At 44.1% G+C, this 288,358-nt stretch overlaps 3 protein-coding genes and 2 gene segments (V, D, J or C); 2 read left to right on the top strand and 3 right to left on the bottom strand.

The window, feature by feature from the left end:
- Positions 1–45,177: 45,177 nt before the first annotated feature.
- Positions 45,178–63,181, top strand: LOC128838096 (octopamine receptor-like). 2 transcript variants are annotated; one of them, XM_054029940.1, is made up of 4 exons: positions 45,178–45,378; positions 50,064–50,360; positions 59,547–59,723; positions 62,435–63,181. In XM_054029940.1, the coding sequence occupies exons 2-4, from the start codon at positions 50,083–50,085 to the stop codon at positions 63,135–63,137; spliced, it is 1,158 nt and encodes a 385-aa protein (XP_053885915.1). In that variant the 5' UTR covers positions 45,178–45,378; positions 50,064–50,082; the 3' UTR covers positions 63,138–63,181. The 2 variants fall into 2 exon arrangements, with proteins under 2 accessions (XP_053885915.1, XP_053885916.1); XM_054029941.1 differs by lacking the exon at positions 45,178–45,378 and adding an exon at positions 49,868–49,951.
- Positions 63,182–65,860: 2,679 nt separating this feature from the next.
- On the bottom strand, positions 65,861–128,172 carry EIF2AK3 (eukaryotic translation initiation factor 2 alpha kinase 3). Its single transcript, XM_054029939.1, has 17 exons — positions 127,871–128,172; positions 119,113–119,242; positions 99,959–100,153; positions 97,125–97,255; positions 92,969–93,203; positions 92,537–92,699; positions 87,528–87,665; positions 86,821–86,943; positions 86,018–86,238; positions 85,535–85,644; positions 83,848–83,970; positions 79,218–79,367; positions 77,656–78,433; positions 72,049–72,216; positions 71,138–71,239; positions 68,209–68,271; positions 65,861–67,025 (listed from the first exon to the last, which is right to left on the bottom strand). Exons 1-17 carry the CDS (start codon positions 128,125–128,127, stop codon positions 66,849–66,851), a joined length of 3,264 nt encoding a protein of 1,087 aa, XP_053885914.1. The 5' UTR covers positions 128,128–128,172; the 3' UTR covers positions 65,861–66,848.
- A 19,102-nt stretch (positions 128,173–147,274) lies between these two features.
- Positions 147,275–177,704, top strand: RPIA (ribose 5-phosphate isomerase A). Its single transcript, XM_054030112.1, has 9 exons — positions 147,275–147,512; positions 155,031–155,091; positions 157,279–157,334; positions 162,160–162,219; positions 163,286–163,350; positions 164,123–164,191; positions 164,941–165,082; positions 170,605–170,704; positions 176,559–177,704. The coding sequence occupies exons 1-9, from the start codon at positions 147,318–147,320 to the stop codon at positions 176,654–176,656; spliced, it is 846 nt and encodes a 281-aa protein (XP_053886087.1). The 5' UTR covers positions 147,275–147,317; the 3' UTR covers positions 176,657–177,704.
- A 23,672-nt stretch (positions 177,705–201,376) lies between these two features.
- Positions 201,377–278,862, bottom strand: LOC128837600 (Ig kappa chain V-III region MOPC 321-like). The segment is given in 4 exon segments: positions 201,377–201,972; positions 205,963–205,998; positions 278,117–278,425; positions 278,801–278,862. Coding segments are annotated over 4 exon segments (726 nt in total).
- On the bottom strand, positions 206,839–220,584 carry LOC128837605 (immunoglobulin kappa variable 3-11-like). The segment is given in 3 exon segments: positions 206,839–206,845; positions 220,064–220,343; positions 220,536–220,584. Coding segments are annotated over 3 exon segments (336 nt in total).
- Positions 278,863–288,358: the final 9,496 nt, after the last annotated feature.

The raw sequence follows: 288,358 nt of genomic DNA, 5'->3' as shown, positions 1-288,358 counted from the left end.
AAAAGATGAAGCAGCTGCTTTTCTTGTTGCAAATAAAATACTAAAATAATTTGGGGTTTAACGAGGGTGTGATGTGCATTGTAAAGAATCAGTCAAGTTGATAGTGTCCCTTTAAGATTGTCCTCCAAGAACGGGGGGAACCCCTAGCAATTTACTTGTTAAAGAGACTAAAGGTGGTTGGAATTTAGGCAGGTATTATTGGATAATTCAGTTACTGCCTCTTTAATCAAAAACAGGAAGGAGCCACCAAAAGTAACTACAGTTCAAAGATCTGATGCTCTGGTGTAGTCAGTAGCACTGCCAAGTGCAACTCAAGGTAGGATACACATGCAGGCTGACAAGATCAAGGGCTGACTTTAATCAAAAATGATAGAAATGGACTTGATTAAATCAGACTGATGCCTAGGGTGACCAGACAGCAAATGTGAAAAATCGGGTCAGGAGGTGGGGGGTAATGGGAGCCTATATAAGGAAAAGACCCAAAAATCGGGACTGTCCCTATAAAATCGGGATATCTGGTCACCCTACTGACACCATACTAGCATTTTTCCACCCACTCACTTATTCTGTGACAACTTACAATTGAATCAACATGGCTGCTGCCTCTCTACACAGGGTTTGGGGTCACGGTCTACATAAGTAGCTCAACTGGTCTCAGGGGGTAATGTGGGGAGAGGGATCACTTAATTATGCAGAGATCCAGGAGCCACTCTAGCTATAGGCAAACTAGACAGCTGCTTAGGTTGGCAGATTTCTGGCCAGTTGTTTATGGCAGCAGATTGTGATGGAGGGGCTGCTAGGCCACACCGGAGTACCATTGTGACCTCATGCACCGTGTCACAACATCATCTACTCAGGTTTGGCCTGGCAGCTCCTCTGCTATGATAGAGGAGTGACCAGCCCAAGTCTGAGTCACATTGCAACTCCACTTGCCAGAGCACAACTTCACTCACTCAAATGTGCTAAGCTGCCACTCCATCATGATCCCCAGATCAAATCCTTTCTCCACCTCAGGCAGAATGGGGAATTGAATCTGGGTCTCCCAAATTACAGGTGAGATCTCTTATCCCAGTGGTTAGAGCAAAGGTGGGCAGTACCTTCCCCTCCAGCCTTTTTGTGTGGAGTGAGAGAGGCACTTCAATCAGTGTTTTTCAAAGTTCAGGTCGCGACCTGGTGCTGGGTCATGGCATGTAAGGCACTGGGTCGCCTTGCTCAGCACCCAGGAACCCTAGTGTTAAAAGTCCCGTTGGCGGTGCTGCCCAGCTAAGGCAGGCTAGTGCCTCCTATTTCAACACCGCGCTGCACCCCAGTGGGTCCGGCTTCTAGGCAGGGGGGCCATGGGGCTCCGCACACTGCCCCCCTCCAGAGCTGGGGGGGTGGGGTGGTGCCTGTGGGCAAGAGCCCTGTGGAGTTGCTTGCATGCTTCTGCCTAGGAGCCGGACCTGCTGCTGGCTGCTTCTGGGGTGCAGCGTGGTCCGCAGTGCCCGGACAGGCAGGAAGCCTGCCTCTGCACCCCGGCTGCGCCACTGATTGGGAGCCGTCTGAGGTAAGCCCGTGCCCCAATCCCCTGCCCCAGCCCTAAGCCCCCCCAAACCCAGAACCTCTTCCTGCACCCCAAACCCCTCATCCCTGGCCCCCCCAGAGCGTGCACCCGCAGCCCACAACCCTGAGCCCCCGCAAATGCAGAGCCCTTTCTGAACCCCAAACCCCTCATCCTGGGCCCCACCCCAGAGCCCTGACCCCCTCCTGCACCCCAACCTCCTGCCCCAGCCCAGAGCCCCCTTCCATCCCCCAAACCTTCATTCCTGACCCCACCCTGCAGCCCTTACCCCCACACCCCAACCCTCTGCCCCAGCCCTGAGCCCCTCCCACACCCCAAACCCCTCATCCCCAGCTCTGTTGAGTTGTGGGGATCAACAATTTTCTTCAACTGGGTCCCCAGAAAAAAAGTTTGAAAACCACTAACCTAAATCATTCTCACAAGAAATGATTTAAGTGCCTAAGCTGCTTGACTCTGGGCAGTGGGTTCCGGTTTGTGGATTGCTAGCAAAGATAGGCACTTATGTCCTGGCTGCAGGAAGGTGCCCAGCTCCCTGAGAAGGGGTGGGGCTTTGGACACGCTCCTTTTAGGCAGCTCTCCACTCAGTGCTGGGTTTTATGATCATATTCTTAAGGGCCTCTCTCTCCCCGTACATTGTGTAGGGAGTCTAGGTGCCTAACTCAGGCTGTGTGAATCTCAGTATTGTTCCTGTGATATTCTAGCAGCCTAGAAGTTAAGCATTGCAATGCTCAGTGTTGCACTGTTTGAGGCCCAGAACCACAAAGGGACAATGTTTTTCATTAGTTAGGTTTTTTGGGGGGAGGGGGGGTTGATAGAGAAATTGTAGCAAGATGTGGAGCCAGTCTTGCATTTCTTGCACACCCAAAAGTCCCACTGCCTCTGTAGGAGTTCTGAAAACACCATATACTGTAACTCCTCACTTAACGTTGTAGTTATGTTCCTGAAAAATGCAACTTTAAGTGAAACGATGTTAAGCGAAGCCAATTTCCCCATAAGAATGAATGTAAATGGGGGGTTAGGTTCCAGGGAATTTTTTTTTGCCATCCAGTACAGTACTATAGTTGGGAGGTACCCCCGCCTTACCCCACACAGGCACAGCCCACTGGCACTGGAGACACTGAGGCAGGCAAGGAGGCTGAAGGTGCTGTAGGCTAGGAGAACCGCATTGCGCAGCTGCAGCTTCCCCTACTGTGCAAGCACCAGGGGTGGGGGGCTCAACCCTCGGCCCGCCCACTCCACCCTTTCCCCCAAACCCCCACCCTTAACCTGCCTCTTCTTCCCCCCCTCTTTCCCCTTTACTCCGCATGCCGCTCCTCCCCCCTCCCTCCCCTGCCTCCTGCCTGCGGCAATCAGCTGGCTTGCAGCGTTCAGGAGGCAGGGGAGGGAGGGAGAGCCTGCGGGCCGAGTCCTCGCTCCCCCCCTCCCTCCTGAAAGCTGCAAGTCAGCTGATTGCCACGGGCAGGAGGCGGGGGGGGGGGGAGAGGGAAGGTGCTGATCCGCGGGGTCTGCCGGTGGGTGGGAGGCGCTATGGGGGGGCGTAGGGGAGCTGATAGGGGGGCTGCCAGCTGTGGACAAAGCAGGCAGCCAAACGACGTTATAGCGAAGCATTGCACAACTTTAAATGAAGCATGTTCTGTAATTGAGCAGGGATGTAAGATCGAAACAACATTAAGCGAGAGGACGTTAAGTGGAGAGTTACTGTACAGGAGTCTCAGGTCTTTAATTTGGCATGCTGGTAACAGCAACAAACTCCTGCTTTGGCTAACGGCATCTTTCAATGGAGTAGGGTTGGTGCGGGGTGAGGTGGAAGAGGAATTAATAGGGCAAGAGGCTAGATGGGAGAACATCCTTCCATTATTCTTCAGGTTTGCAATTGACAAAGAATTCAGCATGCACAGATATATATGGAGACCCGCAATGCCCTTCCAGCTCTCACTCTATTCTTGGCATGAGCAGTTGGAACAATCTGAAAAGGTTGAATGAGGTGATGGTGCTCCTAGTGTGTCTATTCTTTCCATGCCAAAGTTGTTAAAGGTGATTATGAAGTTAAGTCTTACACTACAGTCAGAATCAGAGTTATTAGGATTCAAGAGGCCAAAGAATGCAGGGGCTGTCAGGTCAGACCACCTGTTTCCTTTATGTACCTCCAAGTTAGCCACCCACCACCCCACCCCCTTGCCTTTAAGGCTGAGCACAGCATTTGGTACCATATGGCAGGAAGAGTGAGTCACAAGGAGATACTAGGTGCCATTGCAGACCTCAACAGCAGATGCTGCACTGTAAAAAGGATTTCAGGAAGAGCAGTGAATGAGGCTTTTTCCATAATAGCCTGCAAACCACACACCTTTAAACTTGGATCATCTTATTGTGGGTTGATTGGAGTCTATTACATTTAAGTTTTACTCAATATTTCACCATCTTCTCCCTGAGTGCCTTGAAAATAACTTTTGGATACATGCCATGTAGTGCTGGCTTTCGGACTAATCCCTGGCTGTGCCCCTTTAATTGCCTGTATAGCATTACATTTTGATCATACTGTTTTGTAGTGAGATCTAAGAGGTAGGGTGTTTATATTGGAGATTTCACCATAAAATGAGATTTTGCACAAAATGAGATTCCTCCCCGCCCACCATGATTTCAGTGCAAATCCATTCTGGTAGAAAAGTAATTTCACTCAAAACTGCACTGCATATAAAATGTGGTTCATTTTTAAAGCTAATATGATTTTTCACTGAAAGGATCATTTTCAAATTAAGAATTCAGTGATTCCCCCCCCCGCACACACACAATTTTTGGGAAGCTTTCTATTTTATAACAAATATGAAAACACTTTGGATTTGACCAAATTTTTGTTGTGAAAGTGTCATCGTATTTTTGAACCTTAAATCTAAATTTATCCTTTCCTTCGTCTCTGTGAAGCATTTTGTTATACAAGAAAATGGACCTGATTCTCCTCTGGCTTTTACTTATTTTACAGTGGACTGACCCCAGCGACTTCAATAGAGAGATTTCTGATTTGCACCTGTGCAAGAGTAAGTCCATTGTATATAAATACATTATTTTGAATAAACCAGAGAGATATTTTGTGCTTGCCCAAAACAAAGATACAAGCCAATTGAAGAAGATTGCAGTATGGTTATTACATACCCTCCAACTTCATTGTAAGTTACAATCTTGACAGAAGCCTATGTTTAAGGGGGTTTAGACAGTAATTATTCATCTTACATAAGCTTATATATTCTTTGCTTACACTTACTATTGAATCTTTCTCTTGTACCACTTTAGATTCTTTTTCCAAGTACTTGCTAGTTTTCAAAAATCAGTTTGGTAAAAAGTGTCCATTATTCCACAAACTATATAGGTCCCCTGAATGAACGAATCAATCAGCATGCTGCTTCATTTACAACATAACTGCAGAATTTCCTGTTCTCATTCATATATTGGCTTTGCAATCTACAAACACATGTTGCCCATAAATGTAATGCTGTTCATTTTAAAAAATAGCCTTGCTATCAAAGGGATCTGGGGAATATGATCAATTCATAAAGCAATATACTGGGAGGAAGAGAGTGGGTTACAAGTCTCTACTCAAAGACAACTCAAGTTTTGTATGAGAGCCATGCAACCCGCAAGCTAATACTTCTCCTGTTCAGGCTTTGCTTTACTTTTAAGCATTTTACTCTAAGCCTTTTTCAGCAAGTGGTTTGGCCAGCTGTCCCATTGCAAAGAAAAACGACTACACCAAATGGTCACAAATGATAGCGTTGGGAGAGGGTAGTTTGGTAAAGCAGGGTATGCTGATGGGCAGGTTGAGGAGACAGTTCAGACTGGGGTGCATTGCCTGGATTGGAGTGCGGTGGTGGTGGTAGAGTATGTGCCTGCGTGTAGCGGAGTAGAGGGTGTGTGTCAGGTGTGTTGTCTGCAGTGACCATAGTTTAACCATTTTTTTTAGAGCAAGCGATCAGAAAAAAATATAAACAAAATAAAAATGCTGAGCCCAGTGCTGTTTGCTTTATATCTCGTTGGCGATATTACTCTGGTATGAGTGTAATATCATTTGCACATCAAGGAACTGAATATGCAACTGTGGCCATAGTCCACTTACTACTTGTTTCAGTGGAGTTGTGAGGGGAGATTTAAGGCAGAATTTGGTCCTATGTTTGTTTATTGTGCATATGAACAGCAAGATAAATCCCCTCTTTTCTTGTAATCTTGAAATACCAAACCCTAATCAATGGCTTCCTCAAATCCAACAGTTTGAGTCTTAGTATGGAAGAAATCTCTGTTGTGATCCCTCCGCACAGTGAGTCCAATCTATTTCCTAAGAGTATTTACCTCTTTCTATGGAGGGAAAATTGGAGGGAAAATGAGACACTTCCAAGCTCCACCCACAAACCAATTCCCAGCCACTTGAGATGCCAAAATGAGACATCGCCTCAGTCGTAGGCTACTGCCAGTCACCAACTAGTCCCCGCTCCCTGGGGCAGACTGCAGTATAAGCCACTCATCACAGGCAAGGAGGGGTTTGGACCTGCTGCCTCAGCCTCGCCTTGGGCTGTCCCCTGCAACCCCAGTACCTATTTGGCCTTATACTAGGCCACAGCCTGGGGGTTTCCAGGCCAGAGCACCCCAGCTCCCTTGGCCTTCCCCCAGCCCTGCTCCACTCCAGGTACCTTATCTAGCTCCCCAGCAGCCAGGCCCGTCTCCCTCCACAGCTAGAGAGAGACTGTGCCAACTCCTGGCTTCACTAGCCTTTATAGGGCCAGCTGCACCCTGATTGGGGCATGGCCCCCAGCTGAGGCTACTTCCGCCAATTAGCCCAGCTTTTCCCCTGCCACAGCCCTCTCCCAGGGCTGTTTTTAACCCTTTCAGGCCAGGAGCAGGTGACCACCCCGCTACACTCAGCAAATCCTGAAGTTCCTCCTCAGGACCATACAATGTGCCAAATAGGCCTGGAATAAGAATCCTGCAACTTAATGTTGAACGATTCTCATGGGCAAAATGTGAGTACCTTGGAAACTTGCTGAAGACTTACAACTTCAATATCCTCATGTTGCAAGAGACCCATGTTGACAACGACCAACAGGCTAGGCACTACCATATCTATGGATACAACCTAACGGCTAGCCATTATCCTAAATATAGCTTGGCAATATACATGAAGGACACCATCACAGATTTTAATGTTATTCCACCAACCGAAGAGGAGACCACATTTACCACAACTATCGAAGTAGGGGAGCTCTGCATATGTCTATAAAGCCCCTAGCAGAAGATGGCCAAAACCCAGCACTCCTGTTCTATGAATCTATGCAGGTGATTTTAATAGTCACCACACTATGTGGGGCTATAAAACAAATGAAACCGATGGCGAAGATTTCACGGACTGGATATCTGCACAAGAGACTTACAACTAATCTACTAACTAAAACAACAATCAACATTCCATTCAAGCCACTGGCAACATGGGTACAATCCAGAACTAACCTTCGTGTTTAAAGACCAAAGTGGTAACACTCTCATCGTAACACGTGAAGTACTATCGGCATTTCCAAACAGCCAACATAGGCCTATAATGATCGATGTAGACATAGACATTCCTGTGTTCTTTCCGAAACAAGTATACCTCTACCCCGATATAAAGCGACCCAATATAACACAAATTTGGATATAACGCGGTAAAGCAGTGCTCCGGACGGGGGAGGGGGCGGGGCGTAGGGCTGCGCACTCCGGTGGATCAAAGCAAGTTCAATATAACGCGGTTTCACCTATAACGTGGTAAGATTTTTTGGCTCCCGAGGACAGCATTATATCAAGGTAGAGGTGTACCATGATGGAATTTTGCTAAAGCTAATTGGGATGCCTACAAACAGACTGAGAAAACTGTTGCAAGGATGCTATCAACGGTTCGCAGGGCTCCCGAAAATAGCAGGAAAGAAGAACATTCCCCGAAGCTTCTGGAAAAAGCACACTCCCTGCTGGACGAGAGAGATGCAGGAGTTGCTCCAGCAATACAGTCAGACCAGGAGTTCTCAGACTGCAAAAGCCCTGCTACACTCCCTTGACACAGCAAGACACCAGCGCTGGCTTAACTGCGTGCAAAACCTTGATTTTACAGATTCAAGTCCTCAAGCCTGGACACTATTGTGACATCTTGGGGCCACTAAGCCCACAGAGTACTGGACACCAAAAATCCAGCCAAACTCAATAGTCTCCAAACTGCTGGCAAATACAAAAGGACCACTTGATAAACACACAAGAAGAGAAGTGTATCAACAACTCTACCGAACACTTGCATCAATACCCAAGGAGAACCTTCCACTGTCGGCATTGAGGAAGTAAAAGAAGGACTTGCCACGATGGGAAAAAAGGGAAGGCTGCAGGCCCTGATGGTATTCCACCAGAATTCCTCCACTATCTCAGTCCCAAAGGACTCCAATGGCTAGCAACATTGTACTCCGCTACCTTAAGGATAGTATGGATCCCTGAAATATGGCGTGAGGCAATGGTAATTGCCATTCCAAAGCCTGGAAAGCCTCCTGATGAAGCGGGAAGCTAAAGACCAATTTCTCTACTATGTACGACCTATAAACTTCGTGAACGTATCATCCTCAAAAGAATACGATCTTTTACTGAGCCAATTATCCCTGTCTGACAGGCTTCCGGCCAAAACGTAGTTGTTGTGACCAAGTTCTGGCACTCACAACTCAAATTGAAGCTGGCTATCAAAAAAAACCTAAAGACTGGCACAGTATTTGTTGACCGGTCATCTGCGTATGATACTGTATGGATTAAGGTCTGGATGTTGAAACTTGGTAAAGTTATACCTTGCTACCAAACACTTCGCCTGCTGTGGACCATGCTGAGTAACAGACACCTACGGGTGTACCTGGGTAATAAGACCAGATCACCCAGTATCCTAAACAATAGACTACCACAAGGCTCTGTACTTGCACCAATATTTAGGTAAGTGATATGCCTCCAACTAAATCACGAAAATGTGGATATGCAGATGATCTTGCCATGACAATCCAAGCATCAAACCTCCATGACAGTGAGAAAGCATTAACTGAGGACCTCCAAAATATGGAACAATATTTCTGGAAATGGAGGCTCAAACCAAACCCTGAAAAAAACAATAGTAAGCGCATTTCATCTTGATAATAGGAGTGCCAAAAACACACTGAAAATAGCTGTAGTAAAAAATGCAACAAGATTACACTCCAATATATCTTGGAGTGAAATTCAACCTCTCCTTCCATGATCATCTTGATAAGGTAGCTGTAAAGATAAAAATGAGAGCCAACATAATCCAGAAACTAGCAGGTACAACATGTGGTGCACCAGCATCAGGGCTGTGAACATCTGCAATAGCACTTGTATATTCAGTAGCTGAATATTGTACACTGGTATGGAGCAGATGCAGCTACACACGACTTGTGGGTACCCAACTGAATGCAGTGATGCAGTGCATCATGGGAAACCTTAAATTGACTCCAACACCATGGCTGCCTGTCCTAACATCACTCCCCCCGCCCCAGTACACCGAACTGCTGCAACATTCCATGAAGCTCAGTGAATCCAGGAAAACAGATGCCTTCCTATTCACCAAGACCTTGACAACACATCCCACAACCCAGGCAACATCTTTAGTCCCACAAGCCTTTCTGGGAATATTAATTTAGCCTCATGCAATCAGGCTATGATCAGAAGGAGGCTTGGAAAGCAGATTGGGCTAAACAAGACTTAAAAAATAAGCACCTTGTGCCAGATCCTATGAAGAAGGCTCCTGGGTTTGACCTTCCATGATCATCTTAGTCAACTCTGAACCGAATTCAAACCAACCATGGTAGATGCAGATATCTAATGCAGAAATGGAAAATCAAGGACTCCCCAGTGTGCAAGTGTGGTCCCCCACAACAGACCATCGAACATATCACTACTGCCCAATTTATAAATATGAAAGAGGCATTGCTGCAATAAATTCTGCTACTCCTGATGTAGCCATTTGGCTCGATCAACTTCAGGTGAAATTGTAGTTGCTGCTCTACACCAGCCCTATGAAAGAAGAAGATTACAGAGCAGTGCTCTGTAATCCCTGCCTCCCGGGGTTGTCTCCTACAAGGACCAGCTCCTCTCAAGCTGTTGACCTGCTCTGCTTCATCCCCGGAGTCCTTCTACTTTTCTGTCTCTTCCCAGACTAGATCCTTACCCCCTTCTATATGACTGGGGGTCAGCCTTCTTCAGCATCTACCTCAGGGCCACCTCCTCCTCTCCAGCTGCCCTCTCCCTTCAGGGCTAGCCACAGGAGACACCTTCCTTCTGGTACCTCCCCTGTCAACTGAGCCCTCAGCTGAGCTCTCTTCAACCTTTTAGGGAAATCCCCCAGCTTCTTCCCAGCTGAGCCTACTAATTGCCTCAAACTACTTAATCCCCATCTGACCAGGACCAGCTGGGAAGAGATTGCTGACCATCACAGGTGTGGCTGTGCCCGACTAGCCTTAAAGAGCTAGCCAGCCTTGGACAGGTAGTTCATACCTCTCAGATATGGTTGCAGACATCACTGCACTGGTTACATCTTGAAGGTATTCTTTGCATCCATAGATGAGGAACTTGTTTTTAAATGGAAGCTGAGATTCTAGTGCACAAGATGGCAACATAAAGGAGGTGGGGGCACACTGTACCCCTTGTATATTCTTATTTCAAGCCCTGCTTATACTGACCAATGGGGACTCCTGGACCTGCTCCTACTCCCATTAAAGTCTGAGTTTTGCTGTTGAGTTCAGTGGAAGCAGGAATTGGCCTTAGATTGGCAACAATTCTTAGGTGTTTTCAAAAAAAAGGAAAGAATTGCACGTCTCTTGTACCACTCAGCTGCCAGTAAAGAATTTCAGATTAGGGTAGTGTCAATCGGAGTTATATATAGCCTGACTGTTCACAAAAATTCCTAGTTGAACACTCTGTTCTTGATTTTCCTTCTGTGAATGTGTCTAGTTAGAGAAATGCAATGATTTATGGATGAGAATGACTTGATCCGTAAAAGCAAATGACCAAAACAAGACATGATAACAGGGCTCTGAGCTCAAAAGGTAGCTTTCCGCAAATGTAAGTGTGACATACCAGGATAGAGTCCAGACTGGGGGGGTCTGTGTCACCCCTGCCCTGCATCCTTGGGTGCCTTACAATGCCTTGCTGAAGTAGCTTCCACCTGGGCTGCTCACAAACAGCCTTCCAGCGTGCAAGTCACCCTGAGTATCTGTGTGTAACTACAGCCTGCCAGCCACGCTTGGGTTACACTCTGGCTCTCAGCAGCCTTGGTTATACTGCAGGGTGACCCCAACAAACCCCCAGATTTCCCCCAGAAATGTATGTCCTGTATGCCCAGCCCTCTCCTAGACAATACATTTTATTTTAAGTCCATTATTCCTGTAAGGGAATAATATGCCAATTTATTATCTCAGTTATTCAGACACTTCATTTTAAACACATTCTATTGGATAACAGTAAAACGAGTTGAACTATGAAGAGAGATGGAGTACAAGTAATGAGGCATACGTCAGGAATGGTTACAAGAAAATGCTTACTAAATGCCTAACAAACTATATCCGATTCAAGCAAAGTTCCTCACCATATGCTCCATCAGATGACTGACCAAACCCTGTAGGTCAGGACCCCTCCTCCAGAGTCCATCACCTGCTTCTTTTGTCTCTTCAGGTGCAGTGAATGTGATAGGCAGGGAGAAACGGGGTTGCCTTGGTGTTTGTCCTTCCTTTTTATAGTTTCAGTGCCCCTCTTGAAAGACATCTCCAGCTGGGCACTAGGAGATAAAGACTATGTAGAAAGATGTTCCCAGCTTGGTTTTTCACCTCTTTGAACTTCCTTTGTCTTCTCTTCCTGCTTGATGACTGTTTACTGCACACATTCGTTTGTTTAGGACAAACCTGTTTGCCAACTTCTGTTTGGGCAGGGCTGTGGGGTTTGGAACATTTGTTATTAACACCATACAGGGAAATCTTAACTTCACATACAATGTTGCCAGGCATATTTTACCCAGATAATACTGCCCAGCAAATTATGAGTTTTCAAAGACCACCTTACAAGGCTTACTTTGTACAAAGATTACTATAATTCTGTGTAGAATGTGAATACAGGGGTGTATTCTGCCACGGTAATATTTTACATTCAGATAGCACCTATCATTCCAAATGACCCTAAAGTATTTAACAAAGACCTTGTCGATATTCATAGTTTCACAAGTTTAATCTTAAATTGGTTTATCAAATCAAAGTTAGTTAACCGGTACAAACAATAGATAATCTTAATTCTATTTAAACCAAATCTTAAATTGATGTAAACTGAATTAATATTTCATTGACTTAAACTAAACTGACAGAAGCCTGGTTTTAATCAAATCATATCTACTCTGTATTTTGCTCTGATTTATCTAAATAAGTTTATTCAAAGTTGCACCAATTTAACTAAAGGGCTGATTTTTATAGACAAGGCCTATTATGTCCCCTTAGAATAACCCAACGGATTTCATTATTTAAAGACCATTGAAATAAATGGAAAGATTCCCATTAACTTTAGTGGGCTTTGGATCAGGCCCATAGGCTGTAAGGTTTTTGGGGTAGGGACCAACTTTTTATTGCATATGTATATAGTGCCCAGCACAATGGGACCTTGATCCCTGATTTGGGGCCTTGTAGTTACTACCACAGTACAGATTCTCAGTAATCAGACCTCACTTTCAAAACTCTGATCTAAGGGACTGCGAGAGTGAACTTCATGGAACAGTCAGAATATTGGGAACTCTGCCACTTTTGTTATGGAGGTGATGATTGTGCCTCCATAATGAAGGAGGTGTTCCAATTTACACTGACAGTAATTCAACCTCTTAAGTTTGAAAAATGTAACGCATTCTCCCTGTATTTACTGCACTGCTCTGTTAGTACAGACTGAATTGTCTGAAAACGTGTCATTCACTAATATACTGACTCTCTGACATTTGTGTTGGAATGGAAGAATAGTTTTAACATCTAACAGCAATATCACATACAAGTTTAGGACAGGAAGTGAAGAAGTGTACCCTATCCCATTGAAACTACAGAGGATAATTTAGTCAGGCGGAATACTGTTATTCAAACTGGAATATTATGAGGATGCCAGAGCTGACATTCCTATGAAAAATGTTATGAGATCTTTAGGGTCTGATCCAACATACACTGAAGGCAATGGGAAGATTCCCATTGACTTCAGTGGGCATTGGATTGGTCCCTAACTGATTAATAGTCACTTATCTAATATAAGTGGTCTAGTTCTTGGTTTTATGCCTCAGCAAAATGATGGCTCCTGTAGCAGCAAACAGGGCTGGCTCCAGCATTTCTGATGCCCCAAGCAAAAAAAAAAAAAAAGCCGTGATCGGCGGCAGCAGTTCAGCGGCAGGTCCTTCGCTCCTAGAAGGAGTGAGGGACCTGCCGCCCCCGAATTGCCGCAGGTGCCGCCCCTCTCCCTTGGCCGCCCCAAGTACCTGTTTGTTAAGCTGGTGCCTGGAGCCAGCCCTGGCAGCAAAGCTCCCCTAAAACCATTCTATGGCAGTGGTTTGGTGCTGGCTCAGAGAGGAGTGTCACCTACGATGGTTGGAAAAGGAGGGATTGAAGAAATGTGAAAACAAGGTGGTGGTATTCAGATCAACCCCATAGGCACAACTCCTGACAGTAGTGAGATGATTGATGGAGACATGTCCCCATCAATGAGGCCATATGTTTCATGCAGTTTCATCCTGGATTCCTTCCTACTCCAACTTTAATATGTTTGCTCCGGTAAAGGTCAGGGGTTTGACAAGATGTCCTTTTTCTTTTCCTAAAATGCCATGTTCCAGTCCTTGGTAGATCATTATTTCCCTTTTCCATATGTGTCTCATCTCCTATATGGCATCTTGTAGATTATTATGACCAATTTAAAAAACCTACTACCTTGCTTATACCTTTGGAGAGCTAGAGTTATGTACACAGGCATGTCCCCTGTAGCCACCTGAGAGATCTCTATGAAATTTCGGTGGTGGTAACTCTGCAAGTCTCTCCCCAATCCTCTCCTCCCCATGCCCATTCACATGGCCAGGCCATACTCACTGTGACTGTGGCTGGACAGTGGTGTTGTGCAGAAGGACTCCAAAGCTGACGTGTCAATAAGCATGTCTGATTTAACTTATGGGAATAAGAGAAGGGAGTTCTGCAACTTATCTTTCACTTTCCATTGTGACTGTAAATGCAATGATACATCCATCTGTTTTATCAATGGCTGCTGCCATTGTGCCTTGAGGGGTGCCCCTTTGTGACACAAACCCCATTAGTGATTCATTATGGTGTCAGTAGTTGTTCTCAGGCCCAACATTCATTACACCTAACACATGGTCATAACTAGAATCTAAAAGGGTGCCTGTAAGATCATTGGCAAACTAATAACTCACTGATCATTAATATTCTTGCATGATGTATGTACAGGGTGTGTATAAAAAGTTATGAATGTGTTAGAATTATATTCTTAATGTGTTTGGCAAGCCATGCATAAGCCCAGTCTGCCCTAGATGTAAAAATGTGTATTTGTCAGTCCATTCTCGTCATCAGGCAGAGACAAAGAAGGCTTATTTATGTATAAGGTAAAAACAAAGCTATCAGATGGGGGAGAAGGCAACATGACAACTGCACCCTAGGAGAAGAGAAAAACTTTACTGAGCTATAAAGACAGCAGGTCTGAACCTCAAATGATAAATAATCAAATCAACTGATTATTTACAATATTACTGCACTATAAGATTATTAAGTAAGGTCTTTTCTGAAAGCTAATGACACATCGGTGATTAATATCATTGTGGAATGTAGGTATTAACACTGAGGAATTAAGGATACTCACTGATATTATGTTTTAAAGTCTGATCAGATACAGAGAGAAACAGGTCATCCCCCCCCCCCCCCAGGCAGGAGGGAGGGCAGCTATCTGTTGCCAATGAAATTAAGCAAAGTATGACCAAAAACAATGGAAACCCCATTTACACACAAGTCAGCAGAAGGGTGGGAAACCCACAGGAAAGGAAGACCAGCATGAGGTCACCTTGAGTCTGGAGACCAAATAGTGAATTTGGAAAGATAATAAAAGGCAGGAGAAGCCATCTTAGCATCCCTCACTAGACAGCCACAAGAAGCCAGAGCTCTAGCAAGCTGAGAAAGATGGGTCCTTTAACCAAGCCAGTTGAAGTCACTAAGAATGGAAGATTGGTGAAGAAACTACCTCGAACAAAGACAGTAGCTTGTTAAGTTCAGTCTTAGCCCTTAGAAAGTCATTTTTGTAACCCCTTCTAACTTTATTCCTTCTACTTGGTATCACTTAACCTATGTCCTTTTGTTAATACACTATTTTATTCTTACAATAAGCCAACTCAATGCTGTGCTCGAAGGGAAGGGTTTATTTACCCCAGTTAAGTTAATAAGCTGTAATGTTCTTGTCTCTTTAAAGGAGCAAACAAACCTTATTATTTCTTAGTGTTCCAGGAGAGGAGTGGATACTTCACTGCAGATGGTTCTGGGGAAATTCAAGACTGGGATTGTATTGGGGTCACCTCTGCAAGTAGTAACCAAGGAGGGGTGGGTCCCAGAATGGGGCTGTTGTGTTATAGGCAGGCTGCTGGGATCAGAGGGCTGCATAGCACACAGACACTTGGGATACTGCATGCTTGTCTGTTGGCGACCAGGCAGTGTGCCACAGTGGCAGAACATTTAAAGCATCCAGGATTACAGGCCAGGCAGTGACACCCCCTTACTGGTCTGAATTGCACCCAAGAATGTGACACCCTTCCACATCCATGGAACACCTGACTTGGAGGAGGAGAAAGTGAACTAGGGAGGACTTGTTCACCGAGATCATGCAAACCAGTGCTGCATTGGACCTTGAGCAGAGGGCCTAGAGTGCTAATATAACAGACAACCTGGAGAAGGGAAGAGAAGATCGGAGAAGGAGAGGGAGATGCACCAGGACATAATGGAGCTTCTCTGGTATCAAACACAAAAGCTCCAGATTCTTGTTGACCTATAGATCCAATATTCATGTGCTCACCTCCCTTGTCAGTCAATGGTGAACTCCATTTCAGCAGTTTCCTATGCTCCCCAGCATTCCACATGGCATCGTGGGCTGCATCCCTGCCCCTACCCCTCTGTGCCAGGGTGCAATAAGGAAAACCACAGCTTCACATACACAGACAGACCTTTGAGAACCATGGTTGGTGTAAGTTTGGCAGAAATGGCCTGAAATGGACACAAATGTTTTCTAACATTCTAAAGTTCTGTCCTGTCCATTTATTTTAAGAATTTATAGTGTATTGTTTCTTTAATTGCACATTATTCTTTGCACTGTTTGTTATGTAATGTTTTGTTTTTTGGAAATGTAATCTTTATTAGAATCATAGAATCATAGAATCATAGAATATCAGAGTTGGAAGGGACCTCAAGAGGTCATCTAGTCCAACCCCCTGCTCAAAGCAGGACCAATTCCCAGCTAAATCATCCCAGCCAGGGCTTTGTCAAGCCGGGCCTTAAAAACCTCCAAGGAAGGAGACTCCACCACCTCCCTAGGTAACGCATTCCAGTGTTTCACCACCCTCCTAGTGAAATAGTTTTTCCTGATATCCAACCTGGACCTCCCCCACCGCAACTTGAGACCATTGCTCCTTGTTCTGTCATCTGCCACCACTGAGAACAGCCGAGCTCCATCCTCTTTGGAACCCCCCTTCAGGTAGTTGAAGGCTGCTAAAGGCTGCTATTGCTTCATAACATATACAGAAGAACGGCTAGTGTTACCGAAAGTTAGTTACCCATATTGATGGTAACTAAACAGGACCCCAGAACTCAGGTTCAGCACAAAACACTTTGTAATGATTATAAAGTTACAGTGAACACTGCATCATTTAAGTTGATTAAAAGACAGTGGGTTATTCATAAATGCACATCAAGCACTGCACAATTCCCAACAACCTCTAAAACTTCAGGGCCAGGTACAGCACAGCACATTACTGAGGCTGACCATTAAAATGACCTTCCACAGCATCACTCAGCTGCATAGCTCTGTGTTGAGCTCTAATTGCCCTTGTGTCTGGTTGTTCAAAGTCAGCCAACAGCTGCTCCATCTGCACCCTCCAATCCAGGTGGCAACATTTCCCCTTTGCCTCACAGATATTATGCAGGATACAACAGGCAGCTATAACCACTGAGATATTTTTCTCACTGAGATCTAATCCAGTGATTAGATGCTACTAGCATCCCTTTAATCTGCCGAAAGCACATTCAACTGTCATTCTGCACCTGCTGAGCTGGTAGTTTAGGCTTTCCTTGGAGCTGTCAAGGTGGCCAGTGAATGGCTTAATGGGCCAGGGAAGTAAGGTGTAGGCTGGGTGCCTCTGGATCACTACTGGCATTTCACCAATGGTAATCTGCCAGTCAGGGCTGGCGCTTCCATTTAGGTGACCTAGGCAGTCGCCTAGGGCACCAGGATTTGGGGGGGGGGGCATTTTGCCATCGTTGGTGGCAATTCGGCTGCAGGGGGGGTCTTTCTGTGCTCCGGGTCTTCGGTGGCAATTCTGCGGCAGGTCCTTCACTCGCTCTGGGACCCGCCACCGAAGTGCCCTGAAGACCGGGAGTGCGGAAGGACCCCCCGCCGCAGAATTGCTGCCGCCAACCGGGAGCGTGGAAGGACCCCCGCCTAGGGCGCCAAAAACCCTGGCGCCGCTCCTGCTGCCAGTCAGGAAAGAATGTCCCTGATTGCAGCTTTCTGAATAGTCCTCTGGTCTTAAAGAAATGAGAATCATGCACCTGGCCAGCCCACACTGATGTCAGTGAAGCATCCACAACACTTGCATAACTATAGAAAAGTAGTCCTTTTGTTGATTTTCTCTATGGCAAGGTGGTCTGGTGCCAAAATAGGGATATGCATGCCATCTATCGCTCCACTGCATTTCAGTAACCCCATAGCTGCAAATTCATCCATGAAGTGCTGCACATGGCCAAAAGTCATGGTCCTGCATAGCTGGAGACGATTAGTGGCCCTACACACTTGCATGACAATGGCCCTAATGTGGATTTTGACCAGTAGCAATTTGGCACTGCAAGCTTCCACAGTGCGATTGTCACTTGGTTCTCAACTGTCAATGTAGCTCTCATTCTGGTGTCCATGCATTGGAGGGCTGGTGTGAGCTTGGCACACAGATCCAGGAATGCGTCCTTTCACATCTGGAAGTTCTGCTGTCACTGCTCATTGTCCCAAACCAGCATTACGATGCAATCTCAACAGTCAGTGCTTGTTTCTCCAGCCTAGAAACAGCACTCCATCTGCAGCTGCTCTGTAAATACCACCAACAAGCTTGAATTGGTTTTCGTTATATCCCTTAGCAATCTGTCCTCAGAGAAATCATGGTGTCCTCCATTGCGGTGGTACTTCCTGCAGTTCTGCAAATACTAAAGGATTGTTCGTCCTATGTTTGCAACATTCAAGACAATAGTGCTTACCTGTGCAGTCTCCATGCTTCTGTCAGAGTTGGTGGGCAGAAATAAGTGGACACAGGTTTGTGGGATTTTAAAAGAGGCACAAAATCATAGGATAAAGAATATGGCATTATGGGGTGAAGAAAGTTGCATGATGGGAACTTGACTCCTAGCTCCCAGAGTTCTCTATGAGATTCATTTCAACTCCACCATATATTGCAAAAATCCCCCAAAAGGCATTGCTCCAGAGGTGGTACATGGCACACTGGGATACCTACCCACGTATAAGGATGAGGCCTTTTCTAATTTCTTGTAACAATATTGTAAGGTCTGAGGCCTTTTTCCACAGCCATATTAGAGCAGAAGCCATGAGCTAAGAAGCAGAACGTCACATCCTCACATTCCATCTAAATTACATTAAAAGAATGTAATATCGGGCTGTTAGGAAGGCGCTCCTGTCCTAATTGTACCCATCACCACCAGAAAGAGAAACAGATCTTAAGATGGTTAAAAAAAAAAAAGCTTTGTTTGATAACAGTCTGTCTGGCAAGAAATCACTTATCAACAGTTGTGGTTGTGAAATCTATACTTATATTGTTTTGTCTTTATGGTCCTCATTTCTTTATTGTTTATCCGTATGGTCACGGTCTGGTTCTTTGATTGTTTCTTTTGGTTATATAACTGATTTTGCTAGGTGTAAATCAATTAAGGTGGCAGGGTATGACTGGTTAAAGAATTGTTTTACAATATGTCAGGATTGGTTAGAAAATTGATTAATAATATTTTAGTAAAATGATTGGTTAAGGTACAGCTAAGCAGGATTCAAGTTTCACTGTATAAACTGGGATCCAAAAGGAAGTTCTTTGGAACCAACTCCAGGACACAGCCCCAGACCTCAACACTGTGCCAATCACACTGTGAAGAAGCTGGAGTTCCCCAGATGACCCGATCCTGACTGGCCATCAAAAAAAGTTAATCTGCCTTATTGGCAGTGGGGAGCATTGTAAGTTTAGTGTGTGAATTCTATTTTGGTGATCGCTAATAAATAGAGGATAAGTAGGATATTACCGTGCAAGGCTCTTTCACTGATAAAACACCCCATAAACCCACAAAAGATTATGCCCTGAGTCCTAGGAACTGGGTAAGGGTAGGTGCCTTTCCCCTGGAGCCCTAGGAACTGGGAAAGGGTGGGTGTGCCTACATTAACAGGTTTATACCTTGAGCCCACGAAGGGTAAAGGTGGGTGCCCTAGAGTGTGTGTAACAGAAAATTGTGTGCAGATAACACATAGTGCATTGCTCTTTGCATCAGCACAAGCATTCCTGGGGAGTACGTGCAGCACAGATGCAAGTAGCCAAGTATGCACACGCATCAGCAATATACTGACTGCGATGGCTTTACGCTGATGTAACTTGTGTTGACCAAAGTTTGTAGTGCTGACATGGTCATATAAAAGGTGTACAGGTTTAATTATAATGGTATAGTTAAGCAGTACAATCCTGCTAGTGTGGACACAGTTATGCTTATATCAGTATAGCTTATAGGGTATGTCTACACTACGAAATTAGGTCGAATTTATAGAAGCCGGTTTTATAGAAATCGGTTGTGTACAGCCGATTGTGTGTGTCCCCACATAAAATGCTCTAAGTGCTCTAGTTGGCGGACCGTGTCCACAGTACCGAGGCTAGCGTCGACTTCCGGAGCATTGCACTATGGGTAGCTATCCCACAGTTCCCGCAGTCTCCGCCGCCCATTGGAATTCTGGGTTGAGATCCCAATGCCTGAATGATGCAAAACAGTGTCGTGGGGGGTTCTGGGTACATGTCGTCAGGCCCCTCCCCCTCCGTCAGAGCACTGGCAGACAATAGATTCATGCCTTTTTACCTGGGTTACCTGTGCAGACAACATACCACGGCAAGCATGGAACCCGCTCAGATCAGCTCACCGTCACCATATGTCATCTGGGTGCCGGCAGATGTGGTACTGCATTGCTACACAGCAGCAGCTGCTAACTGCCTTTTGGCAGTAGACGATGCAGCATGACTGGTAGCCGTGGGGCTGGCAGCCATAGAGCTGCATTGCACCAGCCCCTTGCCTTTTGGTAGAAGATGGTATATTACGATTGGTATCCATCGTCATCGTACTGCAGTGGCTGTCAATCATGGGCACCTGGGCAGACATGCTCAGTCCTATCGAACTGTCTTGATGATGATGGTTATCAGTCGTAGTATGCTATTTTCTGCCAATCACCCAGTATTTTCTGCTAAGCACCCAGAAGAGGCCGAGGGTGATCTGGGTGCTGGCAGACATGGGGCTGGCAGACGTGGGGCTGCATTGCTACACAGCAGCAGCCCCTTGCCTTTTGGAAGAAGATGGTATATTACGACTGGTATCCGTCGTCATCGTACTGCAGTGGCTATCAGTCATGCTGCACATCGGCTGCCAGCTTAAGATGTAAAAAATAGATTTATTCTATATTCATTAGCTCCCCCGTCCCTCCGTGAAATCAATGGCCTGCTAAACCCAGGGTTTTGAGTTCAATCTTTGGGGGGGGGCCATTCTGTGTGACAGTTGTTTGTGTTTCTCGCTGATGCACAGCCACCTTTCTTGATTTTAATTCCCTGTACCAGTACGCCATGTCATCACTCACCCCTATCTCCCTCCATCCCTCCTTCCCCTGGTCCGTCAGATACTAGTTTCGCACCTTTTTTCAGACCAGGCACCATAGCTAGCACTGGGATCATGGAGCCCGCTCAGAAAACCGCGGCAATTATGAGCACTATGAATACCACGCGCATTGTCCTGGAGTATATGCAGAGCCAGGACATGCCAAAGCGAAACCCGGACCAGCCGAGGAGGCAATTGCAGCGTGGCGACAAGAGTGATGAGGAAATTGACATGGACATAGACCTCTCGCAAGGCACAGACCCCAGCAATGTGGAAATCATGGTGTTACTGGGGCAGGTTCATGCCATGGAACGCCGATTCTGGGCCCGGGAAACAAGCACAGACTGGTGGGACCGCATCGTGCTGCAGGTGTGGGACGATTCCCAGTGGCTGCGAAACTTTCACATGCGTAAGGGCACTTTCATGGAATTTTGTGACTTGCTTTCCCTTGCCCTGAAGCACCAGAATACCAGGATGAGAGCAGCCCTCACAGTTGAGAAGCGAGTGGTGATAGCTCTGTGGAAGCTTGCAACGCCAGACAGCTACCGGTCAGTCGGGAATCAATTTGGAGTGGGCAAATCTACTGTGGGGGCTGCTGTGATCCAAGTTGCCAGGGCAATGAAAGACCTGGTGATATCAAGTGTAGTGACTCTGGGAAACATGCAGGCCATAGTGGATGGCTTTGCTGCAATGGGATTCCCAAACTGTGGTGGGGCCATAGACGGAACCCATATCCCTATCTTGGCACCGGAGCACCAAGCCACCGAGTACATAAACCGCAAGGGGTACTTTTCAATGCTGCTGCAAGCCCTGGTGGATCACAAGGGACGTTTCACCAACATCAACATGGGATGGCCGGGAAAGGTACATGATGCTCGTGTCTTCAGGAACTCTGCTCTGTTTCAAAAGCTGGAGGAAGGGACTTTCTTCCCGGACCAGAAAGTAACCGTTGGGGATGTTGAAATGCCTATAGTTATCCTTGGGGACCCAGCCTACCCCTTAATGCCATGGCTCATGAAGCTGTACACAGGCAGCCTGGACAGTAGTCAGCACGTGTTCAACTATAGGCTGAGCAAGTGCAGAATGGTGGTGGAATGTGCATTTGGACGTTTAAAAGCGCGCTGGCGCAGCTTACTGACTCGCTCAGACCTCAGCAAAAAGAATATCCCCATTGTTATTGCTGCTTGCTGTGCGCTCCACAATATCTGTGAGAGTAAGGGGGAGACATTTATGGCGGGGTGGGAGGTTGAGGCAAATCGCCTGGCCGCTGATTACGCGCAGCCAGACACCAGGGCGGTTAGAGGAGCACAGCAGGGTGCGGTGAGCATCAGAGAAGCTTTGAAAACGAGTTTTGTGACTGGCCAGGCTACGGTGTGAAACTTCTGTTTGTTTCTCCTTGATGAACCCTCCACCCCCCCACACCCGGTTCACTCTACTTCCCTGTAAACCAACCATCCCACCCTCCCCTCCCCACTTCGAGCACCACTTGCAGAGGCAATAAAGTCATTGTTACTTCACATTCATGCATTCTTTATTAATTCATCACACAACTAGGGGGATAATTGCCAAGGTAGCCAGGGATGGGTGGGGGAGGAGGGAAGGAAAAGGACACACTGCAGTTTAAAACTTTAACTCTTATTGAAAGCCAGCCTTCTGATACTCAGGCAATCATCTGGGGTGGAGTGACTGGGTGGCCGGAGGCCCCCCCACCGTGTTCTTGGGCGTCTGGGTGAGGAGGCTATAGAACTTGGGGAGGAGGACTGTTGGTTACACAGGGGCTGTAGCGGCGGTCTCTGCTCCTGCTGCCTTTCCTGCAGCTCAACCATACGCTGGAGCATATCAGTTTGATGCTCCAGCAGCCGGAGCATCGACTCTTGCCTTCTGTCTGCAAGCTGACGCCACCTATCATCTTCAGCCCGCAACTTGCTCTGTTCATCCTGCAATTCAGCCCGCCACCTCTCCTCTCGTTCATATTGTGCTTTTCTGTAGTCTGACATTGACTGCCTCCACGCATTCTGCTGTGCTCTGTCAGCGTGGGAGGACATCTGGAGCTTCGTGAACATATCGTCCCGCGTCCTCCGTTTTCTCTTTCTAATCTTCACTAGCCTCTGTGAAGGAGAAACATTTGCAGCTGGTGGAGGAGAAGGGAGAGGTGGTTAAAAAAGATACATTTTAGAGAACAATGGGTGCACTCTTTCACGTTAAATTTTGCTGTTCACATTACACAGCACATGTGCTTTCGTTACAAGGTCGCATTTTTCCTCTTATAGTGAGGGCCTGCCGGTTTGGTGTGAGAGATCATTCACGCAGTGCCAGGCAACAGATTTCGGCTTGCAGGCAGCCATGGTAAGCCACAGTCTTTTGGCTTTTTTAACCTTCTTAACATGTGGGAATGGTTTCAAACAGCAGCGCCCTCATTTCCCATATCAAGCATGAATTGGGTTGGCCATTTAAAATGGGTTTGCAATGTAAAAGGAGGGGCTGCAGTTTCCGGGTTAACATGCAGCACAAACCCAACTAACCCCACCCTCCCCCAATTCTCTGGAATGATCACTTCACCCCTCCCCCCACCGCGTGGCTAACAGCGGGGAACATTTCTGTTCAGCAGAGCAGGAACGGGCACCTCTGAATGTCCACTTAATAAAATCGTCCCATTTCAACCAGGTGACCGTGAATTATATCACTCTCCTGAGGATAACAAAGAGCGATAAGGAATGGATGTTGACTGCATGCCAGCAAACACCGGGACCATACGCTACAATGCTTTGTTATGCAATGATTCCAGACTACATGCTACTGGCCTGGCGTGGTAAAGTGTCCTACCATGGCGGACGGGATAAGGCAGCCCTCCCCAGAAACCTTTTGCAAAGGCTTTGGGAGTACATGAAGGAGAGCTTTCTGGAGATGTCCCTGGAGGATTTCCACTCCATCCCCATACACGTTAACAGACTTTTCCAGTAGCTGTACTGGCCGCGATTGCCCGGGTAAATTAATCATCAATCATTAAACACGCTTGCTTTTAAACCATGTGTAATATTTACAAAGGTACACTCACCAGAGGTCCCCTGTGTGCCCTCAGGGTCTGGGAGCACGCCTTGGGTGAGTTTGGGGGTTACTGGTTCCAGGTCCAGGGTGATAAACATATCCTGGCTGTTGGGGAAACCGGTTTCTCCGCTTCCTTGCTGCTGTGAGCTATCTACATTATCTCCATCCTCATCTTCCTCGTACCCCAAACCCACTTCCCTGTGTGTTTCTCCAGTGAGGGAGTCATAGCACACGGTTGGGGTAGTGGTGGCTGCACCCCCTAGAATGGCATGCAGCTCCGTGTAGAAGCGGCATGTTTGCGGCTCTGCCCCGGACCTTCCGTTTGCTTCTCTGGCTTTGTGGTAGGCTTGCCATAGCTCCTTAATTTTCACGTGGCACTGCTGTGCGTCCCTGTTATGGCCTCTGTCCTTCATGGCCTTGGAGACCTTTTCTAATATTTTGCCATTTCGTTTATTGCTTCGGAGTTCAGCTAGCACTGATTTATCTCCTCATATGGCGAGCAGATCCCGTACCTCCCGTTCGGTCCATGATGGAGCTCTTTTGCGATCCTGGGACTCCATCACGGTTACCTGTGCTGATGAGCTTTGCGTGGTCACCTGTGCTCTCCACGCTGAGCAAACAGGAAATGAAATTCAAACGTTCGCGGGCCTTTTCCTGTCTACCTGGTCAGTGCATCTGAGTTGAGAGTGCTGTCCAGAGCGGTCACAATGAAGCACTGTGGGATAGCTCCCAGAGGCCAATAACGTCAAATTCCATCCACACTATCCCAATTCCGACCCGCTAAGGCCGATTTTATCGCTAATCCCCTCGTCGGAGGTGAAGTAAAGAAACCAGTTTAAAGGGCCCTTTAAGTCGAAAGAAAGGGCTTCGTCGTGTGAATGTGTCCAGGCTTAATTTGATTTACCGCTGCTAAAGTCGACCTAAACTCGTAGTGTAGACCAGGCCATAGAGGAAGGGGAATAAGCTATGCCAGTATAAGGCATATTATACTGATATTAACTGCGTCCACAGTAGGGTATGTATGGTATAACTATATTGGTAAAAAAAAACCCTCTAACTGAAATAGTGATAGTGGTACAAAACCTGTGTTTGGGTCTTAGTGTTTATAAACATTGAGATCCTCAGATGAAAATAGATATTAAGGTGTAAAATATCTTGGAGTTATCAGACACCTGCTGACTGTTACCACTATGAATCACACCAGTAAACAAGTCTTTGGTCTCTGCTGGAATCTGGATGAAATGGCTCAGAGAAGGTTATTTTTCCTGTGCACAGTTCTTTCATTATAGTGTTGACATTACAGTGTGTTTAGATTTGTGGAGGTGTCATGTCTTCTCTCCTTCTCATCCCAAGTGGATAATGAGTTTGAATTCATATCATATGAATGATCAATTGTAGGATTTGAAATGATCTGTACAATTACTGCTAAAAATAAACCCTAATTTGCTTGCTGAAATACAGAAGTGAAACCTGGCTTATTTATAGAAGGAACTACATCATCCCACCATATCCTTGAAGGGCTGATATTTAGACTGTCTAGTGCAGCGTTACCAGCAGTTCAATGTGTATATTTCTTTTTTTTCTGCCTCTTCCCCTCCAGTTTGAATATTTCTCTTTGATTTGTAGCTTTCTACTGTGACTCTTCCTTGAAGATCACGTAGGATTGTTCTGACGTCAGCGAGCAAGATAAACTCTGGTACCTATGGTGGGCACTGAGGCAAAGGCCAGCAGAGTGGAAAGGCACATGTCACAGCTCGGCAGCCAAGTCTTTGATTCAAACTGTGCTGCAAGTGCTGTGCAAGTAAATGAGGCGAAGCGTATTGCCTCTGCAGGCTGGAATTTAAAGAGCTAGGACTTGAATTTAAAGAGACTTGTAAAACATAAATGACTCCAGCTCTGTATCAACATACAGGTTCTGGCAACTGGGATTCATTTCAGCAAATCAACACAATTTGTCATGAGCTGAATTTGGGAGCAGCGTGTGTTATAAATTCATGCCTGCTCTCAGGAGTACCTCACTGAGCAGGGAAGTTGCTTCAGAACAACTCAGTATTTTTTGATGTGATGATATTTTTAGTGCGATTACAGAGCCAGTTAGGCCCACAATGAATCTGGCTAAAATGAGACTTTTGTCCAGTGAAGGAGAGGCCAGTATTCCTACCACAATAGGGCACCCAATTAGGAGTCTCAATCCTGTGTTTTAGGCGTAATAACTTAGACTTAAGTGTGGATTTGAACTTCCAGGTGTAGAACTGGGCGCACCAGCAGAAGCCGGACAGCACTGGAGAGGAGCTCAAGCTAACTCCCTAATACAAGGGTGGAAAGTACTGCTCCTTAGCATGCTCGAAGTGCTACACAGGCCCAAAGCCTCAAGCCACAACCTCTTGGGCAATGTTTCTCTTCTCTAATTTGTTGCGGGCTCTATGAACTATAACAGAGCCCCAACAGTTTGCCTTTGGAATGCACCAGATTGTATCCTAATAGCTGATCTTTTCAAATGGTTTCCAGAATACAATAATCCCAGTTCTCCCCCCAGCCCCGAGGCAAATTACTCAATCCAAAGCACTATTAAAAGGCAATCAAGCCAAGCAGCCTTGTGAGAAAGTAATGTGTTGTGTTGGAGGTTCCGCTTGCTTGCCAGCATTTATGACATTTGGAATTAGAGCAGTGAGTCAGGCCAGACAAATGGTAGTGCCACCTACTTGTTTTCCATAGCTAGGTTTTGCAGTTAGAGAAAACAGCCCTTGTCCAGTTTGCCAGGAAGATAATGAAAGGAGAAAAGAAAAAATAACCTCCTTTGGCAGTCCTTTCTTGAACTTGACAAACAGTTTCCTGGATGACTTTTCCTTGATTTTTATTTTGAGAGGTGAAAACTGCAGAAGGGTGCTCCTGCTGGAAATGTAGAACATCGGTGCTACAACATAGCATTGCCGGCAGCCAGGGAATAATACAGGTTTATGGTAATAAATAAACTATTAATGGGAGATGTAGTGCACCCTGACACATTATGCCGCACACCATTTCTTTTTTTGTCAGGGTGTGAGGCATGGGGAAAATGAGAATTCATTTCTCACTCGTCATTCAGTACAGTGCACTGTGACCTGTATTTTATTGTGTCCACAGATTGGGTCTGGTCCACAGTCACTGGGAGCTGAATCATGCCCATAGTACCCAGACACTGGAATTTCAGTCTAAATTCCTTTTTGATTTACATTAGCAATGTTTAATGGTTACTGCACAGAACTGGAAGTCTATTCCAAACTCTGCCATTGACTCATTATGCAGCATTGGGCAAGTCGTGGAAGTTTACAGAAGAGTCCACTAATTTGATAGCTTATTTTTGAGTGCCCTACTTGAGACATATTGAGCCTGATTTTTCCAGAGTGCTGAGTATTCAAAGTACCCATTTAATTCAGAGAAGAGTTGCCCTGTTCCTCTGATAATTTATCCTTGGGTCTCTAAAATTGGACAAATTCCTCTGATAATTTATCCTTGGGTCTCTAAAATTAAAAAAAAAACTGAGGCACCCATAATTGGACAGTTGAGGAAATGTAGGGCTTAATCTGTGCCTCAGTTTACTTATCTGTAAAATGGGGATAATACTTCCTTACTTCACAATGGTAATTTAGGTTTGCAAAGTGCATTGAAAGTCTCAGATTTCCGGAAGGCTTTGCGTAAGTGTCAATAGGAGTTGGTGCATACCCTACAGTATGATGGGTAGGATGTGCCCTTTACAGGCAAAATTATTTATTTTACAAGATAGAGAGAAGATTCTGTGATAAACACCCACCCAAATACAAGAAATCTGCCCAGAGGCTATACAGAGATTACCAAACAAGCCACATTCTTAGAATTTATATATACATACACACACACACACACACACAGTCAAACTCACAAAAGGTACGACAGGCACACTTGATATGCAACACTTGGTCTTATTGTATGTGTCATTATGGCTGTAAATTTGGGTTAAGAACTCTTCCCTGCCAGCTTTAGATGCTACTGTTTGAATTATAGAGCATCTCATGGACAATTCTAGTTCCAGTGATGGCTGTTGGGTCAGTCAGTCAAAGTGGAGTGGCTCTATGCCTAACAACAGGGCCGCCTCAGGCTTTTTTGAAGCGGCAAAGGGGGGAAAAAAGAATTGCCGCCAAAGACCCGGACGTGCCGCCCCTTCCCATTCGTTCGTTGGTTCCTGGAGCCGGCCCTGCCTAACACTATCAATGAGACTTATCTCTAGTACAAACTACAGCCTCCTTGTAGCAGAGATATGTACAATAATAGTCAAAGACTGAATTGGGAAACAAAAATAGTTTTATTGTATTAAAATTAAGAGAAACTGTACAATGCAATAGTTAACAATGTACAGCATTGAGTAATAGTCAGTTACCGGGCTGGTGACACTGCTGTCCCCTCTCTGGGGCTAAGCGCGCTCCCACAGATGACAAGCTCTCACCTCTCTCAGGGGAGAAGTACTCCATTTGCTCATTCTTAGACCAGGACCTGGATTACAGATCCCTGTGCACTAACCCTGATTGCTTCAGCACCTGCAGTTCTGGCCTTTGGTCACTCTGTATATACACTGGTCACAGCTCCCATACAGACTTTTCAAAATAAAGTATCATTTATTCTTAACAAGGAAACCCCTCATAGCATTGGAGAATGAGGATTTTAAAACAATAAAACAGGCCTATCTACCTAGAGCTTCTAATCTCCCTCCAAGCTAGCCACATGAGTCCAATTTATTCAGACTCCCTCTGTGCTGACCTGATCCCCCAGACAGCTCCTGATAACTGCCCCCCTCACTTGAGAGTGCCATTTTGATCTTAGGGTCCCAGCCATGGTAAAACAATTGTGCAACCTGGCTAGAGCTAAGGACAGTAGGCTCTTTACAGCCATCCTTTCTTAACCACTCTGACGTGGTTTACCCAGAGGAGTCCTGTCTCTAGTCATTTCCTGTTTGTCTTTCCTAACAGACTAGATTAACAGCATATAGTCAGACAGGAGACACCCCTTACAACAACTGGATAATCACACAGCATATATAGTATTGCTTAATTCATACATAGCAGCCCCACATCTTTCACAGTGATAAAATTAAAACGTCCACATCAGACCAGACCAGTGACCTATCTAACCTAGTAACCAGCCTCTAACAATGGCCAGTGCTGGATGTTTTTCAGAGGAAGGCGCAATTCCAACAGTGCAATACTCTCTACTAGGGAGCAGGATTGAGAACCATTAACAACAACAAGTCTAGGTATACCACATCCACAGCTTCTCCCTTATCCACATGGCTCGTTATCCTATCAGAGAAAGCTATCAGATTGGTCTGACATGATTGGTTCGTTACAAATCCATGCTGGCTATTCCCTATCACCTTACCATCTTCCAAGTGTTTGCAGATGATTTCCTTAATTACTTGCTCCATTATCTTCAGTGGCACAGAAGTTAGACTAACTCCTCTGTAGTTTCCAGGGTTGTTTTTATTTCCCTTTTTATAGATGGGCACTGTATTTGCCCTTTTCCAGTCTTCTGGAATCTCTCCCATCTCCCATGATTTTCCAAAGATAATAGCTAGGGGCTCAGATACCTCTTCTATTAGCTCCTTGAGTATTCTAGGATGCATTTCATCAGGCTCTGGTGACTTGCAGGGATCTAACTTTTCTAAGTGATTTTTAACTTGTTCTTTTTTTATATTATCTGCTAAACCTACCCCCTTCTCATTAGCATTCACTATGTTAGGCATTCCTTCAGACTTCTCAGTGAAGACCGAAACAAAGGCTAGGTCTACACTACAGGAGGGGGTCGACCTAAGATACGCCACTTCAGCTACGTGAATAGCATAGCTGAAGTGGCATATTTTAGGTCGACTTACCTGGCTGTGAGGACGGCGGCGAGTCGACCGCTGCCGCGCCGCCGTTGACTCTGCTTCCGCCTCTTGCCGCGGTGGATTTCTGGAGTCGACGGAAGAGCCATCCGGGATCGATTTTATTGCGTCTTCACTAGATGCGATAAGTTGATCCCCAATAGATTGATTGCTACCCGCCGATTCGGCGGGTAGTGAAGACGTGCCCAAAGAAGTTATTAAGCATCTCTGCCATTTCCAAGTTTCCTGTTACTGTTTCTCCCTCTTCACTGAGCAGTGGGCCTACCCGGTCTTTGGTCTTCCTCTTGCTTCTAATGTATTGATAAAAAGTCTTCTTGTTTCCCTTTATTCCTGTAGCTAGTTTGAGCTCATTTTGTGCCTTTGCCTTTCTAATCTTGCCCCTGCATTCCTGTGTTGTAATCTGTCCTAGTTTCCATTTTTTATATGACTCCTTTTTATTTTTTAGATCATGCAAGATGTCGTGGTTAAGCCAAGGTGGTATTTTGCCACATTTTCTCTTTCCTAACCAGCAGAATAGCTTGCTTTTGGGCCCTTAATAGTGTCCCTTTGAAAAACTGCCAACTCTCCTCAGTTGTTTTTCCCCTCAGTCTTGATTCCCATGGGACCTTACCTATCAGCTCTCTGAGCTTACCAAAATCCGCCTTCCTGAAATCCATTGTCTCTATTTTGCTGTACTCCCTTCTACCCTTCCTTAGAATTGCAAACTCTGTGATTTCATGATCACTTTCACCCAAGCTGCCTTCTACTTTCAAATTCTCAACGAGTTCCTCCCTATTTGTTAAAATCAAGTCTAGAACAGCTTCCTCCCAGTAGCTTTTTCAATCTTCTGAAATAAAAAGTTGTTTGCAATGCAGTCCAAGAATTTATTAGATAGCCTGTGCCCCGCTGTGTTATTTTCCCAACATAGTTGAAGTCCCCCATCACCACCAAATCTTGGGCTTTGGATGATTTTGTTAGTTGTTTAAAAAAAGCCTCATCCACCTCTTCCACCTGGTTAGGTGGCCTGTAGTAGACTCCTAGCATGACACCACCCTTGTTTTTTACCCCTTTTAGACTACCCAGAGACTCTCAACACTTCCGTCTCCTATGTCCATCTCCACCTCAGTCCAAGTGTGTACATTTTTAATATATAAAACAACACCTCCTCCCTTTTTCCCCTGTCTATCCTTCCTGAGCAAGCTGTACCCATCCACACCAACATTCCAATCATGTGTATTATCCCACCAAGTTTCAGTGATGCCAATAATGTCATAGTTGTATTTACCTCCAGTTCTTCCTGCTTATTAACCACACTTCTCGCATTTGTATATAGGCATCTAAGATACTGGTTTGATCTTGCCTCCCAGTTTTGCCCTGACCCTCTTTTCTCTCTGCCATTATAGCCTACGCTCCCTCTTGCTTCCAGCCCATCTCCCAGGTCTCCATGTTCCCCACTTACCTGTGGGCTTTGCTCACCTGTCCCCGTCGAACCTAGTTTAAAGCCCTCCTCACTAGATTAGCCAGTCTGGGTCCAAATAGGGTCTTTCTCCTCCTCGAAAGGTGACTGCCATCTCTGCCTAGCAGTCCTTCCTCAAATAGCATCCCGTGGTCGAGGAAGCCAAAGCCCTCCTGGTGACACCATCTTCGCAGCCAGGCATTCACCTCCATGATGCATCTGTCTCTGCCCGGGCCTCTACCTTTGACAGGAAGAATCGAAGAGAATACCACCTGCGCTCCAAACTCCTTCATCCGTACTCCCAGAGCCCTGTAGTCACTCTTGATCCGCTCAGTGTCACACCTCGCAGTATCATTTGTGCCCACATGGATGAGTAGCATGGGATAGTAGTCAGAGGGCTGGATAATCCTCAACAATGCCTCCATAACATTTCGGATACGGGCCCCCAGCAGGCAGCATACCTTCCAAGATGAAATGTCAGGGCAACAGATGGGCGCCTCCGTCCCCCTAAGCAGAGAGTCTCCGACCACCACTACCCTACGTTTCCTATTCGCAGTGGTGGCAGCAGACTCTCCAGCCTTAGGGGTACGAGGCTTCTCCTCCTTTACTGTAGGGGGTGATTCCTTCTCTCCTGTATCAAGAAGAGCATAACAGTTACCTATTACCACGGCAGGAGGGTTCAGAGCAGGGGTGGAGCACTGCCCGCTGCCAGAAGTAACCAGCTGCCAGTGTCCACCCAGAGCCATCTCCTCCTCCACCAGTAGTGTGTCAGCAGTCCTGTGTACTGGGACAGTTACCTCAGCTGTCTCCACATGGACACTGTCCAGGAATTGCTTGTGGATTCGGATGCTCCTCAACCTAGCCACCTCCTCCTGTAGCTCTCCCACCTGCTGCCTGAGAGATTCCACCAGCGGGCACCTTTCACATTGGATGGTCCCCCCAGCCTGGATATCAGTAAATGGAAATTGCAAGTTACAGTCCCTGCAAAACCACACCAGGATCTGGGTAGAAGCATCCATGCTCAGGCGCTCTGTCTGGCTACAGGCGCAGGTGGAGGAGACAGAAGCAGTGCTGGCACAGGTGTTGCGGGTCTTCCTAACCATCGTAAGCCTCCCTCTGTCAAACTCCCTCTCAAACTCCCGTCTGCAGCCCCCTGTCTGCTCTGCTCCCCTGGTCGCTCTGCCTCTGGCTTTTAAAGCCTGCTTGCCTAGGTCAGTCCCACCCACTCGTAAGTCACACTGGGAAAGGTCAATCAAAGGCAATCAAGGGAACAAGGCCAGGCACTCAGTCCCAACTGCCACAGCAGCTGTAACTGAAACTGAAGTCACCTGAAATCAGAATCACAATTAAAATTCAAACAGTCGAGCAAACTCACTCACACCAACAGCTAGTACTCTCACCTCTCACCTGGTAGTCTGTTCGGCAGTGGGATCTTTTGCTCTCCCTCTCAAACTCCTCTGTCTGCAGCCCCCTGTCTGCTCTGATGTTGCAAATAGACATTAGCTGACAGGATGCAGCATCTTAGAACAAAATATGTTTCTTTCCTTTTGTAACAGAGAAAAAAATAATGTAATCAGTGAGTGTATCTTTTGTGGATTCCAGTCAGAATCTCTGTTTACTACCCAGCTCTCCTCAGATTTTAATAGGCCTCTATCTCAGGACAGGTATGAGTGGAACTGCGGTCTCTCATTTCTTCCCTCTTATTCTTCTGCTGCTGCTACCCTATGAATAGCTTAGTGTTAAGAGATGGGATAGTGACATCAGAGGCAATTCACCACCTCAGGAATAAAAGAGAAAAGCTGGGAGAAACTTAATGGGAACACAAAACACCCGCTGGCCAGGGGATGGGTGGGCTCTGCTGCAAAATGACCACCTGAGGTCTGCAGCTACTTGTCTCTCCTGGATTTAATGGATCAGTTTAGTAGAAGAGCACATTGGAAAAGGCTCCTATAAGAAGGTTAATCCCCAGTAAAGTGTCCATTAGTGACCAAGCAGTTCCAGAGAAAGTATTACCTAGAGAATGACATTCACTGGCAAATTAGACATTGTGGTGGAGGGAGGGGAGTATTTCTTTTTCTTTTAAATTTGTTGCTTTTCAACTTCATTCTTCTTACATGATGAGACTGAGTCAATGGGAGCATCCAATTTACCATCTCTGTGCTATTCATTATCCTGTATACCTCAGCCAGATCCCTGTGGTGAATGGTGATGCAGAACGATGAAGCACTATTATTACTCTAAGCATTGTGCACGTCAGTGTGAGAGTCTGTCTAGATTATGCTAGACCAGAGCAAAGCACAGCTGTAGCACAACAATCATACCAACCTGAAACCAGACTGAAAATTCTCTACACGGGGCTGCATGTTGCCATTAAGATTTCAGTACCATGGACAGGTAATTGAGCATGTTACCAGACAGCATAAAGTCCAGCAAAGCACTTAATCATAGATGTCAATGGGACTACTCACATGGACAGGTAATTGAGCATGTTACCAGACAGCATAAAGTCCAGCAAAGCACTTAATCATAGATGTCAATGGGACTACTCACATGGTTAAAATTAAGTCTGAGTGCTTTGTTGGATAGGAGCCTATAGTATTAGCAGTAGTAATCTGAATGATAATGTATTGGTACTAATAGAGTTTAATTGCCTGGTTTTTAACTGTCCCTGTATTATATGAGTCTTGGAAATGAGACTCGGGGAGGAAAAAAGATAAAAAATATAGAAAGACTCTGCTAGTTATATGAGGCAAACTAGCTATTATTTAAATATTGAGTATTTGTTGCTTCTATACCTTGATTTGAGTTTCTGTTTTATTGATGTATTGGAGTTAAGAGCTTGTTTTATGCAGTTTTAAAAAGTTAATTCCTTAAATGCATTTCAGTACAATGGGCTAAAGTTTGCTTGCCTTAGTCACACATTTAGTCCCATTTAATACAATGGGACTACCTGCATGAGTATGGAGGTCAAGATTTGGCCTGATGAGGTTAACTAAAGGAGAGGGAAGTCTGGTCTACTGGCCAGAGCACAGAACTGGAAGCCAGGAACTTCTGAGTACTAATTCTGGATCTGACAAATGATCTCCAATATTCTACAGTTGTCTAGAAAATAGTTTGTAACCTACTGGAAAAGTCAGTGTTTTAATGTCCTTCTAGTAGCTGGTCCACACTAACAATAACAATTACTCTTGTAGCTCAAGTGGTAGAGGTCTATGCTGGGGGTATTAAGGTCTGCAGATGAGCCATGCGAGAGGACCGTATGGTTGGCTGTGATAGAACTTGTTTTTCCAGTTTTCTTTTTAAAAAAAAAAACCATATGGTTATTTCATTCACACAATGAGAAAGCATCCTTAAAAACAGACTTATAGTTCAACACATTATAACCTGTCACTTATGGGGCAATAAGTAACCAATTACAGGTATTCTAGATCTTGGTCATTTGTCACACATTTTGATTGCTGGTGTCAAATGCAGGTTTGAAGACTGAGAGAGGCACTGGGTCCAACAAGCAGTTAAGCAATAGCAAAGATGGTATAGTAAGTCTGGCTTCCTTCATTTTCTGGCAGTATGCAAAGCTGCTACTTCCTGAGACTGAGTGTAAAGGTTGCCATGCAGTCCAGCAAACAAATTATTATAGCAGCTGATTCTCTCGGGGTGAGAAATGCATGAGTCAGATCGAGTGCAATCTGCTAAGATTATGAGATGTTTTACCTCTCAGTGTTATGCAAGCAGCGAAAGGGAACATTAAATATTTCAAACCATGGGCTTGTAGAGACAGGCAGGATCAAAAAGGCCATTGAGATTTCAGATGAGGGCTTCATCTAATGGCCAAAGGGATCTCCCTAGCAGGAACCTTCTGGGAAATCTGTTTTGAGAGCCCAGTGACAGATTGCATGCGTTCAGCTTTTTAATGGAAATAGCAATGTAGTGCTTGAGAATGGTGCTGAATTTCTACAGGTCAGTCACAGGACAGGCAGCCACAGTGTAAACTGTGCCACAGGGGTCTGCTGTTGTGCCTCAGTCCTGTCTTGCCTCTAACTGTACGTCTGCACTAAGAGCTAGGGGTGTGATTCCCAGCTCCCAGACATATACTTGGACTAGCTGTCATCAAGCTAGCGCAAGTATAAATAGCAGTGTGGCCTCAGTAGCACAGGTGGCGGCAAGCAGCAGCAGTGGCTAATCGCCCCAAGTACAAACCTGCCTGAAACTGGTGGGTATATTGACACTTTCTCAGGGTGCCCAGGACTGTGAGTCACCTTGTTACCCTCCTGCCTTCTTCAAGAGAGAGACTTGCTGGTGCTAAACTGAATGTCGGCTCCCTGACACCTCCAGTCTGCTACCCACCCGAACAATCTCCTCTGGGCTATACTAGCTCTTATTTTACCTTGTAGGTTTAATAATAGGTGTCCCCCTGCCCCAACCCCCTTTGAAGCATTCTGCTTTAGTGTCCAGCCCCTTTCTCCTCTGAACACTCATAGAAGCACCAGGTCTTCTGTCCCCCTCCCCCCACAGGGACGGCATACACACCAGCTTGAGTGGTTCAACCCAGGATCAGCTCTTTGTCTAATACCACAGCACTGAGTTACATTTATAGTAAAAACAATCATACGTTTATTATCAAAGGTTATGATTTAAGAGCTGGCGAGTAAGGATAATGGAAACAGAAAGATTATATATAAAAAAATTCATAACATGCTTTCTAGAGACTAAACTTAACAGGCTAACCTCCTGTCTGAGGAAGTTTACCTCACCCCAATGTGCTTTCCAGTGCTTCCAACCAAGGCAGGTTGGGATCCCTTTTTCATGAGTTTAATCGCATTGCTCAATTTCACCCTCAGGTGCAGGATAAAGGGGTGTCCTTTTGCCTTCCCCTTTTATTTCCCAAAGTTCATTGTTTGCCCCCCGAGAAAGGCCAACCTTCTGTGGTTTGTTCTCAGGTGTGCTCCTTTCCTGTTGATTCTGGGGCTATGTAAATGGGGCTTCCACTGTGTTGGCTTACAATGCTTCATTTACATTTCAACAGAGCTAGACCTCTTACCGCCAGTCTGGAAGAAACCTGCTTTTTTCCTTTGGTGCCAAACTTTAAAAACATATTTTCAGTACCTATACACAACTCCTTAAATGTCATCCATCCCTACAGTTCTGAGGATCAAGATGACACAAGCTTTCATTAGTAGGGTGACCAGACAGCAAATGTGAAAAATCAAAATAGGGGGTGGGGGGTAATAGGAGACTATATAAGAAAAAGACCCAAAAATCGGGACTGTCCCTATAAAATCGGGACATCTGGTCACCCTATTCATTAGAGCCCTCACAGGAGATCATTTATGAATGAATACCATGCAAGTGGTGTGCTAGATGTAGTGAGTTTGTCAGGCCTGTTCGGAGTTACTGTTGCATGACAGTGAACCCTTTTACAGTTGGCACTGAGGGGTTCTGCACATCACAGTATGTAGCTGGCCTGGCTAAGCTGAGCCTCCACTGACACCACTCTCTGCTATTTATACTCATGCTAGCTTGGTGTGTATGCGAGCTGGGAGTCATGCCCCTGGCTCATAGTGCAGAGAGAGCCTAAGGGTATGGTTACAGTAGTGACTGTCATTGTGTAGTTTAGTGCATTGTCCATCCCCTATTGTCCATAATAAAACCCCTGAAGCAAGTTGAGTAGAGGATGAGCAGCCCTAAATGCCAGAGAGATGCGAGGTAAATAAACACCTAAGTCTACAGCATGCCTCCGTAACCATGTCAGTTTGCCGTGTGGACAGTATTAAGGAGCTTGGATCCAGACTCGATTCTCAGTAGTTCTCCACTTGCATTCCAGCAATGCACTGAACTCTTTTCTTCCTGACCCCTAACCTGATCTATAAAGGTCCCTGTCCTCTGTACGCACCTGGAGTAGCATGCTGCACTGACCACCTCCGAACAGCTTCCTGGTACACACTTTTTTCCCCACAGCAATACCAGCTTGCCATGGAAGAATTTCTGAGAACAGCTGCTTGGCCCACTGACCATACCTGGGTGCTTATCAACATCTGGGCAAAGAACACTGTGATGTCTCATTTCACATTCTTTATGAAAATATGCTTATGATATGAATATGACATAACTGAGATATACTTTATGCAAGATGGCTCATGTGAGATATCATTGGAAAGGTTATGATTTACTGAATGCGATTATCCAGTCTGTATGCCTGTATCATTTCTGTTTCTGAAGTTAGGAATATTGACTGTGTAGCTGTATTTCAACTATGCTACTTTGGGTGACACCCTAGCATGTCAAGTACAACAATGGAAAAGCCAGACAGGGTGGATGGCCCATCAGCAAGGACAATAGACTGAAAAGCTTGGCCTTCCTGTGAACCTAGGGTGACCAGATCACACAGGTGAAATATCAGGATGCGGGGGGGTGGGGAGGGCACCAAAAAAATTAAAAAAAGCCAGCGGCGGAGAGAGAAAAAAAAAACCACGGCCGCCAGAGCTCCAGGCCTGCCTCCCCCGCACCAGCTTGCCTCCACTCTGTCTCCACTTCCCCCCTCCCTCCAGCGCTTGTGCCACCATACAGCTGATCGGAGCAAGCCTGGGAGGGAGGGGGGAGGAGGAGGACTGCAGCGTGCTTGGGGAAGAGGAGGGGCCAGGGCGGGGATTTGGGGAGGGATCCAATGGGGCAGTGAGGGGGCGGGGCTGGAGGCAGGGATTTGGGGAGGGATCCAATGGGGGAAAGAAGGGGAGGAATCAGGGTTGGGGGGGCGAGCCCCCTCCGGGCTCCGCTCTGCCTGTGAGCGGAGGCAAAATATCAGGACAATTCACGTCCCGACCGAAGGTAGGTCGGGACGTGGGACAAATAAGCAAATATCGGGACAGTCCCGATAAAATCGGGACGTCTGGTCACCCTATGTGAACCCTTCATACTGACACTGACTCATGGATGCTGTGATACTACAGAGTCAGGTGGTCTTGTCACCTGATACTAAAACATTATCTGGGACTTCTTGTAACTTTCCACTGGAAGGGAAGGGGGGTCAAGTTTCAGAACCAAAGGATTCCTGCCTTATGTAAATTCTATTTAAGGGTGGGGAGGAAGGCAAACAGCACTCCTGCTCTCCATGGCCTGTCTGCCCAAGAAGAAAGACTGCAAAAGGGAAGGCAAGGGGGGAGTCCAGACTGAGACATGGGTCCAGTCTAAAAAGGAATATAACTAGAACTCTGAACCACAGAAACTTTGCAAACTGCCTGCAACAATATCTAGGGGGAGAAATACTATTTATAACCAATTTCTTTAGTGAAACTAGCTTAGTTTGCATGTTTGATTTCAGTTGCTTAGTAATCTGCTTTGTTCTGTTTTTTACCCCTTTTACCACTTAAAATCTGCCTTTTATAGTTAATAAAATTTATTTTCCTTATTATTAAACCCAGTTCCTGTAATTTCTAACTGGGGAAGGAGGCAAGAAGCGTGCACACCTCTCTCCACATTTAGGGAGGGGGCAAATTTCATAATATATCTTTGGGCCTGCACTCCGAGGGAGGTGGACATCGGAGTGCTGGAGCAAGTCCCTGAAGCTGAGCCTTCCCAGAGCTGATCTGCAGCTGGATGTGGCCTGCCTGTGGGTGTGTTAGAGGAGGTTTTAAGAGCCTGGCTCAGCAAGACAGGTTAAAGGAGGCCCAGGCTGGCAGAACGGGTAGACTCAGTGGTATCTCAGCACATAAGGTGGCTTCCCAAGCGGTCCAACCCATCACAAACACCACTGTGATGACTCTGGGAGATGGAAGTAAGAGGAAAAGCTGACACTTTCCTACTTCCATCTCCCAGAGTCATCACCACCATACTACATTATTGGAGCAGTAGGAATATTCATATTTCCAGTGATATTTCAGAGAGGCTGATGTGGGCGGGCAACCACTAGGCAGCAAAGCAGTGCAGGGAATGAAGGAAGCATCTGAAGTTCCTACACAGGAGGACCAGGGATTCCAGCAATCGGTCTGGCGGTGGATATTGTACGTCACCCTTCTATAAGGAACTGGATCAGGTGTTGTCCAACATCCCTGTATTGAGCCTGAAGAGATTCACGATGTCCTTGTAAAAGCAACAGTATTTGCAGTATTTTCACTCCGCTCTGCACCGTCTCTGTAGAGACCCATGCCGCAAACCCTGGCCAGAGCAGGGGGTGAAATGGTCTCTTCTCTCTGTCTTAGAACAGCAGTCCAGGGTCTCTTTGAAGTTGCCTAAATCAAAAGTTTCAGGTGCTGAGCTTTGTCCCTGCAACTTTTCCGAAGAAAGACTATCTCCACTCTTTGCTCTGTCCCAGTTGAGACCCACGCTGGCTAAGCCTGGTGCATGGGGTGGTTCAGTGGCCAGTTTTGTAAACACTGAAAATTGTTACAGTGCCCCTGTTCAGTTGCTTGAGTCAAAAGCATGTGTTGCTGCATGGGATTTTTCAAGGAAAGCTGATGCAGTGTCTTTCTCCATCCCTCTCCATTCCGCTGAAGTTTGGCAGGCACAGGGGGCGCAGGGCATTCTGGGTCAGCCAGGGTGTTGTGTGTGCTGCAGTCACTGTTTGGGCCTCCTTTCCCCATCATAGCTGGAAATATAGGCTATTTCCATGTTTGTGTGATCCCAGTCCTCCAAGCATATTTCAGCAAATGTGTCGTGCAGTAGAAACTCCAGCTAGTTCTTGAGATTCACATCTCTCTGGATCCCCTGCACAGTACCGGAAAGCCACCTGCTTTTTACATTTTGGTACTTTGAAAACCATAATGTTCTCAAGATGTTGGCCAGTCTTTAGAGGAACAAAATAGAAAGTGGCAAACGTGGCCCCTAGAACAAATTTCCCTACTTCACTACAAACCCTTCAGAAGTTACTAACATTGAAAATTCATAAAATCCCTTGGTATAGTAGTAAGATTTTTAATAATTAAAAACAGTAATAATTTTTTCTCACCATTATTGGTATCTGCTGCTTCCTCATGGGAATGTAAAAGTTGGTTGAGAATGAAGGATGTGGAGACAAGTTATATACCTGGAATGCTCAACAGAATCAACATTATGGCCTTCTACAGCAAAATCGTGTTATGTGGGAGGATTTCTCAGCTATTTCCCAAGGACTAAAATATAATGTTTTTTCTCTTTGAATTGGCAGGATCTGTGGCTCCCAACAGCAAGCCCATTCCAAAAGGAGGGTCAAAGCAGAACCCCAGAGAGGAGGGCATGGGCAGGAATAGGAGCAGGGCTATAGAGGACCGACCTGCTGGGATGGACAGGAGGAACCAGAAGCACCTAGATTTCTTCTGGGCAAGACAGGACCATTCCCTTGCTCAGGAGAAGACTGGCTAGCTGATTTTTGGAAGAGGAAAGGCATAATAAGGAATGGGAGCATTCCCTTAATGGAGTGGTTAATAGGGTTGGTGGCTGAGTGCAGCGTCCACCTGCTGCCAAAGCCTCAGCTACAACCTATCAGATGCCTTCTCATGCCACTAGCTGCCACTATGGAGCAATACGTCCTCCTACAGAAACCCCTCTGACTGGAAAGGAGGACAATGCTGGGTCTTCTGGAATCCAGGAACAGCAGCTTGTACCAGACCCCAAAACTCCTTGGAGGAGATGTATCCGCATTTCCCCAAGAGACATTTTCACCCACTATTCACCCCTTCTGAGGAGGAGGAGGAAAAGGGGAAGGAGGCCAAAGGCAATAAATGGTGGGTGGTGTTCATTGTGCTCAAGTTATTTTTACAAAATGCATTGTTCTGTTTTGCACAAAATTGCAGTGACAATATTTTTCTAATAATTTTACTTTTGCAGTTTTGTTACTGGTTTATACATTGCCCCTATTTACTACGGTTTACTGTTATTTAAAGGTGTTTTCCTCTTACAATAAAGAACCATCTGCTATCTCTTAGTAAAAAGCAACAGTGGGTCCTGTGGCACCTTTAAGACTAACAGAAGTATTGGGAGCATAAGCTTTCGTGGGTAAGAACCTCACTTCTTCAGATGCAAGTAATGGAAATCTCCAGAGGCAGGTATAAATCAGTGTGGAGATAACGAGGTTAGTTCAATCAGGGAAGGTGAGGTGCTCTGCTAGCAGTTGAGGTGTGAACACCAAGGCAGGAGAAACTGCTTCTGTAGTTGGATAGCCATTCACAGTCTTTCTTTAATCCTGATCTGATGGTGTCAAATTTGCAAATGAACTGGAGCTCAGCAGTTTCTCTTTGGAGTCTGGTCCTGAAGTTTTTTTGCTGTAAGATGGCTACCTTTACATCTGCTATTGTGTGGCCAGGGAGGTTGAAGTGTTCTCCTACAGGTTTTTGTATATTGCCATTCCTGATATCTGACTTATGTCCATTTATCCTCTTGCATAGTGACTGTCCAGTTTGGCCAATGTACATAGCAGAGGGGCATTGCTGGCACATGATGGCATATATAACATTGGTGGACATGCAGATGAATGAGCCGGTGATGTTGTAGCTGATCTGGTTAGGTCCTGTGATGGTGTTGCTGGTGTTAAAGTTTACAATTTGTCTGGTTCCCTTCTCATGAGTATGACCTTCCTTGTTGGTTGGGCCCACATATCAACAGTAAAGGGTGGAACCAATGCCTTTCTTTGTTAATGAATTTATTGACCATCTAGACAAAACAAGAGAGAGAGAGAGAGAGAGAGAGAGAGAGAGAGAGAGAGAGAGAGAGAGAGCAATGAGCGTATAAATAATACAGCTGCTAGCATCAACAGCAGCTAACCAACACCAGCCTGATAACACAAAGTGGTTGCCCAGCAATAATTACCTTACTTAATGTGTGCACTCTGACATGTGGGGATGGATAGTAAACATCATTAACAGCAACTCAAAATGGAACAAAACAATCATAACACTACGTAGGTTCCTAAATATTTCCCCTCATTTACATGTACAGCAGGCACAAGAAAAGGATGATAGGGCATCCCTTGGCATAAGCAAAAGGCTGCTATCATCTTCTCTCTTCCTGCTGTGCCATGATGCATGCACATATGGTGTCCTAATTTCCTTTGCCTACTGGGACCCAAGACCTGTATACATATATTTTGGATCTGGCTGCCTGGTAAACAGTTCTCAAACCAGATCTGTCCTGAGCTCACTCAGGACAGAAACACTCTGCTCACAAATGCTGTGGAGCATGCAGCATGGCACTATTATTATAACTGAGCTTTTCACATTAGCATCGAAACTTGTCTGTAAACATCTCCAACGAGCTTTCAGCCTACCAAAGGCTAATTCCATGACCATTATGCAGCTACTTAGTTTGAACATGAAATCCCTTTTCCCAGGGTCATAGACAACAGGGTATGGTTTCATAAGCCAAGTCATGAGTGGATATGCAAGGTCCCCAAAATAACAGTTGGTGCAGATACACTATCCAGGACAATTTTGTTTGTGGGGAATAAAGTCCCCGTTTCCACTTTAATTTACAATCCCGATCTCCTCAGCACACTTGTGTTGTGAAGCTTACCAGTGCACCCCACTTCAGTGTTCATAAATCTGCCTCTGTGGTCCACAAGGCCTTGTAGAACAATGGAACGATGGAACCTCAGAGTTATGAGTTATGAACACCTCAGGAATGGACGTTGTTCGTAACTCTGAAATGTTCATAACTCTGAATGAAACATTATGGTTGTTCTTTCAGATGTTTACAACTGAACATTGCCTTAATACAGCTTTGAAACTTTACTATGCAGAAGAAAAATGCTGCTTCTAACACTCTTAACTTAAATTAAACAAGCACAGAAACAGTTTCCTTACTTTGTCAAATCTTTTTTAAAACTTTTCCTGTATTTTTTTAGCCGTTTATATTTAACACAGTTCTGTACTGGGTTTTTGGGGTTTTTTTTTGTTTTTGGTCTCTACTGCTGCCTGATTGCATTCTTCCAGTTCCAAATGAGGTGTTTGTCTTGACAGGTCAGTTCGTAACTCTGGTGTTCGTAATGCTGAGGTTCTACTGTAGTACCCTTTCCTGTTCACATATTCACATGGTGGGACAAACCACTGGGGCATGAGCAGTTTGGAAACCCATGCCTCTCAAAACTAGTTATTTTTTCGGGAATGTTACTTACACCAACTACCCATGGGTTAATCACAATGTTACCTGCCTCACAAACCACAACCACTACAGTGGACCTCCCACCCCCAGATTGGTTTGACATGGACCTATAGCTGTCCGAGACAGCTAGCGCCACAGGGCAATACTAACCCACTTCTCAAAAGGCATGGCTTCCTTGAATCGAGTGTTCTGGTGCTCATGGGTTGGTGCAAGCTCCTCACACACCTCCAGGAAGGTTCCGTTTCGCATGAGTTTCGCATGATTCAGTCATGGGTATTTTTAGTAAAAGGCATGAACAGGTTATGGGAATAAACAAAAATTCACGACCTGTGAGCTGTCCATTACTTATATGAAAAATAACTGTGATTAAATCTTGGGGGAGAGGTGCTGGGGAAACGGGGGGGACGGACGAAGGGAGCTGCTGCTGGGACCAGAGAATGGATGGGGGAGGGGGATTCCCTGGGGCTGGTCAGTGACTGACAGGGGCCAGGGAATGGATGGGGGAGGGGGATTCCCTGGGGCTGGTCAGTGACTGACAGGGGCCAGGGAATGGAGGGGGGAGGGGGATTCCCTGGGGCTGGTCAGTGACTGACAGGGGCCAGGGAATGGAGGGGGGAGGGGGATTCCCTGGGGCTGGTCAGTGACTGAGCTGGGCCAGGGAATGGAGGGGGGAGGGGGATTCCCTGGGGCTGGTCAGTGACTGACCTGGGCCAGGGAATGGAGGGGGGAGGGGGATTCCCTGGGGCTGGTCAGTGACTGACCTGGGCCAGGGAATGGATGGGGGAGGGGGATTCCCTGGGGCTGGTCAGTGACTGACAGGGGCCAGGGAATGGATGGGGGAGGGGGATTCCCTGGGGCTGGTCAGTGACTGACCTGGGCCAGGGAATGGATGGGGGGGGGATTCCCTCGGGCTGGTCAGTGACTGATAGGGGTCAGGGAATGGATGGGGGAGGGGGATTCCCTGGGGCTGGTCAGTGACTGACAGGGGTCAGGGAATGGAGGGGGGAGGGGGATTCCCTGGGGCTGGTCAGTGACTGACCTGGGCCAGGGAATGGAGGGGGGAGGGGGATTCCCTGGGGCTGGTCAGTGACTGACGGGGGCCAGGGAATGGATGGGGGAGGGGGATTCCCTGGGGCTGGTCAATGACTGACAGGGGCCAGGGAATGGAGGGGGGAGGGGCATTCCCTGGGGCTGGTCAGTGACTGACAGGGGCCAGGGAATGGATGGGGGAGGGGCATTCCCTGGGGCTGGTCAGTGACTGACCTGGGCCAGGGAATGGATGGGGGGGGGGATTCCCTCGGGCTGGTCAGTGACTGACAGGGGTCAGGGAATGGATGGGGGAGGGGGATTCCCTGGGGCTGGTCAGTGACTGACAGGGGTCAGGGAATGGATGGGGGAGGGGGATTCCCTCGGGCTGGTCAGTGACTGACAGGGGTCAGGGAATGGATGGGGGAGGGGGATTCCCTGGGGCTGGTCAGTGACTGACAGGGGTCAGGGAATGGATGGGGGAGGGGGATTCCCTCGGGCTGGTCAGTGACTGACAGGGGTCAGGGAATGGATGGGGGAGGGGGATTCCCTGGGGCTGGTCAGTGACTGACAGGGGCCAGGGAATGGATGGGGGAGGGGGATTCCCTGGGGCTGGTCAGTGAGTAACTGCCAGGGGCTGAGCGCTATTGCTGCGGACACTGAGGGGGACCAGGGTACAGACTGGATGGGGCCGGGGAGAGAATTCCCTGGCTTCCCGCCCACGAAACAGTCCCTGTTTATTGCAAGCACAGAAGCCAATTGAAATGGCCTCCCCCACCGGACCCCACTGAGCGGCGGAGGGCAAGAAGCCCCAGCCCAGCCAGCGCAGGGGACCGACGTGCTTGGTGCTTTGGGGAAGACGCGTCCCCGGGTGGCCTTAGATGTTAATGCTGCCACTTGGAGAAGGTGGGTGGGCGAGTCTCGCATTCTCTCCGTTTCTGCAGCCAGCCCAGGATGTGTAGGCAGAGCAGGTGCATTTTTAAAAGTAGGATCTGCTGAATCAGAGCCGTCCAGGACTGTGTGCCCCCATGTGCTGCAGAAGGGAGGCACCCCCTGGACGCACACTCACTGATGGAGAAAGAGATGCTGCTGGTCCACCTTGCACGCTCTCCAGGAAACAGCACTGAAATAACTTCAAGCCAGGAGACCTAGGGAAGGAAAGGTGAGTGCACATGCCCTGACTCCCTTCATTGCCAGCTGTGTTTCACCAGTCACTGGCATGGCATTCCCCTGTCCTCTGTGTCTTGTGTTCTGATGTGTGTCTATCCATCCATTCACTGAACCATTTTTTTCCCAAATCCAATTGCATCAACTGGGATAGCACATTAACCTAACCACTTTAATTGGCAGGATTTGAGGAGGAACAAGGAATTTATAATCTAGCAGTGTCAATACTACCTCATTACTTGTGGTTTTAATTATATAGCATCTAGAAGCTGGATTACTACTATTATTTTTGAAAACTTGGAAGGTCAGATGGGGGTGGGGAGAAAGGACGTTAGAAAAGGGCAAGGTAGATTTTCTTTTCTCCAGTTTAAAAGGTACCCTAGTTACCAAAAGCCAGCTACACATGCTTAGTTCCACTGTGTTTTATGTAGCAGAGGTCTTAATTAGCAGTCAATTTACAGTTAGTACAAAGTTCAGTATGGAGACAATACAGAATGTGATATGTATATATAGTGTGCATATGTATACAAACAGCATATTGAAAATGTATATAGAAGTGCCTGTTTCTCATGCATTTATTTTAACTATACAGTTGTGTTCATATCCAGATAAAACACATGTGCACACTGTGCAACTACACTCATCCAAGAAAAAATATAGTATGGACACAGTAGTATAGTTAACAATAAATGTCTGAAATGTAGCCTCTTGAATGTGAAGGTGTAAATTAGAATATTTCTACCTTTGGCTCTGGATTTGTAACCCACTTTGTTGACAAAATCTGTTAGTCTCTAAGGTGCCACAAGGACTCCTCATTGTTTTTGCTGATACAGACTAACACGGCTGCCACTCAGAGACATATTTCAGTGAGTGAAACTTCCTGGGAGCTGGCTATATCTGAACATATTAAATATAAAATTCTGCATGCCTCACTGATATGAAAAGTGTGCTGATGATATAAGATTATCAGGGTTTTTTCCCATGAAAGAAAAAATATGGATTATGTGGGAAGCAAGCAAGCAAACAAAAGCTGGCAGTTGTGCTAGGTACTGATAGCAAGGAAGATACTGATAATGGGAAACGGGGGGTGCGGTGGGAAACCAGCTCCCAGGAAGTTTCACTCACTGAAATATGTCTGTGTCAATAAAGTGGATTACAAATCAAGAGCCAAAAGTAAGACTATGCATATTCTAATTTACACCTTCAAATTCCAGTTGCTAAATTTCAGAGATTAACCTGCCCAGGGCATAGTATGAAGGATGTTTGAATGCCTGTGTGAACAGAAAATGTTTGGCGTGTTTATGAACAGTCACACATGACCCCCTGCTAGACTAGAAGCTGAAGGCTGTGCTATCTATGGAAAGATAATTTTCCCATGAGGTCTTGGATTTTGACGTACGAGTTCAGTTAACCTTCAGCTCCTCCTAGACTATTAGGAACTGAAGAGCATGAAACTGGAAAGAACATCCACTCTATAGTTGCCATAAGAACTGAAAAATTGACTTAAATCTCAATGCCACGGTTATTTGGAGGTTCTTAATTCCTCAGAGAGACTCCTCTAGTAGCTATCAGTACATACACTGGCACAAGTTCCTCGTGACTTGCACGTACTGTCACTGGATTTGCAGGTGAGCTCTAAAGCGTTGGCTTGAAATGAAAAAAGCCTTAAATGGTTGGAGTCCTGGCAATCCGAGGGACTGTCTTGCTCCCCCGGCATGTGATACTGTGACAGCAGTAATCGCGTGAGACAGCCAAGCTAACAACCCCCTAGTTTGATAGAGAGGGTGCTTGGGGCAGGACATTCTCACTGTAGGAGCCTATGTTTTCAAGAGTAATTAGTGATTTTGAGTGCAAAATTTGAGACATCTTAAAAGAGGCTGATTTTCACAAAGTACCCTTCATTTATTTGCTCTTTCAAAAATCAAGCCCCTTTGAAGCATCTCAAACGGGACACCTAAAATCACTAGTCACTTTAGAAAATATGGGCTCCAGGGTCTGGAAGTTGCTTCCCCGTGCAGGTTTGCCAGAGCATCAAAAGTCCTAGGCTTTGGAGTGTTTGATGGGAGGTATCCTGGGGCAGGTGTCGGGAAGGAATTGACTTTGCTTTGTAGCTGGAGAGTTGTTTTGGTAGGTGGGCGAGGCAGCATTTCTGAGGGCTAGGCTTGATATTTTGCAGATGGGTTAATACTGTGGGGCTGGCTGGTGTTAGGTGGGCTTCATTTTGATTTAATGTATCACATTTTATCAGGTTCCTAGTGTGACATGCCAGGGTATAATCCAGACTAATGAGTGTCACCCCTGCCCTGCAACCTTGGGTGCCTCACAATGCTTTGCTGCAGTAGCTCCCAGCTGGGCCACTCACAAACAACCTCCAGTGTGCAAGTCATACTCTGAGGCCTGGTCCACACTAACCCCCCACTTCGAACTAAGATACGCAACTTCAGCTACGTGAATAACATAGCTGAAGTCGAAGTACCTTAGTTCGAACTTACCATGGGTCCAGACACGGCAGGCAGGCTCCCCCGTCGACTCCGCGTACTCCTCTCGCGGAGCAGGAGTACCGGCGTCGACGGCGAGCACTTCCGGGATTGATCCAGGAACGATTTATCGCGTCTAGACAAGACATGATAAATCGATCCCAGAAGATCGATTGCTTACCGCCGGACCCGGAGGTAAGTATAGACCTGCCCTGAGTGTCTGTGTGTAACTGCAGCCTGTCAGCCACATCTAGTCACACTCTTGCTCTCGCCAGCCTTGGTTATACTGCAGGGTGACCCCAACACACCCTCAGCCCTGAATTTCCCTCCAGAAATGTATGTCCTGTACTGCCCAGCCCTCTCCTAAACAGTACAATATATTTTAAATCAATGTATTCCTTAAATGGAATAAGATGCCAGCTTATTATCTCAAATAGTTATTCAGACACTTCAATATAAATACACTGGGTTAGAAAAAAAACAGTAGAACAGGTTTGTTAACTACAAAGAGAGATTTTGAGTACAAATAATGAGGCATAAAAGTCAGAAATGGTTATAAGAAAAATAAAGATAAGACATTTATTATTACCTTACTTAACAAACAATATCAGATTTAAGCAAAGTTTCTCACCACATGATTTCAGCGTCTTACTGACCAAACCCTGTAGGTCAGGACCTTTACACCAGAGTCCAACAAATGCTTCCTTGGTCACTTCAGTTGCAGTGAATGTGATGGGAAGGAATGGGGGGGCTTTGGGTATTTGTCCCTCCTTTGTATAGTTTCAGCCCCCCTCTTGAAAAACATTTCCAGCTGGGCACTAGGACATAAAGTGTCTATGTGGAAGGATGTTCCCTGATGGCGTTTTCTCCCCTGATTGAACTTTCTGTTTTCCTTCCTGCTTGATGACTCTGTTTACTGGTTATGTGCAAATCAAGCAGAGCATATATTCCTTTGTTTAGGAGAGACCTGTTTGCCAACCCCAGTTTGGTCAGGGCTGTGGGGTTTGGAACATGTGTTAATAACATTATACAGTGAAATCTTATAATGTCACATAGAATGTTGCCTCACTTATTTTATCAACCAGCAAGTTATGAGTTTTCAAATGATATCGTATAAGACATGCCTTGTACAAAACTGATTACAATAGTGTAGAGGGTGTGAACCCAGGGGTGTATTCTGTCACACCTAGAGATTCTCCAATAGCTCAGGAGGTTGAGTTTGGCTAGTTGAGTTTCTGGAAGTGAATTCTAGCTGCTGTGACATATGTATGCTATTAGCTTGTGACTGCAATGTCAGCTATGGATAGTACCAAAGCAGCAGACGTGTCTACTGACCCTCTTCAAATTTGTTTGCACTAACACTTTGACATGAAAATGGAGCAATTCAACATTATCAAACTGAAACGGTTTGATGTCTCCAAATCAAAATTTGTGGGAATTTCCATTCTGTGGTAAATTTCAAAATTTCAATTTTTCATTCTGATTCAGTATGAAAATAAATGTCAAAATGTCAGACCTTTACCCCAAATGGAAATTTCATTTTCCAACTCTCTAGCCATGAATACATATTAAACCACCATTCTGATCACTACTGGGAGTGGAACTAGGGAACCTCTACAGATAAGAGCATAAATCTCTATAGCTTGACCTCAAGGACCAAATTCCATGACTAGGAGCTGTAACAGACATATCATCAGAGGACGGGGGGCACATATCATGTACTGAACAATGGGTTATGTTTGTATCCAGCCTAGGCAAAAAAATCTTCTCATCCACCTTGATAATGACCAAGATGATAATGAGAAAATATTTTACTTAACCATCAAATAAGATTACTCACCCCAGGTGAGTGGGATTAGCAAAGCTGCTTTAATTCTAGATTCCCATTGCTTCTTTTTCCAGCGCTCAGTGCTTTTTCCCTGTATCAAGCTTCACCTAATGATGTGCTTTTCATTCACAGGAAGGCTTTTAATTTTCATGATGCCTTTCAGCCAGTGTGGCACATATATAACACTATCGTTGGGATTACAACCCCCCCCCCCCCCAGTGAATCGGTAACAATGACACAGCGAGGGCAGATTGCTCAGGAGGGTGCGTGGGACTTTTTAAGTGAATGAGACATAATTATAGTTTTCATCTTTTCTTCCATAGACCTGGAATTAATTTGCTTCAAAGCCCGTGTTTTTTTTCTTCTCTGCTTCAGCTCTGAACACCGGGGGAAGATGCTGATGGACAAAAATACATCATCACTCTCCAACATCTCCTCCACTGCCCTGTCTTGGGTAAGAGGAGATGGCAACTGGACAGGGGCAGGAATTGGTCCCCGGGAGGTAGCTGTTGGACTGATACTAACCTTTATAGACTTGATCACTCTGTTTGGGAATACTGTGGTTTTTATCTGCCCTGTGGTGGAGAAGAGGCTGCGTACCGCAACTTACATGTTTATTATGTCCTTAGCCATGGCAGATCTCCTCGTTGCTTGTCTGGTCATGCCATTTAGGTAAGAACTGCTTGTAAGGTAAGACCTGCTAGTAATGCACTTATTTGATGGCATTCAGTAGCGCTTAGTTCAGTGGCCACTACGTAGGAGGCAAATCTAATGGTCTAATAGATGGTGCATAGGAAACAGAATGCCTGGGCTCCAGTCCCAGCACTGCTACACACTCACCATGGGTCAATCACTTCACCTCCCTGTATCTCAGTTTCTCTACCTGTACAATGGGAATAATGACGCATACACTCAGGGTATGTCTACACTGCAGCTAGGAGCCTGCTTCCCACATGAATAGATAGACACGTGTTAGTGCTGCTTGAGTAGTGCCCTAAAACCAGCCATGTAGCTGTGGGTAGCACTAGCAGCAGCTTGAATACATACCCACAGGGTCCAGACAGGTTTGCTCTCAGCCGGCTTGTAGTGTAGATGTGCTCTCCCTCCCTCAGGGCCCAGTCTGGCATTCCTTGTGAGCCAATGAAAACCACTAGAGGCAATGGGAATTTTGCATCCTCAAAGAATACAAGATCAGGCCCTCAGTTAGTTCCAGTCTTCAATTTAATAATGATAATGTTTCCATTAAAATAATCTCTTGGATCAGATTGTTCTCTTATTTACACTCATGGAAATCAGGAGCAACCCCACTGAAGTCAACATACCTAAACCAGTATAAAACCAGGGTGAGAAAAAATCTGAGCTCATATATTCAGAAAAACGTCCTAACTGTGTAGCACATAACACTTGTATTATTAACCTGACATATTTTTAAAGATTAAATTATACATCCTATTTTTATCCCAGTAATACCCTTTTTAATATTTCTTCTAGCCCAATCCAACCACCAGTGGAGGAGGGGAGTGGTGTTCTTGCAAAATAAATGTTTTAGCTACATAAACAGAACAGAACAATTGCTGTCATTTTCAGCTGTCTGGATCTGCATGTGATTTATAAATTGAAGATTAAAAATTTTGTTTAACGCTGTCTGCATTGAGAAGGCAAAAATGATCAGGATTGTTTTCCTTTATTATTGTGCTCTGACAGCACGTTCACTGGTGACAACAAATTCACGGCTCTAATGATTGACATGAGGCTAAAAGACTAAGGAGGGATTCGACCAATTGCTTTAGACCCTTTAGGCCAGATTCACCACTATGCTCTGACTGCATTGCTCTCCTCTGGTGATACGAAATGGCCATAAACCCAGTGTAACCAGCTGGTTAAACAGAGTTTGCATCTGCTTTCAGACATCAGCAATGCAAAGCAGCCAAAGTCTACAAGTGAATCTGGCCCTTTTATTTAAGTTTAAACCCTGAGGTGTAAGAAGTAAGACAAAAATGTTCAAATAATGTGGAGAATGGATTTCCCAGCAAGGAGAAAGTTACAAATTGAGTGGAAGCCTATTAAATCGTCTCAGAGGAAAACGAAAACGGTGTTAGAAGAGAGTTAAAGTTACCCTTTCCAACCACATTAATGGACTGTCGTAGTTTCAAACTCAGGAAAATCTCAGTTCAGTTTCCAACTAGAGTGGCTTGAAATATTTTCTATATACTGTTTTATCATAGCTGAAATGTTTAACAGCGATGAATCACTTGGTACAAAACTTTCATCAGGAAGGTTTTTGGGCACTGGGGAAGAGTGTGACTCTATACCTGGGAGGTTAGCATACCTGGGAATGGGATGTGGGAGACCAATGGTCAGCTCCCTGCTCTAACTGATGTAGAGTGCTCTGGGCTGAAAACCTGTGTTCTAAATCAGTCAGAGGAGGGACATGAACCCGGGGTTCCCACATCCCAAGCCAATAGCAGGATTCACATGCTTCTGTTTTCATGCAAATGTTCAACAGTTTGGGTTTCCTTCCAAAGCAGAACATAATCAAATTTCAAAAGCTTGAATAGTGCCTCAAAATGCAACGGTCCAGTCAGCTCTTGTTCCAACATCTTCACTGGCATCACGCTTCAATCTCCTCCCATTCTCACCTGTTGATACACAAACTTATGTCTGCTTTGTTGGGTGTATGAATTCCAACAGCTCCAGCTTTGGTTGCATGATGAAATAACCCACTCCCCTCCTTCAGGCCCATGGGAAGTCATTGGGAATATCGGCAGTGACTTCACTGGGAGTAAGATTAGGGACTCTGCATCATTTACATTGGGGTCCTCATTATGTGCTGGGGGGGAGGGGAGGGGGTGCATGTCAGAGCCCATGTTTGGTATACAGGCTCTGTACTGAAAAGGGCCCCCCAGATTTGTCAGCAGGCAGTTCCTTGCAGATGGAGGCTGGCCAGGTGCACATGGCTAGGGCATGGTTCAGGATCAAGCCAAAACGGCACGAGAACAGGAAGTGGGGGGAGTGGGATCATGATTTGCTGCCTGGCCTGAGAGGGGACTGGCTGTGATCAGTGCTCTGCTGTGGCAAGCTCCCCCTGGCAGTGGGAACACAAGTTAACTGGGGAACCCCTAGGGCCAGAGCTGAGCTGGTGCTTTCCTGATGGTGACCAGGACAAAAGGAGCCATGTTAACGCCAGCTGGATGGAGCAGGGAACTAAACAAAGGAGAACCAATAACAGCCGTTACAGCATACCCAACAGGGGTGTGTTTCCACCAGTCTCTCTGCCAACCCCCATTTCCTCAGGTTTGTTGGTACCTCCATGTCCCTGTTGGAGCCCAGAGCGGAAACTCTGCTACCGGTACCTCTGCCAGTTTAGTCTCCCTCTCTCAAGACTCCGCACTGGAAGGGAGGGCACTACCTCCCCCTACCTTCTGCTCTGTGCTGAGGGCCTTTCTCCAGCCAGTTTGCAGTAGGGATAAGTCACCAGGGCTGGAAGTGGAACCTGGGTCTCCTGTGGTGGCAGGTTAACAAGCCCCACCTCCCCCAACAGATACATCAGGCTCCCTGCTCCCACCCAACTGACAGGTTCTTCCTCTCAATCTAGCCCTACCTCTCCAGCGGATTTGCTTCCTCTCACTCTATGCATGACCCTTAAACACACTGCAGTCCTCTGGAGTTCCCACATTCTTCCTGGGGCCAGGGGGATCCCTAGCTGGACCTTCAGGGCAATAAGAGCTCTCCCTGCAAGAGCTTCTCACTTACCAAACTACCCACATGTCTTCTCTGCCATCTGCCATCTACCTGCTGACACAGCCTTCCTGGTTAGGGTGAGAGGAAGTGCTAGAACCAGCATTGCTGTGCAGCAGCATGGGCAGGGGGGAACATTTCCCAAGCAAAATGCTCGCCTCCCGGAACTGGGAGGGAGCATCCCTCACCAGCAGTGGGAGGGGCTTTCTTCCCAGCAAAGGAGGAGTGGAGAATTTGATGCCACATTTCCTTGTGGGTCAGCAGCAGAGCTGAGAAGGGAGGGGATGGAGGGGTTCTCACCTCCAAGGAAATGGAGGTAACAAAAAAGGCTGAGGAAACCGGTGCTCAGAAAAGAGTAATCTGTCTGTGCTTATATCTTGTAGGGAAGAGGAGCAGTAGAGGCTGAGAAAACAAAAAAAAAGGGGGGGGGGAATGTTGGTAGATGGCATTTCAAGAGGGAAAGTATTTCCATGACAACCAATGGCTTAATTATACAGTTAGAGAGAAAATAACCCACTTAGGAGAGAAATACCACATTTATCAGGAAAACTATGAGGGGAACAAAAAATAGCCTGCTAGGCAAGGGTGCCATTTTAAGCACTGCAGGGGTCCAGCAGTTAGATCTTTATGTCAGGGGACCACAGAACTACTGCGAGGCTCAGGGAGTTAGGAGGCTGCAAGTGCTCTGACATAGCACATCAAAGTGCTGCAGATAATAGGCATCACTGTTGACAGCCAGCACAGAATCCAGCAGCTTTTGCCTCCAAAATCCCATTTCAGCTAATAGAGACTCTCCATTAGCTCTCAGCAGTAGAAGGGCTCTTGAACTATGCAAGCCAGCCACTAGGAGGAGAAAGAGTTAGTTAGCACGTTGCACCGAGTAGCTCAGCACAACACTTCTAACTGGAAACGGGAAGGTAAAAACAAACATTGGGCAGAAAAACGTGCTCCTTAGTGGAGGAACTGATCTATGAGCGAAGGACTCTAATCTGTTGTTTTAGCATTTAGCAATTGTACCCCTGCATTGTTAACTGATACTTTACGGTGCTCAAATACCATGGTGAGGTGAGTCATAGACGGTGTTCGGTGGACATTTTGATTAAAGGCAACTAGCACTCCAAGCATGTTAAAATAAAATGCTCCAGTTTATCATTCTAAATGTGCTGCAATGAATAGGGTTTCCGTTGTTTGCCATTGCCCCCGATGGGTTCCCATTGAAAGTCTTAGTATTGCGCAAGGCGAAACAATTGAGCCTGATCTTGTATCACCAGCCAAGCAGGGCGGGGTGATGACTCCCCCTTGCCCACATGGGCCGTTATCTCAGCACGTTACCTCCTCGTGATTAATGTCTACTCCAACTTCATAGAGCACACTTTCAATATAAAGATATTATTCCTCAAATATTACCTGTACATTCATCTCGCAATGATTGTGAAGCTTGACCAGTTATGAGCTTTCTTGTAGATCCTCACATGAAACTCTTTATGGATAAATATCCTATAAGACATGTGTTTGATGTAGTGACTTTGTCAGGTCGGAGGTGAGAATTGCTTGCAAAGAACAGGGGAACATTTGCCAAAGGGTCTCTGTGTCACACACTTCCAGAATGGGGAAGTTCTTGGTATGCACTTAGCTCAGGTACTATGGACATCACATATGGGGACTTAAAGGTTATAGAGACCCCCTATCAAGCAGCATGACATCTTTGCAGTAAAACCAAGACTGCCATAGGCTAGCTATCTGGCTAGCATATGCCACAAGTACAATAGGGGTGGATTTAGGTTCACAACTTTCCAGCTTGGCTGTTTCAGCTTTTACGCTGAATTGAAGCAGATCAGATGTGCTGCGCTGTTTTGTTCATTAGACACATGCCAAAAAGAACAAGCCTGTGTGATTCAATGGAAGGAACATTCAGTCCTTCCTTAGCCAGCTTTAATGAAAGAAAAGAGGTTTAGTTATAGAGACAAAGGGACCCTCATACAATGCTTCATTGATTTCAGATTAGTGATGCATGAAGAAGGTAAAAAAAGTATGATTCTGACATTGAAATGTCTCTGATTTGTTCAGTATCTATATTTTCCAAGCATTATAAAATAGTACTAGATATCACCACTAAGAAGACATCAGGTCAGCTGGCAGTGTGTACTCAGATTGGCATCTATACTATGCCTCAAACTCTTTGGCCTTCCTACAGTGCACTGCTAACTAAGACCCTGTTGCTACAAAGACTTACACAGGTGATTAACCGTACACACTCTGAATAGTTACATCAACTTCAATGGTTGACTGGAGCTACTTGCAGTGCCTAGAGTTAAGCATGTGCATAAGTCTTTGCAATATTGGGGCTTAAAAGACAGGTTCTGCCATCCGTACATTGCGTAGTACCTTGTTGCACAAATTCTCTTACTGAAATCAATGAGGCTACTTGTGGAGTAAGGTACTATTCTGTGAGCAAAGTTGGCAATCAGCCCCCAATTCTTCTCTCCATGTCCACTAGTGCCTACTAGGACTGACTAGAAAATGGAATTTCTATTCTGTGGGAAATTCTGAGATTTCCACATTTGTCTTTGTTCCAAATCAGAATGAAAAGACCAGATTTCTCATGGAATGAAAATTCCAAAAGATTCCAATTTAAAATAATCAAAATGGTCTGTTTTAATAAGATAAAAATGTTTCATTCTGATAATGTGGAAACATTATAATAAATATATATATATTAAATGTACAAGTTAAACAAAATGAATTCAAATGATAGTCAAAATGAAGCATTTTATCTTAATGGAACAAAACATTTCAACATTATCAAAATGATTCATTTTGACTCTTTTCCCTATCAGAAATGTTGTCAAAATTGACATGTTCCAGGAAAAGATTTCAATTTCAACAAAATTGCATTTTCAGGAGGGAAAACTGTTACATTGAAAAATTTTCAACCAGCACTAGCATCTACCCCTGTCTGGATGCTTCTCCTCTTGTTAATAGGAACATTTCAGGGAATGTTAACAGCATATGTGTAGCATAGAGATTGGATACTCTCAATCTCATATTATTCCTTCATTAATGGCACCTAATATTTGGTACTCAGTAGTGAATGGACAGGCTGTGCTGATGTCACTGTTGATATAACACCTTTATTCTTTAGAAAAAGGTGAAATTAGAGGGAAACAACAGTTGGGTCAGCTAATCCATCACCCTGCCATACAGGATTCCTGAGAGCCTGAGCTCTTTGTCAAGTTCAAACATCTCAAGAGAGGGAGCTTTATAGCACTTCTCATAAAGTTGGGGAGTTTGTCATGATGTCTTTAGCCAAAATGTCATCTCCCCAACTCTTGTGTGGTTTGTATGGTGCTTGCCTGCTGCCCTCCACCCCACACATGGCTAGATCTCAGGGGTGATGTACACCTCTACCCCAATATAATGCGACCAGATATAACACGAATTTGGATATAACACGGTAAAGCAGTGCTCCAGGGGGGCGGGGCTGTGCACTCCAGTGGATCAAAGCAAGTTCAATATAATGCGGTTTCACCTATAACGCGGTAAGATTTTTTTGGCTCCCGAGGACAGCGTTATATCGAGGTAGAGGTGTATATGTGTACTTTGCAGAGCACTTTGGCATGAAACATACTTGATTTATTTCTTTTTAAAACTCCGGCTTGCCAGGTCACTTGATTTTAAGCCCATTATATGACCCTAAATGCATCTATTTTAAATCAGAATGGTTCCTCCTGTGTGAAAAGCTTTAGGAGATTATTGGTGTCTAGAGAGTGTGCATGTTATCTAGTCGGCTGACTGGTTAGGTCACTCTGTTTGGCTGTAGGAGATGCAGGTTCTAGTTCCTGCTCTGTTACAAAGTGGAAGATGTCCAGCAGGAAAGATGTGAGGTTGACAGCATACCTTCAGGAGTTGGGCCCCTGGGGCTACTTCAAAAATCCTGCTTCAGGGCAACCAGGGAACTGGCTTGCACGAGGGCTCTGAGCAGGTCATTAGAAGTGGGGAGGCATCAGGACTCAAGCAGCTTTGCAAATACTGATTGGCAGCAGCTCAGAGAATCAGGAGCTAAGGGGCTGCTGAGCAGTGATTTTGAGAATGTCACCAGAACGTTGGATTTAGGCCCCTAACTACCTTTGTGAATCTGTCCTATCGTCTGTAAAAAGGGGATAACAGCCCTTCCCTACCTCACAGGGGTGTTGTGAGGATAAATGTTATACACTGGGAGGTGCTCAAATACTACTGTAATGGGGCCATATAAGACAACACACAGAGCTCCCGCTAACTCCTCAGATAAATGTTTGTACAACATCCCCTGGAACAAGGCTCTGGTACTGACCGGGGCCTCTAGCTTGTACTGACGCACAGATCATAGAATATCAGGGTTGGAAGGGACCTCAGGAGGTCATCTAGTCCAACTCCCTGCTCAGAGCAGGACCCATCCCCAGACAGATTTTTTCCCCAGGTCCCTAACTGGCCCTCTCAAGGATTGAACTCACAACCCTGGGTTTAGCAGGCCAATGCTCAAACCAAGATGCTAATACAGTGAGTGCCATTACCATTCTGAAGTGGCAGAACAATTGTAACCTGTAAAAGTAGTTTTAATTAATACTAATGAAATTAGTTAAACCAAACCCAAGCATTTAAAAAAAGCATTATCTATAGATTTTATTCCTTTCCTCTTTCTAGCCAGCAGAGCTGAAAGAACTCCAATAGGGTTAGAGCAACTGCTGTGGTTTTAGTGCTAAGAGACTACGAAGCTATATAGTTGCAGGGAAGGAGAAGGGAATTAATTCTCACAAAGGCAGTGACTTGTTCACTGTGTCACATAACAAAGTCCAAGAGAAAGTTACTGCAGAAGCCAAAGACTTATATAAAACTGGTAAAAGTAGGAAGAAGCAAATTGCAGCCAGGTAAATACTATAGCATCGCAGATTACACAGCCCGTTGTACTCCTGCCTCAAGCTTCCTGGCTGGTTACTCATTTGTTCCTGTTTCTCTGACTTTGTTGGTAATATTTTGGTACAGGTGAGTGGTTTTCACTGGCTTACTTGCCTCCGTGAGTCATTTATAGGCTAAATAACATGAGAACTGGGATTCTCATATGAATCCCATTATCCAGAAGCTAAAATGCATGAGATCTGAAGAGGCAGACCAGATGGGAAGTACCGAAGACGCTTGGAACATTGGAGGAGGGAAGCTATTCCAAGCCCAGGAACTGAAATATCATGAGAAGACTATGCAGTTCAATGTTTATTAAATCACAGATGACATCTGTCTTTGTCAAATACAACCCCCCCCCCAAACATACACAATCTAAAACAGCACCATCCAGATAATACATCAAAATGTCAGTTAGAACATAATATAAACTCTCTTTTTCAGCATAGTACAAAAAGGGCAAAATTTGCCACTGAGTTGATTACTGCTGGTGGCTGAGAAAAAAATTAAGACATTATTTTTCGGGAGGATGATAAAAAAAATGTTTTTATACAAAAGAGGCAAAATCCAGCATGCTGAAAAATTCTATAGTGCAAAAGATGAGGTTAATCTTCCAATGCTCCAGATTTAGATGGGCAAAAATGAAGATGTGAAGGAAATTTTCCATATCTATCCGTAAGGACAGCCGTTTCCATGGTTTGGAATCTTAAAATACATGCCTTACATAACTGAGGATTTGATCACTCATTCAAAAAGAGTTCAAAAATATGAGCTGTTGTGAAGACTAGCTCACTCGTTTTGGTTCCAGAAGTGTCTTCTTGAGGCACTGAAGAAGCCGGTGACAAACATAATATATGAAAATACTAATAAATTAGAGATGATCTGCACTAAAACTGCAACCATGCCAAGGGATTCCATTAAAACAGTGTTCCAGCTGGTAGCATAAGTGGGACCGTAGCTATGTCCCATATCAGGCTAAAGCCTTGGGCATCAAACTTGGGGATTACTCCAATTTGCCTCCTAACAAAATTTCAATGTATCTCAATTGAAGCCGCCATATTTTCACTAATCTTGCCAACAGGGTACGACATTAACTTGGGTCAATAGGTTTCTCCATAGCAGAAAAATAATCAATCACTCTTCCACTGTAACAATATATTGTGCTCTCTCTCTCTTTCCACCCCACAGCATAATTTATGAGGTGACGGGGATGTGGCTATTCGGGAGGCTGTTCTGTAAAGTGTGGATCTCTTTTGATGTCATGTTCTGCACGGCGTCCATTGTCACATTGTGCTTTATCAGTCTGGATAGATATTGCTCCGTGGTGACCCCCTATCATTATTCAATGAGGATGTCACGTCGAAGGCGAGTATACTTCTCAAAAGATCGTAGAAATGGAGGGAGGTTTTAGGATCTGTCAGACATTCCATCATCAGTCCCAATTCCAGGGTTTAACAACTATCATTAAACATCCCTGGAGGGCTAACTTGGGCAGATTGTCATCTCTGCTCTGACACCTCAAATTCAAATAGGAGCTAAGCACTGCACACATTAAGAAAGAATAATTTAAGATCAAGAATTGAGAGGAAGACTTATCCAGTGGTTAGGGTGCTAGCAAGGGACTTGGGAAAGCCTGACTTGATTTCCTGCTCTGCCACAGACTTCCTGTGTGACCTTGGGCAAGTCACTTAGTCTCTGTGTCGCAGTTCCCCCATCTATAAGATCATAGCGCTGCCCTGCCTCACAGATGCGTGTTGTGAGGCTAAAGAAAGACTGTGAGGCAGTCCAATACTACAAAAATGGAGACCATACAAGTACCTAGACACAGGCTATCAAGTCTCATATTCTAAAATAGTATCTATGTAATAAGATCCCAGGATTGTCACTCTGAAGCCTAGAATGTCTGTACAGTGTGAAGTGATAGAAACAGCAACAGGCATGGCTGAGAGCTCTTTTTGTTTAGAATATCAGGTTCAGTCACCACTGGGGTTCACTGTCATCGCTGTCCAATTTTTAGGTTCTCAGACATTTTGATGTTATGAATTACACCCATGTACAGCTACAGTAAGGCATGTACTCCATGCCAAGAGTCCTAAACCATTGTGATCTCAGAGGTAACAACCAATCACCACCCTCCCTCTACAGCTAATTTGCATGCAACACTTTCATTGGTTGTGAGGGAGACTGCACAGATGGTGGATTAGTTGGCCCAAATGCCACACCTGTGTGACAGGACAGGCTTTCAGCTAGGAGTTTATTTATATTTAACTCCCTCTAGGGCTAATTTTTGAGTGCCTAAATCCTTCAGAGTTTTTACTCAGATGTGGAACACACCCTTACTATGGGCCATGACAGTTCCAGATGAGCCATTCGCAGCCACCACCCAAAATCTGATCTGTATTTGATAAGAAGCCCTTTGCACCATTAAAAGAGCCCTACTTTTGTGCTTTTTTGGTGTGGAGGATGCGGTAAGATATAAAGAACCCCATGGCTGACCTGGCCTGAATGCACTTCTATGAATGCCCCTTTTGAATTAAGAACATGTTGCAAGATTATTTGGCTAGTAGTGAATTTTAGGTAGTGCTACAGGCTTCATACATACCTGCAGGCACAAGGGAGTCAGTGTGCCCACCTACATGTTTCAGGAGGTAGCTATGCCCGGGAAAATGTAGGTAGTAGGACCCTCCGAAAAACACAAGAATGGCCATACTGGGTCAGCCCAATTGTCTATCAAGCCCAGCGTCCTGTCTTCTGACAGTGGCCAGTGCCAGACGTTTCAGAGGGAATGAACAGAACAGGGCAATTTAGAGTGATCCATCCCCCATCATGCAGTTCCAGTATCTGGCACTCAGAGGTTTAGGGACACCTGGAGCATGAAGTTCCCATCCCTGACCATCTTGGAGGATAGGTCCATCAATGACTATTAGCCATGAAATTATCTAAGTCTTCTTTGAACTCAGTTATACTTTTGGCCTTCACAACATCCCCTGGCAATAAGTTCCACAGGTTAACTGTGCAGTGTGTGAGGAAGTACTTCCTTATGTTTAGTGTAGACCTACTGCCTATACATTTCATTGGGTGACCCCTGGTTCTGGTGTTATGTGAAAGGGTAAATAACACTTCCTCATTCACTTTCTCCACTTCAGGCACAATTTTGCAGCCCTCTGTCAGATTAATAGGAATTGAAATAGGAATTGATTCCTTGAATCATCTCTTTTCCAAGTTGAACCGTCCCAGTCTTTTAAATCTCTCCTCATACAGAAGCTGTTCCATTCCTCTAATCATTTTCATTGCCCTTCTCAGTACCTTTTGCAATTCTAACATATCTTTTCTGAGATGGGATGGCTAGAACTGGATTCAGTATTCAAGGTGTGGGCATGTCATGGATTTACCCTCACCATCCTAACCCAGGAGTTCCAGTGGTGAGGGCAGGTTTAAGCTCCTACCAGTGTTCCACAGGAAACCCACAGGAGAGGGCTGCTGGGACACTTTAGGTAAGTGAGACTTTCCAGGTGCCCTGGCCTTGCCCTCTGCAGCCAGCAATTGAGTTGTATCACTCTCTAGCAAGATAAGAGCTCTAGCTAATAGTATGGCTGCATGCGTCCATTTAAAAAAAAAATCATAAATCTAGATGGGGAAATTAGGGAGTGGGCCTGAGGGCCCCCTGCTAAGCTGTGGCAAAGGGTTGCAAAGTTTGGGCATCACGTCTTAAAAGTGTAAGATGACTATCACCTCCTGACCCTACAACTGGTTGGAAATTTTAAAATGTTTCAATACTCTAACAGAAAAGATTCCCTGAAACAATGTTTCCCCCTATTTTTCCAAACAGTTCTATCGGTCCCTGACACACAGACTGGCCTAAACCTAAGCCTAATCCAAATAACCCAGACTTTGGAAATGTTCAAATTTGGACCAAAACATTGCGTCTCAGGCTTCTCTATACTTACCTCTTCAGAAGCATTGACTAATCTCCACCACACACCTGTGGAGTATCATTAGTGTCAGCTGTTTTCAAAGGAAGATCTCAGAATAACTTGTGCTCCCAAGTTTTTACCTTCCTGCTCTTCCATTTGCAGGTGCATCATAATGACCTGCATGGTCTGGGTATACTCCTCCCTCATTTCCTTCCTACCAGTCATGCAAGGCTGGAATGAGATACCAGGTGTAGATTTTGATGCTGGCAAAGAGTGCATCTTTGTCACCAACTGGACTTTTGCCATCGTAGCTTCTGCCCTGGCATTTTTTGTCCCGTTCATGATTATGTGCAGCATGTATTTCTTCATCTACCGAGCATCACGACTCAAGGCCACCCGCATCATGTCTCAGTCCCTTGAAATTCACTACCATCCCAACAGCAAGAGGCAGAACAACCTGCAGCTGGAAAACAAAGCCACTCGGACAATTAGCATCATTATCTCAGTCTTCATATTGTGCTGGTTACCCTACTTTGTTCTGAATGTATGGCTAGCTGCTAAAGGTACCAGTTCCACCAGCGCAGTCCTGGTTGATGCCTTCAAGATCATAACTTGGTTAGGTTATTGCAATTCTACTATCAACCCCATGCTCTACGCCTTTCTGAATCGGGATTTCCAACGGGCTCTGAAGAAGCTGTTCATCTGCAGGCGCAGGTCTCAGGTGGATATTGGAGAAGATATGGTTTCAATAGCCACTTTTTCCAAGACTGCTCAAGACCCAGAATACAGCATTAAAGTCCCAATGCCCGCTGGAGCACTGAAGAGCAAGCATAAACAAAGTTCTGGGTTACTTGTTGCAGGATGAGACAGATGAAGAATGTATGGTGACTAGTGTGTATTTTTCTTTCCCGGGGGGGGGGGGGGGTTGTCTATTAATTGAAAAAAAATTTTTGGAAGAGATTGGGTGCAAGATTACAAATGTATTTTTATTTTGGCTGTAATCTGTGTGAAACGTGAGCACGACAGAGTGATGCCATATTGTCCTTTCATCTTCCTTTGTGCTGTGAACAAAATTAGTAGCCCTTTCCAGAAGAACAGCAAAGGACCTTAATCTTGCAGCTGAGTTGTCATAAACAATTGGCTAGTTTCCCATTAAAAAACGATTACGCTATATATAAATAGCAGAAAAAAGTTTCCTGTGAATGATTCAGCCTTCATGTTGAAAAAGTAGGCGTGAAAACATGAATTGTGCTCCCTGAGCTTTCAGCCGGGTGTACTCTACAATTGAGTAGGATACGTGCTGCCTAAGGGCAATTCAATACAGCCCTGGTCCTGCAAAGGGCTCAACATTACTTGCATGTTTTCAATGGGACTACTTGTGAATAAAGTTCATCATGCACAGAGGTGCTGGTAGGCTCTAACCTATGAATGAAATTCACTCATGTGCAGAGAGACAGCACAAGACCCAGCCACCAGTGACCTCAGAGGTGCCTAGATCTTGTGTTGGCTCTCTGCACCGCGGTAGATTTCACCCCAATTTTCTTCAGAAATAAGTGTGTAGTTGCAAAGCTTATAAACTTTCCACTCTACGTCTGAGAGATTTAAAATAAGTGATTCATCAACAGCAAGTGCAGACAGATAGGAGAGGTGTTCGTGTACATGAAGTGTGTGTTCAGTTTGTAAAATCAAATAGTGTTGATTCCAGGCAGTGACGGTCTGTGCTTTTTCCACAAGGAGTCTTGTCATTTAATGTATAAAAGGAACTTGCTGTGTCCCAGGCCTTTGGAAGGCTGCCCAATCAAATAAGACAAGTATGGAAACCTTTATCGTTCTATAGAATTTGTAGAGCCCATTGTCCAAGATGTTCTAAGTGGTTTACAATTGTCTAAAAAAGCCGCACAGGACACTGGAGAAGCAGGTAAGGGATGTAAAAAAAAAAAAAAAAACCCAACACTTATCCTACCACTACAACGCCACAGAAACTTCTGGTATGGAGTTCAGCAGCTCCTTAACAGTACAACATTAACAACTGTAGAAGGAAGTGGGGGGGATGGGAGGAGGAGGGATTCACCCGAGTTTGAATGTGACCAGATGTATAACAAAACCACCCTGCTGATGAGAGGTGAAGCATACTGTGGCTCAGGGGTGGCTGAGAGAAACTCCCCCTTTGCCTATTCAGTCTGAGGGTACGTCTTCACTTACCGGAGGGTCCGGCGGCAGGCAATCGATGTTCTGGGATCGATTTATCGCGTCTGGTTAAGACGTGATAAATCGATCCCGGAAGTGCTCGCCGTCGCCGTCGGTACTCCAGCTCGCCGAGAGGAGTACGCGGCATCGACGGGGGAGCCTTCCTGCCGCGTCTGGACCCGTGGTAAGTTCGGACTAAGGTACTTCGAATTCAGCTACGTTATTAACGTAGCTGAATTTGCGTACCTTAGTCCGAAGTGGGGGCTTAGTGGGGACCAGGCCTGACTGTGAAGCTAGGTAAATCTCTCAAGGCAGGCAGTACGTGATCCCTCCTGTTTTGACTCGGCTATAGTCTGGCTCCAGAATACCCTGAATCGGATTGCATTTTTCAGCACAGCAGCCTCCTAAAGGCAATCTGGCTTCATCAGGCAACCCACCATCCAGAACACTTCCAGGGGCTGGAAGCTACAAAGAAGGACCTTTTAAGGTATGTCTACACTGCAATTAAACACCCACAGCTGGCTTGGTCAGCTGACTCAGGTTCCCGGGGCTTGGACTACGGAGCTGTTTAACTGAGGTGTAGATGCTCAGGCAGGAGCCTGGGCTCTAAGACCCTCCCTGCTTGTGAGGTCCCAGAGCCTGGGCTCCAGCCCAAGTCCAAATGTCTACACCACAATTTTACAGCCCTACAGCCCAAGCCCAGTGAGTCCAAGTCAGTTGATATGAACCAGCTGCAAATGTTTAATTGCAGTGAAGACATATCCTTAGAGCCTACTGTTACCATGACATAAAATTGCACTTCAGTCAGATGCTGCAGTCAATTGGATTCAGTGACAGATCTTTGACACTCCTATGGTCTATAGTATACCAACCTGACTCACTCAGAGGTCTTAACTAGAAGCACATTTTGTGGAATAGGGAGGGGGTTACAGAGATGAAAAAAGTCCTCATCAAGGACTAGGACTTCAAAAGATATCTGATAAGCCTGTGAGTTACTGGAGTGCAGAACAAAAGCACCAACACAAAAAAATGTTTAGTATTAAAATTATTTCTCTCCCCCCCAAGAAAACTAAAAATATTTTCTTCAAAAACTTCCCCAATACACTCATCTCTAGACAATTTCAGGACAAAGGTTAATTCTCCTAAGAGAAAGTCTCGGTGTCTGTCTCCTTCTCGTGTGGCCCCTCCATCAACCGGTATTTTAGCACAGTTGAAAATCCCACCTCAGTCTTATAAGTTAGTAAGAATCAGACTTGTCACAGTGCAGACTATAAAACTGAACTTGGCTCAAAAGTAAAACAAATTGGAGGACTGGCTTTTCTATCCTCTTCAGCCCATGTAAACGTGCCATCAGGGTTGCTTATTGTGTATAGTTTTTGTTTTTGAAGAAAAGCAACTATAAAGCTTTAAATAAAAAACTTTATTAAATCATTTAGACTTGAAAGAAGTCACAATAATTAATGCACTTCACAATTGTAGTAAGTGCATTCTGTACACCACCAACCCAAATGGATTGATTCTGCATTTTATAAATAAAAAAACATATTTACAATGAACAATAAAAGCTTCGTATTAGGCAGTTAAATTAGCAGATTACACAAATGCCTACACTTGATTTAGAAAAGTACAAATCTACAGTATTACATAATATACTTATGACTTAATTAGGTTTAAAAATTCCAGAATTTCAAGATTTTGATATATGCTTAATTTCTTACTATGGCTCTTCATAACAATATCTATAACCTTTTTTGGGGAGCGGGAACGGGGAACAAAAACCTCCTTTTGCCCTTAACAGGCTTGCTAGTACAAAACACATTCCCTAAAATCTACTATGGTGTGGAAATACAATCCACCAGTTCTTCTAAAGACAGGCTATGAATAGTGATCATATGTACACCTGTGATACTTTTACTTTAAAAATAGTGCAGATTCGCAGTTTACCCGCCAGGGACAAAAATGGAGTCATGATTTTTCAAAGTTTCAAGATCACCTTCATTTCTCCAGAAAGCAAGTGATCAGGGAATATATTCATCAGGTTTAGAGACTAATTTATTCTATAAAAATACATTTTAATTCTATTTACATATAACAGATCTCTCCAGTTTCCCCCGACAGCTAACAAAATGTAAGCAGTGTGCTGGACCAACCAACCTATGAAGATCAAGGTAGAAAGAGCAATGGAATGCAAAAAGTTTAGTTACTGGCTTTCATCGGGTCATCTAACAATAGCGAACAAGATTAACTGAGCTCCATCCAACGTGTTTTCTACATAACTTGAGAAACAGAGAACAACTGTTTCAGAGATCAACATTACGTGACAGAGGTTCCGGCCTGCTGAATAATCACTTTGAGACGTGTGGAGTATACTCAGGATAATTGTGCCCAATTATTTGCTTGGTTGTCTTGAATGCTTAATTCCAGAGGAACTCATTGTCCGTGACCTCTGCCTAAGCAGTGATTTTGCTGGGAGTTCTAAGTCTTCAAATAAAGGGTTTTCTATGATGTCTTCTGCCTCTGGTCTTTCAGTGGGACTTGGAGAGAGCATGTGTTTTACCATAGTGTACTAGAAGAAAACAAATGATGTGCTATGTGACATTTCAGACAACAAAACTATTTTCAAATGGCAGCATCATTTAATGTTCTAGCTTTAGTTTTAGATGCATGAACTAGAAGACACCCCAAAATGCTTTTCTAGCAATTTGTTCATTAATCCTTTGGCACAGTGGTTGGGAGTACATAAAAGGCCTGAAATCTGGATGCACAGTGGCATCAGATTGACCCTTATGTCTAAAGGATTAAAGGCCCACTTGTCTAGTCAAATCTGGCCCAAGATCTTTTAATAAAGCAAAAGGGGAAAAATAATAATTGCACATTTACAAACTCACCAAATCTTGTGCCAAGTTTCCCTTAAGCATGCACTCAATCCTTAGATTTAAGAAACTACTGATAGCTAGTCTTAAAGGGAAACTCCAATGTGTCAAAGCATAATATAGGTAGATACATATTGAATAAATATTTTAAATAGTTAAAACTAAATATTTATTGTACCTTTAGAGAAATAAAGCACCTTTAATCTCACTTCAGCTCAGTACTCACAGCATACCACACCTGTAGAAGTCAGGCTGAAGGAGGCTGATCTAGTCTGAGTACAGGGCTGAAGCAGCCAGAAAAGAAACTGGAAATGAGAGACTCACAATTTCACATGAAGGGGTTTTTCAAATTAGGACCCTCTTCCTCTGAAGTTATCCAACTACTTTAGAGGGACACAGATTTGACAACCCCAAAATATAGCATGTCATGCCCCATGATATATTTTTGCTTACACAATTTTCCCCTTAAAGAGATCCAACTCTTATTATTAATTCCCAAGGGTGGGTGGGTGGGTGGGTGGGTGTGAATTCACGTGCAGCCCCTGTCTCACTTATCTAGGACTGTTTCCTGCATTACGAATATGGATTTAAAACATGAGAATGGGAAAAGAGATTATGTAAAGTGCATGCTCCTACATTAGCAAAACCATATTATTTTCAACTCATAGCAATTAGACTATGTGGGGCAAATGGTATCAGTGTACAGGTTATAGCAGTGTGATTTAAAAATGACTACTCCTTATTTCAGAGGCACAGTAAAGTACCTGAAATAGGAATTTGGTTTAAAAAACAGAATAGCTAAGACTACTTCACTTGTCTTTGCCACTTGACATTCCAGTTACTTTATAATATAGAACTAAGATCAAATAGAGTTACCTCCTGTGCATATTTCTGAGTAAACAAAGGTGGAAACGTCAAACTTCTTACGTCACTTAATGTCTGTAATAATATTAAAAAGAGATCATTAAACATCTTGTCCATTTAATTATTGTTCTCAAAGTTAAGATACAAACTTAACAAAACTGCACTATGCACGCAAATCAGTTCTGCACAATACTTTTAATACTGTTGATGAACAAGAGAGAAACCGTAGTGTTTATTAAGACCTATGTCATTGGTTAGAATGACGATGCACTTAAACAGTCAAGTCGCTGCTTCCCATGGGGCAAAATTTGCACTCAGAGACACGACAGAAGAGTTCGGGGTTTGTAACGCTAAGAAACCCAGCCACTTCCCCATAGTAATGCTTTTCTGGCCCAGCCTAATACTGTCAACAGAGCAGTATTATGGACAGTGTACTGCTAGGGACACTTGGAATCGTCTGTATTACACCTAGGACACTCAAGATTAAGATCACTGGCTAAAGATCTTAGAAAGCCAAATGGATACTCACACCTACTTCATACCTATTGACTAATGAACAGATTACAAGTTTTATAATTCATTAGAATTATAGTTATAATTCATTAGAAACTTAGTTGCCTTTGTGCAACATAACCCATCTCCTTACAGTCCATGTTCACTTCATACCAAACGTGTTGGCTCCCTCTAGTGGAAATATTTTCCCCAGTCAACTATAGTTACAAATCACTACGCTGCTGCAGCTAATAATGAATTTAAATTGCCTAATTTCCAGTACTAATCCATGACCCATTTGAGCATGCCTTAGAAACAGGAGATGCTTTGCATTTGACTTTGTTAAAAAAGGGCCCCATTTGCAGCAATTTGAACACAAAATCTGAAGCTTAAAGTCAGTCAAATATTATCCGGGAACCGAGACGTCTAAACCCCTGATGAGTCATACTGCCGGGTGGTGACTGCCGTTCTAACACGGCCAGGAAAAACAGTTTCATGGAAAAAGGGCACTGAAATCTTGGGATTAAGCAGGGTGTCGTCTGAAGAATCCTGCTCTCTTTGTAGGACTAAATAGATCAGCATTTGGTGTTCTAATTTAGAAGTATCTTGCACTGTCACAGCCCCACATCTGCCTGAGCCCTGCTGCTTTGGTCTGAGGAAGGGGCAGAAGTGACTCATGCTCTGAATCCTAAGCTTTCAGTTCCTTGTCTGTTGCCCAGGTTTTATTGGGGGTAAGGCACCTCTGTCTAGCTGAGAGTCAGGGCTCTTATTTTTGGCTACTAGTGCTCAGTCATGGCTAGTTCAAAGAGCCCGTTGAACAGCCCTTCCTTACCAGCATGACAGGTGAGTGGGAGGAAGTGAGCACAGGATTAGCTAAAATGCCATCCTGAGCAGGATTAGCTGAAGTCAAGGGTCACTGACACACACACACACACACACACACACACACACCACTGAAGAAAATACAGTGAAAACAAAAAACAAGAGAGTTCTCTTCTGATTAGCCATAGACTCATGGGGCTTGTCCAAACAGCCACTCACTGCATGGCAAGTCGGGGTGTAAATCTACAGCACCCCAGCCTGCCGTGCACCAAGGGTCCATGTGGCTCCTGCTGCCAGTTCTGTAGGGTGCTTTGACCTACTGCTGGTGCACTGCAGATTTACGCCCTGGCTTTCCATGAATGAAATCGTTGTACAGACAAGCCCCTGGAGGTAGCACTCTGATGCAGTGTGATTTAGGGTCCTGTTCCCTTGACTGACAGGTTTGCTTCTGCATCCATGGCAGAAAGTGGACAGACAATGATCTTACTTATTTTATGGGCTTCTTGCTTGAGAATGAGAAGGAAAATGTTCTAGGGGAGGGGAGGAATGTGTCCCAGTAAATTTAATGTTAAATGTGGAAAAGCAGAATTAGAAGTGGTTTTGGCGACAAGTGACTCAAGTTAAGCAATTACCCTTGCTCTCCTGGAGGCATGTTCATATAGATTATAAAACCCCACAGCTATTAGGACGCCGTACTCAGTGGAGTGCAATACTGCATTAGGAGAGATGCTTTCAGGCCAGACTTATGTTCAGTGGAAAGGGCTGTGAGACAAAATTTGAACTACGCCAAAACAGTCCACTTCACAAAGAATTTAAATCCACCATTCCTGTCAATAACTAACCTTGGTGGAAACACAACACTTGTCCTCTCCTACACAGACCATTATTCACCAAGTACCGGCAAGGCTCCTTCCCTGGCCCTCATTCTTCTGCTGTGAATGAATTCTCAAGGAGCAAGGAAGGATCTATATGCATTTTTCTAAATCAGATTTTCCTAATAGAACACTGTTAAGTGGGAATTACGATACAACAGAATGTAGCAGGAAAAACCATTAACCTCGCCCCAATTCATGGCTAATGCAAGACGTGAACAACGAGAGTCACCCAATTGCTGGAGAAGTAGGCAAGGCTGCTTTAAGGTCAGGAAGTCTACACTGACTGGACTTCAAAAGCAGGGAAAAGCAGCAGGAACCTTCCCTGGGTGTTTTGGAGGAAGGGGAGGAGAAGAAAAGAGAGAGTGGGAGGGGTGAAAGGAAGAAGGGTGACATATAGAAAATGAATCCAAGAATTGGGTTTCAACTACAAAGCTGTAATGAGATCTCTGGGTTCTGGTACATTCTAGTTCTATAGCTTCCCTTAGATGGCTTTAGAAATGAAGAAATTATGGCCTCATAATTAAGTTGCCCATATTTGCTCTACTGTACAAGTCCCGCATACTGCTCCACGTCACTCAGATTCGTGGGCGACACAGAAACAATTCTTTATTACGCTGCAACCAACTCTGGCATGTCTTACTGCTATATCGTAATAATCTCATACAAATATCTGGTAAGGCGCTTTCATACAGTACATTAGATACAGAAATGGTGGAATTGAGATTAGTATTTTTGCACAAGAGCATACCTACCCTAACCCGCTCCATCTGAGTATTAAAGGGGTAAAGCAGCTCAAACAGAATCAGTCCCAGAGAGAAGATATCCACTTTGTGTGAATACGTGTTCCCATAAATCTGGAAAGTGCAAGATCAGGTTCATGTTACTTGGAGTGTTCTGACAGTATTTATCAGTGCATTTGAAATCACATGGAACACACAAAACCCCGTTAAGTTAAATGCACACAATCAGTTCTTTACAGGGCTGAAGAGGGTGATTCGTCACGCACTATATTCAGGTTCTAACAGTAATGGTCTTTCCTTAGAAGCATAATTGAACAAGTTTTACAAGTAATTTTTTAAAAGTAACACCGAAAATACCAATATCAGATTTCAGTTCATACCGAAATTTTACTTTGATGGGTACAGCACAAGAACCCGAACAGAACTCTGATCACATCAAGTTATAATCCTCCAAACTAAAAAACAGATCAGGGTCCTGCATCCTGGGAATCTGCTCTATATTGCCAGGAATAAGGTCATTATTCCTTCAATTCCTAGGCCAGATTTTCAGTGGGGCCTCAACATGGCTTCCACGTGTACTCACCCCATTTCGCATATGCACTTTTCCAGCACCAACACCTGCATGTGCAGTTGGACTTTTAAAAAAAAAGCTTGCGTGAACTCCATCACCTGGGTTCACATAAGTCAGTCCTGGAAAGGTGTGTACAGGCATGTATGTAACACAAGTGGATGCCGAACTCCAGTTCTTGATAACCCCAATATCTGAGTATACACATGCAAGGCATGAAGTTGATCCTGACCACTCAATACTTTTCTGGTAGGCAGAAATAAATTAAACAAACTTTAAAAAGATATTCCCTCTTTTTTCAAGATGAGAATTAAATCCATTCATGACACTGCATCGTGCAAGAGAAAACCCTCACCTGTTCCGGGCTCATGTAAAGTTTGGTCCCAACTTGTCCTGTGTGTCTGGCATAAGCTGGCATTGGAGTAAGAACAGATTCTTCCTCCTCATCTTGGTCCATAGCAGTTACCAGGCCGAAGTCCCCAACCTTTACTATATCATCCATTGTGAAAAATATATTGGAAGGCTGGAAAACCAATCAGATGAGAGAAAAAAAGAATTACAAACATGAAACAAAAGCCTTCACCTCCCTATTTACAACAATTCATTCAGGCAGACGATATTAAAGGTGAACTGCAAAATAAAGATCAATTTACTTAACTGAGAATCCCAGCTACCCTGGCAAAGAGCATTCAGAATTAACGGAAGTCTCACTTTCTTTAAATCCCTTTAACGGACAATGGTTGGCTACTGCCTCCCTGTAGAGGGTTGAACACGCTTTACATATCTATTGTCAACACCTCTATGAGGGAAACACTCCTAGAGTAAGAGTGGGGGCAACTCAAGGCACACTTTTCGGCAGCATGTAGTGTGCCTACATGGGACACCCCCCTGCAGGGGTGTAAATAGTGTAGATGGTGAAACACTGCTTACACGAGTAAAGACATGCCTGAAGTCGGTGGGTATGTACCTGGGTATATATCCAATACACTCTCTACTCACCCAAGCAGTGTCTCCCTGTCTACATTGCTATTTTTAGCAGTGGAGGAGTCTCCTGCTGCTGGAGCCTTTCCCCGCCACAGGGAAGTACTCTGGCGGTGGGGAAAAGGCTCTGGCAGGTGGAATGCAGCAGGGAACTGTCTCCTCCCTGCCAGAGCCTTTCACTGACATGTAGCTACATGCCACGGTGTGGACAGAGCCTGCTTTTCACTGCAGCATGTAGCTTGACATACCCTAAACGCGGCCTACATTGGTGTGCAGTGTAGACATAGCCTGAGTCACAGAGAGGTTCCTGATTCCCCCTTGATCACATGGCTGGGTTGGGAATTAAGTCACAAATCAGTGGCTGGGTCAGGAATGGACGTCTGTTGTGCTCACGCCGTCCCCTGATCTGACCTGCAGACCACACTCTCTGAGTAGTTTTGATCCAGACTGCAGTACCACTCTTAATCACAACATTACATTATAAACATAACGGAACGCTGAGAATTAAGTCCATGCTTTCCTACCGATACTATGCTGATCTAGCTGCTAGAAAGCCAGACCAGTATATCCACAATGGAACAAAAAGGTAATTCCTGATTTAAAATCGAATATTTTTATGGTTTATGAATGTAGTAGTGAACTAGTCTCAGCCCCAGCTTACTAACTGCCCGAAAACACAATCACTAGCAAGAGCTACTGACCCATAACGACCACACACACACACACACTGCTGCACACAGAAAAGAGCATCTGTATAATGATGGTTATTTTTAAATGATGTCGTGCAAGTCTCTATTCTGTTTGGTCAATGCCCTCAGACTTCCTACTGACATGCCCACAACAGACGCGGCTGTCTACCCTCGCACTACCCCAGGTATTAAACACATGAAAGGAGTTATTTTAGTGGAGGAAGGGTGGACTTTAAGAAGCAGGGATGGAGGAGATATTAGGAATGGGGCTAGGTGAAGAGGTGGCTAGAGGGAGTTGAGGAAGTCTACGCCCCTCAGAATTCATCACCAGAGCACGGAGAGGTGCATGGGTGAGAGGACACAAGGCATGTTTATTGTCCGGTAACCATGGAGCAGGGAACAGAACTTTCTTGGCAGAGCTGGAGCTTTGGAATGCTTTTCCACAAGAGTAAAGAACGGTTACAAACCTGACCACCATCATCTCCAAAGCACAACTCACTACCTTGGCTTTGCCACCATTGCCACCTGCCCATGGTGTGGGGGAGAGGGATGAGTGAAAGCAAAAAAGTCTGTTGACTTGTGTGTCAAAAGCTTAGATAGCAGCTCTCAGCTGAAGATGGTATAAATCTATAGACAGGGAGTGCCTTGTTAATTCAGTAATAATCACTCCCGGGGCTGGTAAACTCAGCCTCAGGGCTGGTTTCCTACAATAATTTCCTAAAATGAATACCTTGGCCTTGAGAGTTTCAATGCCGTATAATTACCACCTTGTAAATGTAGAACATCCTCAAAAATCTCTATAAAAGGTATTTCTATGGCCCTCATCACCAGTGTATGAGCACCTCCCAACTGAAATGAATAAAAACTCTCCCTTCCCCAACCTTCTTTTCCTGTAGGTTGGATATCAAAATACCTATTTCAGACTAGTATGGAACTAGTCTGCTGGGCACAGATTCCTCCACTAGTGATTTAGATACCATAGCCTCAGGTTGTCTCCAGTTTACAGACATGCAGGAAGTTGAAGACAAGATCACACTTCCTCCTCCAAGACAATGAAAAAGGAAGAAAGTGTTATGGATAGGGAGAGTGAGGGATTCTAAAAAGCAGGGGAATTGGACCCCCAAGAACAGATATTTTTCTTTCAATCCTCTTTCCCTTTACCTAGCCTATAGCTTCAAGCAATCAAGGAGATCTGGAACTTGCAAACATTACAAATGGCAGCAAAAACAAGCCAACGAGTAAACAAGGAAGAATAACTTCCTGAGAGGAAAAAGATCAAGCAGCAGACTCTCTGATGTAAGGTAACAGGTCAAAAGGAAACTTTAGAGGGATGTGGCAATCACTCAGACAACTTTTCTAGAGTATCTTTTGAACAAGATGAAGTTCTCAATAGTATGCTTTTTTTCATGTTAGCAATGGAGCAAACTGCCTTTCTGGAAAACTACTGCCTGGTTAGGGAACTCTGCTTGCAATTTGTCCCATAAAGTGAGACCTCTTTTCTCTTTTGGTGTCAGATGCCAGAATGAGCTTGAAAAGGTATTATAATGAAAACCAGACAGTTTTATGTTTATGTTGCTCATTCCCTTCCAATGAAATCCAAGTGTGACATCTCTCATTGGTTGAGGGAATAGCATAAATTCCTTTTACCTTGAAATGAGGCCAGCTCTGATCAGTGAGAGCCTTAAATACCTGTATTTATAATGAACAATCCTGGAACTACACAGTTAATGAAGTGTGGTTATTTACTAAAATGGTACGAACAACCTCTTATTATATTGGACAAACCACAGAATTAGGTAAAGATGTGTTCCAGTAAGTTTCAAGAACCACAGAAAAGTGAATGAACCAGCTTGTTGATTCTACCAAGAAAAACAAATAAGCTTCCCTCCTAAAACAGCATCCGAATATCGTAGCTGCAAGATACAGATTTTTAGACACTTTTTTTGGACAATCAATAAAGACTGTTGTTCATTCAAGGGAATACCTACTAAGCAAGAATTTAGAAAGGGGAGAAATTTAGAGCATCTTATCCACCTCCTTGCCAGTGTCTGTAAAACTTTGAGGAGGCCCTTGCAAGATTCTAACTCACAACTGCTAGTTTAGAAGGTCAGAGCTCTAACTTAAGATCTATAGGAAAGACAGTTACCTGTTCCGCAACTGGTATTCTTTGAGATATGTTGCTCATGTCCATTCCATGACCCGCCCTTCTTCCCCACTGTCGGAGTTTCCGGCAAGAAGAAACTGAGGGTGTGGGGAGCTGGCAGCGCCCCTTATACCATGGCATATATGTGCCACTCCAGTGGGCCCCAGAGCCGGTCCCCTATGGATACCACTGAGGGAAAAACTTCTGTCACTGGCATGTGGGGAGCACACACATCTACAATGGAATGGATATGAGCAAGCACTCAAAGAAGAACCTCAGCACCCTTGTACTGGAGAACCAGTTTAAGCCGCTGATCCCAATGAAAGGCTCTGGGAAAGCTATAAGATACCCATAGTATTATTATTACTATTGTGTTTTAACAACATTTTTTCCATGTGTGGGGCAAGGTACCAATATGTTTACAATTCAAGTATCTGAAAATTATCCTTCTGTTCCGTTTCTCAGGGATTAAAATTTCTGATTCTTGGTTCAAAAATCAATAGCAAAAAGTTTGCTGGTTCCATAAATATTTGGACTGGTTCCAAGTGTTTCTAACTCTGGCATATTTTTGCTGTTGTATCTCATTTTGAACTCTGTAAAATGTTAGTTTCACAAACCTTAAAATTCTTTGTACCTGTGATGGCTGCCTTCCCCAGCACAGTCTGTGTGTTTCAGTTGATGTCAAATAGTTACGGTTTCCATGTTTGAGGAGCTATAACATTTCAGATAAATGTGGGGGGAAGAGTGGACTTTATTTTGTTCTTCCAAGTTCAATATTTACTCCAATTAATTGGGCAATGACCGCTCCTCAACCAAACAGGAACTACCTCGGACGTCAGCAACAGCAGGGGACTCAGTTTCTCAGAATTCATTGGGAGAAGCAGCGACAGTGAAGTACAAATAGTATCTAAGTTTCGATATTCATCAGCACATACTGATGGTGTACAATAGTGATTCTAATGCTAGCAGCCACTAACATCAGGTCAGAATTTAAGTAAAGGGGGAAAAGGCACAATGACAATCAGAATGATGCAATTTTAATTTATGACCTCAATATCTCAAACCATCGGAACTAGAAACAAACACTACAACAGCTTCCCCATGGCAAACAGCATTCGCTTCTAGTCCTGATGTTTTAATAGATATCAGACATTATAAAGTCATTACAACCCTCAGACCAGTTGTACTTAGGTTTTGGCATTGGTCCACGACTTCAACTGCGAGTAGTTTAATTTTCAGTTCTGGAATGACAGCACTTTTTACCTTCGAAAACCAGAGTTCCTAGGCAGTATCACCACAGCAAAGGGAAGAAGAGAGATACCAGTATTAGCTGGTTCACTTTGAATTGTAGAACTGATTTCAGAATGGAAAGTAACTATGGCCTCTAGCACAACCACCACCTAAGGTGCATGCTACCATAAAGTAACTCCACTGGAAACAGAGTGAACTAAAGGATGTCATAATGAATGCACCTTAACTGTGCCTGGTAGGAATAATCCTCTAGTTGGGAAATCTTCATAGCCATAAGTAATGGTAATATTTACCCCACCTGGACAAGTGTATTTCCAAAGCACTGTGCAAACATTAACTAACCCTCACAACATCCCGTCGAGGTGGAAGATGCTGTCTACTACCTTAATGTGGAAAAGACACAGGGCTTGGCTTTACTGCAGCCTTAGTTTGAGGTATAACGCAAGTGCTATCCCTCACTCTATCCCATACACACACACACACAACCTCAAGCTAGATTAAAGTGGTGCTTTAAACTTGAGACAGGCAAATTATCTGGGGGCGTGGGATGAAGCTCAAGAGGTGCTGAAGCTCAAGCTAATAATGCAGTGGGGACTCAGCTACTCCATGCTGTTAATACACTCAGTGCTACCCACGCGTTGTTTTGCAGTGTGACTGTTCTCACTTGAGCCAGGTTAAGTCAAGAGCAGATAACTGGAATGCACATAACTTGCACTAACACTGCCGCAAAGACAAGGCCACAGAAGGGGAGAAAGGACACCTGGCCAAGGACACACAGTGAGTTAGAGACACAACTAGGTTTACAGTTCAGGAGCTCCGGGCTTCTAGTGATGCACACCAGATCATGCTGGATAGTCAAAGGGGTAAGATCTAGGTAGATTTCCTTATCAATACAAACCTTGAGGTCCCTGTGCATTAGTCCTTTACCATGAAGAAACTGAACTGCCTCAGCTATCTGCAGGAATATCTGCAGACACTCTGCTCTTTCCCGCTCCTCTATCGTGCATCTTCTGTTCATCCAGTCTTTGAGGTTTTCCTTCCTGCACAGCTGCATCTGGATATAAAGGTATACTTTTGGCGAGGTGGGTTTGACTTTTTCTGCAATATTTTTAGAAAGATCCAGACTTAAACTTGTTGGCCTTGGAGGAGAAACAGACAGAGAGCTTCCTGAAGGAGATTTCCTATTCCCAAATCCTTTTGCACTTGTTGCTTTTTCCTCAAAATGGCAGTAGTCATGGGAAGCATCACTTCTGTTACCTTCCTTACTGGAAGTATTATCGCAGCCAGAATCCTCAAATACAATGGAGGAAGAGGTCCTCTCTCTCAGCCGTACTCCAGGCACAGTTGGAGGACAAAGTTCAACGGAGTGGCCTGGATCAGTCTCATCAACAGTACTGTCCTCTATATCACAGTCTGTCAGGACACTGTCCTGCAGGTTTAACATCAGATCTGCTGACTGGTTCAAGTCCCGGTTGTCAGTGGTAGAGAACTCCACTGGAAAAAGTTGGCTCTCTGATGAATCGGACTGGCCACAAGCTATCCCCACAGAGAAAGACTTAACCCTCTGTGGTGATGTAGCAATAACTTCAATGTGCTCCTTGGTAGAGAATGGCTCTGTTCTAATTTTGAATGATGGAACGTCCATCGGACTGGGAGAACTGAGCGGCCAATCAGTACTAAAAAAAGGAAAGTCAGATTAATACTCTAGAATTGTGTTTAATCCTAAATGCATTGTCTGCAGATAATATGGATCATTTAAGGGGATCTAGCAAGATCTCTATTAGCTTTGCTAGTGCAAAGTAAAGCATGTCATAGTAATAAATTACCAAACACAAGTGGAGTTATCATTAACAATCAGGATCCTTTATTACTTATATTTATTACTGACAGCGTTGATTTTCCCTCTATGCTCGCAATACACTATGAAGTCCCTATTAATCAAAAATCTGAAATGCACCTAATGAAAATACAGAGGTCATATAATGAAACGAAAAAGTTTAGCAGGCAGTATCTCAGTGTTCATTGTGCATAATTATGCTTTTACTGTAGCACAGAAGGGGTTAAACTGGTAGACTATCCCTTGACATGGTGATTAAAAGATGCTTTTGTATTCAGTTTGGAAACTGAAGCCATGGTTGTAAAGTTTAAAATTACATTGTAGCAAAATAAGAAACTTCTAATCACACCAAGGCCCAAGTGCAAAAGTCAAGCCAAGTGCTGTAGAATCTCCCATAGGCACAAAACAGAATTTTATTAAAAGGCTAGAGAACACAGGCTAAGAGAAACATTTTAAACGAGATGCAATATATTTGTACATTGCTAATTAAGTCCATCAACTTTAGTTTAAAAACGTATAAGCCTGTTTATACTGGCTGGTCTCTACTTCTTGAATACATCAGCCTTCCCATCCCATCACTAAACACACCATCACTTTCAAAAGATACAGAAACTGTATGTTACCTTTCGTCTTTTATCCACAGTTCATCCATTTTTTCCTGCCATCTCTCAGGTGGTGCTTCCAGCCACGCATTGAAATATCGAACAATACCTGGGTGCTCAAGTTTAGCTAATGCTTTAACTTCTCGCATCACCTTTTCACGAGCCAATTCCCTAGGATTAAACAAAAAATATCACATGCACAGTCTTATTCAGGCATATCTGAAGAGGATTTAAGAACTGAAATTTAACCAAAGCCAGACCAGTATGAGTTGGCCTATTGGTATTACTCAGCACAGACTTGAAGATCTATCTTAAATTCCTCAGCCTCTCTCCCTGCAGTTAAGAGTGCTATAGATATTCCAAGTTCAGCAGTTATGAGCACACCCACTCAGAGATCTCTTTCAATTCAGAAGGAGCAACATAAAAGGCGAGACTTTTCATCTCATTCTGTTCTCAGTCATTCTCTAGAGGTGGGGAAACGGTTAGAAGGAGTATCCTCAGGTACACAGAGGACCCTTAGATACACAAAAACAAAAACTAAACTGAAAGGAAATTAAGGTTTTGCAGGATAAAATTCAATTCAGTTTATGTCAAACTATTTGAGCATCAAGGACTTTAAACTGTAACATATAGAAGTGTCTGTGTTTAGAGTCATTGCCCCACTTAACTCCTACAGGAACAGCAGAAAAATACAACCTTTAATTACAGTAAAGAATCTAGAAAGTTAGTTATGCTGCATAACACTTTAATTAGCATTTATAGAGCATCATACACAGATAGGGCTTTACAAGAGTAGTTTATCCAGATTTTACCAATGGGGAAAACATGGCAAATAGGGAATAGAACTCAGGCCTATGATTCCCTGACCAGTGTCCTAGTTACTGGGCTAAGTGCAAAATCTCTTTAGGAAACTAACTAAAGTCAAGTTACAATTATTTCATTCAACAGCTACCTGTACGACAGGGTAAAATTCAGATACTTGCACAAATTTTCTGAACAAAACCTTAACCTATGAAGGAAAATAACTCACTTAACATTTACGAAGAAAACAGGTTTAATAGCTTAGCTCCTTCTCCCTTCCAGCAGGGCTGCTTCTGTTCTAGGCCTGGGATACACTACAACGTTAGTGTGATGCAAGTTGACTTACACCTCTACTCCTGATATAACGCGAATTCAGATAGAACGCGGTAAAACAGTATTCCGGGGGGGCGGGGCTGCGCACTCCAGCAGATCAAAGCAAATTCGATATAACGCGGTAAGATTTTTTGGCTCCCGAGGACAGTGTTATATCGAGGTACAGGTGCATTTGAGCATGCATCTACTTTCCAATTGATCTCCCACCAACATAAGCGACCTGTTACAGTAGATGCAGTACAACCACTTCTCCGAATGGCATGGAGCCAGGCCAACCTGCTGAGGTCGACACAGTGCAAGTGTAGACACTGTGTGACCTGTGTTGAGCCTAACAGTTCTCCAGTTGCTGTCCCATAATGCCCTGAAAGAGCAACTGCTAAGATCACAATGGTAAACGTGACTGCCCAGGGATCAGATACCAGAAGCCTTCTTTAAAACTCCCCACATATATTTGAAATGCCTTTTCTGATAGCCCACTTCAACAAGCACACCCTGCAGCTCTCCTTTGCTGTGTGCAACTGCCCAAACAACCATGCCAACTACGCACACTAGACATGCTCCTGCCTGGAGTAGCAAGAGGTACTGGCTCTCCTGAGCCTGTGGGGAGAAGAGGCTGTATCTACAAAAAGATTCTACAGGGGATGCAGCCAAAGGGTTACAACAGGGATCAGCAGCAGTGCTGCGGGAAATCAAAGGACTGTGCCAGGCGTCCTACAAAGCCAGGGAGAACAATGATCAAGCTGTGCTGAGCTGCAGACTTGCCATTTTTTACAGGGAGCTGCATGCCATACTCGTCAGAATCCTCACCAGCACCCTGCAGACCACCAAGGATATCTCAGAGGAACCCAAGACAGATACCCTGGCCATGAACAGTGAGGAGGAAGAGAGGAGGAGGACGGGAGAAACTGGGCAGGAGGCTCCAACGATGCCACGAGCCAGGACCTATTTGAGACTCCACCACAGTCTAGCCAGTCCCATCAGGCGAGTGCAGATAAGCAGGACAATGGGGAAGAGAACTCAGGTAAACGTGTGCGTGTGTTTTTCCTTATAATGTTTAAAATTAAAGATGGGACCTGGCCCTTCCCCAAGTTAACAAGACACAGATATCGACCGATCATTGTTTTTACTCATATGAGAAGAGGTAGAGGTACAACAAAGAGAGCCAGAGTTGGCACCTGCTTTTTATTCCCCCATTGGGTTGGGAGGGAAGGCCAGACGGAGCACTCTGTTTATGTACACGGGGATGTCTCTAATTCATAGGTTCAGGAAAACACCCACTCATATTTATAAACGTACAGCAAGCACTATAATTCTTAGCAGCACCCAAAGCTCCAGGTTGAAAACAGTCCAGCAGAGAATACAACTGTGTCTGACCATTAAAGTGCTCTTTCAAAGCCTCCCTCAAGCGCACAGTTCCAGTCGGGTTCTGTTAGTGGCCTTTCATCTGGCTGCTCAAAGTCAGTGCCCAGCCACTCCATCTCAGCTCTCCACCTTGGCAATAGTTTTCCTCCCTTTTCCTCACAGATATTATGCAGGATGCAGCAGGCAGCTATAATCAGAACCAGCGGGATATTTTTCTCACGGAGATCCAAATTAGCAAGTAAACATGGCCAGCGTCTCTTCCATCTACCAAAAAGCACATTGAGTGATTCTACACCTGCTGAGCTAGTAGTTAAATCTTTCCTTGGAGCTGTTGAGGTGGCCGGCATACAGCTTCGTGAGCAAGGTGTAAGTTGGGTCCCCCAGGATCACTACTGGCACTTCAAAATCTGCAAAGGTCTTAAAGACGTGAGCATCAAGCACCCTCCCTGGCCAGCCCACATTGATATTGGTGAAGTGTCCCTGATGATCCACCAAAAGAAAACCACAGATTAACCACAGAAAAGCAGCCCTTTGTGTTGATGTACTCTGTGGCAAGGTGGGCTGGTGCCCAACTAGGGATATATGTGCTATCGCCCCACCACAGTTTGGGAACCCCACTGCTGCAAATCCATCCAATATGGCTCTGAGCAATGTGCAGGACACAGTGATGTGCAGTAGGAGACGATTATGGCCCTGCACACTTGCATGATAACACCCCTCATTGTGAGTTTTTCCAATTCCAAAATGGTAGCACTGACTGGTAGCAATCCAGCATTGCAAGCGTTCAGAGTGAGATTGTCACCTGCTTCTCCATGGTCAATGCAGCTCTCATTCTGGTGTCTGTGTACTCAAGGGTGGGGGCCTGCTCAGCACACAGATCCAGGAATGTGGCCTTTTGCATCCAAAAGTTTTGCACCCACTGCTCATTGTGCCAGCCCTGGATTTTGATGCAATCCCCTCAGTCTGTGCTTGTTTCTCAGGCCCAGAAGTGGCACTTCAATGTCTGCAGCTGCTCCATGAACTCCAACAACCTTGAATTGTTTTTCACTATATCCCTCAGCAAATCATCCTTGAAGAAATCCTCATGTCCCTCATTGTTGCAAAACTTCCCGAGGATGTGGAAATACAGGAGAATCATGTCCTCTGTATTTGAAACTTTCAAGAGAATAATGCAGAGCTCTGCAGGCTTCAGGCTTCTGTCAGAGATTGCAGATCCCAAACAGTGCTGCAGGGGTTCATGGATTTTTTTTTTTTTTTTTTTTTAAAGGCATGAAAATTATGATAAGGATGACATTATGGAATGCAGAAAGTTGCATGCTGGGAACTTGATTCCTTCCTCCAGAGATCCCTGGGTAACGCATTACTATCTCACAAAATAGTGCAAAAATGTCTCAAAGGGCATTGCGCTAGATGGCAGAGCATGGCACTGGGATACCTACCCGTGATGCATAACACGTTACATCGACACAAGCACTCCTGGTGAGTATGAGTGGCACCGCTGCAAGCAGCCAAGTATGCATGCGCCCGAGTGATATACAAACTTTGGCAGCTGTATGCCAACGTAAATTGCATCGACCACGGTTTGTAGTGTAGACATAAGCCCTAATTAGAGATTTCCAGAAGCAGTCTCTCTCATCTCACACTAAAAGGAAGTGCTGCAAGCTCTGTGTAAGGCAATTCAGTAGCTTGGCTTGACCACCTAAGGCTGAAAGAAAGGCAAGGGTTGTGGAACTAGAAAATGAAAAGGTTGGATAGAACAAAGTGGGAGAGTGAGGGAAGAAAAGAGAAGGAAAAGAGGTAGGAGTGGAGGGGGAAAAGCAAATTAATAGTGCTGCAAATAATAAGAGGTCCAGTTTCCACTCCTCATGGAACCTAAGAGAATTCCTACTCAGCACTGGCATCTTCTTGAACATCCCATTGCAAAATTATGCCCTGACAGCATTAAACAGCTTGAGTGAAAAGGGGCCACCACTCTGCTGTGATTAAGTTTGTCAACCACTTGACACCAGGAAAACCTCAAATTAAAAAAAAAAAAGTGCATCACTCATCCTAACCTACTGATGTTAGGGTATCAGTTCAACAGCAAATAATTAACTGCAAGACTGCACCCCATAATAAATTATCTTTTCTAACTATAAATAAGCTCATTCATTACCTATTAGGTAGACGGATCCTTTTGATAGCATAGTTGCAGTCATCTACTTTGTTTCTGGCTTCGAAAACAACTCCAAATCCTCCTCGACCCATACACTGAATTGGTTCAAAATCTGTTAGATACCTGGACAAAAATTTACACTAATTATTAACGTTTTTAATGTCAATTATTTCTGTCTAAGCTATGACCTGCTGTGCACCCTTGGGCAAGTCATTTCACCTCTGTTTCTTCATTTCCCCTGTCACGTTTTGCCTTGTCTATTTAGATTATAAATTCTTTAGGGACAGGGGACCGTTATTATGTGCTTGTACAGTGCCTAGCACAATCCCAATCTCCGCTGCAGCCTGTAGGTGCGACTGTAATACAAATTATACAACCTTTACACAATAAGGCATGTGTGCTTAATATAAAGATTATGGACATTTAAAAAAGTGTGTCTTCACAGTAAAAAAACAAAACAAACAAAACAACAAAGTGTTCTTAATCTATGTTCGCTAACCCAGATTACAACAGCAGTTTTGGGTGGGGGGGGTGTAGGGATAGCTTAGTGGTTTGAGCATTGGCCTGCTAAACCCGGAGTTGAGAGTTCAATCCTTGAGGGGGCCACTTAGGGATCTGGGGCAAAATTGGTCCTGCTAGTGAAGGCAGGGGGCTGGACTCAATGACCTTTCAGGGTCCCTTCCAGTTCTATGAGATAAATATAAATATATGGAGATTACCTATTTATTTAAACTCATCTTTTAACCTGGGGTAGCAGCTCAAATTCAATTCCAGGATCCTATATACGCTTTAACTTGAGCTGCTAACCCAAGTTAAAAGCCACATTGCTGTCTTCACTGATATTTTAATCCAAGTTAGCAACACTTTTACTTTTGGAGTGAAGATTTAAACTAAGGGTAAGTTTTCATCCCAATAAACATAGCTTTACCACTTTGTCATATAACCAAGGTGGTATTTTTCATTTTTAACTCCGAGAGACTAGTCTCTCTCAAGGGCAGCCCATTTCCTCAAAACCTCTTTTGCTTCAGGTTCTCCTCAAACTATCCATTTATTATGCCATTTTTCCTAAAAGCATCTCCTTTTAGATACAATCATTCCCTTTACTCCATCCTCATATTATTTTAAACACTTCAATTCCTACCTTTACTAGGTTATGACATTACTGGAATACCTCCAGTTCAATCTCTTATTTCCCTTTCTCTATATTTTCTCCAATCTACAGATGACATGATCCTATATGCATCCCCTTTCCAAACAACATCCTCATGTCAACAGCGGAATTGCTTATAGCATTAAACACTCTCTCCCCTTCTTCCACATGTGAAGTGTCATCTTCAGTTCTCCCCCAACTTTATTCACAAACACAGCAATAGAGGAGGTAAACACCGAGGATCTCAAGGGTTATTTTATCACTCCACATGAGCACAGATAACATTAGTCCAATAAATACATGCAACTGGTCACATGATCTCCCAAAGATTGTTTAGAGTGACCTTATCTGCAGTGAGATAAGGCCTTAGAGTATTGGTTGTCAATTTTCATGTGTAACAAAAAAATTAAAGTAGTTAAGAATAACCAAGCTTTTAAAAGTGGTTAAGATCACTAGTCAGCTTTTCTAGACAGAACTAGTTCGCACACTAAGACACTTTATGCATTTTGTTGAATTGAGAATACTTTGATCTCTCACCTTGACACATATCCAGAGCACTTGTCATTCCAGCTGTTATCTTTAACCTCTCCACTAACAGATTCATATTTACTGTCAGTCGGACACTGTGTTTCAGATTCCTTCCGCTGCTGACAAGGATCACAGAAAACACAAAAAAATCCTTTACAAAACTAAATAAATTTGAAACTAGTTGATATTGTCAAATTAGGAGACGAAATCATTTCAATATAAAGATTTCCAAAGATTACAAAAACAGGTAAAGCAATGTAATTTACTTTCCGTAGCTGCTAAGTAAATCCCGCATAGCAGTCAACAGCTTTCAAAATCAGTTCAAAAATCAATGCAGGTTTTCATTCCCACAATTTCTTTAATAATTTAAGGTCTGTCAACTACTTATACTTGCACATGTGAGTCTGGAAACCAATAGAAAAAACCCTGAATAGGATTTTAATACTTTTCAAACTGATTTGATTAAGCAACAGGATTAAACAAAATACTTACTCTGTTGTGAGGATGGGGATGGAAGAGCTTGCGGACGATGTAAGTTGTTGCTACAATGCAGAATAAGATGGTGCCAACTATTTCTTTCCACCAATGCAAAAGCAGAACCGGATCCTTTTTGCGGATATTCTTGTAGTTCATATTGTCAACAAACCTAACACTGATCTGGGTGCTGCGTTTGTTCCGCTCTCTTTTGTAGTATGGTAAATAGTAACCATTGTCTTTGTTTAAAAAACAAAAAACAAAAACTAAGTTTGTTTATCCCAACCTATCAAGCAGTTCTATTATTGGACAAACGTGTCTGTCCTTACAGATGTGAAATATTGCACCAGAAGTTGATCTTTCAAGAGATGTGGTTACTTACAAAAAACAGCACACTGATTGCTTCCACATGGCTAAACTTTAAGAGATTTTTGTAATACTGATCAAATTTAAATGACCAGACTTCTATACAAATTCAATTATCCAAAGTCAAACTCCACAGCAAGCAGGGTCTCTCCTACAAAGTTAATGAACTCCAGAACCATACGTGCTTAAAGACTTCAATGCATGACGTTTTTCACATACAAAGCTTTATACTCCAATATCAAACCTCCAAAGACATAACCAACATTTGGACAATGCAGTTTTCTGGTTTACTTAGGGTCAATAAATCCAGTTGCTATCATACTTAACATTTAAGAGTTATCTAATGCATTTACTGAGCTTTACTGGTAAACACTGTCCCAAATTCTGAACAGTATGCTTCAAGTGGCAATAGTTACCAGTTAATGAACAAAAAACACATCACTGTTGCCACATACCATATGGATACTGCAGAACTGAAAGTGCTCCGTTGCTGTACTCTTCATGAGAAAACTTGTCATTGCTGAGACATTTATCAAATTCATCAGACCCCACCAATACAGGAGTCCTGGATGGAGAATCTAGGCAGAGACAGGAAATTCCTTTTTAAAAGCTAGAAGTGTTATAACAACCCACTACATTCCCACCATTTCCTGACTAGACCTCATTCCGTGACAATTCCCATTGTTCAGCAATAAAAAAATAAATACTTTAAAGAACTGACTGATTTTCATGCAAGTAAAATATTAAGGATGAAATCAATCTTTAAAAAAGCCACCACCCACTTCACACAAAAAATCCAACCAAACAACCCCCACGCAAACCCACCATCAGTTCTTAAATAAGTCAAGTAAGTGCCATTCATGTCAGTATAATCATTTATTTCTTTTCTGATAGGACCAGAACGCCTATTTGATTTACAGGCAGTGGAAGTTTTGATTATTAGAAGAAGTCTGTCAATCACTATGACAAATCAAAGGCAGTTCACCTTCAACATTTAGATTAAAAATGTTAAAGCACAGAACAGAATCAGTTTCCAAAGGAGAATACAATCTTCCACTTAGAGACATCAGACTAATTCTGCAGTTAATGGAAGTCACAAGAATGGTCTTGTCACATTCTGCTTTGAAAAAGACAATTTGCAAAACTCTGGATCGTCACTTACGAATTAAAGGTTTCCACTTGATTGTGGGCAGCGGGATAACGGCATTGTCGGTTCTGGATTCCAGAGCCTTTGGGTTGGTTGGGAACTTTTCAGAAATTCTGACTGACGACTGAAGGTAAAGCTGGCCTCTGTACATTCCTGAGTAATAAACCAGAGAGCATATTTGACTTCAGCTTTAGTTCACTCCACCCCCCCCCCCAGCATAAAGTTGCACAACTAGGAACATGGTTTCAAGACTCCTAGCGTTTCAAGAGAAAATGAAGGATTTAAGATCAACTTTTTACGTACTGCACAATTGACTCTTCTCTTCAGAATCAGAGAAGAATGTTTTAGCCATTTATGGCTCATTCCTTGCTCTCCACACCAAGAGAGGCTGGGAGTCATGCAGAGCCAATGACCAGAGTGCCACTGAGGATGACGGTTCCTTTTAAGTACACTCCTGGGAAAATTCTGCACCAAAAAATTAAAAATTCTGAAAAATTTATTTGTCAAAAACAACACAATATAATCATGCCAGTTTCAATTATTTTGGTAATTTATTTCAAAATATCTGTCAGCAAGTTTGTCTGTAACAATACAGACCAAAAAAAGATTCTGGTAATTTTTTTGACAAATAAATTCCTTACTAGGCATATTAGTACAGCACTTTTGAGTAATTAATTTAAATGACAATACAGAACTGTATTTCCTGCACCCTTCAGAAGCAGTGCAAAGGCTTGGGGGAGTCGGGGTAACAGCGGAGCTGAGGGAGAAGGAAGGAGCCTGGAGGGTTGTTAGGTGTGCGTGGGAGAAGTATGAAACAGGTTTTTTGTTTTTTTTGTTTTTTTCCGGGGGGGGGGGGGGGGGGGGACACAGATTGTTAGGGAGTTCGGAAGCCTCCCCCATACAGACCCTTGCTGACCCCAAGCCTCTCCCATTCAGTCAGGCACATCTGCCCCTCTCCCAGAACCCACATCCCCATGGGTCTATGCAGCCTCCTTCCCCATCCTCATGTGTTCCTGCAGCCCTCCTCCCCGTCCGTGTGGCTTTGCACCCCCCACTCTCATTCAACTCCAGGCTCAATGCTGTCACCCCACCAGCTCCTGAGCCCGCACCCCAGTCTGTCCTCCCCCCACTAGCCATTCTGAACCCCAGCAATCCTGCGCGCCCCACTCCATCTGTCCTAACCTGGCTCCGCAGGCAGGATGTTGTAATGAACTCCTACTCCTGGGGGAATTCTATGCCAATGTGCATGCACCGAATTTTTTTTCCCACCCACAAAAAATACTTTCTGCTCCACAAGTACTGCAGTTCTGCCTTTTGCCCACCAGAGGCCGCTGTGGCACCAGAACAGCTGGCTGCGTTCATACTGTTGGCTGTTCTGGTGCCACAGCGGCCTCTGGTGGGCAAAAGGTGGAACTGCAGCACTTGTGGAGCAGAAATATATTTTTTTTTTTGCAGAAAAGATAAAATTCTGTGGGACACATGGATTCTGTGTGCGCGCAGTGGATCAGAATTCCCCCAGGAGTATAAGTAGATGAAACATTTCAGAGGGTCCCCACCCAAACTAAAATCAAATATCACACACTTAATCCTCTGAGAGGGTGCAATCAACACTGTATTATTGGGAGCATAGGTGCTGATTTTTGTTTTTGCAGGTGGGTGCTTTTGAAGAGGTGTGTGTGTTTGGGGGGCACTCTGCCAGTTTTGAGGGGAGGCTATTTTCAATATATTTATACACTTTTCATATTCTAGTTACTGAATGTACATATATCATTGGTCTCATTACTATTTTAATAATGATCCAATTGTTATGAACTACATAATTACATTCTCCTGAATTATAGTATATTAAAATCATTGCAGTGATCTAAAAGCTGTCATCACTAATGTCCCAGTTTAAAAAATAACATCTCATTGTAGCTTTCTGGATGAAACTGTCAGTAATCTTATTTACATGTAGGTTCCCTGGTATTGTTTTGATGATGTTAAAGACAACTACATTATTCAGTTGCATCTGTCCCATTGATGACTGGAGATAATTTTTAAGTCTTCTAAAGCTGGATAATGAATTCAGGATGATACAGGCACAGTGAGAAGGATTCTTATCAATTTGCAGTTCTCTGGAAACATAGTGCTTCCCAAGTACCGCAAATGACTCCAGGATCTCTTTCTTGATGGGTAACAGCTAATCTAGGCACCATCACTTTGTATGTATGTGCATTACTTGGCATTTAATATTGTATTTCATTTGCCATTTTGTTGTCAGGTCACCCAGTTTTGTGAGACACCTTTGTAATTCTTTGCAGTCTGTTTGGGACTTAACTATCGTGAGTAATTTTTGTATTATCTGCATACTTTGTCACCTCACTGTTTATCCCTTTTTGCATATCATTTGTTAATATGTTGAACAGCATTGGTCCCAGAACAGTACAAGCTCCTCGGGGGACAGCACTATTTAGTTATTTCCATTCTGAAAATGGACCATTTATTCCTACCCTTTGTTTCCTAACTTTTAACTGGAGTGCCTGGGAACGCTTTCAGGATCACCTAATAATCCTTAATTCAATTTAAATGACCAGCCTTTTATCGTAATCACCCTGCCTCTGATTATAAACTAAATCCCTACCTCAGGGGCAGAAGTTGTTAGCAGCACAGAAATCAGATTCCACACTCAAGCTCTGACTCCTGGGTGCTGAGCACCCTCTTTTTTTTCCCGTGGTGCTTGAGCCCCGGAGCACCCCCGGAGTCGGCGCCTATGGTTGGGAGAAACATTTGTATCTACAGATGGGGAGTCAGGCCACCATCACAACTAAGCATTATTTAACGTGGAACAGCATAGTGTCCATTGCCACAGCACCACTATTAACTAACAGGTGCAGAAGAAGGGTGGTTGTCCCTTCCATTTCCTATTCCCCACCCAGAACAACTTTGGCACAGCTACTCAAACAAAGAGCATAAGCAGAAATTGGTAGAGCGATGCAAAGGACTCTTTATCCTAAATCAAGAGACAGTTCAAAATTCCAGACCCTGGTAATCCAAGAAGTTTGAGGAACTTTTTGATATTTGTGAATCAAGCAGCTTAGATGAAGGAACCAGAAATCTATACTAACAAGCGTTAAGTAATAGAATATAGACGTTACAGTTTGCTGTAAAGAGAAAGTGTTTGAAAATAGATTTCTTCATATGCATAGTAACTAGCCTAGATGAATTTTAAAATATAATAATAATAATAATAATTAATGGAGATATCCTATCTCCTAGAACTGGAAGGGACCTTGCAAGGTAATCGAGTCCAGCCCCCTGCCTCACTAGCAGGACCAAGTACTGATTTTGCCCCAGATCCCTAAGTGGCCCCCTCAAGGATTGAACTCTCAACCCTGGGTTTAGCAGGCCAATGCTCAAACCACTGAGCTATCCCTCCCCCATGTTCACTGTTCTCTTCATTCTAAAACACAGGCCATCCGAACTGCCCTTTAACTGTTCTGGGCTCTCAGAGTTACTAACCAACTACACATACTTTCCCTTTTAGAAATATTCATCATGCTATTCACTTTTTGTCCAAGAGCCAGCAACACAAGCTGACAAAGCCCCAGCAATACCACTAATAAGAGCACAGATGTTACCTGTTAAAATGGGGAGGAGGGGAGGAATGCAAAATCACAGTCAACCTCAGATTTATATTTGTCTTTTTTGTACATTTGCAAGATGACATGGTAGTTAAAATGCCATTAGCTTGTCTATGGAAATGCTCTCACTACAGACTACCATTAGAACAGCAATACTGGTGTTATCTCTGCTGAGAAAAGAGCAGGAAAATAAAAGGTCTAATATAAACAGCCTCAGGATGCCTCAGTGCATTTACCTAGAGTGAAGTCAGTGGTAAGAAATTTAATGGTGCTAAGGGGAAGGAAAGCGGATGGCACAATACTCAAGGCTGTTACAAACCACATAAAATAAATTCTGACCACTGGATGAGACTTAATTTACAGAAATTTCAGCCAAAATTTCATATATGGTAACTAAGTCTCAGTAGTCAATGCAGAAAAAAATCTTAATGTGACTAAAACCAATGGTCTGAAAGCAGAGAAGTCTGTATCAGGCAATAAAACCATCTCCCATTAACTAAATCCCAGTTTTAAAAAAGCTTTAGAACTCTTAGTCCAAAGATACCAAGACTATACATAAGCCCACATTTCAGAGTCAAAATGGAAAGTGCATTTTATAGGTGAATAGACTTAAAGTAAATAAATAAATAAATAAAAACCCAACTACCCTGTTACATTTGGTCCAAAAAATCAGATGAGTTATTCATGTGACCATTGGGGGCATACTGCAGCTTGTAGTTAGAATAGGATGAACACAGCAACTCCTTCAACCACAAGTTTTTCCTCAAAGTTTTAACCACGTTTGATATGACTGTGTTCATGCCCTTTGGTGTTCAGTTTCTATGAACGTGCTAGCCAAAGGGATTACTGACAAGGATGACACAAAAAGCACAGAATATTCATGGAATACACATTTGAGATTTGGAACAGTATTTTTGCCCTGGAAACCAAATTCATCCAGTCAGTGCAAAAAAGGTAGCATGGTAGCTTCTTGGAAAGTTCATAGGGCAGGGATTCAATTATCCAATCAAAATAGGGGGGCAGATGACAAGAAAGGCATAACAAGAATCAACAGCTGGAAGTTAAATGCAGAACATCTGAATTTTGAAATAAGGCACACATTTACAACAGCGAGGGTAATGAACCACTGGAACAAACTACCAGTCTCCTGAAGTCTTCAAATCAATGGATGCCTTTCTGGACAATATTCTTTAGTCAACACAAGTTATTGGGCTCAACACAGGAGTAACTGGGTGAAGTTCTCTGGCATGTATTATACAGTGAGTCAGACTTGATGATCTAATAGTCCGTTCTGGCCTTGAACTCTGAATCTATAACTTGAAACCACCTGGTTTACTGAGGTTTTTAGAAGGTTGAGAGAAGGATAATGCTAAACAGAAGGCATCGCAGTAGACATCTCACCTAAATAGACACTAGACTCTGTGGCTCCTCTGGCAGCTTCCACAAGATCCTCTTCATCTTCTAGGGCCTCTTTGTTAGCGGTGTAACTTGTATCATCAAAAAGACTGATGGGAAAGACTTTCCCATCTCTAACCAGCCAAGCAGAAGCAATTGGAGTGCAAAACTGAAGAGTAAGGAAGGAAAGGGCAATTTAAAATAACTTGATAGATTTAACAGAGATTTGTTCTAAATAACTCTTATGCTTGAAAATCCCTGGTTCAATTCGTAGCCGCTCAATAGCTCAAAATATAAAACTTCAATACAAAATACTACAGGGAGATACATTTTTTTCCACCTCAGCAGATGTGCATTAAATCAAAATGCATGACATTCTTCTGTAATTCTGTAAAACTTCAATTTCCATAACATTTAATTCTTTCCCATGTCCAGTACCTGGTATTCCCATTCCAGATGTCCTCCCTGCTTATTAAAAGCCATAACCTTCCAGTCAGCTACTGAAACCTTTATCACTGTATCCTTCATCACAGCCTCCTGCTCCTCCACATCCGAAATGATTTTAGACTCTTCTTTGTTTATACTTGATTTAAAATTGCTCTCAATAAATCCCACGCTAGTTTCGACATCTGGGACATAACGCAGTTCAAAATGGCCAACACTAAAATTCCACCTTAAAATGAAAAAGAAAAAGGGTTTCTAGAAAAGAGGTTTAAAAGGAAACCCCAACCACCCATCTTAGAAATCTGTAAATGAAACTTGATATGACATGTCACTAGCATTTCTGCAGTAAATTCAGTGATAGTCCACTGAACTAAACTGCACCTCTAGAGCGAGTGTTAAAACACACTTAACTGTGCTATTTCCAGAATGCAAGACACAAAACAAGTGTACAGTTTTTTTCCACCAAAAAGGATTATGAGTTGAGAAGTTGAAGTAATTAAAGAGATATTAAAGTTTGATGGGGAAGGGAGGAAGGGGAGGCAAGCATTAAGGACTATATCAGTCAGTTAAATACCAGTGTAGCTGTTTACCCAGGAAGACCTTATCAGAGAATAGCAACAAATACATTAGAATTTAAGAACTTTACAGTACTTTAAAATAAGCTCTTTAGGCATATAGCAGCTTTTCTTAAATATCAAGCAATTTACAACTTGTGAAATTTTATGCTAGTTGTAGAGATGGGATTCTGGGGACAAAGCAAACGACGACTGCAATTTGTTGATAAAGGACATCAGTGTAACTAGAACTGATCATCCCCTAATCTAACCTATCTAGAAAGAAGGTGGATTTTTTGTAGACAGACTATATCAGCAATGTGGGTCAGGATAGTACTGTATCCTAGATGCCAGAGATCCATTAGCTTTATGGTACAAATAAACAAAGGCAGAAATATTGAGAACTATTAACGTGAATAGAAAGACTGTGCAGAACAATGCTAGAACTGTCAAGACACTCATAGTTTTGACAGCAGTTCACACTGAATGACAAAGGGGCAAAATACTTATTCATAAGTAACAATGGGTTTGGGTGCCCAAAGATATATAGGACCATATTGTAAACTTACCAGACCCCAGAGACTGCCAATTTAAAATGTATATTTTTATATATAAAATATGTTCAACTTTTATCTTTTTCTACTGAAATTTATAAAATAAAAGCTACTATTCAGGACCAAAATCAAAGCGACCATATAAACACTCCCTACAATGTTGCCAGGGAAAGAACTGCTTTTGATCTCTCACTATGTTTTTTAACCATATGAAATAGGTGCCTATAGAAGTTTTTTTAAGTTTAAATATAGAAAGTGTAGGTGAGGAGGGCAGACAGCCATTTTTGACTTGATTCTGATCAATGGGGAGGAATTGGTAGAGAATCCGAAGGTGAAAATGATCAAGAAGTGATAGATTTCATTATTCCAAGGAAAGGAAGGAGAGAAAGTGGCAGAATAAGGACACTGGACTTTAAAAAAGCAGACTTGAACAAAGAACTGGTAAATAAGGTCCGACAGGAAGGAAACCTAAGGGAAAGAGTTCAGGAGAACTCAGTTTCTGAAAGCAACAGTATTAGAGGCACAACTACAAAACTATACTGAGGTGAAGGAAAGATAGGAAGAATAGTAATAGGCCAAGATAGCTCCATCAGGAACTCTTTAATGACCTGAAAAATCAAAGAATCCTACAAAATGTGAAAATATGGACCAATTGCTCCGAGGAGTGCAAAGAATAGCACAAGTAGGGACAAATTCAGAAAGGCTAAGGCACAAAATTACATCTAGCAAGGGACATAAAAGGTAACAAGAGGGTGAATAAATATATTTGGAGCAAGAGAAAGATGAAGGAAAGTGTAGGTTCTCTACTTAATGAGGAAGAAAAGCTAATAAATGACGACATCAAGAAGGCTTAATGCCTGTTGGCTTCATTCTTCACTAAAAATGTTAATTGTGACCAGATGCTTAAAACAATTAATATTAATAAAAAGGGAGAAGGAACACAAGCCAAAATAGGGAAAGAACAAGTTAAAAAAATATTTAGTTAAGTTAGATGTACTCAAGAAGATGGGGCCTGATGAAAGTCATTCTAGGGCAATGGTTTGCAAACTGTGGGTCGCAACCCAGTACTGGGTCGTGGAATGTAAGGCACTGGGTCGCAGTGGCTCTGGTCAGCACTGCTGACCGGGCCGTTAAAAGTCCCGTCGGCGGTGCTGCCCGGCTAAGGCAGGCTAGTCCTTACCGGTTCTGACATAGTGCTGCACCCAGGAAGCGGCCAGCAGCAGGTCCAGCTCCTAGGCAAGGGGGCCACAGGGTTCTGTGCGCTGCCCCCACTTCAAGTACCGGCTCCGCACTCCCACTGGCCGGGAACTGGCCAATGGGAGCTGGGAAATGTGGTGCCTGCGGGCGAGAGCCATGCTGAGCCACTTGCGCGCCTCCACCTAGGAGCCGGACATGCTGCTGGCCGCTTCTGTGGAGCAGCGCGGTCTGCAGTACCAGGACAGGCAGGAAGCCTGCCTTAGCACCTCCACTGCACCGCTGACCGGAGCTGCCTGAGATAAGCCTGCACCCCAATCCCCTGCCCCAGACCAGAGCCCCAGACCTGAGGCCCCCCCAAACCCCTCACCCCCAGCCCTACCCCAGAGCCGGCACCCCCAGCCCAGAGCCCTGACTCCCTCCTGCACCCCAAGTCTCTGCTTCAGCTCTGAGCCCCCTCCTGCACCCCAAACCCCTCATCCCCTGCACTCCAACCACCTGCCCCAGCCCTGAGCCCCTCCCACACCCCAATCTCCTCACCCCCAGCTCCGCTGGGTGCACAACTAGTTGAAATACCATTCTCAAAAAGTTACTGATGGTTCACTTTTCAACTGGGAGGGCATATCAAGTGGGGTCCTGCACTATTCAGTATTTCATTAATAACGTGGATAATGAAGTAGAGAGTCTGCTTATAAAATCTGTAGATAACATCAAACTGGGAGGGGTTGCAAGCACTTTGGAGGACAAGATTAAAATTCAGCGGGATCCTGACAAATTGGTGAACTGATCTGAATTCAACAAGATGATATTCAATAGAAGCCACATGCAAAGTACTTCACTTAGGAAGTTAAAAATCTATGATTCTAGGATATATGATCCCATATAAAATAAGTGCATGGGTATGGCTGCATTAAGAATTACTGTGCACTATTCTGGTCTCCATGGCTTTGTAAGTAATACAGAGAAGCTGTAATAGGCTGTAAGTGATCAGCCAAAATAAAGGGATTTGAGAATAGGGTTTAAAGGACTAAAGAAATAAGTGTTTTTATTTTTAAAAGAGTTATGTTGAAAATGACAAGTGTAAACATTGAGTATAAAACTATACAAAAGGTTATTAAGGTAAAGAGGTGGGGAAAAGAACATTGAAAAATAGCAATAAAACCAGGAGCAACTTGCTTAAGTTGGAAAAGGACACATTTCAATTTGTATACTCGGAAATACTTGTAATAGTTAGGATGAGCAGAGTGGTAGTGTTTCCATAGTTTGGCATCTTTGGAAAACTCATTAGACGTAGTCAAGTCTAAGGAAAAGTCATTCCCATTTGATATAGGAAGGGTAGACTAAATGTCCAGGTATCTTCTTACTTCATCTATGACACAACTGGAGACAGAGCCCTGGTCTACGGACCTACTCACTGTGGTGTCTTCACTACGGTGAGTCGACTACTGCCGCTCCCCAGTCAACTCTGCCTGTGCCTCTCACGGTGGTGGAGTACAGGAGTCGACGGGAGAGCGCTCGGGGGTCAATTTATCGCGTCTAGGCTAGAGGCGATAAATCGACCCCTGCTGGATCGATTGCTAACTGCCAATCCGGCGGGTAGTGTCGACATACCCTGAGGTTAGAGAGATTTCCTCAAAAAGTTAGAAAGCACCGGGTAAGAATCCAAATAACAGAAGTCTGGCAGGTCTCTAGTGGGAAAGCTAAAACCCCAGAAATTCCCAATTCAATAGGGGTAAAAGAATATCAAATCCTGAAGCAATAAGAATTAAAAGACGTGTTTGTTGCCACTCACTACTGTCACACTGTCTTAAGAACAGCTCTAAGACCACAAACTGTACTCATACATACTTCTCATTGCCACTACGTGGCCCGACAGCACGGACTGTTTTCTGGGTTCGATGCAGGAGAAGAATATCTTCTTGTTCTGTTTCATCATCATCCCAGCGGCGACAGCCTATAGCTGAGCATATGTACTTCACCTAAGGGAGAAGAAAAGAAATTCACATAAGCTTGGAACATCAACATGAATGCAAACTAGGTAGCTCAGTGATGACATTCAAAGTCAACAAATCTTTGGAGAATTTTTCGGCTCCTTACGAGCAAAATGATTTAGAGACATAGGCCAACATTTAAAAAACTAGTAGTCATTTTGGGGTTCTTAATTTTTGGGTGGCCAATCTGATTCAACCTGAGACACCTTAAAAAGGCCTTTATTTTCAGGTGATGGGTACTCAGAGAGCTGCGATTTTCAGAAAGTGCTAATAAGTCTCTGACTGGGGACCTAAGAATCACTAGTCACTTTTGGAAATCTTGGTTTTAAATTCTTAGCAAATTCTTATGCGACTTATACAGAAGTCACAACTCCACCACGATCAATACTTCTCCATTTCTCCCATCATATGCTGACAAATAGAAAGATTCAGAAAACCGCTTCCATAAGACTCCCAAAGCCCAATTCTGATGTCACACTACTTTCACAATGTAGCTCCAATGACTTCAAACCAGCTACTCCCGATTTATACCAGTGTAACGGATCAAGTGTTGAGACAACAGTTTTCTTGTCTACAGAATAGATAACACTCTTTCAGTGCTGCCTAGTCAGCCTGGAGAGTGATTAAGAGTATCACAATCTACCTGCTGCAGTAGGGCACTGACTTTAGCATTCCTAATCCTAGGGGAGCTAGACTGGAAATAATTTTCCCAATTCAGGTCTTCCAAGTGGGCAATTTTAATTTAGGAAGGTGGGTGGCAATCTCCCCTCTAGGAAGCCTTAATCCCTTCGTCAGTACCATCCTGCAAAATGCTATACAGTAACTCCTCACTTAACATTGTAGTTATGTTTCTGAAAAATGCGACTTTAAGTGAAATGATGTTAAGCAAATCCAATTTCCCCATAAGAATCAGTGTAAAGGGGGGGGGGGGAGGGTGTTAGGTTCCAGGGCAGCTTCCCCTACTCTGCAAGCACCAGGGGCAGGGGGCTCAACCCTCAGCCTGCCCACTCCACTCTTTCCCCCCAACCCCCTCCCCCCTTGACCCGCCTCCCCTTTACTTCGCACTGCGTCCTGGCTCCTCCCCACCCTTCTAAATGCTGCAAGCCAGCTGATTGCTGGGTTCCGGAGGCAGGGGAGGGAGGGGAGAGACGCACCGAGTCCTCGCTCCTCCCCTCTCCCTTCTGCCCGGGGCAATCAGTTGGCTTGCGGCATTTGGGAGGCAGGGGGAGCTAGCACGCGGAGTCCTCGCTCCTCTCCCCTCCCTCCTAAACGCCACAAGCCAGCTGATTGCCGTGGGCAGGATGGGGGGGGGGAGGGGAAGACGCTGATCTGCGGGGTCTGCCGGCGGGCGGGAGGGTAGGGAGGCTGCCAGCTGTGAAGAAAGCAGGCAGCCAAACAACATAAGAGTGGAGCATTGCACAACGTTAAAGGAGTATGTTCCCCAATTGATCAGCAACGTAACAACGAAATAACGTTAAGTGGAACGACTTTAAGTGAGGAGTTACTGTAAGTCACTAACTCTGTGGCCAAAGAAGGCTGGGCACTCTTCCCTGTTCAGAGCAACTCTGCTTCTCTGAATTCTAGCCAGAAGTCGAAGAAGAAACCCAAAAAGCTCTTTTCCCCCTCCCCTGCCCCCCGAGAAGGATGCAAACATCATCTGCAGCATATACAGTGCAACTGTCAACCAGAGATTCAAAGGGAACCCATGCACTCCTCTACTGTGCAGTCCCAGGTCTTCAACATCACTATCTTTAGCGACTGCTGTATACCATTCCCCGAAGGTGTACTACATTCCAGTCTGCTGCACTAAAGCACCTGGTTGATTTAAAGAGAGCTGGCCAATAAAAAAAAAAAAAAAAAAAACTAGTTTATTGAGAAATTTTCACAAAATGTAGAAGGTTCAGTTCAAAATAGAACCACTATTTTTTTCAATTCTCCATCCAGCTTTTTCACCCCACAAGAAAAACACTCTCAAGATTGATTTTAGCAAAAATTTGGTTTTTGCTAAGCAAACTTTAGACAATCATTTGACCAGTATTCAATCAACATTTTGAAGACATAGAAAGGCACACTTTTTTTTTCATAAAAAACAAAATATTTCAACAATGTGGACAATTTGTGAATTTTTTAAAAGTTGCTTTTTGATAAATAAAATAAAATATCTTCTGTAGGCAGTTAGTGGGTAGTTCTACTAGTTATCTTATATGACTTTAGAAAGTGTAAATAATAGTTCTTATAACAAGTACTAAAATAAACTTGCCATAAATAAGCGCAGGTCTACCCAGATATTATATCTCTCTCTCTCTCTCACACACACACACACACACACACACCCACCCACCCCTACCCTTTTCAGCTTGCTCTAAATTGTTTGGTTTTTTTGATTACAGAATAGAAAACCTAAATTGAAATTCATGTACCATCTAATTCTTTCTTGAAAATTTGGGAGGCTGAATGACAGAATACCCATCAAGGATAAGTTTATTCCAAACCCAGACACCAGCAGGACTTGTTGACCAACGAAGTTGCAAAGCTAATCAAATCTTGTGTGAGTCACGCAGTTTTACACTAGAATTAGATCTCAAGTTCTAAACCCTCCTGCCCCCGCTCCCCTCCCCCATTCCATTTTTAGAAACAGTTCTCAAAAATACATACACAAACACACCAACTTCCCCATTGTCAAATGTTTACCTTTCCCGAGTATGAGCTCAGCCCATATGTGGTCAGGGACTTTCCCCCAACCAAAACCACGTCATCTCCAAATTTGTAGGACGACTCTAGCAGCGATTCAACTGTGAAAGGAACAGCTTCCATGCTCTCTCGATCACGATCCCACTGGAAAAGATCTCCATCCAAGGAAGGAATGATCATCTTATTCCCAAATACCTAAAAGCATTAAATAAAACTGAGTACACAACAACACACACATAATGCCATAGAGCCAGAAACGTTTTTCTCAGAATCAAGTATGGTGTTAGATGACAGCATACCTTAATTTTTTCCCAACTATCAGAAAGGCAAACTGTCAGAAATAAAGTTAACTGAGTGTTTGTGTGTACATTTAGACCAAAACCAAAAACTATTAAACTTCCCCTGTTCAATTTCTAAAAGGGAAAAAAAATGGGTTAGTGCTTTGTGCCAGGTTTTAAGGGATTGCTAAATTTATAATAAAGTTCAGTCAGCTGATGGGATAGCATTCATCTACTTTGTGTAAAATATATGATACTAATGGAAAACAATGATGATATTTCTATAGGAGGGTGAACAGCCATTACTACATGCATTTTGTGATGCTTTCAAAAGAGAGTTGTTATATTATATTATAAATATCACATTGCCTTTGCCCTCTGCTCTTTTAAGAGCCCATTGGCTGATACTTATGAACCCTACCTTTCCTTGCAGTATGGTTAGGAGACAATCCCATGAAAGGGAAAATTGTGAAGCAATATGGGAACCCTCTCTAATTTACACCATTGTGCCTTCATATTTATTGAGCTCCAGAAAGTACATTAACCCTGCTGGGCCTTAACAATGCTGTGACTGGTGTACAGGATAAATTCAGAGTTTGGGTTTTATTTCTGAATTTCTTGCTTCCTACACCTGTAGGTCTAACCCCTCCCCCCGAAAACACACACCACCATCACACACAAAACATTGTACAACTAAATTTTAAGTATTTCATTTCCAACATACAGCAGGTCAAATAATCATTAAAGGAGGAGAGAATTCAGTTTCCAGTACATTCAGATTTTCATGGAGATCATAGGTCGGAAGTATGACTCACTGTCAATGAGTACCTGGGGACTGATTAACAATCTTAACATCCTGATAGATCTCAACTAATTCTATGGAGCTGCAATGGCTCTGCTGTGCCAAGAATAGCTGGAAACTAATCTTCAAATTCTTAACTCTTCAGTATGTGGATTAACATGACAAACCTTAATGCTATTTCAGAACCATTGTCTCTTTTGTCAATGCCCAACAACATAATCTCATTGAATTCACATACTATGAAGTGCAAGTGCAAGGAAAACATCTGGCATACTAGATTAGTGATCTTCCAACAGAGCCAAAGACGACCCATACTTTACATTTCATATTTCCAAGTAGATAAAAAAATTTACAGAACCAATCTAACAAAATACTTTTCATGGCTTCTTATACACTGTAAAGCTGCAAAAAACAAACCCAATATATTTAAATATCACTCCTTTGCAGGTCACTCTTAAGGGATTTGTCCAAGGCTATAATGCAATTTAGTTACAGAGCCAAGGACAGAGCCTGAAGTCCTACCTCCCTAGCCTTGCCACTAGACAGACATCTAAGACAACTTCTACAATAGAAAATTTGTGCAGAATCTTCCACTTATGCTACCACCAGTTCAGCTGAAGACAAGACTTTGGTGGTTTCTAGCATTTACTATATATCAATTAAACCTGCAAGCTAAAGTTACTAGGTATAAACAAAGCCTTATCAAAATTAAAAATATGAATAAAAATCAACTCAGCAATAATAAACTGATCTTATTCTCAGTAGAAATGAAATAGCAAGATGCCAGCCAACATTTTATATGGTCTCACTGTGCTTTAATGATTTTCTTCATTTATATCTGGGTCCATAGTTCAAATTCTAGCATGACCAGAACTTATGAAATTTAACCAAAGTGAAATTCACAGTAGGTTTTCCCATTCATAACCAGCACAGCAATTAAGTGCTCACACTGATAAAGCAAGTCCTAAACAAAAAATACCCCATTTGAGAGTTTAGGTCTTTAGAACTGAGCAAACCAGAGAAGCTTTACTTTGTGTCTCAACTCCCAGTATCTAAAAAGAAACTCCAGCTAGGAAAATAATATTTAAAAAAAAAGCAGAGCTTTGCTCAAACCTAGACACAGCAGTTCATGACATCTTTCCTTTGCATAGTTATTTACTAAAAACATTTAATTGGCAGAGTATCAGAGGGGTAGCCGTGTTAGTCTGAATCTGTAAAAAGCAACAGAGGGTCCTGTGGCACCTTTAAGACTAACAGAAGTATTGGGAGCATAAGCTTTCGTGGGTAAGAACCTCTTGCATCTGAAGAAGTGAGGTTCTTACCCACGAAAGCTTATGCTCCCAATACTTCTGTTAGTCTTAAAGGTGCCACAGGACCCTCTGTTGCTTTTTAATTGGCAGAGGTAATTAAAATAAAGTCCTGCTAGTGTATGAGGTACACTACAAAGCAGAGTAAGATATGTTTCCAAATTCAAGAATTTACAATATAAAACAGGAAAGACAAAAATGGGATATCCAGTCAGGTATGGAGGAGCAAGATGCATGAAAAATGTTGCATTTTGATTTACTGCTTGTATATAATTAAAAAACCCTATACGGTAACTAAGGAAAACAAGTACTTACACAATACAGATCTATAGCAACATGTGGTTAAGTAAAGTAATGAGAGAATTAACAGTTTGAAAGTTGCTATTTAAAATCATTAAAGAAGATTGCTCTTATGAAATACAGACTAGGACTTTGCAAGGTATCTTTCTCAAAATAAGACTAACAGATGATCACATGCTTTCAGGCGTCAAAGTTGCATCTTGAACAGAATTTGAACCAATTTTAAAAGTTAGATTTTTGCGCAATATAGAGGAGTTAAGAATTACAACACATATGCTATGAAACAGAAGTTTGTTCATTGATATTTATAACGCGGTAATTTTTTGGTGAAGGATTCGAAACTATTATGTGATGGCATAAAGCTTTTCAAATGTACAGTTTATAAGAATGGAGTGAATCAAGTGGTCCATCACTACTTGAAAATTTATGGACATTCTACTTTCACCCATCCAACTAATTACAGCACTGAAGAGTTCTCGTGGGTTGGTGTTACTCTGTTTTGCACATGCAGACTTGAATACTAAGGCATTTAAACCACTTTCTCCCAAAATGTGCAAGTCTAAGGACATTGATAAAGAGCAGGTCTGAGACGGTTAGGTCTAGTCAGCAGGTGCCTGAAAAAAAAAATAAAAATCAGTTGACCAGACTGCGGCGCCATTATGTTGGTGAGCTCTTACTCATGCACTTACAGTCAATGGGACTACTCACATGAGTAAGTGCTCAACTGAGTAACAGCACGTTTGTCCTTCTGTATATTTACATTGGTATGAAACAGTTCATGGAATAAGAAATATGAAGACTGAATGACAGATACTATTATGTTGCAAGTTCTCCTTTTTAATCAGTTCTTCAACAGAACTAATGCTGAAATAGCTTCTGTACTGTCATTTCAACTAGCTTCAGAGACCAAAACAGATTTATTATATTACACCATCTGTTTAACAGAGGTAAATCTGAATATAGAAGGACACTTTTGTCTTTTGTTTGGTTTTTTCAGTGCATCTATACTCCGCAGTTCTGAAGCAGGTTTGAAAGAAATCTTCTGAATTTCTCTCAGTTTATAATACCTTCAGTTTAGGTATATATAAAAAAATAGAGAGGGAGAAAGAAAATGTAAGCCATCTTACTTGCAAGGTCTCTACAAAGATAGAGAATTAGTACCAGAATTCATAAGTTATTTCAACTGTTACCCCGTATATCTGAGGAAGCAGAAAGGGACCAATTTCTTGAGAGCAACAAAAATCAGCATCGGCATGCAACTCAGGTAAAGAAATGACATCACCCTCTATCTCAAAAGCATTACCTCACCTCCTAATCCAAGGAGTGAGTCACACGGGCAGTCAGCTGCAAATCTCTTGGCACAGCAAATGTAGGTTACCATGATGCACTTATGCATTCCTCTGATCAGTCAATGTAAATAGCTATTTGTTCAGCTTCACTGGTCAGCAATATGGCACATAATTGTTAAGTGGCGTGTCTTTCAGAAGTAACACTTTAAATACACACTCTAGAGTTCAAATGAGAGTTTTTAAGTTGAAATTCATACATTGGCTGGCAGTATCATACCAAGCAGCCAATTGGAATCAGTCTCTGCACAATCACCAAGCAGGCTGGTGAGGTAATGCAATTTCTAAAAGCCTTAACAAAAGCAAAAAGGCATAACAACAAGAAATGGCACATGCTACCAGGGAATTCATTGTCTAGACTGTTGACTGGAAAGGAGGGCATCGCATGTGAGATTACAGTACAGGTCGGGACAGGAAAGGGGTAAAGCTACAATTTAATTTTAGAAGGGGCTCAAATGAACAGGTATAAAAGGAATCTAAAGTGTTAAAGCTTCCATAAGTTATTTAATAGAAACAATATTGCTACGTTTCATTCTATGACCAAAGTCTTGTTGTAGAAAGCAATTATCATGACATGTTCATGTTCAAACACTAGAGCTGGGTGAAATCTGGTGTCAAAACACTGTCAACTTTTCCTGTTTCAGAGTTGCTGAGCTTCCATATGATAGCAAAAATATGGAAGACATTTGAAGTAAAAAGTCATTAGGATAATTTTAACAATTGTACACCAATTTTTTTAATGTATATTTTTTTTATTTTCAAGCGTATTTTGTTGTGGTCAGTAACAATTCCTCGGGGGACCACTTCCAGCTCCTGATTGGCTGAGCTTAACCCCCATGGTCAATAATGTTAAAAATGTTGAATGATTCTCTATGGCTGTTAGAGAGACATGGTGAAGGAGGTAAAATCTTTCATTGGACCAACTTCTGCTGGTGAACGAGACAAGGACCAGGTCTACACTACAGACTTATATTGGCATAATTATGTCGCTCAAGGGTGTGAAAAATCCACACCTGAGTGATGTAGTTATATGGCCCTAACCCCCAGTGCACACAGCACTATGTCAGCAGGAGAGCTTACTTGTACAGTGTCTTAGATTGTTATATTCCCCATGTTATCTAGGAAGTCTCCCCTTTCCTGTCAGAAGCAGGTTTTGTCATACAAGTTCCTTAGCATCATAGGAGTCTTCATTATACAGGTTTTCCATCATAAATGCCTTCATAACCCCCAAAATAAGTTATAATCAATTCCCAGTATTTCTCAAGAAATTGACGCAAAAGCAGCAATGCGAAATGGACATGCTTCTTAATACAGCACACGTAGATGTACAAGCATCTGCGGAAGCCACTAAAAAGCTGGCTTACACTTTACGATCTTAATGCTGGTATAAAGTACCAACATACGTACTGGATCATCTTTCAGCCCAACTCCTGCCAGAGAAACAGACTATCTGGTCATTCCTCAATTTCAAGTTGGTTTGGGGCAGGTGCAGGGACTTAAGTTGTAGTACCTAAATGTGTAGTTCTTCTCTGTCAAAACACGCTGTAGTTCTTTTCAGAAATGTTTGTTTCCTCTCTGTTTGGAGCCATTAATGTCTATTTCCATCATCCACCCTCCAGTATAGGAGGGAGCAGTGTCCCAAATTTTTTTTATTTTAAACTGTTATTTATAAAGTATCCTTGAGCGATGTATGTTTTAGAAAGAAAAAGAAAATAGGTAGGAGCCAGTTCTGATGACCCAGATTTTTACTTTGCAAACAGCCCTGCAAAATAAGAATCATAATCAATCAGGCAACAATATAACCAGAACGCTTAACATTTCTGTGCTCCCAAATTCAGATCTGCTTGTGAAATCAGTAGAACAAAACACTGAGGTAGGGAGATTTTGGTTTTATAGACTGGCTTCTTTTGTGCCAAAGAAAGGTGGTTGATTGGCTGCTTCTGTTTTTCCTCTTAGCCAGATTGTGTTTTTAATTATGTCAATAATGCTTAGAGCCTAACACAGGCATTCTTATGTTTATGGGCTGAAAGCGAAATAAACGGTAAGTGTGCAAAAACCAAGCTGATTCGTTGTGTTTTGAGTGTCTGAACTCCAGCTAGGACTGAGACTACTGTTCTAATTTCAGAGCATTCATAATGCTAATAAAGGATATTTAACAATAAACAGGATGGTGAGAGTTGGTCAAATTTAGTATCTGTAAAACCTGACATCCCTTCACATGCAAGGTGAAGCATAGGGTCCGTCATATACAGTGTCTCATAATTTGTGTACCAACTAAGGCTAGAAGTCCATAAACTGAGGACAAACATCCTTCCCTCAAAAAAAATTGAAACATTCCTATACAGAGTTTATTGGATTCAGCCTCCCAGTAGGAGTTGTGGGGGCAAATAATTTTAAGAGAACTTGACAAATTTGAGTGCAGTTGTATGACAGGGTTGCCTGGGATGGTAGGGTAGGGTTTGGTAGCCCTGGGGCTCACCTCCAGATTATGCCTTATGAGTTTTAAGAACATATTTCAGGGTCCTCTCCCGCAATGTATTTTTTGGTGTGGGGGGAAGGAGTTTGGTCTCCTTTCTCTGATGCTTCAGAGATGGCCATGGCTGGAGATGGGACACTAAACAGGGTGGGCCCATATTCTGTGGTGGCACTGAGCAGTCTCTCTCAGGTGCTTGGCTGGTTGGATCTTGCTCATATATTCAGGATCTAACTGATCCTGATATGCAGGGTCAGGAAGGAATTTCCCCCCAGATCAAATTAGTAATGACTGGGGACAGGTTTCACCTTCCTCTGCAGCATAGGGTGCAGGCCACCTACCAGGATTAGCTGGATATATATCACTTGCTCATTTCCCTGCCATCACAGGGTCCTTGAGCACTGGTGCAAATTGGTCTCTCCTATTCTCTGCCTATGGGAGATAGTAGTATGTCCTGGGGACAGTAATAATTTTGATTGTTGGGTTTAGGGTTCAGGTGCTGGGTGGTGTTAGTGGCCTGTGACATACAGCAAGTAAGACCGGATGATCTGGCCTTAAACTCTATGACTAATCATTAAAGTGGAAAGACTAGCTGACTCCACTTCTTAAGTTATGTATTTTGATGTAGGAATACGATACACTTCTGCCTTGTCCTTAGTGACAAAAAATGACTGATTCTGAAGCATAGTAACCTATGATCCAATTCTCCAAGGCTGTATCACCAATTACTCTACTACCTACAGTGACAGTACACTAAGAGCTATCCTTTGCCCAACATATGAAACAAAATGGAACCTTGATTATCCAAAATGAAACTTAGTTGGACAGAGATCAGATAATATGGATAAGGACCAACTTAAGACAACTCTTTAAATGCTCACTCAGAGAGCTTAAACAGTAGTTCTACCCCCAAAAAAGGTTTATAAAAAAAATAGCATTATGGGTTTCTATATTCAAGATCCATTGGTTTCCATAACTAGTTTGGAAGGAGAGAGGGTCCCCACCCAACTGTTAACCCCAAAACCAGACTCCGGGTTTTTAACTATCTTGCTCAGTTTTCTGTTTTTTTCCGTGCATCACCAGTAAGAGATTCCACAGTCCAAACTACTCTACATTATACCCATAGAACCCAACTTTCTCCAGATTACTCTCTCAGTGACACTTGGGCAAACCCAATGGCTTTCTCCCTCCTCTAAGCCCAACTTCTCAGTTTCAGTAGTCTTAGGCATGATCTCTAACCATACCATGTAAACAGAAGTCAGAAAAAGGCACAAGTTCAAATTGTCAGGGATGTCACCTCTACATAAATATGACCCCTCCATTAGCTTTCATGCCCCTGCCCTCCCATACTTGGAAACATGAGTTTATGTAGGGATATTAAAGAAGGTACTAACAGTGATTCCCCCCAAGTGACAGTGACCCCCTCATAATTTGTCCCCCACACTTTAAAATCCAACAGTTTCACCAAGTACAAAAATCTCTTGGGTCTTCTGTTAAAACTTGTAAGCTACTGTCTGTAGAAACTATTGATTATAGCTATCCTGTGAAAGATACTTTGTTACTATGTAAAACTTACAAACAAGTTAATTGACTTTGTTCTTGAAGTAATTGATATAAGCCCTTAAGTGACTTTCACTTCATTCAACAGCTCCTAGGACAGACCCCCACCCTCTGTGATTAAAGGGCCGGGAATCTCAAGTGAATTAGCACACAACTTGAAAGTGGTGGAGACAGTAAATTAAAATATGGTTAAAATATGGAATGTATGCTGATGAAGGCCTGATATACATGAATGGTTAGGGAGGTGCCAGCCTAGAAAGGGAGTATCCATTGGCCGAGGAATGCGTCGAGTAGGACCACCAGACATCCTGAGGGTAAACTGGGATCCACCCCATTACCTGGAAGGATGAGAAACACAAACTTTGGACAGTGTGGAGCCACCAGGAATGTGCCATCTGCTGATTGAGTCAGCAACAGCAGGATGCAACAGCTCCCATAGACTAACATAGGAATTAAATCCTATAAGAATGGACTCTCAAGACTGAGGACTTTGAGTCTCTGGTTCTGCTGCCAACCTCCAGGAGCATCAGGTGCATCTGACACAGACTCGGCTCCATCCTCATGACCAAGATACCTGGCCAGTAACTTGGCATGAGCAACTTCTAGGCTGGTAACTATAACACCTATACAGAACTTAAATGAATGAGTGTGTGAATGAGATATAAGAAATAAGTAGTCAAACATTGTTTACTTTTATCTTTTGCTTTATCAGTATATTTACAATAAATGTGGCATCTTTGCCTTATCCCTCTTAATAAGATCCTGCTGGTTTTTATTCTATTGGTATAACGTTTATAGACGGAGGTCATTGTTTCTTTCCATCACCACCTTATGCATCAATTGTTAATAACTGCCACTGAGGGTGTAAAACCAATACACTAAGTTAAATACGCACAAATGTAATTACCCAGAAAGTTCTTAATCCACCTATATTTTAGAGCAACCGATCTCCCCTTTCTAAGACCTGAATGCAAAAACAGGATTTATGGCTGTAATATTATGTCACAAAATTCCAGGACATCTGTTTGCAGTATAATTTTTTCAGGGTTATTCTTCATTTGTTGGGGTATACAGTCTCTATACGCTGTAGGACAAGACATATCTGAGACCAGAGGAAGCAACCTTTGCCTTTCTATCTGACAAAATCAGAATCAAGATCACAGCACGCCCTCCTGCAACAAGGCCCACACAGTGCAAGCAGATTCCACAGTAGGAGCTGCTTGTGTAGTAGATGTATTCTCTCCCTTCACAGAGGCTTTAAGATGCACATATGCATAAAAACAAATAGTACAACACTAATGACAATTAGTCACCTGTATTGTTATGCCTTATTTCTTCCCCTTTTGCTAAAAACAGAGATAAGAGAATGGAAGTCCATGCTTTATATGGCAGTACAGTACAATAAGTTTATTGCATGGCAAGCCTGTGTGCTTGGTTGAAATAAATCCATTTCTAGGTTCTCTTCAATGAATTTTAAAACAAAAATCAGTCTAAAAACAAAATCATGCAGGTTTATGGTTGCATTAGTATTCAGCAGATACCACAGTAAAGTGCTGATGCTCACAATCAACATGACTGACAGCCTTAAGTGCTCTGTTTTTCAAAACAAATATATCACAGTCCTTTGTTGAAGGCTGTTTGCAAACAGTGACAGGAGTCTGATAGCTGGCGGGGGTGAAGGGGAAACAAACTTTACCCAGAATTTTAGTGAGCATCTTTAGGCTAGAAGTATCTAAAAGGGATACCGGCAAATCTGCTGAGACTCAACATTTAAGTTGATGAAAAGTAGGCTTTACAAAACGTGACAGAGAAACAGGTCAAACTTTTAAAAATTCTAATTAAAAAAAGTTGAATGTAAAACCAGTCTCATGCATGTTTCAGTTGCAAACACTTCTAGAGCATCTGAGCAAGAAATGAAATTCACTCATTTTAGTTATCCACAAGGCGCATAACATAAGTTTAACATCCTTTCAGTTTTAATAAGCTGAGCCATTTACACCACAAGCAAGGAATATTTTATTTTTAACATGGCACTGACTTTTATGGATAACAGCATCTTAATTTGAAAAATTCAACAACTAAATGTTTGAAGATGTGTCTGCTAGTTTTGCTAGTGTGCTATTTGAGTTTAACTTCAATAATTTTGTACATTCATAAAATCATAGAAATGTAGAGCTATAAGGAACAGCCTTCTGTGCTGACACAGGTCCAAGTAAACCTAGACCATCCCTGACAGGTGTTTGTCCAACCTGTTCTTAAAAACCTCCAATGAAGGGAATTCCACAACCTCCCTTAGAGTTAGAAAGTTTTTAATAATATCTAACCTAAATTTCCATTGCTGCAGATTAAGCCCATTACTCCTGGTCCTACCTGGAGGTGGACATGGAGAACAATTGATCACCATTCTCTTTATAAAGTCCTTAACATATTTGAAGACTTATCAGATCCCTCCTCAGTCTTTTCCAAGACCCAGGTTTTTTTAACCTTCACTCAAAGGTCAGGGCTTTTAAACTTTCTCATCATTCTTGTAGCTCTCCTCTGGACTCCATCCAATTTGTCCACATCTTTCCTAAGGTGTGGCATCCAGAATTGGACACTATATTCCAGACAGGGCCCTGCCAGTGCCAAGCAGAGTGGAACAATTACCTCCTATGTCTTACATACCACACTCCTGTTAATATACCCCAGAATGATAGCCTTCTTTGCAACTGCATCGCCTTGTTGACTCATTCAATTTGTCAATTGTTATACACTCCGCCAGGTCCTTTTCTGCGGAACTACTGCTTAATCAATCAGTTATTCCCAATTTTGTAGCTGTGCATTTGATTTTTCCTTCCTCAAAATGTAGTACTTTGCACTTATCTTAATTGAATTTCATCCATTGATTTCAGATCAATTCTCCAATTTGTCAAGATCATTTTGAATTATAATCCTGTCCTCCAAAGTGCTTGCAACTCCTCCCAGCTTGGTTTCATCATCAAATTTTAGGAGCACACCACACGTTACACTCCATTATCCAAGTCATCAATTAAAATATTGAATGGTATCCGATCCAGACCTGACCCTCTGGGAACCTCTTCAAGTATGGTCTTTCAACCAGTTACACACCCATCTTACAGTAATGTCATCTAGACATGATTTCCCTAGATTGCTTATGAGAATGTCACATGGGACTGTGTCAAAAGGCTTACTAAAAATCAATATATCATGTCTACTGCTTTCCCCCATCTACTAGGGTACGTCTATACTTACTTCCTGGTCCGGATGTAAGCGATCGATCTTCTGGGATCGATTTATCGCGTCTTGTGTAGATGCGATAAATCGATCCTGGAAGTGCTCGCCGTCGACGCCGGTACTCCAGCTCAGTGAGAGGAGTACGCGGTATCGACGGGGGAGCCTGCCTGCCAGTAACTTAGTAAGTTCGGACTAAGGTACTTCAAATTCAAATTGCGTACCTTAGTCCGAAGCGGGGGGTTAGTGTGGACCAGGCCCTAGACCAGTAACCATGTCAAACAGGGAAATTAGGTTGGGTTACATTATTTAATCTTGATATAGCCATGTTGGCTATTCCTTATTACCCTATTATCCTCTAGGTCAGTGGTTTTCAGACTGGAGAACGTGAGAAAAATCCTGTCATGGCGGACAATGCATTTTATCTAATCATAGGTCTATTATGATCCTATCTCAGATGGGGGTATGCAGCAGACTTCATTATTTGGAAAGGGGTACTCAGCCCAAAAAGTTTGAAAATCACTGTTCTAGGTGGTTTTACACTGTTTAATAATTTGTTGCAGTATCTTTTCAGGTATTAAATTTGAAGTTTTAAGTTTAAGGATTTACACTGGGATGAAGTTTAAATTGCCTTAATAAATAGTTTGTTTTCCTTTGTCCAGAATACTTTAAAAAACCCAGACTTCCTCTGTCAGAGGGCAGCAGAACAATTAGTTCCAGACTTTTGCACCCAGTACGAGGGTTAATAACTGCTCCTCTCCATACTCTAACCTGACATAGTAAACATGAGAATCAGACAGGCAGAAGGCACATTTGAAAGTGATCTATCAAATGAGCAGAAAGAGCAGTTCCTTATTTTTAATACATACCAGTTTTATAAGATTCATATAATCCTTTCAAGGGCAGTTTCACACCTTACATTTCATGCAAGAAGTTTTAGGTTAATACAGTATATAGCTTCCTAGCTATTGGCATGCATACTACTGCAAAGTGTAATACACATACGGTATAACCTTCTAGATTAAGCTACTCTTCTGAGACTCCTTTGATAGAAGATGATTAGAGAAAATGAAAAAAAAAACAAGAACTAACCCTTAAAAAGTGATCAGAAAGTGTTTATTTAAAAGTAAGTTTATTAGGAGATTACCTTCTTTGGGGGGACAGAGCAAGAAAAAACTTCGAGTGAAATCTCAGCCCCATTAAAAGTCAATGGAAATTTTAAAAACATCTTCATTGGGGCCAGGATTTTACTCCAGGAATTTTTAGAATCCAAAGTAATTGAAATTAATATAAGCCTCTCCTTTTCAGTTAGTGGGAACTAGACCAGCCTTTAAGTCACTGGTATCCTTAAATGTCTCGCTGTGTTACTTATTTGTTAGCACTAACTGCCATTCTCTGACAAACAAGAAATTACAATTTTTGTTTTTAAAAAATAAATGTTATGTACCACCTTTAAACCCTCAAAGTCCTATTTTAGAAGGTATATATCACATCCTTAAAGGTCTCTAAAAAGTAAAATGAAGAGTTTTACCTAGCAAGACCCCATTAGGATTTTCTATTTCTTCAGCAGTTGAGATTACTGATATTTTGAGGAGAGATTTATGATCCCCACTGTATTGTAGCTGTCAGTAAGTGTCCTTAATTACAGCAAAAGAAATACAAAAATGTAATCTATTTTGGCAGGTAAGCAAGAGAATAAAATTATTTTCAAGTAGGATATTGTGAAGTGCCCCAAGGTATATTGAACTAATTTCTAGTTCTGGAGGGGAATTAAATGTTGGACCTTAACAATCATGGTACCTATTATCATATTTTCAAGCACAAACTTTGTGCTATTTTAGCTGCTAAAAATCATACCAGCATTGGAAAGGGGGCAAGATACAAGTTGGTAAGTAGGCCAATTTTTAAGGCCTAGGCATCTTAACTCATTAGTTGTTTTGTTGTGGAATACTGACTTCATAAAACTTCAGACGTTCCACAGATGCAATTAAAGTACAGCAGCCCTGTTGACAGCAGTCAGCACATACAGTTCATCTGGAGCAATAAAATTCAGATAGACAATTAATACTTTAGATATCTGGCATTTTAAGTCAATTCCAACCTGTCACAATTTCAAGGTTAACTCCATCTTTGACCCCCCCGCCCCCAACCTCCTACCACTTGGTCTTCCTTAAGGGGGTACCCCTCTCTCTCTCTCTGCCTCCAGATTGGGGGTTTAGGCTTCCAGTCCCTCTGCATATCACTGATTTCCCCAGCAGGGGTCCAGCACCTATGGTTAACCTGTCTCCAGGTGCTACAACAGCATATACCAGTTACCAGGCAGCCTTCACATAGCAAAATGCTTTTACCTTAAGAATAAATGTATTACAGAGAAAATAATATAAAACAAAATTTAAACACTAACCATACCAGGAGTCATGTATCAGTCTTACGGAGCCCTAGTAGGCCAAAAGTCTTTGCAACCCTTCCATGAGAGCTGGGTGGCCCCTTTGGACAGCATGTACTGTACATTTGATTAATCAGAAAGAAGGCCCCATGTCAATTCAAACCTAGCCTCTTTATGCCAGAAGTCCTCACTCTGTCTGTTGGTCTCTGGAAAACCCAGTTTGAACCAGTAAATGCAAACCTCCCTGGGAGTGATACCTCTTTGGAGACGTTAACAACCTGAGTGAGTCACCTTAAACACTCTCCACTGGTTTTAATTCCTGGAGAAGCTGTGGTGACCTTCCTGCCCGGAGTGCTTACAATCCCTGGCACACAATGATTCATGCACCTTTCAAAAAGGTAATACAATATGGTCCCCAAAGATATTGAACATGGCAAAAATATCTGTCATGCAACCAACCTACAACATCTGGATTTACAGGCAAAATGGGCTAAAGAATAAATATTAGTCATCACTTCTGCAAAGGGACATATAGAAACAAAACATTTTACTGGATAGCAGTAAAAAATGAGACAGAATCTGTCTTACTCATAAATAGAACAGATGTTTAGCACTCTCTGAAATCTTCCTGCTCCTTTCACTCTGATCTGAAACTATTTACAATAAGAATCCCTCTTGTGCTTTAAAAAAAAAAAAAAAAAAAAAAAAAAAAAAAAAAAAAGCGCACTTCTTTAGGATGTAGAGAGATCTAAAAAAGGTTGTTTCCTCTTTAAAAAAAAGTTTGGTTCTGCTTTTTTTAAATCATAGAAATATCAAGAATATTAATGCTTGCGTTCCTTTATTTTGCAGAGAGACTTGAGGTATATCTCAGAGGATGCATATTGCTAGCTCTCACAGCTTAACTAGAGAGGCAGAGCTGAGTCTTTAACAAAGACTATCTTGCTCCAAAGTGTTCACCATTTAAATTAAACAGCAAAAACACAAACTAAAGTTCAAACAGTCTGAATAACAATGATTTACCGTCTTAGGCTGTGTCTACCCTACATCACTTACACCGACGCAGCTGTGCCGCTGTAGCACTTCTGGTGAAGATGCTCTAAGCCAATGGGAGAGAGCTCTCCCGTCAACTTAACTTCTCTTCCTCTGCAAGAGGCAGTAGTTATGTCGGCGGGAGAAGCTCTTCAACCAACATAGCACCATCTACAACTGGTGCAGAGGTCAGTATAACTTATGTCGCTCAGAGGCATGGATTATTCACCCCAAGCGACATAAGTTATACTGAAGTAATTTATAATGTAGACAGACTTAGCTGCTCAACTTTCCATCCTGGACTCTTATGGTATCAAAATTGCATTAGTCATCTAGTTCGGAAAAGTATGACAGCTGGTAAAGCCCTGAACTTCTTGTGTAAAAACAAGGAGAATTTTTTTTTCTGAAACCCTTTAAGCCTCTTTTATTATAATGGTGTGACTGCACTACTACAGTTAAGGTTATGGCACAGCTTCTGCTTAAACCTTTGCTTAGTTGGATTCATATGAAATGTGGTGCGCCTCGGATGGTGCAGTATAGGGTTAGCGACTCAAATTTGGAGTTAGTTGAGCAGGGAACATGGAGATACAAATCCTGAAAAACAGCCATTTTTTAAAAAGTTCCTGGGGCGGCTGTGTGTGTGTGTGTGTGTGGTGGGGGAGTAGTGTATGGCACCCACTAAATCTCATTTTTTACAGTGTGCATGTGTCAATACAGAAAATCAGCTAGAGGATTTCAATTCCCTCCATTTTGTATGCTTTAAATCTCAATTCTTGTGAATTTTCTAAAATCCAAACAGCTACTCGTATTACTTTGAAATTTGATGTGCCTCATGGGTGATCCAGATTTGGGGTCATTTGACCAAGGGAATCCTGAGTTACAGGACCTCCGATAAAATCAGTTTCCTTCTGCTGCCTTGTACTGTTACAAGGAGAGATACTAATAATGGGATGACCTTGTTGAGACTGATGGCTGTGAACTCGCCCTTCAGTTGACCTACCCCAAGGTCAAGCTAATCCACAAGTCCCACCTAAGTTAAAAAAAGTTTTGACTGGGTGACCTGAGATTGCAACAATTTGAGAGTCATGTGTGGCAATTTATTTGGGGGAAGGAAGAGATGTAATCAAACTCTTTGAGGGAAAAAATAGCCATGTAAATTCTTCCTGAAAGGGGTTTGGGGCTGCAGAGAGGGGAATAAATGGGGATGGAGAGTAGAGGAGGAGAGAGAGGTTGGGGGCTCAGGTGAAGGAGGCTTGGAGAAGTGGACCAGTGAGAAAGGGGAACTGGGGAGAATAAAGGGGCAGGACATCTTTCTCCCCTCCCATGTGTACACCCAGATCTGGGAGGACTCTTGCCCCTCTAGGTGGGTCTAAGCCCCCCTCCCTGCCCTCTCATGATCTAGGATATGGGGGGCCTTGCCCTTCTGGGTGGTGTCTGAGGCACTCTCGCTGCTTCCATCTACAGGGGTTGGATCCCCCACATATCCCCCTCATGAGAGCCAGGTTCTGAGACAGCTTGCCCTTTTGGGATGGTCTGAGACCCCACACTCCCTGCCTCCCATGTGAAGCAGGATCTGGGCAAGTCCTGCCTCTCTGGATGGATAGTTGAGAATGGCAACAGAGGGTCCTGTGGCACCTTTGAGACTAACAGAAGTACTGGGAGCATAAGCTTTCATGGGTAAGAACCTCACTTCTTCAGATGCAAGACTTCATGTATACCACAGTCTCCAAAGCACTCTGAGAGGGATGAGAACACCCCCTGAGATGAATGGAGCAGTTCACATGTCTCAGGGCTACTATTTCCAGTTGTATTTCTCCTTGGGGTGGTCTTATTAAGGGCTTGTCTGCACTTAGAATGCTGCAACACTTCAGTGAAGACACTACCTATGCCAACAAGAGGTCTTCTCCTGTCGTCACAAGTAATCCAACTCCCCAAGAGGCGGTAGCTAGGTCAACAGGAGAATTCTCTCAAACACTGTCTACACCGGGGGTTAGGTTGGTTTAATTGCGTTGTTCAGAAATGTGGATTTTTCACTAATTTCCTAGCGTAGACCCAAGCCTCAGTTGAGAGGAGCCTTTTCCCTCCAGCGTATCTTTATCCTTCCTATTTAAAAGGACGGTGCTTCTCAGGCCTTGGCTACACTGGCGCTGTACAGCACTGCAACTTGCTGTGCTCAGGGGTGTGAAAACGCCCCCCCCCCCCCCCCCCCGAGCGCAGCGAGTGCAGCGCTGTAAAGCACCAGTGTAATCAGAGCCTGCACCGCTGCATGCTGGCTCGCAGCGCTGCAAGCTATTCCCCTCGGAGAGGTGGAGTACATACAGCACTGCGAGAGCTCTCTCGCAGCACTGGCGGCACGACTACACTTGCGCTTCACAGCACTGCCACCGCAGCACTGTGAAGTCCCGAGTGTAGCCAAGGCCTAAGTGTTCTAAAATCTGCACGCTTGCATGGATTTTCCTGAAATTTGCAATATCTCATGGTAGTGCAGAGTAGGGTTAATAGCCCAAACTTGAGTCAGAGTCAGGGTTCTGGAGATGTAAGCCCGGGGGGGAGGAGGGGGAGAAATAGCCTTTTAGCAAAAAGCTTCTAAGAGTGGTGGCATTTGATTTTTTCCCCTTGCAGAGTTAGAGATGAAATTCTTGCTGTGGGTCAAAATGATCTAAATTAGTCAATGTTTACCCAAAGTAGCGCAGGGCACCTACTAAGTCTTTGGGGGACCCAAACTGTGAATGGTATTTAAGAACATATTCACATTGTGCAGACTGCAGTCTGGAAGGATTACAGTGCACATGCACCAAAACTGAAAAGCCCATTTTATCCTTGTCTGGGTAATTCAAGGGAATGTGCCAACGCTGTTGCCTCGGTGAATACTCTGCCACTGTCATTTCTAAGCTGAACTTTTGTAAACCTGTGCAATAAAAATTGAATAACTCCTGTTGCTTGCTACAAGTTGTCTCTGTTATAACATGTTTTTATTTTATGGAGAGGTTTCTGTAACCACAGCAGAATAGTCAGCAGCCAGTCTGACCAAAAAAAAAAAAGTGTTATACCAGATGGGGAGGAGCCGGAGACAGGAATTTTGTGGAGGGGGGGGGGGGAAGAGTGATGGGTTTGGAAAATGAGGGTGGGTGGTAGGCAAGCCTTGAATTATTAGTTTGAGAAAAATCTGTATTTTACTAGCTTCTGATAGAATGGTGGGGGAGGGTTGTGGGGGGCAAGTGGCTACTTCTTGATCTCATGGCAGATTACTGTGGTGTTTACAAAAAGAGACATACCACAGAGGTCTGGAACTGACAGCACAGGTACCTTGACCGCTGAGGGAAAAGATGCGTGAGTTTGCCAGGGTTACCAGTGAGTGGATTCTGGGCAAATCCTGGATCACAAGGTTGTGGGAGAGCAAGGAATACATCATGACATGGGGAATGCTGACTATGGACAGATTTGGCTCAGTATGCAAATTGCAGAACATGAAAAGTACAACTGCCTAAAGAACTACTAATATGTACCAACACCACACCCTTTCCTGTTCTAAAAGGAAATTCCATGGCAAAAAAAATCCATTAACATAGAGTTAAGATTGGTTGGTGGTATGTTGTCCCCTTGCAGGGCACCGAGTTGAGCCAAACTCAAACTTCTGAAAACCAAGAAATGCACCATTCATGCTGTCTGTGCACCATTAACTTTGCCTTCTTTCAGCAATATCCCAATATGCCCCAATACCATACCTTTACTCTGCCAACACCAAGGTTCCTGAAACATACAAGTTCTTCACCTCCTTCTACAACCCATTCACTCTCACCCACCAGATTCCATTTAACACTATTAAAGAACAAAAAGAAAACCAAAGATTGCCCACATCACGTTGCCTCTCCACTCTACAAGCAAAGCCTCAATACGCATATAGCACACTCATACTGGCCCTGTTGGTATTAGATGTTGTCTACACGGGGATAACATAGTACCAAGAAATCTTAACTGTGCATTACTATAGTTTTTTGCCATTGAAACAATATTAAAACAGTAAGAGATAAAAGCCCTTCCTTCCATCTGCAGGTCACCTTTAATGCTCCACTTTATTGCTAGGCTAGCCTGCTGACAGAATATGTTATGTAGCATGTGCACAAAAGATAACATGGTGTCAGAGAGAAAGAAAGGACTTCCCCTGCTGCTCCCAACAGAAAAGGATACATCATTTGTTACAATGAGCAAAATTACCTTTTTCTTTTTAGGTAGATTCATGGGCCACTTTGAACTATACATAACTGCATACAATACCCTATAGATATCATAGCTATCAAGCCATACAATATATCTGAAGGGCTGTGTTTATACTAATTTTCTCCCTCCTTTAAAAATTCCCACTGGTGGAGCTAAAAAAAAAGTTTAGTGCAGACAAAGCCTAAGAAACAAACAAAAATCAGGTAACAAATAGAAAGTCTTACCTCTGGTTTACTGAGGCTGGATGACACAAGAGAACCAGATCCCACATCCAGATCCCACTGCTTTCTGCCACTATTCTCAGGATCTAGAGCAGCAATTCGTCCATCCAAAGTGCTGATAATTACTAAGGACCTGCCAATCACAGAAACATTCAAAGTCAGAATTAAAGCTGCTACAGATATGCCTAACTATATTTTCTGACTTCAGATTACATTTTTAATAAACCATAGTGTTTACATTTTGCATTGTATCATTTAACTGGGCAGCTCTAGAACAGCTGTAAGTTTGTAGTTGGATCTCACAAACTTATTTTATATGTCATGAAGCAACTTCTAATCATTTCAAGAGGTCACTTGGAAGCAAAATAAGTTAGTCACTGTTAAGATTGGTGAAAACATAAATCAATCTTCCTATTTGAAGTTCATATGATTTGTGTACCCTAACCAGAAAAAAAACAACCACCCTCATATGGTTTTCAAAAACAAAAAGCCCACTAGGTCAACATGCAAGGAATACTGCAGCACAGACTGAGTAAATCTGCAAAAAACATGAGCGAAGCATGGAAACAAATTTGGATGTCAGGAAATGTCTTATAAGAAAGCAATTGTTACAAGACAACAACATAGAGCAAAAGCATTCATTAATTTGGAAATGAAGGATATGCCTACACAGCAAACGGGCAAGCCTGTTCTAGCTAGCCTAAATCCAACAATAGCTGTAAAGATGACACAGCACTGGTATCACTGCAAGAAATACAATTTAGCAGGTTTAAAACAAACAAAAGAAGGATTTCTTCACACAACGCAGAGTCAACCTGTGGAACTCTTTGGCAGAGGATGTTGTGAAGGTCAAGACTATAACAGGGTTAAAAAAAAAAAAAAAAACCACCAACACACTAGATAAATTCATGGAGGTTAGGTCCATCAATGGCTATTAGCCAGGCTGGGCAGGGATGGTATCCCTAGCCTCTGTTTGCCAAAAGGTGGGAATGGATCCCTTGATGATTACATGTTCTGTTCACTCCCTCTGGGGCACCCGGCATTGGCTACTGTTGGAAGGCAGGATACTGGGCTAGATGGACCTTTGGTTTGACCCAGTCTGGCCGTTCTTATGTTCTTAGACACTGACCCGGGTATGCACTCTGCTCACTAGCCCTCTCAAGTCCACGTTGGCTACTGATACCAGCGTTCTATTGATTCAAGATAGCTTGGATTTAAGCACTGGTCATAGATTCACAGCTTATCAACTACTCGTCTGACCTCCTGACTTAATTCCTTGTCTAGTGGCCAAGGCACTGACCTAGGACACTGGGAAATCTGGTTCAATTCTCTTCTTTGCTACAGAACTCCTGTGTGACTTTTGGCTCACATTCTCAAATGTAGGCTAGGCAGTGCATAACTTCTGCTGTGTAGACATACCCTAAAGCTACGGCAGAATAAGGCAGCCTGCCTGCTTGTTAAGTGGTGTATCTAACGGACAGCACATGATAGCAGTGGGCGGGCTGTTGGTTTCTAGACTATAAGCCAGAGGTTCCCAAAGTGGGCGATACCGCCCCCTGGGGGGCGCTGGAACGATCCAGGGGGGCAGTAGTAGCCTCGGGTGCAATTGGGGGGCGTTGAATAAAAATAAGGGGGCGGTGGAAGCATAAAGAAAGAATATAAGAAAATTTTGAAAAACCGTTCGTACATGTTTCATCTGTTGTGTAGCATAGAGTTAAAGTTGTAGTGATTACTTTATTTTCCAAATAAATTCACAAATTATAACCGATCAGGTGTCAAGTCCGCCAACAGCTCTTAACAAGCAAGTGTTGGCAGGCGAGCGTGTCGCGCATTGTCGGGAAGTCCAGCATGCATCGGCAGGAATATGTGCGTGTAATGACTTGTTTACAATACGATACTATAAATAGGCGACATGTATGAAATCTAATTTAGATTGTTTCTTAATTGTGTAAAAAGCAGTTAACAATAGTGCAAGAAGTATTTAAAAATTTTTATTCATATTCAATTCCTTCGATCTTTACGGATTACGGATCACATACAAAGCAAATTGTATTATTGTTTCAATAAAACAGCAATTTACACGTGAGTAATTTTATACATTTTCTTACATATCTACCGTACGTTTCTGTGTCTCTAGTGCTTACTAATAATAAAATCATAGCAGGCTTGTGGCGGTACAGTACCATTTGAAGTGTACAGTCAATATATTTGTCATTTTTTATTACAATATTAACGAAAACGGGAATGAAATCGTAAAAAAACTGTTAACTATTAACATTTATTTATATCTATCGAATCATCTGTGTTAATTGGTAAATAAGGCGTGTGTTAATAAGGAACAATTATTTAAATAAGGGCAAACTAAATTAAAACTATTAACTGATTTTTAATTGCATATTGATTATTTTTTAATTAATTATTTCTTGATAAATTTAGTTTGATATTTGACAGTTTAATATCAAATACATATATCTAATGCTGAGCAAAGAACAAAACCCAGTTTATTAGTTTCATTAGTATTTTAGTTTGGTTGTCTTTTGCCATCTTACGCAAAAACCACTGTATACCTGATGTCGTGGGCGATATTCTAATAACACATCTTTCTTTACTATATTGTAGGACGTAGGTAGAAATATAGATACATAAAAGAACACAAATTTTTCACTGCATCTTTCTGTTTGTTCGCTTAAAGAAGGTAGATTTCCAGGGGGGCGCTGAGTAATTTTTTTTCTGAAAAGGGGGGCACTGAGTAATTTTTTTTCTGAAAAGGGGGCGGTAGGCCAAATAAGTTTGGGAACCTCTGCTATAAGCTCTAAATGGCCTGGAACCTGCCAGCTGGAGAGGGTGTATCTGCATGAGATAGTACCACAGTTAAAATCAGAAGTAGTGTTTGGGCTACAATTTTTAACTAAAAGGGAGAGGGCTGAAATCTGTTGACCTTTTGGGCACGCTGAAAAGCTTGCCTATTTTCACAGGCTTTTGGGGAGTCGAGAGCATAGATAAAAAGGGTGTTTGTGGGGAAGATGCACTATTTTTCTTAGTTTTCTGGCTGGCTACTGTCAAAAATGGATGTGAAAGGAGGCTGTTGGATTTACAGATATTTTCATTAATTGTATTTTTAGTGCTAGTCAAGACCACCTAAATTTCATGTCTTAACTGCAGTCCAAAAATGAAATTCAGACTCCGATCAACTGACACCACACAATTTTAGAGTTCAGAGAGGAATATAATGCATTTTAAGGGATATGTCAGTATTCTTTTAAAAATTTCCCTAAAAAATATGAAGCATGATTCTAAAAGATGTACACAAGGGCAGTGTCTTATACAGTACTGGTATAAACATCCACCACAGTAAGAGACCACGTGCAGTGTTGCAATTTTCAATTTAAACATATTCCACTGAAAAAAAACAAATCCTTGTAAAGAATTTATTACACTGTTAATAATCTGAACAGTGTGACAAGTGTATGTATTATATACACACACATACATATACATACACTCCCCTATTCCAACAAAATAGCACCACAGTTTTCAAGTGTAATGTTCATATTTGAGTACTACAGCTTCACTCAAAGTTACTAGCAGTTTTATAAGCTGAATATGATAATTACTGCTATAAAGATACAGGAATCACAAGCAGGCTAATAATGTAGTGCAGTGTATCTATACTCAAGCACTCTAATGCTCACACAATTGTACTTTATATTGCAGCTCTTAGTGTAACTGGGTTCTGCTAATGACTGTGCTTGTTCAAAACCCAAAAGCTCAAACACACTTAAAAATAAAACAAACACAAATGACTATTCAAAGTGTATCTATTTATATTAGGGCTGTCAAGTGATTAAAAAATTAATCACGATTAACTGCGCAATTAATTGCACTGTTAATATTTTGGCTGTTTTCTACATTTTCAAATATATTGATTTTAATTACAACACAATACAAACCGTACAGTGCACACTTTATTTTATTAAAAATATTTGCACTGTAAAATAACAAAAGAAATAGTATTTTTAATTCCCCTATTATAAGTACTATAGTGCAATCAATATCATGAAAGTAGAATTATGTTTGAGTTAATCATGCGAGTTAATTGTGATTAATCAACAGCCCTAATTTAAATTTCACCTTGATCAAATCAACACCAAAGAAAGAAGATTAAACAATAATTGGCACCTAGTCAGTGCCAAACACTGCCTTCCCATCTAAACCATTGCTTTTGCTAATCATTTCCCTTGCCCGACTTGCTTTGTCCCTATATAAGGAGCTTTTTATCATTCGGCATTTTATATACATGCTCACGCTACCTTCCTCCCCAGATACAAACTTCAGCCTTCCCAAAATTATCTAGCTATGAAGCATTTTTTACCAACTTAATTGGTTTCACATGTCTACCTATATCATGAACTCAAGCCTCTCCACTAGAAAGTAGTAACTATAGCTGAGAAGATGCACCATGATGGGTTTTCTGTTTAGTGTGTTAAAGGAGAGAATTCATTCACGCCTTCATTGAAAAAACAAAAACAAAAAATACACTGCACCAGTTACATATCCTTGTTTTAAAACTGTTTTTTTTTACCACCTATTTGCCGCCCCAAAACTCTTTAGAATGCCATTATAATCAAAACGTTTCCCACTAAGTAGCTACAATATAGTGAACTTTACATCACAAGCCTTACCCACTAAGCAAATACTTCCTTCCAAACCATGATTACTTTGTTTGAACAGACCATAGTCACAAGACAAGACCAGCTCCAAGTCTTACAGCTAGCTACATTTAGAGCTGGAATCAAAGGACTGGCTACAGGAGAAGTGACTGTACAGTCTAGTACAGGGGTAGTCAATAGGTATACCATGACCCAAATCCAGACCGCCAGACCCTTTTGGACGGACCGCAAAATCTTTATGTCCTTATTATTGTCATTATTTTTTCCTGAAATCTGGACCTTGACTATACCTTGACCAAGAAATTTGGACCTTGACAAAAATAACTGATTACCCCTTGTAGTCTTTGGGGGATTGTTTCACTTTGAACTAAAATGCTGCACACCATATTCACAGACTTGTAATTATTTGAGATACTTCTGGTCCAAATCTTTAGCTTGCTATCAAACAGTATTCCTGGGACTTTATAGATTTTAAATTTAAAACCAGTAGGATATTTTCCTACTTCTGATATTAAGATTAGTTTAAAATATTTGAAATGATAAATTTAATGTGTTACACAATCTTACTATATTTTGCCCACCCTTTGGTGGTTGTCAGGTTGAAGTGACACTGTCAACTTAACATCTAATCAGTTTTTGAAAAGGTTTCAGGTACTACACACCTGCCTTAAGAACTCATCGTTTTTTGTAGTTTCTTAATCAAATATTTTTAAAACACAAAAATGTTTCTCTCCTTTTTCTGTGTGAAAGACTCAAACAGAGTAAACTGACTATACACAGGAAACAGTGAAACTGATTATAAATAAAGTGCTGACAACTTCATAAAGTAAACTGAAAAAAATGAAAGTTTTCCTCTAACCTTTCTAGTAAATTTAGTGTTACCAATAGCATTAGGTTAAAACATTCTGACACATGATTTTTAAAGAACACCAGTTGCTTTTCTCAGGAGGATTTATAAACGGGGTAGATTACTTGGTTTTTCAGAGTTTCTCTGAAAATTTTATTTAGTCACACTTATAATTGGTATTCATCAGATTCTTAAAGCAACAATCACACTTAAAAGTAGAACATGCTTAGTGAAAAGCAGAATTGTTAAGGAATAAGATGACTATATTTAACCATCTCTCTTCTCAAGTCTTGTGTTGATGGAAGATGCTTCAAATAAAACTGTTACTCAGTTACATGAGCAGACTTGAGAGGATTTGGGTATTCTGTACGCATAACACAGTCACCTGATCAAGTATGTTAAATGAATGGAGGATCCACTGTGACTGCATTCTTCCTTTAGTTTGTATTTTTGTTAAGTCTGAGAACTTTTGAAATAAATGTGTTCTAGAAACATCATACCCAATCACTTGCAACATCAGCAGCACAAAGTGACACATCAATACCACCTTCCATCTGCTTGATACAATCGAGTACCCTAAAAAACAACTAAGGACTGCACTTATCAGAAACATTATACAAGTACATTTGAAATTTAATAAACTATGTCTATATATTTCTCATAATTTTAAACTCTTTCCATCCAGCTGTTTGTAATAATCCATTTGGAATTACTAACTTTCTGTCCTTCATTCACAGATACTGGTATGATACTTAAGTGCTCCTAGCATTGATTTCGCCTTTTAAATAAATACAGAAAAATCCACAGATAGATTTTTCACACAGATAAAAAAGCTGGTCAAATCTGGAGCCCAATGCTGCTAGAGGTGTCTATTTATGGAAAGAGTGCACTACATCTACCACCATTGTATCAGGTAACCCCATTACAACTCTATTCCATTAGCAAAATTAGTAGGACCTCACCTGGCCAGTTACAGAAACTGGATTAAGGTTCTGACTACAACACAATATAGACCCATGCAAAGGGACATGTCACCAGGACAGGGAACAACTGCATTGTCACTGGGTCCACAGCAGTTGTATTTGCAGTACAGAGAAGCTTCAATGTTTTTGTTTAAGGAAACTCAAAAGAAAAAACAACCCATCTCTACACTGAACAGTCAGGTCAGTCCAACACTTGAGAATTAGCATCCCTTCTACTGTTCTTTAAACAAATAAATCAAGCCATATTTGGAACTACTAAGAGTATCTTCTCAGGCACAGGATATAAAAGATACTGCAAGCTGACTTTAGAATACAAAGTCAGCAAATAGCAACGTGTTCCTCTATTTTAAAATCTATAAACCTAAACATCTATGTATAACAACATTTTTCAGCACTTTGAACTTTACAATTTAATAACCCTCCGAATATTTACTGTATCTTGGGAGGAAAGGAAAACCCCCTCACAAGCTACAATATAGGATGCTCATTGTATTGATTTAACAGTTACTACAACACCAATTTATTTTAGCAATTAATTGCCCAAGTACAGCTACCCTCAGCAGTGCCATACTATATTCTATTGCTCAAGAGCAACTAAACAAGTGTGAATCCAGATAAGAGTCTGCATCTTTCAAGTACAGGCAACTAACACAAAGAATTAACATTTATGGTAGTCCCTCACTCCTACTACAGCTACATAGCAATTCTACCTGTCATCCAGCAATAGCCTATTCTACTGCACTCAGGGAATGGCTGCCTTTAGTCTTCAGCTTCAAATTATTAGGTTGAATATTTTATACAGACAGATCATCCAAGATTTCTTCTGGTAGTTCAGCGTAAAATGTATTTTGCAAATTTTAAATTGAAGAACAGAAGGCTGCTTTTTCCCCCGGCCAGAATGAGAAGTACAGCAAGCCAGGTTATAATTTTTAATGAGCCAATGCACAGAAGAATGACTCTTCACTGTTTGAGAGGGAGGAAAATCTTTAACTGGCACAGGATGTGGGTTAACCAGACAGTTACTTGTAGAAACTGAATTATTCTCGGGTCTATGAATTCAAGGCTTCAAATCTCTTATTTCAAAACAAAGTCTGGAAGTGTACTTTGCTTCATTAGCAGGAAAAAAGTGATACTTGATCATATTCTTCCCCTTTAGCTCCTGCAATGACATAATTCCTGATCCTTCTTCACCAAGATCAGAGACATACTGGAGACTGCTCAGTGTTACTTTTGCATTTTAATCACCTCTTTATTAGAATCATCTGTTCAACAATTATTTTTATCCAAGTTTGCCCTGATAAATTGCAGAATGGGGGGAAACAAACCAGTGTAAAAGGTAGTTTGTCTCATCTTTTTCTCTGTTCTAGCGCACACCAAAATATATTATTACACTTGACAGGAATAGACAAATTAAGCTCTAATTAGAATCCTCCTTTTCTTCTCCAGTATATAGCAGGATGACAGAAAGGTACATAACACACTTTAACAACCTATTATATGCAGGTGTTTGGGAGAGGACATAGGATACAGAAAGACTTAGTAAACTACAGATCCAGAAGCCCAGACATTTTAAACAAGGCACAAGAAGGAACTACTTCCCAGTAATAAACTAGGGAAGGAGCCAGACCCAAACCTATCACTTTCCTACCCGCAATGACAAGCCAGAGCAGACAAACAAGGGGGACTACTCCTATCATGTGATGAAAGGAAGGTTAGGGCAACACCACCCTTCTCCCCTACAGGGCGTAAGGGGAGAGAACACTAAACCTACTTGTGGGTTCTACCAAGAAACTTCCCCGCAGCACCATGTCTGCACCCCCACAGTCCCCCTCCCTCCCTCCCTGCACCCCCTTCCTTCCTGCAACCCCACTCCCTGCACCCCCTTCCTAGTCCCCCATCCTCCCTGCACCCCCTTCCTAGTCCCCCATCCTCCCTGCACCCCCACAGTCCCCCTCCCTCCCTGCACCCCCTTCCTTCCTGCAACCCCACTCCCTGCACCCCCTCCTAGTCCCCCATGCTCCCTGCACCCCCTTCCTCCATGTACCCCCTCCTTGTCCTCCTTCTCCCTGCACCCCCTTCCTAGCCCCCTTTCTCCTTGCACCCCCACTCCCTGCACCCCCCTCCTGTAGTCCCTTCCCCTGCAACCCACCTCTCCCGTAGCCCCCTCCACCACGCGCCCCATCCTTTTCTGCTCTGCGTCCCCCCCACCTCTGCAGCCCCCATGTAGCCCCCTCGGTGCCCCCGCCCCGCCACCCCCTCACCTGCCGCCGGGCCGGGTCTCCTCCTCCTCCTCCTCGGGCTCCTGCTCCCCGGGCCCCGCAGCCGCCACCCCGGCCTCATCGTCCTCCACGATCACGTCGGGCCCAGCGGGGAGAGCGGCGGGAGCCGCGGCCGCCCCGAGCCCGAACCCGACCTCGCCTCCGCGGGCATCGCCGCGAGCCGGCTCGGGGGCCGCCGCCCCCAGCAGCACCAGCACAGCCAGGGCAGCCAGAGCGCTCCGGCACCGCGGCGCCCGCATGGAGCGGCCCCCTCAGCCCGGCCCCGCCGCGCCGCGCCCCGCCGGCCGCTAGGACATGAACACTCGCTCCCGCCACCAGGAGAACGGGGCTCCACCGCGCCGCAACCAACCCTGCTCACCCCGCCCCCTCCCACCTGCCCGCGGCCACGTACCGGCGTCCTGCCTACAACCGCCCTTGCTGCTTTTCACCCTATTAGAGGAAGGAAGCCCATTTGACAAACGTGGTGTCATTCGAACCAGTACCTATTTCTGATTGGTCTATCGGGCTCGACCGGGGCGGGTACAGTGACGATATTTGTCAACACACCTGCTGACCAATGAGATTTATACGTAGTCCCGCCTCCTAAATCAGACTGACCAATGGAAATAAATCACTTCCTTCCCTTCTCTGTGATTGGTTACTCCGCCTTCAAACCTGTTGCTGATTGGATAATTCGGAGGCGTCGGCTGTAGCGCGACGATTGGGGTCCGCTATCTCCGCCTCTTCCTGATTGGGCAACGCTAGTGTTTCATACGTGGCCGATTCTGAGTGTCGAAAGGGGCTGTCTCAATGGAGGCAACTGGGGCAAACCAAGCGGATGGGAAAATAGGGGGGCGTCTTAAAGGGACCGGGACGAAATGGACTTGCCCGCTCTCAGTGGGCGGGGGAGCTGCAGAGACACAGTCAGGGCGGGCGCTTGAACAGGGCTACGTGACCCAGGTTCTCCAGATTCTGCCAGGAGGCCCTAAAGTAGGGTGACCAGATGTCCCAATTTTATAGGGACAGTCCAGATTTTGGGGGCTTTTTCTTATATAGGCTCCTATTACCCCCACCCCCTGTCCCGATTTTTCACACTTGCCGTCTGGTCACCCTACCCTAAAGGATTATGGGATACGGGTGACACCTAGGCAGATTATCCAGGTATATGGTCTATAGAGGGGGAGCTGCTGCTGCTTCTGTTCCCCCTGCTTCTTGACACCACCCTGGGAACAGTCCGGGACATGGAGACGCAGCAAATTCATAACTGAGACAGGGAATTACTGTTTTCACCCCCCATGCAATTAGGCTGTGGAACTCACTGCCACAGGAAACCAAGAACTGAGCAAGATTCAAAAAGGGATCTGGTGTTTATCTAGATAAGAAGAATATACAGATTTATCATAATTAATGATAAAATAAGGTAGTGGATAGGATCTTAAACTTCATGCTTTGCAGCTTCGACCAATTATTAGAGAGTAGGATGAGCATTCTGTGGTGGGCAGATTACCCTACCTCTGCCTGCTCTAGCATTTTTACATCTTCCTTCTTCTGGTCACTGTCAGAGACATGAAACTTGCCTATGTGGACCTCAGATTTGATCCAGTATGTTGATTTGTACGTTCAACAGTGACGGACCACAACACATAGCACCATGACAGCATGGTCCCTCAGCCTGATAATACAGGGTATTGCTGTGACGGCACTGGCCATGGCCATGACATTGAGACATAGCATCAGTGCAGGATGTCATGGCACTGTGACAGCACAAGGCATCACCTTGACTGTGTGGGGAATTGCTGTGACACAGGGCCTTGCAGCACTCCCACAAGAGCATCAGTTTGATGGATGCTGGCCTCACCCTGCTCTGTGTGGAAGGAGTCTTTACTTCTTACCTGTCTGTACTGCGCTGTACACACATCATATTATATACAAATAGTTAGAATGCTGTATAAGAGCTATTATTATAATTATTTATTAACGTGCTGTGAAGTTTAGTTTTTGTCAACTTGTTGCACCCTGGCATGATGCCTTTTAGAGTAGCAATATGTAGCATGATGTCATTCAGTTGCATTGTCACACTGTGATGGCTGTTGGATGCATTGTTGTAGTGGAATGACATTTAGCTGCATTGTCAGCACATTATCTCCTGACATGATGATTAGACAGATTTTCATGGTATGATGTCATTGCATTGCCTTGCAGCATGATGGCATTCGGACATATCAAAGTTATCTAAAAACTTTTAGACACATCCGCACTGCATTGTATCTTGGCATCCTTATATTTAGGCCTTGTCTATACTACAGAGTTTTCTTGACAATGGAGTGACAGTGGAGGGGTACGCATTACAATGCGACTTTTGCTGACAAAACCCTCCTGTTTTGTTGACAAAATAAAACCACCTTGATGAGATGCGTAGAGCTTTTTGCTCAAAGTTTTATCGACAAAGTGTCAGTGTAGACACTGCGCTTGGTTTTGTCACTGTAAATGGCCTCCAGGAGGTGTCCCATAATGCCCATCCTGACCGCTCTGGTCAGCAGTTCCAACTCCGCTGCCCTGCAGCCAGGTAAACAAGCATGTACCCCTCCCCTTTAAAGGCCTGGGAATTTTTGAAATTCCACTTCCTGTTTGCTCAGCATGGAGAGCTCACATTGCATCTTGATCCTGATGGCTCCACATGGCAAATGCTCTCCCCCTTGGACCACTGTGGAGCTGTTGGATCCGCTGAGTATATGGGAAGAGGAGGCTGTCCGGTCCCAGCTGTGCTCCAGCCACAGAACTTTGAATCCTATGGGCAGATTTCCCTGTGAAAAGGGCTAGGAACAGAACACGGTGCAGTGCTGAGCGAAAATAAAGGAGCTGAGGCAGGCATACCAGAAGGCAAGGGAGGCAAACCGTCACTCTAGTGCTGCACCGAAGACCTGTTGCTTCTACAAGGAGCTGGATGCTATCCTTGGCAGCGATTCCACCTCTACTACCAAGAGATCCATGGATACTTCTGCGGGGCTGGAGGTGGCAGAAAGTTGACCTAACCCCGAGGACGAAGTCATGGATGAGGAGGTGGAATTGGATGTGGACGAAGTCGTGGACGAGGAGGCAGATGTTGTGGAGCCAACGGCAGGGTCTCCAGGTGGGGTGGCAAGTCAGGAACACTTCTCTACTCTAGAGGTATCTAGCTAGTCCCAGCAGTACATCTCCGGTGAGCAAGAAGCAGGAGAGGAGACCCCTGGTAAGTGATGTTTTTGAGTTCTATGACATCCAGCTTTCTTTAGCTTTGTGTACTGTAGAAGTGGGTGAAGGACAGAAATGTGCAAGACTAGCTGTGTTTGAGTGTGCTACAAATTCCCCTGTGCAGTTAAGCAGTGCAGCGGAACAGTATGTTGATGTACACCAAGATTTCATGGGAATCCTCCAGAGAGATCTCTAGGAAACTTTCCTGGAGGTACTCGCCAATCCTATGCCAAAGGTTCCTTGGCAGAGCTGCTTTGTTCCTTCCCCCATTGAATGAAACTTTCTCGCAGCACTTAGAAATCACTTGTGCAGGGACCAAAGCACTTACAGGCAAGTAGCATATGGACCAGGTCTGAAGTCACACGCGTGCCGTAGATGCACCCTTACATCCTTGCTTATCCTCAATAGTGAGATATCTGATTCAATGATCCACACCTGTGGAAAATGAATGGCAGAATTTACAATATTGTCGCTAGTTGCCTGCACCGATACCCATGAATCATCACCATCCCTCTTTACCTCAGCTTGAGTGCCCTCCACCCAGCTAGGCCAAACTCACCATATTTAGGGTGTTCACTGAGATGTGTGCTTGCCAAGGGTCAGTGAGAAAGTGTTTGGTATGTTACAAGAGGTGTATTTTACTGTAATGATTCAATGCTGTGCATGAACTAACAATCATGTGTCTGTGTATTGTTTCTTGTGCCTCTGTACATGTGGCCTTCAGGGGAACCTCCTAGACACTGGTGGAGCACCTCCGCCAGATAAGAGAGTGACCAAGGTGGACATGTTCCAGGAGGTGCTGCAATCCTCTGGTGCAGAAAAAAGAGAACGCAGGGAGTGAAGAGAAATGGAAAGGGAAGACAGAAAAGAAAATCAGGAGATCATTCAAAAGGCCCATGAGCGGATGATAAGAGTAATGGAGGAGCAAACAGAGATGCTGAAATCCCTAATCACGCAACATTCAGAAAAGATGCGTGCTTGCCCCCACCCCTGCAGCTGATACAGAACTGTTTTCCATGCCCTCCCCAAACTCCTTCCACACATTCCTTTCAACTTTTCAGAACATCTTGGTATCCCATTCACTGCACCCCTTTGGACAGTTTCCAAAATGATAGCTGGACTTATGCACGGGTATGAGAACCTGCCCTTCCCTGCTACCTCCCTTCCCACCAAGATTGTTGTGTGTGTTAATTGGTGCTTAATAAAAACAAATCTCTGAAAGATAACGAATCTTTATTTGTGCCCTACAAATTGTGATTGCAGCTGGTAGTAAAACATATACATGCAGTTTAATCATTTGCTTAGTGAAATCCCACTCAGGAATCATCACAAGTGTTAACAAACAGAATTGAATTTAAAGAAGCACAGCAGATTGCTATATAGAAATACAAATCACTGGTTCTCATTCTCAAAATGTTGTCTCAAAGCCTCCCTGATTTGAATTGCCCTCCATTGTGCCCTTCTAATAGTCCTGGTATTAGGCTGCTCAAAATCAGCAGCCAGGTGATCTGCCTCAGCATTTCACCCCTGGGCAAACTTTTTGCCCTTAGCCTCACAAAGATTATGGAGTGTGCAGCAGGCAGCTATGACCATTGGAATGTTTTCCTCACTTAGATCTAACTTGCCATAAAGGCATCACCAGCACACTTTTAATCTGCCAAATGTGCATTCTATGGTCATTCTGCACCTACTCAGCCTATTGTTGAAGCACTCCTTGCTTCTGTCCAGGTTTTTTGTGTAAGACTTCATGAGCCATGGGAATAAGGGGTATGCTGGGTCTCCAAGGATCATTATGGGCATTTCAACATCCTCCAGTGGAATCTTCTGGTCTGGAAAGAAAGTTCCTGCTTGCAGCTTTCTGTATAGACCTGTGTTCCTGAAGATGCTTGCAACATGCATCTTCCCAGACCACCCCGTGTTGATGTCAGTGAAATGCCCGCAGTGATCAACAAGCGCCTCCAATACGACGGAGATGTACTCCTTTCTATTGATGTACGCTGTCACAAGATGGTCCGGGGTCAAAATTGGAATATGCATTCCATCTATTGCCCCTCCGCAGTTAGGGAAGCCCATTTCCGCAAAGCCACCTATTTCACGCATTTTGCCAAGAGCCACGGTCTTTGTAGCAGAATGCAATTAATGGCTCTGCACACTTGCATTAACGCTGTTCCCAAGGTTGACTTCCCGACTCCAAACTAATTCACAACTGACTGGTAGCAGTCTGGAATCACCAGCTTCCACACTGATCATCACGTGCTTCTCCACTGAGAGGAGGGCTGCTCTCATTTTGGTGTCCTTGCCCTTCAGGGTTGGGGCGAGGTCCGCACACAGTTCCAAGAAGATGGCTTTCTGCATCTGAAAGTTCTGTAGACGCTGCTCATCATCCCAGACCTGCATAACGATGTGATCCCACCACTCAGTGCTTGTTTCCCGAGCCCAGAAATGATGGTCCATCATGTGCAGCTGCTCCATGAATTCCAAAAGTAATCTGGTGTTATTTCTTTTCATGGCACACAGCAGGTCAGGCAACTCTGATTCCTGTTCAGATTGGGAGCTCATGATATACTGCATGACCAGCCACCTTGTGTTAATGATAGTTACAGCAACAGTAAAGAGCAGTGCAGGATCCACCCTTTCACATAGAGATGGTGGGTTCACAGTACACAGGGGCTGGGCCATTGAAAAATGCCGCGAAATGCAGTCAGAAGATCACAGAATGCTGGGACCGAAAACAATGCATCATGGGACATTGAGCCCATACCCATGCTGTGCTGCAATCCACTCCGCCTTCTCATAAGTCATAGCTGCAGAAGGTGGCGAGTAGCACAGTGGGTTAGCTACCCACAGTGGACTGCTCTCAATGTCGATGCTAAAGCACCAAGCTTGAATGTGCTCTGCCAGCACAGGGAGTGTAGTGTGAACATGTAATAGTGATGTTATTATAGCGCTTTTTGATCGTCAACATAACTTTTGTTGAGAAAATTCTGTAGTGTAGACAAGGTGTTACCAGATTTGCCCATTACTTTGGGGTACGCTCATTTATTAGGGTTACTCTTCTGGGGTGGGTAGTTCTGAGGTAATTCTATCAATGTACTGCTTGTGTCACTTGTGTTCTCATATGGAGCTCTACTTCTCCCTTCTGCAAGTCTCCTCCCAATGGAGCTATCCTGCAGGACCTCAGTTCCCCAGGGCTGGGTTCCTCCAGCCCCAGAATCAGATGAACACACACACACACACACACACACACACACACACATTAACAGAGAGCATCTGAGAGGACCAGGTCAATCAGCATTCCCAAGCTGAGCCCTTATATGTCCCTGGACTCAGCAGGCTGGGTCGAGCAGCACTTCCAAGCTGCCATCCTCATATGGCATGGGCACCACACCAGAATAAGAACATAAGAACAGCTGTACTGGGTCAGACCAAAGGTTCATCTAGCCCAGTATCCTGTCTACCGATAGTGGCCAATGCCAGGTGCCCCAGAGGGAGTGGACCAACAGGCAATGATCAAGTGATCTCTCTCCTGCCATCCATCTTCATCCTCTGACAAACAGAGGCTAGGGACACCATTCCTTACCCATCCTGGCTTCGAAGTGAGGTTTTTACTCACGAAAGCTTATGCCCAAATAAATCTGTTAGTCTTTAAGGTGCCACCAGACTCCTTGTTGTTTTTGTAGATACAGACTAACACGGCTACCCCCTGATTCTTGACACCATGCAAGGCCCTATTTCTTGTATTATGGGAATAAGTAAATAACTTTTCTTTATCCACTTTCTCCACATCACTCATGATTTTATATACCTCTATCATATCCCCGCTTAGTCTCCTCTTTTCCAAGCTGAAGAGTCCTAGTCTCTTTAATCTCTCCTCATATGGGACCCATTCTAAATCCCTAATCATTTTAGTTGCCCTTTTCTGAACCTTTTCTAGTCCCAGTATATCTTTTTTTAGATGAGGAGACCACATCTGTACGCAGTATTCGAGATGTGGGCGTACCATCGATTTATATAAGGGCAATAATATATTCTCAGTCTTATTCTCTATCCCCTTTTTAATGATCCCTAACATCCTGTTTGCTTTTTTGACCGTCTCTGCACACTGCGCGGACATCTTCAGAGAACTATCCACGATAACTCCAAGATCTTTTTCCTGACTTGTTGTAGCTAAATTAGCCCCCATCATATTGTATGTATAGTTGGGGTTATTTTTTCCAGTGTGCATTACTTTACATTTATCCACATTAAATTTCATTTGCCATTTTGTTGCCCAATCACTTAGTTTTGTGAGATCTTTTTGAAGTTCATCACAGTCTGCTTTGGTCTTAACGATCTTGAGCAGTTTAGTATCATCTGCAAACTTTGCCACCTCACTGTTTACCCCTTTCTGCAGATCATTTATAAATAAGTTGAATAGGATTGGTCCGAGCACTGACCCTTGGGGAACACCACTAGTTACCCCTCTCCATTCTGAGAATTTACCATTAATTCCTACCCTTTGTTCCCGGTCTTTTAACCAGTTCTCAATCCATGAAAGGACCTTTCCTTTTATCCCATGACAACTTAATTTACGGAAGAGCCTTTGGTGAGGGACCTTGTCAAAGGCTTTCTGGAAATCTAAGTACACTATGTCCACTGGATCCCCCTTATCCACATGTTTGTTGACCCCTTCAAAGAACTCTAATAGATTAGTAAGACACGATTTCCCTTTACAGAAACCATGTTGACTATTGCTCAACAGTTTATGTTTTTCTATGTGTCTGACAATTTTATTCTTAACTATTGTTTCGACTAATTTGACCGGTACCGACGTTAGACTTACCGGTCTGTAATTGTCGGGATCACCTCTAGAGCCCTTTTTAAATATTGGCGTTACATTAGCTAACTTCCAGTCACTGGGTACAGAAGCCGATTTAAAGGACAGGTTACAAACCTTAGTTAATAGTTCCGCAACTTCACATTTGAGTTCTTTCAGAACTCTTGGGTGAATACCATCTGGTCCCGGTGACTTGTTAATGTTAAGTTTATCAATTAATTCCAAAACCTCCTCTAGTGACACTTCAATCTGTGACAGTTCTTCAGATTTGTCACCTACAAAGGCGGCTCAGGTTTGGGAATCTCCCTAACATCCTCAGCCGTGAAGACTGAAGCAAAGAATCCATTTAGTTTCTCCGCAATGACTTTATCATCTTTAAGCGCTCCTTTTGTATCTCGATCATCAAGGGGCCCCACTGGTTGTTTAGCAGGCTTCCTGCTTCTGATATACTTAAAAAACATTTTGTTATTACCTTTGGAGTTTTTGGCTAGCCGTTCTTCAAACTCCTCTTTGGCTTTTCTTATTACATTCTTGCACTTAATTTGGCAACGTTTATGCTCCTTTCTATTTGCCTCACTAGGATTTGACTTCCACTTTTTAAAGGAAGTCTTTTTATCTCTCACTGCTTCTTTTACATGGTTGTTAAGCCACAGTGGCTCTTTTTTAGTTCTTTTACTGTATGTCTTCATTTGGGGTATACATTGAAGTTGGGCCTCTATTATGGTGTCTTTAAAAAGTGCCCATGCAGCTTTCAGGGATTTCACTTTTGTCACTGTACTTTTTAACTTCTGTTTAACTAACCCCCTCATTTTTGCATAGTTCCCCCTTTTGAAATTAAATGCCACAGTGTTGGGCTGTTGAGATGTTCTTCCCACCACAGGGATATTGAATGCTATTGTATTATGGTCCTTATTTCCAAGCGGTCCTGTTATAGTTACCTCTTGGACCAGCTCCTGCGCTCCACTCAGGACTAAATCTGGAGTCGCCTCTCCCCTTATAGAATAGAGTACGCCTGAGCAGGCTGAGACGAGCAGCACTTCCAAGCTGCCACCTTCCTATGCCACAGGTTCAGCATGGCATCCCCGCTGTCACGTTACAATTGTACTGGTAGTAACCCACTTGATGAGCAAATCCTACAGGATTTGGGCACTGCAGGGATCTTTAGCTTAGGTAAGAGGAGCATTGCTGCAGAGCAAATGGGGAAGCCAAAAACACAAAAGAGAGAGAGCGAGAGAGGGAGGGAAGCAACTAGCCTAACCATAAAAGTTATTTATTGCCAGATAATAACCATACAAGGGGAGCCAAACAAACAAAACAGGTACAATATTAAAGCTAGCTTAAATTTGATTACAAAAGTCAGGTTTAAAAAACTATAACTGATCACACAAGTCAGGGTTAGAAAGCTATACTTAGCGTAGAAAAAAAAAAAACAGAGAGAGTTGGGTTCTCACCACTCCGTGAAGTGTAAACCAGTTGGGGTTCCCAGGTGGTGGTGGTAGCTGAGTGCTGGAGACAGGCACAGCGCCCAGCACGATCAGTCAGGAGAAGATGAAGTCCCAATGGACCTGATGCAGATTTTGGATCCAGGCATCAGAACACTTACTTGAGCATGGGTAGGGGTTTTTGTAGAGAAATAATAATGGTTCAAGAGAGAACACTAGATTTGTTTATGGGTAAATGGATGGCTCAGGGTAGTATACCAAAGTTGTTTTGTTCAGGCTAGACAATAGGAACTGCTCATTCCTGGCTCTGGGTTGTGTTCCTTCAAGGAAGCTCACAATGCAATTAGGCAGCTTCAGTATTTTGGATACCAATAAATGATTTATTACTAGAATTGGTCTGATAAGCACTGAGCTGGGTGTGTGCAGGCCTGGGTTTATTAACATTTGGAGCAGAGATCTCCCATCATGCGGTGCTTTCCTGCATTTCTGGTCCCAGAGTTCCATGTTGTTCTTGCCTTGGAATCGCTGTTCTCCATTCTGTATGCTAATGGAGATGCCTCCCTGTCCCATCTTCGATGCAAATGAGGCTAGGGGAGTTTCCTTAATCCTATCACCCTGGTCCGGAGGGGTTTAGGTGTGTCTCCCACTGCCTTTTCATTGCTTTTTGTAAGTCTTTCTTCTGATTGGTTTTGGTTCAAGCAGAGGCTGGGGGGGGACGGGAAGGTCCTTCGTGAGTCAGACAGGCTGGATACTGCGCCCTGGTCCCCCAAGAACACAGAGCTGACAGGTAACAAAGGCCTTAAACATAGGGTCAGGGTAAAATGACATTTACAAACACTGGTACAGCACAGCCTTGTGGCATGAAAATATTTAGACACAACGGTGAGCACAAGGTATTAAATAGAACACAATGCTAAAGGGCAATGCTATGAACTGCCATGACCAAAGTTAACTCCATTACACTTAAAAATTAGCACTGTCCCCGAGAAAATATAGTGCTATCCCACCTGAATTCCAGTAACATATCTCTTGCCACTTTGCAATAACAGTTAGCTCAGGGTGTTTATAGATACTAGTAACCAGAAAAAGTAATACATATCAGATTACAACTGAACTTCAAATCGTTTTACTTGTTCTCAAGAGTTTGTTCTGGTTCATAAAAACTTTTATTATATCTAGAACAAAATAAACACCATCAGCATTGTGCAATTTAAAATTGATTGATTTCCTTTCTGGGAGGTTAATTTAATAGGTGATGTGGCAATGATATATGCAAGTCCTTAAAACAAACACCTATAGTATGTACAGGAAATTATGTTACACAATATAAAAAAAATTGTGCCAGGAAAACAAAACTTCCTTGTGATGGGAACTGCGTTCAGTCCTGATGGCATATATGAGATTAATTTTGATCCAGTATAGTATCAACTTAATATCTGACCAGTCATTTATCTGGAAACTATAACCTGCAATTGCAGGAAGCTGTAGTCAGTCTAAAAGGTATTTCCATCTAAATACCATCTTCTTCCTAGGGTATGTGCAATGTGCCTCAGATGGCATGTGACCAGGATTCATCACCGAATTTGGTCCGCTGGTTGGAAACTACCATGATATTTCAGAACTATCGTTAGGTAGATGCTTTCTGTAAATAATAGGGCTGGGCAGTGAGAGAAATAATGTGCCATCTTGTGGCCTGTCCATGTTGCAACAAGTGAAAAATACATCAATGTACCTTGAGACTCTCACTCCAAGGGTGATGTAAATTAATACTGATCAGAATGATGATAATTAACAGAGTGCTTTCCATCCAGAAGAATTCAGACATAATCTACGGACTACACAGATAGGCATCACTTTACCCACAACCACCACTGAGAGCCAGTGATGTGCAGAGTGAAATGCAGCAACTTTTCAAACAGCGCAACAGATCAAAACACAATATAACAGAGACAAAAACTAAAGAAGGTTGTATCCTGCTGATATATTTCTGAACCTGAGATTGCAGGGTAACATTTTAAGTAGGCAGAATGAAATTAACTACAGTGGGATATGGCAACACCACCAAGATTAGAGGGATACTAACAATTTGAAAAGTAGTCAATTTAAAAAAAATAGTTAAAAGTATTTTCAGATAGTAAGCCTGCCCCTGAATCTCCCTTGTCAATTTATGTAGTAATACAGTCACATTGGTTTGGTTTTTTTAAATGTTTTTCTCATCCCAGTTGTCATGTGAAAGATGAATGATTAATCATTAATTTGACCTGCTAACTTGAGTGAAAACCACAAACTGCCTTGTCTTCGCTAGGATTTTACTTTGTATTATTTATCACATGTAAGCTAACTCAAGGTGAGAACACACCTTTTTTTCTTAGGAACACCAGGCCAAAGAGGGGAAGCGATGATAGGACTACCTAGGAACACAGTGAAACTGACTATACACAAAATGCTGTTACACGCATAAAGTAAACACGAGGGACAAACAGAAAAATAATTCTTTTAGTTAAAGGAATCATAGGTGTCATTTGAAATCCCACTCAAAAATAAAAATATTCAGACACAGAAGTGTGATTTTTTAGTTGACAGGGTCCCTCTACACACCCTACTCTTGCAAAGTAGTAAGTGGTCAAGTACTCGATTTGAATCTCCTCTAAGCTCTTTGGGGGCAGGGACTACCTTAATGTTGTGTTTGTACAACACCTAGCAAAATGGGGATCTGGTCCATGACTGGGCTTCCTTCGTACAACTATAATACAATACAAATAAATAAGTAGTATACAGTACAACCCTGAACCTTAGGCCTGGTCTGCACTTAAAAGTTACACTGACATAACTATTTTGTTTAGGGGTGTGATTTTTATACCAAAATGATTACACCAATAAAAGCCCTAGTGGGGATGCAGTTATACCAGTATAAAGGTGATTTATACCAGTATAATTATTTCCCTTCCCATATGGGAATAGTTCTGCACATGCAAGCACCTTTATACCAATATGTGTTCACTGCTTTGATTATATCAGTGTAGCTAACGTGGTATAACATTCCAACGTCGACAAGTCCTTACTTAACCAGCATTGGGCCATATCCCTTTGGCTTGTAATTTGTCTCTCGAGCTGGGGCTCCCTCTCTTCACTGTGCCCTGAATGGCCCCATCCTGGAACACATCTGTTGGTACCGTCTGCTAAACAAGTTAGGGGTCCTTTACCCTTTCCAACCCCATCACACACATTTGTAGGCTTGGCTTGGGGAATGAGCACAGCTTGACTAGTGGAGTCAACCAGCCTTGGGGAAGCCCTCTGGCAGTTTCTGTAATGTGGAGAGTAGGCTTTGGAGCTGGTGCTCCTGGACAGAGGAAACCTACATGCAGACTTCAAAGCCCTCATCCAAACCCCAGTACCATACTGATGCCAAGCTAGTCCTGGCTACAGGTCATACGGTTTTGGCTTCTCGGGTCTTTCTTAAGGCACTTTCCCTAGTGAAAATGGTCGAGAGTTACCACATTGTCTCAAGAAGTTCTATTCAAATGTAATAGGTTCAGATACCTCCCTTTTTGTTAAAGCAGCAGAAAGCAGAGTTGGTGCTGGGTGTAGTCATTTTCTGAGTGTCGGCCAAGCACATGATCTTACAAAAGGGACTTTAGCCACTTTCAAATAGAGCTGGCTTTGGCTGGAACTCAAGGGGGAAAAAACGTTCAAAAATAGCAAGCCTTCCCTTGTGCTTGTGTAGTGCATTGGTTTGGGCCCTGTCCTGTACAATGTATAATTTGTACATTGGTATAAATGAATCTAACCAGAGCTAAACAAATACAATTAAGCTGTAGCTGCACAGTAACTTTTCTTTCACTACACCACCACATTTGTGCATCCATGCCTACCTGGCTGCATCACTATATTGATATTACTGCATTGTGATGTCTGGACAGCTACTCCATAATGCCTCAGCAAGGGATAGAGTTGGGATGCTCACACAACATGTGGGTCAAGGCACTCTGAGATGCCCTACCGCACAAACAGCTAGGAGGAAGGAGTGCCACTTAGATGGTTACACAAACATGGTCAAACAGGTCTGTCCACACTGAAAAAAACAAAGTGTATCTACCAATCACAGAAGGATAAACCATGTACCAGCTTGACTGCTAGCAAGAGTGATACATGGATACTAACCGAGTATAATATTGCCAACCCTAAGATCAAAAATCATGAATCAGGCCTCCAACAATCCCGAGACTGGTTTAAAAATCATGAGATTAAAAAAAAAACCCACAATACAAGTGACATAAGAACATAAAACTGACATAATGGGTAAGACCAGTGGTCCATCTAGCCCAGTGTCCTGTCTCTGACCATGGCCAGTGCCAGATGCTTCAGAGGGAATGTACAGGACAGTTTTGAGTGATCCACCCTCTGTCGTCGTCGTAGCTTCTTAGCAGTTGGAGGTTTACGAACACCCAGAGCACAGGGTTGTGTCCCGGACCATCTTGGCTAATAGTCATTGATTAACTTATTCTCTGTGAACTTATCTACCGGTAATTCTTTTTTTGAACCCAGTTATACTTTTGGCCTTCACAACATCCTATGGCAATTAGTTTCACAGGCTGACTGTACATAGTGTAAAAAAAAGTACTTCCTTTTATTTATTTTAAACATGCTGCCTATTAACATTGGTTTCTTTTTATTTGCCTTCTGGGTTTTGAGCCTTTGGGATTTACATTTTTAAGCTTTTCTCTGCAACCACAATAGAAACTTGCTTTTTTAAAAAAAAAAAAAAAAGAGAGAGAGAGAGAGCTGTGAGTCTTGTGTAACAAAATGATCCCAGGAGCTGGGGCTTTAAGGAAAGCACTAAATATTGTGAGACTTGTGATAAATTCAGGTGAACAGTGTGAAAGTGAAATGAATTATATTCAAGAAATAGAATGAATTAAAGAATGCTGTATGTACCTTTAAGTAGAAATGAGAAATGCTGCAAGCCAGGGGGCAGGAAAGCAGACATTAACTGCTTAATGAATTGCCCCACTTAAGGGCAATTGGTGAAGCATTAACTTTAGATCGATAAGAGTTAATAAGAAAGCAGGATATGCATATTGTGCCCTATGCAAATTTTACAATTTTGCTCTCTCTGTCCCTTTGTTTAGTTCGCACCCTTTTATCTGTATAAATAAGACTGTTTGAATCTTGCATGGGGGCTCACATTGTCTGAATGTATTAGCAGAGCGCTGTGCTAATAAAACAGAGTGGTCTGGACAAACTATGAGTCCTGAGTCTAACTTTGACAACAGACAACCCTGTGAGTATTAGAGATTATCTACCCTTGAAACACTGCAGTTACACCACTGTAGTGCTTCAGTATAGCCACTGCCTATACTGATAGGTGGGATTCTCCCATTGGTGTAGTTAATCTGCCTCGCTGAGAGGTGATAGCTAGGTTGATGGAAGAATTCTTCTGTTGACCTAGTGCTGTCTATGCTGGAGGTAAGGTCGGCTTAACTATGTCACTCAGGGTGTGTGGATTTTTCACACCCCTGAGCGATGTAGCTGGGTCAGCCGAACTTTTTAGTGTAAACCAAGCCTTAAATAGGGTCTTTGGTGAGGTTACAAACTCATGCCTTGTCTACCTTGAGAATTTGCCCTGATCCCAGCAGTCAATGGCCAGCCACCGATGGAGTCGCACTAGTTCAAGCCCTAAGCATACACAAGGAAAGCTGCAATTTGCATAGGTGGTGCTCTCTCCTGCTTGAAAACAGGGTAAACACCAGTCATGGCTTTCCTTGTCTACACTTGAGCCTGGTCTACACTAAAAAAATTAGATTGACCCACTATGTCCCTCAGGAGTGTAAAAAATCCATACCCAGGAACGATGTACTTAGGCTGAACTAACGTCAGGTGCAAACAGCACTAGGTCAGGGAAGAATTCTTCTGTCACCCTAGCAACCACCTCTTGAGGTGGATTAACTACAGCAACCGGCATCAACAGAGGTAGCATCTACACTGAAGTGCTATAGTAACGCAGCTGCAGCGCTACAGCTTATGCTACTGTAGCATTTCAAGTGTAGCTTTGTACTGGTGAAGCTACATCACAAAGTATTTGTTTATCATACCGAAAGATAGTTTAGGAAAGACTATCTAGGTCAGCATCCACCCAAATCCAACCATAACCTATCCTTCACTTCCGTGAAGATGTTGATTGAAAAGGCTGGCAGATGTCCTTTCTCGTATTTGTAGTATTTATGCTCCCTGAGCACGTACGCATTGAGACATTCTTGAAGCCAGACCCTTCAATGACTGAGGCAGGGATAAAAATCAGGCTCCAGTATTTTGCTTCAGTTTTCTATCACCATCAAGACCCCAGTTCAGCACAGCACTTTAGGACATGCTTAACCTCAAGTCTCATTGAAGTCAATGGGATTTGAGCACCTGCTAAGCCTGTGTTTAAAGAGCTTTGCTGAATCGGTGCTAGCACTCCAGAACTGAAGGCATGCTGCTGTTCTCTCAGTGAGCAGTCACACCTGCAGGGTTATGGATGGCGGCAGCCCAAACACCAAGCTAACTAAATCAGACTTCAGGTTAATGCAACATGGAAGAAAATGATTTTTGGTAGCTGGCTTCTTCTGATAGAAATTGCATCCCAGTGTGTATTTGCATTGTAAAATATACTATTCTGCAGGCAGTGCACAATTCACTAGAGAAGGTTTCTTGCAGCTAGTAAAAAAGTCCAGCCTTTTTCACATACTGACTCCTTAATAGCAAGTCACTGACATCTTGCATAAAGGAAGGCTGGCTTGAATCAACCAAGTTTTATTACTGGACAAAAGAGGCTCTGCTGGAAGAATGCCCCATTGTTCGAAGACCGGCGCTCCAGCATTGCCCAGTGAGCCATGACAAAGGGAATTATTTCGAGTCCCTAAAAATCACAGCAGCATTGTGGAGAGTTCTCACCACAGGCTCCGAGGTACATCAGGAAGCACTGAGTCACGTCAGTGATATATAGAAAGTTAAAAAAGCAACAGAGGCTTTTTCGTTATCAGAATCAAAATGAATGGACATTCTCTAGTCACTTGTGGGCTGATTTTTCAAAAGTGCTGATGGGCACCAGCAGCTCCCCTTAACTTCAGTAGGATTTGTTGGTGCTCAGCATCTCTGAGAACCAGGTCACTTTTATTTAAATGCCTAAGTATGGATTTAGAAGCCTAATTTTAAGCACCCAAGACTGAAAATTTTGGTCTATGAAATTTTGGCCTTAAATATCAATGACTGCCTCCCTCCTAATTTCCCAGATTCTTGGCCAGGATTTAGGAACAAAGAAAAGATTCCCTCCTCCCAACCTTCACTGCCAGAAAATCCATATTAAACTTTATAGCAAACCCCATGCATCCTAGGATAGGGCTGTATAACTTTGGTCGATGATGTGTGGATACAGGTACTACCACGTTCAGGAAAGCTTATAGTCACATCCCTCACTACTGCATCTCAGTGTTTTGATATAAGGATCTAATACTAAGCTGGGACACAGCACCTCGTGTTGGTGTCTAGACCCGATCTGCACTAGAAAAGCAACAACATGTTAAAACTTCCATCTTGCGAGGTTGTATTGCCAACATGGTTGGAACATATAAATTTATTTAAAACAGTTTTTAAAAAATTGGTAGACTAAATGGTGCTCAAACTAGGGATTGACGTAGGATAAAATTGTTCAAAGGTTCCTAAGGGATTTAAATGTCTAAACTATATTGACTTTCAATAGGACTTAGGTGCCTAAATCACTAAGGCACTCTTGAAAATGCTGCCTCTAGACTCAAGTATTTTTAAAGTAGATTTAACAAAGTTATGTCATGTTCACACTGGCAGGGGGAGATCTGAAACTTTTGGATAACTGGCTGTTCAGATAAACAGAACTAACTAATTAACTAAAGCCTGGTCTACACTTAAAAAATTTGATCAACCTAGCTACATCGCTTAGGGCTGTGAAAAATTTTGCAGCCTGAGCTCTGTAATTAGGTCGCCTAACCCTCAGTGTAGATGCAGCAAAGTCCAGGGAAGAATTCTTCTGCCAACCTAGCTACTGCTTCTTGGAGAGGTGGATTAAAACTACACAGATGGAATGGAAACCACCAGTACATGGATGTAGGAAGCATGGACACTCAGAGGCGCGCTACAGCAGCTGAAGTGTAGCCATGGCCTAACATAGTGCTACAGGGGGGTCACTGTGGATTCAGGGAATTAGGATTTTCAGAGAAGGGGAATTGGGGGTAAACTGGAGTTATACAGCTGCACACAGCAGTTCAGTGTACATGAAAAGGAAGAGGAAGGCAGAGTGTAGCCATGTGAACTCATGCACGGCCTTGACACCCTTACTCCTCACCATCAGAGGGGTAGCCGTGTTAGTCTGGATCTGTAAAAGCAGCAAAGAGTCCTGTGGCACCTTATAGACTAACAGACGTATTGGAGCATGAGCTTTTGTGGGTGAATACCCACTTCGTCGGATGCATGTAGTGGAAAGGTCCAGAGGCAGGTATAAATATGCAAGCAAGAGTCAGGCTAGAGATAACGAGGTTAGTTCAATCAGGGAGGATGAGGCCCTCACGAGGAAATAAGGAAACAGATCAACAGAGTCAGACGTGTACCCAGAAGCCTCCTACTGCAAGACAAGACCAAGAAAGAAACTAACAGAACTCCACTGGCCATCACATACAGTCCCCAGCTAAAACCTCTCCAACGCATCATCAGTGATCTACAACCCATCCTGGACAACGATCCCTCGCTTTCGCAGACCTTGGGTTGCAGGCCAGTCCTCGCCCACAGACAACCCGCCAACCTGAAGCATATTCTCACTAGTAACTATACACCGCACTATAGTAACTCTAACTCAGGAACCAATCCATGCAACAAACCTCGATGCCAAATCTGTCCCCATATCTACACCAGCAACACCATCACAGGACCTAACCAGATCAGCTACACCATCACCAGTTCATTCACCTGCACATTCACTAATGTAATATATGCATCATATGCCAGCAATGCCCCTCTGCTATGTACATCGGCCAAACTGGACAGTCCCTACGTAAAAGGATAAATGGACACAAGTCAGATATCAGGAATGGCAATATACAAAAACCTGTAGGAGAACACTTCAATCTCCCTGGACACACAATAGCAGATTTAAAGGTAGCCATCTTACAGCAAAAAAACTTCAGGACCAGACTTCAAAGAGAAACTGCTGAGCTTCAGTTCATCTGCAAATTTGACTCCATCAGATCAGGATTAAACAAAGACTGTGAATGGCTAGCCAAGTACAAAAGCAGTTTCTCCTCCCTTGGTGTTCACACCTCAACTGCTAGAAGAGGGCCTCATCCTCCCTGATTGAACTAACCTCATTATCTCTAGCCTGACTCTTGCTTGCATATTTATACCTGCTTCTGGAACTTTCCACTACATGCATCTGACGAAGTGGGTATTCTCCCACCAAACTTTATGCTCCAACACGTCTGTTAGTCTATAAGGTGCAACAGGACTCTTTGCTGTTTTACTTCTCGCCAGTGTCGCAGCACTGGGGCTCCAACCCAGGGCACTGACAAGTGCCACTGACGCTGTGCCGGTCACAAGCGGGCAGGGTGCCTGGCAGCTCTTCCCATCCATCCCTGGTGCATTGCTTCAGCTACCACCGCCCCGAGGTTCACCCTGGGGGAGCTCCCCTCCCAGCCAGCCAACACAACCGCCCCACCCCAGCTTGCACTGAGCCTCTCCCCAGCCAGCCCGCTAGGGGCCCGCGAGCCGCGGCAGCCCGGGCAGGCGAGCTGCATTGTGGGAGCTGTAGTTCCCCCTGCTCCCCATCCCTTGCACCCCCCGAGCCGGCGGCACTACAACTCCCAGCCGCCACTGGGCGGTGCACTCCCCTTTCCCCCGCGCGGCGCCTTCCCAGGCTTCCCGCGCGCGTGGGGCAGCCCGGAGCCAGGGGGTGGGGTTCGGCATGCGGCGCGGGAGGCTGCTGGCCCAGGCGCTGCTGGGTGCGCTGCCCCCAGGCGGAGCAAGGGCAGGAGGTGGGGCGAGCCGGGCCCTTCCGCACGTGCCATTGCCACAGCGCCGGCCGCTCCGCAGCCGCAGCGACATGTCCGAGGAGGCGAAGAGAGTGGCCGCCTGGGCAGCTGTAGATAACCACGTGAAGGTGAGTGGAGACCCTCGAAAGACCCCGCAAAGGGCGGGCCCCGGAGTTTGCAGCAGCTTCCGTTCATCCGGGGGGTTGCACCAGATTCCCCCCCCCCCCGAGAGTTGTAAAAGTGACCCCCTATCTCCAAGCAAAACGCTTTGCATACATGCCCGTCACAGGGAGTGTGCAAGTAATTATGCCCTTGAACACATGCCTGTGACAAACAGTATGGGGGTTTTGCTGCAGGATGGGGTTCTGCCCTTGCATCTTGTGCGGGGATGGCGTAGTTTTACCCAGCTCTGGCTATGTGCCTGTTGCACATGTGCTTGCAGGGTTGCTGCCAAGCCTCACTGTTCGTTTTTTTCCTTCATTTTAGATTGCTTTTTAAGGGCATTAACAAAACCCCTATCTAATATCCTGGGACCCACACGACTGCAGCTACACCGTGTACAACACAACCCCCTATCAGCTTTGTGCCTTTTATGGGGGACAGTTGTACCAAGCAAAGAATGGAACAGTTGTCTGTTACGGGGCACAGTGTATGCCTACTGTACTCTGTAAATGACCGTTTCGGTTGATCTCTGTTTCAGTGAGCCATGCTAATACTTTTCATTTTCATAGCAGATTGCAAAATAAACTAAACTAACTGCCATGCAAGTTGGGGCCAGATAACAAACTTCCAGTAGTCTGGATTGGCATTTCTAAGGCGGTCATTGTGCTACTATCTGAGCGCCACACAGACTTTAATGACCAACAGTTCTGTGAATTAGTAAAGTATTAACCACATTCTACAGATAGCTGCTCTGTCTCAATTTTCCTAAGTGACCTGTTGAAGATCACACAGGAATAGCACCTTCTCTAGATCTGTTTTTGGTACTGGCCTGTCTGGAACACTGAGCCTCAATCAGTTTGAAAACAAAATCCTCCAGCAAATCAGAACTGCGGAGTGAAGGTCTGTGCTGTTATGGAGTTGAGACTTCCGTGTACTAAGCGTGCTCTTTATTCTGGTAAAATAGAACACTTAAGCGGTGTCCTCTTAAAGTGGGAAAAGAATACAGTTAATGTGAATAGCTTATTTGTACTGTGTCCGGGAAAGCTCTCCAGGCTTTTCTGGCTTCCCCTGTAGCTGGTTAAAATACATTGTCTGACTTAGCTTGCAAATTAAGACAGGTTGTGGCCTTGTATCATTTTGTAGGAGTTGCTTCTTAAATCTTTTGTTAATAGTAGTAAATAAACTGGTAGGAGCCATTGCATGGGTGTTAAATGGTTTTGCTTATCGGGGAAAATCCACTCTGTTCTCTCTTTCGCTGATCTTTTCACATCAGAAACGGAGAGCTCAGCATTTTAAGGGGAGCATTTTAAGTTGTATTTTTGGGCTTTGCAGCTGCCAGTGTAGTTGTCACTGTTAATTAGTCTTCCAACACTAAGCAACACACTTCCTCATTCCTATTATTATTTATTCGTATTGCCGTAGGCTTAGAGGCCCTCGACTGAGACAGGAGCCCAGTTGTGCTAAGCACTGAACGTACACCTAGTGAAAGATGGTCCTTGCCCTTCAGAACTTACAGTCATCATACGCCCTGATCCTGCAAACACACACATGCTTACCTTTGATTACTACTCATGCTAGTAAAATCAAGCATGTGTGTTTTGCAGGATCAGGGCCTTAGATTTGTCAGCTCTTTGTGGCGGAGATCATATTTTTGTTTAGTGTTTGTTCAGCACTCGCACAACAGAGTTCTGATCCATAACTGGGACATGGTCTATGCTTAAAAATTAGATCAACATACCTGCTTCACTTAGGGCTGTGAAAAATTTCATGTCCTGAGTGCCATGGTTAGGTTGACTTAATCCCTGGTGCAGACATGGCCAGGCTGACAGAAGAATTCTTCCGTCAACCTAGTTGTTGCCTCTCAGAGAAGTATATTAACCACATAGTGGGAAGTATCTACCCTACAGTGGTGTAGCTGCAGAATAAAGGGCCATCTTCCTCCAAGACACTACTGACTTCCTCCAGAACAGTAACAGTCTCTCCAGAACACCACATTTGCCACCATGGATATCACCTCCCTGTGCACCAACATCCCTCACCATGATGGCATCGCTGCCTGCCTTGATACCTACAAGTTGAAGTGCAGCACTTGGAAATCCACCCAAAACACTCTATACATGACACTAAACTCATCCATTTCATCCTTACCCTCCACAACTTCATATTTAAATGATCATAGAATACCAGGGTTGGAAGGGACCTCAGGAGGTCATCTAGTCCAACCCCCTGCTCAAAGGGGGACCAATCCCCAGACAGATTTTTTTTGTCCCCGATCCCTAAATGGCCCCCTCAAGGATTGAACTCACAACCCTGGGTTTAGCAGGCCAATGCTCAAACCACTGAGCTAGCCCTCCCCCTTAGAAGGGCTATACTGGGTCAGGCTAATGATCCATCTAGTCCATGTCTTTTGACAATGGTGAGTGCCAGGTGCTTCAGAAGGAGTAAACAGAAGAGGGCAATTATCAAGTGATCCATTCCTGTTGTCCTGTCCCAGCTTCAGGCAGCAGAGATTTAGGGATACCCAGAGCATGGGGTTGCATGTGTGACCATCTTGGGTAATAGCCACTGATGAACCTATCCTCCATGAAATTATCTAATTTGTTTTGAACTCCGTTATACTCTTGGCCTTCACAACATCCTCTGGCAACGAGTTCTACAGGTTCTGTGTGTGTGTGAAGAAGTACATCCTTATGTTTGTTTTAAACCTGTTGTCTATTAATTTCACTGGATGACCTCTCGTTGTTGTGTTATGTGAAGGGGTAAATAACATTTCCTTATTCACTTTCTCCATGCCATTCATGATTTTATAGACTTCTATTAATCCCCCATCCTGTTCCCCCAGTAGTCCCAGTCTTTTTATCTTCTCCTTATATGGAAATTGTTCTATGCCCCTAATCATTTTCATCCGCTGGATGGATGACCTAAACTTCTTCATAGATTTTTCACCACAACTTCAACCACCACCACCTGTCCATCCGACTCTCTCTTTAGAACACTCCCACACCAAGATCAAATTCAAGGACATGACGATTCGCTTAAAAAGTGGAACCCTGCAAATTACTATATACAAAAAACCCACAATCACCACATTACCCACACAGATCCATCAGCCATCCCAGACACACCAGAAAAAAATGGTATCTGCAGCCAAGCACTCAGATACTGCAGAATTTGCTCCGAAGAGGAAGTCCCGGATTTACATCTAAACATACTTAAGTCTGCCTTCGCTAAACAAGGAAACTCCACCAGAGAAGATCGCATCATGGAAGTGGCCACCCAAATACCCTGAGAGAACCTGCTTCAGTACAGGAAAAAAAAAACCTGCTGACCATGCTCCCTAGTTGTCACCTACCACTGGAATCCATACGGGATCTCATCAAACATTTACAAACCATGTTTGATGGGGACCACACTCTGAAAGAAATCTTTCACGAACCCCCTCTTCTGGCCCTCAAACAACTCCTCAGTCTCACCAAGCACATCATCAGAAGCAAGTTCCCCACAGACCAAGACACACCAACTCAAAGTAGCACCAGACCCTGCCAAAACACCCTACTGTCTGCTAACCCTCAGTTGCCTACTGCATTTAAGTGGTCTAATTCAGCATGTGTGAACCCTTATGCTTAATAATCTATCCTATCTTACATTTAGCTGAGACACTCTGATTACTTTCTCCAGACCTGAAGATGTGCTCTGTAAAGCTTTAAATTTGTCCCTTCCACCAATAGAAGTTGGTCCAGTAAAAGATATTACTGCACCTACCACCTCTCTCTCTCATGTCCTAGGACCAACATGTCTACAGCAACATTGCAGTCAAACAGACAAGACAGACAAAGGATGGGAGATAAAGTATTATCCCTGTTTTACAGATGGGGAAGTGAGACAAAGAAAGCTTTAATAAATCTCTCTGGGATTTGTACACTTTATTTCAGCACATTTCCCCCTTGTTTCAGGCCTTTGTTGGAGAATGGGATCCTTTGTGATTTCCCAGTTTTTCCTTTCTTAGTTCTTGTCTAGACTAGGGGCTTGTCTACACTTGAAACACTACAGTTGTGTTGCTGTACTGCTTCAGAGTAGACACTACCTACACCGACATGATGGGTTCTCCCAGCAGTGTAGGTAATCTACCTCCTCGAAAGGCAATCGCTAATTCAATGGAAGAAATTCAGGGGGTAGGTAGGTTGGATTTTTCACACCCCTCAGAGACATAGCTACACCAGAGTAAGTTCCTAGTGTAGACCAGCCCTAGGATTTGGAAGGTGTTAGCTAACACATGCTAACAACCTGGTGTAGACAGAGCAGTGTGCCTTAACACATGTTCAACTCCAACAGTTTAATGTTAACGGCCCACTAAGCAGTTAACATGTTAGTCTAGGACTCGGAAGATGCTGGTTCTGTCTTCACTATTAACACTATACCCTACCCTTACCTGTTGTTCACCTCACCTACCTACATCGTGGTAAAAACTACAAGTGCCTTGGCTCCACTGGGCTTTTACAGCAATGTAGCTAATGCACATTAGTTATCCTGCTTTAAAAGCACACTTTTTGGGGGGGCGGTGAAGGCATAGCTCTAGTCTAGAGAAGACCATACATGTCTTGTCTTACCTAGATTGTTGTCGGTGGGCTGGAGCTCCCTGTCTGTCTCCTCCTCCTCCTGTTCTTGACCTTGATCTTCCCTGGGAGGATTGCAACTACTTCTGTGTTGGCCTCACACGACCCACCCCCAGCAGGAGTAGAGAAGAACTTAGGAGACCTAGTCTCTTCCATTTTTGTGGCGTCGCTGGCACCACTGGGACCATACAGGTGTAATTGTCTGCGATGACTCCTTTTGCAGAGGAATCTCCGGTGGGGGTGAGCTGGGATAATGTGGGAGCTCCCAAACTTGGGCCAGATTTAAAGAGTTAAATTTTTTGTCAGTGTCACTTAAGGGGCCAGTTAAGTCCTTAACCCCTCTGAGGTATGATCTGCTTTACCCTTTTCCTTCTCAATCAGGCTTACACTGCAACAATGCTCCCACTAGCCAAAGCAAGCTAGCTCCATCCAGAGCTGTTCAACTCCAGTCAAAGCATCAGCCACAGGAGGTTGCTTGATGTGTAATTCAGTGGTATAAGGTTTGTCTAACCTTGAAACGCTACAGCGGCACAGTTGCAGCTGCGCTGCTGTGGTGATTCAGTGTAGATACTCATTGCAGTGATGGTAGGGGTTCTCCCATCTCTGAGAGGCGGTAGCTACGTCAATGAAAGAATTCTGCACTGAGGGTTAGGTTGGCTTAGCTATGTCACTTATGCGTGTGGATTTTTCATAACTCTGAGCAACATAGTTGGGTCGATCTGACTTTTTAGTGTAGACCAGGCCTCGGAAACATTAAACTGTACATTAGATAATATGTAAGGACCAAGCAGTGGCAACTTGTAGCTGAACTTATTTGGGGAATGTGACTAAATACAGTAGAATCTCAGAGTTACGAACACCAGAGTTATGAACTGACCAGTCAACCACACACTTCCTTTGGAATCGGAAATACACAATCAGTCAGCAGCAGAGACAAACAAACAAACAAAAAAAAGCAAGTACAATGCAGTACTGTGTTAAATGTAAACTACTAAAAAATAAAGGGAAAGCGGCATTTTTCTTCTGCACAGTAAAGTTTCAAAGCTGTATTAAGTCAATGTTCAGTTGTAAACTTTTGAAAGAACAACCATAAACATTTTGTTCAGAGTTACGAACATTTCAGAGGTACGAACAACCTCCATTCCCGAGGCGTTTGTAACTCTTAGGGTCTCCTGTAGTAAAATCTTTGAGCTAACGTTTTTGTGATTCTTTTTCTGGACTAGCACAGTTCTGCAAGTGAACTGAAGCTTTGTGTGCTGGCTGAGGAAGTTGCTCCTATATGAACAGCACAGAAGTATGCATGGGATGCAGTTAGGTCCCATCAACACTTAAATGCCCAGGTGATAGGTAAATAGAAGAAGTGGATCCACAGTGCGGAGAATGCCATTGCAACATGGTAGTACCCATCCTCTCCACCTCCCAGTGTGTCTAATCGTATAATACAGAAATGTGGAGATGAGACTGAATGGTCTTAAACATGCTCCTAAACCAGGCTACCATCCTGGAAAACCCAGAGCTATGGATTAAAACTCATCTATGCTGAAAGACTAAAATCCTGTTTTAAATGCATCAGGGAGCTATTGTGGAGCAGGACTTGGACTCAGTTACACCATGTATCTACAGAGCAGACAGGATCTGCCTTCTGGGTGTGAGGGATGGGGTGGCCTGCTACTCTGCTTCAGGGTATACGTTCTTGCATTTCTGGCTTTGGGCAGCAGGACTGTTTACGAGCGATATTGTTCCCAGCAACAGTATTTCACGTTGTGGTTTCCTTGAAACACAACATCAAATGGTTGTTTCAACTTCCTCCCCTGCTGTGGCAACCTCTGAAGGCTGCAACTATCCTGCAGAGTAATAGGCAGACAGAGAAGCTGCACTGTTAGTCAGTTTCTCTGGTGTGGGTGGGGGAGAAGAGGCACATCTGCTGGATGTTTACAGGAGGCGGAGAACTGCTCTACTTCAGAACCAGGGTTTGCAAACAGAGATGCTAGTTTAAAGGAAGGTGCTGCATCACAAACCCGGGGTTAAAATGAAACATTTTATGAGCGAGTCTTTATCCCAAGCCTCAGGAAGATTTTCAATGCTAGTATTGTGGGAAGTGTTTCCCAGGCATCCTTAACCCCTCTGTGATCTACACATTTATATCCCTTCATCCAAAGGACTATCATGTTTTTGGAGTTGACTTTTCCCTACTTCTTTGAAGGATTAGTCAGGCTCCTGTATGCTCCGAATGGGACAGTCCTCCTAGTTTTTCCTAGACATTATGGGCCTGGGTTTCAGAAGTGCAAAGTACCCACAAGTCCATCCAAACCAATGGGAGCTGTGTGTGTTCAGTGCCTTTTAAAATCAGGCCCTAGATAAATATACAGAGTATCCGACCTTTAGGATCTGGTATGTTACTTAGAATTCCTGGTAATGCTGTACCATAAAGACAAGCTGGTTTCCCTGCTCGCTCTAGAGCGGTATTTTTCTTTCCCCGTCTGAAGTAAGCAAGGGAGACTTCGTGTATCAGTTTAATCACTGAGCAGGGATCCTTCTGCAGGAGTTGTGCAGACTCTGATAGCAGAAGCAAAGAAAATATTCTGTTGGAGTAGGGTGACCATATTTCCCTCAACTTAAAATGGGACGCCATTGCCCCAATCTTTTTGCTAAAACAGTCAGTTGTCCCATTTGCTCTTGAGAGTTTGTCACCTGAGACCTGCTGCAAGAGCAAATGGCACAAATGCCCAGTTTTAGCAAAAAAGTCAGGACACCTGGGACAGAGCTTAAAAAGGGGACTGGCTGAGCCAAAACGGGACATATGGTCTCCCTGTACTGGAGCCTTCCGTAATGTGCTATGAAAACATTCTTCTCTCTTTTTCTGGTTTGCAGAATAACCAAGTCCTTGGAATTGGAAGCGGCTCTACAATTGTCCCTGCTGTCCATCGACTAGGTATGGTAATAATGTTGGTTCCATCCAAAGGAAAATCCTCTGCTCCAGCGGCCCCAGCTAATTGGAACGCTAGTCTGGAGAGGTGAAATGTAATGCCTGCCTGCTTGCTGGATAAACAGCTGACTTGCAATTAAAAACCTTGGATGTGTTGATTGGTCAGCACATCTGATCTTAGGCAGAAAGTAAACCCTGTCCTTGTGCCTCAGTTTCATTGTAAAGGCCATCACCAAGAATTAATGAGTTTGTTGGTCTGTAGCTTTTATTAGACTTGAGCTCTTCTCTGCTGTTGCCAGACAGATCAGTCTCCTGAATTGTGCTCAGGTTGGAGCTAAAGGTCTAATTCCAGCTCTGCCACTAACCCACAGTGTGTCTTAGGTTAAGGGACTGGCCCATTCTTCAGCAGTTGACTCATTTGTAAAATCGGGGTAATGTTACTTACTCCCTCATCTCTCAGATGTCGGGAAGGCTAATGTTTCAATGGTGCTTTGAAGATGTGGCATTAAATCCTGCTGTAATTCATATGTCCTGCGATTCCATTGATTGTACTGGATGAAAATCAGGGCAGAGTTTGTCCCATAAAGTACTGTGTATAGGCGAACTATTAGAGTAATGCAACCCTTTAGCAAGTGGGCACAAGTCTAATTATACAGCTGCGTCTCCCCAAGGTGCAGCGTGCGCTACAAGTAGCGTTCCATGGGTTAACAAAGGGCAGGAGGCCCGGGCTCATTTTCAGCCTTAGGTCAGATATGCTCATCAAGCACCGAAGAACCTTTTTGAGTCAGTCAGCTCAGGTCTGCCCCTTGTTCTTGAGGGGAGGGACTTGCAACATGGTTAATTCTAGAACGCAGTTCATCTTGGCAACAAAATGTGGACAATAAGCTGTCTCTTATTGGCCTCCCATTTAAAACAGAACAGCCCACTGTGGGAAACTGGGACTGCTAGACAAGCTCTGTTTGTGTTTTTGTTTGTTAGCTCAGCAGCATAAGGTCCCCTCTGTTCCAAATGAGAGTTTGGAATGTTCTGCCCATCAGGACTCTGAATACTCACTCCTTGGTGACTTGCAGTAGTATTGGTGGCACTATCTATTGACTGAACTTCAGTGGGATTATGCACGTGCGCAAGTGCTGTTTGCAAGATCGAGACCGAAGTGGAGACCTAACAGCACAACTGATAATAGAAGATGGGAGAGAGCAAAAGTCACCGTTAAGATCGAGGAGATGCTCACTTGTGTACATTGTTTGCATCTTGTTGGTTCCAGGGTGGAGTTTGTGTTAGTTTTTAATACTTGTGAGGTATTTTAGGAATTGGATGCTCTGCTTCCAGGTTTTGTGGCTCAATATCAGAACTGCTCTGCTTCACACCAAATCTTTGAGCCATGAATACATTTATAAAGCACTATTGGCCTTCAAGGCTGCTGAGGAGTGGGGTGCCAAAAGCTGGGCTTTCTGAATGATCAGAACGGGAGGAGTTTGCCTGCATCACCTGTTGCCGTTAGATAGCACTTACCCATGTTCACTCAGTCAGGCTGTTGGATTTGCCTAAATTTGAAACATAGCATTTTGTGAAAAAAATTATTAGGGAATTATCTTAATATGTCCATAATAACATCTATTAACTTAATAATAGATGTTCATCTTTTCAGGTTACACGGAGGGACGAAACATTTAATTCTTTTAATGGAAATACTGGATTTTGCTCCATTAGTCATTCCCCTACTATATATTTAAATGCATTTTATTATACATGATATGAGGCCCTGAGGCAGCAAAATCTTTCAGACAGCTGCTATTATTCAGCTAAAGCTCTCTTGTTTACAAGGAGTGCAGTAAAATGTGTATAATATAGGATTTAATTCCCTAGGTGATGAATTATTCTTTACTGACTGGGCACAATTCTTGCTTGCTCTACTGCTCCGATATGAGATGGGTCATTAGCCTTTTCATCATAGGCTGACCCAGAGAAGTTGTTTAAACATGATTGTCACCAGAAGCTACAGTTTATCCAGCACAGGATGACACTTGTTTGTAGTTTGTGCCTGACTCTTCTTTGCAAATACAGGTAAGCCCAAGTAACTGGAATGTTTCGAAGAGGCTGTTTGAACTAAAGTTTCTTAAAGTGAAACTTATTGCACTTTCCCCTAGCTCTATTGTTCGTTGAGCAAACTAATGCTTCTGCTTCTTCCTACAGCTGAGAGAGTTAAACAGGAGAATCTGAATATTGTCTGCATCCCAACATCTTTTCAGGTAAAAAATATTCTCCCCTTCAGGGCCCTTTCTTATGGTTAAGACACTTGGGGTTACATTCTATCAGTCTATGGAAACTCTAGGGCAGTTTCTGAATTAACTGGTACTGTAAAGCTGCTCAAAACCCCAATTAGTTAAAGGAGAACTTTGCTAGATTACAGCGCAGATTCATGGCCATGACTTCAAGTGGGGTGATGGATAGTCATTGCCCTGAGTTGAGATTCACAACAAACCCATGCACCTTTTGAGAAGCTTATGGTGTTGCGTTTCAGACAACAGCTGCACGGGTGGGACCACATGCACAAGAGGATATGGAAGTACACGTAGCTGGCTTGCACATGGAGCTCCTGAAAAGAAATCAGCTTAATTTGTCCCTTGCTGTGCAACCTTTTATGGGAACATGCTTTATACCAGCTTAGCTGTAGAGCTGTGAGATGTTTTCGGAGAGAGGAAGAAAGGTCTTGTGGAAGCACTGGGACTGGGTGTCAGGAGAACTGGGTTCTGTTCCTGACTCTGCCACAGAGTTCCTGTGTGACTTTAGGCAAATCATGTTTGTTGCTCTGTGCCTCCCTTTCCTTAATAACGAAATGGGAATACACAGGCATGTTCTTCCACAATGTGCTTCCCCTTCCCCTTTAGAACATGGCACGAGAGTGATATCATCAGGCAAGTTCATGAGACAGGAAGGGCAACAGACCATTGGCAGAAGCAGTGTGGCCCAGTGGATAGGTCACTGGACTAGAAGTCAGGAGACTCAAGTTCTATTCCTGGTTCTGACCTGCTCCGAGACCTTGCGGAAGTTACTGCACCTCTTGTTGCCTCTGTTTTCCTTCCCACCCTCTGTCTGTCTTGTCTGCATCGCAAGCTCTTTGGGACAGGGGCAGTCTCTTGCTATGTGTGTGTTCTGTGTGACACAGAGACCCATTGGTGCCAACTAGCAAAGGGTTCACTGTTTGTTATGAGAAACTCCTGTCTCAGATCTGATAAACTCATTATACGTAATACACTCTTTTCATAGTATTTATCCATAAAATGTAGCATGTGAGGTCTCTATTGAAAGCTTGGAATTTACCAATACTCATCATCATTGCAAGATGTGTCACATTCAGCACCTAGCAAGAGTGGGGACACAATCATGCTACTGTAATACAAATAATTAATAATAATGTTCATTGAAAGAGTGAAATATAAACTGTATACACAAAATGCTGCCAAAAGCACAAAGTAATTATTTAAAAAAAGAAAGAAAAATGCATCTTCTGTAATCTTTCATTTGGAGTGATCTAGGGTGTTGTATGCAACAGTGTATTTGAAAAAAAATTCAGACGGAAGTGACTTTATTTATTAATTGATATTGTCTCTTTAATTTCCCTAAAATGGTAACATTGACGCTTGTCCTGTCTGTATATGATCTAACTAGAAACACGGGTAAATTTCTTTTGACCTCAACCATATTAGTTCTTCACAGTGACAATTAATTGAAATTAATTGACAGCCTTCTTCAGTACACCAGTGTGAAGCATGGCTGTAAGTGGCTGCACTGTGGTTTTAGGTGGAACATTACAGTTGGGAAAATTGGCCTTTCATTGGTGAGGAGCAAGAACTTTCTGAATTGTAGGAGACACATGCTGTAGTTCTCCGTGTTCGTTCCAGTGTCGGTGATGGAACTTTTCTTATTGCTCTCTGCTTACCCACATGAACCATGTTGAACAGTTGTAGCTGAATCTAGTGCAGACCCTGCTCACGGGAGAAAGCATGCTGTGTCACATGACTGCCTGGAGAAAATGGGAAGAGGACAGTAAGGCTTGCATGGGCCTGTTGCAATTCTTAGCTGGCCTTACCATGCAGGTTGCACTGAGACAAGATAATTCTTTTACAATATTAGGTGAAAACTAATTATACTAATGTAGTCCTTCCACTTGGCACAATATTCTAAGTTCAATTCACTTGTCTTTTACCATAGGCGTTTCTTTTTCACTGTTACCCAGATGCTAATATGCATATGTTAAGGAGGTCTAGCCAATAGAGCCCTGGACTGGGAGTCAGGAGACCTGGGTTCTGTTCCCAGCTTGGCTACTGACCGATTGTGTGACCTTGAGTATGTCACTTTGCCCCATTGTGCCTCAGTTTCCCCTCACCACACTTTGTCTGTGTTGTCTCTTTCGACTGCAAGCTCTTCAGGGCAGGGAGTGTCTCTTTCTGTGTGTATGTACAGTGCCTAATGTAATGGGGCCCCAAATTCAGTTGGGGGACTCTAGGCACTACTTTAAATGTTGTACCATCATATTTTTATACAAAACTCTCCTTTCTGCTTCCTGGCTATGGATGGCTAAGGAGTTAGTATAGGAGTTATCTAGCATAGAGAAGTAGGGATGGAGAAGCTGACTCCTGTTTCCCCTACCCTGTTCCTTCAAGATGAAGGGATTGCTTTGGGGATTTATAAGGGTAAATGCCAGGAGAAAGCCCTGCAGGATGGGATTCGTGCCTGGTGTGTATCCATTGACTCCAGGAGAGTTGTTATAGGAGCCAATTTGGCCCTATGTGTGTAGTTAAATTCAGATCTGTTATGAAATGATCACTACCATTCACCCCAATGGAGTTTGATAACAATAAAAAATGTTTGGCAGGTTCCTGGACACTAGGTTTGTAACTAGGTGCGTACTGAGGAGCCTGTTCAGGTCGGGGGTCTGACACCTGGAGACGTGGGGACAGATTTTCCCTGGCTGCCTGGCACCTATGCAAAGAAAGCACTAAACCCCACCAGATCAGTGTGGCAGCATCTTACTTCCACTTCCCCCATGGGTACATAACTGCATGAGATGTAAGGCAGAGGAGAATCAGTGTCAGTGGGCCTGAATCAAACCCACCCATCCCAACACTGGTGTAAATCCATCGAAATCAGTGGAGCCAAACCTGTGTATATGAGATTGGAAACCAGCCCTGTGTATGTGTGTCCCTTTCCTCTGGAGTTGTGCATGTACTGATCATCTGGATAGCCACCCAGGGGGTTATAACCTAGCAACGGGGCTGTTTCTTGGCAACAAACTGTAGGTTTCCGTCTAATACCGAGGAGAGCTCTGGGTTCCGCCTAGTTAAAGCAGTTGTAGAACCAAAGCCGGCTGCGTGTCAGTGAGATTCCAAGTGCTGGGCAGTTCCATGTCTGTCCTGCTACACTTAGAAAACCTTCTTCGTGTACCTATAGTGAAAGTCTCATTCTAATCCAGGGGTCGGCAACCTTTCAGAAGTGGTGTGTCGAGTCTTCATTTATTCACTCTAATTTAAGGCTTCGCGTGCCAGTCATACATTTTAACGTTTTTAGAAGGTCTCTTTCTATAAGTCTATTCTATATAACTAAACTATTGTTGTATGTAAAATAAATAAGGTTTTAAAAATGTTTAAGATGCTTCATTTAAAATTAAATTAAAATGCAGAACCGCCAGGACCCGGGCAGTGGTGAGTGCCACTGAAAATCAGCTCGCGTGCTGCCTTCGGCATGTGTGCCATAGGTTGCCTACCCCTGTTCTAATCCTTGACTTATGTGCAGGAGCCATATTGTTACTGATGCTTTATCTCTTGGTCATGAGAACTCTGCACTTGCTTATGACTCTGTGAACCCAGCCTCCCCATCCTATTGGAGCGAATAACTCCCAAATGCTGTCGTTTCCTGAGACCTGCATGCACGGCAAATACAGAGATCCGGGTCCTCAGTTGATGTAGCTCCATTGACTTAAGTGGAACTCCGCTACCTCTTTTGCTTCATCAGGATATGGCCTAGAATGTTTAAAGGAAAACCTCACTTAATATTAAAGATTTGAGTAAACAGAGAGTAAAATCAGGGAACTCTTTAAAGATGTGTCTTAGCCTCGGTACAAAAGAACAAAAATTAAATAGAAGGACATGTCAGCAATAGTTCAGACTGCGGGGGGGCTCAATACTCAAAAGTATGCCCGGAGCTTTTGACTTGACCGAAGTTATATTAGGGATGAATTTGGCTCAGGTAATGCAACTTGCTATAACACTCCCCTGGATGGGGATTGAACCTGACACTGTTGGGTCTATAAGCGGGAACCTCTTCTGCTTGAATTAAAGGGATAGTGGCAGACTCCTAAATCTCTATACAGTCTAGCCAGTACAGGGGACAAAAAGCCACTCTTCGTTAGGGGGGATTAGACTCATCGTTGCAAAGCGTGGCAGAATCGGGAGACTTCCCCAGTCTTTGTCAGGGAAGTTGGGTTTCCCTCCCCAATGTCTCTTTTAAAAGAAAAATGATTTTCCATGCAGCAACAAAAAGCATTTTCCAACTGTTAAACCTCCCTGCACTTCTGTGGGGTGAATATTACTATTCCCATTGCACAGAGGGGGGTGAACTGAAGCACAGAGAGAGAAAGCAACTTGTCCAAGGTCACACAGTGGGTTAGTTTGTGGAAGAGACAAATGTAGAACCCAGGAATCTAGTGTTTTCACGATCTTGTAGGATTTAAGTAACTCCCACTGAAGTCAATGGGAACTGATGGTGCCCTGCTGGAGGAGGAACCAGGAATCCTAATGTACAGCCCGGCTCAATTCAAAGGAGTGGTAATACCTGTTGTTACAGAATGCCAGTCGCTAACTAGCAAAGGAGACTTCTCCTTGTTACTTGGATCTCCTGCTTCTGCTCCTGCTGCAGGACAAGATGCCTTTGGAAGCTAAGACTGGAGACCCCAAGCCATCTCTTCGGTCAGACTGTGGAGCTGGGACACCAGCAAAAGGAGTTTGAACTGGTTGTGCAGCTTTTAGAGAATCTTTTAATTATCGACACAATGTTTGTGTTGTTTTCATTGTGTAGGCACGTCAGTTGATCCTCCAGAATGGTCTAAACCTAAGTGACCTGGACAGGCACCCGGAGGTAAGGGAACTGCAGAAATGAAATCACTTCTGTATCTGCGGAGCCTCGATACCTTCTTCTGCAGAAAGGATCTGGCTGGTGTGTTGAGATAACGCCCTCCCCTTTCGGCTCTCGGGACCCGGGTTTGGATTGTGAGCTAGGGCACAGGTGGAAAGAAGCCTGCTGTGTTTTAGTCCTAGGTTGCTCACGTTGCAGAACCGCAGACCGACTGAGGGTCTGTGCTCAGGAGAGAGCCAGGGATGCACTAAAAGGTGTGCAGGTTAGAGTGGAGGTCCAGTACCTGAGCTGCAGGAAGCTTGTTCTGTCAGATTCTGGCAGATTTGTTTGACCCCTCGATTTCATGAGCACTAAATCCACTCCCTAATCCTGAACAAACACAAAATGAAGTAAACTAGAAGGGCCAGACATTGCATGTTGGAATTTGGCCAGGACACGGGGGCTAACAACCACTCCCTGGGTAAAGGTTCAGTGGCACCTTTAGCAGCCCAGCCTCCCTGCCTCATGCTGTGTGTCAGTTCAGCACTGACCTGGAGTGAACAGTGCTAGCTGCTGAGTCACCACCGCCACCACTTCCTGCAGGGCCGGCATTTTCTCTGGGAGTTTCCCATTCACATACTGTCCCTGCTTGTCTAACAAGACTAGACCAGATCAGCAGCTTGCCGTGGGGTGGTAGGTTATAGCTGGACTTGCTGGCTGCCTGCTGTTTATCGGTGGCTGCGTATCTGTGTGTAATTGTTTTCAAGAGACACTTGTTTTGAGCCATCTGGCCTTGAGTCTACCCAGAGCTAGTTTTCAGTGTACTCAACAAGCCATCTAGAAATCAGGGATTGTTTCCAACAGTGTTTTGTTTCAGTTTGGTGTTGACTAGAGTCTCCATGTAGTATCAGACCAGCTGTTGGCATTAGGATACTTTTCTGTGCAGTAAGATGTGGGCAGCTCTTAGCGGATGCATGAGTTGTGGGGCTGAGTGCAGCTGTGCAAACAGCAGGTGCCTGCTTCATGACAGTTTTCATGACAAGCACATTTGTTTCCCAAGGTTTCCAAGCCATGTTTTCTTTTCCCACAGCTCGATGTCGCCATTGACGGAGCTGACGAGGTGGACTCTGACCTCAGCCTTATCAAAGGTGGCGGGTAAGCAGTGCCTTCTTGTATCTGCTTACGGCTGCAATGCTGCAGCCAGGCTTAAACAAATAGATTAAACTACTTGTGTTGTTAGAAATGTTTCTGTTATGATAGCACAGAGAGGTCTAAATTGAAATCAGGGCCCCACTGTGTGTAGCGCTGTCTAAAAACTTAGTGAGAGACAATCCCTGACCCAAAGATCTTATTATCCAGTATCCAGAAGGCAGTAGGGGGTGAAAGTAGGAGCAGCATCGCCATCTAGTGATACAAGCCGTGATTGCTTTGGGGCTTGGCTAAAGTTCATGGGGACTTCTTAATCCTTTCACGCAGATCGGTCAGGAGCAGATTTGTGTTTTTGGGATTCCATGTGAATTCAGTGCTTCGAAGGGTGTCAGGCTGACAACCCTGGGTATCCACACAGCAGGCATAGTAATATTGGCCTGTCCATCACTGTGCCTCACGCTGGGCCTGATTGGACCACCTGTAGAGGTTGAAAGAGAGCAGTCTTCTATGTCCTGGGTCATGGGTCTCTGTGCTAAGTCCCCTTTGGCCAGAGACTCTGCTTGTTAGTATGCTTGGCTAATTGCCATCTCCCCAGTGACCACGGTAATCATTCTGGTACCTTCTCAAGCACTAATTTACATTAGGTTTACGGGAAGGGAGAGGGGGTGAAACAACCTCCAGAATGAGTGGGGAGAATGTGAGGGATACTGTCATCCTTTGGGCCCACCAAGCATGACAAGGCCAGTTTAACGTGTTTACTTCTTAATTTTCTTCACAGAGGGTGCTTGACACAGGAAAAGATAGTTGCAGGCTATGCAAAATGCTTCGTCGTTGTTGCCGACTACAGGTAAAATATGTACTGCACTTCATTCCCACAAGGTGGAGACAGAGGGCCAGATTCAGTCATAGTTAAATATGTGAGTTCATTCACTGAGTGAGCGCATTATTTTGCTTCCAACACTGTCAGTGAGCGCTTGGCCCTTGATGTCAATGGGAGCAGGACCAGGCCTAAGTAAGCCCAGCTCTACTGACACCTCATGAATTGAATTTGACTTTTGTTTTTTAATTTGCAAAACCCCAGAGTTTCCAAATTGCAGAACGCGCTCGCTTCAGAATTTATCTGTACCCGTGTCTTTGGGAGTGGGTACGCCCAGCTGCCTGGCCAGCTTTTCAACTTGGCTGGGCATCGTCATCTGCCCTTGGGCTAACTTCCCCCTCTGCTTACATCTGTAGGATAATAGAAAATTAACCTGCAGTCTTTCTGCACAAGTTCTGGGTGGTAACTGGATGAACTCCTGTGGCCTGTGCTATACAGGAGGTCAAGCTAGATGATCTAATGATCCCATGTGGCCTTAAGATCTATGAATCTGTCTCAAAAAAGGCTTGAGGAGGATTTGAATGGAACAGTAGGCTTTCTGCTGCTCCTCTGAATTTCCCCCTAAAGGACTTGGATGTTGTGCCCTTTGGGGCTTTATATGTGAGTGTATTATTGTTATTTATTATGTAGTAGTATTATTAAATGTATTATTGTTATTTTATTATATTTTAGGTGCTGTAATATTAATATTAATCCCGTTTAAAACCAATTTCCTGTAGAAAAAATTCTAAGAACCTTGGGGAGCAATGGAAGAAAGGAATCCCCATTGAAGTCATCCCAATGGCTTATGTCCCAGTCACCAAAGCACTGACCAGGAAGTTTGGTGGCGTTGCTGAGCTGAGGATGGCTGTTCGGAAAGCGGTCAGTATGATCAAAGGTCTCTGAAGAAGACGGCTCCCCCCACGTGGGTGTGCGTGGCGGGTGGCAAAACAGAAATGTGACGGATAATGTGTGTGTGAATATACGGTTTGTGCTTTTGAATATTCATAAAAGAACAAAAAACCTCTTGGCTTAAAATTTCCAAAGTGGCTAGTGACTTTGGACATCTACTTGCTGAGCATCCCCTTCTGAAACTCAGGCCCTTTTACAGTGTCTCACGTGAGACAGCAAAACACAATGTATGCTCCATGCATTTCTGGAATATATTGGGGGCAACATTTTGTTTCAGAAAGCGGCGGAACTGGGCACAGCCATTTTAGACTTGATTCTGACTAATGGAGGAATGGGTTGTGAATCGGAAGATTCCAGGCAATTTGGATGAAAGTGATCATGAAGTGATAGATTTCAAGATTCTAAGGAAAGAAAGGAGTGAGAGCAGCAGAATAAGGACATTGGACTTCAAAAAAGCAGACTTGAACTAACTTAGAGAACAGGTAGGCAAGGTCCCATGGGAAGGAAATCTTAGAGGAAAAAGGAGCTCTAGAGGGCTCACAGTTTCTCAGACAGTATGCACAACAGCAAACTATCCTACTAAGAAGGAAAAGTAGGAAGACTAGTAAGAGGCCAAGATGGCTCCATCAGGAGCTCTTTAATGACCTGAAAATCAACAAAGAATCCTATTAAAAAGTGAAAATATGGACAAATTGCTCAGAGGAGTACAAAAGAATAGCACAAGTATGTAGGGACAAAATCAGAAAGGTTAAGGCACAAAATGAGTTACATCTAGCAAGAGACCTAAAAGGCAATAAGAAGAGGTTCTTTAAATACATTCGGAGCAAGAGAAAGATGAAGGAAAGTGTACGTCCTCTATTTAATGAGGAAAGAGAGCTAATAACGGATGACATCAGGAAGGCTGAGGTGTTTAATGCCCATTTTGTTTCATTATTCACTAACAAGGTTAATGGTGACCAGATACTTAACACAATGAATATTAACCAAAAGGGAGAAGGAATAATAGGGAAGCCAAATTGGGGGGGGGGAAACAGGTTAAAGAATATTTAGACGAGTTAGATGTACTCAAATAGGCAGGGCCCGATGAAATTCATCCTAGTGTAATTAAGGAACTCTCTGAAACAATTTTGCAATCATTAGTAATTATCTTCGAGACCTTGTGGAGGACGGGTGAGGTCTCAGGGAATTACAGACCAATCAACTTTATTTCAATACCTGGAAAAGTACTGGAACAAATTATTAATCAATCAATTTGTAAGCACTTATTGGATAAAAGGGTAATAAGGAATAGCCAGCATGGATTTGTAAAGAACAAATCATGCCAAACCAACCTAATTTCCTTCTTTGACAGCATTACTGGCCTAGTGATTAGGAAGGAGGCAGTAAACTAGATGTATCTTGATTTTAGTGAGGCTTCTGGCACAGTCCCACATGACATTCTCATAAGCAAACTAGGGAAATGAGGTCTAGATGAAAACTCTGTAAGGTGGGTGCACAACTAGTTGAAATACCACACTCAAAGATCAGAGGGGTAGCCGTGTTAGTCTGAATCTGTAAAAAGCAACAGAGGTGCCACAGGACCCTCTGTTGCTTTTTACACACTCAAAGAGTTATTGATGTTTTGCTGTCAAATTGGGAGTCTGTATCTAGTGGGGTCCTGTACTACTCACTATTTTCATTAATGACTTGGCTAATGGAGTGGAGAATATGGTTATAAAATTTGCAGCTGACACCAAGCTAGGAACAGTGGCAAGCCCTTTGGAGGACAGGATTAAAATTCGAAATGACCTTGACAAAGTGGACAACTGATCTGAGTTCAACAAGATGATATTCAGTAAAGCCAAGTGCGGAGTACTTCACTTAGGAAGGAAAAATCAAAAGCACAACAACAAAATGGGGTGTAATTGGCTAGGCAGTAGTACTGTTGAAGGGGATCTGGGGGTTCTAAGGGATCACAAATTAAATATGAATCAGCATGATGCAGTTGTGAAAAGGGCTAATATTATGGGGTGTATTAACAGGAGTGTTGTATCTAATACGTGGGAAGTAACTGTCTTGCTCTACTCAACATTGGTGAAGCCTCAGCTGGCATACTATGTCCAGTCCTGGGCACCACACTTTAACAAAGATGTGGACAAATTGGAGAGAGTCCAGAGGAGAGCAATACAAATGGTAAAAAGGTGTATAAAACATCACCTCTGAGGAAAGGTTAAAAAAACTGGGTATGTTTAGTCTTGAGAAAAGAAGACTGAGGGAGGCAACCTGATAAGTCTTCAAATATGTGAAGGGCTTTTATAAAGAGCTTGGTGGTCAATTGTTCTCCATGTCCACTGAAGGTAGGACAAGAAGTACTGGACTTAATCTGCGGAAAGGGAGATGTAGGTTAGATGTTATGAAAACTTTCTAACTATAAGTGTTAAGCACTGGAACAGGCTTTCAGGAGAGGTGGTGGAGCCCCCATCATGAGAGGTTTTTAAGAACAGGTTGGGCAAACACCTGTCAGGAATAGTGTAGGTTTACATGGTCCCGCCTTAGCGCAGGAGGCTGGTCTAGATGATCTTTGGAGGTGCCTTCCAGCCTTACATTTTTACAATTCTAAATTGGGCACCTGGAAAGGGAGATACTCAAAAATCTTGAAAATGTAAGTCCCTGTTTTTACCTTTGCAGAAATCTGTTTCTTTAAGTACTTTTATCCCCATTGTACAGATGGGGAGTTGAGGCACAGAGAGGCCTGGCCCAGGATCACCCAGGAAGTCTGATGGAGCAGGGCATTGAACATATGTCTCCCAAGTCCCAGGCTAATGCACTAACCCTTGTATTCTCCTTCTTCTCTACCTCTCTGCTGGGAGGACCGAGATTGTATGTGGTAGTTCTTAAATGTTATTCTGGGTGTATTAGGAAGAAGGTTGCTGTTACCAAAATACAGTAAAAATCTTTCTCTGACAGCCATAGGTTAATAACATCATCCTGGCCACAGTCCTGGGAGATCCAAAGTTTTGATCATGGGGCTGTTCTAATGCATCCGTGAGGAATGTTGCTCATGGATGTAGTATTGCTCTGAAGGGCCTAATCCAGTCTCAGATGAAGGCGATAGGAGTCCTTCCACTGGCTGAGTAGGCTGTGGATTAGGCCCTAGGTTTTTTATTGTTCTGTGACTTTTGAGTAGTATCCATCTTCTTATGGTGTGTATGAGTGACAAGCTCCCAGAGAGCACTGATGGGGAATCCCGTAGTGCTTAGGGTTCAGGAAGGTCAGGTATGACTGGTGTGTCTTTCTTCACCTTCAGGCCAAGCAGGGTCTCTCAGCCCCAGTGGGAACATGGTGATGAAGAGGTTTAATGTCCTCTGTCTGTTTCCTTTCATAGACTGCAGATGTCCTCACAGTCACTCTCCAAAGCAGTAAACTAGAAAGGACCATTAGGCATGCAGTTAGTCTATTGCTAAGAAATTAAGACTGTATTGGAATGTTTTGCTCTCCTTTGCTGGTCAGAACTCCTCATTCTGATTTCCTCCAAGAGTAAAGTCACGTCACAAAACTTGTATCCTCAACTGTTTGTTTGAAAAATCAACCCTGAGACATCTCTATTCTCTCACTCTTTCAGACAACCAGATTTTTGGACAGTGGATATAACAGTCAGCTCTGCCTGTTGCCATACAGACAAATCTTTACATATTGAGAAATAAATGTTTCCAAGTGGCGTGCTGTGAGTTTCACCATGTGACTTTCCTTTGCTGTTTGTGGTGCTAATTCCACAGGTCTCTCTACAAAGCACTTGGAAAAATCGCGCTCTAGGTTTTAATACTTACCTTATGGGCAAACTCAGAATAATGACTTTTTGAATATTCAGTTCCATAGGATTCTTTGCATAAGGGATTGCACAGCTTTCCGCTCGAATACGCAGCTTCTTTGACCTTCTCAGCTGTGACGTATCGATAGAAATCCAATGGACAGGAGCACCCTGGCAATGCTAGTACTATTTTCATAAGACTGCTAAGAGATGAATTTCCAAAGTACTTTGTTCCTACAGCACTTCGGTTAATCTGTGCCAGGGCTTCCTGGAGGGCCCCCCCGCTCCTTGCCCCATTCAGGGCTCCGGGCTTCAGCTGCAGGTCAGCATGTGTGTGTCGGGGCAGCCCCTTGGCAGGTGGCTTGAGGCTTCAGCCCCTCAATGGGTGTCCCAGGGCTCCTGTGGGCTTGAAAATATTTACCGGCTCTGCTCTGGATGGCTCCGGCTGAATTTAAGCCCTGATCTGTGCCAAACTCCTAGGATCTACCGTTGACTCAACTGTGCAACTCTGGGAATATCACCTATCTTCTTTGGTCCTCTCTTTCTTCATCTGTAAAATACTTGCCTACTTAACAGGTGCTTTGTGAGAATTAGTGAGTGAGGATTAAAAGAGCAATCTAGTGCTTAATATCATGTATTGTTTCTCATTTGGCCTGATCGGTTCACCAGTATTTGGTGCCTTGCAGGCTTGTTTCCATTAGGATGAGAAATTGTGAGATGAGTCAGGTCTATTCTTGAAGTCATCTTGTTTGTGGACATTTCTTATAAATAAAGTCCTGTTACCCTGAACGCAGCAGCAGGTGGCGTCTTTCGGAATGCCCAAGTCAGCTGCTCCAAAGAGCTCTGTGCCCAAGAAGATCTGTCCATCTTCTTCCCCTCAGGATCACACTTCTCCGGCAAACCAAAATGCTAGCACCCATGTTTGAAAACTGGGCAACCCCTCCACAAGGGTTAGCACTGACCTGTCATGAGGTCTTCTGCCGCAGCCTCTCGCTGTTTTTACTACATGAAGGGACTTGTTTGCTCTTTCTGTTGAGCCCGAGAAAGTACTCAGCATGTCCGTTGGCCTTGATGAAGGGATTATCCTTGCTTCCAAGACTCCTCTCATAGTCGTCATTAGTACCTTTTGGTATAAGTATTATTAATAGTGGTGGTGTTTTGCATTGAAGCTCTTCTAACGGCCTAGGACAGACTCTTTTAGGGTACCAAATGGGTCACTCTATGAAAAGCATCCCCTTATCATACTTAAATTGGTTAATTAAGGGCTGTGTCTTCCAGCCTCTGTGTAGAATATGACTAAACACCATGTAATAGCATTTTATCCTTGCACTGCTGAAGCCAGTAGGAATTTTGCCATTGACAACAGTGGGAGCAGGTTCATCTCAAAGGTACATACATTTTTAGTCCCACATTCACCAAGGTGTCTAGGTGCTTTCCATAGTCCACAGCCCCACATGCTTTGATGTAAACTGGATAGCTCTGTGTTTGTTTTTTGTTGTTGTCGTTCTCCCCACCTGGTGCAAAACAATGAGTGGGGCAGTGATAGTTGAATAACAGCAATTTTCTTTATTTTAAATGTTCTGTTTGAGACATTTATTTCTAATGGAAACTGTAAGGGTGGCCAACTTTGTGCCTGAGTTTAAAAAAAAAAAAAAAAAAAAAAAAAATCCTTGCAAGGTAGTTAACAGCACCACTTTTTGCCTAGGGTCCCGTGGTGACAGACAATGGGAATTTCATATTGGACTGGAAGTTTGACAAGGTCCACAAGTGGAACGAAGTGAACACAGCTATAAAAATGATACCAGGTAATCTCTCATATTAAAAAATTACTGAGTTCCTGAGGTCTGGTCTACATTGGAAATAAGGCGTCAGTTGTTAACAGTGTGAGTAATAAATCATTGGAACAATTTACCAAGGGTCGTGGTGGACTTTCCATCACTGACAATTTAGAAATCAAGATTGGGTGTTTTCTTTTCTTTTCTTTTTTCTTTTTTTAAAGATCTGTTCTAGGAATTACTTAGGGGAAGTTCTTTGGCCAGTGTAATGCAGGAGGTCAGTCGAGATGATCACAATGGTTCCTTCCAGCATTAGAATCTATGAGTCCACGAAATTATACTGGTATAACTCTTTTGGTTAGGAATGGTATATTTTGCTTCCTGAATTGGAATACATTATCCTGGCATAAGTGTGCTTATCCTGGTGTAAAACTGTGTACACCCCAGATGGGTTTTTGTCACTTTAACTATCCCAATATAGTTAAAACAGCAAAACTTTCTAGTCCAGATGAGTCCTAAGATCCTAATTCAGTGAGATACATAAACCCTTGCCTAATTTTAAACATGGAAATAACAGGGTGCTACTCTCATGCTTAAAGGTAGCAAATACTTGAGTATCTTGAGTGGTGAGATGTCAATTACATTGGTGTTCATCGATGCCAATGACTTTACAGCACTGTAACTTCATTAGGAGAACTAGATCCTAATCTTTTTTTAATGCTCTTTGTGCTGCTTCAGGTAGGAGCTCCTCATCGCAACGTTGATGGACTCTTTGGGTGGGATTTTTCAAAAGCATCGAAGCCCCATTGAGAGTTGGCGTGACTTGTGCCCCTACGAGGGCTTTTCTGCACGCATGCTGTAGGGCTGTAACTTCACCGGGGTAGTTCCAGTGGTCCAATCCCCCTAGGGTGGAAACAGTTTATACTACTGTAACGGTGCCTGTACCCGCATAGCTATTCCCGTGCAGAAGGGAATAAGCTGTGCCAGTATAACAGCATCCATGCTGGGGGCTGCACTGGTAAAACTATTGGTAAAAGAATCTCATCCCAACAGACACAAAAGCTATGTAGACTTTTAGGTGCTTTTAAAGAAAATCTCACCCTTATTTGTATAAAGGTTTACAGTGGCTATGAAGTCACAAGTGGGGCTGTGATGTGTAGGGTACGTCTGCATAGCAGCTGGGGAGTGCGATTGCCAGCTCCTGTAGACGTACACAAGCTAGTTTGCTAAACGTGGCCCTGTGGCCGTGGCGGTATGGGCTAGCTGCCAGGGTACGATCCCGCCTGAGATCATAGGTACACACTCGGGCGTCTCGTCTGAATCGCTGTCTGTGCTGCTGCAGCCAGAGTCCTTTTCTTAGTGCGCTAGCTCAATCAAAGCTAGCCCGTGTACATCCCCGTGAGCGGGGAATTCCACTTCCCATCTGCGCTGCAGACACAGCCATAGAGCTTCGGGCAGTGATTTAATTTTAAGAAGAGAATTTTTGTTTTTACTGTTGTATAGCTCAAAAAGGGGTTAGTCAGATGAGCTTTTGTTGGTCAAATAAAATAAAACAGAAAACTTGTATATTTCAACTCCCAGTAAGAAGCTGGATTGCTTTTACCCTGACTTAAATTACACTTATTTAAAAAAAAAAAGTGATATCCGTAGTTATGAGATCATCCACCAGGTGGCAGCATTGCTTCATTCATCTCTTCAGAACAAAATTTGTCTGAGATGTACACAAGTAATTTAAACTCAATTCTGCAGCCCTGCTCGTTATGTGTGGCATACTTGTGAGGAAACGTGCTGTGCAGAGATTCTCGCCCTCCCGAATTTTCCATAATCTTCACGATTTTATATGTAATTACGAAATTCGTAATTCAGGCTTAAATCAACTAATTTTGCCAGTGCACGCGTATTTCGTGTGTGTGCGCGCGCGTGCATACGGGTCACTCACCACCACTGAGGTCCGAGGAGCACAGTGAATAGTGCCGTGGCAGCTGGGGGCGCTCTTCACCACAACCCTGTGGTGCATACACCGACTGCACGGTGAGGGTCTGATAAGAGGTGAGCCATTCTGAATGAGTTGGGGCACTGCTGGGTTTACTGCCCAAGCCACAGGCTGCGTGTTGTGCTCCAGTTGCCCCAGGTGGGCCCGGCTGGACAACGCTAATGCGCGCTGAGTAATGAGTGCTCCAGCAGGGTGTGCCCGGGGCAGTTAGAGCATAACACACTGCCTGTGGCTTGGGCGGTGAATCCAGCAGTGCCCCAGCCCCCACTGACAATCACTGCAACTTGTCTCCTATCACACCCTCACTGCGCAGTCTCGGGGAGAGGAGAATCTGGAGGGGCAGGAGGAGGCAACAGAGGAAGAGAGCAGGAACATGACAGAGGAGGGGGAAGAGGAGGAAGATCATCTTGGGAAGAAGGTTCAGGCCCAGAACTGGCCAGGGTAATTAAGAGCCCTAAGCAGCATAGGAGGACAGCTTTCCTAGGGCAGTCCTCCCCGTCTCCCTCTTTGGGGGTTGGATCAAGGGTGCAACCGAGGGGTGCAAGGCACCCAGGCCTCCCCCTTGGCCATAGACAGGGAGTGGAGGGAGAGGTCCTGTTTACTCTCACATGTGCAGAAGTGCATCTAAAATGCAGCCCAAGCGGTCAAGGTGCTACCCCCAAACCCCCATCTGTATTTGGCTTCACACCTTTGGCATTTACTGATGATCTAAGCAACTTCCCTGATTTTTTTTCCATAAACATCCCTAAAAGTCTCAGAGCAAGGTTGGCAGCTCGGCGCAGGAGTAAGCGCGACTGAGCATCAGGTTTGCAAAAAGCGGCCCTTACGGATTAAAACCTCTCAGCAGAGTTTATATTTTACTTAAAAGAAAAGACTAGGTACGCTTGGGTATCATTCTTCATCATGTGGGCGTTTTCTCCAGGTTAAACAGTGTCCCCAATCCTGCAGTGTGTTGTGCATGGGCCAGTGCAACTGTCTGCCTGCTGGCCGTGTATTGCAGCCTTGGGGCCTTACACAGGGAGTGTGTGGTCATGAAATGGGGTGTTATGGAAGAGGTATGAGGTTACTTGGATCCTAATTGATGTTTGCTATTGAAACCATTAATGGCAACGAAATCCTGGTGTCTTGCATTTCTTAACCCTTCTTCATCCCAAAGCAAAATTAAAGTGTGTACAAATTATGGGATCACTTCCACAGGCCACTGAATGGAGCCCGCTCTAGAGGAAGGTGTCTCAGCTGTGTAACAGCACCTAGTAATGCTGTGTACAACATTGTAAGGCAGGAGATGAAAAGGGTGCTACAGGGGAATTTCTGTTGCAGATTACTGGCATTTGGTCACGGTGTCAGTGTTAACACTTCTCCAGCCATAAAAAGTGCATCTGATTTTCAGTGCTACTAGTGAACATGACTCTGTTCAGAGACCATTTAAATATATGCCACTCATTTCATACTGTCGGGACGAGCACAGCAGTGTCGTTCGGGAAAAGGCGTCTGGAGGCCTGTTGTAACAAATACAGCTTTCGCTATTTCACTGCATAATGCAACTCGTTTCCAGGTGATTTCTTTCTGATACTTTTCCATAGATTTTTAATGCCAGAAGAGACCATTAAATCATCTAGTTTGATTCCTTCATATCACAGGCCAGAGAATTTCATCTAGCTCCTCCTGTATTGTGCCCAGTAACTTGCCTTTTAAGTCAAGGAGGGGGAAATTTAATCTTGGTCACATAGTTTAAACCCTGTGTACCACTCTGCACAATTTTCTCTATTGTGATCTCCTCCCTAAAGCCCTGATTCAGCAAGGTACTTAGCATGACTCTAACTTTAAGCGTACAAGCAGTCAGTCCTGTTGCTGTCAGTGAGCTTACTCATGCTAAAAGTGAGGCTTGTGCTTACGTACTTTGCTGACTCAGGGCTTATGGACATACCTACATCAGAGGTGGTGGTGGTGAGAATGCAGGAATCACAGCCAGAGGGACTAATCCTTCGTCTCCTAGTGATGATGCCTGTCGTACCAAAGTGGCTTCTTACTAATCTGGTTCCTAGCCCAGCTTTGCGTGGAGGAGCTCCACATTGTGACATCTGACCCACCCCCACAGTCTGCCCAAACCACTGCAGTTTAAATAGCCATCCTCTTCTGCTTGGACTTTGTGTGGTGTCCTTCCCCCACATCCCGGCCTCCATTGGCTTCTCCCCTTCTGCCTCAAGCTCAAGACTATTGTCCTTGCTTTCAGGGCCCTGCACTACTCTGCCACCTTATATTTCTGCCCCCCCCCCTTCCCTTTGTACTCTTGTCTCACTCTCACCTTCCTGCCTCTTCCGATGTTCCCATGCACCTAGAACTCCCTGGCAAAACAGGGGAGCCACCTCCTCAAAGCTAAGCCATAGGCGGATCTTACACTCCCCTGAGTGAAAAGCCCTGCTCTGCTCCGCCAGCCTCCCCTTCTCATCCAAGCCACTGGAATCGTTCTGTTCTCATCCTGCAAGCTGCAGGGCACCCTCAATTCCCGCTGCTGGGGAATCTCGCAGGATTGGATTTTGGATTGTAAAGCCAGGGCCGGCTCCAGGTTTTTTGCAGCCCCAAGCACCGAGAGCGCAAGTGTCCAAGCAAAATAAAAACCCCTCCGAGACCGCAACTGCACGGAATGCCACCCTGGAATTGTGCCGCCCCAAGCACGTGCTTGCTTTGCTGGTGCCTAGAGCTGGTCCTGTGTAAAGCACCAGGTGGCAGGGGCAGCGTCCGCACGTAAGATCTGGAAGTGAATTATACCCTGTATGTGCTCCCTGTAACTTGCTGTACATGGATCATCTGTATTGTTTTATTACAGTTAAAAATAAAGGGTGAAATCCTGTGCCCATTGACGTCCATGGCAAAATTCTCATTGACTCCAGAGGGGATAGGATTATACCCAGTGTCTTGACGTTCACCATTCCACTGCGTCTGAACATATTTTTCTGCACTGGCTCCCAGCAGTCAGTTGATATCAGCCTTCAGTCCCAGGCAGCGATGCTAGTAAAACGAATCTAAACGAACTGGTGAAAGTTGCCATGTGTCACTCTCTATCTAGAGTTCCACAGCAGGGACCTGTCGGTTTCACATGCAGCTAGTGAAAATTCTCTGCCACTTGTCTCTGTTGTGTCAGTGATTCCTTCCCTTGTATATCTCAGTCCTGATGTTACGTTTAAGCTTGGTGTGTGTTTGTGCAATGCTTGCTTCAGGGCATGGTGCTTACTGACTGCTGTGGGGCTACTTGCTTAGCCCCCCGATCCTTCTGAGGGCCACAGAGCTTGGGTTCCTGCACCAATACAGAGACCCACTGGCTTTAGTGGGACTCTCCATGGGTGCAGATGTCCTCTTGCACTGAGCTGGTTGCAAAGTCAGGGCGTTAGCAAGCACTTCACTCTGTTCTGTTCATACCCATAAGAACAATCATCCCAGATCAGCTCAATGGTCTATCTAGTCCAGCGTCCCTCCCTAACAGTGGCCAGTACCGCAGCTCCAGCGGGTGGTGCAAGAAATCCTGTAGTGGGGAATTCTGGGATAATCTGCCTATAGGGAAACTTTTCTTAACCCTTTCTTCCCCCCATCAAAATCTAGGTTGGCTTATGTCCGGAAGCATAAATGTCATAAGCTTGTCAGTACAGAGGCTGATTTTGTAAAGCCATAGTAGACTTTGAGGCCCAGGTCCTCAAGTGTATTTAGATGCCTAAGTCCCATTGAAATCAATTGGCGTTAGATGCCTAAATACCTTCTGAGCGTCTGGCCTGGATACCTGATCAGTGAATAATAATAATACAGTCCCTAATTCTAGAGGATTAGAGCAGCCGGGGTAAGCCTGGCAGATAAGAGATGGTTTGAGCCCTAACCTGTGTGTGAATGTTCTATTCCCAGGAGTGGTGGAGACAGGTCTCTTTATCAACATGGCCAGTGTGGTTTACTTTGGCATGGAAGATGGTTCTGTCAGCGCCCGTGAGAAACTGGCCCTCTGACACAGTCCAGCCACACGATGCTCCCTGCCTTCCAAACAGCTGTCGTAATGGTGCCAACCTGACATGTTGCCTTAACGAGTGACCGGCTCAGTTGCAGAGGTCGGGGCAGAAGGCCTGTCGGGATCCGCTGACGTGCTACTGAATGTCTTTTTTTTAAACTATATTCTCTATTTTTTATTGTTCAGGAACGCTTGTCATTTAAAAAAAAAAAGTCACTTGACAGAAGTTGCTTTTAACATTTTTATTTTGTTTTATAAGAAGCGTTTACCAAAAAAGACACGTCTTACAGAACTTGAACCCGCTGGTTGCTCTGACCGCGTCTTGTTGTGGGGGGAAAGGTAATCACAATGTATTGTTTTTATTTAGTTTGCTGGGAGGAAAAATTAAAGATGCAGCATGTAAAACCAGGGCATATCCAGTTGGGACTTGCTGATGCCTTATTGGAACCTTTTGGTTCTGTATTTTCTCCCGTTTGGTTATTTTTAACATCATGGTTTTTAATTGTACAGAATGCCTAGTTATTCTGCATGGGTAAAATTTACCCCCTGTGCAGAGGGTCAGGACAGAAGTGTTGCATAGGCTTTTTCAGGCCCTTTGCACAGGAGTGAATTTCATCTTTGGGCCAAACGCTGCTCTGTTTAAACCAGTGTCAATCCACAGTAACTCCCATCAAGATTTATTCCAATCAGTGAAGTTACTCCAGATTGACATCCTTGTAAACACGAGCAGAATTGGGGCCTTGATCAAGTTTACAGAAGTGTATTTGAGAAGCTTTCAACAATGTCTAGTACCTTAGCGGCAAATCATTCGGTTAGGAGTGAAGATAATTTATCACACCTCACAGCTGGGTTGATTCATGGGAGGATAGAGCGGAAAGCAAAGGAATATCGAGTCTTCCTGCCTGGACTGGATACAAATGTAGCAAGAGGACAAGGCAATCATCTGATGTATCCTATTCCATCTATAGGTGCTTTGCGTGTTATAGTGTCAAAAACGTGAGTCATCACTTTGTATGTTATGGGCACTGAAATAAAGAGCTGTAACGCCAGGTTTTTGACTGTTCTGATTCTCTTTTACAATGAAATATTTAATACCTGATAGGACAGAACCTCAGTTGGTGTCAATCGCCTTCACTAGAGCTATAACAATTTCCACGCACCGAGGATCTGCCCCCATTTGTGTAGCTGAAGGCCTTACGTGGCTCTCTGTACAAGGGTGAATTTCACCCACACTGAATGCACCAGTTCACGTTTGATTTCCTCTTTGATCTTATCAAAATATTTTTTTTGCCTGTCACCCAAGTGTCTGAACAACACCTGTTAAACTGCAGCACTTGCATTCAAATTCTATGAAACTGAGTGAGAATTTGCATCCGTGTCTAAAAACTGCACGTGTGAGTAAGATGTTGTTCCCTTTTTGCAAAAAAAGGTTATTTTGGTTATCTGAAACCTCCTCCTCCCTGCAGACGTGTCCTGTCAGTTCTAAAACTGCCCCATAGTTTTATACCAAGATGGCCTGCAATAGAGCATTTCCAATAAAGTGATTATGATGGAACATTGTGGTAAGAAACTGTTTGTAAGATACTATCACTGCAGCCTAGATTAGGAACATGGAGCCAGAGAGAAGTTGTTTCAGATTGACCGAGTGAAATTTTCAGACTCTTCATCCCTTTATTTTCTATAACATCATAGTAGAATGAACAATAAAGCAAAACTAATTTAATTCCTACGCAGGATCCTGTCTTGTTTCACATTGTGCTGTCCAAAAAGAGATCTTTTTTAGGGCAGGGAGGGACAATTTTTGTTTTCTGCATACTTTGATTTCCCTAAAACAAATGGGCACGTCACCAAAATAACCTAAATCATTGGGCCCTCGTATTTCACCGTGAGCTTGATCGATAAGTCCAGTGGGAAGATGCAGTAGCAAGCATCATGTGCTTGTTCACCCTCACATTTATAATATTATCTGGATGTTTTCTTTTTCTGTATGTGGGGGGAGAGGAGGAGAGCAGGTGGTGGAAGCAAGTGTAATAACACTTTATTATAATTATATAGCACATTACAACTGAGGATGTCATTATGGTGTATGTTTAAGGTCCCTATTTTCACTCTTAGGTGCCTAAAGTCAGGCACCTAAGCCCATGTTTAGGCATCTAAATACCAGTGGCCTCATTTTCAGAGGCATAAAAATCACAGTGTTCATTGTGTTAAGTGCTCCTCTGAAAATACAGACAACTTATTTTGGTGCTTGGATCCAGAATTAAGTGCTTAACTCTAGGCACCTGCTTTGAAAATGCTGGCTTTTTAATTCTTACTCCTGGGAGAGAAGAATCAGACCTGTTCTAGACATGGAGAAACTGAGCACAGATTAAGTTGACTTGCCCTACATCTCATGCAATTAACTGTCAGAGCTAGGAGTAGAACAGAGCATAAAAAACATGATTCTTAGCCTGCAGCTCTAACCAGTTAATCCATTGCCTATGTAACAACACTTTGCAGGGATGTTTTGCCAGAAAGAGAAAACATGCACTATAAGCTATGAAAACTGGTCGTCAGCCTGACCCATTGTGCATGGTTATTGTCTGGGTGTGGATTAAGACACAATACTGCATATCTCATTACCAGCAGGCCCTGCTCGATCAAGGAGACAATGTTATAGACATAACTCTGACTCTCCTTGCTTTGGTCAGGTACTTGGCTATATTCATTGCATCTTTTTGTGTTTACCGTTTCTGCTGTAGTAATGGGGTTTGTTTTAGTTTACACAATTGGACACTTTCTGCAGATGGAGCTGAAAAGGCAGAGCCACCTATCCCCAGACTATAAATGCGTGAGACACAACAAGGGATTTGGCAGAGAAAGGCAGAGCAGTTGGTCCACCAAGTCCAGTAAACAACCCCTGACATTTCATGGATTTAAAACAGATCAGTGATACTTCAGACCTCAGTTGTTTCCATCCCATGCATCTGGGCCTCTCACTTGCCAGGCCCTGAGCACCATCAGCTTTCATTGAAGTCTCCATAACTACACGACATTTAAACACATACCTAACTTTCATTACATGATTCCTCCCATGGCACTTGTCATGTGCTGGAATTCAGGTGCAGTCTCAAGTATCCTGCTGAACTGGGGCTGGTCTGAGTGGGTGTTGAGGGCACACAGTAGCTTGTAGGGTTGAAGTCCTTGGGTAATTGCACAATGCTCTCCACAGCGGTGGAAAAATCTCCCTGGCTCCCACAGCAATCCTTTGACACCGTAAAATGTTGAGACTCAGTTGTCCCTATCAGTGTCCGCATAGTGATATGTGCTCAGTGACCAGGCAGCTGCTGTTAAAATTATCCAGCCCTTTTTAAAATTGGACTCTGACCCCTTGCAGCAATGGAATCCACAGGCCCAGCTGCACAGGGTCTGAAGGGCTTCCTTTTTATGTACTAGCTTATAACTGCTGGCTGTTATCTTTAGAGGGAGCATCCCTTGTTCTTGTATAATGGGAGAAAGCTAGAAACATTGTTCATTCTCCACCTGAGGGACTGGCAGAAGGCAGTGGCTTGAAATGGGAGACAAAAGCAAAGTATTTACCAATGGCCCAAACAAGGGAACAGCAAGTGTGAAATTAACTAGGAAGAATTCCTCCTTAAAAAGTCCAACCGCACTAGCCAAAGCATTCCAGAACTCTTTAAACTATACACTGCCGAGTAGGGGATAGAGTAAGGGAAACAGGGAGCCTTCTAAGGCTAGAAGGTCTCTATATCAGGCCATTATAACAGAAGAAATTCAAGCTACAATACTGAGTCTCTAGAAAGTTTTCTGGAGAGGTGGTTTTCTAGCCAAGTTCTAGAAGCCCTTTGAAGAAGGGCTGATCTGTTAGGTAGCTTGTGAGCTAGGAGAGTCTGCAGAACATATTGCTCTTTCCTTGAGAAGAGTCCTAATATCCAAAACGTCTAATACATTCTTCTGCGTAGGAAGAATGGGTCCTTTCTAGTTTTATTCTGTCATTGGAGCTGCTGTAGACCAATGCAATGGATCTGTGGGTCCTTCCTGCAGAAGAAAGGAAATTTTGAGCTAAGCACAGGTATTTCTCCCTCCCCCTTTCTTTTCTTTTTTGTGGAGGATAAACTTGTCTGATGTCCTGCATCACGGGGGCCCGAGTACTCCATGCTCAGGCTCTGCTCAGAGGGATGAGAGATCTGGTCTGGCTCAGACTGCACACAGGTGGAAATGGATATGCTCTGCATCTGGGTTTAACCTGCTTGGTCAGTACAGTTGTCAGAGAAAAGCATCACCACGGGCCTGCTGTTGGTTGTATCTAAACCACCCTGCATGGCCACGCTGACATTGCTATCCAGAAAATATAAAGTACAGTCGCCTTAGTAGGAGTTAAACCTAACTCAGGTGCCCATGCCTTTATGTTCTGGGTTTGTGAGAGTTTTCATCTTTGCAAGGAAGGATGGTCCAGGGTTAGGGTGCCAGCTTGGGACTCTCGTGGGTTGGGTTCAATTCCCAGTTCTGCTGCAGATGTTCCTGTGACCTTGGGCAAGTCGTAATTTCTCTGCCTCAGTTCTCCACCCTAATATGGGGATAATAGCACCTCATAAGCATGAGGTGAGGATAGATTTGTTAAGGATTGGGAGGTGCTCAGATGCTAGGACCCTGGGGGCCATATAAGTACCACAGATCAAGTGATCTTTGTAGTTCAGTTCAGAATCTTAGCACAACTTGTCTGGGACACCAGAAGGTCTCCCTAGTCCCTTCCCTTTTGCTGGCTGTCACGCAGGCACTAGTTTAACTGGGAAGAGAAGGCTGCTGGGGCCTTTGATGCCTCAACCAAGTGCCCCTCCTAAATGACATCTTCAAGAGTCACTGGTGCATGACTGAACTTCCCTCCCTAGGAATCTGAGCTTATTGTCCCCTGTCCCATCCCACCCACGGACGTTCTCCCCTTGTAGTGCTACTGGCAGCTCTGTGCGGAGTACAAACTCTCCTCCAGTGAGTGTGAGGAGGGGATGTGGCTCCTCCAAGTGACCTCTCGCTCAGAATTGTGGATTACTATTGCTGCTCAGAACCTGGCTTTGAAAGTTGGACTATATAGAAAAGCTCCAATCAACACTGGGATGAAATCTGGGTAAACGGTCCAAGCAGCAGACTGTGTGAGCCTTGCTATAAATACCCACTGGAAGAGACAGAGAGCCATGTTCCAGGGTGTTTTACCTTGTGTCTCAGTAGGGTAGGAGAGCTAATCCTGATCTGAAATGCTCTGTGTCCTGACCATCATTAACGTCTTTAGATGGTTTTCTCTCCTATCTCTTTTGATATTTCTGTGCAAGCATTCAGGGGCAGGTGCCCTGTCTACCTTCACCCCTGGTAAAGAGGAGGGATCAGATGGTGTATATTATGTGGGGACTGTAGTTCATTCCCACCCTTTCATAGTGTTTTTTAAATTTTAATTTTATTAAACAGAGACATGTTTGTTTCCACAGAGCCAGAAAGCAGCGTCTTTAGCCCAGGTCCCAAAAGTCTAAGCATGCCAAATTCTGCTCTCATTAACCTTGGCATAAATTCAGAGCAGATTTCAATGGAGTTACTCTGGTTTTGAACCAGTGTAACCAAGATCAGAATTTGTTTCCATGTGTCCATTAGCAGCTCCCTTTTAACTGCTGCCTGTTTTTGCAGAGGCCAGCAGGGGGTGCTCCAAAATAGCATAACTTGGTCACTAGAGTCTGTACATGCAGCCCCCACCCATGCAGCCCCCACCAGCTCATAGTCTGGGAGTTCATGGGTTGATTCTTCATGGCAGACCCCTCACTGCAATGGTGTTGCTGGGCCACCCTGAAAGGGCTTCTCTTCCGTTACTGACCTCATCCTGCTTCTCAACTTCATACGTGTCTAAGGGGAAGGAGGGAAAAGCAGCTGTGAGTCCAACACGTGTATGTTGTTACTGAAAAGCAACGTGTATGTGAAATCAAAACCGGCAGCTGGAAAGAATCTGTTCTTTATATTTCCTTCTCCATAATAGTGACTAAGTTGTTAACTCCAATGCAGAGTGACTCAGATTTTATTGCATCAGAAAGGATACAATTTTGCCACATTTTAGAGAAAGGTGAATTAACTACATTGATTCAAGTGAAGCCAGCAAAGATGAACAGGCTCCAACTCTTTATATGAGTATTTATAACCCATTGTAATGTTGGTCCCAAATGACTATGGTGAACATTCTGATTGCAGGATACACCTTTTGGAGGCATTACTCTCTACAGCAAAGCACATCATAGCTACACTTCAAGTAGGATCATATACTACAAATATTTCTATTTTCCATTATCTCAGGAGATTTTCTCCATAATTTACCAAGCGCCATCCACCCCAATAGTCTTCTCTCAGTGGCTTTGGGATTTGATTTCACTTCTCTGGATTATTATCCTTGGTTCTTGGTGTTTCTTAACATCTTCTGATCATAACAGCCCGGCCAGCTTGGGTTACAATACTTGCCATTGTCTTTCTCTAGAAGGGAACTCTTCAAAACACATTCAGAAATGGTGCTTCCATTTCTATTCCACTATTCCCCATTACAGCATGGAGGTAATTCCCTGGACACATTCTTAGAAGGATGGTATTCTGAAGAATTGGAAGGAAAAGCCCAGCTAAATCATGGAGTAGAGTGTTGTGAGTTTTTGGTTTGGTTTTTTTAGTATATAGGGTTTTCTAATATGGCGCACAGAGTGCAGCGTTCAGAATTTTCTAGTCCATTAGGTTCCTGTTACCCAACATTTACCACAGTGTGCAATGATAATTCGCCGCCTGCACATAAACTCTTGGGTAAAAAAAAAAAAAATCTTGCCCATAACATAATGGGTAATTCATTTGTGCTTAACACTGACTTGCAGATTGACTTTATTTTGGCGTAAACGTAAACATTTCAAGACAGGTCAATAATTGCACTGAAATGAACAAGCAGGAACAATAAAATAAAATCTCTCTCTCTTAACCCAATAAAATAAAGTCAGGAAATTACTTTCAATAAAATAAATGAAAATTTCATCAATAAGCCAAATGTTAGCATTAATAAATTAAATTATTTAATTTAAATTAAGTAAAGTAATATATATATATATTACCATAGTGTTCATATTCTTTTCATTATGGCGCTTGTTTTATGATCTGATAGCATTTCTGAGAAACTTGGCATAAAAAGGGATGAAAGTAACTAAACAGCAGAGGTGGTCCATAACCTGTATGTTAGGTAATTTAGTGTAATCAAAATAATCCGAAGAAAATCAACACAACTTAATTACATAGTGAAAAAAAACATCTTGACTAGAGGAATCAGCTGGAATGAGAATTATGCCTTGAAACCACAGGCTCTGATTCAACTTCTATTCTCCTCAGTGAAAGCCTTTTCATGCACTTTAATGGGAATGGAATCAGGCCCATGTGGATGGTCAAATTGTGCTCTCAGTAACCACCTGTATAAATCTGGAGGCATAATGGACTCCAGGGGGAGTCAGGGATGAAGTCCCGGGACTTGCTTCAGATTTGCACCAGTTGAAACTGAGAGCAGGATTTGACCCCAGCATTTTCTTTACAAGAGTTTGCAAAGGATCTTACATTGTACAGTATTGTCAGTGATTTTGTCAGTGTATTGTCAGTGATTTTGAGGAAAAACAAAGAAATCCTCCTTTTTCTAGGTGACTTTTCCCAAATGTTATTTAGCAAGTATCATGGTGTTGAATCCTTCTAGGGCTTCTTGAGTCTCGTGTTTTACCCACTCTATCTGTACTAAAAGAATCTACATTTGAACTGTAGAATAAAAGAATAATCTACACTCGCAGGCTAAATAGAGTGATTTGTCTTGCATAGCAGAATAGCTGACATCTGGTGATTGAGTATTTTACTGAGACTCAGTATATGGGGTAATCTTTTATAGCCCATGGACTCTTACAAATATTACCCTTAGTGTGGACTCTTACCTTACATAGTTCTTTATAATGTATGCTATTATATTCAAAACAAATCAGATTAAAAATGAATTTGTGCTGGTATTTAATTGTCGCTTTTTTGTGCATAAAACTACCAAATCTATTATACATCTTCACATAGGGCCTGACCCAAAGCCCACGGAAGTTAATGAGAGTCTTTCCATTGACTTCAAGGGGCTTTGGATCAGGCCTGTATCTCGTTAATGTGTCAAGATCGAACTGTTAATAAGTGACAACTGCTTAATTATAAAACTTCACTGATAACTTGTTACAGACATCTTGAATCCTACAATGGATTATCTCCCAACACAACATTTTAATTAAATTAACGTAAAACCCTGGCGATCTTTCTGTCAGACTGCCTTTATAATAATATCAGTTCTATAGTGAATTCATTAGGAAATGTTTAATTTGCTTGCAATTCAATAGAATTTTTTCTTCATATCATTGCAAATACAGACACAGGCAGCTCTCAGACTTCCTTAATTTACATTTACAGCCATGCTTAAACATTTTCAGAACATCCAAGTAAATGAAATGAACAAACCATTGTACTGATCAGTGACTCACCGGGTCGTTTTTATGATAAGAAATCAGGTTCAATTACTATTTTTTATGTGTAAAAACCCCTCCCAACCCTTCACAAAAATGTTTTCTTTCTAGAGATGTTGCATGCTTTGTGAAATACAGCTGAATCCCCATCTCTTCATTGCACACTGAGCTCCTCACTTACAAAATTACAAGAAGATGATGATTCATATCAATTATGGAATTCCGTATGTGATAAAGCAAAATGATTAGTACTTTTGGGTATGCACCCAAGACACTGTAAAGAGACTGGATTTATGGGGGTAGAGGGTGCATAGCACTTTTGTGCAAATCTGGCCCTTTTAAAGTGTTTCACGTTGGGCCCCCCACAATGAGGCACCGTAACTCAGAAGTCACTTCTGACAATCTCAGCCTGATAGCACATTAACTAGTGCACTGTTTAATCAGGATCTGATCCTACCAGGTACTGAGCACCTTCAACTCCCATTGAAGTCAGTGGGCATGGAAGGCACTCAGCACGTTACAGGAGTGAGCCTTTAATGACGATTGTACGAACCAGCAGCTAATGTAGTTGATTGACGTTAAAAGGGTAATTATCTAAACACTCTGGCACTTTAATATCTGGACTAGTTTTTGGCATTGCACCAGGAATCCTGTTTAGTACTCTAAATATGAAGTTTACATAATTCCAGATAATTTTGGGTTTAAACACTGCTAACAGTGTTAATATGTGTATGAATTAATTTGCTCAGTATTTGCAAAAATATCACTATAGCTGAACTGTTTTTATTAGTCAGAGATGCCCTTTTTAATGTAGCTGTGAATTTAAAACATCCTATTGCGATTAAATCTTCCAGTGTTAAACTATCCTTTAAAAAAGTCAAACCAAATCAACTATTTGCTAAGATCAAAACATCTTTTATGCTTATGAACATATATTGTACACATTTTCTAATAATCTCTCTACAAGACCATACGTGAGTCCTTCGAAAATATAAATCATGAATGGAACTTTAATTGTCCTCATTTTCAAAGCCAGACACTAAGTTCTAGCAGCATGTAACTGATTTACTTTTGACAGCATCACTTTGTAACCAGTTACTTGTAACCTGTACATTTCAATCCCAGTTTAAAGCATTTGGCTTTGACAAATTAATTTTAGAAGCCTTTCTGTCCAGTTAGGCAGCACAATTTTCAAACAGATTAGATGCCAGTTACCTTTCTCACCATCTTAATTCCTTGGTGCAAACAGGCAATGATGCCTTTTTTCTAATTCTGATGTAGACTGCCTTTTTCTCAGAAGCTTGGGACATGAAATTTTGATTTTCTTTTTGTGTTTTTCTGTGTAGTTTAATGAGAATTGTATCATCTCAACAAAGAGGCTAAAACACAATAGCTAACTTTTAATCCTTCAAATTCTTTACAACACTGAATAACGTTAGGCTGATTTAACTCTACAGACTAACATTTCTCTCCCAACCCTCCCGATCGATAATAGAGGTTGATATCTACAGGGCATCTGCCTCATCCACATTTCAGGGTTGGCAGCCACAGAGCAGATAAATAATATTACTTAAAATTTATTTTTTGTAGAAGCACAGAGCACCCCATTGCAACTCTCAGAGTTCCCTTCTCAGAAACTCTGCTTTGTTCTTCATTATTTGTTTAATTTCTGGTTGTGCGCTAGCAAAAAATTGAGAGCTATAAAGCTGAATTTCCTTATTACAGTAAATGCCTCATTTCAATAACAGACTCGTTCCATTACAAACAAAACATGTCTAAGAAGAGCAGGCTAAACTGCTGATTTTGGCGTGGAATCTTATGAAGAAATCTATTCAGAGGGATATACACTGATGAACATTTCAGGTTTATTGATCTAAAGAACAAGAATGTTGGTTCCAAACCTCAAAGTGAACATACAATTAAAATCAATTTCATAGCCAGTGAAGGACAGTCAAACTATTCTGGGCTCTCTTATACATAAAGCGTTTGAGTAGATTCAAGGTTAACGTTATGCAGGATAAGAGGGTATCCAAAATTGTCTTTAGTTTTATGTTCATTTAAAAGACTCCTACTCATGAAATGAAAGTCAGACAATGAAAACTAGCTGATTCATGGCAGCAATCACATTGTTTCTTTTGATGCTATTCTATTAATGTATGGATCAGCTTTTAGTCTAACGCTCAGAACCAAAGCAGCTATTTGGCTTTCATTTTGGATTGATTTTTTTTCTCCTTTCATATGTTTATTCATTACTAAGACTGTGAAATACATCTCAATTAGTGTCGGGGATTAAGAGAATGTCAGATTCTCATTGACCTTAATGGGCTTTGGCTCAGTTCCTACATTCTTTGATATGCTGTATTTTTTGTTATGACGATGTACTATCAATGTACAAACATATTACTCAGCTGTATTATTGTAGCACTCCAGAACCCCAGTCATGGACCAGGACTCCATTGTGCTAGGCGCTGTACAAAAAATTATCCATGTAATAGAAAGCAAATCTTTGACAGATTCATAGATTTTAAGCCCAGAAGGATCTATTAGATCAGGGGTTCTCAACCTTTTTCTTTCTGAGCCCCCCCCCCCCAACATGCTAGATGGTGCCACCTGTGACACAATAACTGGTTTTCTGCATATAAAAGCCAGAGCCAGCATTAAGGGGTAGCAAGCAGGGCAATTGCCTGGGGTCCCACGCCACAGGCCACCCGCCACCCCCCCCCCCCCCGCCCCGCGAAGCTACATTGCTCAGTCTTTGGCTTCAGCCCCGGGTGATGGGGCTCAGGGCCCCGGGCTTCAGCCCCATGCGGTGAGACTTTGAATTTCTGCCCTGGGCCTCAGCGAGTCTAATGCTGACCATGCCTGGAGGATCCCCTGAAACCTGCTCGCGGTCCCCCCAGGGACTCCTGGCCTCCTGGTTGAGAACCACTGTATTAGATCATCTAGTCTGACCTTCTGTATATCACAGGCCACAGAATTCCACCCATTTACACTTGTATGGAATTGTGCTAGCCTATGCACAACTGAGACATTAGAGCTGATAGGATATACTAATAAATGGTCTTTCTATCTGTGGCTGGTGGGAAGCTGCTTCTTCTAAACCTAAACTGCCTCTTTTGGGGTGAAGCTTGCTGGCACACTGAGCAATGGGTTGCCAGCTGCATGCATGACCTTTGCGCGGTGACGCAGTTAAACTTTAAGCCTGGTGAAACTGCAGGGTCTCATCTATGTTTAGAATGCATCTCAGTCTTGCATCATGCTGCTATCTTAATGGTGTTTTTCTGCTTCGGCATTTCAACCTCTCACTGAAACTCCAAACTATTTGAGTTCATCCCAGGTCAGTTATGACCAAAAGTTGTCATGGCGGTTGGGCAAAATGAATCGGTAGGTCTCAGAGTAGTTTCTAGTAGGCAAGTCTTCTCATCACAAACCTCACTGCTACAAGTGGCATTAACTGGCAGCTTGGACATTCATCCCAGCACAGAGGCTAATGACCGATGGGCCTGAAGCGGTGATCCTGGTTGCGGTGCACTGGTGTGGGGAAGTTGGCACTGTTGCTATTGCCCAGTCTCCTTCGCTGTAGATCTTTCAGCAGCACTAAGAGTAACCCCCCTGCAATAAACAGCCAACGTGTTCATTTTTAAAATTATGTTCCAAGTTCCGCAGCACACAGTTTGTGTTCCACATTGGTTGTTTAGCTTCCTGTCTCTTAATTCTGCCAATTTCCATAGCAGTGCCTTGGGAACCACATCTGATAAGGCCATAGGTCAGTGGCAGCACATTTGAGCTAACTCCACTTTACTCCATGTTGTGCTAAGGTCTTGATGTTGTTTTCTTTGTTACAAGATCCACTTACATTTGACCCTTGTCACTTGCAGTCTTATCTTGTGGTGGCATGTGTGCATCGCAGCTACACTGTGGGGTCATGGGATTTTCTGAAAGCTTCTCTCTCTCCTTGCTTGAGAGCTCAAGCAATACACACATTTGTTGTTGTCAGGGTTTTGCCCTCTACACTGAATGTTTTTGCCAAGACTCTACATTTTCTGTGTGTTTATCGGTATGCAGAACTCTGTCTCTGTGCTTCTAAAGCACCCAATCTCTCTGGTATCTAAGCATTAACCTGGCTATTATGCTTACAGTATGGAGTCTGTATATGGAGGCTGACTGATAGTTTGATCTTGAACAAGTTATTTGGGCCAACTTTTTCATATGTGTGTGGTTACAGTGAGGCACCTAAATCTATTTGAAAGCAACAGAATAAATGGGCTGGTTTCCAAGGGGGCTGAGGGTGGACCCACTGAGAACTGCTGAGTGCTTTGAAATTTTAGCCTTGCCTTCTGTATCTATCTGCCTGCTAACAAAATGCATACAGTTATACTTCTGAGACTTCATTAACTGGTTGAACAGAACTTTGAGATCCTCAAATTAAGGGGACAATCAAAGAGGAAATTCTTGTTCTTTTGATTATTTCACAGACTGGATTTGATGCGCTGACGGCCATTGTGAACCATAAACAGGTGGGACAGGTTTGACTTCATAGTCCCATGCACAAAGGGTGAGCTCTTTGTTCAGAGCTGCCTGTGTAGATGGTGGGAGTCAACTGCTTGCACCTTAGGCTGCATTAATTCCCCCCTCTCTGCTGTGTGCTTTACAGGGATGTCTGCGGTAGTAGGGTCTCTGGCAGTGCATTTCCACAAGACTGTGCCACTAGCCTGCTGGAAGGTGGTGCAGTGGGCCACGGAGGCAGTCTGGGTGTTGCAAAATCTTATTGCACATGGCCTGTGCCTCTTGAGGATTCCCTGGATGCACTAATAAATTGCCCCCTCCTCTCCTCCAATGTAATGACTGGGGAGAACTCCCCAAGGGAAACCTTAAGGAGTTTCCATCTCCCATGGATTTTTCTACAGCCTGTAATGTTTCTCCTTTTTGTGGTAACGCTGTATGGGGTTCAATATGAGAAAACCTTGTTCCTTGAGGCAGGAGACACACCTGTTAGACTCCAGAGTTTCAAACTGTTGGTGGATGGAGGGGGTTGGCTTGACAATAAATATTACTATGATTAAATGCTCCTAATTTGTTTTCATAAGGCTGGTTTCACACCTCAGTGCAATGGGACCGTTCCCTGCATTTGTTTGCCTGACTGCATGGAAATCACTTTTACCTCTGTCTAAAAACGGTATCTACTGCTAATAGGAGCTGGGATCTAACGTTATCCCTTTTTCAACACCACGCCAGTTCATTGTACTGCAGCAATTGCAAAGGCTATGGTGAAATTGATGGGTACTGCAGGCATTTCAGTCTCAGTGTCCTATGTCTGGGGCAGGCTACTGATCACTTTTGCAGTGACTAGGCAGATTTTTCAGTTTGGTTCTTGAAACTGTATAAACAATGGAGTACCGTAAATGCATGATTGCTGCTGGAATGGTGGGATGCTGTGGCTGCATGGTTTTAAATCTTCCTCTTGGTTGTCAAACTGTGGATGTCTCAGGGAATGAATGGGGATCTAGTTGATATGGCTGAGAGGCCTTCCTACTATACTTTTTTAACAGGCCTTTTTTATCAGCAGAAAAAAGTCACACGTTCCTGCAGCAATTAAAAATGGCCAGATATACCCTGGTGAAATCTCTTCTCTCCAGCGGAGAGTTTTCAGAGTCTAATCCATGAATGTTTCAGAGTCTAATCCATGTTAGCGTTTCAGAGTCTAATCCATGAATGCAAATACTCATTGATCTCTGGTCGACATCAGGTTTTTGGAATAATTTTAATCACTTGCTGGGATTAAAACATTGGAAATAACATGAGTTAATGTCCACAACAACTACTAGGATTGACAGTGAATGAATCATGGATTTATGTATATAGCCCCAAACGTTCCTTGACTAGGAAGTCTACTTCTGCGGTGCAGAACAAACAGGGGCAGCTCTAGCTTTTTTGCCACCCCAAGCAAGGCAGGCAGGGGCGGTCCTGGTCCCCGGTCCCACTGCCCAAGCACGGCCGAAGACTGCCTGACTGCCGCCCTCGCAGGGACCGGCAGGGCGCCCCTCGCGGCTTGCCGCCCCAGGCACGCGCTTGGAGCACTGGTGCCTGGAGCCACCACTGAGAACAAAGCCTAACTAATATTATCCTTTAGTCCCACAATGGGTCCACTGGGGAAACAAGATCATGATCAGATTCTGATCTTACTTACATCCATGTAAATCCAGTGTAACTCAACTGAAGCCAATGATGTATCTCTAGTATTCTGTCAGTGTGAGAGGAGAAGCTTATTCCCCTGTCTTTGAGACACGTGACAGAAGAAGACAGAGTTTGCTCATGTTGTTTGCCAAGAATTAGGGTATTGCAGGCATCTCAGTATCTGTAGCCTATGCTTGGAGCAGGATACTGATCACTTTAGTAGAGAGTAGGTAGATTTTCCAATTTGGTTCAGGAGAGAGTATAAATGATGGATTACAGTAAATTCATATTTGCTGCAGAAACATTGAGCTGTACGAATATGATATGTTTGTAATCTGAGACCCGAATGAACAAAAGAAAATGAATTGGGAAACACTTAATAATCACTACTGGTATCTGGTAAACTGAAGATGTAACTGAGATCAGAACTTCATCCATACCGTGTTCACTACTCTTGAGTAACTGATTTTTAAATAGGTATGTAGAGAGCCACATTCTGCTCTCAGTTATACCGGTGTGTGTATACCTGAAGTGACTCCACTCAGTTTAATGGTATTATTCTGGATTGACACCAGTACAGCTGAGTGTGGAATTTAGCTGATATTACTTGTGTCTCATGTTAGACAGTCTATGTGAAAGCCAAGCAATAGTGTCAGTGTAAAAAATATTTTAAAAATCTATCCTGGTTTTAAATGTCATTTGGTAAGACTGGTGAATCTTTCCTTAATTTAGCCATACTTCCTGGGTTTCTGTATGAATCCGGGGGAGACAGTCTTTTCACATGGATGGATATTTGGTTATTTCCAACTAAAGTTTGTTTTTTAACTTGAATAGAAATGGGTGGCTTTGATTAAGTAGGTTCCTCTAATTCTTTCCCCTTTTTCTGTTACCAATTGCTGTTTGGTTCATTCTGCCCCCCAGTTCTGTCTGGTCTATAATCCCTCTGGAAGTGACCCGGGGTGAAATCCTGGCCCCATTGAAATCAATGGGAGTTTTGTCATTCACTTCAGTGTGGCCATAATTTCCCCATGTGAGCTTCTATTCAGTGGCCATTGGACCTATTTCCTCTCTTTCCCCCCTAGCCTCCCTTTCCCCTAGGGTATAAAATATTGCTATAAATATTTTAAAGACTGCGCTTTATTCTCCCCAGTTTATTGCGTTCTGGGGACTGGTTTCCAGTGCTGATCTCCCCATCTTGATTCGACTAGCAATTCTGGGAAGCTGAATCTCAGTAGTTCAGCTGCAGTTTCTCTCTCTCTCCTAAGATGGAAACTATTCAGGGTACGAGATTAGCAGACGTGTTTGATACTTAAGACGCCTGCAGGTGCAGGGCAGGTTTTGTTTTCAGTTCCTCAAAAATGTAGCATGGCCTGATACTGTTGCCTTGACAACACCTATATTGGTCGATGGGGCTCTCCCTTTACAGCTCTGGTTGCTTTTTATAGCTTTTAAAACAAGTCACCATGAAACATTCAACAACAGAAAATGTTTTCAGTTTGAAAGTGCCGTTAAAAAAAAACAGGCTTCTTACTCTCAGTGTTGTCGGCTTGCCGTGGCTCATCAGCACAGTGCAGCTGGGAGGCACCAGGAGCGTTTTGCCACGTATTTTAATTGAACTCATATCAAATACAGTCCCGGCTCCTTAATATTCCAGCTGTCCTGCAAGGGCAATTCCTGCTCTTCAGTGACATTCAATGGAATTCACTTTGAGTTCCTGTAAAAAAAAACCCCAACACCTCTTTCTCGTAGCTCAGGTGATCATTTTTTTAAGGCTCTAGGGCTGTATCTGCCATGTTACATGGGGAGATATGTGTAGGTTTTAAACATGTATCTTTTTGAAAATGCTTTGTGTTTTAGCACAGCAGTTCTTGGGCTTGTTTTTTTAGGATTGCATTGCCCATGGTACTACCTTAGGGCCACGTTCTGATGTCCTTACATTACATAGTACCTTCAGAGTGCCCCCATTAAATTCACCGTGTAATATGACCAATATGATGGTATCGGAATCGGACCCATAGACATTAGAGAGGGAAAAGGATTATAAGGTTATTTTGTCCATTCTTCTGTCACTGTAAGGTATTTGCCAGTGCTTTTATCCAGTCTGGTTTTAAATGACTCAAACAATGGAGTTTCCATCATTTACCTTGGGGATTATTCTACAGTCTAACAGAATGTACTCTGAGGTTGTTTCCTCTGAGGTTCTGTCCAGCTTAGATTTTTCCTAGAAAAGACTAAACTGTTTAGGGAATAAACAGGATTCTTGAAACAAGACAAGACAAGCTCATCAGAAAAAATTCACTTTAGTTCCACCGTTAAGTTATTCCCACCTGGAAAGGGCATTACCCATCATGATGTTGTCTTCTTGTCATTAAAAGGGTGAGCCTCTCCTCCCCCCCACCCATTACTATTAGTTTCCTAAGCTATCGTTGATCCTACAATTAAACCTGATATCTGGTTAGCTGAATGATGTAAGGAAACTTATTTAATAACAAGATACAAATCCATGTGGGACCCTGAGTGAAATGGGAACTTGCCTGGGTGACAGGATATTAGCAGAGCCTATGGCCATGAACACAAATTAAGAAAAGAGGCTCAAAGAGGGTATTAGGAAGAACATCATCACTCACTGTTAGTAGGTTATGGAATCAGCTTTCAAGGGAAACAGATGCTGTAGGACAGGCGTCTAAAGGAAGGCTCCTAAGTTTATATTTAGACACCTAAAAAGTGATCATGAAGAACATAAAAAGGGCCATTCTGGGTCAGATCGATGGTCCACCTAGCTGTATCCTGTTTTCTAAACAGGGCTATTTCAAGAGATTTATCCCCTGTCCTCTAGTCCCAACTTCTGGCAGTTGGAGGCCTAGGGACATCCAGAGCACAGGGTTGCATCCCGGCCCATCTTGGCTAATAGCCATTGACCTATCCCCCAGGAACTCATCTAATTCTTTTTTGAACCCAGTTATACTTCTGGCCTTCACAACATCCCCTGGCAATGAGTGCCATGGATTGACTGTGGGTTGTATGAAGTACATCCTTGTGTTTGTTTTAAATCTTCCGCCTGTTCATTTCATTGGGTGACCCCTGGTTCTTATGTTATGTGAAGAGGTAAATTACACCTCCCTATTCACTTTCTCCACACCAGTCATGATTAAATACACTTCTATCATAGCCCCTTTTAGTCATCTCTTTTCTAAGATGAACAGTTCCAGTCTTTTAAATCTCTCTTTATATGGAAGCTGTTCTATACCCCTCATCATTTTTTTTTTGCCCTTCTCTGTACTTTTTCCAGGTCTAATATATCTTTCTTGAGGTAGGGTGACCAGAACTGCACACACTATTCAAGGTGTGGGCGTATTTATATAGTGGCATTATGATATTTTCTGTTTTATTATCCGTCCCTTTCCTAATGGTTCCTAACATATTGTTAGCTTTTTTGACTGCTGCTGGACATTGAGCAGATGTTTTCAGAGAACTATCTATGATGACTCCCAGATCTCTTTCTTGACTGTAACAGCTAATTTGTATCATTTTGTATATATTATTAGGTTTATTTTTTCTAATAAGCATTATGTGGCACTTATCAAGACTGGATTTCATCTGCCATTTTGTTGCCCAGTCACCCAGTTTTGTGAGATCCCTTTGGAACTCTTTGCAATCTGCTTTGAACTTTACTGTCTTGAGTAGTTTTGTATTGTTTGCAAATTTTGCCATCTCACTGTTTACTCTCTTTTCCAGATCATTTATGAACATGTGGAACAGCACTGGTCCTAGTACAGATCCTTGTGGGACCCCACTATTTACCTCTCTCCATTGCATAAACCAACCATTTATTCCTATCCTTTGTTTTCTATCTTTAAACCAGTTACTGATCCATGAGAGGACCTTCCTTCTTATCCCATGACTGCTGATTTTGCTTAAGAGCCTTTGGTGAGGGACCTTGTCAAATTCTTTGTGAAAGTCCAAGTACACTATATCAACTGGATCACCCTTGTCTAAATGCTTGTTGACATCCTCAAATAATTCTAACAGATTGGTGAGGCATAATTTCCCTTTACAAAAGCCTTGTTGATGCATCCTTAACATGTCGTGTTTATCTATGTGTCTGATAATTTTGCTCTTTACTATAGTTTCAACCAATTTCCTGGTACTGAAGTTAGGCTTACTGGCCTGTAATTGCCAGGATCACATCTGGAACCTTTTTAAAATTATTGACTTTAATGGGATTTGTGGATGCTCAGCTTCTCTGAAAATCAGACCCCTTCGATTTAGATGTTTAAATATAGATTAAGGAGCCTATCCTGAGGCATCTAGGTTTGAAGATTTTGGCTGTAAGGGATCAAAAAATCTCCAGCTAGTCTGTCACTGCTTGGGTACTCTGGACATTTCTTCAACAGCTGTTGGAAAGCAGAGAGAGGGCTGGTTGGACTAATACCCAGTTTTCCTAGTTGTATTTTTAGTCAACAAGAAACCTGAAAATCCTAAACCCCTTTCAGCTTTCCATTTGACTAACCCCAGAGAAGTGATTAAGATGTAAGGTTTAGCTGCTTGTGGGAGACAGACTGTATTATTCATCTGTTTGGTGGGAAAAGTCTGCTTTTCCTCAAGGAGAGAAGAATTCATATTTGTTCAGATTTAGCAAGAGCAACTCATGCTTCTACACTCACACATATTGCTTTGAGGAATAAATTCTGTGTTTGTAGTGGAGATATTTACTGTATTTATTTAACCTAGGAGGAAGAAAAATGCTATCTATCTATCTATCTATCTATCTATCTAGTTATGATGAATCTGAAAAAAGAAGAGACAGATTGAGAACTAGGTAGGCTGAGTATTGAGTAATTCTCGAAGAAGTGGGCTGTAGCCCCCGAAAGCTTATGTTGAAATAAGTTTGTTAGTCTCTAAGGTGCCACAAGTACTCCTGTTCTTTACTCAGGATCATAACATCTAACTTTTATAGGTCTGTGTTCAAAAGTCCACTGAAGTCAATGAAAAGACTCATTGACTTCAGTGACATGTAACACTCTTCAATCCTGGATCAAAAAAATGTTTGGCGAGGAAGTGCCCATTATCCTCACTTTACAGATGGGGAAACTGAGGCACAGAGCAGTGCTGTGACTTGCCTAAGGTGACACAGTAGGACAGAAACAGGGTCTCCTGATTCCCAGTCTTGTGCCCTACCCACTGGGCCATGCTGCTTCTCAGAAAGATGACCTCTTTAAAAATATTTATTATTCCCTGACTTCTGAAAGGCTAACTGGAGAAATTCAGTTTCCAGGGCTGTCAGTTTAGCATCTCTCACTAGCACCAGATTCACTGTAAAGCTCTCTGCAACACGTCTTTTCAGCCTGGCAGAAATGGCATGTGACGATTCGTCCATGATAAATGCCAGCCATTTAATGACTTAGAGAACCTGGGAAAGCAAACACAGACATTGCTATCTTCTCAAGCAGAGTACACATCACATGCCATAGTGATTTTTTTGGAGCTACAGAGAGCAATTGTAAAAGTGCCGGTTTCATTAAAATTCTTCCAGGGCTTCCTGCACAAAGCCACAGAAGTCCTGAAAATTCATTTGGCCTTGGGCTTGTAAAGGATTTCACAACAGAGTTTTTAATGGAGAGGAATCTTCAGGAGCATGCAGTTATTCCACTGTTACATAGATTCATGGAAAGGTAGGCCTGGAAGGGCCCTTGAGAGATCATCTAGTCCAATTCCAGGTGCTGAGGCAGAACCGCATAAATGTAGACCATCCCTGACAGGTGTTTGTTTAACTTGTTCTTAACTTCCAATGATGGGGGTTTCACAGCCTTCTTTAGAAGCCTAGTCTAGTGTGTAACTATCCTCATAGTTCTAACATTTCTCCTAATATCTAGCCTACATCTCCCTTGCTGCTGATTAAGCCCATTACTTCATGTCCTAACATGTTAGTTTCAAACAAACCAATTCTGTGGTTACTGTCTAGGAAGAATAAAATGTGATATCTGCGTCCTGTCATTTGCCCCACAGGATCATGAAAATAAATAAATGGAGAGATCCTATCTCCTAGAACTGGAAGGGACCTTGAAAGGTCATCAAGTCCAGCCCCCTGTCTTCACTAGCAGGACCAAGTACTGATTTTGCCCCAGATCCATAAGTGGCACCCCCAAGGATTGAACTCCCAACCCTGGGTTTAGCAGGCCAATGCGCAAACCTGGCCCCACTGAAGTTAATGGTAAAACTCCCACTATTTTCCACAGGGTGGGTTTTCACCCTTAACATCTAAGTGCAGATACCACTTGATAACAGGACTCAGAGCAGACAGATCAGTACAGCTGCTACATTCAATAGTACAGCTGGCTCTTCTGTTTCTAGTCCCTCAGGCACCTCTCTCTGCGCTATTCTCATGGGTGAGGTTCACTCACCTATTGGGTGTCTGTGTAAGGCTCTTCACACCGTGGTAATACTGCAGAGGGGAAAGTGTGGGTGGGATGGCCATGCAGAAGGGTCTCTGTATGCCGTGAAGTTCAGGGGATCTCTGTGCTGGCCCTGAATTTGGTGGGCCAGGGCAGGAGATATGGAATTCTTGATTAAATGGCTCCAGTGTCCAAAAAACCCAGCATAGAGGCAATGGGATTTCAGTAGATAGGTTGGGATAGCAGCTAGCAAGGGTGCTGCACACTGCCTGTATATTGGCAGCTAGGGGGTGGCTTTTCTTTCCAGCTCCCCCCAACCACACAATGTTTGATCACTTGGACTTTGGGTAGGGAGGGGTGAACTTCATCCTTGTTGTGCCATGTAATGGCTAGAAAGGATGGTTCTTTTTGTGATTGGGGAGTGACAGCCTGATCCTACCACGTAGCCTTCAATAGGAACAGGAACCAGCCCTGAATGCGTTGAAATTGTGGGAACAGGTATCTGGGAGTCAGAAAGATTTGGGGTCTGTAACCTGCCGTGCCACTGACTCACTGCGTGACCTTGGGCAAGTCTCTTAACCCTACTGTACCTTCATTTCCCCATATGTAAAAGGGAGATAAAAGTAGTTAGCATCCTTCTTCATGGGGGTGTTGTGAAGCTTAATTCATGAAAGTTGCACAGAAGAGAGTTCAAGGTTCTAGCGTCTCTGTTTTCCACAAAGGGTGAGTTTTGGTTCTGTTTTGAGAATACCGATTTCCACGAACAAGCTTTACCGTAATGAACATGCAGTTGGGACACTCATGGAGAGTTATTTGCTAGTCCTTTTTGCCTGCGTGATTCATGTTAACTAGTTTCACGTTCTCTCAATGACATTAAGGCTAGTCATTTGGTTCTGTGCTCTTTAATGTCTGGCCCCTAGAGCTGGAGGAAAATTTTCATTCAAAAATGCTTCCCAGCCAAAAACGGCCTTTTTTCTACATTAAAATTTACATGACAAATTATAGTTTCTTTCAAAATTTTCTATTTTTGATGAAAAGAATGAAAAAACCCTGGTTTTCACTAAAACCCCCCACAACATTTCTGTGAAACAAAGTGAAATAAAATTTTCACTGCCTTTGAAAATTTTCATGAGAAATACGTTTGACACTGTCTACTGACTGCTATTTGGTAGACAGGTGATAATGATATTACACTACAGTAATCTAAATAATAATCATGTGGGTTGGGCATGTATTATTATGATAAACGGTGACACAGGAAGGTTGAGTGACTTCCCAAGATCATACAGGGAATCAGTTGGCCAGGAGTCTGACTGCCAGTCCCTTGCTCTTACCACTAGACAATACTTTCTCCCAATGCACAAAAGCTTGTGCATTTGAACATCGCTGATTGCAGCCAAACGTATGGCATGGCTTTTTTGGAGAGGGGCACCAAGGAAGTGTGTTAAAGCTGTTGACCTTGGCAGGGCAATGTCTTGTAGTTCAGGGCGGTGGTTATCTGTCTAACCTAATCTGGTAAACCTTTAGAAGTGATTCCAGCAACTTCGGCAGGTAACCTCTCCACACCTGCAGAGCCTGTGGGGGAGGGGTTCGCTGAACAGTGTTGCCATGGCGAGGAGCCCTGCTGTGAGGAGGACAGGAGCACCTGACAGGGTCAGGTTTAAGGACTAGGTTGAACAGGCCCATGCCTCTGTCTTGGCTGTGGGGATCACCTAATGATGGCACAGTCCCAGCCCACCACTAGGTTCACCAAGGACATTGATGTGCAGGCCAGAGGAACATCCCTTCATAACAATGGCAGCAACTCCCATGGATTTCCTTGGGTGCTCTGCACCTTGTCGGACTGAGCCCATGTAGCCTCCTCCAGGAAGGATCTCAGAGCACTCTATCAATATGAAGGCCATGGTCCCCTTCTTCACAATGAAGGGCACTTTACTCCAGGAGTCGGCCCAATGATTTCAATGTCACTATCTGTAAAGTAAGGTGTTACTCAGCGTGTGAGTAAGGGGAGAGTGGATCAGAATCTGGCCTTAACTGATTAAGCTTCACATTACCCCTCTCAGGCAGGGAAATAGTATTACTCCCATTTGGCAGATGGGGAAACTGAGGCACAGAGGGATGAAGGCCAACATTTGCAAAAAGCCCATTCATGTTAGGTGCCTTAAAGATTGGCTGCCCCACGTAAGACATCTTGAGATCCTTTGGAGGTCAGAGTTGAGCTGCCCAGCACCTTAGATAAATCAGGCCATGAGCATCTCAAGCTGGACACCCAAAAATGATGGAGGCACCCAAATGTATTGCACAATTTTGGCCTTTGCAATTTCAGCAAGGCCACACAGAGAGTCAGTCCCAGCGCTCAGCATAGAACCCAAGTGTCCTACAGCTTAATGCGGCGCTTCAACAAGTAGGGCTGGGCCTTTTGAGGAAGCCTATGGGAGTTCGGTGCCTATTGAATTTCAGTGGGATTTGGGCACCTAAGCTCCTTAAACTCCTTTGAAAATCCCAGCCTAGATCAGCCTGTCTTCTGAGAACATTGGTGACAGCTTGTTGGGGGTTTAAAGACATAAAGAGTCTCAAAAAGTCTGAGTTTAAAAGTAGGGTTTGGGTTATTGTTTTTTCAAATAGATGGGAAAGACGGCACAGCATCAGTGAGCAGAGTGGATGATTGAATAGCTGGACCCGTAGCAGTAGCTAGCAATGCTCTCCATGGATGCAATTCACGGCTGTGCAGAAGGCCAGCGAAAGGTCTATGGACTGCTGAAGCCCTAGGGTGAATTTGACCCAGTGTGAATTGCTGCAGAGGATAGAGCGGCATGTGAGCCTTATGATTAATTAGTAGCTAAATGTGAGCAGTACCATTTTAAAGTGCCATTTTTCACCTAAAGGGGTTAATCATGTGGCACATTTCACAATAATGAAGTGACATTTTTTCGTTGCACTTGTGTAAAATGAATTTTGTTTTTAGAAATCAAGGATAATGTTCAACTCTGGAGGCTGAAACGTAGGCACTCAAATCCGTGTTTAAGCCTTTGTGTAAAGAGACCTGATTTTCAGAGCTGTGGAGACATCCTCAACTCCCATTAACTTCAGTGGACTCGTTCCTGATTTATACTGGTGTGAGTGGGGTCAGAATCAGGCCCTTTATATGTAGCACAGAGTATGTGGTCAGATCTGGTGGCACATGGACCATGGTTGTGTGACCCATAGACAGCAGGGTGCTGTAATGCCGCTGAGATAATAATATCATATACTCCTTGTATCCTGATGGATCCCAGATTAGTTCACCAGTCCTGCAGTCCTTACTCATGTGAGTAGTTCCACTAACGTCAATGGATAAAAGTTGCAGGATGGACACACTAATTACCTGTAGTACTTCTGGGGTGGTAGGGCAGTAGCATTCTGCACACTGGCATGCTGGAAGGGGAGGGGATAAATTGACCATGGATACCCTGAGTCTTATTTGAAAAGTGCTATGGGATATTAGTGTCCCTCCAGGGAAGATAGTACCTTCTTTTAAGAGCTCATCCTCCCTCCCACTGCCCACAGTAAATTGCATAGTACTCCATTAATTTACTCCATCTGAGTTCACTTTATTTCAATTGTCACATTAAAAACACGTGAGAGAACAGATGCGGTTTCATTCATTTCATTTATTTATTCATTTTTGAAGTTGAAACATGATAAAAGCAGGAAACCTCATTGGGCAGCAGGGTAAAATCAGGCAGGGCCTGGTTATCCAGGACTGTTAGCAAGGGGTAAGGCAGGAGGTGAGACCTGGAAGATCTCTGTCATCATATTTTGGGAGGGAAAAAAAATGAATAAGACTGATAGTTACATAAACAAAGCATAAGAAAGGCTGCAAAGAGGAGGCAGGGATCTTTCCCTGGGAGCCTCCTACTGCGAACAATCCGATCTCTTGAAACTCTTGACAATAGAGCTCGGCACGGTTTCATGCGTCACCACGCAGCTATAGTCGTTGTGTGAGTTGTACTGATCTTTCGTAAGCGTCAGGGTGCTGCTCAGGCTGTACGTGCTGTCAGAAGTATCTTGCTCCTTCGTGCTGGTGAGGACACCAGTCTTGGTGTCGACGTTATCCATTTTCCAGACCACATTCAAGGCACTTGGGTAGAAGCCATTCACCAGGCACACCAAGGTGGCTGATCCCCCAGACAGCTGGTCGGCTGATGGGTGAAAGATGAACACCGAAGGCTTGGCATTTTCTCTACCTGCAAAAAAGGAGAGCACAGAAAACGGTGTTAATGACAACTGACTTAGGAGTACATAGTAACACCGAGCATGGATGTAGCCGTACACAACTATCAGGCCAAATCATTCTTGCCTTACTTATGTGAGTAGTTCATCCATGTGTGATTGAGGCAAGCTGGATTTGGCCCATTAACTAATTCATCCTCCAAATACTCTTGGTAGGTAGGGAAGTATCCCCATTTTATTGATGGGAAAACTGAAGCACAGAGCAGTTAAGTGACACAGCAGGTCAGAATACAGAGGGAGTTGGTGTACATAGACCATATAGGATATCAATTCAGGTTTAAGAAAACACAGGGCCAGGTCCTCTGCAGGTGTAAATCAACACAGCTCCATGGACTCTAATGGGCTCTTTGGATTGACACCCACTGAGAATCTGCCCCATCATACCCGGTTTCATTTTGCTTACCACCTTGGCACTACTTGTGTGTGGAAGTGCTTCCCCATGTGAGGAAGGGCTGCACAACCTGGCCCTGAGTGATGCGAGAGCCTTTGATATTAGTGTAAGAGACATGCAATGCCCTGGAAAATGGCCTCACCCAAGAGATACCAGGGAAAGATGCCAGTGTGACAGCTCTGGAGGTTAAAGTCCTGTTTATCGACAGACAAGATACAGCTCATGTACCAGTAGCAGTGCAAGCTTCCCACCACCATGCCTATATCCCTCAATCCTGAGCTAGAGGAAGGCTCGCAGAGGGTGAAAAGGTACTTCCCACTCAACCCTGGGTCTCTCTGCTGAGATTGCCAACCAGGATGCTAACTGATGCCATGTACATGACAACATGAACCCCCCTCTCCACTGGAAGCTGTGACCTAGAGGGGAAAGGCTCCAGGGGTGAAATCTGGGCCCCATTGAAGTTCATATTAGTTTTCCCATTGACTCTACTGGAGCCAGGATTTCACTCCAGATCTCTCTCATTGCCAATCCCCTCAGCCATCTAATTCCTTAGCGCCTGTTTTTCAGAAGTGCTGAGCACACATCCCTCCACTTAAAGTCAATGGGAGATACAGGTGCTCAGTACTTTTCAAATCAGAAACCTGATTCTCCTCTCACACCAGTCACCTGCATGACTCCATTCACTTCAGTAGAGTGGACCCATTCTATGCAGGTGGAAATAAGAAGAGAATCAGGCTCCAGACCCACAGAGTATTATTAATATTTTTCCTACTGCAACCGTCATATACGACTAGAACTAAAAACTCAAGATCTGTTATAAAAAAAAGTCAGTGTGCAGCTAGAGAAAGACATGAAGTTAAGACTGTGGCGACCTTTAGCATAGCAACTTGGAGTGAGTGTTTGTGTATCTCACTTTGTGTCACATAATCACTAAACGGGCCAGATTCTGATCTTGGTGACAGATGTAAATCTGATGTAACTGAGTAAAATCTCTCCCCGTATGTCAATATTCAGACTCTTGAAAACTAGGACCCAATCTTGCAATCCTTCCCCAGATAATACTCCCCCTGATTTCAATGGCAGTTTTGTCTGAGCAAAGACTGCAGGATCAAGTACTGATTTTGTAAAGATCTGAAGAAAACACAACATAGATCACATCTTGGAAAACCAAGTCAAAATCATTCAGTTCACTCAGTCTCCTGCTTTGCTACTGTACAAACTAAAATAATAACGTCTAAGCACTGAATCGAACAAAATTGGAGCCCAGACTTTTAAAATATCTTGGGATTCCAGAAAAATACTCATATGTTTTTACACTTATCTTAGCAAATGAACAGTATAAGATAATAGACCTGATTCTTCTTTCATTTAAACCAGTGTTAAAGTGGTATAACTTCATAGCTCCACTAACTTCAGTGGTGGAGTGAGAGCACTTCTGATTTCAGTGGAGTCACACCTGATTTACACCAGTCTGAGAGAAGAATCACGCCATCTATATCTATATCTATATCTATATCTATGGACAGATAGATACCATACATTTGATAGCCTCTGTAACACATCTGAAATAACAACACATTTTATATATTATACTACAAACGATATGTAGCCCCAAACAATTTTTTAAAGTATTTTGGACTTGTTTGTGAAAAACAGTAATTGGAAAAGAGAAAAAAAGAAAAGAAAAAAAATCATTTAATTGGATTGTCCTCCACAATGGCCTCATCACTATATTTGTTAAAATTCAAAATATATACGAGTAGAGCATTGTGCCAAAGCTAAAAAATCTTTTGTAAGCTAATCAATAAAACAAAAACTTAACATATATGAATCAATTGCATTTTTCTAGCATCAGAATATTTTTAGAAGAGTTATCAAATTTTTTTCCTAGTGCAAAATAAAAATATACCATACACTGTTGTGACATCTGCTTTCATAGATACATTACTATAGTTGATATGACAAATGTCAAAATTATTTTTGTAGGACTTAAAATTAAATTCTTTAAAACAATGATGAGATGCATTGGATAGATATACAGCTAACAATGACTAGATGCAGCTAACTTAAATCTTATCGATTACAGCTAGCAATTAATAACTACAACTTATTTTACATTTTCCTCCACATTTGTGCTGCTGGCTTCCAATTAACTTATTTTGTGCAGGTTAAGTATTATTTTAACAGGAATGTTTGTCTGCTCTTTAGGTAGGTTTTTAGTATTTTCTCTTCATTTCTTAAACTATTTTTTTCTAAAACTGGACTTTTCTTGTTATCATCAGTCTAATCTATTTTATCAATCTAGTCCAATCTAATCTGTTTAATCAGTCATCAGTATGTTGATCACTGTGGTATCTGGGCACACCGCTTACATTATTTGAGAGACAATTTCCAGTTTCTCTTAATGAGATGTACTGCCAAAATTCTCAATTAAAACAAAAACACTTGTATATGGTTTGATCCAAGTCCTACTGAAGTCAATGGGAGTATTTCTAGTGACTTCAGTGGCTGCTGGATCATGACCTTTGTTATGAAACTTTGGGATTTTTCCACTTAAAATCTATAGACAAGAGGATGGCTGAATTTTTACTAACAGTGTTGATATCCTCAGATGAAGACCCAGGACCAACACTGTCACTAGCCTACAATTCAGCCATCATATTCTTGTTTGGAAATAAAATTAGCCTTTTCTTTAAACATTCCCAGTTGATTTTTAATCCTTGCAATTAAACGTAAGGAGTTGACAACTAACGACTGGGAATGGGGTGAGACAGCAAAGAAAGGGACAGAGAGAAAAAACAGCATTTTTCTACATTTGTGCATTAAATCAAGCAAAAACAAAGGGGATTGATCACAAATAAAATGCACTTACGTTTTATCTCCAACTTGGTCCCTTTGCCAAAGGTGAGCCACAGTGATTGTCTATAACCTTCCTCTTTTACAGAAACCTTTTTATTGCACAACTAAATGGGCTCTCCATTGTAAGTAGGTTAATTTACGTAAAAACGAGCAGTTTAGCCCAAATTCCATCTAGGGAGGTGGAAGTATTTTCCACTCTTGAGGACAGGTATATTTTATATAAATACTTCACATATCTACAGCCCCAGTAATTTTGTCAGCGATCCCATTTCACGAATTACAGACAAAAATTGTGAATATGGACAAATTGGACATAGAAAATCTGAAGAGAGTTCAAAAATGCACTTACGTTTTATCTCCAACTTGGTCCCCTTCCCGAAAGTGAACCACAGTGAATGCCTGTGAACTTCCCCCTCTACAAAAACCTTTTTACTGTGCAACTAAATGGGCTGTCAACTGTAAGTGGGTCAATTTATGTAAAATATAACAATTTAGCCCAAATTTCATCTGTGGAGGTGAAGGAATTTTCTGTCCTCAAAGACAGGGTTATTTCATACACTTTACAATTCTATGGTGAGAGCAATTCTGTCAGCACTCATATTTCACAAATTGCAGACACCCCCCCTGCCAAAAAAATTGTGAAAATAGGCAAACTGGACAAAGAGAATTGAAAGAGAGTAAAAAATGCACTTACGTTTTATCTCCAACTTGGTCCCTTTGCCAAAAGTGACTCACAGTGATTGCCTATCAACTTCCTCTCCTACAGAAACCTATTTACTGTGTAGCTAAGTGTGCCCACAGTGGGTTGGCTATCTCATGCAATATGTAACAATTTAGCTCTAAAATTCCACCTAAGGAGGTAGAGGTGTTTTCTTTCCTCGAGGATACGTTTATTTTATACACTTTACCAGTCTCATCTCCCTGTAAGTTTCTTAGCATTCTCATATCACCAATTACCCCAATGCAAAAAAACCCCCCCAAAACATGAAAATGCACAAATGTGACAAAGAAAACTGAAGAGCATTGAGAAAAATGTACTTACGTTTAATCTCTACCCGGGTCCCTTTGCCGAAAGTGTACCACAGTGCTTCCTTGCTACCTGTTCCCTCTACAAAAACCTCAGTTCCTCCTAACCTAGGCCATTAGCTGCATCAGTGGTACAGTATGTTTTAGAAATATGGGGCCAGAGCCTTTGTTAGTGTAAATCGGCATAACGCCGATGTTTGAGAATGGGGAATACTGCACTGATTAACGTCAGCTGAGGGTCTGGCCAACAATATTTTTGACCACTACCAGACATGTAACATTTACTGAATTTCACTGGTCTGGAATGAAAAGCAAAGTCCTACTTTCTTCAAATTAATCTCTTTTCTATTACAGTTGAACTACATCTGCCCTGAAAACCATCCTTTACCTGCAATTTCCAACACCAACAGATATTCACATTATAATTCAACAGTGTTAATGAATACAAATTTAAAGACAGAATAGACAGCGAAAACAGAATCATTTCAAGGTACTTACGTTTTATTTCTACCTTGGTTCCTTTACCGAACGTCCACCACAGTGATCAGTTCCTATCGCCTTGCCGTACAAAAACCTGACAGCAGAAGGGGAAGGGGCATTCGATTCACTTGCTAACGCTCATTTCCCCTATAAAAATGTTTTTTTCCATTGTGCAAAACTGAGAATTCAGTGCTAGGTCGAGTGACCTTGGTTTCATTATCTATAAACAGTCAAGAAGTTAGAGAGAATTAAGCTCAGATCAATACATCCTATCTTCTCTCCCGTCCCTCTGTTCCCACATCCGCATTGACACATATTGTAACCCTAGTCACATGCTGTATTACCTTGAAAGCATAAATGCTGAAACTATTAGACCTGGGTCCAAGTGCAAAGTTTGGATCCTGATTCAAACTTTTCCAAAGTTCAGGATGTTCAGATGCAGGATTTTGGTTCACGTCCAAGTCCAGAAAATGTAGATGTGGTATCGAGCACCCCACCCAGATTTTGCATGAGCTGCAGAGCTTATTTCACATACAGCAAACCATACATTGACAAAATACTTGCACAAACAAATGGGCAATGGACTTGATTCTGCTCTCCCTTATGTAGATATAAATTAGGAGTTACTTCATTGAGATCAATGGAGTCATACCACCAGTGTTAGCATGGAACTTGCTGGATATTTTCTGTACCAGGCCAAGGAAGGATGCAGGGCCTAGAAATTCTTGCATAGAAAAGGACATATGCAGTTTGTGTAGGAGCAAAACACTGCAGCTGGGAACTTTCTAAGGGATGACAGAAAGTTGCCATGGTGCATAGAATGCTGATCTAGCATGATTTAGCTGAGTAGTATTGAGAGTGAACTCAGCTGGTGCTCAAACACTACCAGATTAGGTGGCGTTTACCTACAGCTCAGAGAGATGTTGAGGTGAGATTGTGTTTGGGGGACCTGGCTGCATGCCAGTTATCAGTTCCTTCATCACATCCACAGCACCAGCTGTCACATCATTATCACTGGGACCTTCTGTGGCAATGATCTCCATGCAGCCTACCTACTCTCCTGCTGTTGAGGCATCCAACAGCCAGGTCTGTTCTGCAGTCTGAATAAGACACCTGGGATAATGGGGTTGTTGGGGAGAATAACTCTTATTTCTTGAATGAGTCTGATGAGCTGTAGGGTTCTTTAGAAGAACTTGTAATCCCCATGGGGACAAAATAAATAAAGGCTACCCACTTCCTCCAAAGACGCCAATTTCCCCCCCTGTTTATACCTGAAACCATTCTATCTAGGCTGAAAACCAAAAGGCACTCCCAGCTCAAAGTTATGCAGTACCTTGAGAAAGGTTAGCCCTGACTGTACTAACCCAGGCCAGATGGTGAAGGACTGAAACCATCCTAGGTATCTCCAAAGTGTCTGAACGCAATTCCCTTGTGCCTAGGGATAGCTCTGCTACATCTCCTACCCCCACCGTGAGAACCTGCTGCTCCAGGTGGTCTTAGCTAGCGGCTAAAGATGTCAAGACTCAGCTTGCCCTGCTCCAGCCTGTGTTTCTAGATGCTGGGATGCATCACGATGGAGAATATATTAACCTTGATGCTTCACGTCTGCATCAGAAACTACCAGACCTCCTAGGCAAGAATGAGAGCTCGGGAAGAAAAGTGGTTGGTTTTCAGATTCCCCTGCAGGGGAAAGATGGGGCATTTACGATGCTGTTCACAGAAGTCATGAACATGGGCTGGCACCAGGTTTATGATGTGGCACTATCACAAGAGAGAGCCACAGTCAGCAAGGGTATCTCTGCCCTGCCGCTGGCAGGTGTGACCAGGTAGATGTCCCCACGCTCACTCTGCTTGAGCTAGCGTGCGAAAAGTAACAGTGTGGCTGCCGTGGCCTGGGCGGTGGCGTGGGCTCGCCACCCGAGGATGAAGCTAGGATCTTGGGCAGGGTTGTACTGAGGTGGCTAGCTCAAGCCACTGCCTGTGCTGCTGTGGCCACACTGCTGTTTTTAGCGCGCCAGCTCCAGCAGAGGTAGCATGTGTACATCTGCCTGAGCTGGGAAATAAACTCCCAGATGCAGTGCAGACATATCCTAAGAAAGACTCTGGTCTGTCACACAATATGGCCACCGTTCAGAAAAGCCCTTACGTGTGTGTGCCTGGATAGTCCCGTTGGCTTCAATGGGCCTATCCACATCCTTCAAGTTAGGCATGTGCTTAAGTACCTCGCTGAGCCTGGATCCTAGCACCTAAACAGCAGAGTGTTGGTTCACAGTCACAGGGGAAGAAGAAAGCAGGGTAAAGATGTTGCAATCAAGGTGTTGGGACTTGTACCTGGTTTAGGCCAATGGAGAGACGTACCCGCCAGATGTTATTAGATTACGGATTTGAAACTAGACACAGAGCTGAAATGGACAGTGGCTCTGTACATATTCAGGAAGACAGTTGTTACCCTTTTTCACTGGGGTGGTGATGAAAACAGGGACCAGGTTAGCGAAGAAACGGACTCTAAACCTGAAACTGTTACAGTGAAAACTGAATCTGAAACTGTTACGGTGGAAACTGAATCTGAAAATGCAAATGAGGAACTGGAGGAACAAGTGACGAGAGCTCTTCTCCACTGGCCCGTTTGAGAGAAGGGCAGCTGCTTTTAGGGTGGGATTTTCAAAGGAGCCCAATGGGGTTTAGGTGCCCAAATCCCATTGAATTTTGGCCTCTAACTCCCTTAGGCTCTTTTGAAACCCCCAGCCTTAAAAGCTGTGAAAAGAGGGCAGGACCAGGAGGGAGAATTTTGATCAGTGTGAGAAAGACAATTAAAATCGTGAGGCTGAGGGAGGCTGGCCGGGGTTGACCACAGAGGAATTTCTCCCTCAACCCCGAGTATATGTAGGATTTGGGGCCTGATTCAAAGCCCATTTAAGTCAAGGGAAGTTGTCCCATTTACTCCAATGGGCGTTGGATCAGGTCCTTGGCTACTGGAACACGTTTTGTTTTGAGCGTTCTGGGAGGAGCCTAGATGCTCCGGTGCTAGGTGTCAATGTATGACCGTCAGATACATTTTCTGAACATTTCCTTCTTGCCTGTGTTTGTGTTTTCAGTTGTCTCTTTTCATTGCACGTTTCTGCTTCTTTCTTTTCACCTCAGTTGTCTTTGCTTCCATCTTTATCAGAGTCTATATTCCATCATTATTATTTTTATAGAGGGTGTAACTGTTCCCTCTTCCCTTGCCTCCTTCTCCTCTGCTCTCCATGTGTTGTGTTCTCTTCCTCCTTCACCCACATTGTCAGCCTCTTGCTTCTTTTACTAATCCCGCCTTCTGTTTTCTCACTCTCGGGCCGTGTCTACACTAGCAAATGGAATGGGACGTTGCCCCCTTGCTTACACCAGCACAAGGGCAAGTGTAGACTGGACTCAGACATTGTCAGCACTTTGTCCTAAAGCCCTCCTCTGAAATGCCTGAGCCTGGCCTCCACTAGTCCTTGCGCCATTGGGAGGCCCAGAGCATTCTCCAGGACACTGAAAAGTGGGCACCACGTTTAATAGTGTAGAGGCAGCCTCTGTGTACTCTTCCCAGCTCCACAGACTCTCCTGCCTCCCACCCACAAATCACACACCCAGGATCCTACATGGCATAGACAATACCCCACTGACACACTCTCCTCCCTCCCCTGCAAAAAAACCCTTGCTCATGATCTCCTGACTCCCCACAAAAGTCACGTCCCCTCCCAGTCCCCTATATCTTATATGAGCTTGCTTTCTCTACAAATCGCTCTCTCTCTTCCGCACACCCTTTCGCTCACACACAGCGCTCTCTTCCAGATTCACACTCACACAAGCATACAGTCAATCCCTTCACACACAAGCTGTCCCCCTGTACACACAAGTGCCACCTCACATGGAGTCAGCCCCTCACACACAGGCAGTGTCCCCTCACATACAGTCAGCCCCTCTCCACAGGCAATCTTTCCCCAGATACAATCAGCCTCACACATGGGCAATGTCCCCTCACATACAGTCAGCCCCTCACACACAGGCAATCCTCCCGCAGATACAATCAGCTGCTTACACACAGGCAGTGCCACTTCACATACAGTCAGCCCCTCACACACAGGCAGTCCCCCGTAAGATACCTCACACACATACACCCAGAGGCAGTGCCATCTCTCCCACAGGCAGTACCCCCTGAAACACACGCTGTCTTCCTTGCATACAGCCAGTCCCTCACACCAGGCAGCCCCCTCCTCCCTTGGCAGCCACACCCAGATGTCCCCTCCTCTCCTCTCCACACACAGGGCTTTTGCTGCTAGAAAGGAAGCAACAGTTGGATGCATTAGGGGCCCTGAGGGACCCTGTCAGGAGCAAGCCAGCCCTGCCCTGTTGTGGACTCTAGGCTATGGAACTCCTGCCAGCCATGTGTATGGTGCCTGTTCCCCACAGCGTGGATGGGTTGTGCGCATACACAGTCGCAGAACCAGCATTTCAGGTAAGTCATCTCATTTCCCTACATCTCTTGGTTGCCAGAGCATTTTCAGCACATGGATCTTTCCCTCCACCCTGCCCCTGTGATGAGTTCCAACCCAGGGGTACCAGTTGTCTAGCGATGGTCAGCCATCAGCATGACACTGCCTGTCATCTCTTATTGAAGAAGGATCAGGGTGTCTTTACTCTGCCTGGGATAATTAATATCAACACAGTGAGGGGTGATAACCTTAGGCTCTGGCTTTGCAATGGAGGGGTTCTGTTTGCGAGAGGCCCCCTTTGACTTCCACAGAAGTTACACACAAGGGGCTTGGTTAATACTGTGGACACTGAGTCTATGCCACTGCTTCTGCAGGCAAGGCTCCAGAACCTTTGTAGAAGGGTGGGAGCAAGGCCAAAGTGCCCCCTCCCTCTCCCTGGCTGGCTGCTCTGGCAGTGAGCCAGCTGCCCTCTCTTCTGGTGCCACAGCAGCCCCTGGTGGGTGAAAAGTGTAGTTGCGGTGCCTCCCTGGCAGAATCTGTTATTCTGTGAAGGAAAAAATCTGCGGAGGACATGAATTCTGCACTTATGTTTCTTTTGTTAAAAAGTGGGAGGGCCGTGGCCCCTGGACCTCCTAGTTCTGGTGCCGGTGGGGGCAGCTGAGCTCCCAGCTGAGTTCACCCTGATGAAGGGCAGGTGGCAGTATTGCATCCCGTTCCCTCAAAGGTTCTGTCAAGGGGAGTAGGGCTGCGGCTGCTGCTTCATAGCCTCCGGGCATCTCCTGGGTGGCCTGGCCACTCCCCATTCACATTCATCCACCTTCAGGGCTACACTGGTTGAGTCTGGGCCCACTGACAGAGAAGGGCTGCAGGCAGCTTGTGCCAGTGAGCTCCTACCCCAGGCAGGCTCACCTTCTGCCTGGCTTCCCTTGGGGGAACCTAGGAATGGATCTGGCCCAAGGGACACAGCATGGGGCCCTGAATGGTTTTGATGTCCTCAAGTCTTTGCAGGGGAATGCAAAGCCCTGATTTCAGCACTTGGCAGGTGCAGGAGCTGCTTTCTTTTGTCTTTATATGCATTTTAGGACCTTAAGGAGCTTAAAAATATGTATGTGCAAAGGTTTTACCTTTCAGCTATGGGTCCAACCCCCTCCCAGCAGGATGCAAGCATCAGCACATTAAAATAATGGGATGACGGAATAGCAGGGTAAAAATTAACACTCCCTACCAACCAAAAGCCCAAACAACCAGTGCCTAACTTTAGTGATGGGGTTTTTGTGAACACCATAGACAAGACCTGATTCGAAGGCAATTGAAAAGATTTCTATTGACTCCAGTGGGCTGCGGATCAGGCTTATTGAACCAAGCTACAGAGAGGCAATGAGAAACAGATCACAACAGTGGCCTGTGAGAGGAATACAGTTTCTGCTTATTGAGCTGGAAATGATTTGATAAAAGACGGAATCTCCGTGAGTAAACATCTAGTGAACAGATCATCAAAATGATACACGAGGCAGCGGTTACTACTAATGTATTTACCATCTGTAACGGTCACAATACATACAGTACATTGTGTTATGCCTCCCTCTGGGGGCAATTAGGACGCTCTGCAATAGTTCATTTGCTACCATCTCAGAACATACTCAGTTGCAATTAATTTATCATCATCTACAATATTCAGCATAATGCTTGTTATGACTCCCTCTAGTGGTAATCAGGATGCTGTGCAGTGCTCCATTTACGGGACTGTCACAGTTGGAAACATATTAACAAGCAATATAGGAATATTTTATTTTGATTTGTAAAAATGTGTTGATCAGAAAAATATTCTAAATGAATGTACAGCATTAAACCATGAAATCGTCACCAAAAAATCTCTACAAGATGAGTCAATAAAAATACTCAACTTCCCTTATATGTCACCACTCCACAAAAAAAAAAAAAAAAAAAAAAAAAAACCCTCAAGTATTCTCGCCAGAAAAAGTCCTGTGTTTCTTGTATTTACAATGGCTTTTTCTGGTGGGGATATTTGAGGTTTCTGTTTTGAGAAATGGTGATAAATGGGGAAGCTTAGTTATTTTAACTGGCATTGCCTCAGTTTGTATATTTCATGGGTAATGAATGTCTGGTTTGAAGCTGTACATTCATTAGTATATTTTCTTATCAGAACTTTTTTATTCATGGAAATAAATATAGTTTTCCTGTACTAAGTTGTTAATGTCCAATGTTTCAAGCCTTCCCCATATTTCAAGGCCAGAAGCACTGCAGAGAATTCTGCTCGCCACCAGGGGGCGAGCTAAGCCTCAGGCCCGTATACAATACAGGATTGTGACGATTGGAGATAGTAATACAATTAATGCCAGTTCTGCATGTTCTGACAGTCAAATCTATTGTGCATTTTTAAACCATGTGTCCAAAACACACGATCTGCTTTGCGTCTCTATACCCAAGTGATGCACACTGGCGGTTCTGAACCATTATAAATGTTCCAAATATTATCTTAAAAACAGAACAAAACAAAAATCCACTCCATATCTTTTAATCCATTACATGAGCCAACGACTTCAACAATATTACACTGTATGGGCCAGATCCATAGCTAATGTAAACGACTTTGACTTCAAGGGAGCTACCCTGATTTACACCAACTGAGGGTCTGGTCATGTATGTCTCCAGTTTATTTTGGTACAATATTTCCTTAATTTCTTTAATCACATGACGGTATTAACATAATATATAAAGTTATAGTTGTGGGATTAAGCCACAATTTCGATTGTAATTTTTAAATGTATTGTCTAATTTTTTTTACTTACCTTGTAGCCTTGGCCAGAGAAAATGAACCAGCAAAATTACTCAATTAATCTGAGCTGGCCAATGTTGATCAACAAACTCCATGTAAAACTAAAGAGTGAAATGGAGCAATTATAAGTGGTCAGGATGGCAGGGCTGCATCACTTCGGTATATCGCTGCAAAGCTGATGGTGTGTGCTATGCTTCTAGTGTTTAAAACTGAAGAATGGATTTGTCTAAACTGTTGCAGGAAATGTTGTATTTCCGCTTGCAATATTCATATGCAGTATATTCAGCATAAGGCGTCTGGCACCCTCTGGTGGCAATAAGGATGAACTGCAGTACTTCAGTTTTCTCAGCCTAGGGAAGACCATTCTGACACCCTGTTTGCTATTGAATGCACCTGACTAGTTTTAGAATCAAAGGAGAACTAGGTTTTGTCAGTCATGGAGCGGTTAGACATCCCCCCCCTCCGGCCGGGGGAGCTACTGAGAGTACAAGACAGAAGCAGCCGGCAGGCTGCCTGGTTAGTCTGTATGATACTTAAAAATTGTGCTAGCAGCAGCCAGAATAAAAACTATTAGCATTTTTCTAGTATAGGCTCCCTGGTCAGTGTGGGCAGGGATTTCTGCAGATGAGTTAAGAAGCTAGGATAGCAGGTTCCTCTGTACCGTCATATCTACCAGGTTGGGGTTATAACATAATAGTGTCCCTACCAGAGTATTATAACAAGGTTTGGCCTCCCTGTAATGTGCAGTCAGTATGTGTGTGTGAATGAGAGAGAGAGATACTGCCCTCTAGTGGCTGGTCCACAGATTAATTAAGGGATCTGCTACTAGTATCTAGCATAGTAGCACCTACAATGGGCTGGGTACAGTACTATGCAAATATGACCTACATGCTCACATTGCAGCATTTTGTGGTCTCTGCATGGGAAGAAAGAGTGTGCAGGGTACAGTTCTTGTTTTAGGATACTCTGTATACTTGCAGACTTGTCAGAGCCGGGTAGGGAGACTCTGCTGGATGGGCCAGATTCACGCAGAAATTAGGTGTGGGAGGCACTGAGCATGACTGTTAGCTGTTTGAAGCTATTTAGGCAATTTCCATTGTGAGCAAGCCTCTGGCAGGGCATGCTGGGTCACTCTGAGAAGGGATCCAATGGGAACGCAAAGGGAAGGGGAGGAGTTTATAAATAAGGGTTGGAGTCAATCAAACTGAAGAGCTCAGCAATGGAGTGGCATAATGGCCAGAAGGGTCTGTTTATAGATTGTGTTCCAGGGATGTTGCCAGTTTTGTTGGATTTATACTGCAGGTTCCCTCACCCCACTGGAGAAGAAGACTGGAATTGTTGCAAAGACTCAAAGGAAGTTTGAAGGAGATTGTGGAACTAACACTTGTTTCCCAGCTCTAAGGAGCTGGTGTGCCGTGCAGAGAGGTTGGACACTATTCCACACAAACAGAAGGATAAATCCTCCCAGGAAAGAGCCCTAGAGGAGTGTGAGTATGTGCATGCACCTAATTATATGGTACATTTGAACTTGTGGCAGTAACAAGTATGAAAACTTGGAGAACCACCACCCCACAAAAGTGTTGTCAAGTTATTGATAATAGTCACGCTTGTTTCATGGGTTATAAATAATGGATGGAAAGATAGATCTCGCTTTAGTAAATGCTTTTCCTGTAGAGATGTTTGTGTCACTTCTGTTCTCGCCGAGATTTAACTCACTAGAATGTAGAGCAAAGTGCTGAAAAGCTTCAACTCTGGCCTGTGCCCCAGCGGAGGGGTTAGCTGAGGTACAGGAAAAGATTGATTATGCCTAACACTAGCAGCGTATTCTCCCTAAGCCTGTTACACAGGCACCAAAGATAGCACAGTCTGTGCCTATACGGAAGCTTTTAGCCCAGGTGGCAAAGGGCTTTATTTTGGGGAACAGAGGAATAAGGGTTCTAGGCCCTGGTGTGCTGTATGTGTGAGGGGGGACGTGGGAAGTGTAGTATTTCTAGAGGTTGGTCTATCTCCAGCACACAGCTTTGTGATTGGGAAGGTGGGGATGGGTCCCTGGCAGGTGGGGCAGACTGTGCAGACAGTAGCAGCAACAATCCTAGTGCTTGTTGCCTTGTGCTGTGCCTCCAGAGACCCAGAGGGGCCAGTGAGTGTGGCTGGTCGGGCACAGGGTTCCGGGAACGGCTCTGCCCAGCCCCACAGGCAAACCCAAATTGGTGGTGGAGGTTCTATTGTGTTTTAACCTGTTTCATGGGCATGATGAGCTAGCTGTATGGAGGGGGCTGTAGACACTCACCTAGGTGTGTCCCAGCTGGATTTGTAACACTGCTATAAGGAAAAAGCCACCTCCTACACACTGATAAGGGAAACTGATGCTTTCAGCTGTGGTGTGGATGGGCCCCAGGGTCTGACCCAAGCCCTGTCCTCAAATCACATGTTGCTGACGCACTGACACTGTCTCTAGGAAGCAGCTGTTCCCCTGAGTAGCATAAACTAAGGAGAGCAGGGAAGCTTCTGTACTGATCCGTATCACTGTGGAGCAGGATTCCTGTTGACAACAATGAACTCCAGCTCCTTCGGTGTCAATGCTGCTGATTGTGAGAGTGAAATCAATCCCAGATCTGCTCCACTGAACCCGGCTGGGATCCCAGAGTGCAGCCAGCTGAGAAGCAGGTCCAGGTGTCTGTTCATACTAGATGAATCTGTCACTAATGTCTGAATTAGCTTTGCAGTTGATGGTGACTGTCTCCTGGAGACACTGACGGAGATTTTGATGTCTGAGTCAGCACAATGTCCCTTGGAGCCTGAGAATAAAACAAAATATAAAATAATATACATATATGCGCAGGCTAGAAATCTCAGTTGTATTGGGCCTTATAAATAGTGACAGGATCTTTCCACGTTTTATTTAATGTCAGTGTCACATGCCTTGTTATTTTCAATCACATGAAAAGTGTGTGTATAGATAATACCTGAGGAGTGCAAATGATCTGATAAAGCAAAGCGTAATGGGTCAGATCCTCAGGTGGTGTAGATTGGCAAAGTGCCACTTAAATTGATTCACACCAGCTGAGGTTCTGACCCAAAATATATACACCCCTTGGTTTCATTTTGGATCATTTCCTTGTTAGTGTCTCCTTTATTTAGGCTTACCTATAATGCAGAGCACTGCCAGCCAGATGTGATGAGCCTGTGTGATCATCCTGATACATCTCAGCTGGCTGACAGCTGATTGGAGTAAAATGGGACAGAGAAATACCATGTGGGGATAGCTGATGCAAAGCAGCTGCTCTGTGAAAATTTACATGTGATTCAGACTAAGTCCAAAAGACTCAAGTGAGCAAATGGAACATGACTGAAGTAGAAAGACAGCAGGGCTGCTTTCCCACTCGGCAATGAAACGATGTTGGTCAGAATCAATGGGAACGAATGTCCTCAGCTTTCGGTTTACATTTCTCTAACGTGGTGTTACTATCACACTCAAAATCCCCTTCCAGATACCTGCCTACAGGAAATCAGCTCATTGGCCTTTGAGTTGTGTTCAGGCTCTGATGTCCTAATGATCGTGTGGAGTAGACAAATAGTAAGTGGGGTGATCTCTCTGCATTCACCCCTTCATAGGGGAACTGGCCAGGGCTAATTTCTCTGCTATTATTTGCTATGGGTGCTATTATTTCAGCACCCCCACAGAGGGCTGAAATAAGACCCACACACCATTTAGTGGCTTTAGTGGTCCATCTATCTGGTGTTGGCTTTTTGCACAGGGGTCAGAACTTTCACTCTGACTTTCTTAGCAGCCGTGGGAACGAAAGCTCAGATGTGAGGCTGCAATAAAAAAGGCCCAGATCATCACCTGCATGTGAGGAACCCAAGCAAGGGGCAGGCTGTGTGGAGGGTGTCCTCTGTATTGAAACAGAGAACTGATCTGGTTGGCTTATAACAATGTGCTTAGTTAAGTACTCGGTGAAGATAACAGGGTGCACACTCTAAGAATACTCTCTAGTAACAGAACTTCAGGTGCCCTGATGTGTAGGATGAGTGCATAGAAACGGCTGCAGATTAACCTGCAGCAACAGGGGACATACAGACACTGAGTGCACAGCAGGCAGCCTGCGGCAAACTTAGTGTTGTGTAGTGGCTTTCAATGTTTCCAGACTACTGCATCCGTTTGTCTTGTGTTTAAGTTTCCCCTCACTCAAAAACAACTTGCTACAAAATCCGACATAAAAATACAGAAGTGTCCCAGTACACTATTACTGAAAAATTGCTCAGTTTCACCATGTAATTCTAAAATAAATCGATTGGGATATAAATATTGTACCTACATTTCACTGTATAGTATATAGACCAGTATAAGCAAAACATTGTCTGTATGCAATTTGAGTTTATACTGACTTCGCTAGTGCTTTTTATGTAGCCTGTTGTAAAATGAGGCAAATACCTAGATGAGTTGATGTACCCCCTGGAAGACCTCTGTGTACCCCCAAGGGTACCCCTGGTTGAGAACCACTGGATTAGCCCTTTGTTTGTGTGTGTAATGCCCTCTGGTGGCAATTTGTGGAAATTCACCTTCATTTAGGTTAAGGGCTACAAGGGAAAGAGGCTGCTGTGTGCAGAGACTCTCTCTGTACAAGTGCAGGGCAGTGCTCCTGCATCATAGCCTGTTTTGCAGACTCATTGTAAAGTTGATGCAACGGTAATGACATGGCCACGTCAGCAGGAAGCTGCTCCGAACCCTGAGTAATAGGAGTGTTTCTTCTGGAGCCCATACGTGCACTCGGCTCCGTACAAATAGATCAGAGAGGTCCCTGCCGAGAAGAGATTAGTCTAGTTCAGCCCAACACTATGCAGATGGCACTGGTGGCGAGCTGGGAGCGAGCAGCGCTAGGAGAGGAGCTTAACTTTGGTTCCTGGGCTGGCATGCTAAGCTGCTAGCTCAGGCCACAGCAGACTTGTCTCCCCATCACGCACCTTACTCCTCCCATCCCAGCTCTCAGGACAGGCATGTGCTGATCCTAGGTGCTGGTGGGTGGTCCTAATGTCCAGTGCTGGATGCAAGTGAGTGATGGTGCTGGATGGCATTGGTGCATATGGGCGGAACTGATAGGAGACGGGGAGCAAATGATTTTCTCCCTCCCCCTCCTCCTTCCCCTGGGTGGGGGGTTCCTGATCTTTTAAAGTACTTGAACCATTCCCACCAATTCTTGCCAGTCACAAAACATTGGGCTTCTAGCCCCTGCGCTGAAAGGGAAAAGAACCGAAGTGGGCGTAAAAAAAGGGCTTGGAAGATGGAGAGGGACAACTGTGAGCAGAGGCTGTTCACAACATACGGCACAGCATGGCAAGAAGTGCAAAGCAGAGAGGGGACCTGAGGAGAGCACATAGCAGAGAGGATTGATGGGGCCAGATGGGAGCAGAGAGATAGGGGGTGGTACTGTGGAAGGTAGGAAGAGCTTAATCTTAATGTGGACCAGGGATGGAGGCCGGCGAAAGGATTCAAGGGACGAGGGAGAGGAGGTTGGAGCAGCAGGAGGAAGATGGCTTTGTCTGCTGCTCTTTGGAGAACGGGAGGGATGTGATGCAGCGAGCCCAAGTAGAAGAACGTTGTAGTAGTTGGGGTGAAAAGTGACCCAGGAGAGGTCAGATCACAAAATGGGGAAGAATTCACCCACTTTCCTCATTCAACAGTGTTTTGCCTTTTCACTGAAGTGTCATTTGAACTAAAATGTTCTGACCAGCTGTCCCTGAGCAGGGACTCGGTGCGGGGGAAGTGAACCGGTGCAGCATAAAGAAATGACTGCCCCATGGGGATTCCATTCTCCACAGTGATGGGTGCTGGGAACTCCAGAAAGGATCAGAGAGGTGGCCTGGGGAGCCTAAGGCCTGACACCCCTTAGTTTCTTCTGGAGAGGGTAGCAACAGCCCTGACTCTACCACACTGTACAGGGAGGAAGCAGCTGTGACAGTGAGCAATAGAAACTGAACAGAACAGGGAGGTTTTTGTACTGCTCTGTATCGCTGTGAAAGTGGCACTGTTGTACTGATGGCAATAATAATCTCCAGCATCTTCTGCTTCAACTCTGCTGATTGTGAATGTGTAGGCAGTGCCTGACCCACTGCCACTGAACCGGTCTGGGATCGCAGAGACACGGCTGGAAGCATCATAGATAAGGCGCTTAGGAGCTTGTCCTGTTTTCTTTTGGTACCAGGCCACCCATCCGTCAGCACTGGAACTGGCTTTGCAGTTGATGGTGACTCTGTCACCAGGAGACACTGCCAGGGATTCTGGAGTCTGAGTCATCACAATCTGCCCACTGGAGCCTGAAGGCAGGGGGACAATAGAAAAAAATATATAACATCCGTCAAATGAAATCAGGTGTAACAAATCAAAGCTGAATCTAGTCTGTATTATTGTTTAACCCTCTGAATTACATTCCTGGCCTGTGTGCACTGAGACTAGTATTGGTCTTGTATGCTAACTGCAATGGTTTTAAAATCACGGTTTGTTCTTACCCTGAACCCAGAGCACCAGGAGCCAGAGTAGCGGAGTCTGCCAGATCATCTTGTGAATTCTAGCGTGACAGATACGGAGCTCAGAAGCGCCGAGTGTTTAACGGTAACATTTATAACAGCTCCCACGTGCAGGGGAATGTCACTCGGGTGGAAATATGCAAAGCAGCTACTCGGTGTAAATGCCCTTTCCCTGTGTCTCTGTACAGAGCTGAAGGGCTGTGTAGAGGGGGAGGTCTAGGAACTCAGCTCCTATGGAGGCAAAGGAGAGTTGCACTGATAGATCCAGGCAGATTCGTCCCCTACCGAGGGCAAAGGCTGAGGAGTATTCGAAAGGTAATGGGACAATTCCGTGGATTACAAGTCTGTCCAGAATTATAATGGTAAATACTAAAGGGTGGTGATAAAACAGGAGTGTCGGCAGTGTTCAGTCTTCGGTACCAGTGCTTCAACCAACAGCTAACTACTAGGGGCCAGGGGGAACCTGACCCTGGGACAGATTATCCCCTCCCTGCTACTGCAGGGTTTCTTGCACCTTCTGAAGCAGCTTTTGCTGGCTCCTGCAGGAGACAGGAAACGTGATTGGATGGACCACGGATCTGGTCAGGTGTGGCAATTCCTGTCTTCTCACGTCCATCTGTACATTAGCTGGGTATCCAGCATGCAGGTCACTGTTAACTTAACCACTCCACAGTGCGTGGAGCCCACTAGACATCCACAGAGAGAGGCTGGCTTTTGGAGTCTGGGATGTTTGGCTTCAGTGCCAGATTTCTGTGGGGAGTGTTCTAGTAAATACAGGCAGAGAATTGGGTTGGGGGGAGCGTGAGCTTGGACGTGTTTTATCAGTGATCCGAAGAGCACTGAAAATGTCAGGGGAAACTGTCAGGATTTGAGTGAGGGTGGTGGAGGGGCCTAGAAATACAGGGCACAGAAGGTCCTTCATGTCCCTTTGGGCAGGGCACATGTGTGGCCACCCCCCCCCCCCCACCACACTGTTTGCGCCTCCTGCCAACCGTCAGTGGCCAGCTTTTAGCTGTGCCTGGGGTCTCATGAGAGCTGCACTGATGGGAGGTGCTGATGGAGCATGTTACATGGCCATCCCTTCTGCTGGCCCAGCACCACAGCAGCTTTGGGCTGTGCTAGCTTCCCTGTGACTGGGAAGTATCAGCTGCTTTGGGCATCTGTGACCTGGTCCCTGGTGGACTTCACGCTGCCAAGGGATAGCTGGGGTAAGATATGGATAAATCTACCCCCCAATGTGCTTTCCATAATCCATCTCTCTCTCTTAGATTCTATCTTTTTTGCAACTGAGCCAGGCTTTCTCCTTGTTTTAGGTCTCAGCATTTGAATCTCTCTGGAGGGATCTGGCTGCTGGGAGTGTAGTGGGGTGGAGGAAAGGAAACCCGGCAAAGCAGTCAACAGCGGGTGTAAAACCGAACCCACAGAGGCCTCCCCTCCCCCCAAACAAAGACCTTTGCAAATGACAGGATATAAAGAGAGAGAGAGAGATGTTTAACCACCATGTGTTTGTGCTCCACCAGGTTAATTAGTCTGTTAAAGGGAAATTGGAGTCAGACCCAGGGAAAGAAATAAAACCTGCCCTTATCAAACAGCTCTTGAGCAGTCCTCTGCTCTAGTGTGTAGCCCCATCCATGAAGGATACTAGAAAGTCGGAGTTGGTGAAACTCCAAGACCCTGTTCCTTTATGCAGCCACATGTGGCATTTAGCAGGTTCCTATTGTATTTTGCTCATAGTCCCAGTAGAAAGAGGACCAGATCCTTGCACCATGTCTCTGAGCTGCCCGGTGGGTGTGACTCAATCGAAAAATGTTATGTCTACCGTTTTCCCACTGAACCTGTCTCTGGGGACCTGACCTGGTCTCTCCCCTCAGAGGACACCGATTTCATCCAGCTTCCTGCTAGCAGAGGAAGATTGTTGGGATGCAGCTCCTTGGGCAGCCCATTGATGCTGGGCCACGTATCATCCAGTGTGGGTCGCTGCAGAGGTTCCTTTCCTTCTGGAATTGAAGATTCAGGCCTCCGCAGCCCTCCCTGGCTTTGGGCTGACCGCTTCTCTCTGAACCCTGCAATGCTCTGACAGTCTTCTGGGCAGCCAGGAAGAAATCTGTTTTGGGGATCAAGGTGTAAAACCATTTAAGCCAGGAAAAAAAAGATCCTGCAGCTCAAATGAAGTCCAGGCCTTTTGGTAAGGAAGGAAACTTCTCTAGCAGCAAACTTGGCTTGACCAGCTCCTTAATTTTATTTGCTTTGCAAATAAGGGAAGTAGGAGGCGCACAGGGGAATGAAGCACTGTACCAGGCAGTGAAGCACCGAAAGGCTGTTCAACACTGGATCCCCGGGGCCAGAGTAGCGGTTGCACTGAGAAGGTGACGATGTTTAGGAAGCAGCTGTTATCTTGAACTGAACAGCACAGAGAGGTTCTTATGTTGGTCTGTATCACTGAGAGAGGGGAGCGAGCAGCTTGCTGGCAATAATAATCTTCAGCATTTAATGAGAGTGAAATCCATTCCAGACTCACTGCCACAGAACTGGGCTGGGACCCCAGATTGCCGGGTAGAAGCATGATAGAGAAGGAGTTCAGGAACTTGTCCCGATTTCTTATGGTAGCGGGATAGACGATTAGTTCCATCAAAGCTGAGGCTGGCACAGACTTTGCTGTTGATAATGACTCTGTCTCCTGGAGACACTGGCAGGGATTCTGGAATCTGAATGTGCATAGAAAGTACAAATAAAGATACATCTCAGGCAAAAACAAATAAACTCTACTGTGTTTCCATTCACTGTTTCTACTCGCATTTTAATCAATATTGTCATCTTAATGTGAATAGATTTAAAACTGGAGATAAGAAAAGTCACTGGTCTCATTGTAAAGGCAAGCTGTTTATGGCAATACTTTGCTTTTTTAAGTCATTACCTGCTTGGTTTGATTCTTACTCTGGATTCAGAGCATGAACAGCCAGATGAACTGAAGTTGTGAGATCGTTCTGACGTGTCTGAACCGCTCAGTACTGATCAATTAACTATGGAGAGTGACACGCAACGTTTATATCTACGCACAGCAGCAGGGAGAGATCAGTCAGTTATGACTATGCCAAAGTTCTCACCTTTACCTCTGGAATAGGCCCAGCTTTTAGACACATAAGGACCAATTCTCCCCCATGAGACATCGGCGACTCTCAGTGAGTTAGTCACATCCTGCAAGGGGAGAACTGGACCCATAGAATTGATTTATTTTCCCTATTTCAGAATGTGGATAGTGATCTTACTGCTGTATTAACTTTCATAGACTCCAAGGCCAGAAGGGACCATTGGGACCATTTCATCTGACTTCCTGTATAACACAGGCCACAGAATTGCCCCAACATAATTCCTACAGCAGATCTTTTAGAAAAACATCCAATTTGATTTCAAAATTGTCAGTGATGGAGAATCCACCATGTCCCTTGGTGTAAATTGTTCCAATGCTTAATTACGCTCACTGTTAAGAATGTATGCCTTATTTCTAGTCTGAATTTCCAGCCATTGGATTGTGTTCTACCTTTCTCTGCCAAACTGAACAGCCCACCACAAAATATTTGTTCCTATGTAGGTACTTAAAGATATGTAATTGAGTCACCCCTTAACCTTCTCTTTATAAAGCTAAATAGATCGAGCTCCTTGAGTCTCTCACTATAAGGCAGGTTTTCTATCCTTTAATCATTCTCGTGGCTGTTCTCTGAGTCGTCTCCAGTTTATCAACATCCATCTGGCATTGTGGGCATCAGAACTGGACACAGTATCCCAGCAGTGGTTGCACCAGTGCCAAATACAGAGGTAAAAAACCTGTCTACCTTAAAGTCCCAGGTCTGGATTTCTTTCAAGAGAGGGCAGGTTGTGTTGCTGTCTCCTTTCTCCTTTTGGCTCCTGCCGCAGGTGGACAGCTTTAAGTTGCATTCAAGTCTCCATAGAAGCTGCCGAGTTAGCAAAATCTCTGCCTTCTCTCCAGCTATTCCCCCTTTCTGCCTGTCCTCTCCTCTCGTGACTGTCCCTTTTCTCCACATTCTCCCCACCCTAGACTTGTTTAGTCTCTGCCCCACAGCCCCATCCATAACTTGCACCCAACCTCCATGTCCTCCTTTCTTATTCCCACTTGCTGACACCCTGGCGGGGAAATCCAAGAACCATGGGGACTTTCTCCACCAGGAATTAATCCTCTTCCCCCTCCTCAGAGCTGCCCCCTTCCTTACTAATCAGCTCTACTTCTCACTCTCATTGAGGCCCTGGCTTCAGGGGCCCATCTCCTACTCGCTGCCTTCCACTCCATGTCTCCTCTCACTCTGCCTGGGATTTCATAGGCTGAATCTTTTGGCTGAAGGAGTCCATCAGATATGACCCTTCCCCACCTGCCTAATTTACTCCCTTCTCCTCTTCACCCTTCTTTCCTCCAATGCTTCTCTCAGGTCACCAACCATGGGTTCTCTCATCTACTCCTCTCCTATGTGCCGGACTCCTTTCCCTTCCCTTTCCTCTGCCTCTCCCAATCCTATGGTTCCTTCGCCACATTGTTCAGGAATGCACTGGCATTCTCAAAAAGCCCATCCTTGACCCCACCTCTGTCTCCAGCAACCAACCCATCCCCCTTCTCCCATTTGCCTCATTTTGAACTGTTGCCTTGACTCCCTCCCTCTGTATCATGCCTGTATCCACTCCAAAATGGGTTCTGCCTTTTCCACTCTCCTGAGACTCTTCTCACCAAGGTCTCAGACAGCCTCTTCCTGGCCAGTCTCCAGGCCTTTACTCCAGCCTCATCCTCCATGAATGTTCTGCAGCTTTCAATCCTGATCATTCTCTTCTCCTTGGCATTCCTGTTCTCACTTGACTTTTGGGGCTCTGATCTCCCTTAGGGTCTCTTTGGTTGCTGCTTCTTTGCTCTGAAGAGTCCCATGGTCCTGTCCTGGGTGCCTTCCTCTTCTTCCTGTACGCCTCATAGCTGGCAACCTCATCTGCTTACAGAGACCCAGCTATGTTATGCTGAATGACTCTCAAAACTTATCCTCACCTGACCTGTCCCCCTCAGTCCAGTCCTATGGTGCAGCCTGTTACAAAATGTCTTGGTGGCCCTCTTGTCAACAGCTTGAGCATTACATGATTAGAACCAAGTTCCTTATTTTCCTTCCTAAGTTCTCTCCACATTCCCCATTCTTTTTTGCCATTGACAGTATTGTCATCCCCTCGCTAAAGAAGCCCCCACAACTGGTGACCATGTTCTGCTCCCCCATTCTTTCTCCCTTCATCTTTGGGCCAAGTCTAAATCCTTCCGGTTCTTCCCATTCTCCCTGTCCAGTGGGGAAAAATGCTTGTGTCTGCTCTTAATTACTGGCTCCTTCTTCCTTTTTTGGCCTTCCCAACACTCACATCACCCCTTCAGTTCATCCAAAACCCAGCAACTAAAACTGTCTTCCAGGTCATCTCCCTCTTGCCCAAGTGCAGTAGCCCTGAGAAGATGACTCTGTTTACAGAGCAGCTCTGACACTGAACTGAACAGCACAGGAGGTTTTTGTATTGGTCTGTATCACTGTGAGAGGGGTTTGAGAGCCTTGTTGGCAGTAATAATCTCCAGCATCTTCAGCTTCAACACTGCTGATCGTGAGAGTGAAATCGGTTCCAGACCCACTGCCACTGAACCGGGCTGGAACTCCAGTTTGCAGGGTGGAAGCCTCATAAATGAGAAGCTTAGGAGCTTGCCCTGTTTTCTGCTGGTACCATGCTAAGGTGTCACTGCCAAAATCCTCATCTGTAAGGCTGGAACTGGCTTTGCAGTTGATGGTGACTCTGTCTCCTGGGGACACTGCCAGGGATTCTGGAGTCTGGGTCAGCACAATCTGCCCCTGGGAGTCTGAATGAATTTACAAATAAAATGTAAGTTAATATATATATTTACACACACACACAGTTAATAAATGAAACAATAATGTGCTGTATAAATATTTCCATGTATCATTCCATAGTTCATAGAATATCAGGGTTGGAAGGGTCCTCAGTAGGTCATCTAGTCCAACCCCCTGCTCAAAGCAGCACCAATCCCCAGAGAAATTTTTGCCCCAAATCCCTAAGTGGCCCCCTCAAGGATTGAACTCACAACTCTGGGTTTAGCAGGCCAATGCTCAAACCACTGAGCTATCCTCCCGCCTGTTCACCTGGCAGCAATGTGAATGGTGAGATTCAGATGGCTCTTTCATTCTAGCTCCTTTTATGGTTGCTCTCCTAGGGCTGATCCAAAGGCAATTTAAGTGAATGGAAAGATTCCCCTCAACTTCAGTGGGTTTTGCTTTAGCCCTCGTTTTTTAAATATGCCCTTTCTCTCTAACTGCCGTTAAATGTGACAAAGACACTCAAAGTTACTGCAACGCTTAGGAATATTTAGGGTTCGATAGATAAAAATCCTAGAGCTTTTCCTTTCAAGGATGATTTACTTTAAATTCATCCAATTGCCCCTTGGTTTGAGCCTTACACTGGATGCAGAGCACTAACAGCCAGATGAGCTGAGCCTGCAAGATCATCTTGATACGTCTGACTGGCCCGATGCTGATCAACAAGCCATAGCCAGTGGCATGGAACATTTAAACAGCTCAGAGCGACATGGGGATGTCACTTGGGTGTGAAATATACAAATTTTGGTTCAGAGATGAAAATTAGTGTGTGACGTGACAATGTGCACCAAAAGGGAAGAGGAAGGGGGGCCATGGTCAGACTGGCAGGCGGGGGAGCTCACTTCCTTTGTGTTGAGATGTGATTTGTTGTTTTATTATTCATTACTTCTACTGTGTTAGTACCCAAAAGCCCCCATCAGGATAAAGCCCCATTAAGCAAGGCACTGTACAAAGAAAGAGACGTGCCTGTTTCTCCTTTTCTTTTCAGCTCGTCCTTATTGTTTTGGTGCTGGCTTTTAATGTCTTGCACTAAAACGTGGGCAAGTCAATAGCTGCATGGCTGTGGGTCTTGAATGCTAATGTACAGTATTTACAGTGTCAAAGTTCTTATACTGCAGGGATGAATGCAGTATCTGAATGCCTTGCAGGAGAGTCCATCGACTCAGTGACATACATGCTATAGCCTGGAACCAGCAGAAATCAGGACAAGCTCCAATGTGCATGGTGCTGCATGGAGTATCCGAGAGAAAGAGAGCTTGGAAGCTGAAAGGTAGTCACAGCAGAGGGAATGCACTGGGCTCTCTAGTGCTGGTAGTGGCTGAGTCATTTAAATAAACTCTTTGTGAAGGTGTGGTGGGGAAGAAGGGATTTAAAAAAAAAGAACTTGGAAGAAGACTGTGACCTCAGACATTCTCTCTAGGCAGAGAAAATCCCAGTGGATACGTGCCATCCCCCGTGTCCAGCACCGCACTCTTTTAGGGCTGCCCCTGCATATAGGAGATTATTTATTACTGTAGCACATAATATGCACTACTACTACTGACATGTCATGAAATAAAACAAAATCATGAAACTTCAGACTATAACGGGGTTCAAAAAGAACTAGATAAGTTCATGGAGGATAGGTCCATCAATGGCTATTAGCCAGGATGGGCAGGGACGGCGTCCCTAGCCTCTGTTTGCCAGAAGCTGGGAATGGGCGACAGGGGATGGGTCACTTGATGATTACCTGTTGTGTTCATTCCCTCTGAAGTACCTGGCATTGGCCACTGTCAGAAGACAGGATATTGGGCTAGATGGACCTTTGGTCTGACCCAGTATGGCCGCTGGTATGTTCTGATGTTCTTATGCTATAATGCAGTCTGTGCTACAGCCATTTTATAAAGAGCTAGGATTGTATTTTTATTTCTATTGTTTCATAGCAAGTTCATTCTAATAATAGATATTTAGGGCTTGCTGCAAGGGGAGTTATTTTGGAATCCCTATTCCTGAGTAGCTCCATGTGTGGATGCTTTTATTCCAGAAGAAGAGTGCCTTATTCTCAATTAGCTTAATCCACTGTTTATTCCAAATTAATTTATTCTGTAATAAGAGGGTCAAAATATGGAGTTCATCAGGAATAGTTAATCCCCTTTAAATTCACACCCTGCCTTATTCTGGATTTAATTTTCATGTGTAGGCAAGCTATACGGGCTGCTTCCTTCCCTTAGTTACTCCAGATTTATGCCAGCGCAACTATAATGAGCTCTCTGTAGATTTACACCAGTGTAACTGAGAGCCGATTAGGCTTTGTTGAAACATGCGGCGTTCCACTGCCGTATCTCACTGAGGTGGTGGTGGGGAAGCGGTGGAAATGATGAGCGAGAACTGGACTGTGGTGTGAGAACCCTGATGTCTCTCAGACCCCAGTTTCCTTTTGACAGGGCAGCAGCTGTACTGGTCCTGCCAAACTGCAGGGGAAGCAGCTGCTTCACTGAATGAAGAAAACAGAGGTGAGCAGGGAGGGTTTTGTATTTCTCTGTATCACCATGAGAGGGCACTACAGTAACACGGACAATCAAAATTAAGCTGGCCCGAAAAGTGGGAATTTTTCCTATAATGATTTTGACAGGAAAAATCCCCATATTGAGAGAGGGGAAAAAATTATTCCCTGCACTGCAGGAATCAATACGTTGTAGATTCCCAGACCTGTGTGATGTTGGATCATTAAATGAACATTGTGGTCCCTTGTGGCTTTAAAATCCATGTTTCTGTGAATATTCAGACTTCCAATCCCTGCTCTGACCCATCCTCTTAACATTCAAATGGCCTCAATTAAAGGAAGAAATGTGTTACATTATTTGAATGGCTCTGAACTAGCCGAGTTTTCTTCCTCTCCTGCACCCAAATGCACCACAGAGCTGCTCCCTCCCCTCTCGCAGGAGAGGACACAACTTCTCATGCAGGCTGCCATTGTTGCCACGCTGTGTGTGTCAGACTGAGTGTGGCTATAGAGTGTGATGCATTGTTCCTTCCCTCCTGGGTTCAGACATGCCACCTCTGCAGGCTGTCCAGCCCTGGCAGCACTAGCCCCCGGGATAATGTTCTGCTACTCAAACAGGGCAACACTGCCATTGTATGCTGAGCCCATCGTTCTGTTCTGATCCTAAAATACACAGAGAGAATTTGAGGCGGCCAGTAAGAATCATGTTGGGAGGCTGAGGGAGGGACTGAAATTATTTTAGGTAGGAAAAAAAAATCACATTATTCCAGTGGATGTAAAAATGCTGCTGTAGGGAAGAACATTTCTCTTGCCGGAAACTCATCAGGATTTTATATGTGCGTGGGGGTACTGGGAGGACAGGGGACGTGTGGTGCTGAAAGGCTAAGCTCAACTTTGCCCTTAAATAATTTTAGCAGCGTCACTAAGAAGGTGACTGAAGGAAGCAGCTGTTACCCTGAACTGAACAGCACAGGGAGGTTTTTGTACTGGTCTGTATCACTGTGAGAGGGGCATCATAGCTTTGCAGGCAGTAATAATTTCCAGCATCTTCAGCTTCAACTCTGCTGATTGTGAGAATAAAGTCTGTTCCAGACTCACTGCTGCTGAACCGGTCTGGGATCCCAGAGGCGCGGGTAGAAGCCTGATAGATAAGGCATTTCGGAGCTTGTCCCATTTTTTCCTGGTACCAGGCTAAGTATTCCTTGCCTTGGTAAGAAAGGCTTTTACTGGCTTTGCATTTGATGGTGATTCTCTCTCCTTGAAACACTGCCAGGGATTCTGGAGTCTGAGTCAGCACTGTGTCCCCGCTGGCATCTGAATTAATAAATAAAATGTAATTTAATACATGAGAGATGCATTCACTCCGTCAAACTGGACAATACTGTGCCGGGTTAAAGATTCCCATTGGCCTCTTTATATAATTACTGTAGCTCATAACCTGGTCATAGTATTAAAGATTATATTCTTTCATCCTAAATCTTTTTTTCTATTGTTCTCAGCTTCTTATATATTCTTTTTCTTTTAATGGCTGTTGAAACAGGACAAATATTCTCTGAAGATAGTGACACTCTCTGGTTAAAGCTTACGGTTTTATATGCAACCTCTCTGGATTTAAACATTTTGTTTATTAGCTCAGTTTGTTACCTCATTAGGACAGAGACCATCTTTTCATTAGGTGTCTGTAAAGGGCCTAGAACAAAGGTGTCCTGATTGGGTCCTTTAGGTGCTACTGCAGTGCAAATAATTAAAAATAACCATTTTAATTCAGGCAGTTGCCTCTTGGTTTGATCCTTACCCCGGATCCAGAGCACCAACAGCCAGATGAGTGGAGCCTGTGAGATCATCTTGCTACGTCTGACTGGCCAGATGCTGATGAACAAGCCATAACAGCAGACAGCGAACGTTTTATAACTGCTCAGGGCAGCAGGAAATATCACTTGGGTGGAAATATGCAAATCTGGGTCAGGTGAAAATCCGTGTGATTGGTACACGTGCACAAAAAAGAAAGGGACCCTGGGTGAAATGGCAACTTCAACCCTTCAGGCCCTGGGCTCCTCCCTCACTTTGGACTGAAGTCAGTAGGAGTTTTTGCACTGTCTTCAGTGGGTTTTTGTATCAGGTCCTCAGTGCTAATCCCTGTCTCTCCTTATTTACCCGTAGGGGTCAACACTAGTGCAGCTAGACAGCGTGCTGAACCTGGTCTGTTCCTATGCCCTGTTTCCCCCCTAGTTCCAGGGGACAGAGGGGCAGGGAGACAGGGTCTCTGTGTCCTCTCCCACCTCTCTCTTCCCCAGCTCCAGGGGTTGAAGAGGTGCCGTGCTGGGAGTTGTCTCCTCTCCCTCGCCCTTGTTCTCCCCCAGCTCCAGGGGATGGAGAGGCAGAGCGCAGGGGCAGGGAGCCAGCCAGGCCCTAGACTCCTAGCTGGAGCCAGGGCTCTGCAGGTTGCATGCAATGCCTAACGCAGCCTGGCAGTGTCATGCCATGTGTCCGCCACACTGGGTGGCTAGGAGCACTGTGAGTTGTTCCTTTGCTGCCTCTGCAGCCTTCCCAGTCCCTGGCAGCCCCAGAGCTCAGGATCTCACCGCTTTCCCCTCACCTGGCAGCACTGCCAATGAAGCCCTGGGCCGACCATGTGTCTCCTTTAATTCTGAAATGCTGGCACAGCGTTTACAGGGCAGTAAGAGAGAGTTACTGGCTGGGTTTGGGAATAGTATCATTGACCCTAGTTCAGGTGAGCTAAAATCCCGGGCACCTGGAATGAAAATCTGGGCTGTGTAGTTCTTCCTGTCTGTGCTGCAGGCTGGGAGCAGTGGGAGAACAGCAGTGTCCGTGGCCCACCCAGCAAAGTGTTCATGTGCTGACCAAACCTCTGACCTGGTATGAAGTGTGGCAGTGGCACAGATAAAGTGAACGTTTAGGAAGCAGCCGACACACTGAACTGAAGAGCACAGTCAGGATTTCGTATTGGTCTGTATCACTGTGCGTGGGGTATTGTAGCTTTGCTGACACTAATAACCTCCAGCATCTTCAGTTTCAACCCTGCTGATGGACGGTGAAACTAAAGGATCCCACTGCCACTGAACCAGGCTGGTACCCCAGATTGCAGGGTGATACACCATAGATAATGAGTTTAGGATATCTGCCTATACCAGGCTAAGCAGTGATAGCCAGGGAAGGTGAGGCTTGAACTGGCTTTGCAGTTGATGGTGACTCATCTCCGAGTCCTAGAGACACTGACAGGGATTGTGGCATGCGAGGCAGCACAGTCTGCCCACTGAAGTCTGAATATGCAAGCAAAATGGATTTCAGTCAAACTAAATGTTACTGTATCTTTACAGATATTCCCACGTACATCTTTCCCACAGTTCATCTCCTGGCTGTGATGCTGACGTTCAGCCTCAGGTGGCCCTTCCATCCCAACTCATTTTTCAGTTGGGCATGACCCAAAGCCCACTGACTCACTTCACTTCAGTGGGCTTTGGATCAAGACTATGGTTTTCAAATAAGAGTTATCCCGTAATTGCAGTCAACATGTGACAGACACCCAGAAGTTAGTGCAACTCTCTGAGGAGTCAAAATTCCTAAATCTTTTCATTTCTCTTCAAAGGATGAATTTATAGAAAGGCATTTCCCTCTTATTTTGATCCTTACTCTGGATCAAAGACACTAACAACCTGATTAGTTAAGCCAGTGAGATCACCTTGATACATCCGGCTGGCCTGATGTTGATTCAGCACACTTATTGTGTGACACAGCACACTTATTATCAGAGCAGCAGGAGAAATGTCACTTGGGCGTGAAATATGCAAATTTTGGTCAGATGAAAATTCCCTTCTGATCCAAAATGGATTCTAAAAGGGATAGAGTCAGATTTAACCTGACTGGACCTTGGGAGCTCCCTCACCTAGAGCAGAAAATCATCGTAGTTGAAAATGAAGTGTCCACAAGATTATTGAGTGAATGTTAGTTAGTATGACTATTTTACTAGAAATCACTGCTAAGATATCAGTGTTCAGTGATCTTCCGTTGTTAGGGGAGTTGTAGCTGAATGCTGTCTTCTCCCCAGCTGCTCCTTTATAGTCGTTCTCACCTTAGAGACTCTATTGTCATGCGTATGATGTAGTGAGAACTTTGAGCCCAAATTTCCTGGGAGCCGCTCAACGCAATTCTCAAACACAGTGCTTTGGAAACGTAATGTTACATGAAGAGCGTTCTTTGCATCTAGCTTTTCTTTATGAATCTCAAATAGAATCTGCTCCCATGTATGAAGACAAACGTGGTAATTTTTGAATGATAATTGGTAATAGTTTAAGAACACTTTGCTAGAGGCCCAAAGGCCACAATCAAGAATGAAGGTTATACTGGATTAAAAAAACAACTGGCTCGGTGGAGAAGTGAAAGCAGCTATAAATAATGTAAAAATATATAACAAATAGGAAGAGGGGAAGCTAACAAAAAATGAAAATAAATGAGATGCTAAGAATTGTAGACAATTGATAAGGGGAGTAAAAAGGACTGAAGGAGAAATTTATGGCCAGCAAAGTTAAGGGACAATATGGAGGAGTTTAAGAATATTAGAAACAAAAGAATCCAGGTGCTAGTACCAGGGTGAGGGTCACTACACATGCAGTTGGTGGGATTGAGCTGGACAAAGTGTGTTGGTGTTACAGCTAACGGAGCTGCTTCAGTGATGGGGAAACATTTCAGAGATGTGCAAAGCATCCATTTAAAAACACCCAGTGCAACATGGAACCACAATTTCCTGCACATGGAGGTGTAATCTGCTAAAGACATGATACCTGAGCTTCACAAAGCTCTTACAGAAGTTGTGAAAATTGTCATTTATATCAAACACAATGGCAAGAATTCCTGATGCTTTCAGGTTTTCTGTCAGGAAATGGGCAGTGAGCATGTCCATCTGCTTTTCAATTTTGTTCTTTGGCAAAATCTTGTCTTCTGTATACCAACTGACAAAAGAGTTTGCCGCTTTTCTTGAAGAAAAATTCCCAGCTGGCAGAACACTTCAGTAACGAGACATGGCGTGCTCACGTTGCATATCTGGCAGATATATTTGATGAACTGAATGATCTGAATCTGTCCTTAAAGAACAGAAGGCATGATGGCTTTGCGCAAACAGACAAAATTGTGGCATTAAAAACAAACAAACTTACTTTGTGGAACAAACATTTCAAAAGGTAGGATGGACACGTTTCCTAATGTCTTGCTGGAAAGCGCTGAAGGAAATGATCTGTAATCACTTAACTAAATTACACACTAGATTCTGTGATTACTTTCCAGATCAGCAACTCAAAGATGATCCATTTGGAGTAGTGTTAGAAAACATATAGTTGCCTATGGAGGAAGAATCTTCGCAGACTGAGCTGTCTTGCAATAGCTGTCTACAGAGAAAATATACTGAAACGAGTCCTTTCCAGTTTTGGTGCCACGCTGCAGGTGAATATCCCACTCTTGCTAGCCATGCTATGAGTTATTTTACCATTCAGTACTACATACTTGAAACAGGATTTTCAGCCTTGAGTCAGCTGAAAAATGAAAGCAGGAACAGACTGAACGCCGAGCATGACCTTCGGATTGTGCTGGCTACAATTACAACAAACTGAGATAAACGCATCAAAAAGAAGCAAGCTCAGGTTGCTTATTAAGTCAAACCTACTATTTATACAACAAATATGTAAGTACTATATTTTAGTATTTGCAGCATTTAGTACTTGTTCTGTTAATGTGTGTACTATATATTGTGGGTAAGAAATATTTATTAAGCCAGATATTTTTTTGCATTAAATCTATTTACTGGGTCACAACAGGCTGTCAGGATTTACAGATGGGTCCTAAGTCCCAAAAGATTGAGACCCACTGGACTGTTTTGTTATCATGCACCCTTCTGGCCACACATCTAGGAATCTATCAATGCTATTTTTGTTTCCCCTTTTCCCGCTCTGGAAATAATGCTGAAAGATTTGGGGGGGTTATAGTGGATCACAAATTGAATGAGTCAATAATGGGATGCAGTTGTGAAAAAGGCTAAAGTCATCAGGGCCGTTCTTAGGGAGGTGTGGGGCCTGGGACAACCCTTCCTCCTCCTGCCCATGCCCCGCCCCCACTCCACCCCTTCCCCCAAGGCCACACCCCTCTTCCCGCCTCTGCCACGCCCCTGCCCCTCCTCACCCCCATTCCACCCCAAGCCCCGCCCCCCTTTTCCCACCTCTGCCCCATCCCCGCCCCTCCCCAACCCCATTCCACCCAGCCCCTGTCCCACCTCTTTCTGGCTTCCACCCCTCCCCCGAGCAATGCCGGGAGCCAGCGGGGTGGGGCAGAGTGGGCTGGGGCCAGGTCACTCGCTGCTGCTAGCGCCAGGCCCCCCACTAATTCCTCAGGCCGCCCTGGACCCCGCGGCTCAAAGCATGGGGCCCCCCAAAGCGCGGGGCCTGGGGCAGTTGCCCCAATCCATCCTATGGACGGGATGGCTCTGGGCTGTATTAACAGGAGAGTCGTATGTGAGACAGTGGAGGTAACTGTCCCACTGAATTTGGCACTGGTGAGGCTTCAGCTGGAGAACTGTGTCCAGTTCTGGGTGCCACACTGTAAGAAAAATATGGGCAAATTGGAGAGAGTCCAGAGAAGAGCAACAAAAATAAGATTTAGAACCCATGACCCACAAGGAAAGATTTTTTTTAAAAAAAATGGACAGGTTTAGTCTTGAGAGAAGAAGACTTTGGGGAGACCTGATAAGTCTTCAGACATGTTGAGGGGCTGTTATAGAGAAGATAGTGATCAATATTTCTCCATGTCCACTGAAGGTAGTGTTGGTGTCACTAGGCATAGCTACCAGGTAACTCGGGAGAGTGGAAGGCCAAAAGTGCCGATGAAGCTCTTCAGCTCTGGGCCTACCTGAACCACAGTGACTCCATCTTGAGAACTTTCACCTACTTCTGTGCTAACTGCTTACATGCTGAAGTAGAAATGTAAGGGTCAGCTTTTCTAGCAGACAGCTGTAGTTTCGTTAACACTAGCAAAACTTGTAGTGATAAGACGAGGGAAAACTGCTGTAAACCGGCCTTGCAAGGCCACAAGAGAAGCAGGCGAAGGGAAAGTTTCTAACATGCACACTGTGTACCTGCTGTAACTGTTGTCTGGAAGGGAAGGGTTAGGGTGAAATAGACAAAGGCTTGCACAGAAACTGCTTGGAATATAAAAGGAACAAATTGTTTGTATTTGTTGCACTTGATTTGAGACATGCTGGTCTCCTAGTGCCTTTTCAGGGCTCTGAAATAAACTTGGCTTGCTTTCTCCCCTCGGTGTCCTTATTGGTGCCAACCGGGCAACGAACCTCGCTGTTTGCCACCTCGGGCCCTTTGGGCTGGCAACAGTAGGACAAGAAATAATGGGTTTAATCTGCAAGGGAGATTTAGGTTAGGTAGAAGAAAAACCTGTCTAACAATAAGGATAATTAAGCACTGGAAGAGGTTGTCAAGGGAGATTGTGGAATCCCCGTCACTGGAGGTTTTTAAGAACAGATTTGGCAAACACCTGTCAGGCTGGTCTAGGTATGCTTGGTTCTTGGTCCTGCTTCAGTGCAGGGGACTGGAGCAGGTGACCTCTCGAGGTCCCTTCCAGCCCCACATTTCTGTGATTCTCTGAAAATTCAGAAAAAATCTGGAAAAAAATAGAACAGAATAAAAAAAAGGGTTATGAAAATGTGCATATGGTTCAAAAAGACATCGTTCATCAAAAATACTTTCCATGGAGAATCTTTGGCCCAGCCCTCAGTTCTATCCTTCACATGGTAGTGCTGCCTATTCATCACCGGGACATTTTCATTCTGAAATGCTCAGTCTCCATAGGGTAGCCGGTGGGAACTATTTTTGGCAATTGGCGTAAACTTGCCCTGCAATTGGGGGAGTAATAAGAGCCCAGGGGATTCTCTGGCCCAAATGCTGAGATGCGGAAAGGCTGATCCAACCTCCAGTGTAGCAGTTCCAGTGAGGAGGTGATTCTGTTGAGGGAAGTAGCTGTGACATTGAACAGAACAGCACAGGCAGGTTTTTGTACTGGTCTGTATCACTGTGAGAGGGTCACTCTTGCCCTGTTGACAATAATAATCTCCAGCGTCTTCAGCTTCAACTCTGCTGATTGTGAGAGTGAAATCAGTGCCAGACCCACTGCCGCTGAACCGGGCTGGGACTCCAGATTGCAGGGTGGAAGCATAATAAATAAGGAGTTTAGGAGCTTGTCCCGATTTTTGTTGATACCAAGCTAAGAGCTCTTTGTCTGTATAGCTACTGGTGAGGCTTGAACTGGCTTTGCAGTTGATGGTGACTCTGTCTCCTGGAGACACTGTCAGGGAGTCTGGAGTTTGAGTCAGCGCAATCTGCCCACTGGAATCTGAAGATAAAAACAGAATAGAAATGACTACATCTTCACTCTACGGTAGGTCGAACCAGACAAAATCCTGCATTTTCCTTAGTTATGATAGTTCATCACCTGGCTGTGATGCTAACCCCTAACCAGCTTTAGGCACCTCTGTCATTATACCACCTTTTCAGTTGCTCCTTTTGGTACATATTGGAATCAATGGAACAACTCCCTTCCACCCCAGGGCACTTTGCACAATGTCCAAATAGCAAACATGGTCTTTCTCTCTTTGTGGTTAAGGTAAGACAAAGACAATCAGAAGTTAGCGGAACCCTCTCAGGGATATTAAGGGTTTGATAGACAAGGTTCCTAGATCTTTTCATTCCTCGTTAAAGGAGGATTTTTACTTTTAATCAAGCCAGTTCCCTCTTGGTTTGATTCTTACCGTGGACCCAGAGCACTAGCAGCCAGATGAACAGAGCCTGGGAGATCATCTTGATACGTCTGACTGACCAGATGCTGATCAACAAAGTGTCATGAGCCACACAGAGCTTTTAAAAATGCTCAGAGCAACAGGGGGATGTTACTCAGACATGACGTATGCAAATTTGGGCTAAATATGAAAATTCACATCTGATCCAAAACATCCACAAAAAGGGAAGGGGTGAGACACTGGGGTAATAGACTAGCTCAGCCTAGCTCTGTGGTAGCTCCCTCATTTTGTGTTGAAATGGGATTTGCTATTCTATCACTGATTACTTCAGTGAGCTCAATCAAGATCAGGAGCCCGTCATGGTAGATGCTGTACAAATAAGTAGGAACACAGTCCCTGACGCTTACCTTGTGTTGAAATGGTGTTTTTTAGGGTTGGATGGTAATAAATGATCTCAGCATCCACCTGCCAGCAAGGGGTTGGGAGTCCCCCAATCACTGGGAAGGACCCTGACCTCAAGAGCAACCTTCCACCTTTCCTAGTTCAGGTTGGGACAAGCCCCCACCCCAAACTCTGCAGGTATGTAAAGAAACAAAAGCAATGAAAAAGAGAAAACTGTCCCTGTCCCTGTGGCCTGGAGGTTCCAGGCTGGGAGGGGAATAGGAGTCTGGAGGAGAGGCAGAGAATAGGGAGCAGCTCCATTGACCATGGGTGCTGAGCTCCCCACAAAGCTGCATCTCTTCCCTGCTGGGTGGTGGGACCCTCTCCACGGTTCCATCAAACAGCCCCGTTGCCTTGGGGACACTTTCCAGCAGTGTTTAGCCATCACCCTTTGGACCTGTTCCTGGTTGTACAGGCCCGCTATCTGCTCTAGGGGGAGAGAGCTGGGGGTACAACTCACTGCATGGCCTGCTGGGTGTGGGCTGGATAGCAGGGAACTTGCATTTCTGTCTCCAGGAGAGAGAGTCACCATCAACTGCAAAGCCAGTAAAAGCCTTTCTCACCAAGGCAAGGAATACTTAGCCTAGTACTAGCAGAAAACGGGACAAGCTCCTGAATGCCTTATCTAGCAGGGAACTCGCATTTCTGTTTTAGTCTAAGGCAGGGGTGGCCAACCTGTGGCTCCGGAGTTACATGTGGCTCTTCAGAAGTTAATATGCGGCTCCTTGCATAGGCACCAACTCCGGGGCTGGAGCTACAGGCGCCAACTTTCCAATGTGCTGGGGGGGTGTTCACTGCTCAACCCCTGGCTCCGCCACAGGTCCTGCCCCCACTCCACCCCTTCCTGCCCCTTCCCCTGAGCCTGCAATGCCTTTGCTCCTCCCCCTTCCCCTCCCGAGCCTCCTGCACAAGCTGATTGGGAGGTGTGGGAGGGAGGGGGAGGCACTGATCGTCGGGGCTGCCGGTGGGTGGGAGGGGCCGGGAGCTGATCGGGGGGCTGCTGATGTATTACTGTGGCTCTTTGGCAATGTACATTGGTAAATTCTGGCTCCTTCTCAGGCTCAGTTTTGATGAGCTAAGTTTGGTTGATAAAGATAACTGTTGACATACTATACTTCGATATCTTGAAGGCGTTGGACTTAGTTCCTTTAGATATTCTGATTAAACAATCAGCACTAAACAAAATCAGTGTAGTACATACATGGATTAAAACCTGGTTAACTGATATATCTCAAAATGTAATTGTTAATGGCAAATCGTCCAATGAAGGTATTTCTCGAAGAGTCCCTTTGGGATCGGCTCTTGGTTCATTGGTGTTCAAAATCTCTATGAACGATCTGGAAGAGAATACAAATCACTGTTAAATTTGGTAGATGACCTATACTGGTGAAGTGGGAAATAATAAGGATAGAACACTTATATCTGGGTAAACTGGACTCATTCAAGTGTGTTTTAGTAAAGCCAAATGCAAGGCCATACATCTAGGAACAAAGAATGTAGGTCATATTTTCAGGATGGGGGACTGTAACAGGGTGCTGGCTTAAGAGGCACTGAACCAGCCCATGTTAGCTCAGAACCTGCTAGCAGAGCTCCCATCAAGGGGAACTGGCTGGAGCGGGCAGGGTGTGGCTCTGTCAGGACTGAGATCCCCACTTTGAACTTTAGGGTACAAATGTAGGGGCCTGCATAAAAACTTCTAAGCTTAATTACCAGCTTAGCTCTGGTTCGGCTGCCACCATTTTCAATGGATTCCCTCCCTGGGAAACCTTGAAAAACCTTCACCAAATCCCTGGTGAAAACAAATCCAACCCCTTGGATTTAAAACAAGGGGAAATTAACCATTCCCCTCCTTCCTCCCACCAACTCCTGGTGAATCAAGATCCAAAACCCCTTTGGATCTAAAACAAGGAAAAAATCAATCAGGTTCTTAAAAAGAAGGTTTTTAATTAAAGAAAAAGGTAAAAATCATCTCTGTAAAATCAGTATGGAAATCAACCTTACAGGGTAATCAAACTTAAAGAGCTCAGAGGACTCCCCTCTAGTCTCAGGTTCAAAGTACAGCAAACAAAGAGAAACACTCTAGTAAAAGGTACATTTACAAGTTGAGAAAAACAAAGGAAAACTAACACGCCTTGCCTGGCTATTTACTTACAAGTTTGAAATAGGAGAGGCTTGTTTAGAAAGATGTGGAGAACCTGGATTGATGTCTGGTCCCTCTCAGTCCCCGAGAACGAACACACTCTCAAACAAAGAACACAAACAACAGCCTTCCCCCCCAAGATTTGAAAGTACCTTGTCCCCTTATTGGTCCTTTAGGTCAGATGCCAGCCAGGTTACCTGAGCTTCTTAACCCTTTACAGGGAAAAGGATTTTGGAGTCTCTGGCCAGGAGGGGTTTTATAGTACTGTACACAGGACAGGTATTACCCTTCCCTTTATAGTTATGACACGCCCCCCAAATCACAGATAGTGTTGGATGTTTGGTTCCACACTGGCTGTGATTTCTTCCTGGAGTTCTAGGAGAAAACAGAGTTAATAAGACACATGTACCTTTAGACATACTACTGATTATATAAAAACTAACAATATGTTTCATTCCAAGAACAATTGTTAATGAGTTAACTCTGGGAAACTTTCCCGGGAGAGTGCATCAGCCACTTTGTTAGAAGCTCCCGAAACGTGTTGTATTTCAAAATCAAAATTTTGGAGAGCTAAACTCCACCAAAGAAGTTTTTTGTTATTTCCCTTGGCGGTATGAAGCCACTGTAGCGCAGCATGGTTTGTTTGTAGTTGGAAACGCCGTCCCCAAACATATGGGCGTAGCTTTTTCAGCGCGTACACAATGGCATAGCATTCCTTTTCGCTGATTGACCAATGGCTTTCCCTCTCAGACAGTTTCTTACTGAGAAATACAACAGGATGGAATTCTTGATCCAGTCCTTCCTGCATTAAAACTGCTCCCACGCCTCGTTCGGACGCATCTGTGATTACTTGGAATGGTTTGTCAAAGTCTGGGGCCCTTAGCACAGGGTCAGACATGAGTGTTGCCTTAAGCTGGTTAAAGGCCTTTTGACACTCATCAGTCCACTGAACTGCATTTGGCTGTTTCTTTCTGGTTAGGTTTGTCAGCGGGGCGGCGATTTGGCTGTAGTGGGGTACAAATCGCCTATAATATTCAGCCAAGCCTAAGAAGGATTGGACCTGTTTCTTAGACTTTGGAACTGGCCACTTTTGGATAGCATCCACTTTGGCCTATAGGGGATTTATAGTTCCCTGACCCACCTGGTGCCCCAGGTAAGTCACTCTGTTTTGGCCTATTTGACACTTTTTAGCCTTAACAGTTAGTCCTGCCTGCTGGATGCGCTCGAAAACTTTTTCCAGGTGCTCCATGTGCTCTGCCCATGAATCAGAAAAAATGGCCACATCATTGAGGTAGGCAACTGCAGATTCTCCCAATCCCGCTAGGAGACCATCTACAAGTTTTTGGAAGGTGGCGGGTGCATTTCGCAACCCGAAAGGGAGTACATTGAATTCATACACCCCTGCCTGGGTGACAAAGGCTGACCTTTCCTTAGCGGGTTCATCTAGTGGTACTTGCCAGTACCCCTTGGTTAAGTCTAAAGTAGAGATGAATTGGGCATGTCCCAATTTCTCCAATAGCTCATCTGTGCGTGGCATTGGATAGTTGTCAGGACGAGTTACAGCATTTAGCTTACGGTAGTTCACGCAAAAGCGTATTTCCCCATCTGGTTTGGGAACTAGAACCACTGGAGATGCCCATGCACTCTTAGAGGGGCGGATTATACCCATCTGTAGCATGTCCTGGATCTCCCTTTGTATAGCAGTTTTGGCATGAGGTGACTCCCGGTAGGGTGGGGTTCTAATAGGGTGAGCATTACCTGTGTCAATGGAGTGGTATGCCCGTTCGGTCCATCCTGGAGTGGCTGAGAAAATTGGTGCAAAGCTTGTGCACAGCTTCTTGATCTGCTGTCGCTGCAGACGTCCAAGGGTCGTGGAGAGGTTCACCTCTTCCACACCACCATCCTTTTTTCCTTCGTAGTAGACACCTTCAGGCCACTCCGCGTCATCTGTTTTCTGGGCTGTAAACTGGCAAACGTTTAATTCTCTGGAATAAAAGGGCTTAAGAGAATTAACATGGTATACCTTAGGCTTTATGTTGGAGGTGGGGAAGGCTATGAGATAGTTAACAGCTCCTAGGCGCTCCTGGACCGTGAATGGTCCTTCCCACGACGCTTCCATTTTATGGGCCTGGAGCGCCTTTAAGACCATGACTTGGTCTCCTACTTTGAAGGACCGTTCTCTGGAATGTTTATCATACCAGGCCTTTTGCTCTTCCTGAGCATCCTTTAGGTTTTCTTTAGCAAGGGCCAAAGAATGTTGGAGGGTGTTTTGTAGGTTGCTTACAAAGTCTAGAATGTTTGTTCCGGGAGAAGGCGTAAACCCCTCCCATTGCTGCTTCACCAACTGTAATGGCCCCTTAACCTCACGGCCATACACAAGTTCAAATGGTGAAAACCCTAAACTGGGATGTGGTACAGCCCTGTAGGCAAAAAGCAACTGCTGCAACACTAGGTCCCAATCATTGGAGTGTTTATTTACAAATTTACGTATCATGGCCCCCAAAGTTCCATTAAACCTCTCCACCAGGCCATTGGTTTCATGGTGGTAAGGGGTGGCAACCAAGTGATTCACCCCATGAGCTTCCCACAGGTTTTCCATGGTCCCTGCCAGGAAATTAGTTCCCGAATCTGTAAGGATGTCGGAGGGCCAACCTACCCTGGCAAAAATGTCTGTTAATGCCTGGCACACACTTTTAGCCCTGGTGTTGCTTAAGGGTACTGCTTCCGGCCATCGGGTAGCAAAATCCATGAAAGTCAGAACGTACTGCTTTCCTCTGGGTGTCTTCTTTGGGAAAGGACCCAGAATATCCACAGCTACGCGCTGAAATGGGACCTCAATTATGGGTAGTGGCTGGAGAGGGGCTTTAACCTGGTCTTGGGGCTTTCCCACTCGTTGGCACACCTCACAAGACCGGACAGAATTAGCAACGTCCTTGCCCATTCCCTCCCAGTGGAAGGACTTCCCCAACTGGTCCTTGGTTCTGTTCGCCCCAGAATGGCCACTGGGATGATCATGGGCTAAGCTCAAGAGCTTTACCCGATACTTAGTGGGAACTACCAACTGTCTTTGAGGATGCCAATCTTCCTGGTGCCCACCAGAAAGAGTCTCCTTGTATAAAAGTCCTTGTTCTACAACAAGCCGGGATCGGTTCGAAGAGCTGAGAGGTGGTGGGGTGCTCCGCGCCGCCGCCCAAGCTTTCTGAAGGCTGTCATCTGCTTCCTGCTCGGCCTGGAACTGTTCCCTTGATGCTGGAGACATCAGTTCCTCCTTGGACTGTGGACTGGGGCTTGGTCCCTCTGGAAGCGATGCAGGTGCTGGGGCTGTTTCCATTGACTGTGAACCGCTGTCCGCTGGTGCACTATGTGGTAACTCAGGCTCTGGCTGAGCCTCTTGGGTAGGGTTATCTGCTGCTTCTGCCAGTTTAGGCTCGCTGGTGCCCTCTGGCGTTGGAGTTGTAGACGGGTTTGCAAGCGCTGGACTCAGTGCTGGCAATGGATCTGGTGCTGGTTGCGTTGCCAGTTCCGGTACTGGGACTGGCTTTGGCTGGGTCTTTGGGATTGGATCCACTACGGTTGTTGCAGTCGTTGGCAGGGGATCCGGTTCCACCACCGTTGTTTGGGTCTCTGGTAACACAGACTGGGCCCTGGTGGACGGCTCAGGAACAGGGATGGGGGTGAAAGCTTGCTTAGCCTTTGCTAGTTCCAGTTCATGTTTCCTTTCTTTTTCTCTCTCCTCCATCTCTTTTTCTTTCAGCTCCATCTCTCTTTCATGGGCCTCCTTTTTGGCTTTTTCTTCTCTTGCTCTCTGCTCTGTCTCGAGTTTTGTTAATTGAAGCAGTCTTTGATGTTTTCTTTCATTTTCTTCTGCTTCTAGTTTGGCCAGTTCTATTTTTTTAGCTACTTCTTTGATAGTCATTTTCCTGTTTTTTTGTCCTGGGTCACCCCCTTTGCAGTTGACTGAAACTGGGAAGCTCTCAGCTCTGGCTGCTATTGAGTTAACAGAGACTTTCTAACTAGCTACTCACGAGGATGTAAAAAGAAAAAAAAAATCAGCTTGTAAAGTCCTTTTACCAGTTAAGTTTGCTAATTGAACCCTTCTCTTAACAAAGGACCTGTTAAAAAAACTTAACACCTCTGCCTTCAGGCAAGGAGAGATAAGATATGCATTTATCTACTTCCAGCTCAGCTTTTCAAGCAGCTAGAAGGAAAAAAAAAAATCTCACTGGCTTTTGGGTTTAAAATGATCCCACCACTCTGCCCACCATGTCAAGGGCTGAGATCCCCACTTTGAACTTTAGGGTACAAATGTAGGGGCCTGCATAAAAACTTCTAAGCTTAATTACCAGCTTAGCTCTGGTTCGGCTGCCACCATTTTCAATGGATTCCCTCCCTGGGAAACCTTGAAAAACCTTCACCAAATCCCTGGTAAAAACAAATCCAACCCCTTGGATTTAAAACAAGGGGAAATTAACCATTCCCCTCCTTCCTCCCACCAACTCCTGGTGAATCAAGATCCAAAACCCCTTTGGATCTAAAACAAGGAAAAAATCAATCAGGTTCTTAAAAAGAAGGTTTTTAATTAAAGAAAAAGGTAAAAATCATCTCTGTAAAATCAGTATGGAAATCAGCCTTACAGGGTAATCAAACTTAAAGAGCTCAGAGGACTCCCCTCTAGTCTCAGGTTCAAAGTACAGCAAACAAAGAGAAACACTCTAGTAAAAGGTACATTTACAAGTTGAGAAAAACAAAGGAAAACTAACACGCCTTGCCTGGCTATTTACTTACAAGTTTGAAATAGGAGAGGCTTGTTTAGAAAGATGTGGAGAACCTGGATTAATGTCTGGTCCCTCTCAGTCCCCGAGAACGAACACACTCTCAAACAAAGAACACAAACAACAGCCTTCCCCCCCAAGATTTGAAAGTACCTTGTCCCCTTATTGGTCCTTTAGGTCAGATGCCAGCCAGGTTACCTGAGCTTCTTAACCCTTTACAGGGAAAAGGATTTTGGAGTCTCTGGCCAGGAGGGGTTTTATAGTACTGTACACAGGACAGGTATTACCCTTCCCTTTATAGTTATGACAGGCTCATTAAAGGAGGCTGAGAGCAATCACCTGGGAGCCTGCTGAGAGGAAGGCCTATAAAGCTAGCAGGAAGGAAGGGGGTGGCAGGAACAGGAAAGTGAGGAGTGAGGGCCTGTTGCTCCTAGCTGCTGTAAGAGCAAGCTGTTCCCTAAAGGGCTACCTGACTGGTATTGAATTGTATATAGCTGTATATATGTGGTGGTGGGAAAAGACTGGGAAATAAAAGGGCACTGGTGTGTGGAAGAGTGAGTCGTCTCCGGCTAATTTGTACAGCAAGCAAGGAAGCGCTCGTCTACAGGGACTGTATCCTGGAAAGTAGTGACTGAAATTATGTAAGGGTCACAATGGATAATGAACTGAATATGAACTCTCACTGCAATGCTGTGACTGAACTAATTAACTTGATTATTGGAGGTATAAACAGGGGAATATCAAATAGGCATAGAGAAGCTGGTGTTCTCTTTGTATTAGTCACACCATTCATACAATACTGTGTCCTGTTCTGGACTGTATGCTTTTTGAAGGATATTGAAAAACTGAAAAGGGTTCAGAAGGGAGCCACAAGAATTATTTAAGGTCTGGGAAGCCAGCCTTTCAGTGAAATAGTTAGGAAGCTTAATCTATTTAGCTTATGCAAGAAAAGTGTTGAAGTTCCTACATGGAGAGAAGATTTCAGAGAGTAGAGCACTTTTAATTAATAGACAAAGACATAAGAGCTAAAGGTTAGTAGCTGAAGCTGGATAAATTCTAGCAAATTTTTAATAATGAAGATAATTAACCCCTGGAATAACTTGTATAGGGATGTGATGGATACTCCATTACTTAGTCTTTAAATCAAGATAGAGGGTGAGATTTTTGAAAGTGCCCAGATTTCTTTATAAAAGAGATACTATCACACAAACAGAGGTTAAGGGATTTATGCAGGAATTACTGGGTGAAAATCTATGGCTTGAAAGTCATAATGGTCCCTTATGGCCTTAACATCTGTGACTCTATATCTCATTCAGTATTGTAAGTTCATTTAGAAGGTGTTAGGATTGTATCATAATGTCAGTCATTAAGAGCCGCACACCTCAGAGACTAAGTGTAAAGTAACGGATCTCCCTGATAAAATCTTGTCTTGACTGTAAATGTTGGGAGAGAATTGGACAATGGGGTAAAGGTGTCTCAGCCTGGTAGACCCCAGCTGCCTTTTGAGAAGTCAGTAGCTGTACTGATTCTGTCACTGTACAGGAAACAGCTGTTACAGTGAGGGACAGACATAGCTCAGAGCAGGGAGGTTTTTGTACTGGTCTGTGTCACTGTGAGAGGTAAGCTCCAGCCTTGCTGACAATAATAATCTCCAGCATCCTCAGCTTCAACCCTGCTGATTGTGAATGTGAAATCAGTGCCAGAGCCACTGCCGCTGAACCGGTCTGGGATCCCAGAGGGACGGGAGGAAGCGCTGTGGATAAGAAGCTTAGGAGCTTCTCCTGATTTCTGTTGGTACCAGTGTAAGCTGCTAGAAACACTGGAACTGGCTTTGCAGTTGATGGTGACTCTGTCTCCTGGAGACACTGCCAGGGATTCTGGAGTCTGAGTCAGCACGATCTGCCCACTGGAGTCTGCATGTGGAACATACAATTAAAACTAATAAAATATAACAGCAATCAAAAGCAGTAATATTCAGCTAACCGAAACTTTCGCTCTCCGGTCTGTAATATTCACTTAAACCCCTAAATTGCACTCTGGCTTCCACATGCTGTGACTGGGATTAAGCTGTATTGTCATTTTGATAAAGAATTTTGTATCATTTTAAATGTCATTGTTTTACACCAGTCTCTCTCTTATTGCTGTTTTTACCATGAATCCACAGCAGGAGCCAGAGAAGCTGAATCGATGAGATCATCTTGCTGTTTCTAGAGTGACAGACACTGAGCTCAGAACCACAGGATGTAACATTTATATCAGCAGGGGACTGTCAAGCAGTGTGGAAATATGCAAAACACTCCAGTCAAAATATGCAAAAGAGCCCCTCCATGTAAGGGTACATCCCCTGGGCCAGAACCCACCAGCTCTTCAGAGAGCGGCTGGCAGGAGTGGTCAGAGCGTTCACTCAATGCTGGCTCACTGGGAACCTTTCCCATTAAACACCAGGAGAGAGTTGACCTGTTTTGAGTGAGAGCCGGGAGTGTTTTAAGCAGGGATATAAGGAGAACTTTAAAAAGCTGGGAAAACCTTTTAGGATAGATCCAGTGATGCTGATGGCAAAAGATATAAATTACCCTCCTCTGCGCCAGTGACACTGCTTATTATCTCAAGGGGATTCACGCAGGACAGGGGTTCTCCTGCTGTGACCTTCCTTCCAGGCTCCTGCCTGCAGTGGGCAGCTTTAAAATGCTTTGGGGGCTACATGAGGACTCTGCTTGTGGAAACTGATGAGGGGTCTATTTTGACTATCCTGTCCTGCCCAGCACCAGCCACTCTTTGGGCTGCAGTGGTCTCCTTTGGATGTCCCACCATAGGGGAGATTACAGCCACTTTGTGTTGCTGTGACCTGGTCTCCTGGTGGAATTGCTATTGCAGGGGACTAATCCTGGGCAAATCTGGAGCAATTCTAGCCCTTAAGATCCCCTTCAGAGTCCATTGCTGTCTGATAAACTCAACCTTTTTGCCACCTACCCAGGCTGTACCTTTGTCCTGTACAATCTTAGCACCTGAGTCCTCCTACAGGGATCTGGATGCTGACAGTGCAGTTGGGTGGAGCTCAATGGAAGGGAATCCCAGCCCAGCAACCAGCACCTCCAAAGTTAGTAAAGTTTGGATAAAACCAGATAAATCCTCAAACCCCAACCTCTGGCCTTAGCCCTAAAAATGTCAAATGCCCTTGTGAACCTGACACTTACTCATTTTCTCCCTCAAAGGCCCCATGTTGCTGCGAAGGGTGGATGCAGCCAATAACTCCAGTTTGTTATTCTAAGTAGCCACTAGAATGGATTGCTAGAGAGTAACATGAGTTGTTCCTTCATTCCAGAAGGTGAGCTTGATTCCTCTTCAAACCTGCCAGCCTCTGCTAGCTCTGCAGTTCAGGACCTCGGTTCAGATTCTCCACACAATAGCGTTGTCCATAAAGCACTGAGCGGCGCTCTCTCTATCTTAAATGTCCAGACAGAGCAACAAGTAAGCATTATTTTGGTGAATTGGGAGCAAAATGGTTTATGCAGGACAAAAGCCCCCCAATTCAGCTGCTGCCAATATAAACCTCTATTGAAATAAATGTCTGTAGCAGCAAACTTGTTTGGCAGGACAATATACTGAGCTGTATTTGTATTGTTAGGGAAGGTGGCATTGTTACATATAGTCTTTCAAGTTGTTTTTCTTCATGTATGAACAAATGTTCAGTTTTGGGAAGATATGCTGCACTGTTGTTTTGGTTAGGCCGAGTTCTGAGGAAAGGAAGCTGAATGAGCAGCAGGAGATTTTGCTCTGTCTTGGTATCTGATTAGAGTAAATTCTTGAGACAGGTTTGCGCCCTCAGATATGGGCATTTGTGTTGGGATGGGATTCCTGAAAGAGGGGTTTGACTGCATGCTCTCTTTAACCATCTCTGCTCCATGCGAATAAAAGAAGTTATGCTTAGTATCCTTAGACTCCACATTGCTAATTTTTTCCTCTATTGAGAAAAATGCAAGGTCCAGTCATCTGCTAGTGCTTGGCATATGTACTTATGTCTCTTTCCCAACACCAGGCCCTGGTGTTGGGAAAGAGACATAAGTAGTATAGAAGGTTCAGCAGTGAGAGCAGAGGAGTCTGTGTAGTGCTGTAAGACTGATCAGAACATTGTCTGAAATCTAGTGTAGTAATTATCCTCTAGAGCAGGGGTCGGCAACGTTCGGCACGCGGCTCGCCAGGGTAAGCATCCTGGCAGGCCGGGCCAGTTTTATTTACCTGCTGACGTGGCAGGTTCGGCTGATCGCGGCCCCCACTGGCCGCGGTTCGCCGTCCCGGGCCAATGGGAGCGGCGAGAAGCGGCACGGGCGAGGGATGTGCTGGCCACGGCTTCCCACCGCCCCCATTGGCCCGGGACAGCGAACCGCGGCCAGTGGGGGCCGCGATCAGCCGAACCTGCCACTTCAACAGGTAAATAAAACTGGCCTGGCCTGCCAGGGTGCTTACCCTGGCGAGCCACGTGCCAAACGTTGCCGACCCCTGACCTAGAGGAAGCAGCTGTTACACTGACAAGAACAGCATGGGGAGGTTTTTGTATTGGACTGTATCACTGTGAGAGGGAGGCTCTTGCCTTGTTGACAATAATAATCTCCAGCATCTTCAGCTTCAACCCTACTGATTGTAAGGGTGTAATCAGTGCCAGACCCACTGCCACTGAACCGGGCTGGAACCCCAGATTGTAGGGAGGTAGCATGATAGATAAGGCGCTTCAGAGCTTGTCCTGGTTTCTGTTGGTACCAGGCTAGTACTTGATAGCTACCACTGGTGAGGCTTGAACTGGCTTTGCAGCGGATAGTTACTGTGTCTCCAGGAGACACTGCCAGGGATTCTGGAGTCTGAGTCAGCACAATCTGCGCACTGGAGTCTGAATTAACAAACAGAATATGTTAGTATATACGTGGGTAATATCTCGCCGCATAGAGTCTCTCTCTAGTTTATAAATATAGAGTAAATAAATATAATTAAGAGTCTAGTTAATAAAAATACATAATATTTTGTTTTTAAACATATTTTCATGCTCCTCTTTCCCTACTTATGAATATTCATCTTCTGACAGTGACACTAACATTAAGTTTGAGCTGGTTCTTTCATTCCAAGCTGTTTTCAATTGCTTGTGTTTTTCTCAAACCCGTTCTTTCTTAGTTGAAGTTAGGAGACATTCAGTTCAGAAGTTACTGGCACTAACTGAGGCATATGTATGTATCGCTACACAACATTTGTATAGCTATTAAGATTTTCTTTGGTTCATTGTTGCTTAACTGATCCAGCGCTCCCTTCATTTGATTCTTACCCTGGACCCAGAGCACTAACAGCCAGATGAGCTGAGCCTGGGAGATCATCTTCATGCCTATGACTGGCCCCGTGCTGATCAACAATCTGTCATGAGTGCCATGGAACATTTATAACAGCTCAGAGCTGCAGGGCGGTGTCACTTAGGTGTGAAATATGCAAATTTAGTTCAGAGATGAAAATTCCCAGATGACATAAAAATGTGCAGGAAAAGGGAAAGAAAATTAATACTTAATACTTAATTAATGGAGATATCCCATCTCCTAGAACTGGAAGGGACCTTGAAAAGTCATCAAGTCCAGCCCCCTGCCTTCACTAGCAGGACCAAGTACTGATTTTGCCCCAGATCCCCAAGTGGCCCCCTCAAGAATTGAAAGGGGCGGTGGATGAAATAAGTGAGTTCAACCTGACTGGACCTGGGACAGCATCATCCATTTGTGTTTCCATGGCAGTTCTGATGATGGTGATGATGCCTAACTGGATCAGGACCTTATTTTATTGGATGCTGAGCAAACTCATATTAGGATACAGTCATTGTCTGTCACTTTGTGTTGAAATTTCATTTGTCAGAGTTGGATGGGAATTAATGTTCTCAGCTCATCAGTATTGCTTGGCAGCTTGTTTAAATTTAATTAGCGTGGAATCTTTGTTATACTAGGAATCTTCTGCTAAAAGTGATACTGATGGTGTGATCTCCCTGCATTAGGGGATCTGAACAGGGGACTAACCCTTCTTTTCCCTAATGTGCCCTTCGGTATTTATCAGTTATAGTGATGCACAAGGTTGTGAGAACCTTAACTCAGAACCTCCTGACTACACTGCCATTTAAATCCCGAAGAGAGGTGTAGTTTACAGGAATAGGCTAAGCTCCCATGAAATAGATTGTGAGCCCTGTAGTGGGGCTACCCACGTGCTGTGTAATATTGCACAACTAGACCATGATTTTCATTCCTGAAGATTTAAAGTTAGATTCATAGATCTGTGTTTCAGCACCTAAAATATTTGGTCTCATTTTCAAAAGTGTGGTGCTCCCAGTACCTCCGGCTGGGATGGTAGCTGAATGTGGCCACCTGGTGTCAGTTATGTGGAAGTTCAGCTTCTTGTTTAAAGTGGGTAGATATGCAAAGCAAAGCAACTACTCAGTAAACATCCATTCTCTGTGTCCTGGTGCAGCTCCCCAGGATCGTACACAGCCCCTGATCTCTGCAACTCCTATTGTTGACTATGAGATTATAGGTGGTGTTGGAGACAGACTTGGAGTAAGTGGTTCTGCTGCTGCTACCAACCTTTGTGGGGATTCCTTCTATGGTTGGGTAATGTTAAGTTGTGCTAAGACTCAAAAAGAGAGAGAGAGAGAGAGAATCTGCAATGTCTGGCCATTCTATACAAAAGTCTTTCTTAGCAATGCCACCTATTGCTTGGGCTATGGTGTCCCTGTACAGCTGTCAGATTAGGGCTGACTGTAGATTCTTTGTGCACCTACAACCTGGTGCTGCTTGAGAGTTTCCTCCATTATGGCATATACCTAAGGTATGGCTGGCCCTTTGTGTACTTCCTCATCAACACTACTGGCAACAAAGCTCAACTGTCTTTCAGAAGTTCTATCTGTTCAGCTTATCTAAGTTTTACCATTCTCGTGGGACATCGCAGACCCTGAATGAGTGTAATTGGGTAGCGCTCACTGCCAGGAAATACTTTATCCAGTGCACAAACACACCAAATACTCATAACCGCACCAGCAAATACCTTTCAATCATGACTTTCTATAGTGGAAGAAGTGTGTTAAAAGAATAACTTTGTAATGCCCCAAAGACTGTTACCAATTAATAGACTAGATCAGGGAAGTGAATATACTTCCGAATTATCACTGTCTTTTATTTGATTGAGCAATGGAATTGCTTTGTTTAAAAAAATTGTACTAACAGTAGCAGACCCAGTGTATTCTATAGATTGAGTAAAAAGGAAAATCATATCCTTCCAAAACAGTACAGTGATTGTCAAAAACACTGCAGTGACATTAATAAGCTGTCAAATTGTGCCCATTACGGTAGTATTTTTATATGGGTGGTGAAAGGAATCAACCTGTGCAAGGAAGAAAGCAAAGGCCAAGATCCCTTTGTTATATGTAACCAACACAATGCAGTCCATGGCTTTCCAGTGACTGGGTCCTTATACCTCTTCGATCTCTGTGGGTCTCTTCTAGATGAGTCAGCCTGAAATGAAATTTATTATGGAGACACAATACCTCTCCATGATTTAGTTTGCAACCAATTTCTGTTCTAAAGCCTTATATTAGTCCCCATGTTTATTTTTGCCTTGGAAAATGTATTTGCTTTGAAAATTGCCAGATTCCCTCCGAGGGCTAAGGGGAATGTTTCTACAAAGTGTGAAGGAAAGTCATTAACTTGTTTGTGAGATGCAGGGAATTCAAAATAAGCCTGATTTGAAATGTTCCCTTTTGTCTAAAGTTTTGGTCTCCCTCTAGCTTTAAAATAACTTGTTACTGATCCTTTGAACAATTCTGGATAATTAAATTTCCTTGACAACTTGAGCAGTGGCTGACCTGTCTAACAATAAGGATAATTAAGCACTGGAATAGGTTGTCAAGGGAGATTGTGGAATCCCCGTCATTGGAGGTTTTTAAGAACAGGTTTGACAAACACCTGTCAGGCTGGTCTAGGTATACTTGGTCCTTGGTCCTGACTCAGTGCAGGGGACTGGAGCAGGTGACACCTAGAGGTCCCTTCCAGCCCCACATTTCTGTGATTCTCTGAAAATTCAGAAAAAATCTGGAAAAAAATAGAACAGAATAAAAAAAAGGGTTATGAAAATGTGCATATGGTTCAAAAAGATATTGTTCATCAAAAATACTTTCCATGGAGAATCTTTGGCCCAGCCCTCAGTTCTACTCCGTCACATGGTAGTGCTGCCTATTCATCACCAGGACATTTTCATTCTGAAATGCTCAGTCTCCATAGGGTAGCCGGTGGGAACTATTTTTGGCAATTGGCGTAAACTTGCCCTGCAATTGGGGGAGTAATAAGAGCCCAGGGGATTCTCTGGCCCAAATGCTGAGATGCGGAAAGGCTGATCCAACCTCCAGTGTAGCACTTCCAGTGAGGAGGTGATTCTGTTGAGGGAAGTAGCTGTGACATTGAACAGCACAGGCAGGTTTTTGTACTGGTCTGTATCACTGTGAGAGGGTCGCTCTTGCCCTGTTGACAATAATAATCTCCAGCGTCTTCAGCTTCAACTCTGCTGATTGTGAGAGTGAAATCAGTGCCAGACCCACTGCCGCTGAACCAGTCTGGGACTCCAGATTGCAGGGTGTCAGCATAATAAATAAGGAGTTTAGGAGCTTGTCCCGATTTTTGTTGATACCAAGCTAAGAGCTCTATGCCTGTAGAGCTATGGGTGAGGCTTGAACTGGCTTTGCAGTTGATGGTGACTCTGTCTCCGAGAGACACTGTCAGGGAGTCTGGAGTTTGAGTCAGCGCAATCTGCCCACTGGAATCTGAAGTTAAAAACAGAATAGAAATGACTACATCTTCACTCTACGGTAGGTCGAACCAGACAAAATCCTGCATTTTCCTTAGTTATGTTAGTTCATCACCTGGTTGTGATGCTAACCTCTAACCAGCTTTAGGCACCTCTGTCATTATACCACCTTTTTCAGTTGCTCCTTTTGGTACATATTGGAATCCAGAAGAGAAGAATGAGGGGGGATTTGATAGCAGCCTTCAACTACCTGAAGGGGGGTTCCAAAGAGGATGGAGCTCGGCTGTTCTCAGTGGTGGCAGATGACAGAACAAGGAGCAATGGTCTCAAGTTGCAGTGGGGGAGGTCCAGGTTGGATATCAGGAAACACTATTTCACTAGGAGGGTGGTGAAACACTGGAATGCGTTACCTAGGGAGGTGGTGGAGTCTCCTTCCTTGGAGGTTTTTAAGGCCCGGCTTGACAAAGCCCTGGCTGGGATGATTTAGCTGGGAATTGGTCCTGCTTTGAGCAGGGGGTTGGACTAGATGACCTCTTGAGGTCCCTTCCAACTCTGATATTCTATGATTCTATGAATCAATGGAACAACTCCCTTCCACCCCAGGGCACTTTGCACAATGTCCAAATAGCAAACATGGTCTTTCTGTCTTCTTTGTGGTTAAAGTAAGACAAAGACAGTCAGAAGTTAGCGGAACCCTCTCAGGGATATTAAGGGTTTGATAGACAAGGTTCCTAGATCTTTTCATTCCTCGTTAAAGGAGGATTTTTACTTTTAATCAAGACCGTTCCCTCTTGGTTTGATTCTTACCGTGGACCCAGAGCACTAGCAGCCAGATGAACAGAGCCTGGGAGATCATCTTGATACGTCTGACTGACCAGGTGCTGATCAACAAAGTGTCATGAGCCACACAGAGCTTTTAAAAAGGCTCAGAGCAGCAGGGGGATGTTACTCAGACATGATGTATGCAAATTTGGGCTAGATATGAAAATTCACATTTGATCCAAAACATCCACAAAAAGGGAAGGGGTGAGACACTGGGGTAATAGACTAGCTCAGCCTACCTCTGTGGTAGCTCCCTCATTTTGTGTTGAAATGGGATTTGCTGTTCTATCACTGATTACTTCAGAGAGCTCAATCAAGATCAGGAGCCCGTCATGGCAGATGCTGTACAAATAAGTAGGAACACAGTCCCTGACGCTTATCTTGTGTTGAAATGGTGTTTTTTAGGGTTGGATGGAAATAAATGATCTCAGCATCCACCTATCAGCAAGCGGTTGGGAGTCCCCCAATCACTGGGAAGGACCCTGACCTCAAGAGCAACCTTCCAACTTTCCTAGTTCAGGTTGGGACAAGCCCCCGCCCCAAACTCTGCAGGTATATAAAGAAACAAAAGCAATGAAAAAGAGAAAACTGTCCCTGTCCCTGTGGCCTGGAGGTTCCAGGCTGGGAGGGGAATAGGAGACTGGGGGGAGAGGCAGAGAATAGGGAGCAGCTCCATTGACCATGGGTGCTGAGCTCCCCACAAAGCTGCATCTCTTCCCTGCTGGGTGGTGGGACCCTCTCCACGGTGTCATCAAACAGCCCTGTTGCCTTGGGGACACTTTCCAGCAGTGTTTAGCCATCACCCTTTGGACCTGTCCCTGGTTGTACAGGCCCGCTATCTGCTCTAGGGGGAGAGAGCTGGGGGTACAACTCACTGCATGGCCTGCTGGGTGTGGGCTGGATAGCAGGGAACTTGCATTTCTGTCTCCAGGAGAGAGAGTCACCATCAACTGCAAAGCCAGTAAAAGCCTTTCTTACCAAGGCAAGGAATACTTAGCCTAGTACCAGCAGAAAACGGGACAAGCTCCTGAATGCCTTATCTAGCAGGGAACTCGCATTTCTGTTCTTTGGGCTGGACACTGCAGTGTTTTCAGTGGAGCTGGAAGCGGGGGCAGAGGCATTGATATTATTATTATGTGGGCTGCTGCTCCCGTACCGTTGTTTCAGCTCATGCAGGCAACATGCTGCTGGGGAAGCTTTATAATCCCTTATGTCTCCATGAGAAGGTGCTGGGGTCGTATTGGAACGTCCATCCTTTATGAGCAGCGTACTCCCCTAGCACAGACTACGTGTAAAGTAAGGAATCTCTGAGCTGATTGTAGTCCCCGCTGTATCGCATTGGGGGGACACTGGAAATGAGAGGACTGGACAGTGGGCTGAGAAGTCTTGTGACTGGCAAACCATTCGTTACCTTCTGAGAGAACAGCAGGTGCACTAATGTTTCCTCGTACAGGAAGCAGCTGTTACACTGAAGAGCAGAAATGGCTCAGAGCAGGCAGGTGTTATACTGGTCTGTATCATTGGGCGGACTTGACTCCAATAATAATTTTCAGTATGATCTCCTTCAACCCTGCTGACTGTAAAAGTGAAATTAATGCCAGACCCTCTGCAGAGGGAGATTTGGAAACACCAGGGAGAAGGGGCTTAGGGACTTGTCCTGATTTCAATTCATACCGGGCCATGGAGTTTCCAGTATCAGAACTGACTTTGCAGTTGGTAGTGGCTGTGTCTCCCGGGTACACAGAGAAGGATTCTGGAATCTTGAGTCATCACAACTTCTCCCTGGAGTTCTCTGAAATAGCAGAATATAAGTGACTCCACTGTGTATGGATTGTGAGTTAAACTAGATAATCTTCAGAGGTGGTAAGATTTCCATATGCCTCCTCCCCTACCGGTTATAACTCGTCACTGGGCTGTAATGCTAATGTTAAGTTCCAGGCCCTCCACGCCTTTGTCAACTGATCATAACTTTCTCAAACCCTTTTTTAAAAAAAAGCTGTAGTTGAAAATAAGACAAAAATGTTCAGAAGTCAGTGTCACTCCCTGCATGTTTGGGGTTTGATATAGAATGTATCTCGATTATTAAAAAGAACAGGAGTACTTGTGGCACCTTAGAGACTAACAAATTTATTATAGCATAAGCTTTCGTGGACTACAGCCCACTTCTTCGGATGCATATAGAGTGGAATAAATATTGAGGATATATATATATGTGTATATATATGTGTGTATATATATCTCCTCAATATTTATTCCACTCTATATGCATCCGAAGAAGTGGGCTGTAGTCCACGAAAGCTTATGCTCTAATAAAAGTGTTAGTCTCTACAGTGCCACAAGTACTCCTGTTCTTTTTGCGGATGCAGACTAACATGGCTGCTACTCTGAAACCTCTCGATTATTAATTTTTTTTCAGTGGATCATTGTAGTCTTAATCCGTTTCCCCTCGGTTTTACCCTTACCCTGGATCCAGAGCACTAACAGCCAGATGAACTGAGCCTTCGAGATCATCTTCATATGTCTGATTGGCCTGGTTGCCGATCAAAAAACTGGTGACAGTGACTTGAGGTGGGACATTCATAGCAGCTCAGGAGAACAGGGAAATGTTGCTTGGGTGTGAAATATGCAGATTTGGTTCAGAGATGACAATTAATGTCTGATCCAAAAATGTGCACAAAGTGAGAAGAAAATGTAGGTCAAAAAGACGAATTCAACCCAGCTGGTCCTGGGCTGCTCCCTATCTCTGTGCTGAAATGCCCCCTAATCCATGGCAACCTGAATAAATGTTCTTAGTTCATCAATATGGCCTGGGTGTGCCTTACTGTACTAGATAGCTCTGCCCAAACTCCATATAAATGGTGCGCTCCTGTCTGTTATGGGTAAACCCTGATTAGCTCATTGGTGCCAATTCCTGCACTCAGGAATCAGCCCAGGTGCATCTGAATTCCTGGCCACCAAGGATGAATCAGGTCTGTTCCTGAGTGGACACTGGGCCTTACAGGAATTTTCTCTGAGTAAGGAAGTGGAACCTAAGGTGATAGAATTTCCTCCTCCAACATCACCCCGTGCACTAAGCTCCCCTCTTGTATGTGCAGACTGGAATGAGGAGCCTGCAGGACAAGACTTATCCCAGCCCAAGGGGTAAAATGCAGGTGTCACATTCACTCTGCAAATGTCTAAGGCAGGGGTGGCCAACCTTTAGCTCCGGAGCCACATGCAGCTCTTCAGAAGTTAATATGAGGCTCCTTGTATAGGCACCAACTCCGAGGCTGGAGCTACAGGCGTCAACTTTCTATTGTGCTGAGGGGTGCTCACTGCTCAACCCCTGGCTCTGCCACAGGCCCTGCCCCCACTCCACCCCTTCCTGCCCCCTCCCCTGAGCCTGCCGTGCCCTCGCTCCTCCCACACCCCTCCCCGAGCCTCCTGCACGAGCTGATCGGGCGGTGCGGTGAGGGAGGGGGAGGCGCTGATGGGTGGGAGGCGCTGGGAGCCGGGCTGGGAGCTGATGGGGGGCTGCTGACGTATTACTGTGGCTCTTTGGCAATGTACATTGGTAAATTCTCTCTCCTTCTCAGGCTCAGGTTGGCCACCCCTGGTCTAAGGGAAGCACCTATTAACTGAGCAAAAGACACTAAACAGCAGGGAAGTGCTTATACTGGTCACTGTGAGAGGGTAGCTCCAGGGCTGCATTAAGGCACATTTACTATAGGCCATGCCCAGGGCCCCAGCTAATATGTTTGTATTTTAAATCAGTAAGTGGATGACTCTGGTAACTATAGGCCAGTTAGCCTGACTTTGATCCTGTGCAAAATCATGGAGTGTTTGAAATATGATTCATTCAATTATAAAAAAAAAAAAAGGATGGTAAGGTAATTAGTACCAGTCAACATGGTTTTATAGAAAATCAGTCTCATTGCATTCATTTATTATTTTTTGATGAGCTAAGTTTGGTTGATAAAGATAACTGTTGACATACTGACAGGTTTCAGAGCAGCAGCCGTGTTAGTCTGTATCCACAAAAAGAACAGGAGTACTTGTGGCACCTTAGAGACAAACGAATTTATTAGAGCATAAGCTTTCATGGGCTACAGCCCACATCCGAAGAAGTTTGTTAGTCTCTAAGGTGCCAGAAGTACTCCTGTTCTTGTTGACATACTATGCTTCGATATCTTGAAGGCATTGGACTTAGTTCCTTAGATATTCTGATTAAACAATCAGCACTAAACCAAATCAGTGTAGTACATACATGGATTAAACCTGGTTAACTGACATATCTCAAAATGTAATTGTTAATGGCAAATCATCATCCAATGAAGGTATTTCTAGACGAGTCCCTTTGGGATCTGCTCTTGGTTCATTGGTGTTCAAAATCTCTATGAATGATCTGGAAGAGAATACAAATCGCTGTTAAATTTGGTAGATGACCTATACTGGTGAAGTGGGAAATAATAAGGATAGAACAGTTATGTCTGGGTAAACTGGACTCATTCAAGTGTGTTTTAGTAAAGCCAAATGCGAGGCCATACATCTAGGAACAAAGAATGTAGGTCATATTTTCAGGATGGGGGACTGTATCCTGGAAAGTAGTGACTGAGAAAATGTAAGGGTCACAATGGATAACGAATTGAATATGAACTCCCATTGCAATGCTGTGACTGAACTAATTAACTTTGATATTCCCCTGTTTATACCTCCAATAATTAACAGGCATAGAGAAGCTGGTGTTATCTTTGTATTAGTGACACCATTCGTACAATACTGCGTCCAGTTCTGGAATGTATGCTTTCTGAAGGATATTGAAAAACTGAAAAGGGTTCAGAAGGGCGCCACAAGAAGTATTCAAGGTCTGGGAAGCCAGCCTTTCAGTGAAATAGTTAGGAAGCTTAATCTATGTAGCTTATGCAAGAAAAGTGTTGAAGTTCCTACATGGAGAGAAGATTTCAGAGAGTAAAGGACTTTTAATTAATAGACAAAGACATAAAAGATGTAAAGGTTAGTAGCTGAAGCTGGATAAACTCTAGCAATTTTTTAATAATTAATTAACCCCTGGAATAACTTGTATAGGGATGTGATGGATACTCCATTACTTAGTCTTTAAATCAAGATAGAGGGTGAGATTTTTGAAAGTGTGCAGATTTCTTTATAAAAGAGATACTATCACACAAACAGAGCTTAAGGGATTTATGCAGGAATTACTGGGTGAAAATCTATGGCTTGAAAGTCATAATGGTCCCTTCTGGCCTTAACATCTGTGACTCTATATCTCATTCAGTATTGTAAGCGCACTGAGAAGGCGCTAGGATTGTATCTTAATGTCAGCTTTTAAGAGCCGCACACCTCAGAGACTAAGGCCTTGGCTACACTGGCACTCTACAGCGCTGCAACTTGCTGCGCTCAGGGGTGTGAAAACGCCCCCCCCCCCGAGTGCAGCGAGTGCAGCGCTGTAAAGCACCAGTGTAATCAGACCCTTCAGCGCTGCAAGCTATTCCTCTCGGAGAGGTGGAGTACATACAGCGCTGCGAGAGCTCTCTACGCGACTACGCTCGTGCTTCACAGCGCTGCCGCGGCAGCGCTGGGAAGTCCCGAGTGTAGCCAAGGCCTAAATGTAAAGTAATGGATCTCCCTGATAAATCTTGTCTTGACTGTAAATGTTGGGAGAGAATGGGACAATGGGGTAAGGGTCTCACAGCCTGATAGACACCCAGCTGCCTTTTGAGAAGTCAGTAGCTGTACTGATTCTGTCACTGTACAGGAAACAGCTGTTACAGTGAGGGACAGACATAGCTCAGAGCAGGGAGGTTTTTGAACCGGTCTGTATCACTGAGAGGTGAGCTCCAGCCTTCCTGACAATAATAATCTCCAGCATCTTCAGCTTCAACCCTATTGATTGTGAGAGTGAAATCAGTGCCAGACCCGCTGCCGCTGAACCGGGCTGAGACCCCAGTTTGCAGGGAGCTTCCAGCATAGATAAGGAGCTTCGGAGCTTGTCCTGATTTCTGTTGGTACCAGGCCATGGAATGATAGCTATTATGTGTGAGGCTTGAACTGGCTTTGCAGCGGATAGTGACTCTGTCTCCAGGAGACACTGCCAGGGATTCTGGAGTCTGAGTCATCACAATCTGCCCACTGGAGTCTGAATTAACAAACAAAATATAAGTTAGTATGTACATGTACTGTCTCTTTCTTTTATATATACATATAGCATAAATATAGATAATTAATATATAGTTAATCAAAATACAGAATATTTTGTCTTTCTAAATATTCCCGTGTGTCTTTCTGTCTTCTAATAGTCGATCTTCTGAGAATGACACTAACGTTAAGTTTGAGGAGATCCTTTCATCCCACCGTGTATTCAGTTGTATTTTGATCAAATCATTTTTTGTCTCTTTTGCAATGAGAAGGAGACCGGCATTTCAGAAGTGACTGTCACGAACTGAAGAATTTTAATGCATCATTATACAACTTTTCTACATCTCTTAAATCTTTGTGTGGCTTATTGCAGCTTCAATGATCCAGCCCCAGCTTCACTTGATTCTTACCATGGATCCAGAGCATTAACAGCCAGATGAGCTGAGCCTGCGAGATCATCTTGCTACGTCTGTCCGACCCTGTTCTGATCACTAAAGTGTAACGAGTGACACAGAACATTTATACTGGCTCCGAGCTGTGGGGCAGTGTCACTTGGATGAGAAATATGCAAATTTAGTTCAGAGATGAAAATTCCCACCTGACCTAAAAACATGCAGAAAAAGGGAAGTAAAAGGGGCTGTGGATGAAATAGGCAAGTAGAACCCGACAGGCGCTGGGGCAGCACCCTCACTTTGGCAATTCTGATGGTGGGGCCTGCGGTCCCTGCCTGGATCAGGACACTATTTTGTTGGGTGCTGAATAAACCCATGTTAGTACGGTCCCTGTCCCTCACTTTGTGTCGAAGCGACATTTGTCAGGGTGGAATGGAAGTAAATATTTTCAGCTCATCCGTGTTGCTTGGCTACTGCTTTAAATGTAATGAGCTCACAATCCTAGTTATAGTAGGAATTTCCCCATAAATATGACTTCAGTGGTGCTGATTTCCCTGCATCAGGGCTAACTTCTCTCTTCTGGATTTATGATTCATCACCTCAGAGACCCTGTAGGGATGCACAGGGTTGTGGGAGCCTTAATCTCCTATTTCTGCCATTTAAATCCCAAAGGTAAATGTAATGTAGAGGAATAGGCTAGCATCCCATTCAATAGTTTGTGAGCCCTGTGTCGGTGCTCCCCGTGTTCTGTGTAACATTGCGCAAATAGATCATGTTTTTTATTCCTGGAGATCTAAAGTTAGACTCATAAATCCGTATTTCAGCAACTAAAATATATGGCCACATTTTCAAAAGTGTGGTGCTCCCAGCATCTCCCACTGGCAGTTGAATGTGGCCGTGTGGTGTCAGTGATGTGGAAATTTAGATTCTTGCATCTGATGAAGTGGGCATTCACCCACGAAAGCTTGTGCTCCAGTACTTCTGTTAGTCTTAAAGGTGCCACAGGACCCTCTGTTGCTTTTTATATTATCTAAAAATTGTTAACCTGCTGAAGGACTAGAAGATGAGTATTTGCAAAGTACTAGAGCTGGGGACTAATTAGGGGAAGGAAAGAAACATGCCTATATAAAACAGTGCTACAATCTCCTGTCATCATAAATCATAGAATCATAGAATATCAGGGTTGGAAGGGACCTCAGGAGGTCATCTAGTCTAACCCCCTGCTCAAAGCAGGACCAATTCCCAACTAAATCATCCCAGCCAGGGCTTTGTCAAGCCAGGCCTTAAAAACCTCCAAGGAAGGAGATTCCACCACCTCCCTAGGTAACGCATTCCAGTGCTTCACCAACCTCCTAGTGAAATAGTGTTTCCTAATATCCAACCTGGACCTCCCCCACTGCAACTTGAGACCATTGCTCCTTGTTCTGTCATCTGCCACCACTGAGAACAGCCGAGCTCCATCCTCTTTGGAACCCCCCACCCCCAGGTAGTTGAAAGCAGCTATCAAATCCCCCCTCATTCTTCTCTTCTGGAGACTAAACAATCCCAGTTCCCTCAGCCTCTCCTCATAAGTCATGTGCTCCAGACCCCTAATCATTTTTGTTGCCCTCCGCTGGACTCCTTCCAATATTTCCACATCCTTCTTGTAGTGTGGGGCCCAAAACCGGACACAGTACTCCAGATGAGGCCTCACCAATGTCGAATAAAGGGGAACGATCACGTTCCTCGATCTGCTGGCAGTGCCCCTCCTTATACAGCCCAAAATGCCGTTAACCTTCTTGGCAACAAGAGCACACTGTTGACTCATATCTAGCTTCTCGTCCACTGTGACCCCTAGGTCCTTTTCTGCAGAACTGCTACCTAGCCATTCGGTCCCTAGTCTGTAGCAGTGCATGGGATTCTTCCGTCCTAAGTGCAGGACTCTGCACTTGTCCTTGTTGACCTCATCAGGTTTTTTTTTGGCCCAATCCTCTAATTTGTCTAGGTCCCTCTGTATCTGATCTCTACCCTCCAGCGTATCTACCACTCCTCCCAGTTTAGCGTCATCTGCAAACTTGCTGAGAGTGCAGTCCACACCATCCTCCAGATCATTAATAAAGATATTAAACAAAACTGGCCCCAGGACCGACCCTTGGGGCACTCCGCTTGAAACCGGCTGCCAACTAGACATGGAGCATTGATCACTACCCGTTGATCCACAGCGTCCTGTGGATTGCTGTGGCACTGATACAAGCTGTAAGGCCCAATTCAGTCACATGGGTGCAGGCTCCATTGTAATCAATAGGGGTGACATCTAGGGAAGGATTGGGCCTGCAGTGTTTGGGCCTGTTATTTAGGGTGCTGAAGTGTTTATTTTATATGATTGCTGACAGTCAGTGCTTGGCCCTTCAGCAGGAAGTATTTCTGAGGAGCAACCACATGATGTTTTTAGCAGGTTCCCGCTGGAGCGTGAGTGTTGCTTTAGAATGGGGATCAGATCCATGACCTGTGTCTCTGAGCTGCCCCTATGGGTCTCTCCTCAGTAGTTCACTTAAAAATGTTAGTTACGTTTTTTGTCCACAAACTCTCCTGAACCTTTCTCAGGTACAAATGCACTTCCCCTTTCCAAGACCCTGCATTTCTACAATGTTCCCTATACCAGAGAATCATTGGATACTCCCAGATTCCTTCTCCTGTCATACTATGTTTTTATCACAGTGGGTCACGAGAGGGTGCAGTGAGTTGTTCCCTTCCAGCAATCTGTAAACTCTACAGCTGAGGTCATCAATTCTGCTCTCCACCCTGGCAGAACTATCAGTAAAGTCTTGGGCTAACCTGAAATGCTCACACTGTCTTCTAAAGTAACAATTGGGTAGGGTGACCATCTGTCCTGTTTTTAAAGGGACAGTCCTGTTTTTGGGGACTTTTTCTTATATAGGCGCCTATTACGCCCCCACCCCCGTCCCATTTTTTCACATTTGCTATCTGGTAATTCTACAATTAGGAAGGGTGCAAAGTAATTTAAAGGCAGAAAAAAAATGCCACCATGGTTGAGGAGATGTTACAAACTCTTCTGGTTGGAAGGAAATTTCTCTTGCAGCAAACTGCAAAGTTTATATTTTATTTCACGTTAGTGAGTGCAGGGATATTTGTCTCTGGGGCTGAAAGTTTGTCCCCAGATAACGTTTAGCATTTGCACTGGGAAGGCGGCTGTTTGAAGGAAGCAGCTGTTACACTGAATAAAACCGCACAGGGAGGTTTTTGTGTTGGTCTGTATCACTGTGGAAGTCCAGCCATAGCCTTGCTGACAATAATAATCTCCTGCGTCTTCAGCTTGTAAGCTGTTGATTGTGAGAGTAAAGTCAGTCCCAGATCCACTGCCAATGAACCGGTCTGGGATCCCAGAGGGACGGGTGGAAGCATGGTAGATAAGGAGTTTAGGAGCTTGTCTGGATTTCTGTTGGTACCAGGCTAAGTAGGTATAAGTGCCTGTAATATTTGCACTGGCTTTGCAATTGATAGTGACTCTGTCACCTGGAAACACTGCCAGGGATTCTGGAGTCTGTGTCATCACAGTCTGCCCACTGGAGCCTGAGTTTACAAAGAAAATATAAATTAATACAAATACAGATCTAGTCAATCAAACTAACCAGTATTGTGTTTGCAAAATATTCCCATATACATCTTTACACTCTTACTGGTACCTAGTGACCTGGTGGTGATGCTAACATCAAGTTCCCCATGGCTGACCCCTTTTCTTGTTGCTCATTTTCTAAAACCTATTTCTTTTTCTTAATTCTGGTTAAAATGGGAGAAAGATTTGCATAAATTAGTGTTGCTCTCTGAAGACTGTTTAGTATTCTTTAACATTTAAAGGCCTCAATCCATTTGGACCTGTTTGTGCCCGGTGCTCTACCATCATGTAAGTGTCAGTTCCTGTCACAAAGAGCTTACTAGCTAAAAGGATTGTGATGGTAGATTATTGTTTATGGGTCAATGTACAACATTTCTAGTTCTTTGAAAATTTCAGAGAATCATTGTACTTTTAATTCATCAGATTCCTTCTTGGTTCGATTCTTACCCTGGATCCAGAGCACTAACAGGCAGATGAGCTGAGCCTGTGAGATCATCTTGATACGTCTGAGTGTCCCGATGCTGGTCAACAAACAGTAACGAGTGACACGGAACATTTATAACCGCTCAGAGCAGCAGGGGATAGTTGCTTGGGTGTGAAATATGCAAATTGGGCTCAGATATGAAAAGTCACACCTGGTTCACAAACGCACACAAAAAAGGGAAGGGAAGGGACCGTGAGTGAGATATAAGCAAGTTCAGCAAGACAGTTCTGGGGACAAGAGCCTGCATGTTAAAATGACTGTTGTCAGGGATGAATGGGAATAAATGTTCTCAGTGTATTATTATTGCTGTGATGCTGGATAGTTACACTGGAGATCTCATCACAACGGTACAAATGGTATGAGCTCTCTTTGAGAGAGAAACTGTACTGGAGGGTGATGGGGGACTTCAAGCAGGGCTAATCCTGAATTAGCAGGGGTAAATCCTGATTAGCTGAATCTGTGCCATTACTGCACATCCTCCTCTACACCAGGACAGCAACACTGGTGCCACTACACTGATTCCTATTCACCCGTTCCTGAATCTGGCCTGCTCCCTGTGGAAACAAGACCTTCAAGGAAGTTGCCTTTAGTCAGGAAATGGAACCAGAGATGGCTGCTCAGAGCAGCTGGGAGAGATCAGTGAGATGCAAAGCATCTGAATCATAGGCTCAGGGCTTGGGGTTGGAGAAGTGATTTTCATGCATTATGACTCTTGCGGTCCCTTCTAACCCTGTGATTTCAGAATAAAGGGCCAGATCCTTAGCTGGTGTAAATTGGCAGAGCTCCATTGACTTCAGCTCAATATCCACCTCATATGTTAACATGAAGGGGTTTTTCATTCTTATCAAAGTCAGCAGTAGTACTTGCCTGTTTCCAAGGCTGATTGTAAATCGTACCCTCACTCTTCCCTATAGCACATTGTGTTGCCATTAGACAGTGTGGCTGTGACATTTTGGGGATCACCCAGACACTAAGGGGTTCTGTCACCGCCTGCCCTAGTAACCTTGATGCTGTGCAGCTTTGGTTGAGATCCCGGGTCCCAGAAGCCTGCCTGCAAACACAGGGTCTCACCCTGGCTTTCACCAGCCTATTTACTCCTCGCAGCCCCTCCAGTCCTGAGTTTCCCCAAATCCATCCTGGAGTTCTTAAGGTTCATCACCTCCAACAGCATGAAACCGCCCCACCTCCAGCTATCCGTTCACTTTAACCCCCACCACACCACATCACACCACAGCCTTGCCTCAGGGTACAAATAAACAAGCGGTTTATTTAATAGAAACCCCCCAGATTCAGAGATGAACTAGTAAGGGAAGCGAATGTACACAAGCGACACAGAAAATAAACCTAAAGAGACAACCTCAGGCTTTACATTTCTGTCTTACATAAAATCCCTTTTCTAAGACAAGGTACCTATTGCCTTTGCCACAATTTCCCAGCATATCCCCTAGTTAAGGACAGGATTCAGCGTTTCACAGGCAGCTTCCTACTTCGGTCAATGGAAGAATTCTTCTGTTGACGAAGCTACCACCTCTCGGGGAGGTGGATTACCTATGCTGGGGTTCTCAGACTTTTTTTGCTGGGCCCCCCCTTTGAAAATATTTCAGGCTATGATGACCCCTGTCATACCCAATACCCATGCTACCATTACTTCTGTGCTGCTGCTGGTGGGAGTGCTGCCTTCTCAGCTGGGTGCCCAGCCAACGGCCGCTGCTCTCCAGTTGCCCAGCTACTGAAGGCAGCCCAGAAGTAAGGGCAGCAATACTGTGCCCCCCCATCTTCTTCGGCTATCCCTCAATGAGAGGATGATGTCTGCCAAGGGGGTTCATTGGTGAGCTTTTAAGTGGCTGAGGAGCCCAATTCTTGCCCTGCAGATTTTCCCACAGAAGTGACAGGTGTAATTTTGAAGGAGACACAGTTGTTGGCTGGAGTGTTGTGCCCTTTCTTTCCTCCTTTGTCGCTTCTCTGTCTCATGAGCACCTCTGTTCTCCTCAAAGTGAGCTGTGGCTTGGTGCAAGGTGTGGTGCTATTGTGTTCTGTTCTGTGCCGGGTCCTCCCAGTTCCATAGGGCATCATGATTGATACAGTCAAAGGCCTTGGTTAGGTCGATGAATACCACAAACAGTTCCTGGTGTTGCTCTCTGCACTTCTCCTGAATCTGTCATGCCACGAAGATCTTGTCGGTTGTGCCTCGGGATGGCCTGAACTGGCTTTCCTCTCCTATTTGAGATTGTCTGAAATCTAGACCAGAATCTGTAGGTTATTGGAATGTAGGAACAAACATGTCTGGCAGTGATTCAGGAAAAGTGATGTAGCGACTCTTTCTCTCTGTCCCATGTGGGAACAGACTTAAGGACATGCACCATGTTGTGGAAAAGAGTCTAACTGCTTTGATGCTTGTATGGGGGTGAGAGTGGGGAGGTTGCCAGTCAGCTGGTTCTGCTTACAAGTAATTTCTGGATGTTTTATACAGTGATTGCCATTTCTCAGCTGATATGCTGGACTTGTATTGCAATGTTAATGGGGAATTGGATCCAGCCGATAAGAGCAAATACTCTTCAGTATTTAAAAGGAAGCTGCTGAATGTATATTAATGTAGCACCCTGTAAATTCCAGCCTTTGTGCTACTTTGATGAGGGATCTGTAGAAATGACAGGAAGGAATGGACAATGGGGTGAGGTGCCTGAAATTGACAGACACTTCTCTACTCTGAGACACAGCAGTTGGTGTGATACTTTGACTCGCTGCAGGAAAACAGCTGTTACAGTGAGGAACTGAAGCTGAAGAAAGCAGGGAGGTTTTTGCATTGCTCTGTATCACTGTGAGAGGCCAGCTTTGAGCTTGTTGACAATAATAATCTCCAGCATCATCAGCTTCTACCCGGCTGATTGTAAAAGTGAAGTCAGTGCCAGACCCACTGCCACTGAACCGATCTGGGATCCCAGAGGGACGGGTGGAAGTGCTGTAGATAAGGAGTTTAGGAGCGTGTCCTGATTTCTGTTGGTACCAGTGCATGTAGCTGTTGCTAACACTGGAACTGGCTTTGCAGTTGATGGTGACTCTGTCTCCTGGAGACACTGCCAGGGATTCCGGAGTCTGAGTCAGCACGATCTGCCCCTTGGCATCTGGATGAGAGGAAAAACGTTATAAGTAATATCAAATGAAATACAATTAAAAAAAAAAAGAAATCTGCAAATATCTTCATTTAGACAACCTAGTTACATTCAGGTCTGAGCCAGTTGGAATTGATCTCCCTGTGAGCTCATGAAATGAAGTACTGTGGGTTTGATGAAGAAGTCTATGATAATTAAATCCTGGTGAGAGATTGTCTTAATCTCTCCTGATGTTGTTCTTACCTTGAATCCAGAGCACAAGGAGCCAGATCAGATGATTCTGTGAAATCATCCTCGTCCCTCTAGTCTGACAGACACTGAGAATCTAAGGCATAAAATCTAAGAAACTAAATTTATATCTGCCCTATATTGCAAGGAAATGCCTCTTGGGCAGAAATATGCAAAGCAGCTGCTCCATGTAAATGTGCATTCGCTGTGCCCCTGTTCAGAGAGAACAGAGAAAGGGCCATGTACAGTCTCTGGTCTGAGAATGCAGCTCCTATGGCTGGAACGGAGTATTGCCCACATGGAGTTGGCTATGACTCCTGTAATCAGTATGTGCTTTAATGCAATACCCTGTGTGTGTGTGTGTGTGTGTGTGTCTTGAGTAATATCTTGCCTTTGAGTAATATCTCACTTTGGGAATCCTTCTATTGATACCAGTGGGACTGCTTGTGGGATGAGCTACTACTCATGGTGAGAGTCATTGATCTGCCTCTTCTGAAATGCACACTTTGTTCATCATTGTTGTCTACGAGTTGCCAGTGCAGCCTTTTTACCCCTCTAATCTGCCTCTCAGGACACTTGCTTGTGAATCTTGGGTGATCCTGGTCACTTTTTCTAACTCTGTTTCAAGGATCCTGCAGATCTGTTCAGGGCCTCTGACTGCTGGGTTTGAAATACTACCAGACTTCTGTTTAACCAGATTAAACATTATATTAATGTAACGGTAGCTTTCAGTAACGCTTCTACATCCTACTGCCAGAGGGAAAGCTTAATCTTACAAAAGCCCATCAGTGCTCGCCTTACCAACCACGGTCTAGCTCTCTTATCTGCTCTGTGACCCTGCTCACTCTCAGGGGATGTCTACACAGCAACTGCAGCTGGCCTGTGTCAGTTGACTCGGGATTGTGGGGTTTGGGCTGCGGGGCTTTCTCATAGCTGTGTAGACTTCCAGGCTTGGGCTGGAGTTTGGGCTCTAGGACCCTGCGAGGTGGGAGCGTACCAGAGCTCAGGCTGCAGCAATGAAACAGCCCTGCAACTGGAGCACCGCGAGCCTGAGTTGCCTGGCCTGGGCCAGCCAGGGGTGTCTAGTTGCCGTGTAGACCTACCCTCGGGTACCAGCCAACGACCCTTCCTATTCAACCCCCCAGAGATCCAAGCGGGCAATCCGGGAAGAGCTTCCATGCAGGAGTCCAAACCTCTGTCTCTCTCTGCACGTAATGGCGTATGTTCCTTTTGGTCTTCATCCCCAGCATACAACTCTGCTTAACAACTTCTATCCTACAGCAACATCTCATATCCTACAATTTCATGTGAGCGTAATCTCTTCTCCACAGCGCGTTAGGCCTTGTCTAGATTGGAAAAGTTTTGCTGATAGAGCTATGCTGATTAAGCTACACTGGCAAACCCTCCGAGTGTGGTTGCAGTATCGAAGTGTTTCTGCCAGCACAGCTTACACCAGTTCCCTGAGTGACATCATCTATGCTGACAGAAGCACGTTTATACCTGCATAACTGCATCTCCTCTAACTCCTATAGCAGCATAGCTGTGTTGGTCAAAACCCCACCCCCATGCTGGCATCGCTGTGCTGCTGAGAAGTATTAACTGTAGCTCAGGACTAAGAGTGGCAGAGCTTTGCTCTGTGAACAGTGTTTAGATTAGAGCTGGGCCTGAACCAAAATCCCAGATAGAAATCACTCCAAACTATGGAAGAGTGAGCGTGTGTGTGTGTGTATCTGAAGGCGACTTTTGCGATTGCGCACTCTGGCTCTCAAAGACTTAACTAAAGCCCTCAAATTAACCTCCAGTGTGGATGTGGATCTCCAATGTCTGTCTGGGTATATCTACGCAGCAGTGCCAGTCCAGGGGTAGTGGAGCTCGAGTCACTGGATGCTGGATCTGAGAACTCGGAGATTGAGTGTCTACACTGAGTGCTGACCCTAAGTTTGGAGTTTTTGAACCTGGGGCTCCAACATCCGTTTGCAAGCCTGAGTCCAACCAACCGTATCTGAGGCATTCGGGCATGTGGTTTACCCCCAAGGGGGTGGGCATAAAAGATATTGCTGAAGTAATTGCTGGCTTTGAGAGAAAGGGGTTTCCAAATTGCTCTTGGGCCATCGATGGGACTCGTGTGCCGATAGTTTGCCGCCCTCAAGGAGCGCATGGCTACCTAAGCTGCAAAGCATACTACTCCATTGTTATGTCAGTCCTCGTGGTCCCCTTAGGTAAGGGGGTTGGGGGTTGATTGCCATGCATTGTACTTATGAATGACATGACCACTTAAAAAATGGGGATGGGGGGTACTGTGGATTTAGATACCTGTATTGAGAAATAAATAGCTTTGGCAACTTCAAAGTAGCACCTTCTCATGTTTGTCTTTGTTGTGTGAAATACATGTTAGACTGTGTGATGCAGTGACGGTAATACAATTCCAGAATAAAATATAAACCTTTATTTTTGAACATTTATTAGAAAAGCACAATATTAAACCATTTCCAGGCAGGCCAGCTGCCATTAGCACAGCAAGACACTGGTAAGGGCAAAAACATCAACAAAGTGTATGAACAAACGCAAGCAAGGAAACAATTTCCAAGATGGAACCCCCCTCCCGTGGCATGTCCCCGGGCCCACTGTTCTCCTCTCCCTCCTTTATACTTTTCCCAAGCACTGAGTGCCTGGGTAGGGAGAGTGGAGGCGTCCACAGGGGAGGGGTACAGTGTGGGGGACTGCTTGGGGTACATTTGGCCTGTCCAGCCACTGATAGGGCCCAATTGTATGGCCCACCCAACCGTGGAATTATCCAAACTATTCCTGGTCTCCAGCACGTTGTACCGTGGAGGGGACTCAGGCCGTGGAGCAGGAACAGCAGGATTAGTGAAAGCAGCCGCTCACAGGTCTTTCTGCTGTGCTCTGTCTTCCTTAACTGTTATTCCTCTTCCAGGAACTGAAAAGCAAGTGCCTCTTCCCTCACATAAATCCTGTCCTCAAACTGTGCAGCCAGCCGGAGTCTTTCCACCTGCCTCTTGTCTTGCCTTTCCATCTACTGTAAGTTCCTCTCTCTTTGGTACTGGACCTGCTTGTTGGCTCTGTCCTTATGGAAATGCTTCCTTTTGGACTAAAAATAACGAGGAGTGTTTGTGGCACCTTAGAGACTAACAAATTTATTTGGGCATAAGCTTTCGTGGGCTAAAACCCACTTCATCAGATGCATGGTGTGGAAAATACAGTAGCAGGTGTATATACCCAGTACATGAAAAGATGGGAGTTGCCTTACCAAGTGGGGGATCAGTGCTAACAAGACAATTCAATTAAAGTGGAAGTAGGCTATCATAGACAAAAAAGGAAGGGGGCGCTGGATGAAATAAGCAAGTTAACTCCACAGGCCCTAGGCAGCTCCCTCACTTTGGACTGAAATGTCACTTATCAGATTGACTGGGAATAAATGTTCTCAGCTCATAATTCTTGTTTAAGTCCCAGTTAGTATCACTGTTACACTAGAAACCATCTCATAACAATGAGACAGTGCCAAGGTCTGTTCAAGTGCTCATTAAACAGGGGTGAGCCCTTAATAGATAAATTAAGACTTGATCCAAAGCCCATTGAAGTCAGTAGGAGTCTTTCCATTGACGTGAGTGGGTTTTTGAATCAGGTCCTCAGGCTAATCCCTGTGTCTCCTTATTTACACCTACGAGTTGGCACTAGTGCAGCTAGACCACACCCTGCAGCTGGTCTGTTCCTGTGCTCTGCCTCCTCCCAGCTCCAGGGGACAGGGAAACACAGCGCCGGGGACTCTGTCTCCTCACCATATCCTCTGTCCCCGCAGATTTTGTTATCCTATCAGGTCATCCAGCTAATGAAAATGAACCTTCATATAATGGCCAACAGATGGCAGCACTTAACCTATAAATTGGACCATCTGAAATTCTGGATACTTCATTCATATAAAGATAATACAACAATAAAAAGAAGAACAGGAGTACTTATGGCACCTTAGAGACTAACAAATTTATTAGAGCATAAGCTTTCGTGGACTACAGCCCACTTCTTCGGATGTAGTCCACGAAAGCTTATGCTCTAATAAATTTGTTAGTCTCTAAGGTGCCACAAGTACTCCTGTTCTTCTTTTTGCGGATACAGACTAACATGGCTGTTACTCTGAAACAACAATAAAAATCACTGCGCATATTCTAAAACAATAAAAGTAAATTAGTTCCAGTTTCACTGTTCTCTTCTGCAGATTACAGGGGACGCTTATTGGGTCTGATTCTGATCTTTCTTATGCTTATCTCCGTTGACATCAAAGAACTTACTCATGGTTTGAACCAGTGAGTCTTTAAGTTACTAGTATTTTGTCATGGTAGAATCTGTCCCTGTGTGTCTATAGACTGAACATATGATAAAGAATTTAAGACAAAATGTTTTGCATGCATGTAAGAGACCAACCTTTCCCTGTTGCTCTGAGCAGTTATAAATGTTGAGTTTCAGTCTAGGGTTGCCTATAGTGGTTGGATGTATTCCTGGAGGTGTCATCACATGACATAATCTTTAATTCCTGGAGACTCCCGGACAATCATGGAGCGTTGGCAACCCTATTGTTTCACTCTTCCTGGCTTATTGATCAGCACTGGATAGTCAGATGCATGAAGACGCTCTCAAAGGTTTAGTTTATCTGGTTGTTAGCGTTCTGAGTCCAGGATAAGAATCAACATTAATAGGGCACAGTCTTAAAGGGCAGAATGTCACAGTCTATGATTTGTGACTAATATCAAACCAGTGACATTCTTGATCAGTATTTGCAGATTTGAGTCCAATCCTATGGATTTACTGTGTTAAGAAAAAGTTTAAAAATACAGATACAAATTGTGAATGGAAACACAATACTGCTTATTTTATTGGCTGAGATGTATCATGCCTCTTTATTTAAACAACAAGGAGTCCGGTGGCACCTTAAAGACTAACAGATTTATTTTGGCATAAGCTTTTGTGGGTAAATAACCTCACTTCTTCAGATGCATGTTTTTGTGGATACAGACTAACACTGCTACCTCCTGATACTTGGCATCTTTATTTAGGCTTTGTTTGCGTATTCAGACTCTACCAGGGACTGTCATGCATGAAATTATACCAAAATGATTTTACTCCCCAATTTCCCAAAATAATTCTTACTTGCTTCCCAGTCTGAGCAGTTCAGGATTAACTGAACCGTCTAGTTGGCAGCCGGTTTCAAGCGGAGTGCCCCAAGGGTCGGTCCTGGGGCCGGTTTTGTTTAATATCTTTATTAATGATCTGGAGGATGGTGTGGACTGCACTCTGAGCAAGTTTGCAGATGACACTAAACTGGGAGGTGTGGTAGATACACTAGAGGGTAGGGATCGGATACAGAGGGACCTAGACAAATTAGAGGATTGGGCCAAAAAAAAACCTGATGAGGTTCAACAAGGACAAGTGCAGAGTCCTGCACTTAGGACGGAAGAATCCCATGCACTGCTACAGACTAGGGACCGAATGGCTAGGTAGCAGTTCTGCAGAAAAGGACCTAGGGGTCACAGTGGATGAGAAGCTGGACATGAGTCAACAGTGTGCTCTTGTTGCCAAGAAGGCTAACGGCATTTTGGGCTGTATAAGTAGGGGCATTGCCAGCAGATCGAGGAACGTGATCGTTCCCCTTTATTCAACATTGGTGAGGCCTCATCTGGAATACTGTGTCCAGTTTTGGGCCCCACACTACAAGAAGGATGTGGAAAAATTTGGAAGGAGTCCAGCGGAGGGCAACAAAAATGATTAGGGGTCTGGAGCACATGACTTATGAGGAGAGGCTGAGGGAACTGGGATTGTTTAGTCTCCAGAAGAGAAGAATGAGGGGGGATTTGATAGCTGCTTTCAACTACCTGGGGGTGGGGGGTTCCAAAGAGGATGGAGCTCGGCTGTTCTCAGTGGTGGCAGATGACAGAACAAGGAGCAATGGTCTCAAGTTGCAGTGGGGGAGGTCTAGGTTGGATATTAGGAAACACTATTTCACTAGGAGGGTGGTGAAGCACTGGAATGCGTTACCTAAGGAAGTGGTGGAGTCTCCTTCCTTGGAGGTTTTTAAGGCCCGACTTGACAAAGCCCTGGCTGGGATGATTTAGTTGGGAATTGATCCTGCTTTGAGCAGGGGGTTGGACTAGATGACCTCCTGAGGTCCCTTCCAACCCTGATATTCTATGATTCTATGAAAACAGACACAGCCCTCCCAGAGCTTGCAGTGCTATCTTTTGGATAGGCTGCCAAGTTCCTGAAACTCCAGAGCTAGCAGAGCCTAGAAAGGTTGAAGAGGCATGGCGATACTATGCATTTATTGGTATAATTTGTTTCATTTGGGTTGGAGGGAGCTGGAATAAGCCATCATGGTAAAAGTTATGTCGCTTAAGTACTGTGTTCACACTAGCAATCCTTTGGTACAGTATATTGGTACATCTATAGTGGCAAAGTGTAACCCTGGCCTGGTTGCTGCAGCAAAAAACTTCTCAGTTGAAAGAAATGTCTCTACCAGCAAACTTTCCTGGCAGGGCAGTATGTTTTACTGTACTCATGTGACCAGGCGGTGCTGCTACACAGCCTTCCAAGTTGTTTTTCTTAGGGTACGTCTACACTACCCGCCGGATCGGCGGGTAGTGATAGATCTATCGGGGATCAATTTATCAATTTCCAATCGCTCTGCCGTCGACTCCAGAACTCCACCACGCCGAGAAGCAGAAGCAGAGTCGACGGGGGAGCGGCAGCCGTCGATCCCGCGCCGCGAGGACGCAAAGTTAGTGATTCTAAGTTGATCTAAGATACGTCGACTTCAGATATGCTATTCTCGTAGCTGAAGTTGTGTATCTTAGATCAATCCCCCTCCCCCCAGTGTAGACCAGGCCTGAGTGTGCGAGCAAATGTTCAGTTTTGGGAAGAGATGCTGTGTTGTTGTTAATTTTGGTTTCGCAAGTTTGTTAGGAAAGGAAGCTGTGTGAGTAGCAGGGGAGTTTGTTCTTTGTCATGGTCTCTGATTAGAGTAAATTCTTGAGGCAGGTTTGCTCCCTGGGTTATGGGCATTAATGTTGGGATGAGATTCCTGAAAGAGTTATTTGCCTGCATGCTGTTTGTGATCACCACATTGTCAGGACAGTTGTTGATGTGTAAAGAAAACAAGTTATGCTTAGTATCCTCAGACTCCACTGACAAGCTGACTTACAAGTCCAGGGCATCTGCTACTGCCTGGCAGAGTGTCAACACTGGTTTTAGCAGTGGAACACTGGTATTGGGAAAGAGACAATAATATTTATAGAAGGGTCAGAAGTTGGCGCAGAAGACTCAGCCTGGTGTTAAAAGACTGATCAAAATGCTGTCCGAATTCTAGTGTAGCAGTTAAGTAGAGGAAGCAGCTGTTACACTGAAAGGAACAGCGTGGGGAGGTTTGTGTATTGGTCTGTATCACACTGTGAGGTGCTTTCATGCTTTGGTAACAATAATAATCTCCAGCATCTTCAGCTTCAACGCTGCTGATTGTGAGAGTGAAATCGGTCCCAGACCCACTGCCACTGAACCGGTCTGGGATCCCAGAGGGACGGGTGGAAGCAAGATAGATAAGGGGCTTAGGAGCTTGTCCCATTTTCTGCTGGTACCAGGCTAAGTAGTTTTTGCCTTGGTAAGTAAGGCTTGAACTGGCTTTGCAGTTGATGGTGATTTTCTCTCCTGGAGACACTGCCAGGGATTCTGGAGTCTGAGTCATCACAATCTGCCCACTGGCATCTGGATTTATGAATAAAATGTAATGTAATACATTATTTATTTATACACACACACACACACACACACACACACACACACACACACAAGAAAAAACATGAGAAAGCTGCGAGGAAAAGACAAAGGGATTTAGAATGAAAGTTTAATCTTTAGTGCTAAAGATTAAACTTTCATTCTAAATCCCTTTGTCTTTTTTGCTCGTAGTTTAAATAAGATAAACGTTCTCTAAAGTTAGTGATGCTCTCTGATGAAAGTATTGTTTGATATTCAGCCTTTCGAGATTGAAATGTTTTTTTTTATTGGCTCAATCAGTAGCTCTTTCAGGCAGAGACCATCTGTGTCTGTACAGTGCCTAGAACAAAGGTGCCTTGGTTCCTATTCAGGTCATCGAGGTGCTACTGCAGTGTAAATAAATAAAAAATCGTTTTAATTCAGACAGTTTGATCCTTACCCTGGATGCAGAGCGCTAGCAGCCAGATGAGTGGAGCCTGTGAGATCATCTTGCTACGTCTGACCGGCTGGCTGCTGATGAACAAGCCATAACAACAGACAGAGAACATTTATAACAGCTTACAGGAGCAGGGAAATATCACTTGGGGGTGGGAATATGCAAATCTGCGTCAGATGAAAATTTATGTGATCGATACACATGCACAAAACCAGAAGGGGCCCCATATGAAATTGGCAAGTTCAACCCTGTGGACCCTGGGCAGCTCCCTCACTATGGACTGAAATGCCACTTGTCAGGTTGACTGGGAATAAATGTTCTCCACTCACAATTCTTGTTTAGATCCCAGTTACTATCACTGTTAGACCTGAGATCTCCTGACAATGATACAGTATATTCTCTGTGTGTGCGGAGTGGAGGAGGAGTGTGTGTGGCTGTGCACAGGTCAGTTAAAGCACTCAGTAAACGGGTGAACCCTGAATAGATGGATTAAGGCTTGAAGTCAGTAGGAATCTTCCCATTGACTTGAGTGGGTTTTTGTATCAGGTCCTCAGTGCTAATCCCTGTCTCCTTATTTACACCTAGGGGTCAGCACAAGTGCAGCTAGACAGCGTGGTGAATGTGGTCTGTTCCTGTGCTCTGCCTCCTCCCAGCTGCAGGGGATGGAGAGGCACAGGCCAGGGCGGGGATGCCAGGGCTCTGAAGGCTGCATGCAGCTCCTGACTCAGCCTGTCAGTGTCATGCCATGTCTCCAGTACATGGGTGGCTAGGGAGCACCCTGAGTTGTTCCTTTGCTGCAGCCTTCCCAGGCTCCAGGAGCCCCAGAGCTCAGGCTCTCACTTCTTCTTCCCCCCACCTGGCGGCACTGCCAATAAACTCCTGGGCTGACCAGGTCTGTTTGAACTCTGAAATGCTCACCGTGTTTATAGGGCAGTAAGTGAAAGTCATTGTTTGGGTTTTGGGAACTGAATCATTTACCCTGGGGAAAAACAGTTCAGATGAGAGCCCGAGGGATTTACTTTCCAAATATGTGTTTATTCCTGTCTGTGCTGCAGGCTGGGGAGCAGTGGCAGAACTGCAGTGTCTGTAACTCCTGCCCTCCCCACCCCCGCATCAAGTGTGGCAGGTGCACAGATAAAGTGACCATTTAGGAAGCAGCTGTGACACTGAACTGAACCGCACAGGCAGGTTTTTGTGCTGGTCTGTATCACTGTGTGAGAGGGGTACTGTGCTGCTGCTGACAATAATAATCTCCAGCATCATCAGCTTCAACCCTGCTGATTGTGAGAGTGAAATCGGTCCCAGACCCACTGCCGCTGAACCGGGCTGGGATCCCAGAGGCGTGGTTGGAAGCAAGATAGATAAGGAGCTTAGGAGCTTGTCCCATTTTCTGCTGGTACCAGGCTAAGTACTCGTTGCCTTGGTAAGTAAGGCTGGAACTGGCTTTGCAGTTGATGGTGACTCTCTCTCCTGGAGACACTGCCAGCGATTCTGGAGTCTGAGTCACCACAATGTCCCCGCTAGAGTCTGAATTAACAAACAGAATATAAATGAATATGTACATGTGTAGTCTCTCTCTCTAGTCTATACGTATAGCATATATATACATATAGTTAATCAAAATACAATATTATAAATATTCCAGTGATAAATCATCTTTGAGAATGATGCTAACATTGTTTGAGCTGAGTTTTTTTCATTCCAACCTGTTTTCAATTGCTTGTATTTTTCTCAGACCTCTTTTCCCTTTTAGGTGCAATTAGGAGCCATCGTTACAGAAGTTACCGTCATGAACTGAGGAATGATTATATATCAATATACAACATTTCTAGGTTTTAAATTTTTTTGATAGATAATTGGGGCTTAAATGATCCAGACCCTCCTCCTTTATTTGATTCTTACCCTGGATCCAGAGCACTAGCAGCCAGATGAGCTGAGCCTGGGAGATCATCTTGCTACGTCTGAGCGGCCCAGTGCTGATCAACAAATGGTAACAGTGACATGGAACATTTATAACGGCTCAGAGCTGCAGGACTGTGTCACCTGAGTGTGAAATATGCAAATTTAGTTCAGAGATGAAAATTCCCAGCTGACCTAAACCAGGCAGAAAAAGGGAAGTAAAAGGAGCCCTGGGTTAAATAGGGAAGTACAAACTGTTGGGCCCTGAGAAGCATCCTGAGTTTTCATTGAAGTGCTAGTTTTGTTGATAGTGATGGTGGTACCCAGATGTCTCCATCTGTCTCAGGACCCAATTGTGCTGGGTGCTGAACAACCCCATATTAAGTGACAGTCCCTCTCTCTCACTGTGTGTTGAAATAGCATTTGTCAGGGTGGAATGGGAATAAATATTCTCAGCTCTTCAATATTGCTGGGCTGTTGGTTTACATTTAATGGCCTCAGAACCATTGTTATGCTAGGAATCACCTCAGAAAGATGAATTCAGTGGTGTTGATTAGAGATCTCCGTTAGGGGATCTGTGCTGGGGGAGGGAGGTAAATCCTTTCTTCCTTATTACTCCCCTCTGGGTTGATTAGTCATCACCTCACAAAATCTATAATGATGCACAGGGCTGTGGGACCTTTAACCCTTAAACACCCATTTCTGCCATGTAAATCCCAAAGGTAACTGTAGTGTACAGGAATAGGCTAGTCTCCCATTAAATAGTTTGTGAGCTCTGTGGCAGTGCTCCCCATGTTCTGAGTAAGTTGCACGAATAGACGTTGATTTTCATTCCTGGAGATTTAAAGTTAGACACATAATTCTGTATTTCAGCACCTAGAATACCTGGCCTCATTTTCAAAAGCACGGAACTTCCATCATCTCCCATTGTGAAGGCAGTTGAATGTGGCCATCTGGTGTAAACTGAGTGGAAGTGCAGCTTCTTGTTTAAAGAGGGTAGGTGTGCAAAGCAGCCATTCTGTTAATTTTCCATCCTGGTGCCTTGCTGCGGCGGCGCCAGGACCATACAGCGCCCCGGACCTCGGCAACTCTCACAATGAGATTATAGAAGGTGTCAGATGCACCTGGAACAAATGGTTCTGCTGCTGCCACCAGCCTTTGGGATTCCTTGTATGGTTAGATGAGAGAGAGAATCGGAACGGTCTCTGGCCATCCTACACAGAAGCTCTCCCTGGCAATGCCATCTATAGTGTGGGCTGTGATGCCCTGTACACCTGTCCAGATTAGTGGCAGTTGTAGGTGCTTAGTGCTCCGCAGCCTTGTGCTGTTTGAGAGTTTTCTCCATTAGGGCATAATCCAGCACAGACCTCTAGGATATGGCAAGCCCTCTGTGTCCTTCGCCATCAACATTACTGGCAATGTAGTTCTTCTGTTTTTCAGGAGTTCTATCTGTTCATTTTATCTAGGTTTAAGCACTCCTTTGGGACACCACAGTCCATCACAGAGTGTAGTGGGATTGAGCTCACTGCCAGGAAATACTGTTTCTGATTTATGAATGTCTTTTATTCAATTGAGCACTGTAATTTCTTTAAAAAAAAAATGTATTGACACTAACTGATCCAGTGAACAGACCAAGTAAAAGGGGAAATCCTGCTCTTATAAAACAACAATAGAGGGATTGTCCAAAACACTCCATTGATGCTAATATATGCTGTAGACTTGGGACCGTGAGTGCAGTATTTTTATACAGGTGGTGAAAGGAATTAACCTGTGCAAGCAAGAGAGCTAGGGCCAGGATCAGTTTCTTATCTGTAACCCACGCGATGCAGTCCACAGCTTTCCAGTGTATTTTAACTATCCTAATAGAAAAGTGACTGACCTTATACAAGATCTTTTATCTGCATCTTTGGGGTTCTCCAAGATGAGTCAGTCTACAATGTTGTTTATTATGAAGACACAGTACCGCTCTGTGATTCAGGTTGTCACCAATTTCTGTTTTAAAGCCTTGTATTAGTCCCTATGATATTTTGCCTTGGAAAATGTATTTGCTTTGAAAATCCCCAGAATCCCTCTGAGGGCTAATGGAAAAGTTGCTACGAAGTATGAAGGAAGGTCATTAACTTGTGTGTGAGACGCAGGTCGTTAAAAATATGCTTGATTTGAAATGTTGCCTTTTGTCTAAAATTGCTTTGGGCTTGTCCACATGAAGATTTAGTGCACGGCGAACTTGGGTGTGACTCTACCTCGCACTAGTCTGCTATACTCTAACTGTCCCTGTGGACTCTGCTGATGTAGTCCTGTTTGATACGGGACCCAAGCAAAGAGCATTAAAGAACTGCGACTTTGCATCAGCAGGGTCCACGTGGGCTGTAGTGCACAGCAGTCTCCTGTGACCAGAAGAGCCCCACAGTGCCGACTGGCAGAAGGCTCACTATCCTGTAGTTCCCATCAGGGCTGACACACTCGTTTCTCCCAGCACACTGTTGTCATAATATGTATCCAAAAGGTGTCATGTAAGTTACCGTATGTAAACTGGTGACGTGCTGATCCCCAAAATCATTGCGTGCTGTAGGTATGGGTTGTGTGCCAAGAGTTATAGATGTGTGCTGGAAATACGTTCTTAAAATGCATCTGGGAGGCACTGCATAAACAAGCCTGCTCTAGAAAAAGGAATGTGGATTCAGTGTCTGACCAGCATCATTACAGGCAGAGGGTAATGAAAGTACTCTTACATATAAGGTAAACAAAGCAATCAACCTAACAAGCAACGGCAATTTAGTGAGCGCACCAGTGGCTCTGAACCGGTCCTCAGAAGTCTTGCTGGCTCTTGAGACAAAGAGAAAAAGACATTGGAAAATATAAGGGGGAGCAAAAAGACATTATCATTATGCAGCACCTAGGAGACATAGGGAACAACACCCTCTGGGAATGGTTGGAGCCTCCTGGCCTGAAGTTTGGAACTGCTGGTAGCTTGATGTAAGTGAGAAACTGTTTTAGGCAAAGATGTAACTTGCTAGAATTAAGTTTTTGGTGCTAGAAAGTGCATTTTGTTTGTTTGTAACCATACCTGTCTCTGTTCCTCTTGCTTAGTATCATGTAAATCTCTGTTCTTGGTTATTTCAACTAACTTTTAGTTTTACTACAAACCATCTCAGTGCTGTTGCATTGAAGTGTAGAGTGAGTCCTCAGCTAACCCAGCAAGTTCATGTGTACACTGTCTCTTTGAGGCAGTGAACTTGGTAATTTCTGTGAGTGTCCATTGAGAGAGAGAGAGAGAGATTCAGGACACTTTAAAGACATGTCTGTGGTGAACTTTGGAACGGGGGTTCACTGATGGTTACCTGCAAGGAAAGATTAAGACGGGCAGAGTGTCTGAAATTGCAAAAAAAAAAAAAAATCTAACACAGATGTGTGAGCAATCTTGCTGAACAATGTTGTTTCACGCATGATTTCATGTACATTATACCATGTGGCCAGGAGTGATGCTCATGTTACACTTAAAAAGGTTCTTTGTGTCAAACACCTTCTGTCCAGTTGCACAGAACTTTATTTTCCCTGTTATTTCTCTGGAACAACATGTAAACATTCATGAGACAACTGAGCTTTCTGAGGAAAGTTTATGGTTCAGTTTATGACCTTTCCAGATTGTTTGAACATCTGCCAACATTAAAGCTTAGGACTGATGTGAGAGTCAAGTCGGTTTCAGACCCACTGCCACTGACCAGGCTGGGATCCCAGATTGCAGTGTGGAAGCATAACAGATAAGGAGGTTAGGATCTTGTCCAGATTCCACTTGGTACCAGGTTAAAATTAATTCATTCTACTGCTCCTGGTAAGGTTTGAAGTTTGTAATGGCTTTGCAGTTGATACTGACTGTGTTTCCTGGAGACACTGACATGGATTCTGGAGTCTGAGTCATCACAATGTCCTTGCTGGAATCTGAATTTATAAATCAAATATTAGTCCATGCGAATGGGATCGTGCCTCTAAATAGCATTTCACTTTTGTAAATATTCCCATGTGCTTCTTTACCTAATGACTGTAGCCTGTCATCCTCCTTTGATGCTAATGTTCAGTTTGAGAATGCTCTTTCATTCACCCATTTTGGAGCTGATCCAGAATGGACAGAGGTCAATGGAAGGACTCCCACTGACTTCCACGGGTTTTGGATCAGACCCCTATTTCTTTAAAATGTTCTTTCTCTCTGTTTTGCAGTTTTCCATGAGACAAAGTTAATCAGAAATTAGTGCAACTGTGAGGAATATTTAGGATTTGATAGACTTTGTCTGAAAATTTTATTTTTCTTTAAAGACCAATTATACTTTTAATTCACCTAGTCCCATGTTGGTTCAATTCTTATCCTGGATCCAGAGCTCTAGCAGCCAGATGAACTGAGCCGATGGGTAGAGCCCTGCAAATCTCCAGATATCGATGGATTTTTGCAGCTCGCGGATCAGATGCGGATACAAATTTTATATCTGTGCAGGGCAGTACTAGTGAGATTATATTGATAGGTCTGACCTCTCCTGGGATGATCTATCAAACCCGGAGAGTGAAATGCAACATTTATAACAGCTCAGAGCAGGAGAGAAAGATCAGACAGTTGGGAGTATGCAAAGCATCTTGTCTCACTAGTTCTGACAAAGACTTGTCTGTTAGACATCTCGGGACCGATTCTACATTGGCAAGATACATTATGGTTGCAGCTTAATTTCTATTTAAAGCTGTATTTTGTATCCTCTCTAAAATCTACAAAAGAAATCAGATTGGTCTGCAAGCTGATCGGTGAGGTCAGTGGTTGGGGTAGACCTTGTAGGGAAAATGTGAATTCCTTTGATCTGCGAATTGCTGAGAATACAGCACCATTCAAAACGAGCTGGTTTAAAGTTGTGTAAATGCTTTAATGGGTGAACTAGGAAAGTTCAACCCTATAGATGTGGGGACAAGAGCCTCTGTTACAGTGACATTTATCAGGGCTGAATGGAAATAAGTGTTGTACGTGTGTTGTTGCTGGGATGCTGGTTAGAATAACTGTTATACTAGAGATCACCTCACAGCAATGAGAGAAATGGTGTGATCTTGTTGTGACAGAAACTGTATTGGGGGAGTGGGGATTCAAGCAGGGTAAACCGCAGGTAGCCAGGTTTGAAGTCTGAGTAGCTCAATCATTGTCATCCCTGCACATCCTCATCTAGATATTGGCACTGGTGTAGCTACAATGATTCTTGGGCACTGATTGTTAAATCAATTGCTGCAACATTCTCTCTAGCAGAGAAGGGCAGTACACAGCTCCTAGCTGTGATTTATTTGTAATACATCGCATTAAAAAGTGGCTTACTTTTCTAGGTGCTGTATGCACATTATGAAACGTCAGTCCAGGCTCCAAAGACACAAGCCAAGTTTCAAACAGGAGGCAACAGGAGCGTACACTAAACAGAGCGGAAAGAAGTTGCAGTATAACTAATGAGCACAGGATGCTGCTCTTTCCTAGAGGAACAGAACAAAGAGGTTTTTGCACTGGGGTGTATCATTGTCTGGCAGGTGGGAGCATATTGCTAGCAATAATCTCCAGTATCGGCTTCAATTGACTGGTGTGAGTGAAGTCATTGCCTGACCTACTGCCAATGAGCTAGTCTCAGACTGCAGAGGGACAGGAGAAAGTGCTAAAGATAAAGTGCTTAGGAGATTGTCCATGTCTGTGTTGGTACCCGGCCATAGAGCGATAAGCACTGGAACTAGCTTTGTTGTTGATAATGACCCTCTCTCCTGGAGACACTGACACGAATTCTGGAGTCTCAGTCATCACAACCTGTCCCCTGGAGTCTGGCTTGGGGTTACAATAAATATAAATAAGCAGGATAACATTGATGAAGAACAATACATTTTAGTGAACAGAAGGACCATCCTTCTACAGGTGACTTGAAATATGCAGTTAATCCCCTCAGTTGCAGTCATGTCTCTGTATTTTGTGAATGGGATTAAGCACTATTAAGCACAGTTTGATATAGGATTCAGAGTAGCAGCCATATTAGTCTGTATCCTAAAGAACAGGAGTACTTGTGGCACCTTAGAGACTAACAAATTTATTAGAGCATAATAAATAAATAAGCATGCTCTAATAAATTTGTTAGTCTCTAAGGTGCCACAAGTACTCCTGTTCTTTTTGATATAGGAAGTACTCTTTAAACCAATCTCTCCCCTGTTGCTGTTCTTACCCTGAATCCAGAGCACTAGGAGCTGGAGAAGCAGTGGCTGAGGCCAGGTCTACCGGAGTGTTTTTCTGTTTTCGCTGTGCTGGGAAAGTGTTCCCAGTGTGGATGAGGTTTTTATCAGCACAACCACACTTTAGCCAGTATAGCTTATTCCAGCCCTCACAGTGAATCAAGTTTCACCAATAACAATGCAGGTTTACTGGTATAAATTGCATCAACACTGGAGGCTTTTGCCAGCACAGTTATGTCGGGCACATGTCACACCCGGGACTGACACAGCTGTGCCAGCAACAGTTCATAGTGTATACCTGGCCTGGGAGGTCATCTTGATATATCTAGAGTGACGGAGCCTGATCTTTAAAAATATGAAAAGCGGAGTCACTCTGTCTAACTGGACATCCTCTGGGCCCCAGTACAGAGGCTGCAGCTAAAAGGCTGTATACAGCCCTTGATATGTGCATAGAACCCTTAGAAACAATCCGGCTGTTAGCTGGGTATCCAGCCTCTGTGTCAGTGTTAATTCTCTACAGGATTTGATACACCCCTGTGCAGGCAGCCAGCACAAGGCCTATTGACCAACAAAGTCATGCATAAGCCCCCCAAACCTGTAGTACTTAAGTGGTGCACAAGTCCTGTGTATATCTTCGGCACCTTTCTGCCCAGAGTCCAGTCTGGTGGAGCTCACTGAACTGAAACTCCAGGAAAGCAGTCGGCACTCCAGGGCTCAGTACTAGTTTCCATAAAGTCAAACAATCCTCAGGCCCCCAATCCCTGCCTCCCACCCACCCTCTTCCCCTAAATCCAAAACCAGGCTATAAAAGATGCAATATGTTCCAAAAATCGTGTGTTTGTGCCGCAGAAGGTCAATTGGCCCGTTGAAGGAAAATCACTCCAGGGTAAGAGAGACAGAGACCAGACCTAGGGGACGGAGAACAAGCGTCCCTATAAAACAACACTAGAGCAAAACTCCAGCAGACACTGCAGTGACGCAGTCCTCAGCTGTAGTGTATGAGCCCATCACTAGGAAGCTGGAGTGTTCATTCATGTGGGAGCTGAAAGTCGCAGAGCTGGGGACAGGCTTGAACTGTGATAAGAAGAAATGTTTCTTCTGAGCCACCACCTACACACTTAGCAGGTTCCCACTGGATTTTACTCACAGCCCCAGCACAAAGGGGACTGGACCCTTTCCCCACGTATCTGACTTGCCCCCGTGGGCCTTTCCCCAGTGATCTGGACTAAAATGGCTATTCACATTGTTTCTCGGCAAAACCCTCTTGGAGACCTGAAAAAGGCCCATTTTCGGCTCCATCTGCTCTCTCCCAGGCCCCATCTTCTCATTCCTCCTTCCCAGTAGCAGAGGCGGGCGGCCTGCAGCTTGTGACGCAGCCTGTCAGTGTCATTCCAATTGTCCACCAGGGCTGTTGGCGAGGGAGCGCTGTGAGGTGTTCCTTTGCTGCCTCTGCAGCCTTCCCAGCCCCTGAAAATCCCGGAGCTTGGGATTTTATTCCTCTCTTTCCCCGGCCCACCCACACCAGCGCTGCCCATAGAGCACTGGGCTGAGCATGTCTCTGTTTTAATTCTGAAATGCCAATGCAGCAAGTGAGAATAATTGTTTGGGTTTTGGGAACAAAATAATTTACCCTGGGAAAAACAGGTGAGGTAGAATCCCTGACAGGGCTATGTACTTATTCCTATTTGTGCTGCAGGCTGTGAGCAGTGGGAGAACAGTGGCCCACCAAGCAAAGTATTTATGTCCTGACCAAACTTCTGTCCCGGTATCAAGTGTGGCAGTTGCACTGATAAAGTGAACATTTAGGAAGCAGCTGTGACACTGAATTGAACTGCATAGGCAAATTTTTGTATTGGTCTGTATCCCTGTGCACGGGGTTTCATAACCTTGCTGACAATAATAATCTCCAGCATCTTCAGCTTGTACGCTGCTGATTGTGAGAGTGAAATCGGTCCCAGACCCACTGCCGCTGAACCGCTCTGGGATCCCAGGGGCGCGGGTAGAAGCGTCATAGATGAGGAACTGAAGAGCTTGGCTGGGTTTCTGTTGGTACCAAGCTAAATAGCTACTGCCTAAAAAGACTTTTATGCTAGAGTTGGCTTTGCAGTTGATGGTGACTCTGTCTCCTGGAGACACTGCCAGAGATTCTGGCCTCTGAGTCAGCACAATGTCCCCAATGGAGCCTGAGTAGGCAAAAATAAACGTTAATAGAATATATATTAATATATTTCAATCAAACTAAAAGGTATTGTATGTTTAAAAATATTCCCACGGGCATCTTTCCCATAGTTATGATTGTTCCTCTCCTGGCTGTGAGGCTGACATTTAGCTGCTGGTGGCTTTTCTGTTCTAATTTATTTTTCATTACTCATGTAGGGCCTGAGTGAAAGCCCATTGAATCCTCTGAAAGACTCACTTCATTTTAGTGGGCTTTGGATCAAGACTATGGTTTTCAAATAAGGTTTTTCTCTCTTAATTGCAGTGAAAATGTGAAAAAGGCACTCAGTAGTTAATGCCACTCTGAGGATTCTTTAGAGTTTAATATACAAATTTCATAAATCTCTTGAAGAGAAATGAAAGGATGATTTTACTTTATGTACAGCCAGTTCCCTCTTCTTTTGATCCTTACCGTGGACGCAGAGCACTAACAACCAGATGAGTTGAGCCTGTGAGATCATCTTGATACGTCTGACTGGCCCAATGCCGATCAACAAACCGTAAAGCATGACATGGAACATTTATAACGGCTCAGAGCAGCAGGGGAATATCACTGGGGTGTGAACTATGCAAATTTTGGTCAGAGATGAAAATTTACTTCTGATACCAAATTGCCTCAGAAAAGGGCTCCAGCCCCAGGCTCGCTCACGCTCACCTTCACTCTGGCAGCCCAGGCCTGCCAGATTGCGGCACTCAGATGGTGCCCCCCCAACCACAGCGCCCTGGCCGGTTGCTCACTTTGCATCCCATAAGGCCAGCACTGCTCATAGCTTGAAGTGTATGATGGCCTGTGGGTGGTCAGAGGTCAAGGGAGTAGTCTTGCTTCCATCTGGCAGAATGAAAAGTTCCCTGTTGTTTTGGATCTTGGATAAGGTGAAGGTCATGAGGCGATGTTGCCTCCAGATAGCATAGTAGGTGGCAAGAACAAGCTTAAAACATAGCAATGCCTGTCCTGTGACAGAGCCAACCGTCAGCCCCCTGGTTTTGAACTTCCATGTCATCTGTGGGCAAAGTTCAATCACTTCAGATGTAGCATGATCAGATGTGCTGCAAATGGCTATCAGTGGGGCCGTCATGTCTTTGCTGCCATGGCCAGTTTGTATGATGTACATCATACACTTA

Source organism: Malaclemys terrapin, chromosome 5, assembly GCF_027887155.1.
Source record: "Malaclemys terrapin pileata isolate rMalTer1 chromosome 5, rMalTer1.hap1, whole genome shotgun sequence".
In the NCBI taxonomy this organism is placed as follows: Eukaryota; Metazoa; Chordata; order Testudines; family Emydidae; genus Malaclemys; species Malaclemys terrapin.
This window is presented reverse-complemented; position numbering and strand designations above follow the sequence as displayed.

Bases quoted from the DNA above. Each gene is read 5' to 3' on its own strand.
- EIF2AK3 (XM_054029939.1), bottom strand. From the start codon at position 128,127: ATGCGGGCGCCGCGGTGCCGGAGCGCTCTGGCTGCCCTGGCTGTGCTG. The intron at 100,154-119,112 runs GTAAGACTTTCT...TAATGCTTTTAG, and splicing joins CCAGCCTCAGTAAACCAGAG to GTATTTGGGAATAAGATGAT. The intron at 86,944-87,527 runs GTAAGTGACGAT...GTCTCTGCCTAG, and splicing joins CAAGTGGAAACCTTTAATTC to ATTCTCCATCCAGGACTCCT.
- RPIA (XM_054030112.1), top strand. From the start codon at position 147,318: ATGCGGCGCGGGAGGCTGCTGGCCCAGGCGCTGCTGGGTGCGCTGCCC. The intron at 157,335-162,159 runs GTAAAAAATATT...TTCATTGTGTAG, and splicing joins GCATCCCAACATCTTTTCAG to GCACGTCAGTTGATCCTCCA. The intron at 162,220-163,285 runs GTAAGGGAACTG...CTTTTCCCACAG, and splicing joins ACCTGGACAGGCACCCGGAG to CTCGATGTCGCCATTGACGG.
- LOC128838096 (XM_054029940.1), top strand. From the start codon at position 50,083: ATGCTGATGGACAAAAATACATCATCACTCTCCAACATCTCCTCCACT. The intron at 50,361-59,546 runs GTAAGAACTGCT...TCCACCCCACAG, and splicing joins TGTCTGGTCATGCCATTTAG to CATAATTTATGAGGTGACGG. The intron at 59,724-62,434 runs GCGAGTATACTT...TTCCATTTGCAG, and splicing joins ATGAGGATGTCACGTCGAAG to GTGCATCATAATGACCTGCA.